At 54.2% G+C, this 244581-nt stretch overlaps 7 protein-coding genes, 3 long non-coding RNA genes and 1 pseudogene across 30 annotated transcripts in view; 7 read left to right on the top strand and 4 right to left on the bottom strand.

The window, feature by feature from the left end:
- The first annotated feature begins 1097 nt into the window (after window positions 1-1097).
- NMRAL1 (NmrA like redox sensor 1) lies at window positions 1098-11630 on the top strand. 2 transcript variants are annotated; one of them, XM_082429084.1, is made up of 6 exons: window positions 1098-1348; window positions 1544-1617; window positions 5660-5898; window positions 8537-8786; window positions 10056-10246; window positions 11342-11630. In XM_082429084.1, the coding sequence occupies exons 2-6, from the start codon at window positions 1578-1580 to the stop codon at window positions 11519-11521; spliced, it is 900 nt and encodes a 299-aa protein (XP_082285210.1). In that variant the 5' UTR covers window positions 1098-1348; window positions 1544-1577; the 3' UTR covers window positions 11522-11630. The 2 variants fall into 2 exon arrangements, with proteins under 2 accessions (XP_082285210.1, XP_082285209.1); XM_082429083.1 differs by having other exon boundaries at window positions 1119-1617.
- Window positions 11631-14144: 2514 nt separating this feature from the next.
- On the bottom strand, window positions 14145-46826 carry DNAJA3 (DnaJ heat shock protein family (Hsp40) member A3). 3 transcript variants are annotated; one of them, XM_082429068.1, is made up of 12 exons: window positions 46591-46826; window positions 40572-40705; window positions 35541-35624; window positions 34540-34740; window positions 33382-33534; window positions 25742-25889; window positions 24637-24701; window positions 23028-23156; window positions 22402-22517; window positions 21543-21640; window positions 15980-16096; window positions 14145-15371 (listed from the first exon to the last, which is right to left on the bottom strand). In XM_082429068.1, exons 1-11 carry the CDS (start codon window positions 46799-46801, stop codon window positions 15993-15995), a joined length of 1443 nt encoding a protein of 480 aa, XP_082285194.1. In that variant the 5' UTR covers window positions 46802-46826; the 3' UTR covers window positions 14145-15371; window positions 15980-15992. The 3 variants fall into 3 exon arrangements, with proteins under 3 accessions (XP_082285194.1, XP_082285196.1, XP_082285195.1); XM_082429070.1 differs by lacking the exon at window positions 15980-16096; XM_082429069.1 differs by lacking the exons at window positions 14145-15371; window positions 15980-16096 and adding an exon at window positions 19512-19783.
- On the top strand, window positions 25907-27861 carry LOC309644863. Its single transcript, XR_014254629.1, has 2 exons — window positions 25907-26974; window positions 27296-27861. It is a non-coding gene; the product is annotated as an uncharacterized lncRNA (long non-coding RNA).
- Window positions 46827-54062: 7236 nt separating the features above from the next.
- LOC309644857 (small ribosomal subunit protein eS19 pseudogene) lies at window positions 54063-55729 on the bottom strand (annotated as a pseudogene). The gene has a single exon. The product of its transcript is annotated as a small ribosomal subunit protein eS19 pseudogene (transcript).
- A 1134-nt stretch (window positions 55730-56863) lies between these two features.
- Window positions 56864-124011, top strand: LOC309644836 (mitochondrial import inner membrane translocase subunit TIM16). Of its 5 annotated transcripts, none has more exons than XR_014254621.1 (31): window positions 56874-57044; window positions 59416-59512; window positions 60325-60399; window positions 64631-64701; window positions 65077-65260; window positions 68069-68145; window positions 79730-79780; window positions 85268-85354; window positions 85800-85882; window positions 106214-106268; window positions 106792-106849; window positions 106926-107071; window positions 107155-107247; window positions 107405-107536; window positions 108356-108482; window positions 108864-109039; window positions 109530-109638; window positions 109743-109829; window positions 109910-110052; window positions 110126-110230; window positions 110308-110393; window positions 111186-111327; window positions 111425-111514; window positions 112125-112241; window positions 112509-112644; window positions 113041-113132; window positions 113657-113743; window positions 121983-122067; window positions 122893-123029; window positions 123331-123448; window positions 123856-124011. XR_014254621.1 is itself a non-coding variant. In XM_082428996.1 (31 exons), exons 1-31 carry the CDS (start codon window positions 56985-56987, stop codon window positions 123940-123942), a joined length of 3141 nt encoding a protein of 1046 aa, XP_082285122.1. In that variant the 5' UTR covers window positions 56879-56984; the 3' UTR covers window positions 123943-124011. The 5 variants fall into 5 exon arrangements, 3 of the variants coding, with proteins under 3 accessions (XP_082285123.1, XP_082285122.1, XP_082285124.1); XM_082428996.1 differs by having other exon boundaries at window positions 56879-57044; window positions 123383-123448; XR_014254622.1 differs by lacking the exons at window positions 121983-122067; window positions 123331-123448; window positions 123856-124011 and adding an exon at window positions 115473-116578 and having other exon boundaries at window positions 56864-57044.
- VASN (vasorin) lies at window positions 90284-101277 on the bottom strand. 2 transcript variants are annotated; one of them, XM_082429009.1, is made up of 2 exons: window positions 101099-101277; window positions 90284-92963 (listed from the first exon to the last, which is right to left on the bottom strand). In XM_082429009.1, the coding sequence occupies exon 2, from the start codon at window positions 92951-92953 to the stop codon at window positions 90923-90925; it is 2031 nt and encodes a 676-aa protein (XP_082285135.1). In that variant the 5' UTR covers window positions 92954-92963; window positions 101099-101277; the 3' UTR covers window positions 90284-90922. The 2 variants fall into 2 exon arrangements, with proteins under 2 accessions (XP_082285135.1, XP_082285136.1); XM_082429010.1 differs by having other exon boundaries at window positions 101105-101277.
- Window positions 124012-124760: 749 nt separating the features above from the next.
- GLIS2 (GLIS family zinc finger 2) lies at window positions 124761-145892 on the bottom strand. Of its 2 annotated transcripts, none has more exons than XM_082429049.1 (9): window positions 145528-145892; window positions 134753-134829; window positions 134150-134341; window positions 131186-131429; window positions 130136-130308; window positions 129417-129593; window positions 129200-129333; window positions 128997-129118; window positions 124761-127723 (listed from the first exon to the last, which is right to left on the bottom strand). In XM_082429049.1, exons 4-9 carry the CDS (start codon window positions 131355-131357, stop codon window positions 126924-126926), a joined length of 1578 nt encoding a protein of 525 aa, XP_082285175.1. In that variant the 5' UTR covers window positions 131358-131429; window positions 134150-134341; window positions 134753-134829; window positions 145528-145892; the 3' UTR covers window positions 124761-126923. The 2 variants fall into 2 exon arrangements, with proteins under 2 accessions (XP_082285175.1, XP_082285176.1); XM_082429050.1 differs by having other exon boundaries at window positions 128997-129115; window positions 145528-145881.
- A 217-nt stretch (window positions 145893-146109) lies between these two features.
- Window positions 146110-149327, top strand: LOC309644860. Its single transcript, XR_014254626.1, has 2 exons — window positions 146110-146517; window positions 147019-149327. It is a non-coding gene; the product is annotated as an uncharacterized lncRNA (long non-coding RNA).
- A 2489-nt stretch (window positions 149328-151816) lies between these two features.
- Window positions 151817-185409, top strand: TFAP4 (transcription factor AP-4). 6 transcript variants are annotated; one of them, XM_082428767.1, is made up of 7 exons: window positions 151817-151895; window positions 181068-181233; window positions 181344-181442; window positions 181845-182015; window positions 182619-182759; window positions 183402-183557; window positions 184367-185409. In XM_082428767.1, exons 2-7 carry the CDS (start codon window positions 181159-181161, stop codon window positions 184571-184573), a joined length of 849 nt encoding a protein of 282 aa, XP_082284893.1. In that variant the 5' UTR covers window positions 151817-151895; window positions 181068-181158; the 3' UTR covers window positions 184574-185409. The 6 variants fall into 6 exon arrangements, with proteins under 6 accessions (XP_082284893.1, XP_082284892.1, XP_082284888.1 ...); XM_082428766.1 differs by lacking the exon at window positions 151817-151895 and adding an exon at window positions 158166-158366; XM_082428762.1 differs by lacking the exon at window positions 151817-151895 and adding an exon at window positions 172905-173377.
- Window positions 185410-194424: 9015 nt separating this feature from the next.
- SRL (sarcalumenin) lies at window positions 194425-226792 on the top strand. 4 transcript variants are annotated; one of them, XM_082428694.1, is made up of 8 exons: window positions 194425-194682; window positions 207758-207811; window positions 213938-214918; window positions 216581-216682; window positions 217790-217885; window positions 220299-220415; window positions 221406-221639; window positions 223543-226792. In XM_082428694.1, exons 1-8 carry the CDS (start codon window positions 194622-194624, stop codon window positions 224352-224354), a joined length of 2457 nt encoding a protein of 818 aa, XP_082284820.1. In that variant the 5' UTR covers window positions 194425-194621; the 3' UTR covers window positions 224355-226792. The 4 variants fall into 4 exon arrangements, with proteins under 4 accessions (XP_082284820.1, XP_082284821.1, XP_082284822.1 ...); XM_082428695.1 differs by lacking the exon at window positions 207758-207811; XM_082428696.1 differs by lacking the exon at window positions 213938-214918 and having other exon boundaries at window positions 194428-194682.
- A 5429-nt stretch (window positions 226793-232221) lies between these two features.
- The window catches only part of LOC309644782, a 30880-nt gene continuing 18520 nt past the window's right edge, over window positions 232222-244581 (top strand). Inside the window, exons 1-3 of one of the 3 annotated variants that reach the window (XR_014254604.1) lie at window positions 232222-232528; window positions 234009-234251; window positions 236055-236182. This is a non-coding gene — a long non-coding RNA (uncharacterized lncRNA). Of the gene's footprint in view, window positions 232529-234008; window positions 234252-236054; window positions 242954-244581 lie in introns of those variants that run through there. The other 2 variants (XR_014254605.1, XR_014254603.1) reach the window with 2 other exon arrangements.

The following is a 244581-nucleotide window of genomic DNA, read 5'->3' as shown; positions in this document are numbered from 1 at the left end:
GGCGCATTAAGGAATGAGTAGGAGTCAGCCCTGTCTAAGGTGGTGGGAGGAAGGTATTCCTGGCAAACTTTGCAGTCTGAGCTCAGAGACATACATAACAGGGTGTGGAGACAATGCAAGATTTAAACACTCTATTTAGACACCACCTTCACTTGTAAACACAAACATAAATGAGTATTTATTAAAATAAATACACGTATCTTACAACACATAAAGACCAATATTTTACATACATAAAATACACATTACCTGGTGGGTTATCTCCACTATTAGATTCGGGAAAACAGCACCAGTTTTACTTTGATTTCCCTGTGACTCCAGTTCCTAGTAGATGTTTAGACAACCAGTCAGTCAGCAAATATTTATTGAGTGACTACTTTGTGCCAGGTACTATTTTAGGTGCTGGGAACTCAGCAGTGAACACAGACGAGTGTCTACTGTCAGGAAGCTGACATTCTCTGAGGAGTCAGTACACATTTTGGAATGAATGAAAGGAAAAAATTGAATGCTTTTATCCAGTCAGCAATAAATTTCCGAAGAGGAGTGAGAGGGCCATTTTTGAGTTTTAGTTGAACACAAAGAAATCTCTTTTCTGGGGACTTCCCTGGCGGTCCCCGCTTCCATTGCAGAGGCACGGTTCAATGCCTGGTCGGGGAACTAGGATCCCACATGACGCTGCCTGCGGCCAAAAAAGAAAAAAAAAAAAAAAAAAGAGAGAGAGAGAGATCTCTTTCCTCTTAAATAGAATTCAAAACGGGCAAGTAGTAGCAACCTCAAACATGAGTCAGGCATACAAGAACTCAAACAGAGCCTTGGGTGTTAAGACTCACAGATATAGATTTATTTGTCTTTGGATGACACCCGTATATCGAAGTTCAGATGCTCATGCAAGATAAAATTTTATTTATTTATTATGTGTTTATGTATTTATTTTTGCTTCGCACAGTCATCACCCCCAGCATCCCGCTAAGCAGCCCTCGGCGTGTACATTTCGGTCAGATCCGATTTACACAAATTCGGTTTACGCAGGCCTGGGGCTGGCTGGTCCTCACCGGCCGCTGAGTCTAGGCGGAGGCGGGACGAACCATCTGTGTCCGCGGAGGGGGGTGGCGGGTCAGCTCCGCGCAGAGTCAGGGCCCAGACGGCTGGGATTCGGAAGCAGCCCAGCCTGGGGTTCCTTCACGCAGGGTGGCCGGGAAGGGGTGACTTTTCCAGGTTGCAGCTGGAGCTGGGGGCGGGGGGCGGCGCCGCTCGCAGGCTTCCATCCCTCCCCTCGGCGGTGGACTCGGCTGCAAAACCGGGGGTCCCTATTTCCCGGACCGTTTCCCACGTAGGCAGCGGCTAGGAGGTATAGCCGACCTGGGGGACCCGGGCGGCGGGTGCGGGTAGGACCTGGGGGGGTCGGGCCCGAGGGGGCGGGGGTCGCGGGGTCCCGACCTCTCCCGGCCGGACCGCCCCCTTGGTCCTACCCGGCGCGCGCGGGGTCGTTCCGGGCAGGCACCCCCGGCCCCTTCACCGACTCTGCGCCTCTCACGGCCCTCAGACCTCTCCGGACTGCATTTCTGGCGCCCGGCCTCATGGCAGACAAGAAACTGGTGGTCGTGTTTGGAGCCACAGGTAAGCGAAACCCCAAACGGAGGCCCCGAGGCGCAGGACCCCTCACCAAGGCCAGCCCAGGGCAGGGGTCATGCCGGTCCGACCCCGCAGAGCCTGGGCTCCCGCCCCTCAGCTCCAGAAGACGTCCCCGGGGTCCTGGAGGGAGCGATGAGATGGCTGGGACCCCTGACTCAGGGTGGGGCCGTGGGGCAGGACCTGAGCGCTGATTCCCTTTTACTTTTTTTAAAAAATTACTTAGGGGGCTTCCCTGGTGGCGCAGTGGTTGAGAATCTGCCTGCCAATGCAGGGGACACGGGTTCGAGCCCTGGTCTGGGAAGATCCCACATGCCGCGGAGCAACTAGGCCCGTGAGCCACAGTTACTGAGCCTGCGCGTCTGGAGCCTGTGCTCCGCAAAAAGAGAGGCCACGATAATGAGAGGTCCGCGCACCGCGATGAAGAGTGGCCCCCACTTGCGGCAACTAGAGAAAGCCCTCGCACAGAAACGAAGACCCAATACGGCCATAAATAAATAAATAAATAAATAAATAAAATTGTATAACTTTAAAAAAAAAAACAGATTTATATAAAAAAAAAATTACTTAGCTTTGAATAACAGGTGATTGCACATAATATCAAAATTAAGTCTCCCTCCCACCTCTGTCCCCAAAACCCCATCCATCACTGTTGTCAAGTTTCTTGAGTATCCTTCCGGACAAATTAGGTATATAAAGATACTGTTTTTTAAATGGGAGTGTTTTATTTTTACCCCACCTGTTTTTTTCTTTCCTGTATGTACTTTAAAAATATATAACTTTATTGAGGTATAAATCACATACCATACACTTCACGTGTTTAAAGTGTTTAATTCACTGGTTTCTAGTATATTCACAGAGCTCTGTGACCCTCACCACAATCAGTTTTAGAACATTTCATCACCCCCCCAAAAAACCCATACCCAATAGCAGTCACTCCCCGTTTCCCCAGCCCCTGGAAACTGGCAGTCTATTGTCTAAAGATTTGCCCATTCTGGACATTTCATATAAATGAAATCATACAGTACATGGCCTTTTGTGTCTGGCTTCTTTCACTGAGCATCGTTTTCCAGGTTCATCCACATTGTAGTGTGAATCTGTACTTCATTCCTTTTTATGGCTGAATAATATTCCATTATGTGGCTATACCACATTGTGTTTATCCGTCATCCATTATGGACATTTGATTTGTTTCCACCTTTTGGTTATTGTGAATAATGCTGCTGTGAACCTTCACATACAAGTTGTTGTGTGGACATGTTTTTAATTTTCTTGGGACTATACCTAGGAATGGAATTGCTGGATCATATGGTGACCGTGTTTAGCATTTTGAGGAACTGCCAGACTTTTTCAAAGTGACTGTACCACTTTACATTCCCACCAGTACTGTATGAGGGTAGTTGTAGTTCTTCAGGTTGCCTTTTCCACTCCAGGACACGTTGTGGTCACATAAGTCATGCATACAGATCTGCTACATTCTTTTTTTTTTTTTTGTAAATTTATTTTTATTTTTATTTATTTTTGGCTGCGTTGGGTCTTTGTTGCTGACTGCGGGCCTTCTCTAGTTGCAGCGAGAGGGGGCTACTCTTCGTTGCAGTGCGCAGGTTTCTCATTGCGGTGGCTTCTCTTGTTGCGGAGCATGGGCTCTAGGCACGCGGGCTTCAGTAGTTGTGGATCGCGGGCTCTAGAGCACAGGCTCAGTAGTTGTGGCGCACGGGCTTAGTTGCTCCGCGGCATGTGGGGTCTTCCCGGACTAGGGCTCGAACCCGTGTCCCCTGCACTGGCAGGCAGATTCTTAGCCACTGCGCCACCAGGGAAGCCCTGCCACATTCTTTTTAATCACTTTTGTATGGATTTATCACTTATTTAGCCAATAATACTGCAGCCAATTTTTTTTTTTTTATTGGTAAGAAGTGGATTTATTTATTTGCAGCCAGTGTTCTTATACATATATTTATGGATGATTTTTATTTTCTTCCTTTTGATGATTTTAATAATTTTCTCTCTTTTTTTTTTTTTTCTTTTTTGGCTGTGCCGCGGAGCTTGTGGGATCTTAGTTCCCCGACCAGGGATCGAACCCAGGCCCTCAACAGTGAGAGTGCAGAGCCCTAGCCACTGGACCACCAGGGAATTCCCCTCAGTCTTCTTTTTAAGGTATAGATGATACTTTATTTCTTAAGCTAAGTGGTAGGCTCATGGGTGTTAGTATCCCTTTTTTGTATGTGGTAAATATTTCATAATAGGGACTTCCCTGGTGGTCCAGTGGCTAAGACTCCACGCTCCCAATGCAGAGGGCCTGGGTTCGATCCCTGGTCAGGGAACTAGATTCCACATGCATGCCGCAACTAAAGAACCCGCATGCCGCAACTAAGACCTGGCACAGCCAAAATAAATAAATAAATATTAAAAAAATATTTCATAATACATTTTAAAATTTTTGTAAAAGGTGTAAGTGTGATGACTGCTAAAACATGGATGAACCTTGAAAACATAAGTGAGAGAAGCCAGACACAAAACACCACATATTGTGTGACTCCATTTATGTGAAGTGTCCAAAATAGGGAAATCCGTAGAGACAGAGAGTAGATTAGTGGTTGCCAGGGGCTGAAGGGGAGGGGAAAATGGGGAGTGACTGCTGATGGGTACAGACTTTCTTTTTTGAGGCGTTGAAAATGTTCTAAAATTGACTGCAATGATGGTTGCACACTCTGAATGTACTAAAAGCTGCTGCACTGTACACTATTTTTTAATTTAATTTTATTTTTTTTAAATGGTTCTCTGTGCTTGAATTCCCTTAGCACAACTAATTAGACCACGGTGTGTGGAACTGTCTTATTTATTTATTTTATTTATTTATGGCTGTGTTGGGTCTTCGTTTCTGTGCGAGGGCTTTCTCTAGTTGCGGCAAGTGGGGGCCACTCTTCATCGCGGCGCGCGGACCTCTCACTATCGCGGCCTCTCTTGTTGCGGAGCACAGGCTCCAGACGCGCAGGCTCAGTAATTGTGGCTCACGGGCCCAGTTGCTCCGCGGCATGTGGGATCTTCCCAGACCAGGGCTCGAACCCGTGTCCCCTGCATTGGCAGGCAGACTCTCAACCACTGCGCCACCAGGGAAGCCCTGCACTGTACACTTTTTTTTTTTTTTTTTTTTTAAGTATTTATTTATTTATTTATTTATTTATGGCTGTGCTGGGTCTTCGTTTCTGTGCGAGGGCCTTCCCCAATTGCGGCGAGCGGGGGCCACTCTTCATCGCGGTGCGCGGGCCTCTCACTATCACGGCCTCTCCTGTTGCGGAGCACAGGCTCCAGACGCGCAGGCTCAGTAATTGTGGCTCACGGGCCTAGTCGCTCCGCGGCATGTGGGATCTTCCCAGACCAGGGCTCGAACCCGTGTCCCCTGCATTGGCAGGCAGACTCTCAACCACTGCGCCACAAGGGAAGCCCACTGTACACTTTAAAAGGGTGAATGTGGGCTTCCCTGGTGGCACAGTGGTTAAGAATCTGCCAATGCAGGGGACACGGGTTCGAGCCCTGGTCCAGGAAAATCCCACATGCTGCGGAGCAACTAAGCCGGTGTGCCACAACTACTGAGCCTGCACCCTAGAGCCTGTGAGCCACAACTACTGAGCCCGTGTGCCACAACTACTGAAACCCACGCGCCTAGAGCCCGTGCTCTGCAACAAGAGAAGCCACCGCAATGAGAAGCCCGTGCACTGCAACAAAGAGTAGCCCCCACTCGCCGCAACTAGAGAAAGCCTGCGTGTAGCAACGAAGACCCAACACAGCCAAAAATAAATAAATAATTTGTTTTAAAATTGTATTTAAAAAAATAAAAAAAAAGGATGAATGTTACGGTAAGTGAATTCTATCTCAATGAAGCTATTAGTTAAAAGACTGTGAGGCAAAACAGTGGGAATCACAGGTGAAAAGTGCCAGGTGTGTTGCTGTGGTGGAGGATTCCCTGCAGGGCCTCACCCTTGGCAGGCTCCCAGGCTGGTCCCACCCTGTGGGTCTTTCTGACTCTCTGCAGGTGCCCAGGGGGGCTCAGTGGCCCGGACACTCCTGGAAGATGGGACATTCAGGGTCCGAGTGGTGACCCGGGACCCTGGGCAGAGGGCAGCGAAGGAGCTGAGGCTGCAAGGTGCAGAAGTAGTGCAGGGAGACCAGGATGATGAGGCCAGCATGGAGCTGGCCCTGATCGGGGCTCACGCCACCTTCATCGTGACCAACTACTGGGAGAACTGCAGCCAGGAGCAGGAGGTCAAGCAGGTAAGGGCAGGCGGGAGGGTGTGGGGAAGCCAGGGCAGGAGCAGGCCATCTTCAAAGGCGCTCCCAGGTCTCTGCTTGCCCTTGCGGGGCAGCTCCGACTTGCCAGAGAGGGGCTGACCCCTGCCTGACCACTGACACTGCAGGCCTTTCCCCTCCTCTTCTATGCAGCCCTCCTAGACTTTGATGAGGGCAAAAGGTGGCCGCTTCCTCATCCGATGACGTTTTTTAGACATCATTCATGTACCGTACTGTTCACCCTTTTGTTTTTAAAGCTTTTATTACTATTTTTAAAATATTTATTTATTTTTGGCTGTGTCAGGTCTTAGTTGCGGCACACGGCATCTTTTGTTGCAGCACGTGGGCTTCTCTCTAATTCTGGTTCACCAGCTCAGTAGTTGAGGCACGGGCTTAGTTGCCCCGCGACATGTGGCATCTTAGTTCCTCAACCAGGCATCGAACCCGCGTCCCCTGCATTGGAAGGCTCATTCTTAACCACTGGACCACCAAGGAAGTCCCTGTTCCCCCTTTTAAAGTGTACAATTCAGTGGTTTTTAACATTCACAAAGTTGTGCAGCCATTATCACTACCTAATTCCAGAACATTTCACCACCCCAAAAGAAACACCATACCTGGTAGTGGTCACTCCCCATTCCTCCCTTCCTCAGCCCCAGGCAACCACAATCTGCTTTGTGTCATCCAGTGACTCTTTACACTTTCTAAAAAACTCTATTGACCCATAATTTTCTTAAAATCAAATGTAGGGACTTCCCTGGTGGTGCAGTGGTTAAGAATCTGCCTGCCAATGCAGGGAACGTGGGTTTGATCCCTGGGCCAGGAAGATCCCACATGCCACAGAGCAACTAAGCCCGTGCACCACAACGACTGAGCCTGCACTCTAGAGCCCGCAAGCACAACTACTGAGCCCGCATGCCACAACTACTGCAGCCCGTGCACCTAGAGCCCGTGCTCCGCAACAAGAGGAGCCACCGCAATGAGAAGCCTGTGCACCGCAACAAAGAGTAGCCCCCGCTCTCCGCAACTAGAGAAAGTCCACACACAGCGAAGACCCAGTGCAGCCAAAAATAAATAAATAAAAAGTAAACTTTTTAATTGTACAATTTAATGAAATTTGAAAATAAATATACCCATGTAACTACCATTCTAATCAAAATATAATACATCTTCATCATTCCAAAAAGTCCTCGATGTCCCCTTTCAGATGTTTTCTGTTTCTCTTTATTCTGTTTTCCACCCAGCTTCTCTCTGGTTGGGTGGTTATTGAGCCCAGGTGGTGGGGGGAGGGATGTGAGACAAACATGCATCTTTTTAAAGTCTCTTGGAAGGTGGGGACACTTGCGGTGGGCCTGTCACGTAGCAGGCACTCAGGTATTTGTGGAAGGTATGACTGGTGCCACAGCAAAGGCAGTGGGCTGAGACCCGTGCCTGTCGGCTTTCAGTCTTGCCTCGTCCACAGCTCCCCACCGTTGCGGCTGTGGACGTGACTTCCCTGCACTGGTCTGTCTTTCCTCCCGTGTACAATAAAGGGAGACTGGACTGGACCACTGGTCTCCAAACTTGTTTTTAGCCCTGAGCCTTTCTTCAGTTGCAGTCTTACATGGAAGCCCATCTCAGAGAGTGGAGAGAGACAGCTTTTCTGGTTCACGCAGATCTCGTCAACCTGACCTCCTGAGCCATAACAAATGACCCCAAGCCAGGTGGCTTAAAACAACAGGAATTTATTCTCTCCCCATTCTGGAGGCCAGGAGTCCAACAGCAAGGTGTTGGCCCTGCCCTGTCTGGAGGCTCCAAGGGAGGTTCCAATTCTTGCCTCTTCCGGCGCCCAGTGGTACCAGCTCTCCGTGAGGCCACATCACTCCGGGCTCTGCTTCTGTTTACACAAGGCCTCTCCTCTTCTCTGTGTCTCCTCTTCCATCTCTCATAAGGACACTCGTCATTGGGTTGAGGGCCCATGAGGGTAATCCAGGATGATCTCAAGTTCCTTAACAAAAATATCTGCAGAGATCTTTTTCCAAATGATGTGACATTCACAGGTTCTGGGGTTTGGGACGTGGACATATATTTTGGGAGGCCACCATCCAGCGCCCTACACAGCCTTGTGCAGCAGGTCGTGTTTCTGTCCCCATTTAACCGACAAGGCCAAAACAGACCCCTTGTCCTGGATGGCACAGCCAGTGTGCTGCAGAGCTGGTCCAGAACCCAGGTGGTGTGTGTTGTGTACTTAACTGCTGAGCCGTAGCACTTCCCTAGGGGATGGTTGGGGCTCTCCCAGGAAGACGGCCCAGCATGGGGACAAGATGCTCTCTGAGAGCAGGCAGAGGCGGGAAGCCTCTGTGCGCACCCTCCCAGGTGGCACGTGGTGGGCCGCAGTCCAGCACACTGGAAGGTGGAACGACCCAGATGATCTAGAGAAGGGGCGCTAAGGCTATGCGGGTGGTGGGAAGCTTATAATCCCGTGGCAGAGCGTGTGGCGCCATGTGAGCCGCACACGGAAGAGGGAGCCTTATCAGAGGGCTCTTGGCACCGGGCACAGTGGCCTCTGGGGTGGGAGAGCCAGTGCCGTGATGGGGACACACCTCCTCCCTCTGAGCTTTGTGGTTTCTCCTTCCCTGCCCACCAGGGAAAGCTGCTGGCCGATCTGGCCAAGCGCCTGGGACTGCACTACGTGGTCTACAGTGGCCTGGAGAACATCAAGAAGCTGACAGCAGGGAGACTGGCAGCGGGACACTTTGACGGCAAAGGAGAGGTAGAGGAATATTTCCGGGACATTGGTGTCCCCATGACCAGCGTGCGGCTGCCCTGCTATTTCGAGAACCTCCTCTCCTTCTTCCTGCCCCAGAAAGCCCCAGATGGAAAGAGCTACTTGCTGAGTGAGTGCCCTCCCTGCTTCCTCGGGCGTCTCCTCTCACCGTGTGGAGCCATGGTGGCCCACTGGGCTTGTCCTCAGAGGGCTCTGGGTCCAAGCTCTGGCTCGCTCACGTTAGGCTGTGACTGCGAGCAACGCGTGTGACCATGCTGGGCCTCTGCGTCCTGTCCCGTGAGATGGGCATGACTCGGACTTCCCCGGGGCCATGGGAAAATCTGCCGAGTCTGGGGATGCAGTGCTTTGTCTGTTGGAGAGCTTTACGGAGAGAGTGTGCTTATCGTTACTGCTTCACAAATAAGGAGAGGATTTGGAAGGCGAGGTCCAATTGTGGATTTCCTGAAGTAGGAAAGCACTTTCTTCTCAACATCTGTTTGCAAATCTGTAAACAGCCTGGAGGGAACCACGTACGACCTGTGTCCTGCTGGCGGGGCAGTGGGTTAATGCAGGTGGCTCAGCAGGCGGAGCAGGAGGGGTCTGAGCCCTCCCAGCCCCTCACCTCTGCGTGAACGCCGCTCACCCTCGCTTGGATCCTGCCTGCTGGTGAGCAGTCTCATCCTTGTGTTGGCGCACCGGCATCTCCCTTTACAGTTTGCAAAAGCTGTAATTAGAGATTCACCTGTGTTCCATCTGTAAGTTGGAACAGGCTCCACCCCCGCAGGCTCCCCGGGCCGTCTGAATGGGCAGCCACGGAAATTTTATAGGGCAGGGCCCGAGCGCTGCAGGTGCCTCATCAGGACACAGCTCTGCCTCTCCATCCCCAAGACCATACCTCGGCAGGTGGAGTCACTCGTTAATTCAGCATGTTTATCTGCACCCGTCATGCTGCTCTGGGGTCAGCCCTGGCCTCAGCTCACCGAGCACTCCTGCCAGTGGAGCTGGTGTTTGGAGCATCCCCCACCACAGGCATCCCTATCAGAGATTCAGGTTTGACGAAGCGTACGGGGGCCTGAACGCTGGGAGCTCCCGTTCTCAGAGGTGCCTATCAAAGCCCCTTCCTCTCCTTCCCCTTGTTCCCGTCTCAGGCCTGAGAGGGGCGGCAGGCCCAGGGTTCTCCCCGCCTTGGGAAGGGCACAGCCGGGCTCCCAGGGTTTGAATGGCCTGCCGGGTGGCAGAGCTCGATCGTGTCCCATTTCCTGACTCATTTCTCCTGCTGGCACCATGGGTGTCTGTCTGCCTCGTGCCAGGTGCTGGCCTGTGCACACATCCAGTCGACTGGCCGGTGGGGACCGACCCCTCAGAGATGCATGCCAGCATGTCCCTCTCTCCCTCCCAGGCTTGCCCATGGGTGACGTGCCCATGGACGGCATGTCTGTGTCTGACCTGGGCCCCGTGGTGCTCAGCCTGCTGAAGATGCCCGAAGACTACATCGGCCGGAACATCGGGCTCAGCACCTGCAGGCACACGGTGGAGGAGTACGCCGCCTTGCTCTCCAGGCACACCAGGAAGACCGTGCGAGATGCCAAGGTGGAGGGCCCAGGCTGGGACTTGGCAGCCGTGGTCAGAGGGGCTTTGGCGGGTAGAAGGGAAGGGGCATCTAGAGCTGCCCCAGCGCTCTGAGCAACGTAAAGCCAAATTCATTCTCACTGTGAACGTTTATGTCGTGCTGTTCTTAGGAGCCAGGTGTGGCCGCGGAGTGAAACTTCTGGTTTTGTCAGTTGATCAAGTGGCAAGGAAGGGTTCCAGGAAGAGGGGACAGTAGGGGCCAAAGCAAGGAGGGAAAACGCAGGATGTCTTGGGCTCCTCTCGGGGAGGGGAAGGAGGCCGGAGTAGGCCCCCATCCTGGTCCCCCCTTCTTGGCCTGGCACAGTCCCCTCCTCCCCATGCCTACTCTGTCTTCCTGTCCAGACCCCCAGGTGCCTTGTTTCTTGTTTCTCATTATGAAAATCTGGGCTACTCCAAGTCATTAAATGACAAAAACCACCTGTAGAGCCCCCCCCAGACCCAAGCAGAGCAATGATGGGGGAGAGGCCACGGCAGGACGCATTTTGGGCCAGTCAGACCTTGGACTCAGATCTTGCTCCCAGCCCTTAACACCCACCCCTGTGTGACTGGAGGCCCAGCCCCTGACCCCTCTCTGCCTCAGTTTCCTCATCTGTAAAGTGGGTGTATGGAGAGTATCCCCCCTCCTCGGGCTGCTGTGAGGATTGAATGGAACAATTGCTGTAAACGCTCCCTTGGCACAACGAATGCACTAGAAAGCATGCACTAAATGGTTGCGTATTACTCTCTAAACAAAGAAAGCCTGAGGCAGTCATGGAGGATTTGGAAGCTGAGGAGTTAAGATTCAGTTTGGTCAGGAAAGGGGAACAACTTTGGTTTTTTGAGCAAGAAGTGACATAAGCATAGTTCTGATTTGGAAAGGACTGAGTTTTCATCTCGTGATCTTGGAAGAACAGGATTTAAATTGCCCTAGAACAGTGGTTTTTGACGTTTCATCTTTGTAATAGACTGGTTTTCAGGTGAACTTAGTGGGGACCAGGGTAGGAACTGAGGTGTCAACAGCGTGGTCAGGGTGCTGCAGATGCCGATCGACCCTAAGAGACTCCCCTCTGCTTCCAGATAAGCCCCGAGGACTACGAGAAGCTTGGCTTCCCCGGCGCCCAGGACCTGGCCAACATGTTCCGTTTCTATGCCCTGAAACCCGACCGCAACATCGAACTGAGCCTGAGGCTCAACCCCAAGGCCAGGACGCTGGACCAGTGGCTGGAGCAGCACAAAGGGGACTTCGCAGGACTGTGACCCTGCCCACCTCTCAGCCCCATCTGGGGGGACAGGAGGTGCAGTCACAGTGATCCTTTCTCATGCTACAAGAAAGTTTATTTTTTAAATAAAGGCCATTGTTCTCACAGATGGCTTCCATAAGAAAAGTGCTTTGTTTCAGGGACTGGGGTTGGGGTGGCAGCTGCCTGAGGACATGAAAGTTCCAACAGGGAGCATAAAGTGGTGGGGGGCCCAGTCAAGTTGCGGGGGGCTGAGAGGACCCCACCCCCACCCCCGCCAGCCAGGAGCAATGTTTGACACCCCTGCACACACGCCGTTCCTCTCCAGAACGTGAGTGCAGCCACCCACGTGTTCCTTCTTTGAGTTTTAGGGCAGGAAGACCGGCCCCTTCTCCCTCTCTCTTTTCCTGCCTCCTGGGCCCCCGGGTGCAGAGGCCTCGAGATGTGGGTGATCGCAAAACAGGCTGGAAAGAAACCCTTGAAGGAACGTGGCAGTTCTGTGGACCCCAGGTCATATAAGACTTGGACACTGCTGAGAAAAGGTGACGCCACCCACAGCAAAGGCTGGGAAGGGAAACCAGGGAAATAACCACCCAGCCCTGCTTGGCGGGTTGAGCTCCCCAGGCATTTGGACGGTTTCCGTCTCCCGCTCGCTTTAGAGAAGAGAAATGAAGGCCCAGAGGACACGTCCGGCGGGCTGACCAGTGTCTCCATGGACTTGTGAAACCTCCACCAGCGTCTGTACTACCCCGCCTCAGCCTCAGGACCCGCAGAGGCATTGAAAGGAGAGCAGGTCAGCCAAACTCATTCGATCCGTTCATTAACTGAGTCATTGAAAAAGCACTTCTTTGACAACCTACCAGTGTAAGCTGGGCCCTAAATACAATGTTCACCAGAAAAGTATGCGCCCTGCCTTGAGCCTGGTTTAGCAGGAGAGCCAGATACAAATCTGCAGAATGACTGCAGACTGACATAGGGCTGCAGAGAGCAGGAGGAACGGGGAACACTGGAGGAGGGGCCCACTTTAGTGGGACAGGGACAGCTTGCCGTCTGAGGGGAGCAGCCTCCCAGGCAGGGTAGGAGGAAAAGGACGTGATGACATGGGCTTCCAAGCCCACCCGTATCAGCAAGAGAACATGAGAGGTCATCTGTGTCCAGCCCTGTGATGCCCAAGTCCCCCAGGCCCCTGTGTGGGAAACTCACCTGCTGGGGCTGCGACTCACCGTGCCGAGATACTGGAGCAGCCCTTGGTCAGTACCAAGCCTGGGGAGAGCCTGCTGTGCCAGGTCCAGGTCCAGGTCCAGGTCCAGGTCCAGGTCCAGGGCGAACTGCAGGGAGCTGATGCCAGGCTCCAGCCGCTCCTCATCCACAAGCAGCAGGCCATGGACACGTCGCCGAGCCTCTCGGGTCTGTTTGCTCACCCGGTGCCCCCTGGCCAGGCTGTTGTGAAGGCAACGTGAGTGCATTTGTGCGAAGCAGTGTCTGACTCCCCTGGGCCCACATGGTCAGGCCTGGCGAGCCTCCAGTGCCTTCCCTTGTCCATGCTCCAAACATTTCAGCAAATGCTCACACCATCTACCTCGCCTCTTGATCCCCAGAGGCTCAGGGACCTGGAGATACTCTTTTGTATTTTTAAATACCTCACCTCATGCTCCAGCCCCACCTCTGGCTGCAAAGTTGTCTGGAGACACGTCTCAGGATCCAGCTGTGGGAATAAACCAAATCCAGTCCAGGCCTTGAGTGGGGCTTGATTCTACAGATGTTGCCCCGCCACCTTCTGACCATCTGAGGGAAGCACGCCTCAGTACAGCAATGAAGATGTCTCGCTAGAAAGAAAATCCACTTTTCCCTTTCAAAGTCTAGGCTTCTGCTTTCAGAAGACAGGCCAGGAGTGGGACTTCGGTTGGCTTCTCCAGGAAGAAAACCTAAGCTATCACGAGAGAAACCATCTAGCTCCCCACCGCCACACCCCGGGGTCTAGGATCCTTCCAGGCCCATACTGAGTCCACAGCAGGCGCTTGACAAACTTCTGTTCAATGAAGGACAAGTTTGGAAATTGGTAGGAAGTCACTGAGCCCCTTTCTCACCCAACAGGTATTCCCAGCCTCTTCACCCAACCCAGCAAGTGCCCTCACACCTCAACCTGCTCAGCCCAGAGCCCAGAGTGGGGCAGAGCTATGTGCTCGGGGCCCACTCCAGCCACGACAGCACTTGGGCTTTTGTGAGACAGCCCAGACTAACACTGCAACACAAAAAAATACCTTAATATTCCTCTGAAAATAATGGAGGAAAAAAAAATCTAGTGAGGGAGGTGGTGACGTGTAGGGACCTAAGTAGGCCACACTGCACGTCTCTCAAATCGCAGGCTCCCAAAGAGAAAGCTACATGCCGAACCCTAGAACATTCGTCAGATCAGCACCCTCCCCACTCTGGGATCTGGGCTGGAGAGGGTGAGCGCCTGTCAGAGCGCCACCCGTCCCTTGGCGCACGTGACTCCAAGGACTAGGACAGCCACCTCTAGCCGCCCCAGGAAGGCCAGCAGAGATGTGGGGTGGCCTGACTGGCAGGTGACCACCAGTAACCCCCTGCTGGGCCACCTGCTGAAAGCTGTCTGAACTCTTTCAAAGAAGAAATGACGACAATTTAGGTTTTAAATATCTCTTTGCGGTAGATAATCTTATTTACATTGATACAGAATCATTTTACATTCCTAGAGCAAACACTAGTAGATGCTTTATTTTAGTAAATTATGAAGGAAAGCAAAAAGGGAACTAATCAGAAGTGTTCTCCATTAACCTGTCTTACCACAGCTGGGGGATCTGGAAACACAATGGAACCCACACATCCTACCAGCCAAGGCTGGGGAAACAGTGTTTTGCTTTGGCTGGATGGTGGAGAGCCTTCAACTGCTGAGACTGTGCTCTCCTTTTCTGAACAAACATTTATCAGGAAAAGACGATGATTCTTAGCACTGAATAATTTAAACACACTTCTGAAAACAGAGGTCAACTGTGAGTGGTGAGAACCAAGGCCCTGGCAGGCAGCAGGGCAGGGCTCCGGGTTAAGAGGCCGTTAGTCGGCCCCAGGCCACGGCTGGCTGTGGTCCAGCAGAAGGGCAGGAGCTCCACTCACACCCGGCTTAGAACAACAGAACTCAACCGTCAGGGGACAAGGGGCCACCCCAAGTGGGGTGGGAGGAAGGACTATCCATCCTGACAGAGATCATGGCCCATGTGATCAAGAGTAGCATCTCCAGGGACTGTCTTCATATGTGTCACCCTGGGCCCCCAAGGCCCCCATGTTCCAGCTGCTTGGTACCTTTTGGAATTAAAACAAACTCTAGCAGGGGATGCCCCTGCTGAGGGGTGGATGACACCAGTGGGGCGTGCATGCCCCAGGTTCCTGGAAAAGACAACCCTGTCAGGAAAGACTCATTCAGGAACCTCCAGAGGTTTGCTGAGAGGGAAATTAATCACTTCACAACTCGGTGCAGCTTAAGGCTTCATTTTTAAGCTGTAAGCATGGCCTTTAATTCTTTAACCACATTTGATTCCAAATCAGAGTTTTAGCTCTGCAAGAAATGTCCAGCTGTCTGACTCTGCCGGAGCCAGAAGAGGCCAAGTTACCTACTCATGGATAGGAAAACTACCAGCCCTTAGACCTGCCATGCCTCACTGCCCAGGGGCTGTCCACCATGACCCTTTCACGGAGAGGTGCACTGTCGCATGGTTCTGCTGTTTCCAAGGTGGTCCAGAGGGCCTCTGCAGGCAGGGACTCGGTGCTGCTGTGTGGAATCCTCCTGCATCTGAGACGCCCTGGCCACAAGGAGGGGCTGCTGCTCCCGGCCTAGTTTCCAGTGGACCGTTTTCCTGAGCCAAGACACAAACAGTTACGTTTCACTGGCATCGCAGGAAGAACACGCCCTGTTGGTGAGCTTCTGTCATCCCTGGCAAGGAGCTGCACCAGGAGCCCCAGCCACCAGGGACCAGCACAAGTAAGAAGTGAGTCCCGAGACACCACAGTGAGCAAGCAGGACTCCTGGCAGTGCCCCCCACCCCAGCCCTAACCAAGGTTGACACCTCCCCGCGCCTCCCAGGCAGGACAGGGCGGGGATTGGGGAGATCTGAGTTCTAGGCCTGGCTCTGCTATGACTTGCCCTCTGTGACCGCGGGCAACCTGGTCCTCACCACGGCAGGATGCAGAGCCCCCGGGAGCTGGTGGAAGGAGGGCTGGGAGGCAGCAACCTCTCCAGAAGTGGAGCCGCAGAAGCGGCTACTATCTGTGGTTCGGCCCTGCACTACCGGCTGACTCCCCACGAGCTGAGGCTTGGCTCTGAGGGGAGCCAGACACACCACGCCTGAGACTGGAACCTCTTCAACTCTGGGTGTGGGGGGACGATACTGGTTAAAGTGACAGAAAACAGGGATTAGTTCACAGAGCGGAACGAAAAGGGGAGGAACCTCAGGGGTTTTCCTACCTCGGCTAGGACATCAGGAGGTAAACATTTTCTTAAGTTTGGAAAGGAATCCCTCCTTGTCCTCCCCAGCCTCAGGCCTAGCCTTGCCTCCTGCGGAGCTATCCATGGTGCTGCCACCTGGGCACAAACAGCAGAGAGAACTGGGGTCAAGGGCGCACACCTCCATGTGTCCCATCCCAGGCCCCGCCTGGCCACCCAGGGCTCGCCACTCAAGGAGCCACCAAGTGCCACCCGGAGAGGAGAGGGGGCTGCACCCCGGTTGGCCGGGGCTGCCCCGCCTGTCAGATGACTCGGCACTTCAGAGCATATCAACTGCTCGAGTCACTGGCCCTCGAGAGGAATGTAAGAAATAGAAAGGGACAAAAAGGAGCTGTCTCTACCTTAACAACCATAATAGAAATAGAGCCAAGTGCCAGATGTCTTCTGGGCCAGGCCACACAGCATCCACATTAGCTCATTCAATCCTCAGGCTAACCTTACAAGTAAATGCCACAGATGAAAAAACCAAAAACCAGAGGCACAAAGGGGTTAGGTGGCATGCCCAAGGTCACAGAGCCGGTAAGCAGGCAGGAGGCCCGAGATGAGACCCAAGCAGTCAGACGCCAAAGTCCAGGCTCTCGCTCACCGGCTCTGAGAAGTGAAGAACATGCACCAAGACCAACTGACCAGTTTCCACAGCCCGTCGGTGCACACAAACCGTCTCCGGGACACCTGGGGATCCCAGGACATGTGCACTTCTCATCTATGACAACGGCAGCCGAGGACCCTGTGTGTCACTGGGCAAGCATCTGGCTCCAAATGCTCCAGATAAAGGGAAGCTGATCTGCTGTTTCTTGAGGGCCCACTGAGAGCAATTCTGCTGCACAAACACATCGTTTTAAAGACCTGCCAACCACGAGGCAGAGGGCCAGCTTGTTATGAGCTGGACTGTAGTCAATATTTTTCATTGTGCTAGGAGAATTAGCACATCTCAACATGCTAGAAGATGTACATCAAGTACAGCGCATAGAGGGTACAAAATGGTCACGTCCCCAAGATCTCAGTCTAAGACGCCTTTGTTGGGGAGAGGCCCAAAGCTCTGGGCAACAGGCCCCCAGCAGGGGTGGGGCAGGTTGTCCTGGGTACAGCCCCCCAGGCCGTCCTCTGGACCTGACGTGCTCTCCTAAGTCAGGAATGTCCTCAGAGAGACAGCGGTGGCCCCAAACAAGAATGTGCTGACAGAGGTCTGAGCAACCACAAAAGCCCGATGCCCAGGGCTCCCCAGGTGAGGACCCGGGCACTGCACAATCACGGCGGCAGGCCCCTGCGAGAGGCATCCATGGCCACAGGTTACAAGGCCAGGTGTGCCCTCCTTCAGTCCTTCACGTCCCCTTTTCTTACATAAAGACTTAAGTAACAAAAAAGGACTCTCCTAACACAAAGGAATCCACAAACCAGAAATTTCCTGGGCCTCCTTGGACAAGGCAAGGCAAGGCAAAAGTATTGAATTTTGTTATGTCCTTGGTGAGGGGACGGCAAGTCTGTGTGTGTGTGCACGTGTGTGTGTGTCTCACACTATGAGTTACTGCTGCTGATGGAGCTTTTAACATGTGCCAGGTATCATGCCAAATGCTTTATCCACATGATCTCATTTAATCACAGAAGAACCCTATGAAGTAGATGCTACTATTACCCCCAATTTATAGATGAGGCAACTGAGGCTCAGAAGCGAAGAAATTTGCCTAAGGCTTTATAGCTAAAAATGGCAGAGCTGGGACTTGAATCATCTGATAGCAGAACCCAAGCTCTTAACTATTAGTCACAATGGGGCACAGAAACACTCAGTGACCACCATCAGCCCCACCCCCACTCTGCTGTCCCTGCAGTCATGCCCCGGGGCCACAGCGTTTGGCCAAAGTCTGGGAGAGCCAGAATAAATACCTAGTTAGCAGGTTAATGATTCAAAACCGAAAAATAAAACAACAGAACACAGACACATCTGGAAATTCTCATCCCCTGCCACCAGAACACATTCTTATCTCTATTTTAAATGTGGGCTCCTTCAGGAATAAGGCTTACTGACAGGGACATCAAAGGATTTAAACACTGAATTTAAAATTCTGAACCGAAAGTCAGGGATAAACTGTGGGCCTCTGCACACGGATGACGCAGTCTATACCTACATCGCTTTTCTGGCCTAGGGGAGGAGGGACGTGTCCTTACAGGATGTCCTGAGCACTCAGGTGCCTTCTGGCCTCATTACAGGATACAAGCTGGCACATGATTCCTGCACTTAGGATAAACAGGAAATGCCCATGATCCCTCCAGCTGCACAGGCACTGCATGAGCGTTTCCAGTCCGCGCCTTCAGGAGGTGACCAGAGCGGAGGGGCTGCTCAGCCAACCTCAGGCAGAGGTCGGACCCGAGGCACAGGACTCCTCTATCAGACCACACGCAGCTTGCCCGAGCAGGGGTTACGTTTCCATCCCTCAGAAGGAAAACGAATTCAAATAAACTCAGCTAACAGGCACTGTGCACGTGCAGGGGATTCAAAGAGGACATGCTCCCGGCCTACAGGCAGCGATTCCCAGTCAAAAGTGTTTGATGGCTCTTTACAAAGTGAAGAATAACCAGGTAACATTCATTCTGGGAATGTGTACCACTTTTCTCCACAGTCACAAACCCCTAGTGTTATAAGCAAGGTCTAACACTTATTTGGGGGTTCAGTGCTTGCCCTGTCCTCCCCGCTCACACTGTAAGCTGGATGGGGCAGGGACCCTGTCTCTCTGTGCATTGCTTCTTATCACATGGCAAATGCTCAATGACCATCTGTGTGAAGAAACAGAAGCCAACAGGACTCCAGGATGACTTCTGAGGACTGGACCCACCCTACAGGTAGAGATGCGGGTCTACACTCACAGCCTGACTCCCTGAGCCGTCTACACGCACAGACTGGGCCAGTGGAGCACCCCTCGTTCCACTAAAATGTCTTTTCCCTCATCTTCCTCTTGCCTCCGCCCTGCCTAGATAAAGGCGCTCTACAGTCAACTGTCAGCTTGTCAGAGAACAGAACGCAGTGGGACCCCCAAATAACGAGCTATGGAACAGGCTCCTACACGACAGCTAAGTGTACGTACGTGGGTTGTCACAGGAATTAATGATGATCCAGAAACACAAACAATGAGCCACACTGTCTCTAAACCCAAAAGGCCACGTGGTAAGCTCAGAGCACCCCAGGCCCCCGAGAGCACTAAGGGTCCCAAGTTCACTACGGTCTTCTGCTTCACAGACTGGGAATGAAGCCAGGGTCAGACATTAAGGTTTTCAGCAGGGGCTTTAGGGAACAAAAGTAAACAAGGGATACTAAACCCACCAAAAACTTTAGGTCAGTTTCCTACATAATTGTAACTATTCCAAATGCCTTCCCGTAATGAAAGCAGACACCCAGGAATCCGTTTGTATCTGCAGTGACAGTCTCCGATGACTATCTCACTTCTAGAGGCTATTAAGAAGTGACACTTTAGCCCAAGAACCACTGATGACTGCAAGCAACTGCTTCTAGTAAAACTTTAATAAAAGAGATTCAGGCTCTACTTAAATAAATAGGAGTCACCTTAGGGAAGCTGACAGGAGGGGAATTTTGTACACTGGTGTGTTTTCACGCGTGGACTGCAAAGGTAACTTTCTTCACAGTGTAACAAGAGGCTTAACCACACCCAGGTAGCAGACTGACTGACAATGCATTCTTTGAAGCCATTACTAAGATTCTTAAATGCCTTTTAAAGAATTATGTCTGGCAGCCAAATTTCCCACTGGAATACAATTCTGAAATGACAACAGAAGTGGAAAAAATAATAATTCGGCATTTTACTTTATAAACACTTTTCACAAATGCATCCAATGCCTATGTTAAAGTTACACTATACTCAGCAAAACTATGTCAATAAACATTTAAAGGAAGACCTGGCAAAGTGTCTGGCACACAGGAGCGTCCCAATAAATCCCGGCTGAACAAGGGGACAGGGAATGAGCTAAGGACAAAGAACCATGAAAGTAATGACGGTTCTAAGAACACTCATAAGCTGACTGTATGATCAACTCCCAATTTAAGCTCTCAGAAAGGGACTGAAGACAACAACTGGTGACGACTAATACCTGACATTCAAATAGAGTGAACAAGGCCCAGGTGGACCTCGAGTACCCAATGTGGGAGGGGGCACAGCTGAGAGCTGGCTACAGAACAAATCTCACATGCTCCATGACTGCGGAAATATTTGGGACTCAGGAAGAAGCTAGAGGTGCATAAGTAGAGTTACAAGGAACAACCATTCCCACTTCCTTTTAGTTCAAGGGATATTAACAGAAAATATGAAAAAAGTCTATGAACCAAACCACTAAAATAAGTGCCCACTTGGTGCCTAGTTGGCCACAGACAGGATTTGTGGCAGCTGCTTTTTCACGGAGGACTTGGTCCCCTGGACTTAAAAGGAACTCAGGGGACCTCCCTGGCAGTCCAGGGGTTGAGACTCCACGCTTCCAATGCAGGGGGTGCAGGTTTGATCCCTGGTCTGGGAACTCAGAACCCACATGCCACGTGGCACAGCAAAAAAACCCCACAAAAAACAAAAACAAAACAGGAGCTCAGCCAAGTCCACGCAAAGGCTACTGCTGCTGGGACCCCCACCCCTACCCCAGGGCTGCAAGACCAAGCCCCCACCCCCTGCTCCGATACCTGCTCTGAATGACCATACACTGATCTAATGCCATTCAAGCTCTGAGAAGGTGAGAGGCAGATCCAGGACCCAGACAAAAACAAAATGATGCAACGAGGAGGCAACATGTTGGGCAGCTGAAGCCAATTCACCCTTGGCACAGCCTGTCCCGGCCCCAACAGAGGCCCAACCGACAGAGAACGGCGTTTTCTCAGCAGAGCACCCCCATCCCATGGGAGGAGGGCTGTGGCCGAGGTTCCCATGGCCAAAGCTTCTGCCTGTGGGCATTTTGGTATCAAATCACCAATATTTAACTCCACTCTACAGAGGGCCTATGATGTTTAAGCTCAGGGTAAATAAGGTGTTTTGTTTTTCATTGCCCTAGGAATTCAGAATTTAGGCCTGCTATGAACAGGCAGATTTGGGGTAATGTGACCACAGTCCTTCATTGCTATAGTAGCTGTTGTTTACAGGACACTCTGAAATCCTGGAGAAGCTTTCTGGGAGAGGAATGCATTAAGCCTCCCAACCTATCTTTTCCTTTAATGGTTACAAGGTGATCTCAGGTAGGGATGTGCCCAAGGTCACATGGCAAGTGGCAGAACCAAGGATAGAACTCAGGAGAGCAGCCCTCTGAGACACACAGCTGCTACCTGGCAGGAAGCATCGTGGAACTTGCTAACCTTGGCAAGCAGCACAGGCGCAGAGGAAGGGGAAGCAGCTTTACTCTGGAGCGCGGCTGCCCCCGCTGTTCCTAGCCCTCAGCTCCCCTCTTTCTACTCTGCTCTGCCCAAGTGGAAACCCCAACACGCTTCTCAACCGTCCACCCTCCGAGGGGCTGGGGGCTCCCACAGGTCGCTGGGCCACCTTACCAGTGCTTGTGTTGGTGACGCCGTTCACGGTCCCCTCCACGTCAGTCTCATCCTCAGCGTAGCTCAGAATCAGGCTCTGCTGCCGGCTTGTCAGTCTCCTGTGGACCGAGCACAGTCAGTGTCAGAGTGCTTCCTCTGGGCAGCTCTTTAAAGGAAGTGGACGCGGCCAGTCCCCACGCAGCGTGTGGGAAATGCAAGACCCGCAACCCAGGCACAGGACACACCCTGAACCCAACAGCCCACGCCCTCAAAGCTTCTGTAAAATAAACCTCCTGAACTACCCTAACTTGTTCTAAACAACTGCCACTGTGGCTATGCTAAATAGTTTACAGGGGGGAACAAAATGGAAATGATCTAATTAAAGAGAGGGCTGGAAACCCAGTCCTCCCAAGCAGAGTCTGGCATGCCCTGCTCCGGATGCCCACAGCTCCCTGCTTGGACTTTTCTCCCAGACACCACAGACATCACCCACCACTATCTGGTTATAGGTCTCTCCCACCAGATGGCAGGCAACCTGAGAACAATAATAACAAAATCAACAGCAGCAGCAATAGCTAAGCATTCCCTATGGGTTATTTCTTTAATCTTCCAGCAACTCAACGAGGTCGAGCTTTTGTATTACGTCCACTTTCAGAAGGAGCGCCCGGGCAGGACACACGTGACTTAGAGGGAGAAGTAACCCGCCTAAGCCGCAGCGCTTATGGCAGCAGAGCCACACAGGCCGGGCAGTCGGGCTCGGCGCTGAACCACCATGCCGCTCAGCACCAACTCAGCAGGTAAGAAGCCCTCAAGTGGGTCCTGCCCCGTGCTGAAAGCTGCAGAGATCGGGCGGGCCTCGCCACAGCTGAGCGGCACTTACTTTGGAACTCTGATCTTGATGTGAATGTAGTGATCTCCATAGCCGTAGCTGTTAATCCGGGGGATGCCTTTCCCGCTCATGCGAATCTTCTGGTCTGACTGAGTCCCAGGGGGAATCTATAAAGAAAGGAATCTCTGGTTTTCCTTGGTTTCCAGTTGCCCAAATGAAAACATTTCACTACGTGAAGACAATCTTATTCCCGAAAAGAACTCCATTCAGGTTTCTAAACCAAACCCACCAGACACCACACGGAAACTGGCTAAGCCGGGTCCATCCCGAGCAGAGCCTGTGACGGCCTTGAGGGAAGGGAGTCTGGGGCGGCGAGCCCAGAGCAGGAGTGAGGGAGCACGGGGAGCGAGACCTGGGAGGAGGCAGAGCCAACTGGGGCGCTACTGAGGCCGCTCCCCGGCCCGGCAGCAGTGGACATGGCCCGGGAGCTGCCTTCCCTGCCAAGTCACACCCAAGGCACGGCCAACACTCCTCCTCCCCCCCCACACCCAGCTTGTCTCCTCGAATCCCCGACAGGCTGGCTGTTCCCAGGTTCCAGCCACTTCTCAGCCATTTCCCGTTTCAGAAAAAAAGAACAAGGAAGTACAAGGGTGGCGACGCCACGCTTGTCCTCTTACCACCACGTTGATGGTCTCGTACAGGCCCTGAGCTCTGGCGGTGCCTCCCAGAATGGCCTGAGCTATGGAAATGAAGAGGTTGGAGTGGATGTCTGCGCCGTCCCTCTGGAACACGGGGCTTTTCTGCACCTACAGCCAAGCACGAGAGGGGGTTACGCTCAGAGAAGTCGTTCTGGAGAGCGGGCAACAGACGCATCTCAGCAGCTCAGAGCACAGCGTCAGGGAGAGAATGTACTTTCACCAAAGCGACCACGCCCCCAGGCTCTGGGAGTTACAGGGTAGGTTCTTACTCCACTGCAACGCAAGAGTGTCATCTCAGATCAAGCTGTTCAATTGTTGAGGGAAGTTAAAAAGTAAAATCAGCTTCTGAACATTAAAAAAATAAAAATCTTTCTTTATTGGAAAGTATAAAGAAACACAGATTAATACAATCTACAAAGGCGAAAACGGTTTACTTTCCAAAGAGCCATCTGGTACAAACTACCTTCAAGTCACACTGCCAACACTGGAATTATTCTGGTTTTATAAGCACTATTTTTTGTGTGTCAAACACATTCTTTGCCTTCCACTGATTTCTTCTTTCTTTTTTTCTTCTCTATTATCAGCTGGGAACAATCTGAATTCTCTACCAAGCCTTCCTTATAGATTGGCTTCCAGCCCGCTGCCTTTGTCTTCGATTTCTCAGTCTAGAAGACTCACCCTTTACATTATTTTTTTCTTTGTTTTAAATTACGAAATATTTCACATATACGTAAACCAGCAAAGTAAATAACACACAGTGTTTCCACAACCCAGCTTAGGTAACAGAACATTAGGACACAGGTGACTTCTCCCCACCTCCAGCTCACCCCTCCAGAGTAATCAGGCCAATTTAGTAGGTATCATTCCTACAAGCATCTGTTTACTTTTCCTACATGTTTACATGTCCCTAAAGAATACATAACACCACCTCACATGGTTTAAAATTTTACACAGATGATGTCCTTCCCTCGTCCTGCAACCTGCTCTCTCCCTGTTTGTAACTGAGAAGTCCCAGGACGTCTCATGCTGACACGTGTAGCGCGAGCCTCTTGCTCTGAGATGCCCTGGGCCCACAGCGCAGACCACTCACCATTCTCCTCTCCAAGGACAGCAGGCTGTTGTCACTGTCTCGCTGTTGTTGATGAGGCTGTCACACACCCTGCCTCTGCGAACTGCACCTCCTCGGGTACATGTCTGGTGGAATTGCTGGCAGAAGGCGCCACCTCCTCTCATGTTTCCCTCACCTCAGAAAAGTGGGTTTGCCCTGCACATTGCACGTAAAACTGTAGCTTTGGCACTTATTGTCCCTATGAACAATTCGATACATAAAAAATACAAGGAGATGTTTTCTGTATTTTTATGAGTCCAACTTGTAAACACCTCGAGGAAACTTTGTTCTCTCCACATTTAGCACAAAAGCTTGATGTAACACATGTTTAATCACCCTGCCAAAGTGGCCACTGCTCACCTTGGAAACTCAGATGGCCAGACACTCTGTGAAGCTCCTACCTCTCCTATGAGAAGCCTGGGCCGTACCCTCTCCAGGAGAGCAAGGGCCTGACAGAAGCTGTGCAAACAGAGAACCTACCCTGAATGTGATGAAAATTTCTCTTTTTCCTACAGGCATCCTCACAGTCTGGCCATCCTCAACTCCTGTAAGTAAAAACAAAAGTTTAAAAGAGAACGATTATTTTGGGACCTCCCAAGGCATTTTCTATGCTAGATCCATTTACTACCCACCAACTTATTCATTCCTGTTTCTTGTTAACAAGGAATAACACAACTACCAAAGATAGCAACAAGTATAACTTAAAACAAGAATAACTTTCCAAAGGTGCAACATACAATAATTGATAACTGAACAAAAGCCCCTTCTATTCATTTCTTTGGTTTACTGCCAGGTCCACCTAATATCTCAGTGAGTTTAGAGTCTAACCGGGGAGACAGCTATTAGCCAAATAACAACACTAACAAATGTGTCACTACAAACAGAGACGTGTTCTTAGAAAGAAAAGATCACAACTCCAGACAAAGGAACATCTAAGGAACAGGGAGGATTCCAGAAGGCTCCCCTGGGGAAGTGACCCTTGAGCTGGGAGCTCTGGGAGAACAGAGTTACCCTACTGAAAAGAAGCTGGACAGCGAGCTTCAGTCACCGGGAATGGCGTACGCAAAGGCTCTGTTCTGGGAGGCAGGGGCTACGTCAGAGTCAGGAAGCTGCAGGGCAGGTAATGAGGGGGAGACTAAAAAGAGGGGAGGCTGAGACCAGCAGGGGCTGGAAGGGGAGGCCATTTCTCAGCCCCTGAGAGTCACTGCGGTGTCTTCAACAGGGTGAGAGACATGATCAGACCGCACAGTGGAAACACTACCCTAGGAACAGGAGCCAGTTAGGGAGAGCAGCCACAAGCTGGCCCTGGGGGCAGGAGGAGGGGGTGGTGTTGCCCACTGGGCTGGCAGTGGGGACGACATTGGCCTTGGGACAAAAGATGGAGGAGATGGGGGAGTCCTTCACGCAGAAGCAGAGCGGTCACATCGGGTTCCATCTCCCCATGTGACGTGTGCAGATTTTAAGGATAACTGGTGCAGAGGAAAACGCAAGGAGACCCTGGTTCCTCCTCGAGTTTGGGCTCTAGAAACAAGGACACGATGGCCCCGGCTCCCAGCCCCTGCGCGTGGAGGAGCCCCAGACCCACCGGCAGGCACAGGGATCACCACCTTCTTCTTCTGCTTGGCTTCTCCTGCTCCTCTGCACACCACACAGGGAGACGTGACAATGGAGCCCCGGCCACCACACCTCCGACACGTGGAGCGCATCACAAAAGGGCCTGTATTTATGGTTTCCTGATAAAAAGGAGAAGAAAAACGGGACCCTTAGACACCGGTAAACCCTGACAGCGAGGTCCTGGGACCACAATGTGCACAAGAAACATTTCACCAAAGATTCACGTGTTGCGTGCACATGCACTAAAACATACTGCCTAAAGACACAGGTGCAGGAGCTCAAACTGTTAATCTGACCTAGAGCGCACCGACTTCTGAATCCCAAACCACAAACCTGACTATATGAGGCTGAAAAATGAGACGCTGCCTCTCTACAGAAGCTCCCGAAACTCCTGGGAGCTGAACAAATATGCTTTAAAAAGAGTACCCCCCCCATTACAAAAGGGACAGCTGGGAAAGCAGGGAAAGAAAGAGGAAAGTGACGACTGGATGCAACACCCACCCAGAGCTGCCACTGCCCACTCCAAGGGAGGAGCAGCACTGGCCTCTCTGCCTCCCAGGGCCCCCCACTGTCCCCAGCCCCCATCACAGGCACCCTGGGAGCAAGGAGGCAAACAGCTCCTCTCGCAGGCACTGGTGCTGCTCATGCTCCCCCCCAGGGGTCTCTTCTTCCCCACCCCAGTCCTCCAGGAGCCTCCCCGGCTCCCAGCCCCTCGCACAGCTGGTGGGGCCTTACAATTTGTGGCCACTCCCATCAGCTCCTCACTGGGCACTGGAAATCGGTTACCTTTTTATTTAACCTCACATCCTTGGGTTTTTTGTGTTTTTTTTTTTGGTAAATTATCAAATACCTGTTGTTATAGCAAATCAAAGAATACAGACATATATAAAAAAAATTATTAATCTCTCCCCTCATCTTGACTCCCAAGGTGACCAGCTCTTGGTAGCTCAGTTTGAGGTGTTCTTTCCCACAACTTGCTCACTCACTCTCTCTTTCTCTCCATAAAAAACTTTTTAAGTAAAAATTTTATAATGACAATATATTATACTATCACTCTGAAACTTGCTTTCCCTTTCATCTTCATGACACATCATGAACATTCCTCCAGACCAATATATACAGATTTCAATTTCCATTTTAATATTTAATTTTTGTTTCGGTGCTGAAGAAAAAAATCTCTTCACATAGATACTTCTGTTCTGATGTCTCAATTTTTTTTTTCTTTTTTTTTTAAAGAAATTCACGTTCTTTTATTTATTTATTTATGACTGTGTTGAGTCTTCGTTTCTGTGTGAGGGCTTTCTCTAGTTGTGGCAAGTGGGGACCACTCTTCATCGCGGTGCGCGGGTCTCTCGCCATCGCGGCCTCTCTTGTTGCGGAGCACAGGCTCCAGACGCGCAGGCTCAGTAATTGTGGCTCACGGGCCCAGTTGCTCCGTGGCATGTGGGATCTTCCCAGACCAGAGCTCGAACCAGTGTCCCCTGCATTGGCAGGCGGATTCTCAACCACTGCGCCACCAGGGAAGCCCTTAATTTTTTTTTTCTAAGACAGATTCCCAAAGGTGGACTTGCTAGGACAAATATTTATTAAATTTAAAATTTTATGTGCTAGGTACTTCCCTGGTGGTCCAGTAGCTAAGACTCCCAATGCAGGGGGTCCAGGTTCGATCCTTGGTCAGGGAACTAGATCCCGCACGCCGCAACTAAGAGTTTGCATACCGCAACTAAAAATCCCGCATGCCACAACTAAGACCCGACGCAGCCAAATAAATAAATAAATAAAAATATTTTTTTGGGCTTCCCTGGTGGCGCAGTGGTTGAGAATCCGCCTGCCAATGCAGGGGACACGGGTTCGAGCCCTGGTCTGGGAAGATCCCACATGCCGCGGAGCAACTGGGCCCGTGAGCCACAATTACTGAGCCTGCGCGTCTGGAGCCTGTGCTCCGCAACAAGAGAGGCCACGATAATGAGAGGCCCGCGCACCGCTATGAAGAGTGGCCCCCACTTGCCGTAACTAGAGAAAGCCCTCGCACAGAAACGAAGACCCAACACAGCCATAAATAAATAAATAAATAAATTTAAAAAAAAAAAATTTTTTTAAATACAATTTTACGTGCTACATTTATTTGAAAAGGTCCTATGTGCGTATGGTACAAAATTCTAAAGTAGGGACTTTCCTGGTGGTGCAGGGGTTAAGAATCCCCCTGCCAATGCAGGGGACACAGGTTCAAGCCCTGGTCCAGGAAGATCCCACATGCCGCAGAGCAACTAAGCCCGTGTGCCACAACTACTGAAGCCCATGCGCCTAGAGCCCGTGCTCTGCAACAAGAGAAGCCCCTGCTATGAGAAGCCCACGCACCACAACCAAAAGTAGCCCCCGCTCGCCGCAACTAGAGAAAGCCCATGTGCAGCAACGAAGACCCAACACAGCCAAAAATAAATAAATAAATAAATTTATTTTTTAAAAAAAATTCTAAAGTAAAAAATGAAGGTACGGTGAAAAGTTAAATGTCCCCCTCACCCCTGGCCCCTAACCATTCCAGGTACCTTCCATAGATGCACAGCTGTAGTGATATTCTTGTGTATCCTACTTTTACAGATACACATTTCAAGCCATCCATCTGTGCATTACAAGTTTTCAATAAGCCCAGGTAGCATACCGTGCACACAGTTCTGTGGCTTTTGCTATTTTGTTTTTAACAATTTAATAATCTCAGAGAGCATTCCTCATCAGTGTATTTTTCAGACAACTCGCTCCTGGTGGTCACTGAGGCTGTCCAGTCCTTTCCTATTACACACAGGCTCCAAGGGACACCCTGTACATGTGCTATTTTCCAGGTGTGATCTATAGGCTACATCCCCACAGAGAGAGGCATATGTGCAGGTGAACAGCCACTGCAGCTGCCACTCCCAAAGGCCAGGGTGGTTTCCACATCCACCATCAGTGCACACGAGTGCCACATCCCACAGGCCTGTCAGCAGGGCCTGAACCCGTCTCTGAAATGTGTGGCGAACTTCAGGCATCTCCTTGGCTCCACCTGCACTTCCCTGATCGCCAGCAAGAAACATTTGCTGGTCACTTGCATTTCCTCTTCTCACCTTGACCTGTTTTTCTAATGAGCTGTTAGTCTTTTTCTCATTATTCTGAAAGAGCCCTTTACATATTAGGAATACTAATCGTTTAGCGTATGCCTTGCAAATTTTTTTTCCCAATCTCAAACATTACATTTTGAGAGAAATACACTTCAGCTTGTCTTATCTCAATGTTCACCAAAGAAGTGTGAAAAAAGAAAGTCATAGCAATTCAGGGCCTTGGAGAAAGGACTTTAGAAGTGAGAGGGAATTAGGATCAATAAAAAGTATCTGTAGGGAATTCCCTGGCGGTCCAGTGGTTAGGACACGGAGCTTTCACTGCCGAGGGCCCGGATTCAATCCCTGGTTGGGGAATTAAGATCCCATAAGCCGCCTGGCGCAGCCAAAAATAAATAAAATAAAATAAAATATAAAATAAAAAGTATCTGTAACAAGTGGCAGCAACTCAACTCACAAAACTGTAACCACAGGAATCCTCATCCTCTCCAAGAGCGCCCTCTAGAGGAATGTAAGCACAACTTCACTTTCTCAGACTAAGCTGTAGGAGTATTTACAGGTTAACTCTGGGCACACCCATCAGTGGACTATTATTTAGCCATCAAAAATAATGTTTAAAAATATTTAAAGATATGGAAAAATGCTTTCATTATAATAAATGAAAAAAGGGAAAAATTGCATGTATGATTCTCAACCGTTGAAAATTATATACAAATAGGCAAAAATATATTCAAAGTCAAAAGACAAATACAACTAAAATCGTTGGCAAAGGACTAATTCAATTAATTTATAAAGGGCTTCTACAAATGAATAAGAAAAAGACCAATTACTCAATACAAAGAAGGACAAAAGATGGAATACATGCAAAAAAACAATGGCTCTCAAATCTTAGAAAAGATATTCTACTCCACACATAATAGATACCTGTATATTCAGAAAATGAATATGAGGAATGACACTATTCAAAGATATCCGTTGTCTATAACATGAAAAAAATAAGAACCACCTAGGCATCCAGCAACAGGGGCCTGGCTAAACAAACGGTGATGTGTCCATATAAAGGAATACCATGGCCATAAAAAGACTGAGGCAGGGACTTCCCTGGTGGCGCAGTGGATAAGACTCCATGCTCCCAGTGCAGGGGGCCCGGGTTCGATCCCTGATCAGGGAACTAGATCCCACATGCATGCCGCAACTAAGAGTTTGCATGCCACAATTAAGGAGCCAGCGAGCCACAGCTAAGAGTTCGCATGCCACAACTAAGGAGTGTGCCTGCCACAACTAAGACCCGGCGCAACCAAATAAGCAAACATTTAAAAAAAAAAAAAAAAAGACTGAGGCAGCTATAAATGCAGAGTATTTCCCAAACATATTGAGAACTAGAAACAAAACAAAACACCAAGGTACAAACAGTGCTAACAATTGTATTCTATCTCTGGTATGAAAAAATGCACACACACACACACACACACACACATAGAGGCTTGCATACAGAAAGACAAAAGGATGTTTCTGGAGCGTGGAACTCAATGGCTAAAAGTCAAGACTGAGAGGGAGACTTATCTTACACAGTTTTCAATTTGTACCCACTGAATTTCCAATGATTTGCATATACAACCTATTCAAAAACTAGCTAATATAAAACAGAAATGACATTCCTAATCAACAACTGGCAGGCAGAAATAAAGACGCAGACGTAGAAAACAAATGTATGGACACCAAGGGGGGGGGGGGTGGATGCATTGGGAGATTGGGATTGACATATATACACTAATATGTATAAAATAGATAACTAATAAGAACCTGCAGTATAGCACAGGGAACTCCACTTCACTGTACAGTAGAAACTAACACAATATTGTAAAACAATTATACCCCCAAAAACAAACAAACAAACAAACAAACAAAAAACAACTGGCAGGAAACACACCAAAATACTAACAGTGGTGGGATTATCAGTGACTTTTGTCTCCTTTTTCATGCTTTTCTGTACTCAAAGACAACTTCTATCCCCCCATACACACACATATCATGAACAATGATTTGCCTTTAAAGGTGGGTGATGGAGAACTTCCCAACTCCCTTAAAAAAACCATCTAAATGGAATACAAACATGCTCAATGGAAACCTAACTGCATTTCAAACAAATAATCATGGTGAAGGGGGAGAAAAAGAAGTGATCTAAGTAAGTTGAGCACAGTATTTTAACTATATACCCTTAATCCAAAGGTAAAAACAACTCTAAATACTAAATGCCAGTTAAGTAGGACTTCTTTTTGCAGTGGTATGAGTAACAATTCTGAAACTACTTTTTGTGTCTTACAGGATTGAGCAAATGAGTAAATATAGAGGATAATGAGAGCCAGATTTCTCTTTATTAGAAATTAATAATTTATCTTTATTATTTAGTTTCAAATATGGATAGGCAGAAGACTAGATAAACCTTGTGGTGTTGGGCTGGAAGTGGAACTATCAGGTGGATGATGGGTGGATGGATCAGTGTGAACATATGTGTGTATATACATCTATAATATGAAAAATATGGAAACATAGGTATGAAATATGTATCTATATGTGCACATGCACATGTGCTCATACACACAAACACATGCTTTTTTCCTGGCTCAGTCTGCTGAAAAGTCTTGGAAGCAGTGACACTCCAGGCACAATGACCACACCTAGAGCACAGATCTTGGTTTCTAAATCCCACTAGACAGTAAAAGGAACCAGGACTCCTTGGAGAAATGACTGGTTTTCCAGGGTGTGGCAAGGAAAGTACAAGTTGTCTAGAATATCCTGTTGTAATAGAAAGTAAGGAAGCGCTGAAAGAATGATGGGGACACATCAAAAGAATACAGGAGCCAGCCAGAAGAGACTTCCACAGGCCAAGTCAGGGACAGTTTGAGCGTCAAAGTAGTAATACTAATGACAGCTCAGTGAATGAAATAAGAATCCATGAGTTCATACTGATATGAATGAAAGAATGAATAAATAAATGGAGAAGAGAAAGCTCTTCCTTTCAGTAGAATGACAACTAATAAACAAAGAAGGGATGTTGCAATCAGAAAGTCACCATTTAGGGAGATTGGGATTGACATATATACACTAATATGTATAAAAAAGATAACTAATAAGAATGTGCTGTATAAAAAAATAAATAAAATTCAAAAATTCAAAAAAAAAACTTAAAAAACAAAAAAGAAAATCACCATTTAGCAACAGTCAGAGTAATCCCTGATTTACGCAAGACTGATCCATGGATGCTGTAACTACTGGGTATAAGTTTGATGAGGAACAGGATATTTATATAGTGTCAAGGTACCTCACAACTTCCTCGTTAATTTCAATGGGAAAAATAATAACTTTATAATGAAGAAACCTGGTGGACACTACCTTAACTGACTGTGAACAAATGTAACATCACCACTAATGAGACAAACTGACACGTCATGACTCCGGACATGATCCATGAAAAGGGCACTGTACGTCTGGTGTTTCTGCAAAAAATGCATAATCTGAATTTTATCAAGAGAAAACATCAGATGACCCAAATGAGGGACATCCTACAAAGCAGGTCTGTAATCCTAAAAAATGTCAGTTGTCATAAAAGAAAGACTGAGAAGTCGTTCCTGATTAAAGGAGACAAAAGATATGACAACCAGATACTATGCAAGATCACAGACTGGATACTGGGCTTGTGGGAAAAAAAGAACATTATAAGGACAACTGAAAAAATCTGAATAGTACAGATAGCGGTATCGTATCAACATTAAAATTCCTGATTTTTACAACTTCGTGGTTACGTAAAAGAATATTCTTGCTCTTAGAAAATATATACCATAGGGACTTCCCTGGTGGTCCACTGGTTAAGACTCCACACTCCCAATGCAGGGGGCCCAGGTTCGAACCCTCGTTGGGGAACTAAGATCCCACAAACCACAACTAAGTTCGTGCGCTGCAACTACTGAGCCTGCGCACTCTAGAGCCCAAACGCCGCAACTAAAGAAGCCCACGTGCCACAACAAAGAGCCCGCGCAGCCAAAAAATATATATATATATATATATATATACACACACACACACACATGTGTACACACCACAAATGACAAAGCAAATGGGACAAAATGTTAACAACTGGTGAAGCTGGGTAGAAGGAGTAAGGGAGTGTTCTTCATACTATTCTATAAGTTTGAGTTATACCTAAAACTTACCAAAAAGAAAAAGAAAAAAATGATCACACTTCAAGCAAAATTTAAGTCCCCCTCCCCTACCCCAGGTTCAAATTACCAAAATACCCCACAATGTATTTTCAGAGAAGATAGCAGAGTTTCATTGCTTCTTCCGTATTGTTGACTAGGACAGAGCACTCCTGGGAAAATGCAGAAGATTCTAGATAAAACAGTCCCACTTAGTTATGAGCTCTCAAAGCCCTAGGTCCATTGGAGCACAGAAAAGAGGAGTGGTGGAGGGGAGCAGGAAGAGGGCAAGAGGTGGGAGGCCAAGGGCTCGGCCTCACGCTCACCATGCCGGAGCCGCCGCAGTAGTGGCAGTGCTGCACCTTGGTGCCGGGCTCGTTCCCTTTGCCATCACACCGCTCACAGGTATCAGTGATGTTCACAGTGAACTCCTTGTTGACACCCTTGGCAGCTTGATTGAATGTCAACTCCATGATGTACTAAAGAAATCAAGGGACCGCCTGTTATCTCTCTTAAAGTAAGGGAGAGCACCGGCCAGCAGTTTACAGTTACTTTTTCTTTTAAAGACTTTATTTTTTAAAGCAGTTTTAGGTTTACAAAATTGAGAGGGAGGTACAGAGATTTCCCACATACCCTTTGCCCCCACACATGCACAGCATCCCCTGTTATCAACATCACTCACCAGAATGGTACTTTTTTTTATCAAGGATAAACCTACATTCACACAACATAATCATCCAAAGCGCACAGTTTACATTAGGGTTCACTCTTGGTTTTGGATATTCTATGGGTCTGAACAAATGTATAATAACATGTATCCTCATCATAGTATCATGTAAAGTAGTTTCACTGCCTTAAAAATCCTATGCTCCACCAATTCATCTGATCCCCTAGTTACTTTACTTTTTAACCTACTTGTACTTTGTCAAGCAAGAATAGATGGGACTCAACTGATTCTGCCCTACTCCTCAGAATTTTTAAGAGATAATATTTAAGTGAAAATGTGCTTTTCAACAAGCTGAAAATGCTCACAGAAAATATTTGTACAGGGTCCTTACTAACAACTCAAACGATCCACAATCATAACTCACATCATAAAACATCTCCCCTCTGTCTGCAATTCTAATAATGTCTGAAACAAGACATAAATATGGAAGAGGCAGGACTGGCAGTACCTCCCTATGGATTGAGCTCTCCTAGAATAACGAGGCAGGCTCCAGATAAAATAGTCACACTCTAACTATGGACTCTGAGAGCCTTAGGTGCTGCCTGATTAAGCAATTGTAAGAATATAGTAAAACTGTATGTACACATTATTATATGATTTTTCAAATACTGGAACCATTTCCTACCAAGACGGCTGCCTCCAAATCATCCCATTTAAGCTGCTTTAGCTTTTTCTTTGAGAAAAAGAATTGGTAAAATCCGTTTGCATCACACTCGGCAGCTAAAATTTGAATGATTCTTCAAAATGAGATGCTTACCTCCTGGGGCTGATGGAACACACTCTGGAAGTCTCCAAAAGAGGAGGATGAGAACTCCCCAAAGATCTTCCTGAAGAGCTCCTCAGGGTCAACAGTGGGGCCTCCTTTCCAGTAGCTCTGCCCAGAGCTGCCGGCCCCAGTATCGAAGCCAGTAGAGCCATAGGTGTCATACTGCTTCCTCTTCACTTCATCACTCAGGACCTACCGTGAAAGGCACAGCAGTCAGGTGCTCCCGAGTCTCCCAAGGTCCAGGGACATGGACACCAAACACAGACAGTGGTATTGTATCAACATAAAATTTCCTAATCTTGACAGCTGTACTGAAGTTATGGAAAAGAATGTTCTTGTTCTTAGCGAATACACACAGAAGTACTTAGGGATAGAGAGATACCACGTCTGCGACTTATTCTCAAATGGTCGGGGGAACGCACACTTGCGCGCGCGCGCGCGCACGCGCACACACACACACACACACACAGCAGACGTATGATACCCTACATATCCTGAACCCCTTCAGCACGGCCAAAGTCCAGGAAGGAGGTCCACTTTCACTTAACTCTGCAATGCTCAGTGGCTGTTTCACGTCCACTTCGTCCCCCTGATTACATTCTACACTCCTCTAGGGCAGTGGTGGTCTACTTTTACAACACCCACCATCCCCACCAGACAGTGATGCCCTAAGTTGGGGGTGGGAGGGGTCATCAAACAGGCGCAAAACTTTTTACTCTGACAAGGAGTTCCCAGACCCAGCTACAAGTCCGAGTGGAGGGAGCTCTGTTAACACAGATTATTGGATCCTGTTCTTTGTTGAGATTCGAAGTTAGATCTAATGTGAAAATTTTGGATCTGGGAATTTTTTTTTTTCCTTCAACGAGGTGATCTGGTGGGGAACACAGCCTTCCCACTGGACCTTCTGACACAGCGGTTGCCCTGGACAGCGAGCTCTGATGCGCACACACAGCGGAATGACAGTGACTGCACACACCGGTGGGCTGCATTACCTCATAGGCCTCTGCCAGCTGGGAGAACTTCTCCTTGGCTTTGGGATCATCCTTATTCGTGTCTGGGTGATATTTCTTGGCGAGCTAAGGGAGGAAATGGTAAATTACTATGGACACAAGATGATTACTAAAACTGAACACCAGATACCAGTTACACCTCACCTCCTTTGTAGCAGTTGTCTGAGACTTTACAACCAATAGCAATTTTTAAAACAAGGTTTAAGACTTTAAAATAAACCATCTCTAACTAGACTTATTGTGATGATCATTTCAGTGTATGCAAATGTTGAGTCACTATGTTGTACACCTGAAACTAACATGTCAATTATACCTCAATAAAAACAAACTAAAAGCAAAGCACACACAGCCAGAATTAAGAACATACACATTGTGTTCAGCTTTCAAATTCGATCAAAAGTTTATTACAAAATGACAAACTGAGTTTTGGGAAAGAAAAATAAATAAATAAATAAATAAAACCATCTCTTCAAATCTGAGGTGTGTACACATTTTTCAACCACAACAAATCTCTAACAAAAATAAAAACTAATTCTTTAGAACTTGAGCACCTCTGTGAAAGATGCAAAAGAGTGTATCTGGTAGACTACCATCTATATAAAAAGAGAGATAAATAACTGGATAGATAAGTAGCTGTATCTGTTGTATAACTTAGTTAGAACATACACTAAGCTGAAAACACTGACTGCTCCAGGAGGGATGTGGATGAACGGGAAGGAGGAAGACTTCTCACTGTACACTCCTTTGTACTTTTTGATTTCTGAACAAGGGGAATATATTACCCACTAAAAACATAGATTTAAATGTTAAAAAACAAAACAAGATCTCCCTTGGCTGTCCAGAGCACACAGGCAAGCTGAGCAGCTCTAAAATGAAGGTTTCTTCCTGGCCATGCTGAGCAGTGCTGTGCGACACCTTTGTAGGTGTTCACTATGTTTGCTGCAGCTACCGATGCCTTCCAAGTCTGGGTCACCCTGATAGAGGGTGAGGAGGGCACAGAATCCTAAAGCTGAAAGTGACTCAGGAGACGTCTGGCTCCACCACTGCTGGCAACTGGCTGCTCACTCTGCTGCTGGACATGCTGGTCCTCACACCAGCATGTGGAAGGACGTCAGAGGCTGAGTGCTCAGCCAGAAGGGGGCTCTCAAGGCACGGCAGTAGATCATGGTGGGCCACAAGTCTAGTTCCAGGGCAGGGCAAGATACGCTGATATGCTCATGAGATCAGCACAAGGAAAACAGAGGCCTTTTGCAGTCAGAAAGACCTGTGCTTTAGTCTCATGTATGCCACTTATTGACTGTGTGGCCTCAGCTGCATGTCATAACCTTGCCAAGTCTTTTGCCACGAGGATTAAATGATGTAACACATGAAAAGCTTTTATCAAGGTTTGACCCCAGTTATTGCTCCATAAAGCCTACTTTCTAAATTTCCAGTTTTAAATTACACAGCTTTACCTGATCTATTTACTTCCACACCTAAAAACTTGGATGGTTCCCTACTCTCTCTTAAATTAAATCTCTAGTACTTGCTAAGGGCCTCACATGCCCCCTTAAGTTGGCCCCAGGCTCCATCTCTCCAGTCTTCTCCCACCCTTGTATCAGGTACCTTACCTTCCAGCTCAAGAGACACACTATTCACTATCCCAAGCCAGGATCTCTGCTTCCTATCCCCAAGTCTTTCCTCATTCCCTAACAACCCAGTAATAAAAAGATATCTCAATTTAAAAATGGGCAAAGGATCTAATACACATACAGCAAATGGCCAAAAATCACATGAAAAGGTGCTTAACATCATTAGCCACCACGGAAAAGCAAATTAAAACCACAGTGAGATACCACTTCACACCCACTAGGGTGGCTTGAATCAAAAAGACAGATAACAAGTGTTTGCGAGGATGTGGAGAAATTTGAACCCTCACACACTACTGGTGAAAATCTAAAACAGTGCAGCCTGTTTGAAATAGCCTGGCACCAGAAATAAACCCTCACACCTATGGTCAATTAATCTATGACAAAGGAGGCAAGAATATACAATGGAGAAAAGACAGACTCTTCAATAAGTGGTGCTGGGAAAACTGGACAGCTACGTGTAAAAGAATGAAATTAGAACATTCTTTAACACCATACACAAAAATAAACTCAAAATGGATTAAAGTCCTAAATGTAAGACCGGACACTGTAAAACTCCTAGAGGAAAACACAGGCAGAACATTCTTTGACATAAATCGCAGCAATATCATTTTGGAACCGTCTCCTAGAGTAATGGAAATAAAAACAAAAATCTACAAATGGGAACTAATTAAACTTAAAAGCTTTTGCACAGCAAAGGAAACTAAACAAAATGAAAAGACAACCTACAGAATGGGAGAAAATATTTGCAAACGATGCAACCAACAAGGGATTAATTTCCAAAACATACAAACAGCTCATACAGCTCAATATCAAAAAAACAAACAACCCAATCAAAAAATGGGCAGAAGATCCAAATAAACAATTCTCCAAAGAAGTCATACAGATGACCAACAGGCACATGAAAAATGCTCAACGTTGCTAATTATTAGAGAAATGAAAATCAAAACTACAATAAGGTATCACCTCACACTGGTCACAATAGCCATCATCAAAAAGTCTACAAAAAATAAATGCTAGAGAAGGTGTGGAGAAAAAGGAACCCTCCTACACAGTTGGTGGGAATGTAAATTGGTACAACCACTATGGAGAACAGTATGGAGGTTTCTTAAAAAACTAAAAACAGAGTTACCGTATGATCCAGGGATCCCACTCCTGGGCATATGTCCAGAGAAAACTATAATTCGAAAAGATACATAAACCCCAACATCTACTGCAGCACTATTTACAATAGCCAGGACATGGAAGCAACCTAAATGTCCACTGACGGATGAATGGATAAAGAAGATATGGCATATATATACAATGGAATATTAGTCATAAAAAGAGAATGAAATAATGCCATTTGCAGCAACATGGACAGACTTAAAGATTATCATACTAGGTGAAGTAAGTCAGACAGAGAAAGACAAATATTACATATCACCTATATGTGGAATCTAAAAAAAAAGATACAAATGAACTTATTTACAAAACAGAAATAGATTCACAGACATAGAAAACAAACTTATGGTTACCAAAGGGGAAAGGGGAGAGGGAGGGATAAATTAGGAGTTTGGGATTAACATATACACACTACTATATATAAAATAGATAACTAATAAGGACCTACTGTATAGCACAGGGAACTATACTTAATATTCTGTAATAACCTGTAAGGGAAAAGAATCTGAAAAAGAATAGATATATATATTTATGTATAACTGAATCACTTTGCTGTACACCTGAAACTAACAACAGTGGAAATCAACTATATTTCAGTAAAAGAAAAAAAAGAAATAGCCTGGCCATTCCTCAAAATGTTAAACATGGCAATCAGAATTGCTATGAATTGACCCAGCAAGTCTGCTCCTAGGTATATGTATATACCCCAGAGAAATGAAAGTATAAGTCTATACAAAACTTACAGAGGAATGTTCATAGCAGCACTACTCATAATAACAAAAGGTGGAAACAATCCAAATATCCATCAACTGATGAACAGATAAATAAAACATAGTATATCCATGCAATGGAATATTATTTGACCACTAAAAGGAATGAAGTACTGCTGCATGTTACAACACGGATGAACCTGGAAAACATTATTCTAAAGTAAAAGAAACCATGGGACTTCCATGGCAGTCCAGTGGTTAAGACTCTGCGCTTCCACCGCCGGGGGCGCAGGTAAGATCCCTGATCAGGGAACTAAGATCCCACATGCCACATGGCGTGGCCAGAAAAATAAAAAATAAAGTAAAACAAACCAGTCACAAAAGTCCACATATCACATGATTTCATTTCTATGAAGTGTCCAGAATAGGTAAATCTACAGAGACAGAAAGTAGGTTAGCAATTTCAAGGGCAGAGGAGAATGGGGAATAAGGGCTTATGGTGTGGGGTTTCTTTTTGAGGTATGAAAATGTTTTAAAATTCATTGTAGTGATGGTTATACAACTCTGTGAATATACTAAAAACCAGTGAACTGTACCCTTAAAAAAAAAAAAAAAAGTAAGAGAAGAGAGTAGCTATCCAAGCTATAAGATGTTAGGTCTGGTCTTGATCAGTATTTGGCTTTAAAAAAAAGTTTTTTTTCTTTTTGGCCACGCCGCTCAGCTTGCGGGATCTCAGTTCCCCAACCAGGGACTGAACCCCGGCCACGGCAGTGAAAGTGCCGAATCCTAACCACCAGACCACCAGGGAACTCCCGGTAATTTTTAAAATTTAAATTGTATTTAATTTATTAATTTTGTTAAATTTCAATCTTCTTTATTCTGATATGGCTTTCCTATGTTCGTGGTGTTAAAGTGCTCTTTTTTTCATCAAATGACATTAATAGATTGTACTTGATTATTTTTAACACCTATATTAGGCAAAATACAAAAGCTAGCATTCCTACATCGGTGCCCTTCATCTTTAATTTTTTTTTTTATTTTGATTGTGTTCATCAGAGCAAAAGCCTGGAAACCACAGGTCTAGATAACTCACATGCCACTTTACCAATCAGCCCAATACATTCCGGGATATGGACGATGGGTTAAAAAAATGAAATAATTCTAAACCCATAAACTTTTATCTAAATGCAAAGAATGAGTACCTAAAACTCAGAGCAGCACACCTACTGATTCAGAAGATACAGAAGAGATTTAAATACAAAAACATCTCTGGAAAAAGATTTTTTTTTTTAAATCTCTGGTTCTGACTCTCCTTTTTTCTGCAGCATTAACCAGCGTGGCCTCACGCACTTGAGGAACATGGTCCAGCAAAGCCCATCTTTACCATCTCATTCCACACTCTCGGCTGCACACAACTGACACGTACGGGCACACACACTGCACCCGTCAGGGTCACACTACATCCACAGCGTCCCTTCTGCAGTCTTGTCTGTAAAATCTTCCATACAGACCTGGTAATAAGCTTTCTTGATCTCCTTCTGGCTGGCACTTCGGGGCACTCCTAATATCTGGTAATAATCCTCTTTGGCCAAAGGGGCACTCGTGTGGAAGGAGGCAGTACAAAGAAAAGGGCAACTTTTTACTCCTAAAAAAGAAAAAAGGAAAGAAAATCACTCTGGGAATGTACTCAACAAAAGGAAATAGTGAGCAAACAACCAGCCAGGCTATACCTGTGAAGGAGCAGAGAGGTCACAGCTTTAGGGCCTCTTCTCCTACAAGCCCACTGGGGACCAAACTCACTGCACTTCAAAAACAGCTAAAGCGGGCTTCCTTCCCTGGTGGCGCAGTGGTTGAGAATCTGCCTGCCAATGCAGGGGATATGGGTTCGAGCCCTGGTCTGGGAGGATCCCACATGCCACGGAGCGGCTGGGCCCGTGAGCCACAACTACCGAGCCTGCGCGTCTGGAGCCTGTGCTCCGCAACAAGAGAGGCCGCGACAGTGAGAGGTCCGCGCACCGCGATGAAGAGTGGCCCCCGGTCGCCGCCAACTGGAGAAAGCCCTCGCACAGAAACGAAGACCCAACACAGCCAAAAATAAATAAATAAATAAATAAATAAATAAATAAAATTAAAGCTTCATGGTCAAAGAAGCAAACAAAATAAAACATGTTTAAAAAAAAAAAAACAGCTAAAGCCACTGTAAACGGAGTCTACAAAAAACAGAGTGCTGGGTGGGGCTGATTCTGCTGGATTACACTAGGGCTGTAGCCTCATTATACCTCTAAAGGAACCAACCCCAGATGGGGGTGGCACCTGGGGATGACTGAAAAGGAACTTCGCGCTCCTGTTACACGGCTGGCCGAGCACCCACCATATGCCAGGTGTTCACATAGGCCTTGTCTCACTTAAAGCTTAACAACTCCCCAGGTTCTTTCCCTCCACCATGCAACCCTGGATATCTGCTTATGGGGTGGTTTTCAGAGTGTGGTCCCCAGACCAGCAGCATCATCAGCTTGCTGGAAATGTAAATTCTCAGGCCCCTCCCAAATCTGGATCCAAAACTCCGGAGGTGGGGTCCAGCAAGCTGTGTCTAACAAGCCCTCCAGGTGATGATTCTGTGGCACACTCAATTTGAGAACCACTGTGCTAAATAAATGGTTCTTGGTCTTTAGAGTCTCAGATCTCTTTGAGAGCATCCAATAAAAGCACTGACCCCTCCCCTAAAAACAATACATATATATAGACACACAAGGTTAAACGGCCCTGTGCCAGAACCTCTGTTTACCCCAGAGCAGACAACCCAAAAGGGATCAAAGCACATGGTAGCCCCGCCTCCGTGCCCTGCCCTCCTTTCAGGCCTCCTGCATCAGCAGCTGGGAGGAAAGGCTGACAGACACATCTACTCAACTGCCCTCTGTATGGAGCAGAGAGCCAACTGGACTGTCACCAAGTGAAGGGGGGAGAGCTGCTCTATAACCTGCCTCCTAACCCCCAACCCATCCTGTGACAACTGAAGATGGGGAGGGCAGGGCTGGGAGCAGAAGGGGCCAAGTTAAGGCAAAAGAGAGGGCAGGGCCACAAAAGAGAATGAGGATCATGAGGCAGCTCCAGGTTTTTAAGTCAAAGGTTCCCCTGCCAAGGAGAAGCTTCTAGATTCACCACTCATTCATTCAGCAAACACGCCTGCCAGGCACTGGGCTCCTCGCAGGGGACACAGCAGCAAACCATGCAAAGGTACTGCCCTCTGGGAGCTTGCATTCATTCAGGATCTTAATACTGTACTAGGCACTGAGGATACAAGTTGAATAAAAGAGTCTAAGCCAGTGCCCTCAAGGAGCTTACCGCCCAGCAGGGGAGTGTGGGAGGCAGTGTGTGAAGTGATATTAGCACACAGGAACACAGAGTGAGAATACACAAAAGGGTCACCTAGCCAGAGTCTCTCAGCCTCCACAATGTTCACAACGGGATCAGGTTCCTCGTGGGAGGCGGAGGGGGGGGAGCTGTTATGGGCTGAATTGGGTCCTCCCTCCCGAATTCACATGTTGAAGTCCTAACCCCCAGCACTGCAGAACATGACTGTATTTGGAGATGGGGGTCTTTAAAGACAACCCTACCAAAACACTGATCTTGGAATTTTATGGCCTCCTGAACTGTGAAAAAGTAATTTTCTATTTTTTTAAGCCACTTAGTCTGTGGTACTTAGTTATGGCAGCCCTATGTTATCTATTTATAGCCTAACATGCCTATGTATTTATTGTAGCATGTGTTAGCAGCATCCCTGGCCAACTAGTTACCAATATCACCCCCCAACCCCAAACTGGTAACTAAAACTCCAGATGTTGCCAGATGTCTCCTGGAGGGTAAAATCATCCCCAGTTGAGAACCAGTAAACCCAATCTCAGAAATTCAGAGGTCTTCTAAGGCACCTGCTGTTAAGCTGCAGAAATTAGCTCAGCTAAGGAGGGCTGGAATCCATCCAGATTTATGCTTGTAGTCCCGGCACTGTTTGCAATAGCATCCTCTTTTGCTTTCAAAAGTGCTCCATTCAGCAACTACATCATATGATCACCTTTGGTTTGGAGAGAGAAAGTCCTTGTGTAACTGCAGGTACTATGATATAACTAGAGACTCGAGTGCGCAAGCGTGTGCGTGTGCGTGTGCGTGTGTGTGTGTGCGCGTGGTGGTGGTGGTGGTGGTGGTGGTGGTGGTGGTGGTGGTGGTGGTGGTGGTAGAGGGGTGGTTACAGATGTTGATGAGGATGATAATTAATAGGGCCTAGGAATAAACAGAAGGGCCTTTGAGTATGCTGAAGAGTCTGGATTTTACCCTGAGGGCAATAGGGAGCCACCGCAAGCATTAAACAGAGAACTGATCAGATTTGCATGAGAAAGAGCTCTCAAACAACAGCAACAACAACAACAACAACAAGGATTGGGAGGCTACTTAAAATTTATGTATGCACAAAAGACAACCCAGGGTGTGGAGCATATCCAGGAAGGGGGCAAGAAAAAGGATAACCAGGAGAATAAGTAGGAATGGTCAGAACGATAAAATCAGAAACAGTAAATCCGTATTTTCAGTATCCCCCATACTTGTTTTCTGCTGCTGCACCCTAGATTTCCTGGAATATGAAAAGCAGACAGCGTGGGAGAGGCAGAGACCACTATCGTCTTTCTCTGGTCAGATTTGAGAAAAAGAGCAGAACTAGTTTCTCAATGCTCCCATACTCAACCCCCACTTCACTCCAGGACTGAGGGGTTACCTTGACCTATCCTGCCTCTTTCCCCCACCCCTTCCAATCCAGAAGGCAGAGGCTGGTAGTGGCAAAGGTTCTGGAAGCTGCAGATTCTACATCATGAGAACTCAGGCTTGGGTTAGAACGGGAGACAGTAATGTGCACAACTGCATATAAAGACAAGTAGTACATTTAACTAGCACAAGTTTGATGACTTGACATTATCCCAAAGTCATCAATGATTAGCAATGATTAGAAAGAGTTCATTTAATAGACACATTTTCCCCCGAGATATGACTAATAAATGTCTTGCCCATTTTAGAACAACCCAGAACAGGATTAGCCTCCAAGTCATTCCAAGAATGGCCAACCTTCCACTCTGGGAGAAGGTGTGAAATAACTACCTTCCATTCCGGGAGAAAAAGTCAGATTTAAACTGTTGTTTTTAGGGACCTCCCTGGTGGCGCAGTGGTTAAGAATCCGCCTGCCAATGCAGGGGACACGGGTTCAATCCCTGGTCCAGAAAGATCCCACATGCCGCAGAGCAACTAAGCCCGTGCACCACAACTACTGAGCCTGCGCTCTAGAGCCCACGAGCCACAACTACTGAGCCCGCACGCCACAACTACTGAAGCCCGCGCACCTAGAGCCCGTGCTCCACAACAAGAGAAGCCACTGCAATGAGAAGCCTGCGCACCATAACGAAGAGTAACCCCCGCTCTCTGCAACTAGAGAAAGCCTGTGCACAGCAATGAAGACCCAATGCAGCCAAAAATAAATAAATAAATAAAATTTTTAAATAAAGTTTTTACATCATCTAACTGTACTGCTAGATTTGAGATGAGATCACACACCAACGTTTGGGAGCTGAGATGATGACCTTAGATGTGGTAACAGTGCACCTTGAAGGATGCCACCTCTCACAGGTGTTCAACACCTGTTACAAAACATGCCCATTGTGGGCACTGGGCTCACTTGGGGAAAAGGACAGCTGACTGCAGTTCCTTAGTAATCACCCCATGCCAGGCTCAGTACTTAGTGCTTGTCTGTCTCTCACACATACACATACACAATTATCAAAAAATGTTCCCAAACCTGTACAAATGTGATATGAACTAATTTAGCTTAATAGGTATCTAAGGAATTAATAATTGAGCATAAAGTTGTAGTCAAATTCTATTCACAACAACCTTGACATTAGAAAACGTTGGCAAAACCTAAAAATAATCACTTTTGCTCATACTGAGAAATACAGCATGACATCGATCCAAATAATCCTGAGGAAACCTGGGCAGACTACTGCTCCGTCCATCCATGAGGAAATACAGGTGGCAGGAACAGAACTTAAAAATGGGACCATTCTGACCAAAACCACATCCAATCTCTTTGTTCTCTGTTGTATCCCCAGTACCTAGAACAGTACCTAGCATATGACAAGTCCTCATTAAATACCTGTAAATAAAAAAATTTTCACTTAAGGAATGAGAGGCACAAAAGGATTAAATAATCCACCCAGGTCGCACATACATTACTGGAGTAGTGTTCACTGTACAAGGTAATAACAATTACTGATACTTTAATTAATGGCTTTTATGTAAGCAATAAAAATTGGATCTCAATAGGAAATTATCTTGTGTAAATTACCTTGTCAGGACCCTCTAATTAATCATCTTTGTAAGTTTATAGTTTAAATATCATTTGCACAAATTCTAGGGAACACAAACATCTAGCACAATCCAGGCACATCGTTGGTTGTTCACTGTTTCCTCCTTCCTTCCTTATCTCACTATAAGGGAAGTCACCCAACACACAGCATAAGAAACCATCATAGCTAAACACTTAAAAGGCTTAACATATACTAATTCAACATCACCTCCAGCAATTAAGAAAGCAGCAGGTTTTGAATCAAGGCTCAACTACTTTCTAGCTTTGTGACATTCTACAAGTTAACATCTAAGCCTCAATTTTTTAATCTATAAAATAGAATTAAGAGCAGTGTTTATCACATGGAAATGATCCATGCCTGGTGCACAGTAAGTGCTCAATATATATCAGTTTGCATCAATGACCAACATAAGAACTTCTTTAATTATTTTTTTGAATTTTATTTATTTTTTATACAGCAGGCTCTTATTATCTACTTTATACATACTAGTGTATATATGTCAATCAAAAGGGACCTCTAAAAAACAGTAAGTATGTCCTTCGATTTACACCATGTGGTGGAGAGCGTAAGCTATGGAAGAACAGCTCTGGGTTTGGGACAACTCTCCTTATCTAACTTTGACCTCGGGCGGGTCAACTCCTCTGCTAGAACCTCAGTTCCCCACTCTTTAAAATGGGGATGATGAGCCCCACCTTGCAGGGTTGTTGTTACCATCAAGGGAGAAGAGGCACAAAGTGCCCAGCTAGCCCATGAGCAGGTACTCACCGAATGGCAGTTACCTCTTCCCTTCCGTTACAGGCTAGGAGGTAGAGGGAAGGGAAAGGAATTGGGCAGGGGAGCAGCGGCAGGCCGGAAAAAAGCCTCCAGAAATGTTTACAGAGAGGTGAAGGTTCACGGCTGCGGGGCATTTCATCCCCGCCGCCGGAGGCTACACGCAGCTCTCCCTCGTTTACCACCTCTGAGTAGCCATTTGGGTATCTCTGCCTCCTGCTGGCCCATCTCCCCCAAGCGATTCCGCACGTAGATCAGAAGACACGCTCCACCCCGCTACCGCCGTAGTCGGAGCGAAGCGAGTCACTCCTTTCCAGGCCTTGGAGCCCCTCACTCGGGCGCTGGAGACTGCACTCACCTGTGAGGCTGACACCAGGTCTCAATGTCAGCAGCGCCCCGGGACCGCGAGCTCCCAGTGAAGGCGCAAAGGCGGTGACGCTCAGACTGCGACCCAGCGACGCCCCCACCACGCCCCCCATGGGCGGCCGGGCCCCTCTCCCCGCTGCAGCCGGCAGCCGCGGAGCCCCCACGGCCACCAGCAACCAGCGTGCAGAGCACCACGCCGCCATCTTGGCCCGGGGACACTGCGCCTGCGCCACCCGGCTCAAGGCAGCCTCACGCGGACGACGCACGCGCGCCGAGCCGGCACTTCTGGGGGCGGGGCCCGCTGCGTTCACTCGCGGGGGGAGTGAGGGAGACACACGCACACACCGGGGCGCATGCGCGCGTTGCGCATGCGCATCCGCACCCAATGCGCTTTCTTCGTGGCTGACGCCGAAATGATGTTTGCTCTAAAAAGTGCTAATAGGTAACTTGTCTTGCAGAGCCTAGTCATTCTGTGCTGGACGATCAATACTGTATCTGTATAAGGACGTGGTTGAGTGCAGCCGAATGTAACTGGTCTGAGGGGCCCTGCAAGGGGCGGGACTACAAACCCCGGCATGCAATGCGACCGTCAGTAGCGCAGATCTCAGCATGCAGCGCACGGCTTCCTTCTTCCTGACCCTGAGTCTTAGGTCTCCTTGCTTGAGGCTTACTCACCCGGCGTAGGCACAAGCGGCTGCGGTCTCTGCTCTACTCCCAGATCCAGGCCTCAAGCTCACTCTCCCTCTGGCTGATTCCCCACTAAAAGAACTTTGATCACTCAGCTCTCTCCTAAGCCTATTTGTCTTCTCCAAACCTGTAGTGAACTTGCCGATCGCTGAATGAGAGCCGAGCTACCCGAAAACGAATTTAATAAACGTTTTGGGCACCTGTTAGGTGTCCCGCGCGTTCTAGAATGTTGAGGATGCAATGATGAATGACATACCATCCCTACTCTGGAGGAGCTCACGATGAGTCGAGAGAGACAGGCTCCTTGGTAACTAAGATAATGTGATCAGTGCTATCGTAGGTATAAACAGTGTTACAGGCACACAGGTGAAGGAGTTTCTCAAATAGGTCGGGGGCATTGGGGTGTCAGGGAAGGCATCTGAGAGGTAACATTCGAGTTGGACTTTGGTGAAAAGTGTGTCAGGTAGCGGTGGAGGGGAAGAGTATTCTAAGTAGCAAGAACTTCAAAAGCAGATGTGAAAGTGCTTGCCTTGTACGCTCTAAACTTGGGGTGTGTGACTGGAGATGAGGATGGAAAGATAAACCTGGCCTGGTAAGTCCTGTAGAGGGGTTTCTGCTTTCACACTCCCACCACCACCACCTCTAACAATAGAAAGGTAACCTGAGGGCTCATGGATGAATTTAAGATGGTCTGTGCTCCTTGCGCCTTCCCCCATTATACATGAAATTTTTGTGTATGTGGATGTAAATCTGGGGAAATATCCATAGCTTTCATCAATCAAATTCTCCACAGGCTCTGAAATTGAAAGAAGGTTATAAACCACTGGTCCAGTGAAAAAGAGTTATGAGGCTGTTGTAAACTGCAAGAAATATTTGAGAGTTTGCACTAGGAAATGTAGAGGACTGAGGTGAGCAAGGGACATTCTAGAGAAACAAGGAAAAGGCTGTCCATGGGATGGGAAGTGGGGAAAAGAGTTTGTTTAATATTTAAATGTCTCCAGCATAGTGCTTAAGCTTATGGGCTGTGGAGTCAGACTGCCTGGGACTGAATCCCAGCTCTGCCATTTACCAGCTGTGTGTCCTTGGACAACTTACTTTACCTCTCTGTGCCTCAGTTTCCTTTCTCTTTTTTTTTGACTGCGCCATGCGGCACACAGAATCTTAGTTCCCTGACCAGGTATCGAACCTGTGCCCGCTGCAGTGGAAATGTGGAGTCTTAACCATTGGACCAGACCGCCAGGGAAGTCCCTCAGTTCCCTTTCTCTAAAATGGGGGCATAATAGTAACTACCTCAAAGGATCATCTGAGGAGAGAGTGAGATAATCCATGTAAAGCCTTCATACTGTACTTGGCACATAGTAAGTGCTCAATATATGTCAGTCCTATGTGCCAGGCTCTATGCTAAGCACTGGAACACCAAGGAGAACGCAGACAGTTACTTGCCCACAGGGATCCCAAAACCTAAGGGGAGGAGGGAGGGTTCTGGATGAGAATTACATCTTTCAGGAATAAAAGCTGAGAACAAGAGCCAAAGGGATTTTCATTTACCACCTCAGAGCGAGTTAGGAACTAGAGGACTCACTAATATGAAAACTTTGTCAGCTTTGTAACTTCCTCACTGTTTTGTATTTCAGTACCAGCCCCTCCCCCCATCTACTTCCCCACAGTGATTAACAGTGAAGATCCTTCACACCGAAAGTGGGTGTGTGTTCTTGTTTTAAGGTATAGCAGGAAGGCTGATTGTTGGGGAGGCCATATTTTCTCTTATGAAGCAGAGAGCCCCAAGGGAATGGAGTGGGTGAGGGTGACTACTAAAGGAGAGGAAAAAGGCCCTGGAGAGAACACGGAAGCCTCTGGCAAGACTCCCTGGTGAGAGCAGCCTAGGGCTGTGCCTGCTTTCTCTCACTGCTAGTCACCATAGAAAAACAAGAGATGATACAATTACTAAACATGAGTAGATTACAAAGCTTGGGAAATCTCCACAGCAGTGGTCCTTGGTCTGTGCTTCCTGAATCATCTTGAGTCGATGGTTGTTTGGATACAACGAATATGCTTTTTTTATGTTCTCCAAACGGTAGTCATGCCAAGCTAAAAATCCCAGGAAAGAAGCAGTTTTTGGGGAAAAAGATAATGAGTTATTATTATTTGGACTGAACACCCCTGAGATATCGATGGGACCGATTTCAGGCAATTGGTGGCTATGGAGGGATCGGAAAACTTTGGCTGTGCTAAGAACAGTCTCTTTCCAGCTCACAAAGAACTTTCTCATGTTTTCTATCTTGATACAATCACAACCCTGTGGGTTAGTAGGGCAGAGGATATTTTTACAAATGGACCCCTCACCCTCACCACAAAATAACAGCAAAATAAGCTCTGAAAAGTGAAAAGACTTGTCCAAGTTCACACAGCTGGTGAGTGGGTGAACTAAGATCTTTTAACAGCAAAACTAGAGCTCTTCTCTTTAAACCGTGTGCCTTGGTAAATTGTGATCAGTAGATCCCAGTCATATAACCCTGGATAGTTTACAAAGCACTTCCTCATGCAGAATTTCATTTGCTTTTTACAACAAAAGGAGGGAGGCACGGCAAGTATTTATTACCACCCTCACCTACAGATGATTTCACCGCCATCCAAGGACTTCAGCTGTGACGGAACACAAATGGATCCATCCCAGGCTGTGGCTAAAAACTGGGATGAGCACACAGGCGACACCTACCCACACTTTCAGGCAAAATATGTCCTGGGTCTCCTTCCCTGCTTCCTCCCCCACCCCTGCCCCCTTCTCTGGTCTAAAGCCAAAAACTTGAGCTTTAAGGAGAAACAAATGTTTAGGAAAAGGCAGACAAGTTTCGCAAGCATCTTCCTGTCTGCACTTCTCATTTTACTATTCTACTGCGCCCTTTCTGGCTCTCCTGAGGTGGGGAGATCTGGGAGCACTAGCAGGGAATTTAAGTGTGGTCCTCCAGCGTGCCGGGCTGAAGGCAAAGGGAGACTAGAGGGTCTACCCTGTGATTTCCAGTGGACATTGGGCTTCTGAGGTACTATGGGACTGCCCAAGTCCATGGCTACATGATGGGACCGCTGCTCCGTCTCTATATGAGTGAGGAGCCCTTCCCAGGAGGGCAGAAGGGCCTAAGCCTTCAGAGGCAATACAAGCAAGGTCACAATTTCTCTAGTTGTAGCATTTCCTTTCCTCCCCAAGAGAGTATGGGACAATTCCGAGGGAGTGTGGAATGTGAGACCCAGATGTTCCCAGGCATGACCTCTGCAGTGGGTGCAGTTCCCTGCAGTAGAAGATGAACTATATCCTTGCCTGGCTCACCTGGGTATTCCCAACAGGACTTTCATGCTAATGATTTCCTAAAAGGCCCTTTAAAAAAACCACAAGTGGTTTCAGCTCCCAGCTAAATACTCTTCTGCCCAAACTAGGCTTAACCTTAAGCAATGTTTCACAAACCTGAGAAGTGAAAGGAACTCCTAAAGGAAAAAAAGAACCACAGATGCTGAGAATAAAGCTGTGGATCTCCTGGTGATCAGTAGACTCCAAAGTGAAAAACATCACCTTAGTAAATGACAGTCTTTTCTATGGAAATGTCCTTTAGTTGTGAATTATCACCACAAAAGTTAAATTTTGTGTTTCTGTTAAAATATTTTGGGGACTTCCCTGGCAGTCCAGTGGTTAAGAACCCGTGCTTCCATTGCAGGGGGCACGGGTTAGATCCCTGGTTGGGGGAACTAAGATCCTACATGCCGTGCAGCATGGCCAAAGATATATATATAAATAGTTTGCAAGTTATTGTAAAAAAAATCAGAACAAATCACTAGATGTAGTAAAACTTCAGAGCCCCAAGACTACATGGTTACACCTCCATAAACAACAAAATAATAATACAAGGTGCACTGCCATGTTTTTCTCCATTTTTGAAATGTACTTTGTTGCTTAATTGTTCGCTTCCTGTGCTGAAATAACTACATGTGCCTTTGTGTATTTTAATAGACAACCATTTCAGGGGCAGAAAACTAGATCTAAATAATTTGTTATTGGCACTGAAGCTGGCCTCATGCCTCCCTCTCTTGCAAAAATTCTAATTTATGGAAACAACTGACTTTACAGAAGATTAAGGGAACACCATGTCAGAAACTTCCTCTCTTTGGCATCACAGCTGAAAATAAAGATGCATCCTAAGGCTCTTTAATGCTTTTGTGTGGTTTTTTTTTTTGCTTTCTTCTTGCTCGTCCCTTTTCTTTCTGCTGATGTCTCTTCCTTTGGTTACACGAAGTGTTTTGAGTTTTCTAGAATGAGGACCTCACTACAATGGACTCCCAAATTCTTGTTCATTATTAATTACTCTTGGAAATAGGACCTGTGAAATTGAAATCATCCTGCCAGGCACCAAGCTAACCAGACATCCGCCCTATTGAAATTTGATCCACGTTTTGATAGGCTGCCTTTTAAGGTAGAGAGGTGTCTTCCTGTGTCCTTATAAACAGACAGTGAAATGGGGTTTCTAGGAGTGCAAAGAGACAAAGCTGTCAATTCATAGGCTTGAGGGGCTGGAAGGAATCTTGGAGGCTGTCAGTTCAACTTTGCAATCCATGAAGTAACTTATTCTGCTCATGTCTGCAGCAGCCTTAGAGCTCTGAACTCTACTAAAATTATTCTCCAGTGATCACTCAGCCAGAATGGACCTGGGAACACTTGAGATGGTCATTCTCTGGGCCTTGATGATGTCCCTCTGGCCCTTCCGTCTCCCCTGCTGTGGCGCTCAGGTTCATCACTATGGCAATGGAAAAGTTGATATTCTTCTACTCTGCTTCCACCAGCCCCCAGTTTGTGGCAACAGTCACATGACCCAGCACAGCCAGGGGCATGGCCTCTTTCTCTCCTGGGAGAGAAGGTCAGGGGATCACAAACCCAGGTGCCAGGACCAGACAGGTAAAGCACAAGAGTGGAGTGGCTGTGCATAAGACCACAGGGGCTGGGACTTCCCTGGTGGCATAGTGGTTAAGAATCCACCTGCCAATGCGGGGGACGCAGGTTTGAGCCCTGGTTCAGGAAGATCCCACATGCCGCGGAGCAACTAAGCCCGTGTGCCACAGCTACTGAGCCTGTGCTCTAGGGCCCGCGAGCCACAACTACTGAAGCCCGGGTGCCTAGAGCCTGTGCTCTGCAACTAGAGAAGCCACGACAGTGAGAAGCCCATGCACCCCAATCGAGAGTAGCCCCAGCTTGCTGCAACTAGAGAAAACCCGCGGGCAGCAACGAAGATCCAGCGCAGCCAAAAGTAATCAACTAAAGATCCCACATGCCAGAATGGAGATCTTGCATGCTGCAATGAAGATCCCATGTGCCTCAACTAAGACCCTATGCAGCCAAATAAATAAATAAATAATTTTAAAAACCAACAGTAGTATTTAAAAAACAAACAAACAAACAAAAGACCACAGGGGCTGGTGGGACTGTGGTGAGTGAGGAAAACATGTTTTAAAAGTGGCAGTTGCTGTGAGCTCCAGCGCATTTTAGCCACGTAGGGATGTGGACCTAGTGTTGCCAGATCTTTCAGTTTTTCAAGAGATCTGAAATCCAAACTTTTTTGAAGCTTCCCAATTTTTAAAACACCATGTGAACCACTAAAACATATTTGTAGACCAGATTTAGTCCATGGCATATCCATTTGTTACCTCTGGGGGTTAAAGGCTTTCTCGCTTTCTGACTGTGCCCATTTAGGCCCATCTGACATAATGGTACATTAAAAAAAACACAAGTAATTCAGGGATAACAGTGAAGTGACATCAAGCAAATCTGGGAGGTTTACAATGAACTTTTGCAGTAGGTGTATAGTTGATTTATATATTTTTTTTATTGTGGGAAAATGCACATAATAAAATTTAACATCATAACTATTTTAAGGGCACAGTTCAGTGGTTTTAAATATATGTATAATTTTGTGCAACCATCACCACCATCCATCTCCAAAGTCTTTTCATCCTGTAAAACTGAAACTCTATACCCATTAAACTCCCTACTTCCTCCTCCCCCAGCCCCTGGCAAACACCATTCTACTTTCCATCTCTATGATTTTGAGTACTCTAAGTACCTCATAAATGGAATCGTACAGTATTTATCTTTTTGTTCTCAAGTTTCATCTATGCCTGATGAAATCTGCATCTTGCAGATTTTCTTTCCTTTTTTTTTTTTGGCTGCGCCATGAAGCTTGTGGGATCTTAGTTCCCCGACCAGGGATCGAACCCTGGCTCTCAGCAGGGAAAGTGAAGAGTCCCAGCCACTGGACTGCCACAGAATTCCCGATTGTCTTTATTTCTTTTTTTTTTATCTTATTTATTTTTGGCTGCGTTGGATCTTCATTGCTGCGCGCGGGCTTTCTCTAGTTGCGGTGAGCGGAAGATACTCTTCATTGCGGTGCGCAGGCTTCTCATTGCGGTGGCTTCTCTTGTTGTAGAGCACAGGCTCTAGGCGTGCGGGCTTCAGTAGTTGGTGGCTCACGGGCTCTAGAGCGCAGGCTCAGTAGCTGTGGCACACGGGCTTAGTTGCTCCGCGGCATGTGGGATCTTCCCGGACCAGGGCTCAAACCCGTGTCCCTTGCATTGGCAGGCGGATTCTTAACCACTGCACCACCAGGGAAGCCCCCAACAGTGTCTTTTGATGCACAAATTTAAAAAATTCTTATGAAGTCCAATTTGTCTATTTTTTCTTTTTTTGCCTGTACCTTTGGTGTCATATCCAAAAATTCATTGCCAAATCCAATGTTGTGAAGCTTTTTCTTTTTTCTTTTTTTTTACAAATGAGGCAATTTATTAACCCAGCATCATTTGTTCTAATGCTTCTTGTTGGCAGCTGCCACCTGTCCAGCAATTCCGTCCAGATCTCTCTGTCCGTGAGGTGTTAGTTTGCAGCCCCCATCTTGGTCCTTTTCCACCATTTTCAGCCCCTCCAGGGCTTGGAGGACACGATGGGCCACGCTCTTGGAGCCTCTGCTGAAGTGGCTGGGCATGACACCATGTCTCTGACACCCCTCATAGATCTTGGTCATGGAACCAACCCCAGCGCCGCCCTGGAGGTACAGGTGCAGTGTTGTGGAAGCAGCTTGTGTGTAGAAACAGTTCTCATTGTAGGGAGCGAGCTCTCTATGCTTGGCCAGCTTGACAGGGTCCACCCATTCAGGGACTTTCAGCTTCCCGGACTTTTTGAGGAAGGCTGCCAGAGCTCTGACGAACTCCTGCTGGTTCACATCTTTTACAGTAACTCCAGGCATCGTGCAGCCTCCAAGCTGCCAGCCAGGGGAAAGGTTGTTGTGAAGCTTTTGCCCCATGTTTTCTTCTAAGAATTTTACAGTTTTAGGTCTACAGTTGATTTATATTTGAACCACAATACATAACGTCTGAATGTCCCCGTACTGGAAGTTATAAGTCAAATACAGTTGATGCAAATAGGGGTTACTGCATACTGTAGAATTAACCAAGCAACCAACAGTAACTAAAGGATGGTAATAAACTTTTAGTAGGACTTCCCTGGTGGTCCAGTGGGTAAGACTCTGTGTTCCCAACGGAGGGGGCCTAGGTTCGATCCTTGGTCAGGGAACTAGATCCTGCACAAATGCTGCAACTAAGAAGTCCACACACCGCAACTAAAAATCCCTCATGCCGCAACTAAGACCCACTGCAACCCAAATAAATAAATAAATATTTTTTTAAAACCCTAACTTTTAGTAACTGTAATTCTAAAAACAATATCTGGTATGGAGATCCCTCAGAAAATTTAAAATAGAACTATCATATGCTCCAACAATCCCACTTCTGGGTATATATCTAAAAGTATTGAAAGCAGAGTCCCGAAGAGATATTTGCACAGCCATGTTCTTAGAAGCATTACTCATAATAGCCAAGAGGTGGGTGAACCCAAGTAACCATTGATGGACAAATGAATAAACAAAATGTGGTAAATACATGCAACAGAATATTATACAGTCTTAAGAAGGGTGGAAATTCTGTCACATGCTACGGCAGGGATGAGCCTTGAGGACATTACAATGAAATAAGCCAGTCACAAAAGGACAAATGGTGCATGATTTCACTTATATTTGGTATCTAAAGTAGTCAAATTCATAGAAACAGGAAGCAGAATGATGATTACTATGGGTTGGGGAGAAGGGGAAATGGGGAGCTGTTGTTTAATGGCTATAGTTCCAGCTTTGCTTGAAAAAGTTCTGGATATCTGTTGCACAACACTGTGAATGTCTTTAACACTCCTGAACTGTACAGGTACAAATGTTAGATTTTATATGTTTTTTGCCACAATTTAAAAAAAAAAAGCATAAGCGACACCTGCAGTAACTGAACACCACACGAACTCAAGACTGTACTGACGGTGCCTTTTCCAAAGCTGCTGGAATTCCAGAGTCTGAAGAGTATGTGCCATGGGAAAGCTGAACTCCAGTGGCTGCCAGACTGCTTGGAATTCCAAATCCCAGGCCTCAGTCAACCCTACTGACAGTCTATCTTTAGTTTATGGAGATCAAAGGCGCGCTTAACTCAGTAAGGGTAAATGTGAGTGGTCACATTTTACCTGTGAGAACTGAAAAAAAGAACTTGCATTTTGGAGTCCATTCGTGCCCATCGTCAGACTAAGCTTTCAGAGTTACCCTCTGGGCAGCCTGCTTAAGTTGAGGCTGTTGTCTGCAGCAGGCTGCAGAAGGCGAATTTTCACAGCAGCGGGACATTGCGATCAATCATTCGCATTCCTCAGATCAAAGTCCCCTTTCCAGACACGCCTGAGCAGGTGTTATGTCTGTTCTCAAGCAGAAAGCATATTCTGGAATCACGGAGTCAATTTTCAAAGCGAAGAGAAAGGCTTGTGGAATGCATCGCCCCAGGTTTGTCCGGGGACTAACCAATCAGCACCGGTTGGGCAAATTTGCTGTTTAAGAGATTCTCCATGGCCCTTATCTACTGCCCTTTCAGCTTATCTGTAATTGATTGATTTCCTTCGAGGAGTTTTGCCCTACCGCGCCCAAGGCCTGACTCGTCCTTATAAGGGGACGCTGAAGTCTCCATCCCCCCTCCTACCGAGCCCACATGACCTAAGCAGGGTGGGTGGGATGCGGAGCCTATAGAGTAGGTCCCACGAACAGGGATTTGCATCAGACCTGGGCTCCCCTCCGCTGCCACTATCTGTGTGACCCGTGCCAGCGGCCCGTCTCTCCCTGAGAGCGTTCCCAGTCTCCTAAGTGGAGCTAGTTCACTTCTGGTTTCCCTCCTCCCGGGGAAGGGCGTGCCCCGCACACCGGAAAGTCTCCCGAGGCAAATCTCTAGCCACAAAATCACAGCTGTTGCCCCTAGTCCCGCACGCTCGGCGGGACCGGGGGCGGACAGCGCGCCGCACGTGACCTCCGGACCCGCGCGGCCAGGCCTCCGGCATCGGGGCGGGGCCTCCAGGGGATGCCGAGCAGCGATTGGCCGCCGGGGGGCGGGGCCCGCGGCCTGAGCGCGGAGGGAGAGGGGCTGGGGGAGTGGCTCGGTGGACCGGAGCGGGCTGCGATTGGCCTGAGGCGCGTAGGGGCGTGGCCGCGCGCGGCGGTCCGTGGGTGGGGCGGGAGGAGGCGGGAGTCGCGGCTGCTCGCGGTGCACCTGAGAGCCGACGCCCGGGTCCTCGAAGCTGCGCCCGCTGCGGTCCCCGCCGCCATGAACCGCTTCAAGGTGTCCAAGTTCCGGCATATGGAAGCTCGGCCGCCCCGCCGCGAGGTGAGCCCGGCTGCCGTCGCCCCTTGCCCAGCGGCCACCCCTCCCCCTTCTCTGGCCCAGCGCGGGGACCCCCCGCCACCCGAGCCCGCCTGCCCAGGCGCGCCCCCTTCAGGCCCGGGCCCGTCGTCCGGGCCGTCCGTCGCCGCGCGGCGGTCAGAGCCTGGCGCTCCCTGGACACTCTATGGCTTCTCGATGAGCCCTGCGGTCCGCTGGCCCGGCCGCCTCGCACCGGGACCACCGAGGCGGCGCAGCCAGCCCAGTGGGGCCAAGGCCTGAAGCCTGCGAGGCTGCCTGCCTTCCCGGCTTCCGGTCGGCCTCGCTCCGAGCCGGGCGGCTCCTCCTCCCTGCCTCCCCGATCGTCCCTGCCCGGGGCTGGGGTGTGAGAGACATGCCCCTCTCTGCCCTGGTCTTGGCGAGTCCGGGTGTGTCAGCTGGAGAGGGGGAGCTCCTCGGCCAGAAGCGCGCCCCTCCCTCGGGTTTCCGCTGGCGCTTCCTCTCGCGGCTGGCGTGAGCTCTTCCCCTATTCGGGGTGATGCTGCCAAAGGCTGGGTGGGGCCTGGGAAGCCCGAGCAGGTGGAGCCCAGAGGAAGAGCTGAACCAGGTGGTGGGGGGGGCACCTCGGTCCCCTGGAAGGGCAGCAGGCCTGATGAGGGGTGTGCTTCAGAGATGATGCCTTCCTTGGTCTGCAGCGAAACATTATTTGGAAGGCTTGTGAGTGTCTTCCAATAATGAAGCCTAGGAACTGACCTCTGGTGACCCCATCAGGGACCGTCTCATATGAGGGCAGCCTGGAGCAAAAACCCGGTTTTTATCCTCTGGACCATATTTCCTGGGCATGTCCCATGTGCTGTGTCCAGCTGCTGGAACCACAGCGGTGAACATGACAGCATTTTCCTTCCTCTCTGGTGCTTAGTCTCTTGAGGGAGACAGCCAGAAAGCAGACAGGCATGCAAGGGCAATGCAGGTTTTAATAAGTGCACTGAAGAACACACATGAGGGGCCGGGATGAAGATGAAGATGCAGATGGATCTAGAGGTGGGGTTAACCTCAGTAGGGTAGTCTGGGAAGGCTACTGGGAGGAGGTGACATTTAAGCTAAGGCAGGAAGGGTGAGAACAGCCAGCCATAGGAAGAATGGGGTGAGAAAGAGCCTGGTGGAAGAAGGAAAGTGGGCCAGGGTGGATGGAGGGCAGTGATAGGGAAGCATGGTGTCAGATGAGTCCAGAGTGGGCCTGGAGAGCCCGAGGGCCACAGGAAGAAGTTCGGTTTTACTCTGAGTGCAGTGGGGAGCAATCGAAAGGTTGAAGCGGGTGTGGGGGGCTGGTGGTGGAGAGGTTCTCACATTTTCTTTAAGACCATTGCTCTTGAGTGCAATAATGCTTGGAGGGGTCTGGAGTGTACTTGAGGAGCTCTGGGGCTTGTTTCTGGGTGGACCTCAGTCCAACAAGGTAAACAGACAGGCATGGAATTAGGGATTACAGGGAGAGCTTAAAACGGTTTATATGTTAGGGAGATGGGAGAACAGGTGATGGGTTCTTTTCAAAGATATTTCCTGTCACTATATTTGTACAGTAAGCATGAATCAGGAGGGGAGAATAATGCAAGATGATAATGTTCTACCCGTGGCAGGTGAACATTGAACTAGAAACTTGGATGGTGGGGGTGGTTTCCAGGACACTGTGAGTGGGTGGGCTGGGAAATGTGGGTGCTCGATCGTCAGGCGGCAGGGATGCTGCGAGGTGCTGAAACCAACAGGAAACATTGGGACCTCGCCGACCTCCGTTTTAGAAAAAGTGTTCCTCTGCACCTCCACGTGTGGGGGTGTTAACCTTATTGCCTTTTTATGGGGGTGCATCGTTCACCTGACTGTGGGACTTCGTGGAAAGGCCTTTATTTTCCCCTCTCTGAGCTTGAGTGTTTTCTCCTGGGGCTTGGAAGAGACCCCGTACTTGGTGGAGGCCTTCAGCAATGCAGCTGAGGAAGTCAAGTCTGTCTTCTACCTTAGGTGCTTACTTCTCCTTTCTCTGCTTCTCTCCCTTTCAACAGAATCAAACCCCTCCACCCCCCGCCAACACACACACTGCCCAGTTAGCCTCTTGACTTTGTTCAGCCTGAGCTTCCTTCTGACAGCTTCCTCCCCCTTATTAGAGAACTTATTTAATAAGCAAAATCAACCCCTTAATGACAGGTTATCATTTCAAGGACATTTTACATTTTCTAAGGGACTGTGTGAGTGGGGACACGGTTTGATCCTAAGGAATGCATCTCTAATGGTGCAGCTTTAAGGTAGATTTCCCTGGATTATGCCGTATGCCCTATCCCTTGCTTTAGGCAGAGCCCTGGCCAACACGTTTTTTGTTCTTTATTTTCAGACCTGGATCAGTGACATTCGAGCAGGAACTGTCCCCTCATGTGGGAACCATATCAAAGCCAGCTGCAGCTTAATTGCATTCAACTCTGACCGTCCAGGTAGAGAGGTGAACATGGTTGTGGGGATTCAGACATTGTCATCCTAGGTAGGGTGGGGCCAGAGGCTTGGAGGGGCCTCTCAGGGCTCAGAGGTCAGCACCATGAAGGCCTTAGACCCCTGCAAACCGGTCAATGTGCAGTAGGCAGATTGACTTTGCTTCGGGCATTGCCAGCACACTTTGTATAAACATGTTGGCTTGGTCTTCAAGAGCTTGGCCTGGAGGGTGGGGAGGGGGCTGTCGCCTTTGTTTCCAGCTATCCTCATATGCAATCCACTCCTCGTCTGGGAGCAGCTGGGGTCAATACGAACGCAAAAGCTCCCTGTGTTGGTTGAGACTCTTTTGGTTGTCAGTGATAACTCACACCTCAAATTGACTTAAGCAAGAAATGGATACCTTTTGGTTTATAGAACTAAGAATTCCAGAGGTTTCAGGCCAGAGCTGTATCTCACTGTATCCTGACCTCTCTACCTGTTCCTCAGCTCTGCTGCCCTTGGGTGAGGGCTTCTTTCTCAGGTAAAGCTGGGAAGGTGGCAGCTGGTAGCCCCAAGCTGACTGCTTATGACCCACAGTGCCTTAAAGAGACAACCTTTTACCCTAGTGTCTTTGCGCAGTCGATGTCACGGAAGGCTCTTGTGTGGGGCAGGAACCGAAACCTCTGCCAATCACTCTGTCCCAAAGGGTGTGGCCTTACAGTTGGTGGAGGCTCTGGGAAGGTCCAAGGCTGAGCTTTTGGGTCTTGTGTGCTCTGGGAGTCCTGGGTAACAGATCCCTAGTAGGCCTGAAGTCAGAGTCCCCGTGTTTGTTTGACAGGCGTGCTGGGCATCGTGCCTCTGGAAGGCCAGGGAGAGGACAAGAGACATGTGACCCACCTGGGCTGCCATTCAGGTGAGTGGGGACTGGACCCAGGAAGCCTGGAACTTACCCCTCCCTCCCTGGGGCCAAGGATTCATACTCACCTGGTCCCACAGCCCTGTGGCTGGCTGGGTCCTTCCTGTTCTCCTCACTGTGCCTTCTGACAGACGGGGTCCGGATTGGAAGGCTGGTTCCTGGTTGAGAATTCCGGCCTGGGCAGAGAGGAGGGAAGCTGGGTGCTCCAGGTGGTCAGACTGGAAGGAGGGGGATATGCACCGGCCAGTGCCAGGCTCCAGGCTGATGCTGGCTCCCCATCACTGCAGAAGACTCAACCCTATGTGGTTCTTAGCCCTGTGTGCTCACCTGGAGCCCAGCAGATCACCTCTCACCACCAGGCATCCTCTCCAGCCAGGCTGCTCAGGGCAGTCCAAGGAGGGGGCTGGTTGGGCTGCAGGGCTGGAGATGGGCCCTCACAAAGGGAGCTTTTGTCCACCACTACAGCTGCTTCTGGGGGCACCCAGCAGTCCGTCTGGCAGCCTGCCTGCTTTGAGGGAACAGTTTGCTCTCCTTGGGCTACAGCAGCGCTGGCCCAGCTGCCTCCCCTTTCCCTGTCCAGCTGCAGTGGCCATGGGCCCAGACCCTCTGGACTGCGCTCCTGGCTGCCTGTTGGGCAGCCTTGGGTGAGGGAAGGGGGCTGATCCTTCGTCCCTGGTCTGGGTGTGCAGCTCAGTGTAGCGGTCCTGATGAAGATGGTGGTGGTTAATAAAATGACAGTAGTGAAGACTGATGGAGAGCTCCCCGGGTGCTAAGCGTGTATCTGCGTTTTCTCACCTAATCCTTTTTTAAAATTTGAAACAACTTTATCGAGTTATCATTTACATACTATAAACATTACTTGTTTTAAGTGAAGGATTCGATGACTTTTATTAAAGTTTCAGGGTTGCATATCCCACCATCCAGTTTTAGAACATTTCCATTATTCCAGAAAGACCCCTTGTGCCCCTTGGCAGTTAATGCGTTTCTACCTTGGGCGCTGCAGCCTCAGGCATCCGTTGATCTTTCTGCCTCTGCTGCAGGGGCTGCAAGCTACTGTGTGGCCAGATCTGGCCTGCTCCCTGTCTTTGTAAATAGTTTTATTGGAACACAGCCACGCCTCTTCACTGACTTACCGTCTGTGGCTGCTTTTTCAACAACTGCAGAGTTAAGGAGACAGAGACTGTATGTCCCTCGAAGCCTAAAACGTTTCCTATCCCAACCTTCACAGAAAACGTTTGCTGGTTTCTGCTCTACAGACTGGCCTTTTCTGGACGTCTCACATAAATGGATTCACACTATACATAGTCTTTCGAATCTGGTCTGTTACTTTTGGAATGATGTTTTTGCGATCCATCTAATGTTGTAGCGCGTAGACGAAGTCTGCTTTCTCATCCATTCTCATACCTCTTTTTTTTTTTTTTTTGGCTGTGTTGGGTCTTCGTTGCTGTGCACGGGCTTTCTCTAGTTGTGGTGAGCGGGAGCTACTCTTCGTTGTGGTGTGAGGACTTCTCATTGTGGTGGCTTCTCTTTTTGCAGAGCACAGGCTCTAGGCGTGCGGGCGTCAGGAGTTGTGGCACGTGGGCTCAGTGGTTGTGGCTCACAGGCTCTAGAGCTCAGGCTCAGTAGTTGTGGTGCAGGGGCTTAGTTGCTTCGCGGCGTGTGGGATCTTCCCGGACCAGGGCTCGAACCCATGTCCCCTGCATTGGCAGGCGGATTCTTAACCACTGCGCCACCAGGGAAGCCCCGAAGTAGGTTTTTAAATAACCAGTTTTTCAGCTAAGAAAACTGAGGCTCAAAGAGATAAAGAATTTAGCAGTGTTGGCATTGCTGCTGGTAAGCCAGAATCGGAACCCAGGTGTTTTTAGGCACCATGCTGTTTGCTTCTTGATGCTTTTTTCTCATGGGGAAGTGGCCAAAAGTTGGTGTTGTCTGCAAGGTGGTGGGCCCCCTGTTACTGGGGAACCAGGCTTGTGTTGGCAGATCGTAGCCTCACTGTGGCTCCAGCTATCCAGAGCCTTTCCCTGCAGGAGCAGCCTTGCCAGAAAGCTGCTCTGGGGGTAGCTGAGCTCCAGCTCCTCAGAACCTGCTGTCTGGGCACCAGGCACCGGTCTGCCCTCTTAGGTGCTGGTCGGGGGGCGGAACTGTGGTGGCCTGGGTTCTCGCTGCTGCCCTGACTTCGGGGCACCCTGCCTTCAGGGTCACCTTCTGCCTCTTGGCTCAGGGCCAAGCGGCCCTTTGGTCCAGGGGAGCAGAAGGCTGGGAAGCATCTAGAGAGCGTTGCTGAATGACTGGGCTGCGGGGTGGTGGCTGGGGGCCTGCTCTGAGTTGGGAAACACCATGTGTTGCGCTGAAGATGTAGGTTCTGAAGCTGGACTGCCTGCCTGACCCTCAGCCTTGCCCCTTCTTAGCTGTGCAGCTACGGGCAGGTTAGTTAACCTCTCTGTCCTCGTGTCCTCTTCCTCCAGTTGGGGATGACACCACAGTGCCATCCTGATGGGTCGTTGTGAGGATTTGGTGAGATAAACACACATGAAGGCCACAAGCCTGCCGGCACAACTGAGCACTCAGATCGGCCACATCACCACTGCTCATTCCCTTGGGGGTGCCAGCATCTGCACCCAGCCTGGGCCCTGCCCTGTCCCGTGAGGAGCCCGCAGGGTGGGGTGGCAGGGCTTCCGTGGCCAGGAGTCCAGGTTAGGGCTGTCCCAAGGTGTGCCTCTTCCCGTCCGCCCCTTCTCTTCCTTTTTTGTTTTTTTTTTTAATTTTAAAAATTTTGTTTATTATTTTTGGCTGTGTGGGGTCTTCATTGCTGCATGTGGGCTTTTCTCTAGTTGTGATGAGTGAGGACTTCTCTTGTTGCAGAGCACGGGCTCTAGGCACGCGGGCTTCAGTAGTTGTGTCGCACAGGCTTAGTTGCTCCGTGGCACGTGGGATCTTCCCAGACCAGGGATCGAACCTGTGTTCCCTGCATTGGCAGGTGGATTCTTAACCACTGCGCCACCAGGGAAGTCCCTGCCCCTTCTCTTCCTTGTCTCCTCTGGCAGGATGCCCAGGGTCAGGCTCTGGCCTGGGAGGAAAGTACCTGCTCGGCCCCCCTGGGGAGGCTGGCAGTAGGGATGGTCACTGTGCTCCTTGCTCTGGTGACTTGGGCCTGGCCGTCCTGCTCACATCTCCACTGCCGCCACACCTGAGCCCTGGTCTTGTCTCTGTCCCCCGAAAGCCCCAGTCTCACTTCCCCTCTGGGCTCTGGCTCACTCCGTGTGCCCCACCTCCCCTCCCGGCCCCCCGGAGCTGAGCAGTTCAGGTTCTTTGGTTGCAAAGAACTGAGACTAACTCCAGCTTGCTTAAGCCAAAAAGGGATTTGGGAGACTCTTGGGGAGCTTCCAGAACTGAAGGAGCAGCTGGACACACAGGCCTTAAGAGGGTCCTGGCTTGAGAGCTGACAGCTCCCTCCCAGCTGGCTGCTCTCCACCCAGGCCAGTCCCTAAGGTACCCTGTCTCTAGGCCTCCCATTCCTGGTTTAACTCCCTTCGGAGAGAAGCTGGCTGCCTGGGCTTGGGTCAGGTGCACTCCTGTAGGTGGGCCAGCCCTGGCTTGTCAAGGGGCAGAGAACTCCTAGGTCAGGCATGTCACTCCAGCTCCCTGCCTACCCGATGTCCTAACCTGTGCCACCCTCCATATTCTCCAGGGCCCACTGTGCCCCCTGCAGGAAGCCTCCCCTGACCTTGGGGTCCCCCCTGAGTTCACGGCCCGCCTCTTGCTGCATTTGCAGAGAAGTGTGTGTCTCCCTGTGGATGTGATGAGGGTCTGTTAGGGCTGGGTGGCCTCTAGTCTGCCCTATATGTGAATCCCGTCGGGGCCGGCGCTTGTATCCATTCACCAGAGCTGGGTTCTGGATTTTGGGCGAATGCAGGTACCTGGTGATCCAAGGAGCTTCTTGCCCCTCATCCTGCCAACCTCCCAGTGATGGGCCCTTGACCACCCTGGGATGCAGGGCTCTTGGGGATGTGTGTTGCAGGCAGGGGCCTGTGGCATTGGCCTGCGGTCTCCAGAGGTGCCCTCCCCTTGAGGACTTTCAGCCTGCTGCCGTGTAGGCAGAGGGGTCAGCTCAGAGGCCCTGGGCTGTGGTTCCGGCCTTGGGAGAGGGCACGGTGGGCTGGAATAGGACATTCCGGTGGGCCCACATCTGGCCCATGTCTGGCCCGTGTCAGCTGTTTCTCTCCCTCAGACCTGGTCACGGACTTGGACTTCTCTCCCTTTGATGACTTCCTCCTGGCCACGGCCTCAGCCGACAAAACGGTGAGTGGAGCGGCTGGAAGAGCTATTCCAGGCCTTATGAGCCACCAGGGCCCTGCTGGTTTGCAGTCCAGCCCCTCCTGCTAAGTTCCTCAACCCACGCCAGCTCCCGTGTGCTCCCGTGCGCTTACCCTGAGCTGTGGACATGACCTGCATTCTGCTGCTCGGCTGCCTGAGGACAGCAGGCCTGTGGTGCTGGGGGAGCAGTGCGCTTGGCTCTCCCCACTCCCACATCTTCCCCTCGGCCCCTAACCATACCTTGTGACCCTGAGCCCGTCCCCTCCCTTCTCCTGGGGTAGGGGGCAGCTGGGGCAAGGCTGGCTGGAGGCAGCGAGGCCCCACCCAGTCCTGAGCTCACGGACTCGCTCTTTCCTGCAGGTGAAACTCTGGCGACTGCCTGCCCCCGGCGGGGTGCTGCCCTCAGGGCCTGGGCTGGTGCTGGGCCCCGAGGACGTCCAGGTGGAGGTGCTGCAGTTCCACCCCACCGCAGATGGCGTCCTGGTGAGCGCGGTGGGCAGGACCGTGAAGGTCTGGGATGCCGCCAAGCAGCAGCCCCTCACAGGTATGGGCCACACTCACTGTCCCTCCCTGGGCAGCCCCGTCTGGCAGCACTTTGTTTCTTTGTTTCTGATTTTGGTAACATGACTTTTAAGACACGTATCAAAGTTTCACATGTACGTGATATATATACGTATATATGTATTTATGTATATATATGGGTGTGTGTATGTGTATGTTTGTATACGTGTGTGTATATATTACATATAATTTTACAAGGCTTGTTACAAACACCCCATCCCTCCCTAAATCCCATAGGCATATGTTTTCATCTCACTTAGCTGTTTTTCCTGCTTTTTCCTCCATATGTCTAAGTAACTTCCTTATACTGTTATTTCTTGAATTGTGTGACATTTCAGTTTTGAAAACAAACTACTGGTTTCTCTTCTAGGGGATGAGAATTTTGCTGTTTCTACATCCCCTCCCGCCCGGTGCTGCTTCTCTTATTTTCCCAGTATATATTGTCCTGGTCCATTTGGGCTGCTATAACAAAATCCCACAGACTGGGTGGGTTATAAACAACAGGCATTTATTTCTCACAGTTCTGGAGGCTGGAAGTCTAAGATCAAGGCACCAGCAGATTCAGTGTCTGGTGAGGACCTGCTTCCTGGTTCACAGATGGCCGTCCTCTGGCTGTGTCCTCACGTGGCAGCAGGGGTGAGGGAGCTCTCTGGGGCCTCTTTTATAAGAGACCTAATACCCTTCATGGGACTCCACCCTCATGACCTTATCACCTCCCAGAGGCCCTGCCTCTGGATTCCATCCCAGTGGGAGTTAGGTTTCAACATGTGAATTTGGGGGGCACACACTCAGACCACTTGTAGATGGTGACAACTTTGGGTCAGATTCCTCAGTATTTGAATGGTTATGACCCTGCAGTGTGACCCACAGCAGAACCCAGGTGTTTTCTGTGGCAGCATCACCAAATCCTTTCTTCAGAGTCCTCCTTGACAGGTTCAAGGTAAAGAAAGACATGAGGCTCAGAGAACTGAAGGATGGACTTGCCCCACCGTGCTCTGCAGAGTGTCCAGGGTGGGTGAGGCTCACCATGGTGATACCCCCACTTCTGGGGCTGGGACCAAGGGCCGACAGTGTAACGGGGTGTCTGAGGGACTCCCTCCTGACAGCATCTGTTGCTGAGGAGTCAGCCAGCGCCCATCATGGAGCTGTCTTGTGCCACAGGGGACATGAAATTCAAGGTGCAGGCCTTGTCCCCAAAGTGCTGCTGGTGCAGTGGAGGAGACCACCCTAACCTGGTGCAGGCCACCCGGCAGTGTGTCATCAGAGAGTCACCCCAGCTGTAACTAGCATCTCTCAAGCCCTTCTCGTGTGCCCAGCGCTGTGCTGAGGGCTTCACGTGGGGGGGTGTTGCTGTTCCCGTGCTACAGGTGAGGTTAAATAACTTAACCAAGGCCACAGTGCAAGCAGGTGACAGGGCCAGGATTAACCTCGGGGGAGTAGACCTTGTCATAGTAGTTTCTTATTGCTACAGAAAGAATTACCCCGAAACCTGGAGGCTTATAACAGCTGGTAACATTTATCATCTCACAGTTTCTGAATGTCAGGGATTTGGGAGCAGCTAAGCTGGGTGGTTCCGGCTCAGGGCTCCTCATGAGGTTGGGGCTGAGCTGTCAGCTGGGGCTGCTGTCACCTGAAGGCTGGACTGGGGTGGAGGGATCCGCTTCCTAAGTGGTTCACGCACACAGTGCCGGCTGTGGGAAGGAGGCCTTGGTTCTCCCCCATGGGTCTCTCTGTGGGCTGCTTGAGCGCCCTCACTGCATGGCAGCTGCTTCCCCTGGTGGACAGTCCAAGAGAGGCAGCAAGGAGGAGGCCATGGTGCCATTTACGCCCCAGCTTTGGAAGGCACAGGCTCTCCGTTAGAAGCAAGTTTCTGAGTCCTGCTCACACTCAAGATGAAGGGAATCGGGCCCTACATTTTGAAAGGACGTGTTTTCTAGGGCTGTCGTAACGGAGTACCACAAGCAAATTTATTGTCTCACAATTCTGGGGACCAGAAGTCCAAAATTAAAGTGTTGGCAGGGTTGGTTCCTTTTGAGCTGCAAGGGAGAATCTGTTCCAGGTCCCCTTCTCAGCTTCTGTGGCTTCAGGTGTTTCTTGGGGCATGTCGATGGCCATCTTCCCTCTGTTCACATCATCTTCTCTCTGTGCTTGCATCTTCTCTCTGATTTCCCTTTTCACAAGGACACCGTTCATACTGGATTAGGGTCCATTCTAGCAATATCAGCTTAACTTGATCATCATCTCAGTTCTCCCCGGTGGATCATCTGCAAAGACCCTATTTCCAAATAAAGTCACCTTCACAGGTGCTGAGGGTTAGGACTTCAGCATCTTTTTGTGGGGGACACAATTCGGTCTATAATACGAGGAGTGTCAAAGAATTTGTGGACACGTTTTAAAACTGTCACGCTGTGGGGGGAGGGAATGGGGATGGCCCGAGTAGGGGCCCAGGGCGGGTGTGTGTTTGACACGTCCATGGTCTGCGGGGATTGGGGGGATGTTGGTGACTGAGCAGAGCGGGGTGGCCCAGGAGCAGGGAGCCTGGGAAGGGAGTGGGAGTGCGGCCTGAGGAGGGCAGGGCTGAAGGAAGCACCCCCCCTCAAAAGCACCCCCCCAGTCTGGGAGGAGCTGCTGCCCTTGCTCCTCTGCCTGAAGCACCCTCACTGCTGCTGCCCCTTTCCCTGAATTACCCCCAAGCCAGGCCTGCCTGCACCCGCTTCCCTGATGCCCTCATTGCGTGGGACAGGGCTGGGGGGACCCTGGACCCCTCCTGACCTTGGCTGCTTCTCTGCAGAGCTGGCGGCCCACGGGGACCTGGTGCTGGGTGCCACCTGGAGCCGGGACGGAGCCCTGGTGGGCACGACATGTAAGGTAAGGGTGGGCGGTGAGACTCGAGTAAGTGCCTGTGGGGGGCCTGAGGCATGCCCAGCTCTGCCAGGGCCGTCGTGTCGCAGAGCCCGTGTCCTGGGCTGTACCTGTCAGACTCGGCAGTACTTGTGGGGCAGCAGCAAACCGAGGCCAGGATGGGTGTTCACCTTCCTTGTCCTCATGCCTCTGGCTCATACCTGTCTCTTGAAGCCCCCACCCCACTAAAGAAAGCCCCACACTGGACCTCTGGGGCTCCCAACACCACCCTCAGCCAGCCTCACCTGGCTGCCTGGCTGCTTTGTCCAAACTGCCTGCCTCTCCGTGAGGGTCGTGTTAGGCAGCGTCCACAAGCTGGGCACTGTGCTGGCCCTCCGGCCAGTCAGAAGGTCTCAGGGTCCTCGGTGATGCCAGTTCCTGTGCCCACTGAGTCCTGTGCTAGTGGGGGTGGCCGATGTGGGTCCAGGGATTGTACAGATAAAAGGATAATTGTGACCCAGGCTGTGAAAGAGGGACATGAGGTGCTTTGAGTGGTTGGAGAGGCCAGGGGAGGCTTGGCCTCCAGCAAGGGCTGTAAGGGAAGGGTTCATGGTGCGGGGCAGGGGGAGCGTGCTGGGGGCAGAGAGCAGAGCTGCGTACACAGGGTCGCGCTTGTTACTACAGAAGCAACGGGAAAGCACTGGAGTGTTTTTAAAGCCAGAGGTGGGTGGCTGAGGTGTGAGGCGAGCAGATCTGCATTTTGAGGCTCCCCTGCTGCAGTGTGGACAGAGAATTGCAGAGGGGACGAGGGAGCTGCGGGGTTGGTGGTGGGCTGTGTGTGAGGGGTGGGGGGTCCCGAGGCCGGCTCCTGGGTTACAGGCTGGAGGAGGCCTGCCACCGAGACTGGGCACTCCCCAGGTTGGAGGTGCCGGGGAGGTCTGGGCGGAGGTGTCAGTTGAGTTCGTGCGCTTGGCTGTGGGCAGTGGTCTGAGTGGAAGGTGGAGGCCTGGGTGGCGTCTGTGTTTATGTGGCACCTGCAGAGGGACGAGAGTGCCCTGAGTGGGAGAGAATGGTTGAGAGCAGAGGCAGAGGGAGCCTGAGGAAGGACCAGAACCTGCGAGGAGACGGGGGAGCGCCTGGTGGGAGGAAGGAAGCCCTGAGACCCAGGCTAGAGGGCGTCCAGGGAACACGGGGAGGGGTCTGAGAAGACGCGGCTGACACATACCTGTGGATTTGGGTCGGGAGACCTTCAGGAGCTTGCAGGGTGTCTGCTGCCTGAAGCCACATGTGAAGGAAGGTGGGAGGCGAGGAAGGAGCCTGCAAGGGCTCTTCCAGGAAGCGTGGCCGCGGAGGGGTGGGGACCAGAGCTGGCTGGGGTGGGGTTGACACCTCTGAAGAGAAAACGTGGGGCCTGCATACACGGGAGGATCCTGTTTCCCACTTTCTCTTCTCTCTGCCTTCTTGGAAGCCCCATTTCCTGATCTTCATCCACTTTTTCCCCCTGTTTGGTTTATTGAACAGTAGGCTCCAGACATTGGCCTGAGCTCTGGGGGTCCAGAGGTAAATCAGACGGGGCTACTGTCCCCTTAGGTCCCTAAGGAGCCGTGCTCGAGGGCAAGGCAGTCACATGGTTCCCTTGCTCGGGCATACGATGGTGACACAGCTTCCCAGAGACAGTGAGGTCGGGGCTACCCGTACTGAGGAGGGGACAGGTGTCCCAGGCAGAGGGACCAGCCTGGACAGAGTCCTGTGTTTGGGCTGTGACCTCCTCCTCCACTGAGAAACCCCCTCTGTGCTGTCTCCACAGCGTGTGTGTGTGTTTGTGTGTATGTGTGTGTATGTGTGAGTGAGTGAGAGAGAGAGACAGAATGAGACAGGATGGGAGCGAGGAGGAAGCTGGAAGGGAATTGTCACGGGAGGTGTTTTCTTTTGATCACCCAAGCATAGTAGTTTATGCTTGTTTTACAAATTTTGGAGAGCAGTGAAAAAGTGAAGGGAAAAAAAAAAAAAAGTCACCTGTAACCCTTCCACCCAGGGACAGGGCCTGTCACCATTTTGACGTCTTTCTCTCTATGCTTTTTCTGTACGTGTAGGAATCATACTCTCCATGTTAGTTTATCCTGCACTTTTTTTTTTTTTTTAATTATTTATTTATTTATGGCTGCGTTGGGTCTTCGTTGCTGCACGTGGGCTTTCTCTAGTTGCGGCGAGCGGGGGCTACTCTTCGTTGCGGTGCGCGGGCTTCTCATTGCGGTGGCCTCTCCCGTTGTGGGGCACGGGCTCTAGGCATGCGAGCTTCAGTAGTTGTGGCACTTGGGCTCAGTAGTTGTGGCTCGCGGGCTCCAGAGCTCAGGCTCAGCAGCTGTGGCACACGAGCCTAGTTGCTCCGCGGCATGTGGGATCTTCCCGGACCAGGGCTCTAACCCATGTCCCCTGCATAGGCAGGCGGATTCCCAACCACTGTGCCACCAGGGAAGTCCTGTCCTGCACTTTTTTTGTTCCACATAATAAACATTTTCTCTAATTCATCAAAAATTTAATAAATGTCATGGGAAATATTTAATCATATAGATTCACAGTTTTCTCAGTGGAGCTCCTACTCTCAGAAGTGTGGATTACTTCCAGTTTATGTCACTGTGTTATAAGCTGTAATGTTTGAATGTATTTGTATATAGGGTTTTTCTCTGCCTTCTCTGTGAGTTTCTTAGCCTAGAGCAGGGGCAGACTTTTTCTGTGAAGGGCCAGATAGTAGATGCTTTGGGTTTTGCAGGCCAGGCTGTCTCTGTCAGTGCACCTTGTAGCAGAGCAGCAGCCATGGGCAGTACATAAATGAGGGACGTAGCTGTGTCCCAGTAAAACTGCATTGGTAGAACCAGGTCTCAGGCTGGATGTGGCCCGTGTGCCTTAGAGCTTGCCCACCCCCACCTAGATTCCTATGAGGGGTGTTGCTGGCTGCAGGCTGTGAAGATTCTTAAGGTGGTTGATACATTTTAGCCAGCGGCTTTCCAGAGGAGGCGGCCCTGGGGCTGTTCTGTGAACGCCTTGGGCTCCAGCTTGGTCTTTGGGGGGAGACATGTGTCCGTGGGTACGCAGTCAGCCCTCTGAGCCTGGAGGTTGAACAGAGCAGGGCTGCCCGTCCCACATGTGAGTCTGCGAGGAAGTGTGCGGAAAGCTCCAGCCCCTGAGGGAGGACCCCGCTCTTCCTCTGCCTCACAGCTCCAGTGGGTGCCTGAGGGGGTCAGAGCTGCAGCGCGTGGTGGCCGCGGGCAGCTTGACAGGAGGGCAGCAGGAAGGGGCCTTGGTTTCCATGGTGATGGAGCAGCCCTGGGCAGACAGGTGCCGTCTCCACACCCCGTGAATGTTCTGAGCAGGGACTGGCCTCAGCGAGGGCCCACACATCAGCCTGCCTGGGCCACGGCCCTGGACGGGGAGGAAGGCAACTTCTGTAGAGCTCGCCCAGGCTGCCCGCCAGCACCCCACACTGCCCGCAGGTACTGTGGCCTAGACGGCCCTTCACTCGAGAGCTGCAACCCACGAGGCCAGTCTAGCCTGTGGCCTCCGCCCTGCGTCCACTCGGCTCCAGGCCCCCAGCCCAGCCCCAGGCAGGGTGTCTGGGGAGCAGGTGTCTGGGGGCTGGACGTGGGTCATTTCCTGTGGAGCAGCCAGAGGTGCCGGCGCTCCCCAGAGCTCCTGGCCCAGCTGGGCCTGATATGAACCAGACCCCCCAGAGTGGTTGGAACCCCCAGTGTGGTTGCGTCTGGCTTTGACAAGGCTGCGGGGGGATCGATTAGGAGGCAGGCACTCTCCCGGGGGTCCTGTCTCCTGGGGGTCCTGCTGTGTTCAGAGGCAGCCAGGTGAGGGGTATGGCCGGGGGCAGGGTGGGGCCAGCTGAGGCCGAGCCTGAGGCCACGCGAGGGCTTTGTTCTGAGGGCAACGGGCAGCGGTCACCGTGGTGGAGGACACGGTGTGGGGGTGGGGTGATGGCAAGGAGCATGTCAGCCTCCAGGAGGGGGGCCAGCGCAGGGAGAAGTGACTCCCAGGGGAAGGCCTGGCGGAGCATGGGGCTGGGGGTACCTAGGAGGGGGACGAGGGCGTTGGGTCCAGGGACTGCTTGCAGATGCCTTGTGGAGCTACGCGGGAGCTGTCCCTGTTGAGGCAAGGGGGCTGGGCCCTGTCCGCATGCTGACCAGTCACTGGACGTGCGCATGGCTGTGGGCAGCAGTGCCAGGAGGGGTGACAGCTGCGAGCCCTCAGCACCCAGGGACGGAGGGCCTCACCACAAACCCTGCAGCCACGGCAGTCCCCAGGGTGCCATCCCTGGGGACAGCTTTCCCAGGATCTGGCTGCAACCTTCCAAGAAGAACCCTGGGCCGCTGGTCTCATCCTCTCCCTCCCCACCACCCAGCTGGGCTCCTGAACTCTGGACTGCCCCCCTGCTGGTTACAGGGGGCTTCTCTGCTGTTGGGGTCCAGCCCCACGTCCCCAGGGGTCTGAGCCCCATTTACCATCAAAATTGGGCCCGAAGTGGGGCGGGTGGAGAAGGAAGAGCCACCCAGTCACAGAGCACCCTGTCCCCATTGTGTCCTGGGACGGCGACTCAACTCCTCGCCTGCTGGTGTCTTGGGGGGAGGGATTAGTGGAGCAGGCCATGTCTGAGTCTGGTGGACCTCTGTGCCTTCTCCACCCAGAGCCCAAAGGCGCAGGGACGAGAAGCATAGATTTCCCAAGTGGGTTGGCTGGAGTGGTGCCCAGGGGAGGCCCCCCAGCTCCCATCCCAGTTCCTAGACCTGGTTACCTGTGGGGACTCAGGGCCTCACGATACTGTTGATGTGGGTGCGGCATCCTGGGGGAGGACGCTGTCCTTGAAGGGTGTCACATGTCAGCGAGTGCCGGGCATCACCGCAGTCCTGTGTCCACTGCCCCTTCCTTTGCTGTAAAGGGAGCCTCAGGATCCTGAACGGGTTCGTCAAAAGCTGCAAGCCCTTGGGGAGTGGTGAAGGAGGGGGGCTGCCCCTGTGACTGCAGTCCAGGTGGAGGTGCCCGTGGGTTTGTTCTGAGAGTGTGGGGGGAGCCCGTGAGGGGCCCACCCTCAGCAGGAGAGAGCCCGAGCCCCTCTTGACCAGTGGTCGGCAACATTCTTCTCATCAGAGCCTCCCTGGTCTCCACACTGGGCTCCCCCCCAACCCCACGGGGAAAACCTCCCTGGCCACCTGGTTATGACTCCCGTCCTGCCTTGGAGCAGTTCTACCTGCAGGCCTCCTGGTGCCCCTGCAGGGTGAGGGGCTGGCCCAGCCCAGTGAAGCCCCTTCCGGCTCCCCTCCCAGCTCCTGCGGCCGAGGGGAGGAGCAGGTGGCCGCTAGGGGGCGCGCTGGCCCCACAGATGGCTGGGCTTGGCCAGCTGGGCTCCCACTCCACCGGGAGTGTGCCTGTGAGCCCAGAGCCTCAGCAGCCCAGTGCCACCCCTGCTGCCCGGCCCTGCAGGCCCCACCAGCGCCAGTGCAGCCCCCAGTGCCCAGTCTGAAGCCTGGTCTGGACCTCCTGTTGGAATTCTGCACTCGATGGCCCAGCTGCCTTTAGGGAGGTGCCCAGGTCCCAAGACTGTGCCTCCGACCTGTGAGAAGTGTTGCCATCACCCTCACCCCACCCTGGGCTCGGGGGTTTGCCCAGGTCACAGAGCACATCAGTGGTGGATTTGGCGTCCTAACCCTGCCTGTCTGGTCTCCACAGGGGTGGGAGTGGCCCTTGCTGCCAGGAGGCCTTCTCTCTTGCCTGTCATCTGTCGAGATCCAGTGTTGCTCACTGCTTGACCCATCTTCTGTCTGTCTTGTGCTGCCCTGTCTCTGTTCTCAGTCTCTGGTTCTTTCACTGTCCCTTGCTGTCTTTTCTGTGTCTATAGTTGTCTCTGTTCTCTGTCTTTCTGTGTCTCTGTTCTTCTCTGACCCTCCATCTTTCCCCATCCTCTCTCTGCCTCTCACTGTTCTTTCTGCCTGTCTCCATCCTGTGTCCCTTACTGGCCTTGTCTGTCTGATCGCTGTCTGTCTCTAAGCAGCCTCCTCCCGACCGAGGCTGTGGAGTGGACGGTGCCTCAGAACTGACCACTGGATTGTGCCTGGTGCCCACCTGGCACGTAGCAAGTGCTCAGTAAACTGCAGCTGGAAGGAGAACCCTGGGACCCTGCCCGTGAAGGCCCGTGAAGGGAGGCCTGGCTTTCGAGGCCTCTGCAGGCTGACCCCTCCCTTGTCCAGCTGTGTGCTTGCCTGCTGCCCCCCACTCCTGCCATTCACTCTCCCTTTATGACCTCGTCTTCCCTCCACGTCTCGTGCCAGCGAGCTCCTGTCTCCACATCTTTGCTCGTACTCTTCCTCCTCCCTTGAATGCCTTTCCCTTCCCAGTACAAGCTCCACTTGTCCTCTGGGCTCAAGTCAGGTCCAGGCTCCTCCCCAGAGTTACCTGTGACCACCTCTGGGTTGCAGGCACCAGCACTCGGCAGGGACTGTCTGCTCTGTCTGAATCCCAAGCACCTAGGCAGGGCCAGGCAGACAGGGCCAGGAGTCCCCATATTCCCCTCCCCACTCCATCTTGCATTGGTGAGTTGCGTTTGTTATAGTTAAACCAATGTTGCTACAGTAACTAAAGCCCACAATCTACATTAGGGTTCGCTCTTCCTTTTTTTTTTTTTTTTTAAACAAACTTGGTCTTTCTTTTTTTAAAAGAAAAAATTTATTTATTTATTTGGCTGTCCTGGGTCTTGGTTGCGGCACGTGGGATCTTCGCTGCCGCTTGCAGGATCTTCGTTGCGGCATGCAGGATCTTTAGTTGCGGCATGCGAACTCTTAGTTGCGGCATGTGGGATCTAGTTCCCCAAAGAGGGATCGAACCTGGGCCCCCTGCATTGGGAGCATGGAGTCTTAGCCACTGGACCACCAGGGAAGTCCCCAGGGTTCACTCTTGATGTGCTTTCTATGGGTTCCCACAAATGCATGACGTCATGTATCCATCATTACAGCATCACACAAGACAGTTTCACTGCCCTAAAAAAGTGCCCTGTGCTTCACCCGTTCATCCCTGCCTTCCTCTTCCCAAACCCCTGGCAACCACTGATCTTTTTGTTGTCTCTGTAAGATTTGCCTTCTCCTGGATGTCGAGTGTCATATAGTTGGAATCATAGAATATGTAGCCTTTCCAGATTGGCTTCTTTTACTTAGTAATATGCATTTATAGGTCTTCCATATCTTTTTGTGGACTGATAACTATTTTTTTTTAATTTTGGTATAAAAAACACATAAAATTTGCCATCTTAACCATTTTAAATATACAGTTCTAATATTAAGTATATTTACATTGTTGTGAAACAGATCTCCAGAACTGAAACTCTACACCCACTGAACAACTTCTCTTTGGCCCCTACCCCAGCCTCTTGTAATCATTTTACTTTCCATATCTATGAATTTGACTACTTTAAATACCTCATATAAATGGAATCATACATTATTTGTCCTTCTGTAAATGGTTTATTTCATTTAGCATAATGTCCTTAAGGTTCATTCATACTGTAGCATGTGACAGGGTTTCCTTTTTCAGACTGAAAAATATTTCATTGAATGTGTATACCATGTTTTGTTTTGTTTTTTGGCTGTGTTGGGTCTTTGTTGCTGTGTGCTGGCTTTCTCTAGTTGCAGCGAGCAGGGGCTACTCTTTGTTGCGGTGTATGGGCTTCTCATTGTGGTGGCTTTTCTTGTTGCGGAGCACAGGCTTCAGTAGTTGCAGCACGCAGGCTCAGTAGTTGTAGCACACGGGCCCTAGAGCGTGTGGGCTTCACTAGTTGTGGCTCTTGGGCTCTAGAGTGCAGGCTCAGTAGTTGTGGCGCACGGGCTTAGTTGCTCCGTGGCATGTGGGATCTTCCTGGACCAGGGATCGAACCCATGTCCCCTGCATTGGCAGGCGGGTTCTTAACCACTGTACCACCAGGGAAGTCCCATGTTTTGTTTATCCATTCATCTGTCAGTGGACACTTGGGTTGCCTCTGTGTCTTGGCTATCGTGAATAATGCTGCTGCGAACATGGGTGTGCAAATATTTCTTTGCGACCCTGTTTTCAGTTCTTTTGGGTTTATACCCAGAATTGCTGGATCATACGATAATTCTATTTTTAATTTTTTGAGGAACTGCTAGACTGTTTTCCATAGCATCTGTACCATTTTATGTTCCCACCAACATGCACAAGGATTCCAACTTTCCACATCCTCACCAACACTTGTTATATTCTAGATTTTTTAATAGTAGCCATTCTGTTGGGTGTGAGGTGATATCTTATTATAATTTTCATTTGCATTTTTCTGAGGATTAGTGATGTTAAACATCTTTTCACATGCTTGTTGGCCATTTGTGTATCTATGGGAAAATGTCTATTCAAGTTCTTTGCTCATTTTTAGTTGGTTTATTTGATTTTTCGTTTTTGAGTAATATGAGTTCTTTATATGCTCTGGATATTTATTCCTTATAAGATAGATGATGTGAAAATATATTCTCCCATTCTATAGGTTGTCTTTTTACTCTGTTGTGTCCTTGGATAAACAAAAGTTAAGTTTTACGTAGTCTCATTTGTCTATTTTTGCTTTTCTCTGTGCTTTGCTATCGTATTTAAGAAATCATTACCGGGCTTCCCTGGTGGCACAGTGGTTAAGAATCCTCCTGCCAATGCAGGGGACACGGGTTCGAGCACTGGTCTGGGAAGATCCCACATGCCACAGAGCAGCTAAGCCCGTGTGCCACAACTACTGAGCCTGTGCTCCAGAGCCTGCGAGCCACAACTCCTGAAGCCTGGGCGCCTAGAGCCCGTGCTCTGCAACAAGAGAAGCCACCACAATGAGAAACCCACGCACCACAACTAACTAGAGAATGCCTGTGCACAGCAACAAAGACCCAACGCAGCCAAAAATAAATAAATAAAATAAATAAATTTAAAAAAAAAAGAAAGAAATCATTACCAAATTCAAAGTCATGAAGTTTTTCCCCTATGTTTTCTTCTTGGAGTTTTATGGTTTGGGGTCTGAGCTATTTATTTTTTTATCGCTGAACAATATTCCATTGTATGAATGTACCACAGTTTATTTATTCATTCACTTATTGAGGAACTTCTTGGCTGCTTCCAGTTTTTTGCAACTATGATAAAACTGCTATAAACATTTATGTGGCTATAAGTTTTTAACTTATTTGGGTAAATACTTAGGATATTAGGTAAATACAGTTGCTGGATCATGTAGTAAGAGTTTTTTGTTTTTTTTTTTTAAAGCTTTATAAGAAACTGCCAAACTGTATTCTAAAAGTGGCCTTAATCATTTTGCATTCCCACCAGAAGTGTGAATGAGAGAGTTCCTGTTGCTCCACATCCTCACCAGCATTTGGTGTTGTCAGTTTTTTGAAATTTAGCCATTCTAGTAGGTTTGTAGTGGTAGCTTATTGTTGTTTTAATTTACAGTTCCTTAATGAGATACAGTGTTAAGCATCTTTTCATGTTTTCATTTTTCATCTGTGTATCTTTTTTGGTGAGGTGTCCATTCTGGTCTCTTGCCTATTTTTTAATTTTTTTTTTTTAGTTTTAAGTGTTCTTTGTGTTTTTTGGATATAAGTTCTTTCTCAGATATGTGCTTTGCAAATGTTTTCTCCCAGTCTGTGGCATGTCTTTTTATTTTCTTAACAGTGTCTTTTGCAGACCAGTAGTTTATAATTTTAATGAAGTCCAATTTATCAGTTTTTTCTTTCATAGGTCACACTTTTGGTATTGTATCTAATAGGTCATTGCCAAACCCAAGGTCACCTAGGTTTTCTCATATGCTATCTTCTAGAGGTTTTATAATAAAGGTTTGTGTTTTTATGTTTAAGACTATGATCCATTTTTAGTTGATTTTTGTGAAAGATGTAAAGTCTATGTCTAGATCATTTCTTTGCATGTGGATGCCCAGTTGTTCCAGCACCATTTGTTGAAAAGACTGTCTTTGCTCCATTGTATTGTCTTTGCTCCCTTGTCGAAGATCAGCTGGCTGTAGTTAAGGGGGTCTCTCTCTGGCTCTCTGTTCTGTTCCATTGATCTATTTGTTTATCCTTGTGCAGATCCACACCGTCCTGATTACAGTAGCTTTAGAATATAGCCGGGAAGCAGCAGTCCTCCACCTTTGTTCTTCTCCTTTACTTTGTGTTGACCATTCTGAGTCTTTTGCCTCTCCACATAAGTTTCATAATCAGTTTGTCGATATTCACAAAACTTGTTGGGATGTTCATTGGGATTATATTGAATCTGTAAGTCAAGTTGGGAAGAACTGATATCTTGACAATATTGAGTATTCCTAACTGTGAACGTGGAATATCTCTCCATTTGTTTGGTTCTGTGATTTCTTTCAGCGGTTTTGTAGTATTCCTCATGTGGATCTTATACGTATTTTGTTAGTTTTTTTTTTTTGGCTGTGCCGTGTGGAAGCATGGAGTCTTAACCACTGGACCACCAGGGAAGTCCCATTTTGTTAGATTCCTAGCTAAGTATTTCAGTTTTGGGGGGTGCTGATGTAAATGGTATTGTGTTTTTAATTTCAAATTCCAATTGTTCATTGCTGGTTGATTGTTTTTTGAAATAAGAAAATATGAATCTGTGCTGATCGGAAAAAAGTGGAGCCATGCTAAGATATAAAAAGGAAAAGCTGATCACCCCTCACCTGCCTCACCCCTGGTGCCAGCATTAAAACACGGCCCGTGCCTGTCAAGACCTTTCTCCTTACTCAGCAGACTTGCAAAACATACAGGAATGTGGCCAGACAAATGGAGTTTTTTACTTTTACCACAGTAGGATCACACCACACTGCGTAACTCTGCATCTTCCTTTTTGCAGTTAACAATTTATCATGGCCAAGCCTATAAATAGTCAACGGATACAGATTCTGCCTCCTCTCCCCCAGTTCTTTATGTATGTACATTTGTGTACACGTTCACACTCACACATGCAGAGAGATTATTCCACAGAAAGAAAGCTGTTTATATAAGGTATGGGTATTTTGTTTTGGTTTTTTTTTTTTTTTCTTTTTTCGTCTGTTCCCATCCCCACCCTCAGTCAGGTATTCTGAACCAGTAACTGCGTGCTGAGTGATGGATGGATGTGCAAGCTTGCCGTCCTGGTTAGACGCCAAGTTAAGTGTAGACATGATGTTGTCCTGTGAGCCCCTCTAGGCTGGGCTGAGCACAGGGCCGGACACACGTATAGCAGCTGGTAACCTAGAGTTTGGTTCTGATCCTCAGTTTCTCCATCTGTGAAGGGGTCATGGTGATAGCGCGGCTTCATAACGTGGTTGGAAAGATAGGGTGAGATCATGCGTGTCACATAGTAGGTGCTCAGGAAATGTGAACTCTTGTCACAGTCTTTGTTGTGGGTGACTGGGGCTGGAAAGGGGGCCTGCCCCCTGCTGTGAGAAGGAGGAACTGGGCTGGGGAGGGGTTGCCTGGTGCCTGATGCTCAACCTGTGTACTGGGTGTGGGACCATCAGAGCCTAGGGATGGGGGAGATAGGCCCCCCTCCCAGAGGACCTCCCCGGCCTAATTGTGCTGTTTTCTCCTCTCTGCTTTTCCAGGACAAGCAGTTGCGCATCTTCGACCCCAGAGCCAAGCCCGAGGCCTCCCAGGTGAGTTGTGTGGGCAGCGGAGGTGGATTGAGGCCCCAGCGGCTCCAGCAGACGCGGGCAAGGGCAACTCAGCCTCTGGCACACAGATTCTGCCACGCCCCGTGCCCCTGGCCGAGGCTTGGCGGGTACGCGGGGGTCACCTGGGAGGTGGCTCGAGGCTCTTTCTGGGAAGCGTGTTCTGGGTCTTGGGAGGATCCAGCTTTGATCACAGGGTGGGGGCAGCCAGGCCGCCCACAGGCCTTCGGTGGAAGCATCCTGTGGCTTCAAGAAGCTAATTTGAGATTCCAACTTCCTCTCCTTTGAAACCCTCATCCCTACCCACCTTTCCTGGTACGGTCAGCGGAGGCCAGCCACAGAGGAGCCAAGAAGACCCAGCCCCCACCCTCTGCACCCCTCCAGGCCCTGGTGCTGGGGGGCCTGCCTGATCTGTGGGCCCCGGGCGCTGAGCGGGTTCGGTTTGTGTCTGGCTGTGCATGGGTGCATGTGGCCCTTCGAGTTCCAAACGAGGAGGCCAGGCGATGGGTTCATGCTGCAGGCATTGAGCCACTGGGGACTTGTTCATTCATTTGAGAACAACTTGGTGCCAGGCACAGAATGTTCTGTGGTGAACGAGACAGACACGGACAATTGCTGGGGGGCTCCGCTTGCTGGAGTGATTTAGTGCTTCCCTGAGGAGCTGGCTTGGGGCTGAGGCCTGAGTGCTGCCATGGACGGCCTGGGGCGGGCTGAGCTTGTCCTAGGAGCCTGAGTCAGGGGCTTGTCACCTGTGCTTTGGGAGCCATTAGGGTTATAAGCCAACAATGAAATGAGCGGATTTACATTTTTAAAAATTATTCTAGAAGCTGAGGAGCCTTCTTTCCTGAGGAAGGTGCAGTTCAGGGTTCTGCTGCTAGCTCGTGCGCAGAGCTCCCCAGCGAGGCCCCAGGCCCAGCAGAGATGCCTCATCTCCATTTCTAGGACTTGTTCCCCACCCGGGGTCAAGGGTAATCCACCAGTCTAAACCCAAGCAGCAGTAACGCACACAGACACACAGACACACACACACACACACACACTCACTCACTCACTCACTCACTCACTCACTCCCCTTCATACAGCCAACTGCAGCTCTTTCCCAGGGCAGTGCAGTCAGCTCCACCTCTGACTGGCCGAAGACCAAGAGGAGGCCCCATCCTGGCAGGTGAACCAAGCCCAGCAGAAGTGGCTTTAGCTCCACCCTGGCCCTGCTTCCTCGAGGATGGGTCTTGGTTCCTTGGTCTCGTCGCCCCTTGGCTGTGGTGGAGCTGTGTGAGCCTCAGGGCAGCGTGAGCAGTGGGCCTCACTGTAGCTTTCTGTGCTAAATAACCTTTAGTCTTTGCCTGGAAAGGGGCCCCAGGCTCAGCTCGAGGAGGGAGACTGAGGCCCTCTCCCCGCAGCTTTCTCAGGTCACCCTCTCCTCCCCAGGGTCCAGGCCACAGCGCCCGGCACCTCCATTCCTGCCCCAGCTGGGCAGTGCCTCTGGCCAGCTTATCCAGCTGAACCCTTTCCTCCTTTCTCTCCTCCTCCAGCAACGGGGGGCAGTCATGGTGCTGAGGTAGAGATGCAGTGGCTGCCGTCCAAGGGCTCCAAGTTCAGAGAAGAGGGAGGGAGCCCCTCTGAAGGGGGTTTCTGGGCCGAGGAGACCCGGGAAGAGCGTGGGTGGCTCCCACCCGCTCCTAGCTCCTGGGACCGTGCCTGTGCTTGGCCGCTTGTGCGGGGGCAGCAGGACCTGGAATGCTGCCCTCTGCCTGGCCCTGCCCCCCACTTCCGCCAGGGCATCTGGCCCACACCTGGCTTCTATTAAGAAAACTGCTGCTGGCAGCCAGGGTCGGTGTGAGCCGAGGGGCCAGCTCAGGGGAGAGGCCTTCTGGGAGTGCCTTCTCCTGAGATCCTCCTTCCCCAGTGGAGGGGGTACTGGTGGGGGTTGGGGAAGAAGGCACTGCCCTCCCGCCAGCTTCTGTCCTCCCTGCCCCACTGGCTGTCTCCATGGCCTGGAGGATGGGCAGGGAGGCCTGGGGAGTTCTCCCTCCACTGTCTTTTTTGGGCCCTGCCTCTGGAGACTGGAGCTTGGAGCAGGGGATGCTTGGGCGGCTCCCTCCTGTTCACACCCTCTGCTTTGTTTTTAGGTTGCATTTATGACGGGTTATTATGTCCCAGGCTCTTGGCATGCATAACCTCCTTCCACTCTCCTGACCGTCCTGTAAAGTCAGTCCTTTGGTCATTTTTTCCCCAGGGTTACACAGCTGAGTGGCAGAGCCAGGTTCGGTCCATCTGACTCCGGAGCCCCAGCCCTCTCCTGCCCCTTCACTGTGCCAGAGCCCCAGTGGGGGTGGCCGAGGCCCTGAAGCCATGGCCGTGCCAGGGAAGTAGAAGCCACAGCTGAGGGGGTACCCAGGGCTGGTGAGCTTCGACAGGCTGGTCCAGGGCAGGAGGGGGCCAGAGAACCTCTGGCGTGGACAGGCGGAACTGCTCCTTCCGACCACCCCCTGTGCCAGGCAGGCCTGGGGGGCTAGCATCTGCAGCCCAGGACTGAGCCTGGCTGAAGAGGGGTGTGGGTGAGTGATGGGGGTCTTACCACCGGAGAAGGTCCCCTCACCCTAGGAAGGAGCCCAGGGCCGCTCTTCCAGTCGCCCTGCCCCACACAGGAAGCGTTGCTGTGGCGACAGAGAGGGGGATTTGGCTTTACTGCAGCTGGAATGCCGGGTATGCGCCTGCTCCTGGCGCCCCTGTACTGGGCAGGCGCGGCCTGGCCTCAGCCCCTCCTGTTCTCTCCTTGGGGCCAGGTGTGGGGGAGACATGGGGGTACCGAGGGGCTTCTCCACGAGCAGGACACCTAGCTGCCTGTAAGAGGGAAACCCCAAGGCCTGGCCTGCAGGCTCGGGATCACCATCAGTGGCTTCCCACGACAGGGCTCAGGTTTGGGTGGCAGGGTGCCTAGGTCCCAAATGCAGCCTCCCCTCTACCCCAGGAGAATGAGAATCCGGGGATTTGGCGGGAGGGCTCCTCCTCCCCGAGTCCCACTGAGGTCAGCAAAGAACTTGCCATTTTTGAAACTGAAAGTCACTCCAGTGATCTGGGGATAGAGGATTGGGGAGGGGGTCCTTGGCCTTCCCTCCAAGTTGCTGGGGCTTCCTCTGGCCCCGGGACAGACTGAGCTGGGTGCGCCCATGGTGGGTGCACTGGGCTCAGCCTAAGCTCTGACCTCGTCTCCACTTCCTGGGTGCCGTGTCCTCTGAGACCCGAGGCGAGAGTGGAGAGCTGTGGGGCGAGCAGGACTCGCCAGCCCACAATGCCCTGACCAGCGCTGCCTGGTTCCCCCAGTGTGAGCTCGTCCAGGGAGGATTGCTGGAGACCCAAGGTGCCTGGGGGCAGCTAGCATCTTGGGCTCCTCCTGGTCTGGGCTCTGCTGCCTTCTGGCTGTGCCTGTCTCCTCGCCTGTCCTCCGTCTGCTCCTCTTGTGCAGACAGAGAACAGTAACGGTTGGTGCAGGTGGCTGTCCTGCTGGGTGACTTGGGGCAGATGGCTTCCTCTCTCTGGGCCTCTGGTTTCTCTGTGTGTGAAATAGGAAGGTGGAGACACGGGCCAAGGAATGTTCCATCCAAACCTGTGCCTCTGGATGAAAAACACTCCCTCGCTGTCCACAGGCCCCGTAGACCCTGCACCGACCGCCTCCTCCTCTCCCCCGACCCTGCTGCCAGCTGTGCCGGCCTCTTCGCTCTCCGAGACCCTGACTCTTCACAGATGCTGGTCCCCACCGCTGGCTCACACCGGCCAATCCTTCACATCTTAAGTGTTACCTTAAATCCACTGCCCTCAATTATACTCTATTGTACCCTGTTACCATGCTTCTAAAAAATGCACATTGATGTGTGCCGGACACAAGCCTGAGCGCGTCACCCTCCACAGTGGGTCCGTCATGGCGCTCTTTGTGTGGGTCAGGACACTGAGGCACATCCTGGGACGAGGCTGTTGGCAGCTTGGCTTTCACCCAGCCAGTCTGACTCCAAAGCTTGCGCCCCTAACCCCCCACTTACAGCAACTCGCTGACATAGTTATTTCTGTTTGGTTCACGTCTGCCTTTCAACCTACACGTTCTATGAGTTTGCATACCCTTTCTGTTTTGTTGACCATGTCCCCAGTGCCTAGTGTCATGTGCAGCTCGAATATTCATATTATGAAAGAACAAGTGAGTGAGCAGCCCTGCTTCACCCAGGACGTGACCGTCCATCTGAGATGTGTCTGGCCCCACCGCCAGCTCCCAGCACAGTACCTGGCCAGGAGGAGGCGTGCACGACTATTGAATGAATGAATGGTGTGCTAATGTGGTGCGAGCCGTCTGGTGCTCCTTACGTGGGATGTTTGCACACCAATGAGAGGGCGAGAGCCCATGTGACACTTCTGATTGACCCTGGGGTGTTGGTGGCGGAGCTGACCCTTGCCCTGACCCCACAGCCCCTCTTGCGTAAAGAGAGGGATGTTGGGCCCAAGTTCTCAGGCTCCAGCCCTGACTTCCTGTGCTGACTACAGCCGGGTGGGAAGGAAGCAGTGAGAAAAGCCCCTTGAACGACACGGAGCCGTTTCCGATGGTCTCCCACGCTGGGGTCGGCTTCCGCGGGCTGGGGAGGGGGCGCAGGGCCAGCTCCTCACAGCCGCCTGCCTCCCTCATTCATTCCCAAGGAGATCGTGGGAAGCTGGGAGGAAGCTGGCCACAGTTTGGGGTGAGCTAATTTTGGTAACAGGGTCTTTGGTCTCAGGCTCCAGGGGCCAGGGTGACTGGGAGGGAGCTGTTTGCATTTCCTCTGGCCCCCTCAGCTCCCCCCTGCTTGGGCCCGGGGGACAGGGCCGCCTGTGGTTTGAACTCGTCTCTCCTCCCTGGGGCCCAGGAAACCTTCCTTCTGGCAGCTCCAGCACCACGGGAGGGCCAAGAGGGGCACTCTTTTGCCCTCTCCAGGGACTGTTCCCCATGCTTGGCACCAGGCCCTCTCCCCGGCCCCCTGGCAGCGTCAAGAGGCAGCAGTAATACTCGTAATCCCTCGATTTGCACGGCGCTTTGTGGCCGGCCTGTTCCTATCACACGTGGTCTCAGTTGATCCTCGCGACAGTCCTGGGAAGTAGGCAGCCCAGGCCACGAGCAAGGACAGTGAAGTTCCGAGAGGGCGCTGGGGTCCTCAGAGCCCGAGGATGGTGACCAGCAGCCAAGTGCCTCCCCCCGGACACCTGCAGAGGCAAGGACGTGCCGCCGTCCTGAGCCCCATCACCGCGGCAAGAGGGGCCTGGTCATGAGCAGAGCAGCCCGACAGGCCCCTTACAAGGAGGGAGACTGAGCCCAAGCTTGGTGGCCAAGTAGACCCTCTGGGTGCAGAGCTGGCCCCAGCTGGCCCCTCCTGCCCTCTGGAGGGCTCTCAGGTGGGTGGCCCCCCTGAGGAGGCCCCCAAGGCTCAACTCAGTGCCATCTTTTTCCTCCTCCAGAGCACGTGGGCCCATGAGAACAACAGGGATGGCCGGCTGGTGTGGACAGGCACCCAGGAGCACCTTGTGTCCACTGGCTTCAACAAGGTAGGGCTCCTCCCGGAGGAGTAGGGCATCCACACCAAGAGGGCGGGGACGAGGCCCACTGGGAGGCGGGGGCTGCGGCCAGCTCCAGACCCATCCATATACGGCCCTGTGTGCAGCCGGGTCTCAGAGCCCCAGGGGACCAACGGCTGCTGAAAACTGGCAGATTCCATCTGCAATAGCTAAGCCTGACCCTGGGAACTGCGGTGGGCCCCCCCAGCGACCAGAGTCCACAGAGGGAACCGCCCCTTGTCCCTTGTCACCTAAGGGTTCTTAAAGGGGCAGGACATGAAAACCCAAACTCTCCCTCCCTGGCATGACTCACCGCCCCACCCCCCACCCCCCGAATGCTCTGCTCTGGGGCAAGTGCTCCTGTGCCAGGCTGTGTCCTTAGTCCCTGGGTTCCGGGCTGGGCCCCTCTGAGTCCCTCTGTGCCCCCTCCCTGCAGATGCGTGAGCGTGAAGTGAAGCTCTGGGACACCCGGCTCTTTTCCAGCGCCTGCACCTCCCTCACCCTGGACACCTCTCCCAGGTAGGAGTGGCTGGCGTGCTGGGATGGCTGGGGGCGTTGAGGACCCAGTGATGTCTGTAAGTGCACGCTGCTGGTTGTGGGGCAGGCTTCCGCCCGGGGGCTCGTGCTGGTGTGTTTTGGCATTTGGGGAGGGGATTGTGACTCAGCGGTGCGGGGACAGGGAGTCTGGGGATGCGCCTGATTTTGCTGTGAGTGTTCTGGTGGAGCCGAAGACTGAAGAAACTGAGGCTCCGATCATGAGGTGGCCGCGGGGTGATGGGTCAGGTGGGCTGGCAGGTCTGGAGGCTCCAGTGCAGGACGGAGGCAGGCCTCGGACCCGCAGTTTCTGTGAGACCTCAGCCCTGGCCGCATGCTTGTCACTGGTGGTCCTGGGCGGGTTGGGGGGTGCAGGCAGCCTGGAGGTGCAAGTGCACCTCGTCCTTCCACCCTCCTGGAAGCGTGTGCAAGAGGGTTTATGGTGGTGCCCCATGGGGTCCTGGCCCAGCCAGCTCTGTGCAGGGACAACCCACGCACCAGGAGGCCCGCTGAGGAGATGAGGTACAGGAGGCTGGAGGACCAGCCCGGCTGGTGCAGGAGGCGGTGGGACCTGGTCCCTGTTCAGCTGTGACTCTCGGGGCGGCTTGCTGAACCCCCCACCCAGGCAGGGACTTAGGAGGTCAGAGCCAGGATGGGGCCTTGGTCCTTGGATATCCATTCAGCCCCTTCCTCTTCCGTTTTACAACTAGGGAAACTGAGTCATAGACGGCGTGGTGACCTGTCCAGGCTCTGGGAGCAGTGAGGGCCGTGTCTGGGGCACGCAGGGCTGAGTGCCGTAAGAGCTCCTGCCAGGGCGACCCTGCTGAGAGCCCCCAGAGAAGGGGAAACCGTCAGGATGGCACTCCCATCCTGTCTCACAACCCAGGGAAAGGCTGGGGAGCTGGAAAGGCCCAATTTGCAGATGAGGGAGGCAAGGCTGAGTGAGATCCCATACCAGTAGGTGTGAGGTCTCTGCCTGCTCTTGGCCCTGGGAATGCAGCGGGATGTTACCAGGGCACCCCTGCACTGGAGGAATCAGGGCCCCCAGGCCTTCTGGCTTCACGTCCAGCAACCCCTCCCCCAGCCCTCATGCTGCACTGATATCTTGTCCTCCACGCCTACCCAGGCCAGACAGCCCCTTCCTTATGGGGCCCCCCAGCAGAGGGAGGGAACTGGCCCAGCCTGGAAAAGGGAGCCAGCACTACCATCAAGTGCTCCTCTCCCCACCACTTCCTGCCTTCCAGGCTCCGCCCCGGTCTGTGCCGGCACCCGCCCCCCCACCCCGAGGAGCAGCCCCCGCCCAGCCCCAGTGTGGCCCCTGGGGGAGTTAACGATGCCCAGACCCCGTGGTGCCACTGGCCAAGGCTGACCCTGTAATTATAGCAGTTAAGAATAGCCTTGCAGGGCCAGCGAGGCCTGGAATTTCTCAAATCACTCCCAGATGGGCGGCCAGGCCAGTATCCCGCCCCCTTCATCCCCCAGTCCTGGCCACTGCCCCACTGGGCCCACGCCCTTGGCAAAGGAGCTGGGACTCTCCAGCCCTCTACAAAGCTGGTGGACGCCAGGGATGCGTGCCAGCCTCCAGGCTGGCCTGAGAAGTGGTGGGTCCCCTACCCCCAGGCTCCCCAGAAGCCAGAACCCCTCAGGAGCCCCCTGGGGTGTTGGGGGCTGCTGAGTGAACTGGACTGAAGGTAGGAAGGGTGCAGGGTGTCAGCTGCGGGCACGGCATGGGTCTCCACCGCACCCGCTCAGTTTCTTTTCTATTTTACAGATTTTCCATCTCCATTTGGGCAGAACAGTATGAGCTCTTATAAGAGCTATAGGGGGCCAGGGGTCAGGCACATGCCCCTCCCCATCCTCTCCCAGGGAGGACCCAGGGCCCCACCCTCCCAGGGGCCTCTGTCTCTGCTCCCATCACAACCCAGAGAAAGGCTGGGGAGCTGGAAAGGCCCAATTTGCAGATGAGGGAGGCAAGGCTGAGTGAGATCCCATACCAGTAGGGAGAGGATGGGCCCTCCTGCCCTTCCCCTGCTCATCTGTGTTGTTTGTGGAGTGTACCTCCCCACGTGGGAAGCGCAGGGCAGCAGGTCCTATCTGTAAAGCTGGGCTCGGGCGGCAGGTCCACAGATGGCTGCCCCGTACTTCCTGCGCTGGGTGGAGGTGGGGGGGTTACCGGCAGGGCCTGGGCTAATGGAGCAGCTCATTCTCCGGTCCGGGAGGCGCAGAAACACCACCTGTCTCGGGTGCCCTGCTCCTGGGCTGGGTGAATGGTCAACAGTATCGGCCCTGAGCTGAAGGCAGATGGAGATTTTTCTCCACATGTTACCAAAGAATAAAAGCTGAAGCCGGAAAAATCGATCTTCTGTTGAGGTCGCCCTGGCAGCAAGCCTCACAGGGTGCAGGCTGGGAGTCTGCTCTGCTTCTTCACATTGAGGTGTCCACCTCTGGCCAGAGGCACCTGCCCTGCATCCCAGCGAGTTCCCTGGAGGTTGGGAGCCCCCTCCCTGCCTGCCTTCTGTGGCTCTCAGTAGCCCCTCCCCTCTCCTGGAGGGCCAAGCCCTCCCCCCAAGGCTGGTACCCCCACCTCCTGGGCCAGGGAGCAGGTGTTGGGATCCGTCCCTGCCTGTGAGCAAGCTGCTGTCTCACCGTTCCTGGCCTGTGATTCTCTTCTGTAGAGGGATTGCTGGACGTGAAATGGGAGCATGTGTAGCCCGTGTGGCACAGGGCCTGTGGCAGTGAGGACCCAGCAGTTGGGGGCTGGCGTTTCCCCACAGCAGGATCACCCTGGGTAGTGGCTGTATCTTGGCTCGGTCCCCCACTCATTCCCTGGCCCTCTCTTCGTCCCCCGGCCCCTCATCTGATGGGATGCCCGAAGACCTTTCCTGGGAGGGCTGGCGTGAGTGCTCAGGCCCCTTTCTGTGGGCCCCACCACTCACCCCGCCCCTGCGGCCCCACTAGCCAGGTTTAGCTTTGCAGCGAAAACATTCATTCAGCAGCCACTGTGTTTAGCAGCAGCCCATAGGCCCACAATGGCCCCTTTGACGGGGCCGCCGAAGGGGAGGGCAGGCCTCGCCAGAGCCATTCCCCTAATGGGACCCAGGCCCACAGGAAATCCACCTGGGCTGCTGCCTCCGCTGCCTCAGGAAGAAGGGGCCCCACCCAGGCCCGCTGCCACCACTCTCTGCCCATCACGACCCACCTCCTCCCTTCTCATGCCAGAACCCTCAGCAGCCGATAATTGAATCCAGAGCCTCGTGTGGCCGGGCCTGACTCTGCACTGACATAAACGCCCAGAACCGCAGGGCCTGCTCCCCAGGCCTGGCTGGGCTGCCTCCTTCCCGCCAGGGTGAGGCTGGGGACCAGGGGCCATGACCCATGCAGGGAGATGGGCATGGGGCCGCAGGGAGGCTCGCTCTAGCCTTTGCAGGGCCTCTCTATGGCCCCAGGGGCACCTCCCTTCCTGCCAGAGGGTAATAGGAAAAGGTGCTGGGCGCGTGTGTCTGTCACTGTTCCTAAGCTCCCAGCACCTGGTCCAGGCCAGGGCTGTGCATAGCATCCCTGGGGGCCCTGCCCCCACCTTGGCCTGTGGCTTCCTGGAAAACACTCCCTCTTCCGGGGTTTCTGGAAAGCCTGGGTACTTTACTCAAGTGCAGAGAGTAAAGGGGCATCACAGGGCCACCTGCCCCTAACAGCCCTGGCTCGGTCCCTGCCTCCTCACCCAGCAAAGAGTTCCTGCCATTCAGGATCTGTGCTGCTCCTCTACCAAGGCCCCTTCTCTGTAGCTAGAGCAGGAGGCTGGGAGCAAGGTCTCCCAGCCTGAGCCCATGCAGTGGGGCAACAGGACTGCAGGAAGGGCTGGGCCATGTGTGCCATCTGGTCCAGGACCATCCACGAGGGCCTGGCAGGACATGGCTCAAGGCACCTCCTCCACAGAGGAAGGCAGGCGGTGAACTGCTCATCAGACCCATCTCTGAGGAGGGACCCTTGGGGGTCGTCTTGGCTTACATCTGCCACGAGCATCTCCCCAGCCTCTCCCAGGAGCCCTGCAGCTCCTGCTGGCAGAAGACTGGGCCTGGGAAGGGTAAGGCTGCCCTAACCGTTCCTCTGCCCGGAGGTTGAAGTGGCCCCTTTCCTATCCCTGCTCCCTCCTGGTTCCCAGTCTCACTGGGAGGCTGGTCCGGGCACCTCAGTCGAGCAGACTGAGCAGACACAACCCAGGGCAGGACAGCCTAGGGCATGCTGACTAGGGCCTGGTGCCCGCTGGGGAGAGGGGTCCCTGCCCCCAGCTTCCCCACAGAGAGGGCTGTCCCTCTAGGCTGACCCTGCAAGCCCCCACCCTCCCTCCGTCCAGCCCAGGTACCCTGGGGCCATGCCTGAGAAACATGCTTGTTTCTTTTCATCTTTTATTTTTCTTACAAAAGGCTTTCATATCATCATTTGTCTTACAAAAACCAAAGTCCTTGTCTCTGAGTTTGAAAAACATTTTCCCAGAATAAATGGGAAAGGATCTTTTATAAATATATTTTAAAAAACAAAAGCAAAACTTGTTCCTAAAGCATCTTTCTTTCCAGTTTCTTTTGTTCCTTCACTTTCTGGGGTTGAGGCAGGGTCACCCACCCCATCCCCAGTCCCACTCTCCCTCTGCTCTCTTTTCTGGGGGCTTCCTTCACTGGCCCCCAGAGTCTCCTTGGGGTGGGGGGCTTGGCAGCCCCGGGCCTGTGTTACCAGCACACGGCAGGGCCCGCCCCACCCCAGAGGTTGCATGTTGCAGAAGACGGGGCCGACGCCATCCTCTAGACACTCGGGCAGTGGGGACCTTAGAGGTTATCACCTGGGTCCCAGCTTCTTACGGATGAGGACACCAAGGTCCAGAGAGGGGCAGGGACTTGCTGTGGTCACACCGCCCCGGTCCTGACATGTCCTCATCGTACGGATCTGAGAACTTCCTTGATCTGGCAGCAGGAGGGCCCTGGCCAGTCCCAGTGGGGCCGAGAGCCTGGCCTCGGCCGTCCATCACTCCCAGGCTTAGATGTAGGGCTTAGCTGGGAGGGGCCCCTGGGGGCCGGGCCCCGAGTAGCCCATGAGCGGCACCTCACACTCAGGCCCGCCAGGCGGGGCCTCCCCACCACCCTCAGTTGCCTTGGGGCCTGGCTCCAAGGGGGCCTTCACCCCCTCCAGCTCCAGGGGCCCGGCCCCTGGCCCCACCTGCCCTTTGCCCTGAGCCACAGCTGCCGCGGCCCGCCCCCGCCGCACACAGAAGGCCGCCCCCACGGCAGCCAGCACAGCCAGGAGCACGGCAGCCAGGGCGGGCGCAATCAGGAGTGGCAGGTTGCCCTCTTGGGCCTGGGTGACTGGGGCGTGGTTAGAGCGGACTGCCGGGGGCGTGCGGGCCTCCCCACAGGCCTCCTCGCTCTCAGGCACCCTCCCGGCCCCCAGGGGCCGGACGCAGATGGAGTAGGTGGCATTGGGCCGCAGCTGGGTGACCGTGTACTCTGCGAGTGAGGCGGGCAGCCGCAGCGTCACCGGCCGTTTGTCGGGACCCGACAGGTTGCGGTAGGTGAGGCGGAGGCTCCTGAGCTGCACGGTGCTGCCCTGCAGGTAGCGCTGCAGTCCCACCCGCAGGGAGGTGGGGCTGGCGGGCTCAATGCCGAGGGGCAGGGGCTGGGGTGGCCGCATGGTGGCCGGGGCAGGGCTGGGCCTCGGCCCTGGCCTCACCCGGCTCTCACAGTACAGGCCCGTGAAGCCCTCAGGACACAGGCACTCCAGGTGGCCCCGCGCCCCCAGGTGGCAGGTGCCCCCACTGAGGCAGATGGACGCCGGGCAGTCCCGGGGCTGGGGGGCAGGACCCATGGTGGGCGGGGCAGGGGGCGGTCGGCTCAGGGCTTCAGTGGTCGGCTCCGTGGGGCTGAGCCAGGTGGGAGCCATGCTGGAAGGTGGGGCTGTGGGCGCCCACACCGTGGGCCTCATGGTGGGCACCGTGGCCGTGGTGGTGGTGGCCGGGCAGCCAAAGTCGGCGTAGTCAAGGTCCAGGAGCAGCCGGCCGGCGTTCTTGGGTGGAAAGTGGCAGCGTGTCTCCTCGGGGCTGGCCAGTGCCACGCGGCTCTCCCGCACCCAGGGGCCGAACCAGCTCAGGGGGCACACGCAGTTGAAGGGGTTGCGGGCAGCCGCCAGGAGCCGCAGGCGGGGGAAGAGAACCGAGAGCTCGTGCGGCAGGGCCTGCAGGCTCAGGTTGCTCAGGTCCAGCTCCTGCAGGGCTGCCAGGCCGGCCAGGTCCTCGGGCCGCAGCTGGGCGATGCGGGTGTTGCCCGCCAGCCGCAGGCGCGTCAGGCCCCGCAGGCCCCAGATGGCGGGCGGCACGAGCTCCAGCTGGTTGTCGGCCACGTCCAGGTCGTGGAGGTTGCGCAGGCGGCCAAAGAGCCCCTCGTCCAGCCGCTGCAGCCCCAGGCCGGCCAGCCGCAGCGCCTCCACGTTGGCGGTGTCCAGGATGCCGGGCTCCAGGGCTGGGAGGCTGTTGTGGCTGAGGTCGAGCAGCAGCAGGCGCGGCAGGCGCAGCGGGGGCAGCGCCCGCAGCTCGTTGTCCTGCAGCTTGAGCTCCAGTAGGTGGTCGAGCGCGTCGAAGGCACCGGGCTGGATGTGGCGGATGCGGTTCTTGCCCAGGTAGAGGCGCTCCAGGCGCCGCAGGCCGCGGAAGGTCTCGTTGGTGATTTCCCGAAGCCTATTGGCAGTCAGGTCCAGGTTGCTGAGGTTGACCAGTGGCTGGAAGACCCCACCGGGCAGGCTGGCAATCTGGTTCTGTGACAGGTCGAGGAGCTGCAGGCCCGGCAGGCCGGCAAAGCTGCCCGCGTCGAGTGTAGTGATGCCATTCTCAAAGACGTACAGGCCCACTGTGTCGGGCGGCACGTCAAGAGGCACGGTGGTCCCCTGGCGGGCGGTGCAGAAGACTGTCTGTGGCTGGTTGCACTGGCAGCCGGTTGGGCAGCCCTGCACCCTGGGCTCCAGGGCCGGCAGCAGCAGCAGCAGTGACAGCAACAGGGGCGGGGGTGTCTTGGAGCACATCTTCTGGTCCCTGGGAGCAGAGAGGAAAGCGGGAGACCGTGAGTCAGGGGCCCCAGGGGACAGCCACTCCAGGAAGGACCGGGAAGGGAATTCCCAGCCCCCTTCACTCCCCGCCCCCAAACCCAACAGCATACAGTAGTTATGAGTCAGGTCCCCAGTGCCCTGGCCGGGTTTCTGTCCCTGCCCCGTCACTTCTTCGCTATGTGACTTTGAGCAATCACATGACCTTGTTATGATATCAGTTGCTACTTCCTGCGCTGACACCAGGGTTCGGTGGGCTGATGCACACAGAGGGGGGCCTGGCCCCCAAACACTCAGTGACCACAAATAACCCCCTTCTCCTTAACTCCAGCCCTTTGGCTTCTCTGTGGCTCAGAGAGAACACATGGTCAAAAAACATCAGACTCTGTGCCCTCCCCCTAAACCACCCCAAAAATCTCTGCTGAGGTGGACAGGGAAGGAGGGAGAATGGTGGGTTCTGGAGCGGCAGCCCCTCCCACAGCATCTGGGAGAGACCAGGCAGGCAGGCGGCCGAGCACGTAAGTTGAGAAGCTGCCTGCCCTGGGCCACCGGCCGCTGCCGCCGCACTCTGAGTCCTCCGAGTGAGGAGAGACCACAGCGGGAAGACTTCACGGGGAAACTCTGGGATCGGTGTTTTTCCACTTGTGAAGTCCGACCTGCCTAGGACATGGCCAGCAGGAGAGTCCCCTGGGGAGGCAGAGGAGGGCTGGAGCCCTTGGCAGGTGTCCCCCTGTGGGAAAGGGGGAGGCAGGGAACCTTGGTCTTCAGATCCCCCATCTCTGAGCCACGATGAAAGAACTAGAGGTGAGGGGGCCCCAGCCTCCCTGGGCTGACCCAGGTCTCAGGTTGGGGGACATTGGTTGTGTGGTGGCCCCGGAGGCAGTGTCAAGCCTGGAAACGCTCCGCAGATCGGATCCTCTATCATTTCTTGGGATCCACTCTAGGCCAAGCCCTGAGCAGCAGCCCTTCCCACGTGCCCGCAGCACCGAACGTCTACGGTCTCCCCCAGCAGCCACTCCAGGTGGAAGCTGTTCTCCTCACTCCCGGATGACAGGAGAAGAGGCTCCTGGAGGTGCAGTGACTTGCTGCCTTTGCACTGCCGGGAAATCTGAGCCACAGCCCAGGTCCTTAACCACGTCCAGGTGTGGCTGGGCCTGCCCTCCTGATGTGGGGCCCAGTCCTGCCCAGGTGGGGGTGGCTCCCCAAGCCGCTCCAGGCTCCCACTCGTAGCTGGAACTGCCCGAGACAGGATAGGGCCACAGCATGGGCCCCCCTTCACTCAGGCTCCTGCGGGGAGCCCGGGGGCCACCCCAGCAGCAGTCCCCACACTCTGGTTCCCTAAAGTCCCTGAGAGGCCGGCATGCCTCCCCTCCAGGTGCCTCCAACTCACACAAGGGCCTTTTGTGCTGGGGCTCAGCCTCCCCTTCCCCCACGCTGGCCAGCCATCCAGCCACACAGGTAGCGTGACCCCCTACCCAGCCCATGTTCTGCCCAATGCCGTCCATCGGGCTGCCCCTCCCCAGGGATGTGGGCTCCTGGAACGTGAGGCGGAGGAGGGGCAGGTGGTCCCCAGGAGGCCACTATGGTGTTGGGCCAGCTCTGAGTAAAAGCCCATCACCAGGTTGGGCCTGCGTAGGCACTGCCCACCTGCAGGGTCCCCTCTGCCCCTCACTAGTTAACACTGATGACTGCCCTTCAGAGGCCAGCTAGGGGGAGCCTTCCCTGACCCCAGCCAGTGCCACCTACTCTGCTCTTTAGATTCTGCTGTACCCTCCCTGAGGGGAGGCCCTGTCTGTTTTTGCTCCCTGTATCCCAGAGCCCATCTTTGCTGAGTGAATGGTGGAGGAGCATCTTGCACTCAGCCTCAGATGAACCTCAGCCAGAACCCGGGAGGCCTCGTGTGCCCCCGGCCCTGCCGGCGCCGTTCCCAGGGGGACTGTGTGTGCCGTACCTGGCCTCCTTCCCTGTGGGGACCCGCTCCACCCTCCCTGACTCAGAAGGCGGTGGGTATGGCCTGGCCTCCAGATGTGGGCTGTGAGCGACCCCCACCCCCTCATGCACGTGGTGGGTGAGCTGCCTCCCCCTGAGTTAGCCCTCCTGGCGGGGGTGGGAGTGGTGGGCAGGGTCAGGAAGGGCGCAGCCAGGCTCTGGGGTGGGAGGGGACCTTACACTTGGCCAGCCTGGCCACCCCTACAGCTTCAGCTCCCCTGGGCCTTATAAAAGATCACAGTTAAAAGCTCACACTCCAGTCAGGCAGCCCTGGGCCAGGGGCACCCGAACTGTGAGGCCACAGACAGCTGCTTTCTCTCAGTTTCCTCATCTGTCCACCTGGGCATTCCAGAATGGACACCTCCCAGGATTGGGAGCACTTAGCTCTGAGGAGCCAGGTGTGTGGTCCTTGGGGGCCTGGGATGCATACTGGGGGGTGTTTCCCATTCTGCATTGAGGAGGGGACCAGCATGGGCTCTGAGTTTCACCTGTAGTCTGCTGGCCCTTTAATCAGTAAAGTCATCATGGGGGAGGGAGGCAGGAATACCGGGGGTCTGTCTGGCCGCAGAGGCAATCTGGGTAAGCTGATGGAGAGTGGGGGGCTGGGTCAGAACAAGAGCAGCTGGCATTCTGGGCTGGGGAGACCCCAGTAGGCAGCAGCTACCCTGCTTCCACAGGAAGTCCACAGGATGCAGGGATGAGTGCCTCTGCCTGAGCCCCATTCCACCCATCCAGCAAGGAGCTGGCACTGGGGCTTGGGAAAATGGCAAGCTGTGGGCTGTCAGCTCCGGGGGGCTCTGCCACCAAGAACAGATCAGAGAGCCCCCAGAGGGGACCCAGAGGGCAATGACTGACTGGAGGGGGCCGGTGACAGGGCAGCAGGAGACCAGCTCTGCCCCTAAATAGCTTCCCAGATCCCTTATCACCTGTGGGCTTTTTTTCTTAGCAGCCCTGCTTCACCTTCTGGAGTTGTTCTGAGCACCCAGGGTTGTGGTTCTGTGTTGTTCTGTTTGTTTTAAAATGGGGAAGTTCTTTTAACAAGTTCTGGGAGCGAGTCCGCCTGTCTGGGTGCATGCTGCTGTGTGTGTGCATTGGGGGTGGGAGTGTCTCGTTGGGGTCATGGCTGCCCTGGCCCTTGCAATTTCAGCAGCCCTGAAGGACCAGGGGCCTGGGCTTTGATATCTGATCTGCTGACTCGAGGCAGGGAGGTGGGCCCTTTCCCTCTGCAAAGGGTGTGGGGAGAGTTCTGGAGGTAGCCCTGGGATTTGAGGGTGGGGGGGGGTGGAGGCAGGAGGGCAGAGTGTCCAGGGCCTCCCCTCCACTTGGACTCGCCTTGGCCTGGCCCCACCACAAGGGCCCTCCAGGGGACAGTGCTGGGATGGGGCTTTGGGGTCTGACTGCCTGCATTCGCAGCCTGGCTGCATGACAGCCTGGCCACAGCCCTTCGCCTCAGTTCCCATCTGTGAAGTGGGGGAGGCTGGGTACAGCGCCTGAGTCTCAGGGCTTGTTTAGTTTGTATTTGGAGGACATTCTAGGTGGTCAGTAAACACTACCTACTGAGGGTGTCACCCATAAAACCTGAGTCTTGCCCTCCACATGCATGGGGTGAGGATGCCATGGTGTGAGAGGGGCTTCACGCAGATTTAGGCACAGACAGGAGGCCCCTGGGCCCAGGGTGAGGCCTCTACGCAAAGGCTGCCCTCCATCCTCAGGCGTGGAAGAACAGGAGAAGCTAGAGAGAGCAGCCTGGGGGGTGGGAGGAAGGTGCCTTTAGTTTTAGAAGGGGGTGGGGGGAAGTGAGCTGTCCTTTGGCCGGCAGTTCAGCATGTGACGGGGGACGAGGGGGAGCACAAGGAGGGGCTCTGTGAGTAAGGACATCATCATTTCAGCTCTCAGGGGGACCCAGAGTGTCCCCACCCACGCCCAAGTGTGGGACACCTGGAGGCACCCACTCATAGGCCCTGGGTCAGGCAGGGACTGGCGAGTGAGTGGAACTCGGGCCTTCGGGTGACCACGTGAGACCTCAGGCTGGAGCATCTCCTGTGCCTGGCCCGTGGGGAACAGGAATGGGCAGACAGAAGCAGGCACACGTCCCTTTCCGTACCCGATGCTGCGGAGTGGGTACAGGGGTCTGGGGCTGCAGATCTGACCCCACGGCTCTGGGCCTCTGGCTCCCAGTGCCGGCCCGCCAGGGTAAAGCACTGCCGGCCAGGCCTGGCAGCAGCCCAGCCCAGGAGTCTGCCAACCCCCCAGGCAGGCGGGACCATGCCGGCAGCCAGGACAGTTGGCTCCAGTTTCGCTGACGTGTCTGAGGAGGCTCCGGGCCCGGGCTGGGTCCACCAGTCTCCCCATCCCTGGGGAGAAGCAGCCCTTGGCCCAGCAGGTTGGGGTCTCTATCCTGGGCCCTCATGGAAGGGGCCGAGGGGGCTGAGCCTCAGGTCCTCGGAGATAGCCCTCTTGGGGGGTGGTCCTAGCCCTGCCCTTTGATTAAGCCCTGCCCTTTGACTGGTGGTGGGGGTACCCACCAGTCTTGGCGTCTCTGCTTTACTTACTCCATCACCACCCCCAGCTGGTTCTACTCACGCTATGGATAAGTCTTGACACTCCACACCACGACCTCATCCGGGCTTCCCTTCCGTCTCCCACCGATAGGGCTTCTCAACCCCAGCTGCACATCAAAAGCACCAAGAAGCTTTAGAAAGTTCCTAATGCTCACGCCGCACCCTCCCCCGGCCAATTAAATAAGAATTTCTGGGGTGAGACCCAGGCAGGGTTGTGTTTTAGAGAAGCTCCTTGGGTGGGTCTCTCATATAGCTAAGCCTCAGATCTTGGGGCAGAATATTGCAAAGGGGGATAGTCTGTATGTCAGCCTGTCTCCCTGTCCAGGGAAGAGTCTAGATCCCTGAGCAGGTATGGCCAGCTGGCAGCACCAGAAGAGCAGGAGCTGGACCTCCTCCCCCTTCCCCACTGCATGGCAGGAGCTGCCTGGCCCCAGGTGGGTGTCTTCTGTGGCACTGTGGGTGACTTGGCAGCTGCTAGGCCTGTCAGCCCAGGGCAGGGAGGCCAGTGACTAAGGCCAGTTCCTGGCTCAAGTGAGCCCTCAGGGTGGCAGGACGTGCCTTCTCAGTCAGCAGAGGTGCCACTCTGCTGGAAGAGGATACCTGCTGCCCTGGGAGCTATGTGGTGGCTGCGGCCCAACTTGAAATGGGCTGGTCCAGATGCCACCGTCAGCACGTGCAGGTGTGATGCCACTGGGGCTGGGCTCAGACATGGGGCTTGCTCGCTGCCCTGTCCCCACCCAGGGCCAAGCACCCATCAACTAAGGCCCTAACTCTGCAATTAACCCTGAATTTGCCAGAGGAAGACCTTAGTCACCAAGGGAGGCCGCCAGCCCCAAGCCGGCTGGGCACAGGCTGTCTGGGGCCTAGACAGGGTCTGAGAAGGAGGTAGCCCCAGAGGGGTCTTGCCCTTCTCATTCCATCACGCCCAGGGTTCTCGGTTACCTTGCAGCGAAGGAGGCCCTTCCTGGGGCCTGTGAGCTGATCGGTGGGCAGGTGGGGTTGATTAGGGGAGCCACAAGCCTGCCTCTCACCTCTCACTGCTGCCCACCCAGGCCCAGGGCCAGGGGGGCCCCAGTGGCCACCCCAGCCTCAGCCTCTTCTCAGTGCAGGCTAGCTCTCTCCTTCCTCCTTAATTAAGTCTCTCAGGCAGCCTCCGAGGAATGTGAGAGCCTTATTGCGTTCCCCGGGGGAGGAGACTGGTGGGGGCCCTTCCCCACCTTGGAGAAGAACTGGCCCCTCGCCTGTTCCCACCCCCCAATCCTAAGGTGGCCCAAGGGAGTCTGCTCCAGCCTCCTCATACCCAGGGAGGGTGGAATGAGGAAAAGCGGGGGAGGCCGGCGGGTCTGGCCGGCCAGGCGGCCCAGCCAGCTGAGGAAAAGCAATCCGGCTGACTCTGGAATGTGGAAACTGATAAAAGGAAGAAGGCTGAGCCCCCGCCCACCCTCAGCACACCCCTGCCCGCCCCCAAACACAGCCCTGCTCTGGTCACGCGCGCGCAGACACATGCCCACGCCAGACGCACGCCCACTGGGCTGTGCTTTGAGACACACACGCATACACACGCCCTCCCCCTTCTCCAAGAACTCTCAAATTCCACAGCAGTGAGGGGAGCTGGTTTTCTTGGCAGTGCAGAGCCTTGGGCTCCCTGGCCCAGGGAGGGGACTCTGAGGGGGGCTCCGGGAGGGATCACTAACCCTGTTAAGTGGCATTGCTGTCCTTCCCATGAGCTCAGGGCCTGCCAGTGGTCAGGGATGCTTCTGTGGGCAGAGGCTCACCCAGCCTTCTCTCTGGTCACCAGGGGAACTGGCTGGCTGGCCTACTGAGGTGGCAGCTGCCTCCAGGGCCCAGCTGAGACCCTGCTGTCCTGATCCCAGGAGCTGCTACCCACTTAAAAGCCCCCACAAGGACTCAACTCTCTTCACCTGGGACTTGTCTTAGCTCACCCAGGACTGTAGTGGAGGTGTCAGGAATGGGAGCCAGGAGCTGGATGCATCTCCTGCCCAGGGCATCTCCCTGGGGGCATTTGCCAGAGGGGGGCTGCCTGGGGAGAGCACTGGTCTGGGCACTGTCTGAGGGGCTTCTCATGTTGAACCCCTCCTCCTCCATGTCCAGGGTCTGGAGAGAGTGGTGCCATTCCAGCAAATGACCTGGGACACCAGCCCCCACCTGCCCACTGGTCCCAGGTAGTTGTTTCATTGAAACATGAGGCCAGGGGAGGTGGGGACAGGCAGTCCTGGGCCCCCAGCCTGGCACGTGTGTGCTCATCCTCCCTCCCTGGGCCCGGGAGAGGCCAGATAATGGTCTGGAGGGAATCCAGCTGGGCTGCTCATTACCAGAGCCCTCTTCCTGCCTCTGACACTCTGTTTACAGAAGCTCCAGGGGCTGATTCCCCTGGGAGAAGACAGCAGACTCAGGGGACTACTCTCCCATCCCCCACACTGCCTGCCTTAGCCCTGCTGGGCCTTGCCAACAGCTGGGCCCATACTGGACGTCATGGCCCACTGGGCCTGCTGACCCCCCTTGGAGGTCACCCGCCCAGCCACCCCTCTTTGCCCCCAACGCCCAAAGTCCAGCCTAGTGGGAAGGGACCTTGAGGTTTAGTTCAGTCCCCCAGCCCTAGAAGCTCTTGGTCTGGGGAGGGGGCTCTGGGTCCTGGTGCCACGCTCCAGAGCCTCACCTGCCCTTGGTGCAGAAGGCAAGCAGAGGGACCCTCAGGGCCACTTCCTCCTTCCCACCTTTCACACTCCAGCCCTTGGCCCCAGCGGGAGAGGTAGTCAGCTACCCTGGTGTGGTAATCGTTAACAAATGGGGGTGAGGCAGAATGGCTGGCACCAATCATCTGGCCTGCCAGTGACCACAGGGGACCTCAGCAGCCCTCAGGCTGCAGTGTTGCCAGCCCAGGGACACAAAAGACTAGGCTGGCTCCAGGCCATTGGGTTCACAGCCTGAGCAAAGCCCCTTCCCTGGCAGGGGCAGAGATGGGGCACCCTGATACCTGGAGTACAACCCAGTCAGCCAAGGTCCGTGCCCCATTTCAAGGGCTGCATGCCTGTGGGCCCCTTGCTCTGCCTTGAGTGACAGGAGCCCTCAGGACGGACCCCAGGCCGTCGATCTGCACAGGGGGACAGGGGTTGGGGGTATTCATGCCCAGAACCAGTGTCACTCCAGGAGGTAAAAGTAACCCAAGACTGTGGCTTGGCCATCCCCTCAAAGGGGTTTGTTTCATGAAACTGGTCATGCCGGAGGGCCCAGCCGTGGGAGGAGGGAGGGGGTGTTTATTTTGTCTGCTTGCAGCCCCGCGGGCCGGTGAGCCGCGTACTCGCGCGTGCGCGCACCCCGGCCGTGAAGCTGTCGGAGCCCGAGGACTGCCAGATAAGGGGGCGGGCCGGGGGCGCACGGTGCCCGCCCGCCGTGCGTCCCCGAGTTGGCCCAGGTGATCGTGCAGGACTGGGGGCCGCGTGCCCGCCCTGAGTGCGTGTGCGCGCGGCGGAGGTCGGGGGGGTCCGCGCGCGTGATCGGCGCGTGTGCACAGCCCGTCCCCTGTTCCCTCCCGCAGCCCCCCAGCCTGGTAGACACTCACCGGGCGGCGGCGGCGGCGGGAGCCGGGCGGGACGGGCCGCGTCCTCAGTGCTTCCTGGCCCGGAGGCCGGAGGGGTCCTGCCTCCTGAGGTCTTGAGGTGCCGAGGCAGCCGCGTCCGCGTCTCCCCGCCCCAAGGCTCGGGCTGCGGAGTCGGCTCGCGGGAGGCGGGTTCTGTCTTAAGAGCCTGGGGGCGGGGCCGCCATGGGCGGGGGGCGGGGCTGTTCCCTATTGGCCGAGGCGGGGCCGACGGAGGCCCGCCGCCCCTCTCGGCTGAAAGGGTCATTCGGCCAAGCAGCCTGGTCCTCAACCCGCCAACTCCCGACCAGGAGGGCAAGAGAGACCTTGCTTGGCTCCGTCGGGAGTCAGGAGTCCCGTGGTCCAGTCTGGTCTGCCACTAGTTTGTAATATGACCCTGGCAGATCCCTTTTTCCCTGTGAAAAAGCGAGCGAATAATGAGTGAGACCAAGCATCCCAAACCTGGATGCCTGTGACATACCAGGCAGGTGATAAAAACTCGAGGAACGGACCCCAGAGCCTGTGGAGACCTGGGGAGGGGAGACTGGTGTAAGACTCAGCCGCTATGACCTGTCCCAGTCTGCCAGAGCTTCAGGTTTTTCAGGAGAAACTGGAAATACGGATTTTTTATGTGAAATCTCTCCGTGTTGTTGTTGGTAGCTAATCCCAATTTCAGAAACTCCTGGGTAGGCCACACACACAGATCCCTTCTGAGAGCCTCATAAGTACAACCTCTAATGCCAAATCTGAGTCCTGGGGTCGTTTTGCTGTGAGCACCTCTGGACCACTTTCCCCATGTCTTAGATGAAGGGAGCGACACCCAGGAAGGGGACGTGATAGACTATCCACAGTTACCGGCAGCTTCAAGGCCAGAATATGCTGGGGGGTGCTGGGCTGAAATGTGAGGTTGGGCCTCACTGTCAGTAGGTGGGGCCTGGGTGCTGCTGACAGTGGCCCTTAATGGGGCAGAAGGGATGGGTGCCAGGGGCTGGGCTAGTCCAGAAAAATCCCCTGCCTTGGAGGATTCCAGGAAAACACTCTGCCCTCCTCCGCCTCTGCACTTGTGGTCAGAGTCATGCCTCAGAGCCTTTGGGGACCCAGCTCAGCTCCTAACTTTCAGCCGGCTCCAGGACACTCGCCACCCCGTCCAGCCCAGCCCGCAGTCAGGGCTTGGCTGGGCCAGCTCAAATCTCGGGGGGCCTGAAGGCTTATCCCAGCAGGCTGGGCCACACCAACTTGCAGGGGTGGAGGAGTTGCGTGGTGTTTGAAGGACTGGATCACCTCCAGAAGGCAGGATAGCCTCCATGTCCAGTCTCTAACAGGGCTAAGCAGGGTCGAGTTGCAACGGTTACCTCCCAGACTTTCCTTCTCAGCTCTTCGCCTCCTCAGGACCTCTCCCCAACACGGCCCCCTTTCAGGATGGGCAGAGGTCTGCACCCCATGCTTTTGTTGTTATATGTGGATGTGGAGTGTGCCTTGCACACCTCTAAACGTCCGTTCCTAGGCCAGTGCAGGCCCTCAGGTGTGTTTCATTTTGCTCCTGTGGGACTTTTTAAATCTTTGAAGCCATTGCCAACATTGAAAAATCCAGTGGTTTCACATTAAAATGGGACTTCCCAGCTTGCCTTGAGTGGGATCTCTCGGCCAAGGCTGAGCAGCAGCTGCCCCCTGTGACCAAGGCCCAGACTCACAGGTGGCCCCAGTCCCCACCAAGCCTAGTTGTCTCACACCAGGCTGCTGCACTCCTTCAGTTTCCTGAAGCATTTGAGTTTGCGGTCAGCTCAGACTGTCCCTATGCCTCTGCCCTTGGGCCCTGTGTCCCCTAAGGCCCTCAGGAGACCCCAGCCTGACTCTCCTCCAGGAACAGGACTTCCTGACAGGTCCTGAAGCTTCTCGCCTCTGTGGCCATTTCTTGCTGATAGTGAGATCCCACCTGCCTAAAGGATCCATCCCCCGCCCCAATCCTAAGCCTGGACTCACACAGGCCATGCTCCCGTCCACCCGGAGGTTCAAGGACAGCTTCCAGGAGGCCCCCCTCCCCAGTATGTCCATCCTGTCCTCATTTGGCTTCAAGGCACCACCTGCCTTAGAACCTGGTTCTAAGGGAGCAAGGGAGTGGGGTTTGGTTCAAGGGGGTCCCCACTGCCCAGCCTGGGTGACAAGAACAGGGGACCTGTTCTGCTTTGGACCAGTGGCAATGCCAGGATGTTTAGGTGGTGGGTCTCAGTGGGAGAGATGGGCTGGCAGGGAGAACCAGAGGAGGGCTCTTGAAACTGCATTTCCTGGCAGGCTCACTGCGGTACTTACTATGTTGTTTGCAGCAATATTGGGAAAGCTGATGGGAGTGTCAGGGGGTAACCCCTCCCCCACGTGATCCACTTGATACCACCATGGTTCTGCATCTTCTGGGACCTGGGCTCAGGGGTAGTTGTCAGGTCTGGGCTCTAGACCTTCTGTGGCTTTGAGTCTGGAGACCCCTAGATCTGGGTCAAAGCCTTTCCCAGTGGCAGGCCCAGATGCCAGCCCTCCCCCATTGCCATGGCAGCAGGAGAGGTACCCATGCCAGCTTTCACCCCCTCTGGCCCTATGCCAGGCTGGGGCTTGGTTCTGCATTCCAGACCCAGACCTGGCTTGGCTCTCTTTACAAGGCCTGGGGTTAGGCCCGTGCCAGCTGTTGGCCAACTCTTGGGGCTGGGTGCCATGACCCCATTTCCTGGCCTGCGCTGTGGTGGGCAGGATGCTCCCGCCTGACAGAGCTTCTCAGGTAGCTCTGCCTGAGGTGAAGAAGACTGGCCTGACCTGTCAGAGAAGCCAGCCCTGCCCTCCTTGACTTCCTGCCCCCGCGGCCCTAGCACCTGAGTCAGTGGGCCAGCCGGCTGGGGCTCATGGGGCAGGTGCACAGTGGTGCCAGGTCAAGCCTCTTAAAGAGGTTGGTTTAGAGCATAGGTGAGCCATTGATGCCAGGGTGGAAACTGCAGGCCAATTTCCCATTTCTTGCCAAGGCAGCAGCAGGGTGACTAGAGTCCCCGCCCAGCATACTTGCTCTCAGACTCTTGTTTTCCTTCCTCCTGCCTGTCTCCACACGGTGGCCTCTGCTCAGCACAAACCTGATCCTGTCCCTCTTCACTTAAGATGTGTCATTTGCTTCTTTATTGCTCATCCAATGGAGGGAGACAGAACCCTCCTCCTGATGTACTAGGCCCTGCTCTGTGTGACCTCTACCCACCCCATCCTGAGCCTCAGCCCCTCACCCTTACTGCCCAGACCACCAGCCATGTCGTTCTACTCCCTGTTCCGCAAACAGGCTGTGCACTTGCCTGCCACAGGGCCTTTGCATATGCTGCCCTTTCTGCCTGGAACTCTCTGCCCTTGACATGGTTGATTTCTCTTTAACCTTTGGGTCAAGAGAATACCCACTCCCCTGTGGCCAGCCAGAGTCAGGCCCTTCTGCTCCCCGCTGTGTGTCCTCAGAGAAGTTTTCCTTCATGTGTTTGTCTGTGGAATTCTGTCTGCCTCTCACCCAGGCCGTGAGCTTTTGAGGCTAGAGGTGGGGTCTGCTGCACTCACCTTTGGTCACGCCTGCTGGCCCAGCTGAGGGCAGGGTGCAGACCAGCTCACCAAGGGAGTGGATGATTGTGGATGAACTAGTGGGTGAGTGAAAGTCCTGTTAGAACTGCTGAAGGGACTTGCGTCTGTCCCCACTGGCTCCAGCGTCAGTGTGGGGGACACCCGAGGTCACATGACCACGTTGTCCCCCTGCCCCCCTCTCCCCCACAGCAGGCAGTGGTCAGACCAGGTCAAGAGGGCAGTTCTGAGCCCAGCTCACCCTGCTGGGCCCAAGGTAATTAGAGGCTGTGTTACTCACAGGTGACCAGCCCAGGGCACTCCAGGAAGCTGTGGAGCCACCCAGGGACCCACCCAGCTTCCCAGTCCACTCTGTGACTCCCTTTCAGCGGGGTGGGGAGGGGTGGTGGGCAGCTGGCCGGGTAGGGGAGGGGGTGGGCTGGACCCTTTGTTGCCTGGGTGAGGGATGGAGGCAGCTGCCACAGCTGGGCGACCTCTGACTGCTGGGACCACAGTGAGGAGGACGGGGTTCCTTTGGAGGATGAGTGTCAGCGTTGAGGTGGGGGTCCAGGCCCGTGGGTCCCCAGGGATGTGAGAGCAGGACCAGAAGACCAGGAGCAGGAAACAGAAACAGATGAAGACACCAGTCGGAGTTCTCCTGGGTGCCCCACATCCAGGAGACTCTGGGCCTGGAAAACAGCAGTCAGGGCTGGGGGCTGCAAAGGGGCCCTGCAGGGCCTGGGAGGGGAAGGGGAGTGGTAAATCTCTGGAGAGCAACAGGTTGTTGGCTGAGACAGGCAACACAGAGCAGCAGGGGCTCTGGGGGCTTCCAGCCTCTGCCCCCGCCCCCAGGGCCCCACCTGGGGGACAGAGAACAGGGAGGCCAGGGAAGCATGGCAGGAAGGAGCCCCTGCTCCTGGCCCCTGGCTCAGGCTTGGGCACTGGGGCTCAGAGATGGTGCCTAGGGGAGTTCTGAGTCTCTAGGACAGCATCAAGGCCCAGGAGCAGAGGTGACTGAGGAGAGGGCCCCTAAACCTGGGTCCTGGAGTGCCCAGGCCGACTGTGCCGGGTGGGGATGGAGGGGGGTCCCCAGTTCCAGCACCCCTCTTACCTTCCCGGGCCTGGTGTTTAGGCTGTTGGAGGTGAGACCAGGGACAGAATGATGTATGTGGGGGGGCTTCCTGGAGCTGCTGAGCGTGGGAAGAGATCAGGGCTGAGGTGCAGAAGGAGGGGGCAGCTCCCCTGTGCCCAGGCCCAGCACGGTCCTGGGGTGAAGCAGCTGGGCAGACGGAGGACCTGGGAAAGAAAGGCTGGGACGTGAGGATGTGCTCAGCATGTCGGGAGCGCAGGGAGAGGAGGTGGAGGGTCCCTGGGGACCAGGCTGGATGCAACTGGAGGGGCTGCATCACTCCTGGCCACTGTTGTGCTTGGCCTGAGCCCCGATCTAGAGTCACGATGCTCTCAGCCCTTCCCCTGCCCTTTGGCCCCAATGACTGGCTGTATCCCTACGACAGTCCGTCTCTCCCCCAGGTCTCTGATGCCCCTGCTGGATCCAGACTCCAGGCTCCTGATCCTGGCGGGAAAGGTGAGGAGAAGCTCAAGCCCCCACCCATGTCGGCTGGTGCCCTCATTCGCCAGACCTGGCCCCGACCTTTGACCTGGCCAGCCAACTGGGAGAGTGGGGAGTGCAGGATGCTATCCACCCCGGAAAGGAGGAGCTAGAACAGTGCTGCCCAGACTCCACCCCTGCCAGGGGCTCCAGGCACACAGGGCTCCAAGTCTCCATTCCATGCAGTTGGGGTCACTCCCTAGAACATCAGCTTCGTGAAGACAAGGCCGAGAATAGAGCAGAGTCAGCACACAGCAGGCACTTTGTCCTACTGAACGTATACCCCTGGTGCTCACTCCGTGCTCCGTGATGATGAACAGGCGAGGCAGAGTCTACCAAGGGCTCAGCTCAGCGCCCAGCGCACATCAGCGCCCTGTAGACGTTGGCCATGGCTCTGTGACTCTGTCTTTGGGGAGGGACGGGGCGGCTGGAGCTAGAGCCGGGCAGCCCAGGCCACCAGCACAGTCAGCGAGCCGCACTTGGGTGGGGATCGTTTCAGGGCGAGAGTCAGCTGTACTGCTATGAGGTGGCCCCCCAGCAGCCGGCACTGAGCCCAGGTAAGCCCTGCTCCCCGCCCTGTCCCCCCTCCCCTCCCCGACCCACTTTGACTGTCCTCCACGGTGTCCCTGATAGTGACCCAGTGCCTCCTGGAGAGCGCGCTGCGGGGGGTGGCCCTCGTGCCCCGACGAGCACTGGCCGTCATGGGCTGCGAGGTGCTTCGCGTCCTGCAGCTGAGCGACACAGCCATCGTGCCCATCAGCTACCACGTGCCCCGCAAGGTGAGGGGGTCCTGCGTGAGGGACTGGGAGGGCCTGGGGGAGCCTGGGGGACTTGACCTCACTGTGTGCTTGTGTGCCACCAGGCTGTGGAGTTCCACGAGGACCTGTTCCCGGACACTGCAGGCTGTGTGCCCGCCTCCGACCCCCATGCCTGGTGGGCTGGTAGCAACCAGCAGGTAGGGCCAAGGCCTGGCTGACTGCTGCTCCTGGCCTGCACCACCAGCAGCAGCCGCGTCCGTGGCACGTGGTCCAGCTGTGCACTAACTCAGCTGCCTGGTGTCCCCTATCCCCACACCAAGCCCTCCTGCCTCACTTGCCGGCCTCTAACCACAGGTGCAGAGGGTCAGCCTCCACCCAGCCTGCCGACCCCACCCCAGCTTCACTTCCCGTCTGGTGCCCCCTGCAGGGCCCACCCCGGAAGAGGCCCAGCCTGCAGAGACACCTGTGGGTGATGCGGACCCCAGCGTGAGTATCAGCATAGCCCACCTGGCTTCCCCGTTGCAATGCTGCAGCAGGGGCCCCAGGTCAGGGCAGGAGTGTGTGGCCTGCCCAATGGTCTCAGAAACGCGAGAAGCACAAGTGAAGAACCTCAGTGTTCTCAAAATTGAGCAAACGCTTAGAAAGTGAGACTTTCACATAAAAGCTGGATTTCTAACTTCTCTTGAAAGGTCTTTTTTTTTAAAAGTAATTTATTTATTTATCTTTTTGGCTGCGTTGAGTCTTCCGTTGCTGTGCGCAGGCTTTCTCTAGCTGCGGCGAGCGGGGGCTACTCTTCATTGTGGTACAAGGGCTTCTCATTGCGGTGGCTTCTCTTGTTGCGGAGCATGGGCTCTAGGGTGCATGGGCTTCAGTAGTTGTGGCACACGGGTTTCGGTAGTTGTGGCTCGCGGGCTCTAGAGCGCAGGCTCAGTAGTTGTGGTGCACAGGCTTAGTTGCTCCGTGGCATGTGGGATCTTCCCAGACCAGGGGCTCGAACCCGTGTCCCCTGCATCGGCAGGCGGATTCTTAACCACTGCGCCACCAGGGAAGCCCCTCTTGAAAGATCTTGACCATTCAGGGCCCACCTTCCCAGGAGCAGCAGCTGCTACCTGCTGTCCCACGTGCTAACGCTCAGCTCACCCCGAGTTACCTCCTGCCCATCAGCGATTGCGTCCCCACCCCACATCCCACAGTGGGGCTTCCTGCCTACCCCAGTGTCCCAAAGTGATGACCCCGGCATCCCCTCTCTCTTTGGCTGACCACCCGCCTGACGGGGCTGCTGGCTGACCGGAGCTTCTCCCCCAGGAGGGCTTCTCCTCCCCTCCCAGCTTGCTGACCTCGCCCTCCACGCCCTCCAGCCTGGGGCCCTCGCTCTCCAGCACCAGCGGCATTGGCACCAGCCCCAGCCAGAGGTCCCTGCAAAGCCTGCTGGGTAAGTGCCTCAGCGCGGGGCTAACCCCCTACCACGGGAGCCCTGTCCACCCCCACCCCAGCCACCCTCCTCTGCACCCCAGTCCTGCCTCCCCCCACAGTCCCGCCCCCCCCTCCTGGAGGAGTCACTTCTTTGCGGGATGAAGAGAGTCTCACCTGTAAGAGGGTGGCCTAAACGTTCCGAGATCCCTCGAGTCTCATTCTGGACGAGTTGTGTTGGCTGGACTGGCAGAGACCTGGGCACACAGCCCGCACGGTCCTTTGCTGAGGGGAGCAGGCAGCCCGGACTCAGGACTGGTCCGGGTCCTCCTGTAGGACAGCGCGGGGCAGGCAGGCAGGGCACCCTCACCTCACGTGGCTCCGTGTCCCTGCTGCCCGCCAGGCCCCAGTTCCAAGTTCCGGCACGCTCAGGGCACCGTCCTGCACCGAGACAGCCATATCACCAACCTCAAGGGGCTCAACCTCACCACGCCTGGCGAGAGCGATGGCTTCTGTGCCAACCGGCAGCGTGTGGCCATGCCCCTGCTCAGCAGTGGTGGGCAGGTGGCCGTGCTTGAGGTGAGGGGCCCCACCCTGCCGCGCTGTCCCCATGTCCCTGCAGGACGCTGAGGGCGTCAGTTGCCCACACCAGCTCACATTCTCTAAGCACAAACCAAGTGCCCAGCATCCCATGTGGTGTGTGTGTGGGGGGGTGCTACTCTTATCCCCATTTTACAGATGAAAGCGGTGAGGCACAGAGAGGCTTAGTCACCTGCCGGGTCACACGCTGTGTAAGTGGTGGAGCTGGGAATTGAACCCAGGCCACCTGAGCCCCAAGCCTGAGCTGTTTCCACCACTCCATGCTGCCTCCTTCACTTTCCGGGGGCCTCATGGTTGGCACTTGGGGCTCAGAGCGCAAGGTGGCTGAGGCAGAGAGCTTGGGCCACCTGGTGGTGCATCATCAGCTGCAGAGGGTGTGGGCCCAGGCATGCTGCTTGCCCTGCAGCCCTGGGGACCGGACTCTCCTGCCCGTTACTGATGGGCCTCGGGGTGGGGGCACCTCCCACAGCTGCGGAAGCCCGGCCGTCTGCCCGACACAGTACTGCCCACGCTGCAGAATGGGGCAGCCGTGACCGATCTGGCCTGGGACCCCTTTGATCCCCACCACCTCGCTGTGGGTAAGGAGGCTGGGCACTGAGCTTGAGGGAGGGTCCCAGGGCCCTCATTGGGAACAGAGAAGGGGGGCCTTGGGTCAGCAGTGATGAACCTGTGCTCTCCGCAGCTGGGGAGGATGCCAGGATCCGGCTGTGGCGGGTGCCCCCAGAGGGCCTTGAGGAGGTGCTCACCATGCCCGAGGCCGTGCTCACAGGTCAGGGGGGCCTGGCTGGGGGCCGGGGGGTGGGCGGTGGCTCCTGAGGGGCTCAGTGTCACCCCATGCCTCGCCCCCAGGCCACACGGAGAAGATCTATTCTCTGCGCTTCCACCCGCTGGCAGCTGATGTGCTGGCCTCCTCTTCCTATGACCTTACCATTCGGATCTGGGACCTTAAGGCTGGAGCAGAGCGGCTGAGGCTGCAGGGCCACCGGGATCAGGTAGGACAGCTTTGGGGGCAGGCGCCCAGCCACAGGGCAAGAGGCTGCTTCTCACGTCCCCACCTGCCCCCAGATCTTTGGCCTGGCCTGGAGTTCTGATGGGCGGCAGCTGGCCACTGTCTGCAAGGATGGGCACTTGCGGATCTACGAGCCCCGGGGTAGCCCTGAGCCCCTGCAGGTGAGCAGGAGGGGCTGGGGGCGGCCCTCAGACCTGGCGGGGGTCCCAGCTGGGCCTCATGTACTATATTCCAACAGGAAGGCCCAGGGCCTGAGGGGGCCCGTGGAGCCCGCATTGTCTGGGTGTGTGATGGTCATTGTCTCCTGGTGTCTGGCTTTGACAGGTGAGAACTCCGGGACCACTATTCCCATCCTCAGACTTCAGCAGCCACCTGTGCCCCCTCCCCCAGATACACATACACCTGTCAGGCATGCAGAAGCTATCCCCAACTCTCATTTATTGGACAGATGGATGGATGGATGGATATGTGGATGGATAGATGGATGGGTGCATGGGTGGATTGATGGGAGGGAAGGAGATGGGGAGGAATGAATCAACTAGGGGTCCAGAGGGATGAAAGCCATCCCTGCTGCAGAGCCCATATCTGGTGGGGATCAGACGAAGCACACAAAACACAGAACCAAGACTCCTGAAGAGGTCCAAGGGATGGGCATTTGGTGCTCTCGAGGAAGGATCAGGGAGGGCCTCCTAAGAGAAATATCATCTGAACTGGGTCACAAGGGGGCTGGTAAACACAGACCCGGAGGAGAGGGCATTCACCTCTGGGTGGAGTGGCCCAGAAGGTGACCAGCCTGGCTGGAGCAAAGGGCCTGGAACAGAATGTGGGGAGAAAAGTCCAGACTTAGTAGCCATGGTGGCCATGGGACAGGAGTGTGCTGAGGAGGGGCAGAGGGGGCAGAGGTCCGGGAGGAGGCGGGGCGGCAGGTTAGAAAGCTATTGTATTAGGCCAGGCCAGTGGTTCTGAGGCTGGGTTAGGAAGGAGGATGGGCAGAGGCCTCTCCTCCCACCCCGAGGCCCTCAGGCCTCCAGCCCCACAAGATTGGGGGCCTTGCTGGAGTCCTTGCCATGCCTCAGGCCCCTCCAGCTCTGAGGACCTGCTTCTGCCCCCCTGCAGCCGAAGTGAGCGCCAGCTACTCCTGTACTCGGCTGAGGCCCTGGCCAGTGGCCCCTTGGCAGTGCTGGGGCTGGATGTGGCTCCCTCGACCCTGCTGCCCAGCTATGACCCAGATACCCGCCTGGTGCTGCTCACGGGCAAGGTGGGCTGGGGTGCACAGGCGGGGGCTTTGGGCAGGTGAGAGGAGGTGGGGGGAAAGGCAGCTAATGCTGGCTAACTCACTGTTGCCGTCCCCCCAGGGCGACACCCGCGTGTTCCTGTATGAGCTGCTCCCCGAGGCCCCCTTCTTCCTGGAGTGCAACAGCTTCACATCACCTGACCCCCACAAGGTGAGCCCTCGCACACGCTCCCTGGTCCTCCTTCCGTAGGTGGGACCATGGGCTACCCGCCCTCTCGTGGCCATGTGCAGGACTGCAGGGGCCTGTGGGGCCCTTGAGTCACTGGGCCGGGCGGGGTGTGCCCAGCAGCCTCCGGAACTGGTTTTTAAACTCAACCATTGTTAAAAATTAAACTATGTAAGTTTAAGTTTTATGAACCCACAAATAAGTTACAGTAAAGACCAAGGCAATAGATACTTAATTTATCACTTCCTAATTATTTTACTTGACTTCACTATTATTTGTACTGTTGAGGTTATTTACATCTGTGGGCCCTGTCTGGCAGAAATACTGTATCATGGGCTGCTACTGCACATCTCTTCCCAAATCTGCATTCACCCGGTCATGTTAGTAGTGTGAAATTGGCATGGTGGGAGTTTTCACACCATGGAAATAGGCAAACGCTACAAACCAGGGCATTTTCCCTCCAGAGAGCTAGTTGTTAAATATCACACCACTCTCCAGGGATAGGCCTTGGTCCTGATGGTCCTAAGTGAGGGGGCCCAGGTGCTCAGTGTGAGCTCTGGACTCCAGCCCCAGCTCGACTCCCCTGCCGCCGCAGGGCTTCATTCTCCTGCCCAAGACAGAGTGTGACGTGCGGGAGGTGGAGTTTGCCCGATGCCTGCGACTTCGCCAGACCTCCCTGGAGCCTGTCACCTTCCGGCTGCCCCGAGTCAGGGTGAGGTTGGAGGCCCAGCATGCCAACGCCCAGCACCCCCTGCCTGGCCCCTGTCAGAGGCTTTGGGGCCTGACTGGTCTTGTCACCAAACTGCCCCACTCACTGCTCTTTGGGGCACCTGTTCCCCTTACTCTGCTGACGTTCTGAAACTTGCAGAAACCTCAGATTGGGGTCCTGGGTCTTGCCATGCCCCCTTCCCAATGGATGCCTGTGTGCCCTAGGCCTCTGGTCAGTACCTCAGGGCAGCCCCTTCCTCCCTCCCTGCAGAAAGAATTCTTCCAGGATGACGTGTTCCCAGACACGGCCGTGAGCTGGGAGCCGGTGCTCAGCGCTGAGGCCTGGCTGGGAGGCGGTAACGGGCAGCCCCGGCTTCTTAGCCTGCAGCCCCCTGACATGACCCCAGGTAGGATGAGGGACTGGGCTGGGGGGGCAGGTAGGAAGCAGGGGAGTGGGTGGGGGTTGGAGAAATGGGCAGAAGGCCCAAGTCCGAACCTCCATCCCTGCTGGCAATCAGAAACCTCTAGTGCTCCCAGGGATGGGGTGGTTGCTCTTCGGACTTGGTCTCTGAGCCCCTGGAGGGCAGGGCCCAGGGTCTGTGTTTCCATCACAAGCCCTCCACCCCCAACACACATGCGCACGTGCACACGGCCTGGTGCCGAGGGCAGGCCTTGTGAGCCGAAGTGCCACCTCTGGACTCTCTGCCATGGAATCCCCTAGGGGCTGGTACCAAGCGGTTAGGCCAGGAGGCCCCACCCAAGGGGCTCTCTGCTGCCTGATGCTTGTTGCTGTCCCACCCCAGTGAGCCAGGCCCCCCGTGAAGGCCCTGCCCGGCGGGCCCCATCCTCAGCACTCTACCTGGAAGAGAAGTCGGACCAGCAGAAGAAGGAAGAGGTAGGCATGGAAGAGGGCTGGCCGCTGGGGTCACAGGGTCCTGGCTGCTCCTGGTGACTGCCCTTCAGTTCTCTAGTCCAACCCAGATTGGGCAAGGAGCCAGTGTCACCCACTTGTCAGTTGGACAGGGAAGACCTTCCAAAGCGCTGAAGCTGACCGCTGCCGCCCCCAGGGCACAGGGCTCAGGAAGCCAGGGAAGGGTGGAAAGAGGCCCCACCCTAGCCTGGCCCAACCCAACCAGACCCAAGTGCGCTGGGGACCCTGGTGCATATTTGAGCATCTGAGGCAATATGTGGAGACAGCTGCCCTGTGACTCTGATGTTCCGTGTTATAGTCTGTCTGTCTCTGGCTCCCCCGTCTCTGTCAAGGTATCTTTTTCAATGAAAACCATCAACTTTGTCAGGGCTCTAATGAAAATGATTCTCCCACAACCTTGAACCTCGGGGTTCCAACCTTGAGATCTGACATTCTTGGAGTCAGAAGTCCTGTTCCCTTCCCACCTCTTCTCCCGTCCCCTCTCCCAGCTGCTGAGTGCCATGGTGGCAAAGCTGGGGAACCGGGTGGACCCGCTCCCACAGGACTCCTTCGAAGGTGTGGACGAGGACGAGTGGGTGAGTGGACGAGTGGGCCCTGCTGCCTGTCCCATCTCTCCCCGACTCACGCCTGCTGCATGCGCCACCCCCCTCCCCCAGGCCCTCTCAGCTCCCTCCCACTTCTTGGTTTATCTCCCCAGGACTAGCCTGCCCACCAGCCACCTCTAGCCTCACCTGCCACTGCCGCCTCCTTGAACCACCTGGTGCCCCTGCACACCTCACGTCTCACCCTCAAACTGGAAACCACCTCTTGGCCAGGGCACACCTCAGCCCAGAAGGCCTGGCTTCCTTTGGGTCTTGGGCATTTCCGTAGCCTCTGGGCCCTGCTGCAACCCCCATGGATTGTCCGCATCTCTGCGTTTTCTGGGACCAGCTGCTTCTCCTCAGCTGCCTGCTAGCATGTGGAGCCAGGGGCGTGGGGGTGGGGTGGGCGTGAGGGCTCAGTGGCATGTCCCTGGGCAGCTGCTGGGCTCCCTGTCCCCTCTACTCTGACCTGGGCTGGTCCCAGCTTGGGCTGGCTTCGCCCAGCACCTTCAGTTATCACATGCCATCCTGTCTTGCCTGCTGCTCCAGTTCTGGTCAAGGGCCTAGGGGGCTGGCCCCCCACCAGGCCGTTTGGAGCAGCACCAGCCTCAGGGGCCTGGGACCAGTAGCCCTGCTCCCCAAACTTGAAGCCAGGAGGAATGGGCATCACAGAGCTGATTGCCCAATGAAGGGGGTGAGAGCCCCGCAGGGAGTAGCCTGCACGTACCTTGGATGTTTTTAGCAATTAAACTTTTCTAAGCTGGCCACCTCTCGTGCCGCTGTGGTCTGTGGGCTGGCTAGAAGGGGAAGGGGACAGGAGTATGGGTGAGGTCGGTTTGGCCCTGGGCTCCCGCTTGTCCCAGGCCTCACTCTGCTCCTGCTGGGAATTCATTCATTCATCCAACACTCTAGTATCCGGCAGGGCTCTGGATGGCAGCTCCTGTAATGAACGGTAGAGACATGGCTTCTCAAGGCACTTAGTATAGTCTTAGTAGGCAGGGGTGAGCGGACCATGTGCAAGTTCGCAAATAGACAGTGCAAGGAGGGCTGTGAAGTAGATAAACTATGTGAAAGGGAGGAGCCACGGGGATGCAGGCGGAGACTGGTCAGGGTCTGAGAAGCAACGTTTAAGCTGAGAGCTAAGACCTGAAGGCCACAAAGCCATGGAGAGAGCCTTGGGAAGAACGTTTCAGACAAAAGGAAGGGCAGCCAGGGTGCTGAGAGAATAAAGAATTTGGAGAGTTGGAGGAAAGGAAAGAAGGGCAGTGGTCCAGAACATAGTAGGAGGCAGCCCGACTCTCATTCACTCAACAAACATTTGCTGAGTGCCTTCCATGTGCCAGCCACTCTTCCAGGTGCTGATGTCCAAGAGTGGAGAAAAGAGGTCAAAGTCCTGCCCTCCAGGAATCCACATTCTAGTGGGAGGGAACAGATAATAAACATAAAGATGAATGAATGGTATAATTTGATAGAATGTGGTAAGAGCTTCAGAAAAAAATAGGAGGGATCGAGAATGGAGGTTTATGGGTCTTCCCTGGTGGTCCAGTGGTTAAGACTCCAGGCTTCCACTGCAGGGGGCACTGGTTTGACTCCTGGTGGGGAAAATAAGATCCTGCATGTCACATGGCGTGGACAAAAAAAAAAAAAAAAAAAAGGAGGTTTAAACCAAATACAAGGGGCTTCCCTGGTGGCGCAGTGGTTAAGAATCCGCCTGCCAATGCAGGGGACATGGATTCGAGCCCTGGTCTGGGAAGATCTCACATGTGCGGAGCAACAAAGCTCATGCGCCACAACTACTGAGCCTGCGCTCTGGAGCCCATGCTCTGCAACAAGAGAAGCCACCGCAGTGAGAAGCCTGTGCACTGCAACAAAGAGTAGCCCCTGCTCACCGCAACTAGAGAAAGCCCACGCCCAGCAACGAAGACCCAACGCAGCCAAAAAAAAAAAAAAAAAAAAAAGGCCACAGAAGGCCACATGTAGTATGATTCCATTTCTATGAGACATCCATAGAAGAGGAGGCAGATTAGTGGTCACGAGGGGCTGGGGGAGGGGGAAATGGACAGAGACTGCTCATGGGTATGGAGTTGCTAAGGCTGGGCTGAAAATGTTCTGCAACTAGTGGTGATGGTTGCACAATTCTGTGAATATACTAAAAAGCACTGAATTGTGCATTTCAAAAGGGCAAATTGTGTGGTGTATGAATTCTCTCTCAATAAAGCCTGTATTAGAAAAGCAAAGGAATGGAGGACAAGTTGCGGCGATGGTAGGGCATCAGGGTGGCCTCACTGAGAAGGTGACATTGGAACAAAGACTTGAAGGAGGAGGGAGACGAGCCCTCCTTTCCAGACAGAGGGAACCTGGAATGAAACCTACTTTGAAGTTTCCTGTTTTCTTGAATATTTGTGAGAATTTGACGTCTTACTTATTATGTTTGTGAGGTGTTGTATGTTTATTGCATGTCTTTTAGTCCCAAATATTTTGGCAAAATGGAGGGAAGAAATAGCAACCCCCCCCCCATTTGACCGGTGTTGTTCTGTTGCACTTAGCGCCCCAGGATAAGCAGGAGGGCCAGAGGGTCCTGAAACCGCCCATCAGTAGCCTCCGGTGGTCGCCGGAATGCGGGAGGCTGAGGCAGGCCCCGCCCCGACTCCGCCCACGGGCCATAGGTCTCCGCCCACGCCCCGCCCTTTCTGTTTGAAGCAACGCGCATGCCCAACGCACGCGCTCTTCGCAGCTTCCTTTGAACTTTGACCCGCCGGCCGCCCTTGAGCCGGGGCCGAGGGGCCGGCAAGCCGGAGCCCGTGCCCCCGAAGCAGAGTGGCCGCCATGGTGAGGCATGAGGAGGGGAGGGGAAGGGAGGCAGTTTCAGGGCCGGGGCTGGGAGCTCCGGCCGGACTGCGGGCGCCGCGCGCCACCTGCGTTCCTGGCGGGGAGCGGGGACTGGGGTGTCGCAGCCGGGGGTTATTGAGGCGGGCGCTGGCGACCTCGGGGCCAGGGAGAGCCTTCTGGCTGGAAGGCAGGGCGGGTCTGGCGGGCCGGGAAATACCGAGCAGATGCGATCGCCGTGTGCGCCAGCCACGTGCCGGCAGCCCAAGGTGGAGGTAAGTCCGGCCCGCGAGCCCCTGCTCGGTCCTCGAGCTAGTTGATGGTGTCGCCCTATTATCGTTCCCATTTGAAAGCTGGTGAAACGGGCTCCGGGACTTTCACGAGGAAGTGGCAGAACTGGGACTTGAACCAGACCCTGCAACACCGAAAACTGAGCGTTTCTGCGGTACCATTGGCACCCAGGGCCAGCCCACAGATCTGGGCCACACTGGCTGCGTCAGGTCACCTGGGGAGCTTTAAAAGTGCAGGGTCCTGAGCTCTGTCCCCGGATAGAGGATTGTTGAGTGATTGAGGCAGTGGGCTTGGGGAGCCACTTCTTAACTGATAGTGTTAAGGATAAGGTAAGAGCTTACAAGTGCCAGGCCCTGAGCTGAGGCTTATGTAGATTCCCATTTAATTCTAAAGAAGTCGGTGCTCTCATTGTCCCTGTTTTACAGATAAACAATCTGAAGCTCAGGGCGTCTGACTTTTCCAGGGTCATCCCAGTTTTGAGCCCAGCTCCTGTGTCCTCAGACTATACACTTAGCACCCATTGTTCCTGCCTTGTAATAGTCACTGCCATTTTCTGAGGACCCCGCCCCGCACCTCAGCTGGGTCCTTCACACACATTCCTGCATGTGACTCTGGAGGAGTTGGTACCTTAAAGGAGAAAGCAGGCGAGTCCGTAAAATAGGACAATATTAATAGGAAAAGAAAGACAGTGATATGGGAGGGTAGAAATGGGTGGAGCCTGGAAGGGTTTCACCCAGGGGAATGGGGGTGACATGAGCTAAGTCTTTTTTTTATATATATATAAATTTGTTTATTTTATTTATTTATTTTTGGCTGCGTTGGGTCTTCGTTGCTGCGCAGGGCTTTCTCTAGTTGCAGGGAGCAGGGGCTACTCTTTGCTGCGGTGCGCAGACTTCTCATTGCAGTGGCTTCCCTTGTTGCGGAGCACAGGCTCTAGGTGCGCGGGCTTCAGTAGTTGTGGCACACAGGCTCAGTAGTTGTGGCTCACAGACTCTAGAGCGCAGCCTCAGCAGTTGTGGTGCACAGGCTTAGCTGCTCCACGGCATGTGGGATATGTGGGATCTTCCCGGACCAGGGCTTGAACCCATGTCCCCTGCATTGGCAGGTGGATTCTTAACCACTGCGCCACTAGGGAAGCCTGACATGAGCTAAGTCTTGAAGGATGTTGGGATTAGACAGTATTGGAGTAGGAGAGAGGATGTTCAGTGGGTTAATGGGTATGGAGTTTTGGGGAGATGGGTAATGAAAATGTTATACAGCTCTATGAATATCCTAAAAAGTGCTGAATTGTGCACTTGAAAAGAGTGACCTGTGTGGTGTATGAATTCAGAGTAAAGAAGTAGGGGAGCCGATCCTGGAGTAGATGGTGTGGCTGCAGTACGTGATGTGGAGAGCCATGAAGGGAGAGAAAAAACTAGAGAAGTCATTTGTAGCCAGAGCTGGGGATGCCAAGCTGGGGGTAGACTGAATTGGCTGGCAGTGGCAGCAGAGGTAGGGTATTGTGTGCGTGTTTTGGGAGGATGGCCAGAGCCCTCCTTCAGCAGAGGGAGTGGGAGGCATTTGGAAGCCCTGTCAAGTGTCACATTCATTCAAATATGTATCGGGCACCTGCTGTGCTAGCCACAGCCCAGGCCCCGGACATATCATGGCAGATGTGACAGTTGTGGTCCTGACCTCCCTCCTGCCTAGTTGTGATGCCAGCAGCTGTTTGCAGGGGCCCTGGGTGAAGAGAGCCCCCTTTCTATCTCCATGCATCCTTGAGAAGAGGGTGAGTCAGTGGCTGTCTCTGCCCAGCAGCCCAAGGAACTGTGCCTTGAAGGGAACTTTGCACATCCATCTGTCCAAAGCCAGGTTGCCTTCTTGATGCACTTCACACAGGACAAACCACATTCCTTAGGGCTTCCCAACCCCCCACGCTGCCTGGGGCCCTGCCCCAGCTGCAGGGCTTTGGTCCCGCATTGTGCCATGTTGCTCTCCAGGCAGGAAAGCATATGTGACATCTGCAGTGTCCCAGGCGTGGAGTCTCATGGCTCTGACCTCTAATCCTTGACCATCAGCTTGGCCTGAGTTGGATGCTGTGTTGGCCAGTTGCTCTTGCTCAGGGTCTTCAGGCCCGAGCGTCAGTCAGTGGATTATGGGGTGGTTTAGGGCTTTCTGGGAGAGGCCTCAGCCAGTAACTGTCTTCATCCCCTGTGGTAGCTGCAGCTGGCACAGCTGTGCTCCCCATGAATCCTCAGCTCTGAGCACAGCTGACCCACCTGGCACTTGGTAGGCATCTGGGTATTGAGGAGGTAGCTGAGAAGCTTGGCTGCACCTCTGATTTCTAGATCATTCAGCACCAAGCAGGATCTGGTCTGGAAGCAGAGGCAGCTGTTGAGCTACTCTGGACCTGCCACTGTCAGGTGTCCACTTTTTACATGCCTTGCCTCCTGAGGGCCTTAGCCCTCCTATATGGGGGGTATTATTCTCCCCATTTTGCAGCTAAGAAAACTGAGGTTCAGAGAGGTTGAGTGATTGCCAGGGCCACACAGCTGGCAAGAAGCAAAGCGGGGACCCAGGTTATGTCAGCCTGACTGAAGCAGCCTTCTCACTTCTCTTCCACGCTGCTTCCAGCTCCCTGGGAATGTAACCCAGCATTTTGCAGCTTTTTCCCCTGAGGAATTAGACCATCTATCAAATGAGCTGCTGTGTTGGGCGGAGCTTTGTTACTGTCCAGTGGCTGGCCAGTGTCAGGTTTTGGGAAACAAAGAGTAGTAATAAATGAAAATCAACATTTATTGAGCACCTACTATATTATCACGGTCTGAGCCAGGCACTTTATAAGCATTATCTCATTTAATCCCCGTGACAGCCCTATTGTTGGCCACAATAAGAGAGGAAGCTGAGGCTCGGGGAGACTGGGAACTTATCCAGGGCACACAGCTGTCATTTGCACACAGGTGATCCCAGAGCTTGCCTGTGTAACCTCCACATCACTGCCTCCCCCCAGGAGATGCCTCCCGCAGGAACCTTGGTAGCTGCGGTGGGTGGACCAGGCAGCTCCCTTGGATGGCTGGGGTAGCCTCTGAAACTTTGCAGGAAGCCCAGCCTGCCCTGCAGCTATGGAGCTCTGGCAGCAGGAACCACGGGCAGGGGGTGGTGGGGGAGCTGCTCAGTTAGAGCTTCAGCTCTTAACATTCATTATTTAGCAACAGTCACCACCTGGGCAGAGAAGTAAACACCTGAGTACGAGGCAGTGCATGCAGGCAGTGTGATGGGGCTGCTGTCAGGTGTGGCAGCAGAAGGGGGTGTGGTCGGAGGCCTGGTGGGAATTCCTGGCCAAGGGAACACTCGGAATCACCTGCTGGCCTGTCAGCCTCTCTGTCCCTCAGACAGGACCAGCTGTCCATCTCAGAGCCTCCTGCCCAACTTGGGAGAGGCTTTAGGCAAGCAGGGGTTGGGGGAGAAGCCAGGTGAGACTTTCCCATCTGAAGCAGATCCTCCTTAGTCTATTCACCACAGTGCAGCACCTGCAGCCCCGCCCCTCCCTCTGATCACTGGAGTCTTCATGGTGTGAAATACGGGGCTTATGAAATTTCCACCCACTTGTGAAATCCAAACCCACTTCCCATGTATCAATCCCTGCTAATGGCCCAGAACTGCATCCCACCCCGCCCGTTAGGGAGGCCAGCAAGGTCAGTTCTGGAGTCGGGCTTCCACTGGAATCTAACAAGCCCCTCTTCGGCCTCTGGGTTGGGTCCTGATCCTTGTCATGTTGTGCAGTCGCCCTCCCTGCAGACCCTGGGATTCTGTGTGAGGTGGGCAGCCTGGGGATAGCTGATAGCACTGGCTATGGGTTTTCTGCCCATCTTGCCCCAGGTCCTAGCTGTGTATCCTCATGTTGGTCACTAAACCCCTCCGTGTTTCAGTGTCTTGAATTGTTGGGATTAGATGGCACAATAGATAGAATGTGTTTGTCACAGTGCTCAGCACCCTGGCTAAGTCCATTCTTGTTGGAAACCACTTGGATGTGCCACGTGAGCAGTGGTGACCTGCCGCGAGCATTCTCCGGGTGTCCTCCACGCACCCACGTTTGTACCATCTCACACACACATGCTGTCTGTTTGTAATCCTTGGTCACAGTAAGATCTGTATGTTTCCCATCTCACCCGCCTGCCTCATCTTACCTCCTACTATTTTACAAGACCTCTGGGCTCTTGGCTGCTCCCTGGCATCCCCTACACTTTCTCCCAGTGGGGCTCACCCTGGTCCCCCTGCCTAGAAATCCCCCATTTTCCCATCAAGATTCTACCTGCCAGGAGAAGTGCCGTTGCCTCCCAGAGTCTCCCTGTCCTTCCTGAGGTGTCCCTCCGGTGCCTTTCCACGCCTCTGGTCATGCTTGATGAGATGCCCCACTTGTCTCCGTGGTGCATTGGCCCACGCGGTCTTGGGGTAGAAGACGCTCGCGCTGCGCTGCAGTGGAGGGTTTCCCGCAGGGCCGAGTCCTGGGTATCTTTGTGGTCGCGGTGCTGACTCTCAGGCAGGGTTTGAGTGAAGGAGTGAGCCGGTGGAGGAGCAGGGGTTGGCCTGCTCTCGCTCACCACTTGGTCCCTTCTGTGTTTGTCTAAATGCCCGCCTAGTGGGCTTTGCTCCTTGAAAGTGGAGGGTATTTTGCTCTTTCGTTGTGTTGATTGGAACTGACTTGAATAGTGTGGGGAGAATTAGAATGGCACTGCATTTCCCCACCAGTAAAGGCTGGACCAGCCAAGTACAAGAAGCAGCTGGTGGTGGCAGAGTGAATGGTGGGTCTGGGACCGGCCCTGAGTTCTGGTTCCCAGGCCACTTTGCCTTGGCTCCTGTCCGCCTCTTCCAAAGGACGAGGGAGAGTCCCGTCTGCCTCTGGGGACTCTCTTGGGTCCCCCCCACCTTCCCCGGGCCTGCTGTCCCACGAGCACCCGAAGCCACCCAAAGCAGAAGCTTTTTATCAGGGTGCTTTGGAGGAAGTGGTCTATGGCTGCTGCTGTGAGCCTCCTTGCCTCAGCAATCCAGAAGTCTTGTCGCACAGCCACCACTTCCAGGGTCCATCACTGGGGCTCTGAGAATGCAGCCTGCTAATAGGTGCCTGCTTTGCTCACAGGCCAAGTACCTGGCCCAGATCATTGTGATGGGCGTGCAGGTGGTGGGCAGGGCCTTTGCCCGGGCCCTGCAGCAGGAGTTTGCAGGTAAGCTTGGGCCTCTGTCTCCTTGGGCTGGGAGATCCTGCCTGGCTCAGATTTTCCCAGTAGCTCTGGGCCCCTCCCTCACACTGGGCCAATTGTGAATGCAAGGGCCCTCTGTGGGCTGGGGTTCTGGCAGCTCAGGTAGCCTGGGGCACTTCCTGTTGTGGGGCAGTGCTACTAGATCTTGGGACAATCCCATAAAAGGGAGACCTGATGGGCGTGAGCATCCGGCCAGAAATAGGCACACTGGCCCTCCTGGCCGCCTGTTGTTGTAAATAAAGTTTTTTTGGAACAGCCATACCTCTGGCTGTTTTCAAGGCAGAGTCCAGTAATTGCAACACAGACTAATTGGCCTGCAGAACCTAAAATACTCATTCTCTGACCCTTTAAGAAAAAGTGTACTGGCTCCTGAATCTAGAGGTGTTGAAAGGGAAGAGGTCACCCGAGGCAGCCTGCTTTGGTGGCCTAGGTAACCGCAGGGCAGAGCCATGCTGCCTCCCCCTGCTCGCAGCTTCACTCTGTTCCCCATAGTAACCTAAACTCCCCAACTTGCGATGCACCCAGGAGGTGGAGGCCAGGGGAGAGAAGAGGGACAGGGTCATCTCACGGTCTAGGTTGGGGACCTGATGCCAGGTTTGACCATCCCCTGCCCCTGTCCTCACTTTACTACCCCCCACCCCCAAAAAATCCACTCCTGGAGAAGAGATGCCCTCTGGCCCGGCTTGTCTCCTCCCCCACGCCACCTGGCAGCGGTGAGCTGCCCACGTGGAAGGCCCGGGGGAGCTCCAGGCTGCTGAGGGCCGAGTGCTCACCCGTGTGTCCACACAGCCAGCCGGGCAGCAGCTGACGCCCGGGGGCGCGCGGGACACCAGTCTGCAGCCGCCTCCAACCTCTCCGGCCTCAGCCTCCAGGAGGCACAGCAGATTCTCAACATCTCTAAGCTGAGCCCTGAGGAGATCCAGAAGGTGAGGCCACCAGGCCAGCTCCGAGACAAGCAGAGCAGAAGTGGGGATGGGGCGGCAGGCCACCAGCGTTGGGAGGGGGGATGGGGGCGGCAGAAACGGGCAGGAGCGGGGGCTCTGGCTACGGCCAGCTTGGATTCGAAGAAGCCACTGTCCCTTGTCAGTGTTTAGGCCACAGGTAGCTGTGGCAGAGGCGTGGGCCTCCCTCAGTGGGCACCTGTCCGCTTCTCCGCCCCTCAACGGCTCCGGGTGCCGTAGCGCGGCGGAGGGGGCGAGCCCTTTCGCTTTCCTTTTTGTCATCTAGCTTCCCCCGCCTCTGTAACCCGGGGACCCTCACCGTCTCCCCTCCTCTGCAGAACTACGAACACCTATTCAAGGTGAACGATAAATCCGTGGGTGGCTCCTTCTACCTGCAGTCAAAGGTGAGTGCTGGGAGGAGGGCAGGCCGCGGGGCTGCTTCTCACTGGGCCTCCCTCGTTTCCAGGCAGTTCAGAGCTTGGCAGGAGAAAGGTCCCTGGGGCGCAGGGAGCCCCCTGAACTGCCAGTCCCTCAGGGCTGCCAGCTCCATGTGGCCCAGCCAGTGGGGCTGTGTTGGCCTGGGCCCTGTGTCACCCTGGACAGTGGTGCCCCCAGCAGCCGAGGCCTTGAAGGGTAGAGTGCTGGAACCAGCTCTCAGCTCCCAGACTCAGTCAGTGCGTCCCCAGGCCCCTCTGTTTATATTCTGCTCAGGCTGTTACCTCTGACCTGCCCACTGCTCTCCAGGAAGCTGGAGCTGGACCCGGGGAGGGAAGGGGCCATCCTGCCTAACTGTTTGTGACTCCCTCCCCAGGTGGTGCGAGCGAAGGAGCGCCTTGAGGAGGAACTCAGAATCCAAGCCCAGGAGGACAGAGAGCGAGAGCAGCCGCCCAAAACGTGACCAGTCAGTGCCTCACACCCCACCCGCCCACCTCTAATTTATAGCTCGGTAATAAATGTCTTTTCTGCATTTCTTGAGTGCGCACGTCCAGATTCCAGAAGGCAGGCTGCTCTTCCCGCCAGCCGTGCGGCTGTGCGTGCAGGGGAGGGGAAGCAGTGGCATCTGCCTGACCGTTATTGGGCCTTTGACACCCAGCGGGGCCAGTGTGGGCAAGGTTGGCGAGAAGCCAGCCAGCCTGGCCCTGCTCGTCCAAGGAAGTTGGTCGCGTTCTGTCAAGTACCGGACACAGGCACTCCTGCTGTCTCGGTCCCAGTGCCAGGCCCTCCCCTCCGCATCACTGCCCTCAGGTCTGCCCCGCCCACCCCGCTGGTGGATGGAGCTCAGGCCCCCCGGGCTCTGTCACTGGCCGCCTTTCCCTGACCTGGGTTGGGCTCTAACACCTCAGTAATCTGGGGGAAAAGCTCCAGGGTGTGGCGGGGAAAGAGGAGCTTTTGCCAGCCTCTCATTGCACCGAGGCCAGGGAGGCGGGCTTCCCCAGAGCTAAGGCGCTCAACAAAGTCATGGCAGGCAGTGGCGGATGAGGACCTGAACCTGCGATGTGTTGTCCAGAACCTTCCATCTCAGCGCCTCCTGCTGCTGCCCTTCCCTTCCGGCTCCCAGCAGCAGATAGAGAGCTTGTGGCCCCCACAGGGTTGGGAGAAAACCCCAGAACAGGGCCTTGGCACTGCAGTCTGGGTGGGGGACCCCAGAGCCAGGCACGAGCGGTCAGAGGTGGTCTCCTGTGCGTGGCCCAGCTCCTGGCACATCCAAGACAAACCGTGTTTGTAACTCACTTTTATTGTTTCTTTATAAACTTCCTCTCACATGGAGGAATATATTGTTATAGTCATTAGCTTATCTCTTTTCTTTTTTTAAAACTCTATGCTAACAGCAATGGAGCCAAGAGGAGGAAAAACATAAGCTACGATAGAAAGGCACTTAGAACCTGTTAGAATACTGATATCCTGGAATGTGCAACAACAAACCGACAACAACAACACGTACACCGGCCCCTTCGGGCCTGGTCTATCACCGAGTCACATGCTGAGCTAATGTCACCTTCCAGTGCCCTGTTCCTCCGCTCCCGGGGCTTGAGTCTCAAACCCCTCACCCCAATGGGGACTTAAGGCCTGGGGCCCTTAGTGGGGGTGGGGGTGCCTGGGTCCTGGGTGGGGCGCGAGGGAAGGAGACCAGCTCCCTCCTGCTTTGCTCACAGCCCCTTCAAGGGGCAAAACCAGTGCTGCCGGGCCCTGTCAGTGGGCCGGGTCAGGGTGACCCCTCTGGGACAGAAGGGCAGTCCAGGAAAGGGCAGGGTCAGCAGAGCTGCTCAGAGGAGGGGAACTGCAGGGCTGCTAAGGACCCCCTGCAGTCCCATAGCTCCCTTGTTCTGCAGCCGGCGACACGGAGGGCTTGGTCACTGTGGCCAAGGGCAGGGCAGGCCTAGGAGCCAGACAGAGCTCCTGACTGCTGGGCCAGCACCTCCCAGACGGAACCAGGCCCCCTACGGGGAGGGAATGTGAGGGCTCAGGGCGGGGAATGAGACATGTGCTGCACCGCCAGGGCCTGTGGGAGAGCCCAGCTCCCTGGGCTTGGGCAGCAGTGTGGGCTCTGGGGCACATGGAGCCCCAGCATCCTTAGCTTATTCTGGCCCCCTCCATGGGGGAGCAGAGCAGGGACACCTAGGGCAGGAGCTCAGCTCAGAAAAGCCAAAGGAAGCAGCCAGGTCGCCAAGTCCAGGCTCTTTCGTCTGGCTTCCCCTTCCCAGGCAGAGGGGCAGGGCCCTCCCAAGGGCATCCTTGGCTGCTTCGCGGCCCCTCTTCCCCTCCTCAAGGCCAGGTCCTTCCGTCCATGGCCTCTGGAAGCTCCCGTGCCCAGCACCGGCCTGGAGCCCTCCCTCGCCTGTGCTGGCCGTGACTTGGTGCTCCCAGGACAGGAGCCGTATCCCAGCCCGGGGTTGTGCCCAGCCAGCCTCCCCTCCTAACAACACCCTGCAGGCCTCCACAGCCCCTTTTTCAGGGTGGCACCACCCCAGGCCAGGCCAAGCCCAGCCCCACCTATTCCCTGAGCTGGGCCGGCCCCAGGTCCTGGCACCTCTCCCCGCTCAGGGCTCCCTGAAAGTAGAGGGAGGCCCAGTGGTGAAGGGGCAGATGAGTAGTCAGCCAGCCCCCTCAATCTGGAGTGTCAGCCAATCCAGAGGAGGGACCGACCCTCGGGCAGCGTGCTGGCTGCTGCAGATGGCAGGCAGTGAGGGGCAGCTGGCAGAGCGGGCCTCCCTCTCCAAGCTGGGAGGCGCCTTGTCATAAGGTAAGGTGGCTTCTTCCTGTGGCTTTGCCAGGGCCTGCGTCTGTCTTGCTCTCCCTCTGGAGGGTAGACCAGAGGGAAAGGCGTCAGGAGCCCCCAGAGCAGGGGCCCAGTGAGGCTAGGCAGGATGGGGTGGGGCCTCGATCCCAGGGGGTCCTCACAGCTCACCATCAAAGGGGGTGGGGAGGGAGCCTGGCGCTAGTCAGGAGGGCAGATGCCACCCCACCACCCCCACTGCTCGGACAGGGCTGGCAGGTGGGCAAGGGAGGGAGGGTGACCTGCCTGGTTGGCCACTGGATGAGGGTGGCACTAGAGTTGGGGGATGGGGGGACTGAGGGCTAGGTGGAGGATGGGGTCGGGTTGGGCAGAGGTGAGCCAGGCCTCAGCACCCAGGAGCACAGCTCTCCCTAGCTGGCAGACCCAGTTCCTCCCTTGGGAGCCTGGGGTGCCAGCAATGCCCTTCTAGCACCATCCTTGCTGCCCAGCTTATCTGGGGCTGGGTCTGCCCAGGGGACACAGCCAACTGGGCCCTGGGGCCGGAGAACATTATTGCCATTTCGCAGAAGAGTTTCCGTTCGTCGGGGGGGCAGGGCTGGGAGCCGCCGGCTGGGCTACAGGTGGTCGGCGTCCACGGAGTGGGTTCAGTTCACCACGGCCGGTTTGAGCAGCACGGAGCCCGGCGGGATGACCACCCAGCCAGGAGTGAGCGCCTCTGGGCTGCTGGCCGCCGAGTTGACGCCTGTGGACAGGTCCAGCACGGTGCCCGGCAGCAGGGGGAGGCCATCGGGACTTGGCCGGGAGCGGCCACTCTCAGTCCTCTCCAGGGGGGTCTTGCGGCCCTCCGTGCACAGGGCCCTGGCCGGCACCGCCCCACGCCCCTTCTCCCCCTCAGCCTTGCCGCCAGCGGAGCCAGCAAGGAGGGAGACCACGGGCAGGCCCAGCCCGCCAGCCCCAAAGGGCGAGGGCAGCAGCGGGTTCTTGGCCAGATTGAGGGGCAGGACGGGGCCGGGCAGCCCAGGGCCCATGCCCCCTGCACCCCCACCACTCCCGCCATTGCCACAGGCCAGGGCGCTGAGGTCAAGGGGGCCAGGGGCCAGGGGCAGAGGCAGGCCAGGCAGGCCAGGGCCTCCGAAGAGGGCAGCTGGGTTGGGGATGATGATCTGGGCCCCGCTGACGTAGGGGCTGCCGTCAGGGGCGGGCAGCGGTGGTTTGGGGGGCGGGCGAAGTTGCAGCAGCTCTTGCTGCTCGTGTGACACGAAGTGGCCGTGGGCCTTGATATGTTTGCGCAGCGAGCTGGGGTCCGTGTAGCGCTTGTGGCAGCCGGGCATCTTGCAGTAGTAGGGCTTGTCCACGTAGTGGGTACGCGTGTGCTTGAAGCGGTCACTGGAGTTGGAGTAGCGCTTGTTGCAGCCCTCGTAGGGGCACACGTAGGGCTTCTCGCCTGTGGGCGGCGCCGGTGCCGGTGTGAGGGGCTCCCGCCACCCAGGCCATCCCAGCCCAGTTTCCCACCCCCGACCACCCACTCGAGAGTCCCCAGGCCCCTCACCCCAGACTGAGACCTCCCTGAGAGCAGGGGCTGTGTGATTTGGGGGGCGCTGTGCTCAGCACCAGCAGGAGCTCTGACTCCAGTGGAGACGGCAGGTCGTGGCTGCTGAGAAGCCAGCCTGTGGCCTGGCTGTGTGTGCCCTTGGTCTCAGGCCTGTGCTTCAGACTTTGATGACAGCGACCAGTTCCACAGGTAATTGCTTAAAGACCCTGCTAGGGCCTGGCTCACAGTGAGCGCTGCGTGGATGCCCTTGGCCCTGACAACACAGTTCCTCCGGATTTACTAAAGGGCTGCTCCCGCTGACCAGGGCTGGCCGGAGCCCCGTGAAGCTGTGAGCCTTTGAGATGTGCCTCTAGTGTAAAATATACACCGGAGTCCACAGACTTTGTAGGAAATGAAGAATTTCAGTGTCTCCTTGATGTGTGTGGGGTTTTTTTGTTTGTTTGTTTTTTGGCCACGCAGCGCAGGCATTCGGGATCTTAGTCCCCTGACCAGGGATCAAACCTGCGCCTCCTGCATTGGAAGCACAGTCTTAACCACTGGACCGCCAGGGAAGTCCCTCCCTGATGTTTTAATATTGAATATAATTTTTTTTTAATTTTGAATATATTGAGTTCAAGAAAATGTATCATTGTAATTCACCTCACCGTTTATTTCTTTGTACTTTTTTCAATGTGGGCGATTAGGAAATTTAAAATTAAGGGGCTTCTCTGGCGATCCAGTGGCTAAGACTCCACACTCCCAATACAGGGGCCCCGGGTTTGATCTCTGGTCAGGGAACGAGATCCCACATGCTACAACTAAGAGTTCGCGTGCCGCAACTAAGACCCGGCGCAGCCAAATAAATAAATAAATATTTTTAAAATAAATAAATTAAGTGTGTGGCTCTGCTGGCCAGTGCTGGCCCTATTGTGTGCTGGGGTCCATGAGGAGCGAGCAGACACACTGCAGTCACAGGTGGCATGAGTCGACGATCATACAAACACAATGCCGAGTGTGACACAGGAAGACAAGTCTGTGTCCCGAGAGCGCGTGGCGAGGGTCTGACCCACGGGAGAGGCTTCCCCAGCAAGTGGCACTCAGAAAGGGACCGCCAAACAGTTGGGGTACGCGCCTGTCTCTTGGCTGCGGGGATGGCCCGGCGCCCGCGCTCCAGCCCCGCCCTCACCTGTGTGTGACCGGTTGTGGATCTTCAGGTTCTCCAGGCGGGAGAAGCTCTTGCTGCAGGTGGGGCAGCGGTGCGGCTTCTCATTGGTGTGTGTGCGGATGTGGATGAGCATCTTGTATCTGCTCCAGGGAGGGCACAGGAGGAGCACAGCTCAGCCGCTGGACACCCAGGCCCCCCTCCCCACCCACCTCGCCCTCCCTCACCTGGCGTTGAAGCCGCGCCCATGGCGGGCACAGCCCTCCCAGTGGCAGCAGTAGCCTGCATCCTTTTCGGGCTTGACGTGGTAGTCGTTGACGTGGTCCACCAGGTCTTGTAGGAGCTCGAAGGGCTGGTTACACTGTAGGGCCAAGAGGGTGCTGAGCCCGAGTGGGGCCGCCACCTCCCCCAGACCCTGCCCCACTCTTCCCAACCCCCACTCACCTTGGCCCAGCGACACACCAGCTGCTTGGGCAGGGGCAGCTCTGGCGAGAGGCACTTGTCCTTGGGGGTGGTGAGGAAGGAGGAAGCAGGCAGGTGCAGGGCCCCCCCGGAGCCTAGGGGCAGGAAGAACTGGAAGGAGCTGGGGACGCTGTCCAGGTAGCGCAGCGGCTGGAGGTCCTGGGGGAGGGCAGGGGGCAGAGCTGGTCAGCACCTGCCCACGGGCCAGTGGGCCCAAATCCCACCCCCACACCCCCCGTCTCCCTCTGTCTGGGGGTTGAGCTGTGTCCCACACGAGGACATGTCCCAGCCCCAACCCCTGGTACCTGTGTGCATGACCTTGTATAGAAATAGGGTCTTTGCAGATATAAGTTAAGAGGTCAGACTGGACAGGGGCCCTAAACCCAGTGTCCAGTGTCTCCATAAGAGAAAGGGAGATTTGGAGACAGACACACAGAGGGGGGGAGGCTGTGTGATGACAGAGGCAGAGAGTGGAGTGACATGGCTAGAAGGCAAGGAGCACCTGGAGCCGCCAGAAGCTGGGAGAGGCAAGGGAGGACTCCCCCTAGAGCCTTCGGAGAGAGCATGGCCCTGTCAACACCTTGATTTTGGACTTCAGCTTCCAGAATAATACATTTCTGTTTTAAGCTACCCAGTATGTGGTCCTTTGTTACAGCGGCCCCAGGAATACACCTTCTCTAGAACACACATCCCCTCCTTACCGGGCCGGTGGGCACTGCAGGCAGGTCCCCATTGCCCTGGCGCTCAGGGGACAGCGAGCTGCTGCCATTGGGCGAGTCCAGCCCGGACGGCGGCGACAAGCTGAGGTCCACCAGGGGGGCTGCTGAAAAGCGTCCCTCTACCTTCTCGGGGAACTTGGGGTTCAGCAGGAAGCCTAGGGGAAAGGCATGATTCAGGGATACTGGAGCCAGGAGTTCTGACGGGCCAGGCCCTCCTGCCCACATCTCCTCCACTGTGACTCTGGAAGCAGACACCAGCCACGCCCTGCCCCCCCCCCACACCACCCTGGGACCCAGGAATCTGAGTAGCAGCCTGTACAGCTGACAAATGTGACCTCTGCTGTGGTGAGAGCTCAGCCACTGGTTAAGACGGGAAGTACCCATTTTACAGATGGGAATGGACTGGCACACAGAGTAAGTAACTGAATAGAGACTGGAACCCAGGGCCCCTGGTTCCCCATCACAATGTCTGGTAGGGACCTTTCTCACTTCTCTCCGGTCCCTTTCTGCCCCCTTCTATAACATGAAAGGTTTGGGATGGGCTGCTTCCAGAGCCTTCCAGCTCAGACGTGGTAGATCTGGTTTTCAGGGTCCGCTGGAGACGGAGCAGAAGACCTGAGCCCCAAGCACCCCCTGAGAAGCACTTGCTGGGCTCGGTCCCCAGTCTCAGTTGGTCTGGCTGACCGACCACTCTGCCTCAGAGCCCAGACACTGGGCCGCGGGGCCTTTTGTTACTACCCATGAATCCCCCGTGCCCCTTACCAGCTCCTCCAAACCCTCCCAGAGGCCTCAGTCTGAATCCTGGCTCTGCTGTGTCAGCTTCAGGAGCTGGGCAAGTCAGTTCCCTCCTCCCAGGGATAGTGTCACCTCCAAAGATAAACTGCTGGGAGGATGGATGGACAGTGTGGAGGGCGCCCTAAGTGAGGCTGTGAGGGGCTGTGACTATGTCTTGGTGGATACACCTGGGACGTTTTTCCTATCGCCAGGGCTCCATCAGGGCTCAGAGACTGCTGCCCTGCCCGGGCACAGTACCTGAGGGCGGGGAGCCCGGGGAGCCCGGGGTGGGGCTGTCATCCACTAGGCCGAGCTCCCTGTGCAGAGCTCGGTGCCGGACTGCACTCAGTGTCCTCTCCCGCTTCTCTCTCGCCGCCCGGAGCTTCGTGATGCTCAGCTTCAGGTCGAGCGGCTCGTCCAAGGAGTGCATGTTGATGGGGGCTGGGGGGTGGGGGCGGCAGCAGGCAGCGAGGGGCTCCCAAGCTGGTATTCAGGCAGGAACCTGGGAGGGGACAGGAGCTGTGTTGTGACACTGTGACCCCAGACTCCTCCTCGGGCTGAACCCATTAAAGCCCACAGGAGCGGAGAGGCAGTGGGTGTTGGGCAGTGTGAAGGCTGTCTCCCCGGGTAGAGAGACCCTCTGAGTGGCTCTGGACAGCAGGTATCATGGTGAGCCAACCACCAACCCACAGCTAACTCCTCCACTTCCCACGAGACTTTTCTGGGAAGCAAAGCTCACAGGGTCCATTCTGCCATGAATGGAGTTTTAGTGACACTGCCTCAGGTTGCAGAGCTAGGAAGTGGCAGAACCATCAGATTCAAGGCCACATCTTCTCCCTGGCCAGGCAAGTCCCAAAGGTCATTTCTGACTGAGTGGGAAGTCACGCCTGGGACATATGCCTGGTATGAGCTGGAAGACCCAGAACCAGGCCAGGAGGGCAATGAGTGTCCTCCCAGGTGGCCCTCAGAGGTGCTAGTTACTGACCGCTAGCACCTAGGCAGCTGTGGTCACCTCCAAGGGAATGAGGCTGAGAGCTTGTCCCAGGCAAGCTGTGCGAAGCCTGGCCTGGCCCCAAGGGTTGGGCAGACAAACAGGTGCCCTTGCCTCCCAGGGGCAGTCCAAGGAGAGGGTCCCACAGGAGTGGGGAGCCCAAGGACTCTGGGCCACCACCAGGGGGCAGCTGGGGACTGTGGCCCAGCCAGGCCAGCCAGGGGCAGGGTAGGGGGAAGTGATCAGCTGTCTAGTGGTTAGTAAAACACATACATACATAATTTTTTTTAATGGTGATGATATTCTTTTATTTTGAGTGGTGAATTTTCACCACTTTGAATTTCTCAATGGTGTAATTTTTTTCACATATAAGTGACCCAAGAGCAAGGTCAACTCTTTATTCCAAATTCAAACATCATTTTTTACAGCAGCAATCTTTTCACATGCTGGGAAATGGTGTTTCCTCGTGTTTGTTAATTGAGATGATCACACCCTGAAAATCTATCTGCCAAACAAGATACTCTCTGTCGTTCACCGAATCTAGCTCTTCACAATTTAATAGGAAACATCCCTGAGACCACCACATGGTAAAAGACTTTGTATATTTCACCAGTGTGTGTGTTTGCAGAGCTGCCTGGAGCTCTCTCCACGGAGCAGGACGGGGACCCCACGTCCTCACTCATCTTCTCCAGACCAAGCCCCTCAGCAACTTGGAGCTTGCCCCAGCTCCAAGCCCGGGCTCATCTGTCTCCCCGACAAGCTCCACTTCTGCCAAGACCCTCCGCACACACAGGTAACAGTGGTCCCCTCCCTCACTTAGGACCCTCTGCTTCTGGGGATGCATCCCAAGACCCCAGCACATGGCTAACATTGGAGTCTCTGAGCCTGGGGAGGGGGCAGCATTATCAGAGAATGGGTGGCCACACTTGGCTGTGGGACCGAGGTCTGTGACTTTACTTTTCCCTGTTAAACTCCATCAGGTGGGAGCTGGCAGATCTGTTTGGATTAACCCGCAGGCCATGCATGGGCCAGGGGCTCCCAGTGATGCCGGGGGGCTGGGACCAGACTGCCACCCTGTCCCCTTAGGAGCTCCAGACCCAGGTGGGCAGGTGACAGTGATGGATGGACCTGGGCCCCCTCCACTCTTCCTCTGGCTGGGCAGGGAGCTGCCCTCTGCCTGACCCACCCCCCCAGTTATGTCTGTCTGTCTGTGTGTCTGCCTGTCCCTCCACCTGTTTATTTTTAGACACAGGCCCAGTCCAACCTCCCTGAAGCTCCTCTGTGCTGGGAGCCTGGAAGGGGAGGAAGGAAGTAAATATTTATGCTGATTAAGAATTCAGGAGCCAGGAAGGGCTGGTGGCCTGGTCCTTCAGCTGGCCTAGAGCCACAGGCCTCCCCACAGCCTCTGTCCCCCACCCCTCTACCCGACCTTCTGGAGAAGGGGACCACGAGGGCAGGATAGTTTGGGAACTGGGAATTCAGACTGACACTGACTCTCATTGGCAACACTGCCCAAGTAACATCCTTTGGCACCTGCCCGATACCCTCTCCTAAGGCCAGAGGGGAGCCAGGGAGGAGCCATGGGTCACCTTGTTTTGAAGACTTGTAGGAGACACTGCCTCAGCCCAGAACTAGGGAGGACCCCAAAAGGAGCTTGTCTCCCGGGGTGAGGCTGGGACTACAGCACCCCCCTTAATCAGCAGACCCAGTCCCCAGAGACCCCCCCCCCCACTTCCTGCCACTGGGTCCTGCCCTGGGAACAGGGGTTCATTCTGATGAAAGCCAGAGCCCAGCCAGGAGGCCCAGCCTCCCCACCCCTGGGAAAGGAGGAAGGAGCCGCCCCCAAAAGCCCACAGCTCCCCACCCTGGGCTGTCCCCACCCAAGGGGAGACGCCTGTGACCCCCACTCCTGCTCTGACCTTGGCCAACGTCAAAGTGTCCCCTTCCACCCCCCACCCCCAGCCAGCAGTGGCCAGTTCTGGGCTCGGGCTCTGCTCTTTGTTCCCGGGCTGGGTGATGGGGGCAGTCAGAGAGCCAGGGTCACATTCTCCTGGGCCTTAGAGGCCCAGAGTGGGTACGCAGCTGGGCCTGGAACCCCGGGACTGGCGCTGTGATCACCTCCGGAGGCCGGCAGCCAGCCATCCATTACCCGATCGATTTGGGGGTGGGGAGGTGGACACTCGGTGTCTGTTTCCCGGAGAAGGAGAGGGACGCTCCGAAGGGTGACCCGCCTCGCTGAGAGTAGAGGCGAGTCTCTTAGGTAGCGCGGAGCCTGGCTGCGGAACCCTGGCCTCAGTTTCCCGCTGATCGCGAGGTGACGCGACAAGCGCCCCGCTAGCGCGGGGTCATGCGGTCCCCGAGCGCGGGGGTTGGGCGGGGAGGCGGCGCCGAGGTGGCCGCGCAGCCGGGCGCCGCTGCTCCAGCTGCGAAAGGAACTAATTAGGGCGGAGGGAGCGGGAGGAAGCGGCGCGGATGGGAGCGCGCGGGGGTGGCGCGGGGACCACCGGGGCGGCGGGGGCGGGGCGGGGTCACCCCGAGGGTGGGCCGCGGTGGCCCTCGGGGGCCCGGCCCCCGCCCCGCCGCGCCCGCCTGCTGGCCGAGCGCAGACAATGGCCGCTATTGTGCGCCCTCCGGCCGCGCGCAGACGGCCCCCAGCTGCAGCGCCCGCAGCGCCCTCCCGGCCCTACCTGGCAGCCCGGCCCACCCCAGCGGGGGGCGGGGCCGGCCCTTCGGGGAAACTAAGGCCGGGACAAGTCACCGCCTCCGCCAGGGTCCTGCGGCGTGGGGTGGAACGCACAGCCGAAAGCGGGGGTCAGCATCCATTAAGCACCTACCATGTGCCAGGAGCCGTCTGTGCACGAATTCTCTGAACCCTCTAAAGTCGCTCTTGTGAGTGACGCCGTTGGTTTCCCTGTGGCACAGATGGGGAAACTGAGGCTCAAGGTCACCAGGCTAATGGGAGCCGCCGGCAGGAATCTGCTCTGGAGAAAGCCCCTCGTCCCTGCTTGGGAGAGGGCCGCTGGCTGGGCCTGAGCCGGGAGAGGGGCCTGTGTGGACAGGCGGCGGGCTTGGTACGACCCCTGAGAAGCGCTCAGGGTCTCCTTGGCAGAAACAGAGGACAGGGCCCCTGTAAGAGGGGCCTCCCTGCCCACCCCACAGCAGCGTGGGACCAGGTGAGCGAGCGCCAGGGTAGCAGTGTTGTCAGGGCAACAAGAGGCATACCCCTTATTCCCAGGGGTTGTCCTGAAACTGCCCTTTGAGCAGCCATGACCCGTCCAGCCTAGGACTTGGGGACCAGGAACCAGGAGGTACCTCTCAAAAGCCCACGTGACTTTCTTGCTATGGAATGGAAAGCAGAAGCAAGTCCCTGGCTTCCTTGCATCTGGAAGGGTGCCCCTGCATCTGGTACAGGGACCATCATTGTCAGCACGTGGGTCTTACAGAGGGGGAAGCTGAGGGCTGGGAGGGGAGACCTCTGGCCCAGGTTGCATGAGTGGGTGGCATGCCCACTGTTTAAGGCAGGTGTTGTTTCATCCCCATTTACAGATGCAAAAACTGAAGCTCAGGGAGATTAAGTGATCTGTCCAGGGTCACACAGCTTGTCTGTGGAAGAGCTGGGTTTCAAGCCCATGTGAGCCCAGAAGCTGTGTTCACCATTAGCCCCTCCTGGGCCCATGGACGTGGGAAGGGGCAGGCAAAGGGGATCTGGCTTCCCACCCCCTCCCTGCCCAAGGGTTTGTGGGAGCTAGGTGCAGAGCCCAGGAGGGACAGCAGACCGTGAGTGGGGGCTGGAGGGGCTGACTATTGGGGGGGGGCCCACAGGGAGGCTTGGGGAGCTGAGGGCAGATATGCTACCAAAGCAAACGGCCCCACAGCCCTGCATTCCTGGGAACTGCTGCGGTGCCCTGCTCTGGCCAAGAGCTCCACCCTCCTCAGCCGCGCAGTGGCGGGGGCCGGTGGGCAGGGGCAGGCCTCATCTTCTCAGGGCCCCCCTTCCTGACCAGGCCACAGAGCAGGGCTCCAGTATGGGTCAGACCACCTGGGTCTCCAACTTGGCTCTGCCACTTCCTGCCCATTTGACTTAGGGCAAGTCACCTCCCAGTCTGAGCCTCATTGTTGTCATGTCTAAAACAGGACGATAATCATAGTATAAGACATACCCCTCGGGCTTCCCTGGTGGCACAGTGGTTAAGAATCCACCTGCCAATGCAGGGGACACGGGTTCGAGCACTGGTCTGGGAAGATCCCACATGCCGCGGAGCAACTAAACCCGTGCGCCACAGCTACTGAGCCTGCGCTCTAGGACCTGCGAGCCACAGCTACTGAAGCCCACATGCCTAGAGCCTGTGCTCCGCAACAAGAGAAGCCACCGCAATGAGAAGCCCTAGCACTGCAACAAAGAGTAGCCCCCACTTGCCGCAACTAGAGAAAGCCTGCGCCCAGCAACAAAGCCCCAACTCAGCCATAAATAAATAAATAAATAAATTTAAAGACATACCCCTCATTGGATTTTGGGGAGAAATCAATAAAATGGTGCACATCCAATGATCAATGTTTCCCGCTAGTATGTAATGTTCAGCACCTAGAACACTGCTGGGCACATAGTAGGTGCTTAATCAAACTTGTGAATGGTCACCAGCTCTGCTGAGTCCCCCAGTCTTTGGCCAGTTTGGGGCTGTGAGGACAGCTGAGAGGGGACCGGCCCTCCCACTGTAATCACAGACAGTCTCACCCTCAGCTGGGAGTACCTGTACTTCAGTTGAGGGTGTAACTAAACAAGCTTGTGCCCCTCGGAGGGCCGCAGTCTCTGCTATCCAGTGGAGTGGCCACAGCTAACCCAAGCCACCTTCCAGAGCCCGACTGCATCAAAGAAAGAGCACTGGGAGGCCCTGGAGAGTCTCTGAGCAGCCCTGGAAGAAGGAAGCCTCCTCCCAGGACCCAGGGGGCTTATCCTGAGGCCTCGACCCAAGCAGGTCCCAGGAGAGGGGCCAGTACCGGCAGCACTTCCTGGAAGAGCGTGGGGTTCGCCTTCCCCAGGAACCTCTTGCTTGACAAGCATACCCCGCCCCCACCCCAAGATGGGCACTCAGCCAGCATGGGAGTGAGGGTGGGGGGCTTCCCCAGGTACCCTGGAGGGCAGACCCTGCCCAGGTGGGAGCTCAAGGGCCTCCAGGTGATGCAACCAGGGCTGAGCTCTCTGCTTAGCCATGGGGGCCTCGGGAAAGCTCCCAGCTGGGCACCTCCTGAGCAGGGGTGCATGCCGGGAACCCCCACTTGGGTACGTTTAGAAAGCACTACCCAGAGTCAGGCTACCAGGTCCCAGTCCCGTCACACCTCTGAGACTTGGTTTCCTCATCAGGAATACAGGCCCCATGGATAAGGTGCCAGCTCATGGGGCACCCCACAGGGCGAGCTTGCCAGGCACCTGGCACACAGGAGGTGCCAGCAACTGGTAGCCTTGAAGATTCTTGTTTCCAGCCCTGGGCTGGGGGTGCCCCACACAGTAACTCAGCCTCCAAGGTCACCCAGATGGTTCAAGCAGCACTGATGCTGGAAGGCAAGCAGCTGGTTCCCCTATGCCCCTCCCCAGCTCCAGCTTCCCAGGAGCTACATTTCCTTCCCCAATGCCAGCAGGGTGACACCAGGCTCAAGCTCGGGGGCGGGGGGGGGAGCAGCTCACACATGGGCCAGGCCTGCACATGCACACTCACACAGACACACACACCCATCCAGCTGCAAGGGCCAGCCTGGCACAGAGGCCTCCCCTAGCCTGGTGGCTCCAGGCCCATCAAGGCGGCCTCCCACCCCCCGCTGCCTGCCTGCCTGCAGCCACCTTTGCACAACTATGTCTGGTATTTTCCTGTCTGCCCAGCTTGGGGGTGGGGGGTGTGTGTGTGGGGCTATGAGCACTGCCTGCACCTGGGCCTCAGCCAGAGGCAAGCCCGCCAAGCAGCCCCCACGCCCAGGTGGCGGGTGGAGAGGGAAGGGCTGGGCCCCCAGGCCGCCCAAATCCCTGGGAGGGGCCAGCACCAGGGGAGCCAGACAGGGACACACACCAGCAAGGCTTAGGCACAGCAGCCCAGGCCCTGCCAGGCAGCACTGCCACTCGGAGTGGGCGGGCAGGGCTGGGAGCTCTGCCAGTGCTCTCTAGGGCCTGCAGAGGCGTTGGCCAGTGTCCCACAGGACATGGATGGGCACCCAGGGCACCCCCAGACATATAGGCACATGCATATGTGTCACACCTGTGCACACACACGCCACACACAGGACACGGCAGGTAACCAGGGTCAGGGTCCTGGACCCAGGAGTCTCGGCTTATGGGTGGGAGCGGGGATGAGGCCCAGTCCCCACAGAGAAGGAAACACTGTGCTTCCCACACTGAGCCTGGCTGCAGGAAGAGCCCAGGAGTGCCACCCAAGTCCTGGGCGCCCCTCCTCACGGCCCAACCCTCCCACCACCCCGGGACAGGGACCCGGCCCATTGCGAACAGCCCCCACCAACTCAAGACCGCAGGAGGTGGCAGGAGGCGGCTAGGCGGGCTCTGGACTTTGGCCCTTCCCTCCGCCTCATTTACCAACCACTCAGTTATGCATTCCAACACCAGGCCCTCCGCTCGGTCCTGGGGGCCCACAGATGAATGAGAATGAAGGGCGCCCAGACTCACAGAGGTGAACAATGTTAGGGGTGAGGCGCTCCTGTGTGTGTGTGTGTGTTGGGGGGTTGGATCCAAGTTGGCCACGTGGACATGCAGTGAAGCGCTGGGGTCCTGACAACGAGTGCTGTGGGCCATCTCCATTCATCCTCAGGACCCTGTGAATTAGGTGCTATTCTCCCCACTTTCCAGATGGGGAAACTGAAGCTCAGAGTGGTCCAGTTACCTGCCAAAGTCACAGAGCTTATAAATAGCACAGCTAGGATTCACCTCCAGGCTCCAAAGCCCACATTCTTTCTGCGCCCAACACTGCAGAGGCCTGGGAGTGTGGCCCCAACTGACCCACAATGAACCTGCCTGTCATTCAGCAGAGGAGGAAGCCCAAGAGAGAGGCTGGGCCAGGACCTGGAGGGTACTGGGGAGCCATGGTCTGCTCTACACAGAAGACTGCCATCTCCTTTCCAGCCCAATCTCCTGTTCCCAGGCTCTCCCCTTCAGCACCTCCTTTCTCAGGACTCCCTGCCTCCTGCTCACCTGATGCTCTTGGGTGCTAGCTCCTGCCTCACAACCTTCTGTGCTTCCATATTCTCCTCCAGCTGCCACTCCCCTCCGATCTCCTCCTCCAGAGAGTCTCCCCTGATTCACTCTTTGCCTCTTGCAGCCATACATGGCTGTTCTTCCAGGTGCCTGAAAGCTGAGCAGAGGACCTGCCTCTGTCCCCACACCACTGAGGGCAGCATCCTTAGCCCTGCAGTGGCCCCTTGCTGCCTGCCACACTCGCCCTGGGTCCAAGTCCTCACAAGTGCATCACTAATGCCACTCCTTCCACCACAGTGAACTGAGCAGCAATGGGAAGTGCTGGGGACTCAGAGCCAGACAACCAGGCCTGCTCCGATTTGATGTGAGCAAGGCTCTGGGCCTCAGTTTCCCCATTGGTGAAAGGAGGGGGCTGGCCTAGAGTAGGACCAGAGCTTGAACATCCAAACCACACCCCTAACGGCACCATCACACCTGCCCTTCCCTTCTCTCTCTCTCTTTTTTTTTTTGCCCATGCTGCAAGGCGTGGATCTTAGTTCCCCAACCAGGGATCAAACCCATGCCCCCTGCAGTGGAAGCACGGAGTCTTAACCACTGGAGTGCCAGGGAAGTCCCCAGCCCTTCACTTTTCTCAAACACTTGGTACTCAGTGAATGTTTGCTGAGTGAATGAGAGAACGAATCCATTGGTGGTACCTACCAGCAGAGGAGGTGTGGAGGGGCTTAAGGCCCAAAGAGGGAAGTGGCTTGCCCACGAGGCAGGGCCCTGACACAGATGTCTCCTCCTCCCTGTCTGGGGCAAGGGACCCAGGAGCAGACCTGGGCGGTGAGGGTAAGGCAGTCAGCATCACCCTGATCGGTTGGGATGACCAGAAGGGCGCAGTTCCCCCAGCTTCATCTCCTGCCACTCCCACCCAGCCCTGACACAGAGCCGCCCCAGAACAGCTGGTCTAGACCAGGCCCAGCAGGAGCTCCAGCACAAACTCTGGACTCCACCCCCATGCCCTCTTCCCAGCCACCCCTGCCCCTCCCCTGCTCCCACTCTGGGCAGCAAAGCAAGTCCAGAAGCCAGGGGCATGAACCCAAAGGAAACACCCACTGGGTGGGGCCGTGCCAGGCCTGGCCTGTTTCAGGCCCTTGGGGCCCAGGGCCCACGGGGCCACTCAGGGTGTCCACTAGGTATCCTGAAGGGGGTGTTGGGGGCCTGGCCTGGAGGAGGTTGGGGCTGGCAGGCAGATAGCCAGCAGCACTGGAATGGGGGGTACTTTACAACAGGCAGGATGATGGAGGGCCCCACGGCCTTGGGGGGAGGTGGACATCACAGCTCTGGGTCAGTCAGCCTGGAAGTGTGGTGATGGGGGTTGCCGGGGGTCTGGACGCAGGAAGGAGTGGCCCTGGGGAGAAATGGCTCAGGCAGGCTGGGACTTGCCAGGCAGACCCAGGCGGACGATGGGGGGAGGGAGGGAGGCTTCCTCCAGACACAGCTGTCCCCACATGATGCCCATGCAGAGGATGGGGGGCAGCAGAGAAGCTGGGGGGATTCCCAGGCTGAACTGACATTTCAGGGGCCAGGACCACACAATCCTAGGCTTTGGTTCCCCCTGACCCTCCCTGATCTCAAGTGACCCTGGGCCAAGCCCTCAAGTCTCTGAGCCTCAGTTTCCTCCACACCCGCCTCCTTACTCCCAGGGTCCCAGTGGGATGCTACCCTGTGAGTGTGTCAGGCAAACAAGACCCTCGGTCAGCCAGGCAGGATTGTCTTTCTGGAGGCTCCCGGGGGCTGACTCAGGCAGCTCAGCAGTCTCCTGGGGCCTCAGCAGGTTCCCACCCTCCCTTGGCCATGACTGGAGGAGGGGGCCAGGGGCCGGGTCTGAGTCCTTCTGCAGATAGCCATCTGCCATGACGGGGGTATGTGTACACATGCATGTCACACATGCTCATGTCGGGCCCTCGCTGTGGAGGTACTACCTGGCCTCTCTGGCAGTGAAGACAAAGGACCTGAGGAGGCTCCAGCCACCCCCCAGTTATGGCTCTGGAGGATTCTCAGCCCCCGCTGCCCATCCCCCACCAGGGGCAACTGGAGCAGATGGGAAGTCCTCCCCCATCTCTGTGGCCCCCAGGCCCCTCCAGTTACCCAGACCCTCCATCCCATCTGAGAGGGGGAGGGGAGTGAAGAGCCAGAGCTCCCTGCCCCCCAAGATGCCCAGAGCCAGGGCCTCTACCCTGCCCAGCCTGAGGGAGCTTGAAGAGACATGTCCCAGGCAGGAGGCAGGTCAGACCTCTGGGGCTCCCGGAGCACCTGGGAGGGGTCCCACAGCCCCAGAGCTGGAATGGGAAAGAGGACCAAGGACCCCTGCAGACCTGGGCCAGGCCTCGTCTCCCCCGTGGAGAAGTCTGGAGCTGAGGCCAGGAGGATCAGTGCCAGAGAGAGGATGGAGGCTCGGGGCCCAGTACGCACAGCTGCTAGGGCCAGCTCGGGCCCCCGCAAGAGCAGGCTCCTCTCTTGTGCCAGGCCCCCAGACCCCAACCCCACCCTCCCGAGCCATAGCAGATCCAGGAACTCAGGCCCAGATGCCCATCGGCCCTCTTCCATCCTGTGCCTCAGTTTCCTCATTTGTCAAATAGGGATCAAAGGGTCTCTCTCACGAGGCTAAGGTAGCAATTTCAGGTGACAGATGTCAGTGCCTGTGATGGCCACTGGAAGGCATCCTTTTGATTTTTTCAGGGAGCTGTTAGAGGCGTTCCTCCCCTGCTGCTCCATCTCCTGACCCACTTCACCTCCCCAACCGACCCCCAGGCCCCGGGACCTGAGCTGATATTTTTATTAGTTGGAGAGACAGCAGGGGTTTATAGGGCTAAGTTGGATCCTGGAGAGAAACCTGGGTCTACTCCAGACCATGCCCCTGCATAAGACACCCCCCACCCACTCAGCAAGTCCTTTCCTGTCCAGGTGTCGGGGTCACCCCAACCCTGGCTGATCAGCAAAGCACTAGAGGTCCTGGGTGAAAGTGCAGAGTCCCTGCCCCCACGGTGGGACTGAAGCGGCCACCCTGGAAACCACTAGGGCAGATGTGTCCCAAGGGCCTTGCAAAAGCTGTGGTGTCTCCCACCCAGGGCTGGAGGCAGGCTGGGGCAAGGCTGGGTATCCCATCCCCGCCTGGCCCTGGCATTCTCAGAGAGGTGAACCCCCAGACTCATGTCTGGACTGTGGTCCATCTCTAGGACCCTTTCACAGGCCCTGGGAGGGGAAGCAATCTGGGCTGGGGGGAGATCCACATCTTTTGGCTGGCCCCAAAGACCCCCTCGCCAGCCAGGGACACCCCCACCTCTGAGAAGGGTGCTTATCGAGGTGAAGGGAGGACCACCCAGCACCTTCCAGGGGTCAGCCCTCTGGCCTCAGTCATCTGAGTGAAATATAAAATGACAATAATAGAGGAGGGCTTCTCAAAGCCTCGAAAAAGGCAGACCCACCCCCCACCGCCCCATTCCACTCGGCTCAGGGCCTCCCCACTGCAATCCGAATTTCCCACTTGGGTGAGGGGCCTCTTCAGCCCTGCCTGGAACACGGGAACCTGGGGAGGCCTCCTGCGCGGGAGAGAGCCAGGAGCGAGCCAGCAGCAGCCCTCGCCCCAACCCCTGGTGTGCCTCTCAGCGCCAGGGGCCCCACCCCAAACGCCTCCCAGAGAGCTCAACTGCACGCCCCAGCCCCACATCTGGTCCCCCAGCCACAGCTGTCGCCACCCTCCCTCATCCTGGGATTGCCCCAAACTCTGCCTGGCGCCCGTCCCCGCCCCCTCGCCCAAGTGGGAAATTCGGATTCCAGGCAAGTCGAGTTGGGGTAGATGGAAATGCACATAGGAAAATGTCAGGAAAACACATTCTTCCTTCTATAAGGCAGCTCAGACCCCAGGAGGATTAGGTGGCAGATGACACTCCCACCGCCTGGGCCAAGGCCAGGAAAGGAGGGGAAAAGGGAGAGGGGTCCACACGATGGGGCTGAGAGGGATCCAGGCCCTCTGACAAGCTCCAAGGAGAGGCCCTGGCAGAGCTCTGTCCCCAGACCAGTTTGCGCTTTTGCTCGGCACTCCCAGCAAGGAGGGGAGCCCAGGCAGAAGAAGACATCGCTGTGGCTACCCATTTGCAGCTGGGCTTTTCAGAAACAACAAAAGCTTTGGGGGGGGACTCAGTTCACAGGATTGTTTAAAATGAGGTTTCTGGATGTCTGTGGCATTCAGTTATTCATAGTGGCTCCACCCACGGATAATTGAGAGTTGGCTTTTGTTGGCCTTAGCCCCCTCTCGGCACCCGCCACCCCCAGGTCTTCTCATGGACTCTGCAGGTCAGGAAGCTCACCTTGTCTGACCCCTTGGTTTTACAGAAGAGGAAACTGAGACCCAGAAGGGGGAAGAGCCTGGCCCAAGGACCCTTGGGAGTTGGTGGCACCGCCAAATGTCAAATCCAGGACATCAGACTCCCAGGCCAGGGGCTTTTCCCACTCACCCTCCAGGCTGTGGCCCAGCTCCAGCGAATCCCCCAAAGCCACTGACCCCAAAAGCAGTGGTGCCTGGAAGTGGGGTGACTCACTGTCTGGCTTCCTGGGGCACCTCCTCCCCATCAGTGAGGGAAGGACTGGCAGGTGTCCCTGTGTAGAGAGCCAGGAGCAGGGAGAGGCCCCCCCCAGGGGTCCTGCATCAGGGTCACTCAGGGGCCGAAGAGCCCCAGCTGGAGGGATTTAACATCAAAGGTCAAAGGTCACAGACAGGGAAGGGCGGGCAGGCATAGGGGTCAGAGGGTCAGCGCTAATGGCAGCTCCGGAAAGGAGGGGGAGGGGAAGGGGCTAAGGAAAACGGGGCCGCTTTCAAGGGGTCTTCAACCCCCATAAATGGTGCCCAAGCCCCTGGCACTGCCTCCTGCTTGGCTGACTGTAGACAGGGCCAAGCCAAGCTGGGCTGGGCTGTGAAATGAGCTGGGCTGGAGCTCAGAAAGGGGTGTCCTGGGAGGGGCCCCCCAGGTGCAGCCCCTCCCCCAGTGCCAGCCAGGGCCAGCTGGGAGGCCCAGCCTGGGCCCAGAGGGGAGAAGGAGGAGCAGAGGGGAGGTGCCGAGGAGGTCGTGGAGAGGGTTGTGTGAGCTGGGCTGGAACAGCTGTGGCACCGTGGCACTGGTTTGGGGATTGGGGAGGGCTGGGCGGGTGGGCACACTGAAGGGGCCAGTTTCCCCTTCCCTGGGCCTGTCTTCCGTAGCTGCTGGTTAAGCCCCACCTTCCGTCCAGGATGTCAAGACAAGGCATGTAGGACCTTCAGATGGCTGCCTCCAAGGACCACAGCTCAGGCCCTGTCCCTGGCCCAGACCAAGAACCATGGGAGCCCAGGCCTTGGCCAGGTCCCCAGCTGGCCTGGCTGCCCCCTCAGTGTCAAGCGTTCCCTTCAGAGCCAAGATCCTGGGCTGTGATGGCTGGGGGCCCAGGGCTCCTCCCAGGATCCCTTCCCGCTTCCCAGGCCCCAGGGCAGGGCTGGGCAGCTCCCTGCAACCATCACTGCCCAGGGTGGCCGGCCAGGCGGGCCCTCCTGGAGAGGCGGACAGGCCGCATGCTGCCCTGCTGTGGCCTGAGTACCCGGCTGGGCAGGGCAGTGTGCCAAGGCCTCCAGGTGCCAGCCTGGATTCCAGCCCCATCCCAGGGGGCCTTCGGGGAAGCAGGGCGCAGGCATCTCCCTCCTTCGGGATGCACCTGCCTTGCCCCCTCCTTCCGCCCCCTCCAGACCCTCCCTCAGGCGGGTTGGAAACCCCTGCCCTCCCCACTCTACCAGACCCTTCTGCTTGCACCCAGACAGCAGGGGAGGAACAAGTGTTGGACAGGACGCCAGCTCCCAGTCCTGACCCCCCGGGACGCCTCCCTCCCCTGGCCCGAGGAAGGTCGGGGCTAGCCAGGGGCAGCAGGGGGAGACTTTCCTGGACCAGGGAGGAGACACCTTTCAGCCCCCATCCTAGAAACAGCCCCGCCGTGTGAAGGGGCGGCTGCCCGGCTGCCCCAGACAAGTTCATGGCCGGGCTCGGGGGTAGGGGTGGGGGCCCCTCTCACCCCGCAGCACGCCCCCACCGCGGCCGCCCAACTTCCCCGCCGAAGTTTGCTCCCGCCCGGGGCTCGGCCGCAGCTCGGCCCGGCCTCCGGACAGAGGGAGGTAAGGAGGGAGGAGAAAGACAGAGAGACGGAGGGACGGGGCCGGGGAGCCGGCGAGGGAGGGAGTGCGCGAGCCAGCGAGCGAGGGAGCAAGCGCGGGGGCCCCGGCGAGGGCTCACAATGGCCCGGGGCGAGGCGCGGACGAGGGAGGGGGAGGCGACCCTCGGGTCCCGCAGCTCCCGCGCGACAGGCCAGCCCCCCTCGCCGGTTCCCGTCCCCACGGCGCGATGCCTGGGGTCTTCCTACCTCGGCGGCGGGGGCGGTCGGGCTCCCGGCTGCGGGCTCCGGCGGTCTGGGGGCGGCGGGAGAGCGAGCGGGGGAGGGGGCCGGGCGGGCGGGGGCCAGGGCCCGAGGCTCACGGGGCGCAGGCTCCCCTGGCACGGCCGCCCGGCGCCCGGCCGCTCCGCCACATCTGCAGCTCCGGCAGGGAAGGTGGCCGCGGCGGCCGGGCCGTGCGGGGATGTCTTAGAGAGGGAGGGAGGAGGGAGGAGGGAGGAGGGAGGCGGCGGGAGGAGGGACAGGCGGGCCGCGGAGGAGGGGTAGGAGGAGGGGCGCGGGGGGCGGCCTCCCTCCCTCCTCCCTCCCCCGCTGCTTCCCTCACTCCCGCCCTCCCAGCAAACCCCTCTCGCCGCCGCGGCCCCAGGTCCGGGGCGCCAGCTGCCAGGCGGGGCGTGCGCGTCGGGGGGAGGGGGCGGCCGGGAGCCGGCGCTGGGCCGGGGGAGGGGAGGAAGGGAGGGCGGCGCGGCCGGGGGAGCGGGCACCGGGAGGGAGGGGGCGCTGGGCCGCGGCCGAGCCGCGCGCGTCCTCCGCGGCCCCATCCTCGGGTACCCCCCCCGCGGCCCCGCCCCCGGTCCGAGGGCAGCTCTAGGACACGGCCCAGGAGGTGGCCTGGGGGTGGCGGGGTGGGGAGGGACGTCCCGCCCTCGGGGAAGCCCGGAGAGGGGGCGGCGCGCGGAGGAGGACCGGAGAGAGGGTGTGCGGGCCCAGAGGAAAAGCCCCAAGACCGGGAAGATGGAGGAGGTCGCGGCGGCCGAGGGGGCGGGGGCCCCTCGTCTCCCTCTCGCGGGGTCACCTTGGCCTGGCCCCCTGCGGCCCCGGGCGGCGGGGAGGGCGGCAGGAATGCCTCTCCGCAGGCCCTGATTTCTCCGCCCAGCTCAGTTCCAGGAACGCGCGGGCAGCGCCCGGCGGGCAGAGGCCCTGGCTCCGGATTCGGGGCGGTGCAAGCCAGGATTCGAGGTGGGCCTCAGCCCATCCTTCCCGTCGGACGTCGGGCGGGTCCTCGCCCTGCCCTCGGCCTCAGTTTCCCGTGGAATAAGGAGGAGGCCCCACCGCGGTCTTGGTCCCAGCAGTTGGGACAACCTGCATTGTCAGGCCGAGCGCCGCTGGGGTCCTTGATCGCGCCTGGACCCTCAGCTCCCAGCGCGGTGCCAGCGGTTAGGAAGTGGAAGGAGTGGGTACACGCGAATGAGAAAGCCCCGCACCCGCACACGGCTAAGTTGATTTCTACCTCCTGAGATTTAACCCCAGACTCGCATTCTTAAGTGTGTTTTGTTTGGGCCAACCCAGAGCCCCCGCCCAATTATCTTCTTGCTGTCTGGTGGCAAATCTTGGTTCAGAAACAACCCTCCTGCTGTTGGCCAGCCCTGCCAGTTGGCCTTGAGGGGTCCAGGAGAGGAAAACCATCCTCCATAGGTGAGGCATCTGACTCGGGGCGTAATTTTGCCTTCATTCGTGTAGTTGATGCTGCGGTGCCCCGCCAGAGCCTGGGACGAGTGGGTCTTCATCACGCAGCATCCTCAGTGTGTGGCACAGTTCTTGGAACATAGTAGTTGCTCAGGACATGTTGCTCGTATGGACACAGAGTAGGTGCTCATTCCATCTTAACTGAATGTACATATGGTAGTGCTCATGACTTTTGCATGAATGGACACATAATAGGTGCTGTGAGCTGTTATGCGGACACATAGTAGATGTTCATTATATTTCGGGCAAATGGATACATAGTAGGTTGCAAGAATGGACACGTAATAGGTACTCACGACTGTTGCGTGAATAGACAGAGTAGGCGCTCATGAACTGTTGGGTGATACATGAAAGGCCAGTAGGCCTGGAAGGCGGCAATTTGGGGGTGACCTCCCCTGCCCCCATCCCGCCCCAGTTTCCCTCGTGTGGATAATGTGGAATGAGGCCGGGTTAAACATTAGCCGGCAGATGATCCCTGGGGAAGGCCAGCTTCGGGACCTAGCGCCTTCTGGAAGGGGCTGTTAAGGGCCGACTCTCTGGGTCCGCCGACCTACCAGTGCGTGGGGAGGGGCGGAGACCCAAGGCCACAGAGCGCCCCCTTCCGGCATCCCGGATCGCAGCGATTTAGCCCGCAGCGCGGCCTTGAAGACTGGGGCCTCACTTCGTGCCCCGTTGGCGGCGCCGGGCTCCAGCCCCGAGGGAATGCAGGTGTATGGAAAAGAGGTACACAAGGGGCTAGTTTTATAGTTGTTAAAAATGCTTATGGAATGCTTACAGGATGCCAGGCACTGTGCGACAGTAGGGACAGAGAGTGAACAACCCCAGCCATCCTTGCCCTCCTGGGTCTCACAGTTCAGTGGGAACGGATTCAAGTGAAATCCAAAGGTCTCTGCCCCATGAGGAGACCTGACCATAAGAAGCCTTAACCCGGAGCGCCTTTCTTATTTGTTTTTCTACTCCCGTTTGTTTTCATGGACAAGCATGTTGCTCTCAGTGAGAACTCTGACTTGGGATTCCAATGTTTGGATAGTGAATATTAGTATCTCCTTTCTGAGGTTGATGTGAAGATTAAATGAGGTACATTCTCAATACACATTAGTGGTCACTACCAGGTTTCAAGCCTGACCCACCGCTTTTCAATTCCAGGACCCAGCTGGGGTCCCCTTAGGTGCCAAATAAACCCCTAAATTTGGCACCTGGAAATCCAACAAGAATGAGGAACTCTATATATATTAGCTTGGCGGAGTTGACCCAAGCAGAAACCCCCGATTCTCAGCCAGACTAGTTCTTCCTCTGTATGAGATGCTTTACTTTCATTATATTCACAACAACCCTGATGGTGGGTCCTATTATTATTCCCATTTTGCAGAGGAAGAAACTGAGGCAGAGATTAAGTAATTTGGCTAAGGTCTTAGAAGCTAGTAGGAGGCATAGAACAGATTGCAGTCTCAGTCAATCTGATTCCAAAGCTTGTGTTATAACCCGCTACCTCCCTGGGGCATCAGATAAGTGGCAGGATAGGGGTACGGGACGTTTCAGAGGGCCAGTCTCTGAGAGGGTTTTTCACAGTATGCTTTTCTGGGAGGCAGCACCTGCTATAGTAGTTAGGCCAGGCATGGCTTCCTCCTTCTTAGTAAAAGGTGGGTGAAGAGGGATGTCCTCTTCATAAATGCTTCATAAATATTGCTGTTATAGACTGAATGTTTGTGTCCTCCCCCAAATTCATATGTTGAAGCTCTACACACCCACCCCACCCCCAAGTGTGATAATATTTGCACATGGGGCCTTCCGGAGTTAATTAGGTTTAAATAAGGTCATGAGGGTGGGGTCCCCATGATGGGATCAGTGCCCTTACAAGAAAAGGAAGAAAGATTGGATCTCTTTCTCTCTCTCTCTCCCTCCCCCTCTCCCTCCCATGTGAGGACACAGCAAGAAGGTGGCTGTCTGCAAGCAAGGAAGAGTCCTCACCAGGAACTGAATCTGTCAGCGCTTTGATCTTGGACTTCCAGCCTTTAGAACTGTGAGGAATAACATGTTGTTTAAGCTACCCAGTTTGTGGTATTTTGTTATAGCAGCCTGAGCTAAGATAATTGCTAATATATTTGGGGGCTGAATCTGGTCCCCTAATCTTTCATCAATAAACATTTTTTTTTTTTTTTTGGCCACTCTTTGCAGCTTGTGGGATCTTAGTTCCCCAACCAGGGATTGAACCTGGGCCCCAGCAGTGAAAGTGACGAGTCCTAACCACTGGACTGCCAGGGAATTCCCAATAAACATTTATTGAACATCTCCTAGGTTCCCATTCATTCAACAGATGCTTATTAAATTGTTATCATGTGGTCATTCAACAACATTTATTGAGGGCCTACTGTGTGCTGGGCTAGCAAACCCAGCCAGGTCTTCAAGGAGATCTCTCAGTCTAGTGGGGACTCCTTACATCAGTACCCAGAGGAGACATGGCTTACTCATTCACACACACATACCTGCCCACTGCAAGGAGGGTTTCCTGCACAACATGATGCTTAGTAAGTAGCTTTTCAATTAACACACGATGCAAGGTCCAGCAGAAACTCAGCTGTATAAGTACGGTTCCTGTCTTTCCAGAGCGTTTAATCTATTCTAGGGGCAGGAAGTGAATAATACAAGACAACACAGAGAAGTGAGCCTGAAGACCTATGTTACAGATGTAGGAGAGATGATAGGAACCGGGACAGATGAATGGCAGCAAATCCCAAACTCTAGCCCTTGACCTTAGCCAAGTCATCGCATCTCTCTTAGTTTCCCTATCTGTGAAATGGTGATCCTCATGCCTGTTATGGAGCTATGTGAGGCTCTACTGAGAGGGCACACAAAGGGCTCCCACCCATGCCGGGAGGGGAGAAAAAGAGTGCAGCAAATGGTAGCTATTATTGTTATTAATGAAGCCTGCAACCCACTGTGAGTGGGGGCCCAGGCACAAGGATGGAGCGATGGCAGGAGTGAGATCAGGGTGACTTATTAACCTTGAGCAGGCAGCTTGGGGAGATCTCTCCCTGTTGGTGCTGGCTTGCCGTGGCTGAGGGCTGGGGCTGACTATGGGTGGAGTGTTTATTCTGGGAATCAGCCCTGACTGTTCCTCACTCCCTGCTCCAGTGAGAAAGAAGGGCTTTGAGTCAGAACTGAGCGCCCTGCTGGGCCCAGCATGTATGACCCAGCCCACCTGCCAGCAGGGCCCCTGGCTGAGAATGCCCAGGGGCCAGCAGGGTCATTTGGGTTTGAGACACACTCTCCCCGTGGGGACTCACCTGACCCCTAGAGGGCCTGAAGTGCTCAGCTTTTGGAGTTCTGGAGGCTGAACTCTGGATGCCAGCCTGGAGTGAGTCTCCTGGGTTGCGGGGGTGAGGGAGGGGGAGATATTGGAGGTGGGGGTGTCTATGCTGTCTTCTCAGCCCCTAGAAGAGCCCCTGGCTCCTTCATCAGGGCCAGCTTCATGGACGTTCACCTGTGCAGTTGCACGAGCCTGACATTTAGCAGGGCCCATGCTTCGCTGAATGTTCTGCCGTCACTATTTTTTTTTTTTAATTTTATTTATTTATTTTATTTTTGGCTGTGTTGGGTTTTCGTTTCTGTGCAAGGGCTTTCTCTAGTTGCGGCAAGTGGGGGCCACTCTTCATCGCGGTGCGCGGGCCTCTCACTATCGCGGCCTCTCTTGTTGCGGAGCACAGGCTCCAGACGCGCAGGCTCAGTAATTGTGGCTCACGGGCCCAGTTGCTCCACGGCATGTGGGATCTTCCCAGACCAGGGCTCGAACCCGTGTCCCCTGCATTGGCAGGCAGATTCTCAACCACTGCGCCACCAGGGAAGCCCTGCCGTCACTATCTTGAGATTCTTAATCATTTTTGAACACACTGTTCAAAACTGAACCAGTGCATTTTCATTTTGCACTGGGTCCGGCAAATTGTGCAGCCTGTCCTGCCCTCATGCTTTGGTTCCCCCAGTCTGTAGCTTTTCCCTTGAATGAGGCGTTCAGACCCACCCCTCAGCCACGCCCAGCCAGCCAGGAGTGCCTTAAGTAAGCCCATTTCCTGCAAGGGGTGGCGGGGGGGGCGATAAGCACCTGCCCCTCCAACCTATTGGTACCTACCTTTACCGGAAAAAGCCCAAGGCCGGCTGTGTGGTGGTGGGTAAGTCACTCAACTTTCTGACCTTCTGGTTCTGACAACACTGTACTTGGCTGAGTTGGACTGTTGGGAGGGTTAAAATAGGTAGTTCATATAACATGCACAGTGCCTGGCACAGAGTAAGCGCTCAATAAATTAGAACTATTATTATGTTTTAAAAATGAAGATTATTACAGGCGCTAACTTGGAGGGAAGAGTTAGCCCCATCCCTACGGACCTGCCCCAGGAAGGAGGAGCCGCCCCTCCCCTGACCCCGCCCCGCTGTCTTCCGAGGGAGGAGACCCCCCCCATCCCAGGCAGGGACGAGGGGGCGGAGGAGCGGGAGCGACACATTTTTGAGTCGTGACCAAGTGGAAACTCCCTCCCCAAGGCGGAAGCCGGGGGCGCCCCACTGGGGCCGGAGCCTCAGCCGAGGCGGGATCCGCAGCTTGGGGTGGGGTGGGGGTTAGGGCGCCGCGGGGGACCCGGTCCCCGCCCCTCACGGCCTCATGAATATGAATGAGCCGGCGGGGGAGAGCGGAAGTGCGAGGCGGCCCCGACCCGGCTGGCTCCGCCCCCGCCTCGGGTCCGCGACCGGGGGCGTGGCCAGGCCGCAGACGCCCCGCCCCGCCACCCCGCCAGGGGCCTCCTTCCGGCCGGCGCGCCCCGGACGTGACCTCGCGGGCACGCGCCGGAGCCGCCCTGGGGGAGGTACCCGCACTCCTCTCGCAGGTAGGGCCGCCCTTTGTCCCCGGCGCCGCCCCCCGGAGTCCCGGTTCCCGCCACCCACCCCGGCCCGCGGCCCCAGCGCGCGCTGCTCCTCTTGCTCCGGCCCGGCCTGGCGGCCCCCAGGGCGAAATCTGGCCCCTGAACTAGGCTCCCAGGCGCGCCCGCAGCCGGGTAGACGCGATAGCAACCCTTCGTTCACTGCAGCGCGGGCACCCGGGGTGGAGAGGGCTGCAAAAGCCCTGCCCTCACAGGGCTTGTGCTCCAGGGCGAGAGGAGAGGCCGGCGGGTGAATCAGTAGAATGTCCACTATGTCGGATGAGTGTCAGGGTGAGGACAAAAGCGGGGGTCGGACATCCACCAGGCGGCTAGGAGGGTCCTTGAGAAGGTGACTTTTGAGCGAAGTCCCGGAGGAAAAGAGGGAACAACTGGTGCCTGGGGGTGTTGGGAGCAGCCGGGCATTGAGGCCAGTGTGGCTGGAGTGGAGAGAGGGGCAGAAAGAAAGGACGGAATCATGACAGTAATGGCTCAGTGTTGAGCAGGTGCCCGGCAAAGTGTTAGGTGCTCTACGCATATTATTTCCTTTAAGCCTCAGGACAGCCCAGACGTGGGCGCTACCATTGTGTGAGAGGAAATCAGGCTCAGGCAGGCTAAATAACTTGCCCAAGGTCACACAGCATTGGAGCCCAAGGAGACTGGCGTCATTGCCTGAAACACCCAGGAGACCCAGGGGAGGGTGACCTTGACCAAATCAGGTCCTCTGTGCCGCGCCTCAGTTTCCTCCCAGAGTGCTAGAGGGAGAGGGTGTGACTGACCTCCTGAAGTGAAAGATGGGTGGGCAGGGTCCTTTTGCTGACCATCTGCCCAAAAGCCAGCTGGCTGTAATTCATACCCAGCAAATGGGGCCCTGAAACTGAGCCTGAAATCAGTGCACAGAACAAGGGTGTAGCAGGAGCCTTCGAGGATGTCTGTTCTCTTGGGAGAGGCTTTTGTTGTCTGGGAAGCACTTGTCCCCCTTTCGGCTCTCGTGCGGGTACAAGTGGCTTTGGGGAGAGAGGGCAGAAGGCCCAGAGCCTGGAAGAGGTTGCTTCTGGGGGTGGCTGGGGGGAGCCCGGTGCGGCTGAGTGCTCCAGTGCAGTAACAAAGGTGGAGTCAGCCAGGCAGGCTGTGTGCCGGCCAGCAAGTGCAGAACAAGCAGAATCCCCCATACATCCCTGTGAGTCTGGAGAGATTCACACGCACACACACAAACACAAAACACACGAAACCCGCCCATGTCTGCACCTGCAGCACATTCTCTGCCAGCTGTGCAGACCAGAGGGAAAGAGCCTCAGGGCTACCGATCTGGGCTCTGCTGGCCATGCTGACCGGTTCTCTGCTTTGGGAAGGGGGGAAATGTTTTCGTGCTCCTGTGAAGATCTGCTTGTGCCTCTGATCCCGAGAAGGGCTGCAGGTTTCTAATGGGGCAAGGATGGCGAGTCTTCTGCTATTTGCCCCTTCTCCAGCCTGGCACAGCCTCCAGCCTTGGCCTTTGGGCTGTGGTGTGAAATGTGGCCCTGGGAGGGTTATGGGTGCGACCCAGCCCCCTGTGTTGGAGTCTCCGGTCACCAGTCAGTCAGAGGTCCTGGTGGTACAGGACCACAGCAGGACTTACCGTCAGGCCTGTTTGGTAGATGCTCAGAAAGGTTAAGTGGTTTGCCTGAGCATGCACAGCTGTAAAAGAGCAGAGATGGGATCCTAGTGCAAACCATTTGACTGCAGAGCCCAAGCCCTGCCCCTCTGGGAGCTGATTCACCCCTGTAGAGGGGATACATTTCGTGTTTGGCTTGGAGACCCACACACACACACATACTCTGTGGGGTTGTAGGGGTGGCAGAGGGGATGATGACCAAAGGGGATGGAGACACTTTCTGCTTTTCTTCTCAGCCACACTGTCCCCAGACCTTGTCACTAGGCCTTTGTGTCTGGGTCAAATAGGTCAGTCCTTTTTCACAGTGGGACTGGTACAGGTGGGGCCAGAGGCACCTTGGGGGGTGCCGGCAGAGGGCTTCCTCCTCATGAAGTTTGGGGGTCAGGTGAATGACTCTCACTCTACCTGGGTGCCTAGGACCTCCCGTACACCCTGGCCTTTAGCTAAGGGGGCAGCTGGAGTTCTGGTCACTGACCAGGTGGGCCAAGAGTGTGGGAGTGTCCGGGTGGAGGTCTAGAGGTCTGAGGCGGCACATGTGAGTCCTGAGACTCATGTGGATAAATGTGGATAGAATGCCGGAAAGAGGTGAGGGCTTGTCCCCTCAGGTGAGTCTCCGTGCATTGTCGTCTGCTGAGCTGGTGATATTCTGAGCCTTACAGCCCCAATGGATTCTCAAACTGAGAGACTTACTGAACCGGTAAGTCCAGGGTGAGGCCCGGGGATCTGCATTTTTAACAAGCTCCAGGTGCATGTGGGCCTCTGACTAAACCTGGAAAACCACTGTCCTGGACTTCCCAGCCAGGCAGCTGTGAGAAACCCCTTCTAGCAAATCCGGAGCCTGGTGTGTGTAAATGTTTTCCACGACTGAATTTAAATGCATTCCACTCTCCGTTGGGGTGCTGTCATCAGCTGAGCTTCTCCCCTGTTGAAAATAAATGCTGGACTCTCAAGCAATAGCCCTACCTCCATCCCTCCCCAGCCAAGTTTCCCCAGAGAGCAGGCCACCCGATAACCTGCTTAGTGCTGAGCTGTCCCGAGCTGTGTCCTCGGCAGCACTTCCTGTGGAGACCTCCTCCCAGCCGCCTCTCCGCAGCAGCCTGTGCTCCCGCGCGCCTGAAGCCCTCTGGGGTCTGCACTGCCTCCCCTGCCTGTGGCCCCCTAAACCCAGGTATGCCCTGGGGTTCCATCCTTGGGCCTTCTCGGCTTGATGCCTTTCCTCAGTTGCAGAGGCAAAAGTGAGGGGAACCCCATCTCTATTCAGGAGAGTGCCCCAAACTTACACCCAGCCTTCGGGGTGCACCAGGCCTACATTTTTAGGGGCTAGCTTGATGTCTCCCCTCAGCTAGCCCCCTGGAGCTCTTCGACGTAGGCTCTTTGACTTGAGGGGAGTCTGGCCACACCTGTCACCCTAGAGTGGTCCAGCCGCTGTGGGTTCTGCCAGGCTCCTTCTATGCCACACACGCTGGTAGAGGAAAGAGTGCCCCTCTCAGTAGCCCGGCTTCCCTTCTGGACACTTCTGACTTCTTTCTGCTTTCGCTGATAAAACTCTTAGTACCGCCTTGTCTTCCTGACTCCCCTCATTGGTGTCTGTCCTAGTGCCCCAGGCTTGCAGCCACGGGGTCTCTTTGCACCTTTTCTTCCCCCGCCCCCCCAGGCACGGTCAACTTCTGCTTTGGCAGCATCTCTGGCGTCCCTCCATCCGTCCACCCGCTGTTACGGGCCTCTGAACTCCCCAGCGGCCTGCCCACTTTCTGAGAACCAGACTCTGAGCCCAGGGGCATCCGTTGAACAGGCAGGTCCGCCTCCAGACCAGCCCATCGGTCACCTGCTCGGAGGCTGCCCAGCTTCCCTCCATCTGTGTCAGGGGCCACGTGGCGTTGGGTCAGTGTCCTCGCCTGGAGTCAGGGGTCTTGGTTCAGATCCTGTTTTTTTGTTTTTTGGCCACGCTGCCCGGCTTTTGGGATCTTAGTTCCCCGGCCAGGGACGGAACCCAGGCCCCAGCAGTTGAAGCGTGGAGCCCCAACCACTGGTCCGCCAGGGGATTCCCCAGATCCTGGTTTTGCCATTCCCAGCATTCTAACTGGACAGATTCCTTGAGCCCCCAAAGTTCCTGTTTCCTGTCTATAATGTCAAAGCTGGTAATAATAGTCCTATCTCACAAGGTTCTTGTGAGGATTGATGTTACATGACCTCGTCTCTAGAAGTCCTTGGCATGGAATACTGCTTGATCTTTATCACTACGTTTAATCCTCAAAACCATGCTGTCAGGTAGGAAGTCACTGTCTGGCTCATTTTGTAGATGAGGCGGGGGAGGCTCAGAGAAGCCAAGTGATTGGCCCAAGGGCACACAGCTACAAAGTAGCAGAGGTGGGATTCAAGTGCAAACCAGTTCACCCAAGAGCCTGAGCTTCTAACCGATGATCCCCTCTTTGGGTTCTCTTTCTTCGTCTTCTGTTCATTCATTCACTCATTCGGCAAAATTTTTTTTTTAAGTTTTTTTTTTTTTGGCTGCGTTGGGTCTTCGTTGCTGTGCGTGGGCTTTTCTCTAGTTGCGGCGAGCGGGGGCTACTCTTCGTTGCAGTGCGCGGGCTTCTCATTACGGTGGCTTCTCTTGTTGCGGAGCACGGACTCTAGGCATGTGGGCTTCAGTAGTTGTGGCTCGCGGGCTCTAGAGCACAGGCTCAGTATTTGTGGCGCACGGGCTTAGTTCCTCCTCGGCATGTGGGATCTTCCTGGACCAGGGCTCGAACCCGTGTCCCTTGCATTGGCAGGCAGATTCTTAACAACTGTGCCACCAGGGAAGCCCTTGGCAATTATTTATGCTGAATGAGTGAATGAATGTGTGCCTACGATCTAGGGCAGTGAAGGAACAGAAGAAGCCCTGCCCTGTCTGTGAAGGCGCAGATAGGCTGAGATGCATAGGAACTCCTTTAGGAAATTGCCCAAGGCCCCTCTTCCTCACTGTGCCCTGGGGTCACAGACCAGGACACCCCACCCTGCATCTCGCCTCCCCACTGCTCCTTGTACCTAAAGGCCTGCAGGCATTGGACTGGATCTGGGTTTGACCCTTGTGAAGGAGGAGGTGGATCATAGCAGGACCTGCTGTAGGGCTTGGAAGCCTTGGAATCTCCAGAGGGTGGGGGCAGTGCAGGCATGAAAGGAATGGGGGTGCAGTTGGGTACCCCATGAGATACCACTTCAACCCAGCAGATGGCAGTGACAAAAAAGGAGGGGCAATAACAAGTGTTGAGGGGGAGAGGGAGGAATTAGAACCCTCTCCCACTGCCGGTGGGCATGTCAGGTGGTGCAGGCCCTGGCAGTTCTTCAGCATAGTCACCATTTGACCTGGCAATTCCACTCCCAGGTGTGCACCCCAGAGAAATGAAAACATATGTCCATGCGAAAACTCGTACGCGGATGTTCACAGCAGCATTATTCACAACAGCCAAAAGGTGGAAACAACCCAAAGGTCCATCAACGGATGAATGGATAAACAAACTGTGGTCTGTCCACACAATGGAATATTACTCAGGCATGAAAAGGAATGAAGTACTGACACAGGCTACCATGTGGATGAACTTCGCAAACGTGATGCTCAGTAAAAGAAGCCAGACACAAAAGGCCACATATTGTATAGTTCCATTTCTAGGAAATGTTCAGAATAGGCCAATCCATAGACAGAAAGTAGATGTGTGGTTGCTAGGGGCTGGGGGCAGAGGGGTGTGGATGTAACTGGTAAGCAGTGCAGGGTTTCTTTGAGGGTGGTAAAAATATTCTAAAATTGATTTTGGTAAGGGTTGCACTACATTAAAATACTGGAAACCATTGAATTGTATACATTAAAATGGTAAATTGTATGCTATGTGAATTACATCTCAATAAAGCTTTTATTTAAAAAAATATTAGCCAGACACCCCTGCATTAATGCTGACAGAAGGCGCGAGCACAAGGACTCAAAAACTTGCTGAGCGATCGGGGGACATTCTTTGGGGTTGCTTTGCTGTGGTTCTCGTGACAAGATCGCTGAGAAGTGACCCTGTAGATGAGGTTTCCGTTCATCCTTTAGGCCTCAACTTCCCTGTGACTCCTGAGAGAGGCCCCCACAGCCCTCCCTTTGTCCCTTGTCATCTGTCTCAGTCCCTTCTTTCTTTCCTTTAGAGCTGTGCCCGCACTTGGATTTATTTTCTGTCTGTGGACCTGATTCTGTCTGACTCTCCTGCTGGGCTGAGTTCCATGAGGTCAGGGACTTGTGTCTATCTTGCTTGCCGCATAGTAGGTGCTCAGTAAATTCCTGCTGTGTGAATGAGCCACATATACTGATAACAGCTGGGGGCACCCAGGCTGGGGTCCGTGCTCGCTGCAGGGGACAGAGCCAGGAGGGCGGATCAGGGTGTCTCCTGGCCCCAGCGGCATTCTTTTTCCAGAATGTCTCTGGAAAGGAAGCCCTAAGCCTGGTCTGGCTGGGAAGAGGCGATTGGGGAGGGGAGCGGAGCGGAGCGGGAGCTGGGGCCGGGCGGGCCTGGGGAGGAAGTCTGCAGCCCCAGGCTGCCGAGGGCGCGGCGTCTGTGTTTGCACCTTTGGAATGTGGCTGATTCACTCTGGGGGGAGCCAGGCAGCCACCGCTGCCGCCTCGGATCTGACATCTGGAGGCTAAATTCCAGGAGGAGAGACCGAGTCTTGGAAGCAGATGTCAACTTTGAAGGTCAAACTGAGCGAGGAGCCAGGGAGGAGGAGGCTGAGAGGGTCCCACACTCCCGGCCTCTCCACCCCAGGATTCTGGGAGAGAGGTGAGGCCCCATCCCCAGCCTTGTCCCAGCTCCTAAGCTACCAGAGCCCCGAAGGGGACAGCGTGGGGCAGGGAAACAGCGTGAGCTCTGCAGTCAGACCTTCCTTCAGAGAGCTCATATAACTGCAAAGGCCGAGGGCCTAGCTGGTCCTGTGCTCAGCAATGGCCCTGGGACACTGGCTTGCATCTCCTGGCCCAGTGTCCTCTGTGTGGGTTTACTCTGGGGACTTTGCTCCCCAAGGCCTGCGAACTCCTAGCTTGCCTCTCCCTGGGGCTCCAGCGAGACCCTAGGCTTGCCTCTTGTTGGCCCAGTTGGGGCCCAGCTCATCCCGGACACTGATGGGACAGGCCTGGGTCAGGAGCTCGCTGCAGTGCAGGGCCGATGTCCCAAGAGCCACACGGAGAAAGTGGGAGTGGGAGGGGTCCCCCAAAGGAGCCAGTGCCAGGGGTGGGCAGAAACAGCACTCTGCTGAGCTGCTCCCACAGAACTGCCTCCTGGGGCTTGTGCCAGGCACTGTGTTTGGCTTTATGGCTCTTACCTACTGGGGTGTCCCACTGGCTAAATTCCTTAAGCTCTCAGAAGCTCATTTTCTTCATCTATGACATCTCATAGGATTCTTTTTGGGATTGACTGAGACAATGTTTGCAAATCCCTTGGCACCTGCCTGGCCTGGAGAAGGCTCTATGCTAACTAGCCTAGGTCCCTTTCTCTTCCCTGTATCTAGGTGCTGTCTGATCTGCCCTGTGGGCTGAAAGGATGATGCGTGTGTGTGTGTCTGTGTGCGTGTGTGCACGCTTGCGTGTGTGCAGGCCCCTTTCTCTCCTCCAAGGAGCTTCTCCCAGGAGACAGTTAGGGACTACATGGGACAGAGGATGGAGGCAGGAGGGACAGGAAAGGGGTGGAGGGAGCAGCGGGTGGGCCTCACCTGTGGGCCTGCAGGCTCAGGCCTGCCTCTGGGAGTCGCCTCCATGTGCCCTCAGCTCCACCTGGGGCTGGAGGAGGGGCCCAGGCTCTACTCCTGGGAGTGGCTGCCTCTTTCCCTCCCGTGCCACAGCATAAGCCTGGTCGTTTGACATGGGGGTGTGTGTGAAGGGGGTGGTTAGGTGGTGAAGGGCCTGCCCCAGGCTCGCCCGTCTCCTATATTCTCTCTCTTGGAACGCTGGAACCTGCGGGGTGGCTCAGAAGAGGAAACTCGGTGCCCAGAGTGGTCCGAACCTCCTGGACACCTCCCAGAAACCTAGAGCTTCTGGGAGGGAGGAGGGCCAGCCTCCTGTAAGCTTTCTGCAACCATTTGTGAACTGCAGTAAAGCCCCTCCCAGAATCTGCTCGGGGCACAGGGAGCGCTCCAAGGAGTGTCCCCCGCCTTCCCCAGGGCTCAGCGCCCTCCACTCCTGCCAGCCCTGCCTGCCAGCATCCCTCTGGGATGCCACACATCTGTGGGTGCCTGCTCATCCCCGCCAAACCACCCACGTCCTGTGACTCGTAGCCCAAATGCCACCTCCTTAGATTCCTGACAAGACTCCCGCACTCATGGTTATTCTCCTCTGGACGTGGTGGGGTCGGTACCTCTGTGCGGAGCTTATCTCCACATAGCCAGCATGGCGACTGGGGGCTCCTGCATCGGTCACTCGTCCATGTCCTGCACGCCCTGATCGTGACTCTACAACAGTTGTCCCAGGCTGCTGGGACCAGGCTGCCCGGCCCTCTTCTGGGTGTCAAACATTTTTTGATGTGTTCATCTGGTCTCTTCCATTAAATGACAGACTCTCTGAAGTTGAAGGACGTAGTAACGAGAGCTACGTTTTCTGAGCTCTTACTGAGTGCTTTTTAAAAATTGAGGTAGAATTCACATCCCGTAAAATTCACCCCTTTAAAGTAATACAATTCAGTGGGTTTTAGTATATTCACAGAGTTGTGCATCCATCTCCACCATCTAATTCCAGAACATTTTCATCATCCCCCAAAAGGAACCCCAGCAGATTCATCAGTTGTAAGAAATGTACCATTTACATGGGGGATTTGATAGTGGGTGCAGGGAGTGTATGGAAAATCTCTGAACCTTTGCTCAGTATTGCTTAAAAACTTAAAACTACTGAACTTAGGCAATTCCCTGGCGGTCCAGTGGTTAAGACACCGTGCTTCCACTGCAGGCGGCGCGGGATCGATCCCTGGTCAAGGAACTAAAAGGTGCGGCCAAAAAACAAACAAAAAAAAACTACTGAACTTAAAACTGCTTTAAAAAATAAAATCGATTTTGGAAATTCCCTGGTGGTCCAGTGGTTGGGACTCCGCGCTTTCACTGCCAAGGGCCTGGGTTCAATCCCTGGTCGGGGAACTAAGATCCCAAAAGCCGCGCGGTGCAGCCAAAAAAAAAAAAAAAAATCGATTTAGAAACAAAACAAAACAAAAAAGAACCCTGAAGCCATTAGTAATCACTCCCCATTCCTCCCCTCCCCACCCCGGCCACTGGCAATCACCCGTCTGCTTTCTGACCCTACAGATTTGACTGTTCCGGACATTTCATATATTGGGTTGGCTAAAAAGTTCATTTGGTTTTAAGTAGAAATAAAAGACATTTTTCATTTCCACTAAGAACTTTATTGAACAGCGTATTCATTAACCAAACGAACTTTTTGGCCACCCCAATAAATAGAGTCCCACAATATGTGGTCCTTTGTGTCTGGCTTCTTTCACTGAGCATCATGTTTTCAAGGTTCATCCATGTTGTAGCCTGTGTCAGTGTTTCATTCCTTTTTATGGGTGGATAATATTCCACTGTGTGGATGGATCAGCATTTGTTTATCCATCCATCCATCAAAGGACATTTGGGTTGTTTCTACTTTTCGTGAATAATGCTGCTATGAACATGCATGTACAAGTTTTTGTGAAGGTGAAGTTTTTCAATCTAAGTGCTTTTTGACAAATGACCCATTTAATCCTCACAGCAGCCCTCCGTGTCGGTGCTGGCATGATCCCCCTTCTGCAGGTGAGGAAAGCAAGGCTCAGAGAAGTGAGTCAAGGTCACACAAGGTCACAGCTGGAAGCTGTGGAGCTGGGACCTTCCTGCCTCCTGGCCAACAGGCCCCAGTGGGGCCTACTACGGTGCTTCTGTACATTTTTAGCAGAGCCTTGCCCACCGCTCTTAGTTGCGGCACGCAGGATCTTCAATCTTCCTTGCGGCATGCGGGAACTTTAGTTGCAGCATGAAGGCTCTTAGTTGCAGCATGCGGGCTCTTAGTTGCGGCATGTGGGATCCAGTTCCCCGACCAGGGATCGAACCCGGAGCGCGGACCCCCAGCCACTGGACCACCAGGGAAGTCCCTCCCACAGTAAATGTTGCTAACTCTTCAAACAAGGGCCATGCAAACCTCAAGCCCCAGAAGTGCTCTGTGATTTGTCAAGGTGAGTGGTCACCTGCTCAGTGGTGATCCTGTGGCTCCAGGGGATGCATCTTAAGGGATTACAGGAGGTCTCTACCACCATAGAATCATCATCCACAGATCCAGGCAGGACCAGGCCTTTCCCCTGCTTCCTCTGGATGCCGTTCTCACCACCTCACGGGGTACCAAGCCCCAAACATTACTGCCCCTTTTGTTCATCTGCAGCCTCTTTCCTGAGGTTCCTGGGCTGCCTTTCATCTCTTGCCTTCTTGGATTTGGCGCACAGCCCCGGGTCACCTGCCGGTGGACTTTGTTCCTTTTGCCTTCCTGGGAGCATGGCATGGTGGGTAATTGCTGTCAGACAAGCCCAGGTTCACTCTGGCTGTGTGGCTTTGGGCAAATTTCTGAACTTCTCTGAGCTTCTGTTTGCTCATCTGTATTGGGGGGGCGGGTCACACACACACACACCTGCCGAAACTCTGATATTGAGAGTGTGGGACTGACTAAGGACAGGGAGATGAGGGGCTCCCGCGGTGCCCAGCACCTCGCACACGCTTGGGAAGTTGAGGTCGGTCCTCACGGCAGAGGCAGGCTGGCAGCGGGCCCAGGGAGGGGGCCGGGAGCTTTGTGTGTCTCCCTGCCTTTGGAGCAGCGGGAGGCTCCCATGACTCAGTTCTGCCCGAGGAGGGGGAAGTCAAGGCCAGACCTCTGAGGTCGGGGCCCGAGGGACCTCCCATCCTCCTCCCCACTCTGCCCTCTGCCTGTCTCCCCACCCAGTGCTTCCGGCAGTGCTGGGCAGGGCCCCACACATACATTCTCTGCTGGTCGCCTGGGCACGCCCTCCGTCCCTTCCCCAGATCTGCAGCCCCGACTTGCTGCTCCATGGCCCAAGGGCTCGGACGCTGGTCATGACCGTGACCATGGACCACGTTGAGTGGGTGCCACAGCCCATGGCCTGAGGCAGGAGGGGCAGTGATGTGGAGGGGACGTGGGCCGAGGATGGGAGGGCCTCCTCTGGCCGCTGGAGCCGAGCTGCAGGCTCCTGCCAGGGAAACCCTCTCTCCTTGCTGCTGCCGCGGTGGCTCAGCTTTTCCCAGCCCTGCCCCTCTCCTGCTTCTCACATTTCAACTTCTGAGTTACTGGCATCACAGCCTGCTGCCACTGCTGCTGTGGTCACTACACCAGACAGATATTAACCCCCAGTGTGCTGGCGGGAGCAGCACAGCCGCAAATTGGTGCAAGGTCCGGAGGTGTCAAGGGAGGAGAAAGCCGTCCTGAAACTGTCCTTTGCACCAGTCAGGTTGCCTTCTGGAGAGCTTCTCTCACCTCCTTCCTCCCTGTCTGCCCAAACTTGAATCCAAAGCCTTCCCTGACCCCTAGGAGTTGCTCCTTCCCTTGGCTGTCTGGGCACTGACAGTCAACCACAGAACATGGGTTCCATATCACCGTGAACTTGACCTTGCCATTTCAGCAGACAGGGTTTTCTCCCTCCACATCCCTCAGCTCCCTTCTTGCACCTGGCCATACCTGGGCAGGGCCAGGCCACCGGGACCAGGGGAGCTCTCAGCCTGGAGGCTATTCTAGGGGCAGCAGCACAGGCTGTTGAAGGAGCCAGGTGCTGGCACAGACTGGTCAGGTGACCTTGACAAGTCCCCAGGGTATAACAGGACTTAGGGGCCTGTAGTGAGGATAAAATGCGGAATGCAGGTAAAGCCACCAGAGCAGCATCTGGCACACAGTGGCCCAGACCTCTCGTGCCCACGTGCCTCCTGACACGCTAGGGTTCTGAGCTCCCCTCCTCAGGGAGAGCTACTCCCATTTCCTGGCAGCCTCCCCCGTCACAGCCCACCCAGGTCTGCTTTCTCATCAGAGAAGGCCTGTGTCCCTCCCCTGGCCTGGCTGGTCCCAGCCCACACTTTTCCATCCTCAAATGGGACTGGACATCCCGCCTTGTCTCCCCGCCCCCGTCCACTCCTCCAGTGGGAGGAGAGCCCGCTGCCCAGAGGCACACTGGACAACCTCTCGAGCTCGGCAGCTCCCCAGCTTTCCTCTTCCCGATTCCTCTCCTTCCTGCCTTTCTCCTGAACCCCAAATGCTCCCTCCCGATTTCTCGTGGCGCCTCTGCTGACCCTTCGTCCTATCCAGCCACACCCCCTTGGTGCCTTGGCTGACTTACTCTCTTTTTATGTTGACCAGAAGCTCTGTCCTCCCCTTCCCCCTGCACCCCTGGTTAAAGAGCCCAGGCTGGGCATCATTAGGTCCCCCTTTACTGCTATGCTGTGCCCCAGGCTACTGGGCTGCCTGGTGGGATTGTTATAACCGCCTTGTCAGCTTACAATCAACTGAGGAAGTGGTCACACAGCCATTTCTGTCTAAAACTGAAAGTCCAGCCAGGGTGGCCATTCGCTGAGTTGTTGTTTTTGTTTTTGTTTTTTGGTTTTTTTGCCACACCCAGTGGCTTGCGGGATCTTAGTTCCCCGACCAGGGATTGAACACGGGCCACGGCAGTGGGAGTGCCAAGTCCTAACCACTGGACTTCTGGGGAATTCCCTCACTGAGTTTTTATAAAACTCAGTGGGATGCACCCAATCGAAGCAGATGGCCTGGTTCCTCCTTGTCCATGTGTTGAAAATCAGAGAGGCATTTCCCTGGGGGGACCCAAGACAGGGCAGGCTGGTGGAGGAAGAGGAGAGGAGAAGGCAGGAGCTCCCCCGCCATGGGCTGCAGTGTCAGGTCTGGAAACATGGGGGGCAGGACTAAAGGGGGGAATGGGGGACACGCCACAGGTGGACTCCAGTCCCCTTTCCAAGGGCTCGCTTATGAGCAAAGTGAACCAGATCGGGCTGTTAGAAGGAAGCGGGCATCCAGAGGTCAGGGCCTTCGGGCACCTTGACAAGCCTGGTGCCCCAGGATCTGCAGGGCCTCGGGGGTGTGGGGAGTTGGGCGGTCAGTCCTTCCACCCCAGTACCTGCCTTGGGTTCCCCCAGTGTGCTCAGGCTCAGCTTGCAAAAAAGCATCATGCGTGCCAGGCTCCCCCTAGTGGTTGGGGGACCCCAGCCTTGTCGGCCCAGTGGTCTCCCTGTGACTAGGGTAAGAAAGGGGACCAGGGCATTGGGGGATATTGGGGTTTGCTCCAATCCACAACAGAAGCGTCTGACCCGCATTCTGCCTTCCTGGGAGCATTCAGGATCCTCTCCCAGGCAGGGGCTTTTTGCTTGCATGGGGCCTCATCCCTGCTCCAATGGCTGGTATCCACGACCCCCCACCACCCTGCCCCCCCTCAAGCAGGCTGGGGTTCCCCATATGCACCAGAGTATGCTGGAGCCTTAGAGGTCAACGGGGGCCCTAAAGGCCATCTGGTCCTTCCATCCACCACTCCTGGCATATTTGTGTAGAGGATAAAGCCTCAATTTAGGGTTGGGGCCCTAGATTCTTCTTCAGGCTCCATTTCCAATTCTCTGTACATCCTGAGGGACGTTCCTTAACTTTCTGTGCTTCTCCTTCATGGTTCCATCTCGGCGGTAGCAGAATTCTCCAATGACCCCCAATGACCTTTGCCCTCGTATACTCCTTCCCCTTGAGTGTGGGCGGAACCTGTGACTATGGCATCACTCCCGTGATTAGGTTATGTTATATGGCACAGTTGCCCTTGAGGTAGATTATCCAGGTGGGCCTGACCTAAGCACACAAGACCTTTAAAAGCAGAGTTTTCTCCAGCTGCTTGTGGAAGAGGAAATTAGAGAGATTCAAAGCGAGAGAGGGAATCAACCTGTGGGACCCTCTCTGTTCCTCAGATGGTGGGGCCACGGGACAAGGTCCTGAGGATGGTCTCCAGGAGCTGACAGTCCACAAGACAACGGGACGTCAGTCCTACAGCTGCAAGGAACTGAATCCTGCCAACAAACAGTGACTTTGGAAGGTCATCCTAGCCCCTGATGAGATTGCAGCCCCGCTGACACCTCGATTTCACCCGGCAGGACTCTGAGCCGAGAGCCCAGCCATGCCACACCTGGCGATGATAAACTGTGCTGTTTCAAGCCAATAAATTTATGGAAATTTGTTACACAGAAGCAGGAAATGAATACATCATCTGTCCAAGGAGAAGAAGAGTATTCTTGACACACATGTAGGATAAAAGTTTAAAACTGAGAAAAATGCATCCCCCCTCCCTATGGGTGCTATGTAGAGTGGAAACCTGCCTCGGCCTCTGTGCTGACAGTCTTCCTGGCTGCAGTTTAAATCCACATTCTCAGGGTTCCCATCTCTCACCTGAACCTCCAGCCAGCCTCAGAGGAAGGCAGGTGTGTTCTGAGAAGGACAGTGCTGATCGCACCATCAGGGCAGCCAGATCCCACTTTGGCTGAAGAAAGAAGCTCTGGAACCCTCTGCTGTAGGGGATCCCTTTGATTTCTGGGGCTCCCGGGACTTCTGGACATCTTTAGGGTCAATAAAGCTGTTTTTAACCTAACAGCTTTATTTGGGCTTCCCTGGTGGTGCAGTGGTTAAGAATCCGCCTGCCAATGCAGGGGGTGTGTGTCCCAGCCCTGGTCCGGAAAGATCCCACATGCCACGGAGCAACTAAGCCCAGGCACCACAACTACTGAGCCTGCGCTCTAGAGCCCACGAGCCACAACTACTGAAGCCCCGCGAGCCTAGAGCCTGTGCTCCGCAACAAGAAAAGCCAACACAATGAGAAGCCCGCGCACCGCAACGAAGAGTAGCCCCTGCTCGCTGCAACTAGAGAAAGCCAGCACGCAGCAATGAAGACCCAGCGCAGCCAAAGACAAAAACAAAAACAAAACAAAAAAACCCAACATAACAGCTTTATTAGATATAATTCACATACCATATAATTCACCCATCTAAAGTGTAAAATTAAGTGGGTTTTTTTGGTACAATCAGTTTTGTAACCATCACCACAATCAATTTGAGAACATTTTTATCACCCCCCAAAAGAAACCCCATACCCACTAGTACCCACTCCCCGTTTCCCCCTGACTACCCCTCATTCCTTGGCAACCACTAATCTACTTTCTACCTCTGTGGATTTGCCTATTCTGGACATTTTATAGAAACGGAATCATACAATATGTAGCCTTTTGTGTCTGGCTTCTTTCACTGAGCATCGTGTTGTCAAGGTTCATCCACGTTGTGCCATGTATTAGTACTTCATCTGTTTTTATGCTAAGTAATACTCCACTGGATGGATAGACCATGTTTTTTTGATAGACCAGTCATCAATAAAGCTTACTGCTGACTCTCATTCACTCCTCCCACCTGGAATTTGGGGGTGGGGTTGGGGAAAGGGGAGCAATGGGGAATTTTGGGGAGGGAGGCTGATTGGGCTTGGGTTTGACAACATAGAGGAAGGAAAGCTGGGTTTTCAGGTGTCCCAGGCCACACTGCTGTCCCCGGCTCTTTCCCCCAGGCCGAGCCAGCCCCTTCTCCACACTCGCTTTCCAAAGCAGTGTCTGAACAGGGTCTCCAGCCCCAGAGTCCTGCTGCGGGTGGGCCGGCTCTCTGCCAACTCAGTGCATGATAATCTGCATTTCTAACACCGATCATCCACGGGCAGTTATTTGATGACAGTCTTCACAGAGACTCCCCTTTTAAAGGGCAAACTGTCTGCAGGCTGATTTTCACACCATCGGATCCTATCTGGGAGTGTCTTTACTGTAAAAGAGGGGAGCCCCACATTCAACAGAAAAGAACCTTACAACACGCCTGCTTCCTTTCACTGTGACAAGGTTTTGGTTTTTTTGTTTTTTTAAAAAAATTTTTTGGCTGCACCACACAGCACATGCAATCTTAGTTCCCCGACCAGGGATCGAACCCATGCCGCCTGCATTAGAAGGTGAATTCTTAACCACTGGGCCACCAGGGAAGTCCCATCACTGTGACAAGTTTGAGCAGGGAAGGGGGAAAGCTTGGCTTCTCCTGTGTCCCTCCCCTGCACATCACCAAACCCTTTCATTCTCCCTGGGCCCACTCAGATGCCTCTGGCCACTGCTGCCCGTGGCAACTCAGTACCAGTGATAATAGGAAATACCACTTATTAATGCTACGACGTGCCAGGTGTGTCGGCGACTTCTCGTGACAGCCTGCAAGCTAGGTGCTATACGGCCTGTGTTTTACAGACCAGGAAGCTGAGTCAGGTCAAGGAACTCGCCCACAGTCACCCTGATAACACCTGGAGCTGGGGTTCGGGCAGAACCTAGATTCTGAATCACACTGCATGGCCTCAAGTCCTTTCTGGAAGTCTGTTGTCCGAAGAGCAGGGAGTGTGTGTAGACAGAGACAGAGGTCTGAGGACTGTGGCCCTGGGATATCTCGGATGCCAAGCAGAAAAGAACTTCAAGAAGGTCAGGTAGGAAACTCCCTGGTGGTCCAGTGGTTAGGATTCCGAGCTTCCACTGCTAGGGGCCCGGGTTTAATCCCTGGTTGGGGAACTAAAAAAAAAAGATCAGATACAGTGAAGACAGAAAACAGAGCTCCTTGGAGTCACCAGTGAGAGCAGTTTTCATGGAGTCCTGGCTCCAGATGAAGTGAGCAGGATGGGAGAGTGAGCATAGGTACCCACTTCTGGGACAGGGAATTTTGCAGTCAAGGAGAGTACCATAAGAGTGGTAGCAGGAAGGGGATGTATGATTGTGCTTTTTTTTTTTGGCCGTGCCGAGGGGCTTGTGGGATCTTAGTTCCCAGACCAGGATCGAACCTGCGCCCTTGTCAGTGAAAGCGTGTCGTCTCAAACACTGGATCGCCAGGGAATTCCCTTTTGTTATTGTTTTTAAATGGGAATAAAGACAGCTTGTTCTCGGTGTGGGAACGACCCAGTAGAGGGCACGAGGTAAGGATGCGGGGGCGGGGGTGGGGGGGACAGCCGCTGGAGAGACATCTTTGAAGAATTCACACGGAAGGTTTCTCCGTGCACGGACAGAGCGCGGACACGCATCCAGACACAGGTTAGGAGGCAGATTTCAGGTACAAGGAGGGAGGCAGAGGTGGTGACGGGAGCCTTTGGGAGGGAGGGAGGATGGACCAGGGCAACATGAAGGGATCGCCAGCTGCACAAATGAGGATCTTGTTCTGGCATTTAAAAGTGAGATGGTGGGATTTCCTTCTCCTAGCGCTGTTCAGCTCCAGGGGGCAGGGCTGGGGCAAGGCAGGTGGGGGTTAGACTCACAAGGGAGCATGCATGCAAGATGATTATATTGGTGGGCTGTGAAATGTAAGCTGGCAAAGGAGCAAAGTGAGAAGATAAGGGGCTTGCAGCAACCCCCGGATCAATGGGGTCAGGCAAACTACAGCCCACGGCTCAAATCCAGCCCACTGACCATTTTTTTTATACTTAAAAAAAAAAGAAAATTATTTATTTGGCTGCACCGGGTCTTAGTTGTGGCACGTGGGATCTTTTTAGTTGTGGCATGTGAGATCTTTTAGTTGCAGCATGGGAGCTCTTAGTTGTGGCATGTGGGATCTAATTCCCTGACCAGGGATCAAACCTGGGCCCCCTGCATTGGGAGTGCAGAGTCTTAGCCACTGGACCACCAGGAAAGTCCCCCACTGACCATTTTTTAAAAACTTTTTTTTTTATTGTGGTCAAAAACATATAAAATTTGCCATTTTAAAGTGCACAATTCAGTTGCATTAATTACATTCACAGTGTTGTGCAACCATCACCACTATTTCCAAAAGTTTCCATCACCCGAAACAGAAACTCCATACCCATTAAGCAATAACTCTCCATCTCCCCTCCCCCCAGCCCTTGGTAACCTCTAATCTACTTTCTGTCTCAATGAATTTGCCTATTAGATATTTCATGTAAGTGGAATCATACAACATGTGACTTTTTGTATCTGGCTTTTTTCACTTAGCATCGTGTTTTCAAGGTTCAGCCATGCTATAGTATATATCAGAACTTCATTCCTTTTTTAAAAAAAATTTATTATTTATTTATTTATTTGGTTGTGCCGGGTCTTAGTTGTGGCAGGCTCCTTAGTTGCGGCAGGGAAATCTTAGTTGTGGCATGCATGTGGGATCTAGTTCCCTGACCAGGGAAGGAACCCGGGACCCCTGCATTGGGAGCACGGAATCTTAACCACTGCGCCCAGGAAGTCCCAGAACTTCATTCCTTTTTAAGGCTGAATAATGTTCCCTTGTTTGAATAGACCACATTTTGTTTATCCATTTATCCATTGATGGACCCTAGGTTGTTTTCACCCTTGGCTGTTGTGAATCATGCTGATGTGAATACTGGTATATGATCATCTGTTTGAGTCCTTGTTTTCATTCTTTTGGATGTGTACCTAGGAGTGGAATAGATGGAGCATATTGTAACCTCTGCCAGGTTTTGTATGGCTCATGAACTAAGAATGGTATGGTAGACAGAAAAATGACCTCCCCAAGATGTTCATGTCCTAATCTCTGGAACCTGTGAATAAGTTACCTTACATGGCAAAAGGGGCTTTGAAGATATAATTAAGTTAAGAATCTTGAGATGGGGAAATTATTCTGGATTATCTGCTTGGGCCCAAGGTCATCATACAAGGGTGGGTGGGGGGTCAGAGTCAGAGAAGGAGATGTGATGACCAAAGAAGTTGGAGTGATGCACTCTGAAGATGAAGGAAGGGGCCAGGAGCCAAGAAATGTGGGCAGGCTCTACAAGTTGGAAAAGGTGAGGAAATGGATTCTCCCCTAGAGCCTTCAGAAGGAGTGCAGCCCTGCTGACACCTTGATTTCAGACAAATACAACCCATTTGGACTTCTGACCTCCAGAGAATAATTTTTTTTTAAATTGGCTGCACTGCGCAGCTTTCGGGATCTTAGTTCCCCGACCAGGGATTGAACCCTGGCCCATGGCAGTTAAAGCACCGAGTCCTAACCACTGGACAGCCAGGGAATTCCCTTGTGTTGTTTTAAGTCACTAAGTTTGTGGTAATTTGTAAAAGTAGCAATAGGAAGCTAATACAAATATTAAAAAAAAATTTTTATTGAAGTACAGTTGATTTACAATGAGTTAATTTTGCTGTACAACAGTGATTCAGTTATATATATATATTTCATATTCTTTTCCATTATGGTTTATCACAGGATATTGAATATAGTTGCCTGTGCTATACAGTAGGACCTTGTTGTTTATCCATCCTATATATAATAGTTTGCATCTCCTAATCCCAAACTCTCAGTCATTCCCTCCCCACCCCCGCTCCTTTGGCAACCACAAGTCTATTCTCTATGTCTGTGAGTGTGTTTCTGTTTCTTAGATATGGTCACTTGTGTCATATTTTAGATTCCACATGCAAATAACTTTTACACGCCCTTTATAGAAAAAGTTTGCTGACACCTAACTTAGAGCAAGAAGGTTAGGGGCAAAGTCAGGGACCAAGGATAAAGGGGATTTTGCTGAACACCCTTTGAGGGCTCCAGAGGGCACAGTGGACCGAATTAGGAGTTGGGAAGGGATCAGACTAAGGGGTGTACAGAGCCTCCTGGGAATGGAAAACGGCCTGGACTCTGGGGACTTCTGGTGCTACTGCCGTGAAGCGGGTTAGTGATGGGAGAGTGTTGGAGTGGGGCGGTGGGAGCAGTGGGGGCAGTGATGATATTTCAGGCCTTGGGGCAGGAGCAGCTGAGCCAGGGGGGTGGGGGTTTGTGCATCTGAGACAGCAGAGGGCTCTAGATGAGAGGACGCCTTTGGCAGAAATGGGGAGGCCAGCCTGAGTGACAGTGCGCTCGCAGGAACCGGGCTCAGGCTGGGTCAAGGCATTTCCGTAGAAGACAGAGCGAAGGGTGGGCACACTTCTCCCAGCTCTCGTTCATTCATTCACCCAGGCACTATGGACGCTGCTCAGTGTACACAGTTATGTGGCCCTGTATCCTATGTTGTCCCCAGATGTCATCCTTCCTGTCCCCACAGTGAAGTCTCCAGGGACTGCGATGTTACACGGTCCAGGATCTGTACTTACAGAAACAGCCTGACAGCTTACTTTAAGGATTGGAAAATATTCACGCAAAACTGCCAGGCATCTACAAGGTGCTCCGAATATCTAATAACAATAACATTTCCTAATAATAACAGTAATCCTTGTTATAAGTAGCAGTATTTCAATTAGGAGGCGCGATTTGGGCGGAACCTGGAAGGCGGATGGGATTGGGAAAGGCGGTGGGCAGGAGGGAGGACATTCCAAGGCAAGCGCGGTCTTCCTGAGCCGGGGGCCAACCTCCAGGAGCCAGGGGAGGGGACGCGGGAAGGGCGGACGGAAGCTCGCAGCCAAGGCGTCCCTCCCTCACCCGCTCCAGGCCTTCACCCCTAGTAGAGAGCGCACCCTGGCGGGGGAGTAAGTCTCGCACTGGCTTCGCCCGGAATGGGAAGATGCAGCCTTCGCCTGCCCAGGCCAAGCTAGGGCGTGCCTCCTGCTGTCCAGCCTCCCAGCGGAGGGGTAAAGCGAGGGGCGATAGGAAGCGACCCGGTAGCATCCACCAAACCTCCCAGCCGCGCTGGCAGCCCGCCTCCGGGGCCGCTGCTGTCCTGGCCCGCCTCCACCCTTCCCTCCCCGCCGGGGCCCCTGCTTCCTAAGGCAGCCCCAGGATCCGAGGCGCCCGGCGCGCCCCCCTTTGCCCTCCCCTCCCCGGCTCTGGGATTCCCAGGCTCCGGAGCCCAGGCCGGGCGGGCAGTGGCGGGCAGCTAGGCAGGGAGCGAGTGAGGGAGGGGGCTGGCCGGCCTCTGAAGTCGGCCCCAAGTTACATGTGGGAAGCGGTGGCTATGACGCAAGTTTCCAGGGGGCCCTGGGCTCGGAGGGAGCGCGCCAGAGCAGCTCCTCTCTGTGCAGTTGCAACCGAAGAAGAAAAAAGCCCAGAGCAGCACCTCAGGCCGCCTTCGCCTTCGCCGGGCCCAGCTGCGCACCCCCGCACCCCCGCACCCCGACGGCCGCCAAGCGCGCAGACCCTGCACGGAGCAGTCCCCGCCGGACCCCGGGCGCGCGGGCTGGGTTTCCTCGCTGTGGCTGGCCTTTTTTTTTTTTTTTTTTTTTTTGCTACGCTTGCCAACCTGTCAGCTGATGGACCTCATCACCCATAGTGGCGCATGTAGCTCGGCCGCAGCTCGCTTCATTCACGCCGCGCCCTTCAAGCCCGCCCGCGGCCCCCGCACCCGGAGCTGGTGGGGAGGCGCGCAGACCCTGGCCACCACTCGCCCCCGGGGGCCAGCGCCCCTCTCGCCCGGGCCTCGCGCCGCCCTGGGGGGCGCTGCAAATAGTCCTTTGTTTACATGCAATTCCTTACTCCGCGGAAGGAGGCCGGGGGAGTGCTGAGTTTTCACCAGCTGTTTCCCGCCTTGAAACAGACATCTGATCAGCTGCAAACACACACACACACACACACACACACACACACACATATACACACGCCCGGGGAGGCAGGCCGGAGAGACCTCCCTCCCGCCCCTCCCGCCCGCCTCCCTCCCCTCGCCGCCGCCGCAGCCAGCATCTGGGACCGGCCGATTCTGCACCTCCGTCCGGCGCTGCCCTTTGATTCGGATTTCCATCTTGTATTCTCCGGCGGACCGCGGGACCTGGCTTGTGCAGAGGAGGGGGGCCGATCGCTATGGAGTATTTCATGGTGCCCACTCAGAAGGTGCCCTCTTTGCAACATTTCAGGAAAACAGAGAAAGAAGTGATAGGAGGGCTCTGTAGGTGTGTACTCCTCCTCCCCCTCACCCCCTTCCCACGATTGCAGCCCCCGGCTAGTCCGCCCCGGCGGGCGCGCGTGTGCGCACGCATGGCCCGCGCCGCGGACCCTCTCGCCTTTCTTAGCCGCCGGGGTGGCTGCAGCCCTGCGCGCCAGGCTTGGGCCGCTCAGGGACCCTCCTCCCTCGGAACGTGGGGGCCCCGGGCGGCCCCGGTCACTTTTGTCCGCTGCAGGCGGGCGAGTCGCGACGTTTGTAAATTGCAAACAGACCCACGTGGTTCTGCAGCAGTCCCGGCCATGCTTGGTGCTGGTGGCTTTCCCCCCCTCGCTTCCTCCTCCCCCCTCCCGCGGCGGCTTCCTTCCTCTCCCTCCTTCATCGCTCTCTCTGGGCGCCCCCTGCAAGGGGGTCTGGGGGGCCCGGGGCGCGCGTGGGGCCGCGGGGCGGACGGCTACAATGCAGCTAAGCCGCGGCTCCGAGCGCGGGGGGGCGAGCGGGGAGCCGGGTGGTGTGAGTGTTTGCAGGGAGCGGCTGCAGCGGGGTCGGGGGGGCGTGCTGGAGTCGGGGTGCGGGAGTGGGCGGGACCCGAGGGGCCGGCGCGGCCCGCCGGGAGCGCCGTGGACCCGGGCACGTTGGCGGCCACTCGCTAGCTTGCCGCCCGCGCCCGGGCGCTGTTTACTAGCGAGGCCTGGACGTGACTCTGCAGCCCTCTTGGAGTAGGCGGACCTCAGCGCGCCGCCTCGCGGGAGCAGTAGTTCTCCGCGCCGCGTCGGTGCGGCATTGTGGGAGTTGTAGGCGCGCCTGGGCCACGCTTTACCCGCACAAAGCTCTGACCCCGCGGGCGGGATGGGCGAGGCAGGCCGGGTGCGGGGCTTTTTGGGGAGGGGGCATCAGAGGTCGCCCCTAGCCTCACCAGGCCGCTGCCCGCCGCACGTGGGTCTCCAATGCAAACTTTCCGGTCTCGTGCCCCTCCCCCCAGCCATAAACCGAAAGCGTCCGGTTGTCCGTGAGGCTGGGTGGGTGGGTGGATGGGTGGTCCGAGATCCGTAGCCTTCCCCAGGAGGCACTTTCTTAGTTTGGCCCGGGTTGCTCCAGATCTACCCTTTACCGCAGAGTTATGGGTTAGCGGAATCGCCCTGGACAGTTGTTAAAATGCACACGCCCGCAATTCCGATCGCTAGGAGAAGGGCCTGGGCATCTGCATATTGAACACAACCTGTGGGACGGCGATACTGCGTGGGTTGTTCTCTGCGGGTCCAAGTTTGGGACCTGTGGCCCCTTTCCTGCCGTGCTACTTTAGGAGCGAAATGGCTCCCCAGGGCTGGGGCCACGTGCTCTGCGGTTCTGGGCAGGCAAGGCGGGGATTGAGGGAGGAGGAGCCGCAGGCGGTGTGGCCCAGGCTGGTCGACACCAGGGGCTGCAGAAACCAGGTTGGGGGAAGGTTGCTGCACACGTATACACCCCTCCACACACCCCCCCATCCCCCGCACACACCAGGGCTACCACCTTAACTACTCTTTTTTTTTTTTTTTTAATTTATTTATTTATTTTATTTTTGGCCGCATTGGGTCTTCATTGCTGCGTGCGGGCTTTTTCTAGTTGCGGTGAGCGGGGGTACTCTTCGTTGCAGTGCGCGGGCTTCTCATTGTGGTGGCTTCTCTTGTTGCGGAGCACGGGCTCTAGGCACGCGGGCTTCAGTAGTTGTGGCACGAGGGCTCAGTAGTTGTGGCTTGCAGGCTCTAGAGCGCAAGCTACGTAGTTGTGGCGCACGGGCTTAGTTGTTCCGTGGCATGTGGGATCTTCCCGGACCAAGGCTCGAACCCGTGTCCCCTGCATTAGCAGGCGGATTCTTAACCACTGCGCCACCAGGGAAGTCCCTTAACTACTCTTAAGTTCAAGGTGGTGGGCAGTCAGCAGCACCACCCTGAGTGTTGGCCCTTCCCTAAGGATCACCTGGAGGGCTTAGCTGTAATAAGTGAAAAGAAAAAAAAAAAAAAAAAATTCTGGAGCACATAATGCATTGTAGGGATTCGTTTTGTGAGATTTTTCTCACTGAATTGTCACAATCTTCCTCTGAGTAAAGTGGCTTTATGATTTCTGTGTGGGCGGAGGATAGGTTTGGGAAGGAACAGGTAGGGCAAGTGGTGGGGCTGGGACTTGAACTCTGATCCCAGAGCCCTGCTCTTACCCTGAGCTGCTGATTGCTCAGAGGGGGCCTGGGCAGTGAGGAGGTGGGTTGAGCTGCCCCAGATGCTGGAGTGGACATTCTGGGCCTGATCCCAGGCAGGCTTGGTACCATAGGACCCTCTGGCTGCCAGGCCTGGGCCTTGGCTGTGTCCTCTCTGGGCCCCCTAGGACTCCGGCTTGACCTGTTCCTCTTCCAAGCCCCCCCTTCAGAGGAGTCCAGCAGTCCCTTAGGGACCAAGTGCCCCAGGGTTGGGCACGGGGACTACTTAGCTTGTCCAGCTGTGAGACAGTTGTCAGCCCATGCACTGGGTGTGGATTTGGGGCCTCTGGGTTTTTTCATTTTCAGGAGGAGCTGCCGGGTGAGGTAGGATTGAGTGTGGGTTGGGCGGGGCCTTCTGGCTGGATATACTCGCTTCTCAGGCTGGTGGACTTTGCTCCATCCCTCAGTGACTAGCAGAGCTCCCTGCTTCTCTCCTCAGTCTCCCAGAGGGGATGGTACCGTACAGCGGCACGCACATAAGCTGTGTGGTTTTGGACATGTTGCCTAACTGCTCTCAGCCTCCGTAAAATGGAGCACCTGTGAAGTTTGGCTACGTGTGTGGAAAGTGCCTGGTAGCTATTAAGTGGCACTCAGATTCTTAGAAGCAGGAGCACGGTGGTCTTAAAGAGTTTACCTACTGCCTGCCATAGGGGGGAAAGAGACCAGCTCCCCTCAGAAGGAGTTAGAGAACAATTAGGGACTTTGGAGTGTGTTGGGTCCCTGATCTGGTATTTACGAGGCACCTACTTTGTGCTGGGATTGAGGACACCACGATAAACGAGAACTTGCTCCTGTTCTAAGAGCTAGAAGTCTCATGGTGCTACAGGACAAGTCAGTTTCCTTAGAGCCATGGGTTCTCCTGGGATCCTGGGTACAAACTCTGAAAAAACAAGGCATCCTGTTATCCTCAATCTGTCTCCCTTTTTTTTTTTTCCTCCATCTCTTTTAAACTTCACCACGACCCTATGAAGTGAGGCCGTATTCCCCTGTTTTATAGATGGGGAAACTGAGGCTTTGAGAGACGAAGTGGCTAAGCTTGGGGTTCCACAGCTAGTAAGTGTCAGGGCTGGAGTTTCCACTTGAACCCAGTGCAGGGCTCCCTCTGAGGGGCTGGAGAAGCTGTGGGGAGGGGGTGTTTCTGATGGGAACAACCTGGACATGGTTTGTTCTGGGACTGAGGGCAGGGTGTATGGATAGAAGCAGTGGGGATGGGCGAGGGCCCCGGGCTGCTTCAGTACCTGCAGCAGAGAGAAGGATGGGGGCCTTGGGCATCCTTGATGAGAGGGTCATCTTCCTCCTGTCCTCCTTTTGGGGTATGGGAGAAACCCTGCGTGGGCTTTCCCACCTCTGACTGTGTAGACATTGAGTGACTTCGGGGCAGTGTGAAATGAGAGTTCTCAGTGGCTAATTTGAGGCTGGAGCCGGGCAGGGGGGTGTGGGGATTAGGGGATACCAGTTTGCCCTTGGGCTAGGCAGGAGGGACAGGTACAGATCCGGATCTAGAAGAGTCGGCTTCCTGCCCTTGAGCCTCTGGTTGGGATGTGGGCATTATTCCGGGGGGGGCTGTCTTGGGGGCACCCTGGTAGAGGGGGGTGGCAGCTCTGGTCTTGGCACTGGAGGCTGGTACGCAAACAGTTCCTTGGCCATTGGCTGCCCAGCCCCAGGAGACTGGCTGGCTGAGGCTCTCAGGGAGGGAGACAAGTAAGAGAGCATCTGTGGACCAGGCCTCACTGCTCACCTGGGGGGGTCTGAAGTTGATGTGAAGGAGGTGGAGGACCTTACAATTACTGTAAATCATGTTTACTTCTGCAAAACTCAGAAAGAAATGTAAGAAACTTTCAGGCATTTGCAGAAAAATCCACTTTATCTAGCAGAGTAGCAGCTGGAAATGCTAATTAGCCATCCTGTATAGGAACCCCTGGATGGTCATGATTCCACTCGTCAGAACCCCTGGTTAGTCTGCATTCTATTAAAGAAACTTCCAGGACTATTTAGGTGAGTTGGTCTTGGTGGCAGCCTAAGTCCCTATGAGGAACTGTGGCTTTGGGGTGAAGTCTGTTTTCTGGGACTTAAGTCTGTACTAGGTTAACCAGCAGCTGGTTCCTGAACCAGGAGCCTGGGCTGATGGACTTGGTGGTAAAGGGGACAGGATAGAACATTCGGAAGAGCCAGGATGAGCAGGCCCTTTCTCCCTGCCTGGACGCCAGGCCCCTTCCTTCTGGGAACTTCTGGGCTGGGGCCTTCAGGCCTGGGGTCCTGTGGTCTCCTTTGGTGTCTCCCCAGCTTGTGGGCATCCTGGGGAGAAGGGAGGGGCTGAACGTTGGCTTCCCTGGGCTGAGGTTTCATGGGCAGATGAGCTGGCTGGTGGGGCTGCGGCAGTGGTAGGGGGCAGTGGGTGTTGAGTTCTGGCTTCAGCCTGGGGAGTTGGTGGGACTTGGGCGCTGGGAAGTGCAGGAGGTGCGTTGCAGCTGTACCCTGCTATGCCCGCTGTCATGGTGTGATCTTGGGCAAGTCACTTCACTTCTGGGCCTCGTCCTGTCCCACCATTTGTCAGGAGGGCCAGGGCGCTGCCTCTTGAGGCCACACACAGGGCTCTGGTAAGCAGGGCTATGTGTGAGCCCTCAGTAGAGGGTGCCACACCTGGGTGGGGGAGGAGAGCATTCGTTTTGGCTCCTGCAGGTGCCTGTGGTGCCCTGGTGTGGCTGCCTGACCTTGGACATGTCACTTCCCCTCCCAGAACCCTAGATTCCTTATTGCAACGCAGCCACCCAACTGGGTGTCCATGGGAGTCACACAGGGAAAAATATAAAAAGTCCTGTGAGTGATAGTAAGAGCTAACCTGATGGCAGTGCACACCCATGCTCAGTCCTTTCCACAGGGGTGACTGTCACCTGTCTGTCGGGGTGTCCGGCTCTGAGGGGTGGTGCAGAGCCCACTCTGCCCTGTGGGTAAGAGCAGGGCTCTGGGATCAGGGCTCAAGTCCCAGCCCCAGCACTTACTGTAGCTGTTCCCTTCCCAAGCGTCAGTGTCCTCATGCCATAAGGCCGCTTAACTCAGAGGAAGATTGAGATGGTTCAGTGAGAAAATTCCAGCAAAGTGAGTCCTTAGCACATTACATTAAGAACTCAAGACTTCATATTTTATTTTATTTTATTTTTTTGGCCATGTCCCTCGGCTTGTAGGATCTTAGTTCCCCAACCAGGGATTGAACCCCAGCGCACGAAGTGAAAGCGCCAAGTCCTAACTACGAGACCGCCAGGTTAAAACAGTAACTCTGTTGCTAGTGTCTCCAGGTGGGCCTTCTGGAAGGGCCAGCACTCAGGGTGACCCAGGGCTGGAGGTGGGGCTCCTTTCTGACCCCTTACCACTCTGGTCAGCTCTGGCCTGTGGGCATCACCAGGGAGTGCCCAGGGGTGGGGTGAGTGGTGGGGGGGGCGGTCTCTCCCTGTATCTCTCTGGGGCAGGGATGGCGAAGCTCCCAGACAGGTCTCAGTCACTCAGTGGCTTGGCTTCCTAGGGATATTTCTCCCCGTGTCTTTACAGTTTTTTTTTTTTTTGGCTGCGCTGTGTGGCATGTGGGATCCTAGTTCCCCGACCAGGGATCAAACCCGTGCCCCATGCAGTGGAAGTGCAGAGTCTCAACCACTGGACCACGAGGGAAGTCCCCCCTCCCCATGTCTTTAATCCACCTGCTGCAGAGGGTCTGGAGGGCACTGCCAGACCCAGGAGCCTGGACTCAGTTCTGATCCACGCCCCCCCCTCCCGCCCGCCTGCAAAGGGGTAGGCAAGCCACTGCTTATCAGGTCTCTGACCTGCATCCTCCCCTTTTCACCATCACCCCCACTGTAGGGGCAGGGAAACTGACAGAAGGGAGGTGCCCCTGGCCCAGAAGTGGGGGAGCCAGATGCCCGGCTGTCTGACCCTAAAACTGTGTCCCTCCCACTCTGAGCCCTAAGTCTCATTTGTAAATGGGGGTCGTGGGCCCCCTTTCCGGTGCTGTGAGGGAACTGTATCTTGGGGAGGGTCCCAGGGAGACGCTGGGGGTGCTGGTGCAGGACAGGGCTTCAGACCCCCAGCAGCGGCTGATGTGGAGCCTGCTCCCAGCCCACCCCCAGCTGACCGCCCTCTCTGTGGGGAGAGGAGGCAGAGACCCAGGAGGGGGCAAGAGCGAGTTTAGGGTCCCTCAGGGAGCTGAGGGGGGACAGGTGGGGCAGGCTGGCACGCCAGCAAGGCCTCGGTTGTCTCTAGCTGTTGCAGATGTGCTCCCCTCCTACGTTTCCAAGCAAACTCCTTTTTGCCTAGGGATGGGCATGGGGGCCTGGGCACCTACCTCTTTGAGCCCAGCCTCCCCCACCAATGGATCAAGGCTGCCCAGAATCCTTTCCCCATTCTCCTAGACCCAGAGGTGTGAGCTCTCTTGGCCCAGGCCTGGACCAGGTCACCCCAGGAGGGCCCCTCAGGAAGAAGCCAGGGCTGTGGCTTTGGGTGGGGCCGGTGGCCTCTTCTGGGAGCCCAGCATCTGGAAGCCATCAGTCCAGGGGCGGGGGAGTTGCAGGAGAGGGCCTGGAAGGGGAGCATGCCTCCTCCAGGCCACACACAGGCCCACCTCTCGGGAGCAGTGGCGTTGGGCCCACAGGCCCCGCTGCCGTCTCTGCCTCCTGCCAATGCCTCTCGGCCGGCAGCCTCGCCCCCTACCGCTTGCTGCCTTCTCTCTCACCCCACTGGCTGCCGCTCCTGCAAGATGCAATCACATAATATGCAATAACATCGCCTACTGCATGCTGGGAGCCTCGATTCTCTGGCACAGGGTGGGCCTGCCTTTTGGGATGGGTGGGCTTCAGGGAGAACTGTCCCCAGGGGAGGTTGGCCGGGTCCTCTTCCTGGAGTGAGTGGTACCTGTCTTGTCTTTGAAGCCTTAGCCCAGGGTCTGGGGCCGGGCTGGGGGCTTATGTAGTAGCTTGTGGCTGTGGGGATGGGAAGGGAGGAGGGACATCTCCCTCAGTCCTCAAGCCTGCGACCTTGGAGGAGGGGGTCCAGGTGCATAGCAAGGAGCTCAGAGGTATCCCAAGAGCAGGTGTCTCTGATTATCACCTGAGGCCACCTGCATCAGAATCACAGGGATTCTTAGCCATGTGGGTTTCTGGGCCCCACTCAGACATGCTGGCCAGACACTGGGCTTGGGACCTGATGTCTGCACGCTTATTTTGACACCCAGGCATCCCAGAGCACGCTACTCCATCAGCCCCCTGATCTACTGGGGGTGTAAGCATTAGACAGAGCTGGTATCTTCTGTAGTGGGAGGGATGCCTGTTACACTTAGGCCCCTCTGGAGATGAATTGTAAAGACAGGGGCCACTGGGGGCAGGGCATGGAGGGCGCCCAGCCTGAGCCTGTCCCTGTCCTCCCCACAGCCTTGCCAACATTCCATTGACCCCTGAGACTCAGCGGGACCAGGAGCGGCGGATTCGGCGGGAGATTGCTAACAGCAACGAGCGGAGGCGCATGCAGAGCATCAACGCGGGCTTCCAGTCCCTCAAGACCCTCATCCCCCACACAGATGGAGAGAAACTCAGCAAGGTGGGCAAGCGCCGGGAGGACTTCTTGGAGGAGGTGGTGGGCTGGAGCAGGGAGATTCGGAAAACACTGTCAGCCAGGGTCCCTGATTTGTCTGTCCCTCCTGCCCTCAGGCAGCCATTCTCCAGCAGACGGCGGAATACATCTTCTCCCTGGAGCAGGAGAAGACCAGGCTCCTGCAGCAGAACACACAGCTCAAGCGCTTTATCCAGGTAGCGCCCTGCCCTCCTCCTGGCTCCCTCTCACTGGCATGGGCGTGTCCGGGCCCAACCACTGGCTTGGGACTGTGATGTGGCTGTGGGTCCTTTCTTCCCCACTGACCTGCCTACTTCTGGCACTTGTCTTCCTGCCCAGGCCCTGATTTAGCCAGGGTCAAGTGCAGTGGAGTGGGCTCTGGAAGGAACTGGGTGACTTTTGGGAAGCAAGTCCATTCTGCCTCCTTTCCCAGCCTTGGCTGTCTGGTGGATTTGCACACTGGGGCTCCCCAGTGCCGGTGCACCTGGGTTTGACAGCTTTGGGGGGCTGCGATGGAGCTCCCCACCCCCACTCCCGGTGGTGGTGGTTGTGGTGTATGCAGTGTCACAGCACACTCACCGACCCCTTGGGGTCCTCAGGAGCTGAGCGGCTCATCCCCCAAGCGGCGGCGGGCAGAGGACAAGGATGAGGGCATCGGCTCGCCAGACATCTGGGAGGACGAAAAGGCGGAGGACCTGCGGCGGGAGATGATCGAGCTGCGGCAGCAGCTGGACAAGGAGCGCTCGGTGCGCATGATGCTGGAGGAGCAGGTGAGGCGGGTGGGCTGGCAGGCGGGGGATGCTGTCCAGCTCTCTTCCTTTCCTCCTGTTATTTACGGGAGCTCCTGCTTTGTGCCAGGCCTAGGAGAGGGGTGTCCAGTGGGGAGCAAAGCAGAGAGGTCCCAGTCCTTGGGCGTCACTGTCTGCCTGGGGAGAGATGAGTCAAAGGCTCTCACATCGTAATCATGCAGCTGTGATAAAGGCCACACCGGATGGGTGGGCATCAGGAGGGGGACCTGGGCTGGTTCCAGATGGGCCGCCCCATAGCTTCTCTGTGGAAGTGACCTGAGCTGAGGGTGGGAGGGCGAGTCTCACCGCTGACCAGGCAGAGAGGGGAGAAGGGTGCTCCAGGCAGAGAGAACAGCATGGGCAAAGGCCTGGGGCTGGAGGCAGGCAGGGAGGGAGCATGGCATGAGGGGGGCTGCACGGGAGGGGAGCAGAGTCAGGGCGGGCCTGGCTGGCTACAGTCAGGACTTTGGTCTCCACCCCGAGGGTGGCAGGGAGGCCGACCTCAGCAGTCTGTGGGCCCCGAGCTGGGGGAGGCGCCAGGGTGTGGCCCGGGCCCTACCCCTGAGCCTGCCGTTCCACCCCCAGGTGCGCTCGCTGGAGGCCCACATGTACCCGGAAAAGCTCAAGGTGATCGCACAGCAGGTGCAGCTGCAACAGCAGCAGGAGCAGGTGCGGCTGCTGCACCAGGAGAAGCTGGAGCGGGAACAGCAACACCTGCGGACCCAGGTGAGCAGGAGGTGCCTGGAGGGGCAGTTTGGGCCTGGGCCGGGGCCAGGGCTCTCAGACTCAACGTTGGTGCCTCTGAGTGTCTAGCAGGGTGGACCCCGGGCCTAAATCATGGTAATGCAGATGTTCCTGGCTTCCAGGTGTCTTGCATACATTATTACATTGAATCCTTGTTGTAGCCCTTTGAGGCCTGAGCTGTTTTTACTCCTGTTTACTGACAAGGAACTGGAGGCACAGAAAAGTTCAGTAACACACCCAAGATCCTCAGCAGTTTGGGGCAAGGATTTGAACCTTGGCCATCTAAATTCAGTCTGAACTCCCGACCATCACTGTATTTGTTAGATGTGAAGTGCTGGCTTGGCTCTGGAGAGGGAAGGGCCATGCAGTCTTAGACAGCCTAAAGCCCCTCTCCAGGCCACCTTTTCTTCATTCTTAAAATAAGAGGGGTGGGAGGGGTCACAAACTGGACAGCCCCCAGCGAGTGAAGGAGGCCGATGGGCTGGGGTGATCGGTGGAGGCTCACCAGGCAGTGGGCAGAGGGAGATGGTTTTGGAGGGCCGTCCCATACCCTCTGTGGCGGACAGAAGGGAAGGGGCAGCTCCCAGAACCTTCGCAGAAAGACTGAGGGCCTCTGTCTTGCAGCTCCTGCCCACTCCGGCCCCTACCCACCACCCCACGGTGATCGTGCCGGCGCCAGCACCCCCTCCCTCCCACCACATCAATGTCGTCACCATGGGCCCCTCCTCGGTCATCAACTCTGTTTCAACATCCCGGCAAAATCTGGACACCATTGTGCAGGTACCTGGCTTGGGGAGGGGGCAACGCATGGGGGGTCGTCCTCTGGGAATGGGCCCTTTGTGGGGAGATTAGAAAGTGGGCGACTGGAGGGGATTGGGACAGAGCTTGAGCTTTGTGGGGAGGAAGTCTGGAAGCCAGATGGGTCTCCATCTCTGCATCTGGGGTGAGGGGCAGAAAGGGGGGACTGGATGGCCCGGAAGACCCCATTCTTTCTCTCCACGTGGCATTTGCTGAGGGGGGTCCTTTATTCCCAGAGCCCGCTGCTTTCAGAGTTCCTGCATCCAGCTCTTGGGTTGGTCCAGGACCTGGGATGGGGGGTGGAGGTGGCAGTGACCGGTTGGGTGACAGTGAAGCCTGGCTTCACTGTCAGCTCTGAAGGTCAACCTGAAGTCACTATTGTGCCCAGCCTGGGGCAGAGACCTCTTGGGAGGCCCAACAACATTGCAAAGAAAGAAACAATTAACCCAAAACGCCCAAACAGAAAAAAGGCCATCAACCCCCCAGAACCTGAGTTGCACGTAAACCCGACAAATTGAATAATAAAATTTATAACAGAGGCCTTCCATAAGCCAACAAGCAGACTTTGAAATATATAAATGAGCGTAAGACGCTCGTGACTTCACGCAGCTGGGCACTGTCTCCCCTCCAAGTCGTTTTCAGCTCAGCAGAGGGCTTCTGAAGTTTGTTTCCCCTGACTCTGGCAGGCTGCCCCTGCTTTGCCAGGCTTACTTCTGGACCTTTCTGGGGGGGGGGTGTGGGTGGTGGGGGAGATGGTGGCTGTCCACATGGCCCTGCCATCCTCATGGCAGCCTCTCCCCCAGGCGATCCAGCACATCGAGGGCACCCAGGAAAGGCAGGAACAGGAGGAGGAGCAGCGTCGAGCCGTCATCGTGAAGCCGGTCCGCAGCTGCCCCGAGGCCCACGCCTCCGACACCGCCTCCGATTCGGAGGCCTCGGACAGCGACGCCATGGACCAGAGCCGGGAGGAGCCAGTGGGGAACGGGGGGCTTCCCTGACCACCCCCCAGCCCTCCTCTCCCTTCTGGGGGCTGGAGGGGGCGGGGCAGCAACTGGGAGAGATGAGGGTGAACGAGTGAGGAATTTTTACAAAATTACGGCATCATTTGGGTCTCTTTTATGACCTCTTTTTCAATACTGTAAATCGACCTTTGAGTGAAGCCACCCAACCCGAGGTCCGGGGCTGGGGCGGCAGGAGCGCGTGGCAGCACCGGGACACCTGGGGCTGGGCCTCGGCCCCGGAGGCTGGGGAAGCGGACACGGAGGTGCCTGGCCTCTCTCCGCCAAAAAGCATTTTTTCATTGAAACATGTTTTTAAGAACAGGGAAAATCAAACAAAACCCCAAGGTATTTCTGCCCTCCCCAGAGCCAGCCCTACGACTGTCAGTTTTTAATTCCCCCTTCCCTCCTCTTTTTGGTGTTCTTTCTTCTTTAAGCACTTACATGGGTTGGGGGTCTGGCTGGGTCGGGGCTCTCGGGGTCCGGGGGTCTCCGTTGCTTCTCGGTTGGGGTTTGCTGCTGCCCTTCTTCCCTCCCCTCCCTGTCTCAGCACTAGGAATCGCCACTCTCCACCACTGTCCGGCCCCCACCTCTCCCTCCAGGTTTCCCATCTTACACCCCAAAAAAGTCTTTGTCTTTCTCTTTTTGTTTTGTTTGTTGTTGGTTCTTTTTTGGTTTTAGTTTTGTTTTTTTTTTTGTTTTTTTTTTTTTACAATTTTGAGGTCTTTGTGTTCAAGGAGAAGCTATTATATTTTGTTAAGAAAGTGGGGGGAAAAAACCAAGAGGCTACTGTGCCTTTATAAAGAAACAAAATAAAGTTTGTACTTTGTTTTTTAGATTCTGTGTCTCCTGGATGTGTGCTGTCATGAGGAGCTGGCGAAGGCTTCCTGGGGTAGCGTAGGGGGTGTTCTCTGGGCCCACTGGAGGGGATTGGATGTGGGTGAGCGTGATGACTCCCCCAACTTATGTGTGGTGTTATGATGAGAAATTGGCATCCTTAGATTCCCTGGGTTTACTCTGGGGATTCTGCAAAGATGAGAGATGGTGTTGGGGGTGAGGTGAGTGGCTCCCAACTCCTCCTTGGTGGGAGGCAAGGAGAGAATGAACAACCAAGCCATAGGTTCCTGTCTCCTAGAGAAAGGACACAAGATGCTCAGTGGTCCTGATTGATCCCTAGGCTTTGCAACTTCCTCGGCTCGTGTAACCTCTTGGAACTTCAGTATCCTCATCTACAGAAGAGAAGTGAGCACTCCCTTATGGTGCGGTGCTTAAGAGCTCAGGTCCTGGGGTTGGTCTGCTGGTGATCAGATCCACCTTCGGCAAACCACTTGATCTTTGAGACTCAGTTTTCTCTTCTGAAAGTTGAGAATCATAATGGCACAAGGACATTACATCTTAATTGGTAAGGGGGTGGTCCTTTAAATTCCTTCATCCTCCATGACCAGAGATTGCTTTATAATGTGTCCCTCTTGACCTGCTTTTCCTCAGGTACATGACAGGTACATGGGGACTGAGGCCAGAGAGGAAGAATAGCTGATTCACATCTCACCCCACAATGAATGCCTCCAGACAGGAATTTGTTGAATAGAAAGGCAGGCAGGAGCCTGCATTTTTTCTTTTTTCTTAGAACTTTTAATACTTTTTTTAAAGTGAAATTCACATAACTTAAAATTAAGCATTTAGAAGGGAACAATTCAGTAGCATTTACTACATTAATATGCTGTGCAACCATCACCTCTATCTAGTTCCAAAACATTTCTCATTCCAAAATGAACCCCTTATCCATTAATCAGTCTCTCCCCATTCCTCCCTTCTCTGAGCCCCTGATAACCACCAATCTGCTTTTTGTTTTTTAGTGTTTAAAGAAATTAAAGTGTAATTTAACTTCGGTAAAAATTCACTTTTTAGTTTTTGCTTGTGGGAGTTTTGACAAATGTGTAACCATCACCATAATCAAGATATAGTTTCTTCATCCTTGTGTTCCCCTATGTCCCTTTGTGGTCCACCCAGCCCCTGGCAACCACCGACCAATCTATTCCTATGATTCCTATAGTTTTGCCTTTTTCAAAATGTCATATACTATAAATATATTCATTTACAGTATATGACATTACATATTTAGCTTTTTGAGTCTGGCTTCTTTCACTTAGCATTATTACTGTAGTTTTCTCTTTTGGGATATATTTAGATATATTTACATAAATGCGTGTTTGAGGGAAGCCTCTTCGCTAGGATCTGGGCGGGGACGCCTCTTCCCAAGGCCAGCAGAGCGACCCCTTTTGGCCAGGTGCAAGGCGCATCCGACGGGTTCCAGGCAGCTCCTGAGAGGGTCAATAGAGGGCGCTATGGAACCGGGATGTCTGGCCCAGCAAGGCGGAGGCTCCGCCTCCTTCCGGTGTCTGTGGAACTACGCAGTTCCTATAGGCCAGAGGCGCGGCTCAGGGGCGGGGCCAGGGGAATACCCCAAGCCCAGACCTGTCGTGGCGCGCCCAGCGGCCGTAGGCGGTCTCACCAGCAGGCGGCGAGAATCAGGGGCGCGGCCTCCGTCCCGCCTCTTCCCGGACTCGCTCCGCCCCGCCCCTCGGTGCGCATGCTCCTTGGTGCCTCAGGCCATCTCGCGCGCTCCCGACTGCAAGCTCCTCTGGCCCAGGCTCGGCCCCGCCCCGCGCGCTCTCACGCACGCTCCGCACGCAAACGCCGCGAACCCGCGGTTCCTGCGTGTCTTCCGCGTGGAGGCGCTCGCCGGCTTTTCCTTGCACCCGCGGGCTCCGAGGACGCGGCCACGGGTGGTGGCGCCTGCGCTGCCCGGCGGAAGTCCGGCGCGTTGCACACGTGACTTACGACGGTCTAGAGGCCGCGGTCAGAAAGGAACAAGAGACATTAATTTTAACAGCACGTTTCCTTTTAACCCGCAGTGTCTGAAACGTTGCCATTTCCACGCAGGTGATGAATGCAAGAAACTACCCACGAAGTATCTCATTCTTTTCTTCCTGCCGAGTCTGGGAGCCCTGTGTGTATCTTGCTCTGGCTACACCTCCGTGGGTACGGCCGCGGGTCCGGGCGTCAGGGGCACGTGGGAGCCAGTCCAGGGGGTCGGAAAGGGCACGGTATCCTACGGGCAGTGCGGACACTGGCCTGGGAGGAGGAAGAAGTGGAGACCATGTGGGAACCGGATCGTAGAGGACTTCCAAGCCACGCTAAGAAGCTTGGACTTTATTTTTTGTGATGGGAAGGGGTCTAGGAGAGCCACGATCAATGCAAAGTTCAACAAAACCTGTCTTAAAAGCCTTTTTATTGAAGTACCGTATAAAGTACACTCAGAAGAGGGCTCATAACTGAAGTGTTTAGCTCCGTGAATTTTCACAAATTGAATATACACCCGTGTAGCCGGCACCCCACCAAGCCCTCAAGTGGTTTGCTTCTTAAAACTTAATATTTGGAAGTATAGAAATGTACAGGGAGGCCCCCTGCACCCTTCACCCCGCCTCTCCCCGTGCTAGCGTCTTGTTTGCCTAATGTATGACATGGAAACCAGGTAATCGCTGTTAGTGCCCACCGCAGGGCTTATTCAGATTTTACAGTTTTACGTGCTCTCATGTATGTGTGTGTACAGTTGCTCTGTACCATTTTGCAGCAGCAGTGTTTGAGAATTGGAGTTGCTGTGCAACCTCATCAGCACTTGATATTGTCAGATCATTATATTTTTCAGTTTTTTTTTTTTTTCAACAAATTCGGTAGGTGTAGAGTGGAATCTCACCAGTTTTATTTATTTATTTATTTTTGGCCACACAGCGAGGCATGCGGGATCTTAGTTTCCCGACAAGGGATGGAACCTGCACCCTCTGCAGTGAAAGCGCAGAGTCCTAACCACTGGATCATCAGAGAATTCCCCACAGTTTTAATTTCTATCACTATAGATTAGTTTTGTCTATTTAATTAATTTATTTATTTTTAAATTTTGGTCGTGCCACACAGCTTGCAGGATCTCAGTTCCCTGACCAAGGATGAACTCCAGGACACAGCAGTGAAAGTGCTGAAGCCTAATAACCACTAGACCACCAGGGAACTCCCTAGTTTTGCTTATTTTAGATCTTCATACAAATCATACAGTATATATACTCTTTTTGTCTGGCTTCTCAATATTTTTTGAGATTCATGTATGGTTTTGTGTATATTAGCAGTTTGTTCATTTTTATTGCTAAGAATATTGCATTGTATGAACATACCACAAATTTGTTTAGCCAGTCACCTAACAATGGACATTTAGGTTGCTTCCAACTTAATGGTTATTATGAATATATTTTAGTAGATGTTGTCCCCCAAATAGATTGTGCTAGGCTATTGATTCTGCCACCAGTGTGGCCGTGGAGGGACATTCTAAGCATGTGACTCTCTTTGGTGATGGTTTCTTCGGGAGGGGGCTAGGCATTCTTGGTTCCTGGTGGCCTCCCCCACCCTATTTTAAGGTTTTTGTTAGGGATTAAATCTCATGGGAAATGTATGTCTGCTCTGATCTCAAGGATCATTACATTACACCGTGTCCTCTTTGTGAAGATCCTCAGAAGAAATTCCTGTTGAGTCTCAGCAGCAGAAATAATTTCACTTCTCCCGAACAGTTGGCTTGTTCTTATTTTAAGGACACTGTGAATTGGCAAGTGATCAAGTTACACACATGGGAGGACTTACGTTTGTAGTGCCGTTTGCTTTTGTATAAGCCTTACAAATGGCTCCATTTTGTGTGCCTGCCTTTGTGTGGTTTTCATCTCCTGTTACGTCCAATTATTGCTTTCTTGGTGTACTTTATGGATATTTGGGAGCCATCTTTATGCTTTCCTGGCACAGGGTGGGTTATGATAAATAAATGCTGCTTGTTGCCCTGATTTCGGGGCGTCCCTGGCAGCAGGGCATTCGCACCAGCTCTGTGAGATGTTTGAAGGGTTGTCTAGTGGAAAGGGGTGGGGGGGGAGGGGGGTTCCTGTGACCTTGGCCACCTTAGCGGTTGGTTAACTGTCCTCAGACCAGTACATAAAGCACATGCAAATCCTCCAGCCGCCTCTTGGAGCTGGCTGGCCACGCTGTCCTTAGCCTCAGACTTTGAGGTCTCTGGCTCTCCCCTATCCCACCCGAGCCCATCCCATGGGCCCTTCTTTATCCGGTTGCCTCTCTGTGCTTTCCTGGATGCTACCATCCTTGTGGCATTTGTCTTTTTCCCTCTCTCTGGAGTTCTGTGTGCCTCCCTTGCCCTGCAGGTCCTGCGCTAGGGGTGAGGTTAGTGCCATCCCCTGCCTTGGTCCCCTCTCTCCTCTTGCCCTGCTGAGTTGCAGCTTCTGGTGTTGATTGACGTGAGCGTGTGCTGGCTGAGAGGAGGGGTAGGACTGGGGGCTGGGGGGCAGGTTGGGCCCTGAATCTGGCAGCTGTAGGAAGGAATGAGCTCCCCAAACCGGCTCTTCCCCCACCACACCCCTGGTATTGAAAAGGAGCTAGGAGTGACAGCTGCAGAGTTTCCTGAATTAGGGGGCCTAGGTCACAGGTTCCGTGGCAGCCTCAGGATCAAGTTCAAGAGGAGACGGCAAAGTGATTGGAGAAGGCTGCGGTGCTGTACACATTCCAGAGATGCGTTGTCTGCCTCACGTTGCCTCCCCTCCTGTGGGAGATAGAGAGGATGCTCTGAAAATTCGGAAAGAGAATTGATGAAAATGTGTTCCCTTGTAGGGAGAAGGAATTGTCTGGGGTGGACGGCGCAGAGGGTTAGTGGGGGGCTGCATGTTTGAGATCAGGGGAGAGGCGGTCTCCATTCTCTAGGGGACTCTCGTGGTGCGTGTCCCTGGCTTCCTGTGGGAAGGTGCGGTGGCAGGTGAGGAGGAGATCTGGAGCACTGTGGCTGGTTGTGGGCCTCACCTCGTATTCAAAACAGCAGAGTTAGTGTTCTCTGGTAGTGAGTTCCCTGTCACTGGAGGTATTCAAACAGAGGTCTCTGTCAGAGCTATTGTGGGGGGGGATTCCTGCACTGGGTATGAATTTGGGTCCTTCTAAGGTAGACAGCCTCTAATTTCTGAGGTAAATGGGAAGGTTCTCTCAGTGAGGGCTACTTCAGAAGAAATGAAATCTGCTGACACCTTGATTTTGGACTTAAACAGCCTCCAGAACTATGAGAAAATAAATTTCTGTTTAAGTCCCCAATCCGTGGTATTTTGTTATGGCAACCCTAGCAAACTAATATACTGTCCTTTTGTGACTTTTGTTTCACTTAGCATAGCATTTTCAAGGTTTATCTATGTTGTAGCATGTAGTAGTATTTTCTTTTTTTTTATGGCTGAATAATATCCCATTGTATGGATGGACCACATTCTGTTTATCCATTCATCTGCTGATGGACACCTGGGCTTTTTTTCACCTTTTGGCTGTTGTGAATCATTGCTGGCTGTACAAGGATCTGTTTGAGCTCAAACAGGGCATGTTTAAATCAAATGCAGTCAACCCTTTAAGCAGTGCTGGGCTCACCCTCTCCGTCTGCCTGGCTTGGGTTCCTGTGGTTTCTCTGACCCTCTCTCTGTCCTGCACCCCCCGCCCCCTGTCACAGCCCTCCACCCTCTTCCCTACCCTGCTAATTCCTCTCCTCCCCCAAGGATGGCATTCACTTGATTGATAGGAGAAGCCCCGGGTTTGTGAGTCGGGCAGATCCGGGTTCAGGCCCAGCAGCTCCGTTCTGAGTTGGTGACGTTGAACAAGTCCCTTCAGCCCTGAGCCTCGGGCTCCACTGTGAGGTGGTGAAGTCCGCCTCTCGTCCCTTGAAGCCCCTGGTGGGGCGGGCGCCTCCTTGGCTTGGACGTCCTTTTCTCTCCCGTGACCGAGCGCTGCCTCCTCCCTCACGGGGAGCCCCCCCAGCCCCCCAGCCGTGAACATGGGTTGGAAGACTCAGCGTTGGTGTGTCGGTCAGGGTCTCCCGAGAAACAGCCAAGGGGATATGTGTTTACAGAGGGAGGTTGTGGGGACCGGAAAGTCGGAAATCCACTGGGGAGGCGGCAGCTGGAGAGTCAGGCAAGTCCACGAGTCCAAGTTGCTGTCTAGTCTGAACGCAGAACTCCTTCCCCCTCGGGGGACCTCAGTCTTTTCTCTTAAGGCCTTCAACTGATTGGGTGAGGCCCACCCACATTAGGGAAGATGGTCTGCTTGAGCCAGAGGCTGTGGATTTAAATGTTAAGCACGTCTGAAAAACACCCGCACAGCAACGTTCAGACTGATGTTTGATCACACAGCTGGGCGACATGGCCTTGTCAGGTTGACACATAAAGTTAACCATTGCAATCGATAACTCATCAGTTCTCTTCAAACTGATCTATAGATTCATCCTAATCCAATTAAACTCCAAGAAGGCTTTTAGAAAAACAATTGACAGGCTGATTCCAAAATTCATGTGGAAGTGCATGAAAGGGACGAGAATAGTCAAAACAACTTTAAAAAAGAAGATCAAAGTTGGAGGATTCACACTACCTGTTTTCAAGATTTATTAGGAAGCCATGGTGATCAAGATATAGTGAGGTATTAGTGAGGGGATAGACACATAGATCAATGGAACAGAATGTAGTCCAGAAATAGATTCACACATATATGGTCAACTGATTTTCAAAAAAAGATGCAAAGGCAATTCAGTGGCCATTTTAACAAATGGCCAGTTGTACTGGAACAACTGGACATCCATTTGTAAAAATCTAAATTTTGGTCCACATCTTGCAACATATTAAAAAAATAGCAGAAAATGGATTATAGGTCTAAATGTAAAACCTGAAACTATTACATTTCTAGAAGAAAACAGGAAAAAAATCTTTGTGACCTTGGGTTAGGCAAAGAGTTCTTCAGTATGACACCAAAGGCATAATTCATAAAATAACAAATTGATCAATTGTACTTGATAAAAATTAAGAACTGCCATTTGAAAGACACATGTGAATGAAAAGTTAAGCCACAGACTTGGAGAAACTATTTATGAATGATGTTTCTGATAAACAGCTTGTCTCCAGCGTATGTAAAGAACTCTTAAAACTCAATAAAAGAAAACAACCGGTAAAAAATGCGCAAAAGACTTGAACAGGCACTTCATTGAAGATGCACTGAAGAAGTGGATGACAGGGAATTCCCTCCTGGTCCAGTGGTTAGGACTCCATGCTTCCACTGCCGGGAGCCCAGGTTCAATCCCTGGTTGGGGAACCCGCAAGCCGCATGGTGCGGCCAAAAAAAAACAAAAACAAAAGAGAAGTGGATGACAGATATACACATGGGAACATGCTTAATATCATTAGTCGTTAGGAAAATGCAAATTAAACCTACAATGCAATATCACTACACACCTGTAAGGATGACTAAAATTTGAAAGATTGACCAAGTGCTGGCAAGGATGTGGAGGAAGTGGTGGTGGGAACGTAAAACGGTACAGTCATCTTAGAAAAAAAGTTAAGGGGGCGAGGGATAAATTAGGAGTTTGGGATCAACATATACACATTACTATGTATAAAATAGATAAACAACAAGGACCTGCTGTATAGCACAAGGAACTAAATATCTTGTAATAACCTAGAATGGAAAAGAATATGAAAAAGAATATATACATATATGTAACTGAATCACTTTGCTGTACCCCTGAAACTAACACAATATTGTAAATCAACTATACTTCAATAAAAATTTTAAAAAATTAATTAATAAAAGAAAGAAAAAATTTAAACAGACACCTACCAGCCATTCCACTCCCAGGTATTTACCCAAGAGAAATGAAAGCGTATGTCATAAAGAATTGTACACGAATGTTCATAGCAGCTTTATTGGTAATAGCCCAAACTTGGAAACCACCCAGAAGTCTCTCAATAGATGATGGATAACAAACTGTAGTCCATCCAGGCCATGGAATCAGGATCAAAAGGAGTGAACTACCCATACGCGCTGCAATGTGAAGAAATCTCAGCGTAATTATGCTACGTGAAAGAAGCCAGATAAAAAGAGCACATATGGGGAGATTCCATTTATATCAAAATCTAGGAAATGCAAACAAACGTGTAGTGACAGGAAGCAGATCAATGGTTGCCTGAGAAGGGGTAGGAGGGAGGGACATGAGGAAAATTCGGGAGTGAGGAATCTTCTTTATTTTGATGATGGTTATGTACGTGTGTCAAAATGTATCGAATTCTACACTTTAAATATGCTGTTTGCTGTGTGGCCGTTGTACCTCAGTAAAGCCATTTTAAAAAGCACATGAAAGATGCCAAACTGACTTTCGTCCTTTCCTCCACAGACAGCTGTCACCCCCACAGGGACCCCCCTTCGCAGCAGGACCAGCCAGTGCTACCCCTCCTAGAACTGGCTTTCAGGGACCATCACGTGCCCTCAGGAAGAGTGCATCAAGTAGCACATAGCAGAGGCACCGCTGGAAAGGGATCCGTCCCTCCACTGTCTGACCGACCACACTCAGAGCATCCAGCGCGCCTCCTCGCTCCCCTTTTTTCCCTCCCGCCAGCATTCTGTCTCTTCCAGAGGCCTGGGAAGGTGAAGCTCCTCGCCATCGACCTCAAAGGTCAGGTCGCGGGGTTTCCTTAACTAACCATCGAGACTCTCCCCTCCTGACCTTCGGGGAGGGGCTAAAACCTGTGTCAGTGGCTGTCGAATAGGCCCTTAGTTCACAAAACTGAAGCGTGTGAAGGTCACTGATTGCCCAGATTTCAGCTCAAGTTACTGCAGATGCTGGGAAGACTCGGTTCCTGAGTCCCAGACCTGACCCAAAGGACGCCCCACGTTTTCTCTGCTACCCCGCCCCGTGACCCCTGTCACGTGACCCCAGGCAGCTAGGGGAGAGAATCCAGACGGGGCCCTGCCTTCCGGGGGTCGGCAGCTGGCGCAGCAGGGGCAGAGCAGCCTCCTTGCAGCCTCTGGGGTCTGAGCTGCTTGCCTATCATGTCCGTCCAGTTGCCCTAGTGACTGTGTGACCCTTCTCCCCCGCCCCGCGCTGCCACCCACCCTATAAATAGAGGCGAGGAGCAGCTGGGCTCTCTTGGCAGTCACAATGAGGGCGCTGGTCCTGCTCTGCTGCTTCGTGGCCTCGCTTCTGCTCCCAGGACAAGCAGGTATGACCCCTGCCCTGTCGGCCAGGCCAGTCTGCGACCCCCACGAAGCCCCGAGGTTTTATGTTTACCATGGGGTGGGGGGGTGGGGGGCTTGGGCGGGAGATGGAGGATGAGGCCTCCGTGATTCCTGGAGCTGATGGCAGACCTTTGCTCCCAGCCGGTCTGACCGAGAAGGCACTGGGTGCGGAGACCTGAGAGCACCTGGGGCTTGTGGGGAGGCCAGAGGGAGCGGAAGCCGTGACCGGAGAGGTGCAGGCAGGTGCAAGGCCTGGAGCAGGGGGCCAGGGCCAGAGACAAGGGCTGGCCAGTAGATGTTGCGGAAGAGAACCCCAAAAGTCAAGATTAGAGCCTCCTAGATGGACAAAAGACCCCGATCTTGGAGGTGGAGGGGCCCCTGGAGGTCGTTGAGTTGACCCTCCCACCTGGTGGAGATCGCAGAGGCCTGGCTTTGCATGAGTGAGGGCGGGGTGGGGGGACACGGCTTGGAAACAATGGGACAGAGTGTGGGTCAGTTTGGGACGGGACTGGAGATAAAAGTTGGGGATCAGACTGGAAACCAAATTGGATACAGTTCAGAGGAGGAATGGGACCCACTCGAATGAAGCTGGGCTAGGCTTGGGGCTTTGTCAGAAGGGGGATGGGCCCTGCGTGCCGTGGTTTTCCTTTGACATCTCAGCACTTTGTGTGGCCGAGGCAGTGGCTCTGGTTACGGCATGGGGGTTATTTATAGGCGTGGAAGGGGTACCCGAGCATTTTGTCACCTCTGTTCCCAAGACTCCTGGGGCTGAGTTCCTCTCAGGGGTGCTCTGGGGACACCCCAGGAACCCGGACCTCCTGCTTTGCCTTTTCATGACGGCTGGCTTCATCTGCGCTGGGGATTGTGGGGTCTGGGAGCTTCTGTTTCTTGAGGTCCCAGACCCAGGCAGGAGAGCCTGCGGCAGGCAGGAGAAGAAGCCATTCCCTGGGGGGTTAGAGACCAAGGTGGGGGGCTCTGGCCTCGCATGTGCCGCTGGGCCCTGCCCTTGTCTGCCCTTGAGTTAATTTGGGCTCTGTGGGGCTGCAGTGGCTGGGGTGGCGAGGATTCCAAGCGGCTGTCAGGCGGCTAAGTATGGAAACAGCCGTGTCATTTGATCCTGAGCCCGGGATCCACTGCCACCCTCTCCCCAGCTCCGCCCGGCCCCAGCTGCCACCTCTCTCTGCTTCCACGCCGCTGCCCCAGGAACTTTTAGCCTTTTAGGGACATCCTTTATCTTTTCTTCCACGAAGGGAACTGGACATCTGGAATGTTCCACAGGCCTCATTGGGGGATCTTTCTGTTGGGAAAGGAGGCGGGTGGGTGCTTTGTGCAAAAATCCTCTCTTTGCAGGCCCTTTCCTTCCCAAACTCTGCGGTGTGACCCTGACCTGGCTTCCGGGAAAGGGTTGTCCACCAGTGTGCGAGCTTCCCGCCCTCCTCACCCCTGATCAGGACTTGGGCTGTGCATTCTTCCCGGCGGTGGGCTTTCTCACCACTCCAGTTGCATATTGCACACCCCAAAGACTGCTTCCTCCTGCGATACCTGGGGGAGATTTCAGCCATAAGAGTGGCTTCCCCCGACCCCCATAATGAAAGTCCTTCCTACTGGTTGACTTTCCCCTAAAATATGCCACCCGGTAAATGCCACCATGCCCACAGGCAGCGGCTTTGGTCCTGAACTTCCCACCCCACTGCTGAATCCTCATTTCCATTCCTGTGTCACTCGCCTCTCGCTGGTGGCAGGCAGACTTCTCTCTAACTCCCCTTCCTGCTTCCTGGGGGGACCGTACAGAGCTGCCCTTCCTTCTTTTGTGCCCATGTTGCTCCCGTGGCCCTCTGATCTGGGGTGATGGGCTCCACATCCTCCCCCCCGAACCCTGATCCAGCCCAGTCCTTTGTCTCGGGGGCCTGGCCTGGGGACAAGCCTGCTCAAGGACAGAGGAGAACAGCCCCGAGAGGGTTTACTCAGTCTGCATTGTCCAGGTAAGGGAGCGAAAGCCAGAGGAAAGAGAGCCATGTTCAAGGTCAGACAGCAATTCAGTGGCAGGCACATCCAGCCAGGGCTAGTCTTAGCCCACCTGGGAGTTTCTGTCCTTCCTCAGCTGCTCTCTCTCTGACAGGCCTCCTTGGACGCCCCAGTCCCTCTGTCTGTGGGCGTGAGGCCACAGGAGGCTAGCTTCCCTTGGGATACAGGGCAAGACTCCTCAGAGAGCATGTGGGGTGGGATGGGGGAGGGGCTGAGAAAACATTGCTTTGGGCTTAAGCTGCTGGCGTTTGTTAGGCCGAATTTGGGACATCCTTGCTTCCTGTTACCTGCTTGAGGCAGAGATGGGGGGATGGCAGGTGTTCTGAGTCTGCTCATCTGTTTCCTCCAGCCCAGCCCTGGTTTGTAGACTTGCCCACCTGCTCTGGCCCCACCCTGACATCCAATGGCGAGAGGTTGGTTCACACTGGGGCTCCCTGGGCCCTCCACGAGCGATGGGGGTCTCTCAGGAACTCCTTCGTGACCCTTCCTCACCCACCTGGAAAGAGGCGGTTTTCGTATACCCTCAGCACGGCAGCCCAGATACCATGATCCACCGTGGGGAGGGCTCTGAGAGAAGGTCATGCGCTCAGGGGTCCCGGGGAGATAGCAGACCCCAGAAGCCTCTCCAGCCCTCCTGCAAGTTGTGTCCCCAGCAAGGTCCCCAACTCCTGGCTCAGTGCAGCTGGACGAGCCATAGGGAGCACGTGGTCCACCGTGTGAGGCACTAGTCTGGATTTGCTCAATGGATGCAGCCCTCAGACGTGGGCACCTTGCCTGGTGGCCTGTGGAACCACAGTTTGGGAAATGCTGGCTTTGCCTCCCATCTGGGTGTGACAGTGAAGCTCAAACAGCTAGTTCAAGGGCCAGAGCTGGAATTCTGGACCAGAAGGAGGTCCTGACGAGGCCGGTTGCATCTACCTGGCCCTTTGGTGCTCGCTTAGGTGTGGTGGACTGGGAAGGAGCCTAATCCCTATAGACACAGGAGAAAGGTGGCTGGTCCTCCTTCGACCTGGTCTGAGGGGCCAGTACAAGGCATAGATATGATGCCTTCTGACCTGGAACAAGGGTGGCGGCTGGGGGAGGGGGAACGGGTGGGGTCTGCCGCTGTTGGATGCCCCTCCCCTACTCCAAATCCAATCTAAAGCTGGACTCACAACCTCTTACATTTAAATATTGCTCGAGGATAGTGTAGGTCACGGCTGGCATGACCTTGCCAGAAAAAAAAGAAGACCAGGATCATAAAAGAACCAATTTTAAAAGTTCAACTGGGGTCCTTATGAATTTTGGGTTCTGGGGGACATCTGGATGGAGATAGTTAGCTTAGGAGGAAAGTCAGGTCTGGGGATCCAGAGATGAGATTTGTTTGAGTAAAGATGAGGGCGAGGCTGTGAGATTGCCAAGGAAGCTCTTGTAGAGAAAGAGATTCAAGGACCGGTCCCTGGGGAGTGGGAAGAGGAAGAAGATAAATGGATTTCAGGAAGATGGGATGAGACCCAGGCAGAGGTGTGACCTGGCAGCGGAGCGGAAGGATGCTTCCTGGAGAGGCAGTGAGTCTCACGGAGAAGCCGTGGAAGGTGAGGCGTTAGCTTGGACACCAGGAAGCCGAGAACTGTCAATGAACGGCTCATGTTATTCAGTGAGGACAGGGAGGCGACACATTCACCCAGTGAGACTTTTAACATTAAGTCTGTGAAGGATAAATGACCCTAAGAGGAGGTGGCGGTGGGTGTGTTTGCCAGAGGAGGCTGTGTGTTTATGGGCTGGTGGGAGGGTGCGGAGGAGCAGGAAAGGCTGATGAACACAGTGGATGGAGTGGCCTGGACGTCAGAGCTTGAGTGGGATGCACAGGTCCTAGGTGGGTCTGAGGGGACATGTCGTGGAGACCTCAGAGGGACACCATACACTCGAGGTCCACTCAGCAGCCCTAGTACCCATCAGGGAGCTGAACTAGGAAGTGGGGATCCTGGTCTATACTGGGGATTGCTATGGAGTGGGGAGGGCCATGGAGGGGAAGGAACCAGCTGATCTGCCCAGGAACCCTGTGGGGTGGAAAGGGAGGCTGGTTGTCCCAAGATGTGTGGACTCGCACAGCAGGGCCCAGACCAGAGCCTGGTCTCCAGTCCCGTCTGAGATGAGGCCAGGAGACGGCCAGTGAATCAGCATTTTAGTCACAGTGGATGTTGGTCTCTTGCTGTTGGTTTACCAGCCCCAAAATTCAACCCCAGGCTCCGCACCCGAGGTGTTAATTCCGCAGATGTGCACTGGGCCTGCACCCGAAAGCGCTGTGTTCAGACTCCAGTTAGATTACCTCAGTGGAAGCCGCTGTGGGGCACGCGGCCCAGAGGCAGCTGGGCTCAGGTTTCCTCCAGGGTGTTTTCCCGGTGGCTGCAAGGCCTCCCTCTGTGGCTCCCTGGCCCATCGGCGGGACTCATTTTGGGCTGAGGGGACCCACGATCTGCTCTGGGAGGCCAGGCCCCTCTAAGACCGCTCACCTGCCTCACCTGCCTTCTCAGGGGCCATCTGGACTCGGGAGCTAGAAGTCTGGCTTCAGACTCCTACCTCTGCCCTGCTGGGCTCCTTTTCTCCCTCTTGGTGGTTGCCTTCTCTCCCCCAACACTGGCCCTGCTCTGTCCCCCCATAAGACATGCCCTGAAACTTGTTCCAACAAGGGCCAATGGCTCAACACTTAGACTGTCACTTTCCCAAACCACTTGTTTCAAAAGAGTCAGAAGATTTTACCTTAAGGAATGCATCTCTAACATGGAATTTCTTATTGCTCTGGTGGGCAAGGTCTTACCCAAAGTCCCTAATCACGGCATTGAGGCAATAGATAGTCCATCGATTCTGAGTGCCGAGGGGTGAGCTGTAGAGCGGGGCTTTCTCTACTGGACCCTGAAGGAGGGAGGGAGGGAGCCACGGTGGCCACAGCTGCAGAACTTGCTCAGTCCTCAGGAGGCCCCATCCTCTCTGCTCACCCCCAGCCTTTGTGACCTCAGCTGGAGGCGAAGCGGGTAGCATAATTCGGCAAATGGGATGGGTCAGTTTTAGTGGAGTTTCTGGAGACATCCATTTCCTGGTCTGTGTCACCTGTGCTGTGTCTTTCTCTGGGTTCAGGGACATCCTGTTCCATTTGGTTTCAGCCTCATCCCTCTCCAGCCCCAAAGGAGGATTTGTTCAGAGTCAAGGTCCCAGGTACCCCTCTGCCCCGGGGACAAGCCTGCGCTTTTCGCTTCCTTGTCCTCCCTCTCAGAGAGCTCCAGATCAGCCTGTCCTGAGCTGCCCATCCTCAGCGTGAGGGGCTTGGGCGGCGGAGTCTGCTTTTAAAATGCCTGAGCTGTTAGGTCAGCTGTTCACAGCCCCAGGCAGGGCCTACAGTAGCTACCTCTCTACCCTCCAGCTCTTCCCCGGCTGGGCTGGTGTGGAGGGGAGCCTGGTTGTGGGTGTGCCCAGAGGCCTGCTTCTGAAGACCAGGAGACCATGGGGCTGGCTGGCAGCCGCTGCCTGGCCCCATCCCAGGAGCCCGTCTTTCCTGGAATCGTGTCATCGGGACCACAGGAAGGCACAGTCGCCGTTGCTCTGTCCAGCTCTCAGTCCGGGACCCAGAAGGATTTCGGGTGAGAGGTTGGCCCAGCTGGGGCAGGCTCCCCAAGTTCATTGCAAGGCTGTTAAGTGATCAGAAGAGGCTTTTCTCCTCTGGCCCTTGGGTGGGCCCTCCCGGTGGGCCCTCCCCCAGGGGTCCTTGTCTTTCGCAACCTGGAGAGCACTTGACCTCTAGCCCTCTGTCAACTCAGAGAGAGTGCTCAAGGGCACAGAACGAGCACAGGCTGTGTGGCCAGTCCTGGGGAGAGGAGGGCTCCTCAGAAGCAGAGGGTCCTGAAGAAATGGGCGATGTGGCCATCCCTGGGGAGCCCACCCTGGATCGGGAACCAGGATGGACTTGTGATTTGGGGTGACAGGCAGTACATGATCAGCAAGAGGCATGAGGGTGCAATGTGGATTTGTACACAGCAGGAACAGTGGGGCGGAAGGGTGGGGCTGGTTAATCACACAAGGTGGACACTTGACGGGAGAGGCCGGCAAGATGAGGCGGATGGGGGCCCTTCTCTGAAAGGCCCAGCTCTCCAGCCCCAAGGCCAGGCTGTGCCCATAGTGAGGTCCCAGCTGGCCACGCTGTGCAGGCAGGAATGGGCTATGGCCCTGCCCCCAGGAGCCACATTCTATTTAGGGAGATGACACGCACTGAAAAAAAATGTAACTAACACCCCTGGCAGCTCTGGTTGGACTTCAGAGGAGGGCTGGAAGGTTGGCCTCATGGAGGGGCAGGGTTTCAGCTACACTGGGAGGAAGGGAACCATCGCTGGACTGTCAGCTGCAAGAGGACAGGGCTGTGCATTTGTTTAATTTGCTCATCACTCCGTTACCAACACTTAGCACAGCACTGGGCTCACTGGAGGCACTTGACAATGTCTGATGAATGAGGAGGCAGAGACAGGGGAGTATCTGAAGATGGTGATCAAAGCCAGGAGTGGGGGAGCTCGGAGCATTGCGCTGGCAGGGACGGGCTGACACCGGCTCTGGCTAGATTGTGGGGCTCCTGTTTGGGGAGATCAGATCACCCTGATGGGTTGGAGCCCATTGGAAAGGGCCTTGAGTGCCAAGCCAAGTGGCTCTCTCCTTAGCCCTCAGCATACTCTAGCCTGCTCCCCTTCCAGTGAGCCCCTCCCCTTCTCCTCCCTCTCAGATATTTTTGGATCCTTCTAGAGTGGGGACTGCATTTTGAGCTCAAACAGGTGCAGGCAAAGTCTGGTCTGGAGTTCTGGGCCCGCAGGAAGTGGGTTGCACTGGGAGATCAGCCCACAACCAGGCCAGGGGAGAGCCCTGGGGTTTGGGAGCAAACCCACCCTCCCCCACCGGGTCGCTGCCAAAACTGCGGCTCCTGGTTCTCCTCCAAGTGGCCATTCATCCGCCTCCCATAGAATTTTCCCTAGATGGCAATAGGTGAGGACAAAGCCATCGCCTTGATCACTAGGTCTTTGAAGTACATCTGATTCCATAGCTGCCTGCCCTGTACACCTGCACTCACCAGAGAGGCTTCCAGCCACTGCTGGTTACTTGGTTTTTCTTGAATTTCCTTCTGCCCTTTGTTCCAAGGATCAGGTAATAGAAGATCGCTTATTTCTCTAGCTTATCCCAGGAGGTGAAGACACCAGGAATGCTCCCTGGGACCTGGGAAGGGGTCTGGACAAACTGAGGAGGGGGTCACAGCCCTCGCCGTGGCCTGGGGGAGCCCATCCTGGCCTCAGGCTCCCGACAGAAGGAGCCTGGGTCCCAGCTGTGACAGGAACAGAAGTCCTGTGGCGAATCCACCTCCTTCTCCTGTCTTTTCCTGCCTCAGTTTTGTTTTTGAGTGGATAGCTTTGGCCAGTGGCCTCTCCACCCAGACCCCCCTTCCCCGAGGCTGCCCACACGTGTGCCTGGGGTGGGGGGTGGCATGCACTCTGGGACTTGAGGACAGAGCAAGCCCTGGCATTGTCACAATTCGCCACCAAGCCCCTTACCATCTCTGCACCTGTTTGCTTGCCCGTAAAACAGGATAATAATACTTGCCCTATTTACAGCATGGGGTTGTTATATGACTAAAATAAGAAAATGGTTATTGGATGCTTAGGATGTTTTTCGATCTCAGACACTTTTTAAGGTTAGAAGGACTGTGGCAATGAGTACAGGGTCTCGCTGCGGACAGTATTCCTGTAGCTTGACATCTGCCTCTGGTTTCCTCAAATATCATGATACTTGGACACCTCGGGGAATCCATCAACACATCTGCCCCTTCTCAGCACTGTTAACATCCTCGGGATTCTCTGTCCTCAAAAAGCTTACAAACTAGGAGGGGAGGCTGTCCCCGCTCACGGTAGGAGTAGGGAACCATATAAGGCAGATGTAATCAGGGGCTAAAAATAAGTAGTCAGAGCTTGCCGGGAGAGGGGGAGCAGGGGACGGGGATGGGGCCCTGGGGCTGGTGAGCATGACCAAGTTAGCAAGAGAGGGGCCGGGAAGCTTTTGTGGGGCTGAATTAGGTGTTGGTTCCTATATTATTTTCCTGGGGCTGCCATAGCAAATGACTCCAAACTGGGTGGCTTCAAACAACAGAAATGTATTCTCTCCCAGTCTGGAGGCCAGAAGTCTGAAATCAAGGTGTGGGCAGGGCTGCGCTCCCTCTGGAGGCTCCTGGGGAGGATCCTTCCTGCCAGCTTCTGGTGGGTCTGCAGGCCTAGGCCTTCCTTGGCTGGTTGGTGCATCTCTCCGATCTGTGCCTCTGCCCTCACATGGCCTCTTCTCTGTGTGTCTCCTCCTCTTTTTTTTAAAATATATATATTATTAAAATTATTTTAATTAATTAATTAATTTTTGGCTGCATTGGGTCTTCGTTGCTGCACACTGGCTTTCTCTAGTTGCAGTGAGCGGGGGCTAATCTTCGTTGAGGTGCGCGGGCTTCTCATTGCGGTGGCTTCTCTTGTTGCGAAGTACGGGCTCTAGGAGCGCGGGCTTCAGTAGTTGTGGCACATGGGCTCAGTTGCTCCGCAGCATGTGGGATCTTCCCAGACCAGGGCTCGAACGCGTGTTCCCTGCATTGGCAGGCGGATTGTTAACCACTGCGCCACCAGGGAAGCCCTCTCCTCCTCTTATAAGAGCACCAGTCGTTGGATTCAGGGCCCACCCTAATCCAATATGACCTCATCTTGACTACTTACCTCCACACAGACCTTATTTCCAAATCATGTCACATCCTGAGGTTCCAGATGGAACGCTCTTCAACCACTACGGTTCCTTAGCCCTGGACCCAGGCTGCTGAGCAGTTACTGGCTATGAACAGATTGTTCTTGTCTCTCTCCCAGGTGGTCGCACCTGTTTCCTTGGTCCTCTCTCGGGCCCCACTGCCTACGCGATTGCACCAGCGACTAATCTGGAGCTCTGCTGACACTCCCTGGACAAGTGTGTTGAATGAATGGATGGACAGCTGGCCAGGGGCAGGGGATTCCAGGAGCAGCACCTAGCCTAGCGGTGGTGCTGGGGAGGACAGTGGGGAGAATTTTCCAGGAATAGGCATGTGCTGAGGGCAGGGGGTCTGGTTTCTGGCTGGTCGTGTGATGGGGAGAGCGGTGAGCTGAGAACCCAGAAACTCTCCTGGGGAGTGAGCGCCAGCACCCAGCCCCGCACTGTCTCCTACGTGCTCGGCAGGGGAGGGGCAGGGTGCAGGCCCCTCCTACTACTCTGCAGACGCCACTTGGAGAAGGAACTTCCCGGTGACCCTCTGACACCATCCACGAGGGGTCCACCTCTCGGCCTCTGCCTTCCTATGCTCTCCTTGCCGGCAGGAGCCCCTAGCTGGAAGGTGTCTGGGTCTCCTCACAGCGGAGTTACGGGTCCCCAACCCAGAGACTGGGGTGTCGGCCAGCTCTGGGAGCTGGTGACTGTCTCTGTGGCGCTCTCTGTGGCTTGTCCTGGCTCTGGAGGAGCGCAGGGGTGGGGGCAGGTCTCCAGGGGCCCCTTGCCTTTCCAGAAATGCTCACCAGTGAATCCAGTTTGCACCCAAAATGCCTTACCCCCCCTACCCCAGGAGCTCCTACGATGAGCCCCCGGGGTCCACATCCCTGCCTGGCACTGAAACTCTGCCGCCAGGAAGCGAGTTCTCTCTTCCTGCCTGCCCGCCGCCCCTCCAATTAGCTGCTATTTCTTTAAGGGGAGGATCTTTATATTTAGGAATCCAGATCATGGTTATCACAGCAACCTCCTGAGCTGGTAAGGCAGATACTCCTAGGACCCTTTGATCACAAAATAATAGGACTGGGCAGGTAAAGTGACCCCGCCCATGGGTACTTCTCTGGTTCTGAATCCTGGTCCTGGATCTCCTGTCTTCTGGAAATTTGAACTTCCTGAGTTAAGGGAAGGCCTCATGTTTTGCCACCATCCATCCATCCATCCACTGGCTGTTCAGGTGCTGGGATACAAAAATCTCTGATAGACAGGAAACCAGATAAGTTATCTAGTTCATTAGACATTTATAGGTGCAGCTGAGAAAGAGACTAGGATGGAAAGAGGGGAAGGTTGGGTTGGGAGGTAGCCTCACCAGGGTGGCCAGGAGGCCTGGCAGAGAAGGTGACCAGAAGCCAAGACTCAGGGAAGGAGGGGAGAGAGCTAGGCAGTTATGTGGGGAGCATTCCCAGCAGAAAGCACAGCACAGGGAGGAAGGGGGGCCTGACGCTCCCCGGAAGAGCGAAGAAAGAGACAGAGACGGGTGGGGGTGGGCAGCGTTGGAGGGTGTGTGCAGAGGGGGGCAAGGGGCTCAGGAAGGGGCTGTTCCACAGCCCAGGTGAGAGACAACAGCACCTGGGGCCAGGGCTGGTGGGGGCGGGGGGTGAGGTGGGGGAGAAACAGTTAAATTGAGGATAGATTTTGAAGGTAGACAACAGGTTCAACTAAGGTTTTGGAGAAAGAAAAGAATTGTTGATGCTTTGTGTGTTTTTTTTTTTTGGCTGAGCCCTGGGATCTTAGTTTCCCGCAGTGAAAGTGCCACATCTTAACCACTGGACCTCCAGGGATGTCCTAATGCTTTATCTTTTTAAATTTTAATTAATTAATTAATTAATTAATTGATTTATATTTATTTATTATTTTTGGCTGTGTTGGGTCTTCGTTGCTGCGTGCGGGCTTTCTCAGTGAGCGGGGGCTACTCTTCGTTGCGGTGCACGGGCTTCTCATTGCGGTGGCCTCTCTTGTTGTGGAGCACGGGCTCTAGAGAGTGAGGGCTTCAGTAGATGCAGCACATGGGCTCAGTAGTTGTGGCTCGCGGGCTTTAGAGCGCAGGCACAGTAGTTGTGGCGCAGAGGTTTAGTTGCTCCACGGCATGTGGGATCTTCCTGGACCAGGGCTCGAACCCGTGTCCCCTGCATTGGCAGGCGGATTCTTAACCACTGTGCCACCAGGGAAGCCCCATTTTTGGAACAGCTTTATTGAGATATAATTAATATACTCTACAATTTGCCCATTTAAAGTGTACAATTCAATAGTTTTTAGTATATTCACAGAAATGTGTAACTATCAGCACAGTCAATTTTAGAATATTTTTCTTCACCTCAAAGAGAAACCCCTGTGTCCGTCAGCAGTCACCCCACCCCCTACCCTGTTCCACCCCTGCCCAGCCTCCCATCCCCTGGCTGCCACTAATCTGCTTTCTGCCTCTGTGGGTTTCCCTGTTCTGGACATTTCATGTAAATGGAATCATGCAATGTATACCCTCCCCCCTTGGCTTGACCTTCCTCCCTAAACTCCTCTGAGCAGACCTAGTGGCAGGGGCTCCTGGGGGTGAGATCTGCTAAGGATGACGCCTCACCCCTGAGCTGGCATGGTGGGGGGAGAGCTGTGGAGCTGGGCAGAGCTGCTGGCGGTGCCAAGGTGAAGGGGCTGCGGTGGTCGGGGCATGCAGGCCGGTGTGCGAGGCCCTTCCGAGCCGTGGAAACATCAGCTCTGATTGCTGGACAAGCAAAGTGCCGCTGAGGGGGAGCTGGAGCTGCTCTCCCTTGTCTCTGGGACAGCCAAAGCAGTGTCCCCGAGGCCTGAGTCGTTCCTGAAGGGCTCACTGTTTTGCTCCTTGTGTTCACTGGTCTTAAGGACGGCGGTGAGGCCACGTGGGCAACTCGAGTGGCCTATCTCCCATCGTGCTGCCGGTTCCCAGAGCGGGGAAGGGCCCTCACCCGTTCTCACACAGATGTGGCCCCTGATATGCCTTTGCACTGGGGTGAAGTGCAGGGTCACCTCACTTCAACAGCTGGATGGGAGGGGCCCGGGAGGCAGAAGACAGAGAGGGAGGCGAGTGTGGCCGTGGAAGTTTCTGGGTGAGTCAGGGCTGCCTGGAAGTGGGAGTCAGTGGCCGCAGGAGTTAGCCTGAGGCTGAGGAGGCCGAGGTCTGGGCCCGGGAGTGTTGGTAGCTCAGGTCTGTTCCTGACCCAGGCCAGCGGGAACCACGGAGAGCTGGGCCACCCCCAGGCGCCCACAGCTCCTTGTCTGAGCTGCTTCCAGCTGGAAGAAGGGGAGAAGGACCCCGGGCAGAAAGACCTCGCCTGGCCCACTGACTGACCCCCAGAAACAGGGGGTTGAGGGGAGTAGGGTGCAGGTGAGCCAGCTTGGTTCCTGTCCAAAGCTCGTTCTGTTTTTGGCCTGGCATCTTTGCTCTTCTAGGAAATTATTATTATCATACCTGACATTCGTAGAATGCTTTTTTTTGGCCATGCGACTTGCAGAATCTTAGTTCCCCGACCAGGGATTGAACCTGGGTCCCGGCATTGAAAGCGCCGAGTCCTAACCACTGGACCACTGGGAAATTCCCTGTAGAATGTTTTTAAACATCGTCTGATGTTTAAAATACTCTGAAGGGGTTGGCAAAGCAGGTATCATTTTCTGCGTTTTATGGGTGAATGGAGCTGGGTGTGGGGAGTGAGGGGCAGCCCACATACTAACCTGCATGGCGGTGAGGAAGGCTCCAAGGAGCAGAGCCCAGCTCTCCTGGCTTCTAACGGTGAACAGAGAGACCAGTCTGGCTCTGGGTCTCGCGGCAAAGGAAAGCCCTGAGATGTGGGCCTGGACCAGGAAGGTGTCAGATCTGGTTCCTGAGCTTGAGAACCAAACCAGCTTCCTCCCACTTCCCTGGCTCGGGGAGGCGGTGCGTCTGTGTCATTGCTCCCCCACCCCTGCCAAGCCCATGACAGCTCTGACCTGAACCCAAGGCGTTTATCTGACCGCGACCTTGAGGAGCCACACTCCTTTAGCCCCCAGTGGGTTGCTCCCTGCCTGGTACCCCAAAGTTAGACCATCAGCCCTCCCAGAGGTGGTCCTCGAGCTCCCAGGGAAGTTGTTTCTTCGGGTGAGGAGGTGGAGGTGGGGGAAACCACCCGCCTGCCTCAGCCTGTCTCAGAATCCAACTTGCATCCCTCCCTCCTTCCTTTTCCCTCCCACCCACCTCGGCCCCTCTGAACGGAGGAAGTATTGCCAACGACTCCTGCAAGAATCTGTGCTCACTTCAGGCAGGGAAAGGTGAGCAATCCTTTAATGATAGAGTCACACCCAGGGCTTAGGGCTTAATGTTTTGATTCTTCCAAAGGTACTTGCCTTTTGAAAGTGAGTGCTCACCCATATTCATGAATCCTCCGGGCGTCAGTACTGAGCACGTGTGTACACCATGGCTGTGGGATCCCGGGCGATTTCTCTGTGTACCTCCCAAACCCAGAATTCCCGGGAATTAGGGGTGGGGAAGGGGGATGGAGTTATTCTGTCAATCTCTGGACTTTATGGGTTAAAAACAATTGTCTTGAAGTCTTGAACATCCTTTTCAAAGGGAGGAAGAAGAGGGTAGGCAGAGAAGTCGCTGTCCGTCTGAGGCTGACTCACCCCCTCTCATTTCGGGGTGGGCAAGGGAGTGGCCAGATGCTGGGACAGCTCAAGAGACTCGGAATTGGTGGAGAGCTGGGTTCCAGAACCAGCCCACTGCTAACTAGCCTAACTAGCCCTGTGGTCTTGGGATAATCACTTAGAGTTTTAGGATCCTGATCAGTGAAATTAAACCAGTTCGTCTGTGAGGAGGTCCCTTTTGACCCCCATCCCATGGTTCCCACTGACTGCTGCCACATCGTTGTGTCCTATCCCCTGGGTGAATTATTTTGGGGCTAGAGTCCAGCCCGGGAAAAGCTGTCCTGGTGGGATTAGCCTTGACTTTAGGAGCTTGGCCAGGAAGCCAAAGAACCTTCCGAGAATGGCTGCCTGGTCTCCTTGTCTGGGGGGAGGAGAGAGGGGCCCACAGAACGGTGAGGGAGAGGGTCTCAGGGTCCCAGGAGGAGGTAGGCACTTCCCTCCTAAGTTCCTTTTCAGCATCAGCGTCTGTAAAGCCATCTGAAGACTCATCCAAGAGGTGAAGAAACAAGGGGCCCTGAGCAGTGAACATTTACTCTATAAATAAGGCCAAGAAAAAATGTGATGCCAGGGGGGTCGCTGCCATTGGCTCAGTCCAGGAGCGCTCAGGGACAGGATCTAGAACACGGAGGGGTTGGGCTGCCGCTCTGGCCTTGTGAACTTTGATTCTGAAGTGCCCTCCACTGCACCTCAGGCACCGCAGATGAGACGTCCAAGTGTCTGGGCAGAGGACAGCCTGGTGAAAGACGGGTGACTACCTGGACGACCAGACCACTATTCCTGACTCCCGGGGACAGGTGTGTCCAGAGGTAGAAGTGGAAAGTGATTGTACCACGAGGACTTTTTTTTTTTTAACTGATGACGCATCCACATCATCATGTATGAGTAACGGTGTATTCTACCTGTGTGTGACTTTGGACTCAATGGTTTCAGTTCAAACGGATGAGAAGTCACGTCAACAGATGCTTGGAAACATGAGCTAAGGAGACTTGGAAGGTTGGAACTGAGTCTACATTCTGGTCCATGAAGAGGTCGGCCAAAGCAGGTCAACCAAACAAAAGATCTTGGGTGTTGACCTCTCTTCTCCCAAGGTCCAGTTCCAAACTCGAGACAGACTCCCTGACACTTGGTACTGAGGGTGACCCAGAGCAGGGATTCTCAAACTTTGGTGTTCATTAGAATCACCTTGTGAAACACCCAGATTCACACTGACCCAACCCTAGAGATGGGGCATCTGTGCCGGGAAAGCCCTGCAGGGCTCGGATGCCACTTGTTGTGGTCCAGAGAGCTCAGCTTTGTTTCTTGGCCTGAGTGCTAGCCCAGCCCTGGATGGCCTGTTGAGCCAACACTTGACTTTGCTGTGTCTGCTTGCTCATTTCAAGAGAAGTTAATAATCCTTGCTTTCCCTGCCTCAGAGGACTGCTGGGGGGGATGAAGAACATGAAGTTACTTGGGGAAGTATGAAGTTCTGTGTGAAGGTCAGATGTCATCTAGCTCTGTGCTGGGTGCATGTTGATCAGCAAAGTGGAAAGGTGCTGTGATGGAGGTCTTCTTGGGCTGCTGGAGAAAATGATCAAGAGGAGGAATTTTTAGGGAAAAGGCAGGGGAGGCAGGAGAGTGGTTGTCAACCACCCCACCCCACCCGACTTAGGCAGTGGGACAGACAGACCTAAGGAGAGCTGCTGGGCAGGAAGTACCAAGGGGGTGGCTGAACCCCAGCTCCTTCATCTCCCCTCACCCACTAGGCCCTTCCATGGAACGCTAGCATGTCATGGGGCGTAGTTTGCAAACCATGTGGGAGCAGAAAGAACTCTAGACTGAGGGCCATGAACTTGGGCTCTGTCCCAGCTCTACCCCCTGATCTTGGGCAAGTCTCTAAAGCTCCCCAGCCAGAGCTTCCTCCTCTGCAGTGGACTCACCAAGTCCCCTGGCAACTCCGCAGTAACCTGAGTCTGTACAAAAGTGTTTGGGAAGAGTTAGGAGCTGGAAAAAAGTCCCGTGTTTGGTGGTGGAGAGAGGAGAGAGGAACTGAGCCTGGGGTTCCTGCTAAGGCTGTGGGAGGGTGGGGGAGCAACTGAATGGTTGACGCCCCCACCCCCCAGAGAAAGGCTGATGGCAGAGGGGGTGTCAGGAGAGAAAGCAGAGCCAGTTTATGCTGTGCTTTGCCTGGGGCACCAGCCTGTCAGGCTCAGGGGCCTTCCCATGATCGCCGAGGCTGAGCTGGGGACTTGCTATTCACGTACCCTGTCCAGGGCCCGGGCGGCTGCCTTGACATTAGCACATACAGTGCGGTACTACATGTCCTGGGGTAGACTGAGACTCATCTTACCAGGCTCTCACACTGGCCAGCATGTCCTGGGTCCTCTGCGTCCCCCACCCCTCCTCCAGGGCCACTAGGGGGCTTCAGCAAGACCCTAGGGAGGCCAGGGTGGGTGGTAAGACACTGGGTTTGATTTCACAGAATTGCACTGAGTTTAACTGGAGGCTCTTGAAGCCTCTGACTGCCTCCTGGAGGAGAGATTGGGCCCAATGGCACAGCTGCTTCCTGGGGATTGAGCTCTGGGGACCCAATGGCATGGCTTGTTCCATTGAGAGACTTTCTGTCAGAGAAGTTATTTTTAGCCTGGGAAGGAAGGTCACAGGGCATGAAACCATTACCCTGGGTTTTTTTTCACTCCAGATTGCTTAGTGGAAGGGCAGGGGCAGCTTGGCACTAAGTCATAAAACCCAGGGAAGAGCATGGATGTAAATGTGTGTACACACATATACCCACTTGACTTCCTGTCCAGGGCCCAGGCGTGGAAATACACAACAGTGCGAAGGTCACATATACCTCCAAAGTCTGGGGTCCTTATCTCCCTTCAGAGGATGCAGCTCTCTCACCCCAACCAGGACAGAGGGTGTTTTGACAATATTAGAAATGCCACAGGCAGTCAGACCCACAGTCTGTTCAGCCCGGTATCACCACCATCATCAACACCATCAAAATCACTACCACCATTATCATCATCACCACCATCATCACCATAATCAACACCATCAAAATCACTATCACCACCATCATCATCAACAACATTAATAGTAGAGGGTGACAGGGCCTGTTGGAAAGGGCTGGATTCCCTAGAGGAGAATCCTCGACCACTGCTATTTCAAGGTCAGATGCAAAGCCCTGGTGACCCATCCAATTTGGGAGCCTCCAGTGGGCACGTGAGTGGGGAGGGGTCAAGAGCAGAAGCCTTGGGGTCAGGATAATTTGGCTAAGCAGAGGTTTGCAGCTTTGGCTGCATGTTAGAACTACTCCCCAATATTTTTTTTTTGGGGGGTAAAGTTCTGATGCTGGGGCTACACCCTGGACTAATTCAATGAGAACCTCTGAGGAGGGGGAGAGGAGTAGGATCAAGAACCAGGTGATTCCAATATACAGCCAGTGTCAAGAACCACTGGTTCAGAGGCAGTTTTCTGAGCTCATGTAGACTGTGCTTCTCAAACTGTAATATGCAACAAATGAATTGTTAAAATGCAGATTCTGATTCAGTGGTTCTAGGCTGGGGCCTGAGAGTCTGCATCTCTACAAGGCTCCCAGGTGATGCTGATGCTGCAGGGGCCTGGACTACACGCTGAGTAGCGCGGGGGAGTGGGGGGGAGTAGGATGGGGTAGGGGGCAGGGTAGAACCCTTCTGTAGGGTCAGGCAATCTCCTTGGCAGCTCTGGAGTTAAATGGCCTCAGCCAGTTGCTAGCTGTGTGATGTTGGGCAAGGCATTCAGTGCCTCTGATTCCAGTCCTCTCACCTGTAAAATGGGGATGAGTAAGACTTGTTTTACAGAAGTAAGCAAGTTGAGTAAGATCAAGTAAGTTCATGTTTTATACATAAAGTGCTCAAGCATTGCCTGGCACGCTGAATAATTGTACAAATGTATCTCACATATATCTTGCTGGTCAGAGGCCTGTCAGTCTCTTGGGTTAAACCAAATTCCTGCCATAAGATTTTTTTCCAGAGGTTGTCGGGGTTGGGGGTGGGCGCGTGGGGGGGGAGATAGAGATGCAAGCAAAGGAATCAGGACTTACAGGTATTCAGGTGGTAATGAAAGAAAATTTTAATGAGTAACCTCCAGCTCCCCCACTAAGGGACCAGGAATTCCTATTGTACCCAAATCTCCCCATGGACATCTTCATAGCACTTTCTGGGGGTCAGGCAGGGTCCCAGCTCTGGGAACAGAGGGAGGATTAAGCCTTGGTTCCTGCAATCCAGGAGCCAGAGAGGGCGCATGCAGGGAGGGGCGAGGTACCAGCGGGAAGGGGTTCTTCTATGCGCCCCTCAACACAGCGTAGCATGGAAGGTCTGGGCAAGGAGCAGGCAGTTCTGGGTTCCACTTGCCCTCTAGCCGCCTGGTGTCTTGGGCAAATCAAAGACTTTCTCTAGACCTTCACCTCTGAAACCTGGCTGACAGTAATAAGGGAGGTGAATGTGGTCACAAATGTGAAGGTTGTTGGGGGAAGTGTTATATCAACATGTGGGCTCCTTTATAATAAAAGGCACCCAAACTTCCCATCCTTCTGAATTTGATAGCAGGTTGTATCTGTGAGGGTTAATGAGAAAATATTTGTTCCTGGCCCCTGGTGTCTTCCCCAGCTTTCAGGGAACAAGGGGGTGGGTACCCTGAGGCAGAAGGGGTAGGTACCCCCAAGAAGTGGCTTTTCTTTGTGGGAGGCAGAGCTGGGCCTGAGAGAGGAGGCGCTGTACCCAGCAGGGAGGAGGGATGGTGCTTCCTCAGAAAGAGTCCTGTGAATCAAGGGAGACCCGGGGATGTCTCAGCTACCCTGAGGCAGGGCACCCGCGGTCCTGTCCCCTCATCCCCATGTGTTGGCGATGTTCCCCCTCTGTGGGTCTCCTCCTTAAACAGGTCCCAGCCTGGTGGGAGGGGGCAGAAGCGTTAGGCCCCACCCTCCCTTTTGACCCCATTGTCCAAATAAATCACACTTGTCCCTTGACAGAGGCATCTGACACAGACTGGGCCCCTTCCTGCCCTCTGCTTTGCTCTCCCAGTGCCCTCGGCTGTCCCGGTAAAGCTCTGGGCCCTTAGAAGGGGATCCCCTCAGGAGGGGTTCACTAAGTCCACCAGGAAGCCCAGGCCTGCCCGTTTTGGGTATCTCTTCCTCCTCAGGCCATGTCCCCTCTAATCTTAGGTAGAGAGGCCAGCAAATGCCTGCCCTTAAGGGGACAGAATTGGATGTGTGACTTAAGGTTGAGAGCCACAAGTAATCCCCTAAGTGCTCTGCCCCTTAACCTAAGAGGATCTGGCCAGCACACACCTGTTTTCACTACTTTGCTGGTAGCAATATAAAAAGCACGCTGGTTAATGACTCTAGGAACTGACAAGGGGTGGGGTGGACATGCATCTGTCCTATCCTGGAAAGATCTCCGGGTAAGCCAGGCTGCACGTGCCTGCCCGCAAGGCTGAGGAAGGGCTGGAAGGGCTCGCCCAACTTCCATCCCCACGGGGAGGCTGGAGAGGCAGGGTCAGGGGCGGGGCTCGGGGGGGGTCAGCTGCTCGCTCTGAGCCACGGCGCTCCCATCAAGAGGGAGGCCCTGCCGGCCACGCAGGGCGGTTATGAAGACCAGGGGGGGAGGAGCCCCAGAGTCCCGCTGGTCCACACCGCTCTCCTGGAGACAGGAGCTAGGCTGAGTTAGACTTTTGAGAAGCAAAGCGAGTGCCAACCCCTTGACATTTACCAATCGTGTTCTAATCATCTAGAACTGCAAGTTTCCGCTTCGGGTGGCACAGAAGATGTTGGCAGTTTGTTGGAGAATCATTTCTCTGCTGGAGACGCAAGTCTAGAGGAGAAGGAAAGGGCGCTTCAGGCAGAAGCGGCCCCTGGAGAGACGAACCTGCTCCTTCACCCCACAGATGGCAGGGAGGTTGGGGGCTCTGAGAAGACAGCCGCCGGGGCCCCCGCCACCAACGGCCTGGGCTCTGATCCCGAAGCCAGCCTCTGCAAAGCCTCAGCCTCCGAGTCAGCTTCCCCCGGGGAACCTGCGGGGTCCGGGGAGGAAGATACGGGCCCGCCTGGAGCAAGCGCCCTTCCCCCAGGAGGGGAGGCGGCGCCCGGGGAGGAGGGGGCGCCCGAGCTCAGCTCAGGAGAGGGCCCAGGACAGGAGGCGGAGGGACAAGCTGGGAGTGGCGAGGTCCCCGAGGAAGCCGCGGAGGCGCTAAGGGACGACCCCGCGCAGGGAGCAGCAGCAGGGCCCCCAGAGCCTGAAGACTCAGGGGACTCTCCCAGCAAGGAGGTCGAGACAGGAGGGGAGGGCCGCCCAGGGCCCGGCCCGGAGCCAGAATTGCCAGATGGAGTCGCGGACTTGGACGCAGAAGCCGCGGAGGGGGCGGAGGACCAGGGGGAGCCCAGCCCCAGCCCAGCGTCGGACGCGCGCGCAGAGGTGGGGGGCGCGCAGGAGGACCGCCCCGCAGAGGGGATCCCCGAGGACGATGAGGACGCGGCCTCCTACGAAGAAGAGGGGGGCGAAGAATCCGAAGAGGACAGCGGCGACGGGTCTAGTTCGGAAGAATCAGGGGGCGCCTCGGAGGAGGAAGAAGCCGGGGAGGAAGTCGGGGAAGGACCCCAGGAAGCGGCGGGAAGCTCGAGCAGTGGGGAGGAGGGGCCCCGACCAAGCGCTGAGGAGTCGCACGCGGGGCCCGAGGGGGCCGAGGCGCAGGAGCCCAAGGAGGAGGGGCGTCAGGGTAGGGGATCCCAGGGCTGCTCCGGGCACCTCCGCGGGGGTGGCGGGGGTGGGGGTGGGGCGTGGCGGCTGTGGTCTTCCCGGAGGTCTTGTGTGTAGGGGCAGGCAGGGACCCACATGGCGGGAGAGCCCCCAGCCAGCCCCGGGTTCGTGGGGTGGAGGCCCCATGGGGGTTGCCCGGCCCTCGGGGTGCCTTCGGGCTGTTCATTAGCCACTTATCCCCAATTCGGAGGGACCCTGGAGAGCCCAGAGGAACCTGATCACGTTATAGGCCATCAGAAACTTACCGGTTAAGGTCCCTCAATGCACTTTAACACAGACCAGTGCCTTAACCCAAAGGACCGGGTTGGGGTGGGGGGCATAGTGGCAGGATTTGAGGCCCGGAGGCAGGCTGGTGGATGTGAGGGGGCACTGCAGGACCATGTTGGTGGGCTAGCTCCTGGGGTCTCCCCTTGAAGACTAGGCCATGTTAGGATGGTGATAAGAAACCTCAGGCTGTCTGTGACACTAATGTCCCACAGACGTCCGTCCACCTGGAGCAGCAGCAGCCTTGCTTGCTCTCTGGGCCGGGGAACAGGGAGGGGGGGTGGGCAGGGCCAAAGCTGCTGGGCAACATTGGAGGCTGCAGCATCCTAGGGAGGTGTGGCCTCATCCACCAAGTACACTGACCTGAACCAAGAACTGGCTTGTAGGATGGAGGCACTGGGGTCAATCTTCACTTTCCAACACAGGTTTCCTTGCAGAGCTTAGTTTCCACACCTGTCAGGTACTCGCACTGGGGGAGCAGGCCCCTCCCCTTTCCCTGGCCTCCTAGTTCTGGATCTGATCTCAGAAAGAATCACTCTCTTGAGGTGCTGCATGAGGCACATTGATTCTTCTCTTCTCCCTTCCCTCCTGGAACTGGTGTCCCTCTGCCCCACAGGCCAAGTCTATCCTCCTTCTGTCACCTAAAATCCTTTGCGCAATCAGCCCCTATAGAAACAGCTGTGATGTTAGAGGCCCAGGAATGTGAGCACTCCTCCCTGGAGCCTCAGGTGGTCACAGACACCTGCTGGGTCAGCAGCAGCAGTGCTCCCGCCTCTCCCTCCCCCTCCCCACTCTGCTCCCCAAGACTCGCTGTAGCAGCTCTTCCTGATAAAATGCTCACTTAACCAGGCCAGTGGTTCTCTTAGAACCCAAAATACAGACTCCTATAAATCACTCCTCTCAGGAAGTTTTCTAACTCCCCCTGCTAAGACTTCGTAGGCACACTTCTTAGGCCCTCCAACTTCTGGAATCTTTCCTTCCGTACCCACATCGCTGTCTGTAATTATATTACTTTCCAGGTTATTTCACCCTGTCTCCCCGCCAGACTGTAGAAAACTCCACAAGGGCAGAGCTGGGTCGGTTTTGGGCACCACGGCATTCACAATGCAGTGCTCCGTGCTTGGTGTATGTAGTAGGTGCTCAATCAACAGTTGTTGAATACCTAAAATGGATCGAGGAGCTTGACAAGTTGAGTTTGAATTTTAAAACTCCCTCCTAGAAACAGGGTTCCTTGCAGTTGAACCTGGCAAGGCTTGGTCAGCACTTGCTCACAACCCCGCCCTTGCCCGACTGGAGGGAACCTAGAGCCACTGGCTCCTAGTTCTGCCCTAACCCTGCTCTCTGCTTCTCTCCCCAGAAGAGGCGGAAGATGTGAGTGAGGAAGCCCCGCTGAGGGACCGCTCCCACATTGAGAAAACTCTGATGCTAAATGAGGACAAGCCAACTGATGATTTCTCTGGTAACCAGGGGCAGAGGCTGGGAGGTGGGGGGGCTGGGGTGGTAGGGGTGGGGCGGGGGATGGGCTGTGTGGTGTGTTGGTGGGGAGCTGGGCTGGGCTGGGACAGCCCTGTGGCCAGCGGCCACGCAGCGCCTGGCGGGACATGGCTGCAGCTCCGAGGCCATCAGGCACCCCAGGGAGGAGGAGCGCCCTGGAGATGGGGGGCTTCATGGAGAAGGCATCCAAGGCTGGGGGGCTCTGGGTTGGCGGGGAGGAGGAAAGGCGATCCAAGCAGAGGGACCAGCGAAAGGGTGGAAGGCAAATCCCAGTGCTGCTGCCTGGGGACGGTGCAGTCTCCAAGTCATGGCCAGGGAGGGCTGTTCATCACTTTGGCTTTGATTCTTTCAGTTGATAAAGCCCTTTGGTGTCCAGTATTTCATTTCATCCTCGTAATAACCCAAGGCTTTCAGCAGGGCTTACTGTCTCCTCTTAATAGATGAGCTGGTGAAAGCTCAGAGCAGGGCAGGGCTTTGCTCTGGCACACAGCTGGGGACGGGCAGCTCACAGGCAGGGTCTGGAAAGACTGACCCTCGGTGGCCCCATGTTCTTCCCTCCCTGTGCCTCACCCCACGAGCCCCTTCTCCCTGGAGCCACACTCTTCTCAAGAAGATACTTGGGATGTCTGAATCCTCCCAGGGGCACCGAGGATGCGGTGAAAGGTGCAGGGCTGGGGTGGCCATGCCTCCTTGCCCTCTAAACCTAAGGCAAGCATGAGTAGAGTTTGTGGGGGCAGAGAGAAGGAGATGGGGTTCCCATCTGCCATAGAGAGGGCCTTCAGGTAGCTGCAGGCTGAGGCGGTGCTTCTGGACACACTGTTGAGGGGAAGGAGAAGAGGATTAGGTTAAAAAAAAGCTCTGGAGGCTTTCAGGCGTTGGGGGGATGCCTTTCGGTTTAAAGATTTCTGAGGGTTGGGATGTGCACCAGCTCCCCCCAGGAACACTGATGTACTGCACGGCCCCTGCTCCCCACCAGGCGGGGCCAGAGCCGCGCTGGGGAGTGAGATGGATCCACAGCGGTGAAGCCGCCTGGTGAAGCCCCTGCCTGACCCTTGCCCTTCTCTGCCCCCAGTGGTGCTGCAGCGGCTTCGAAAGATCTACCACTCATCCATCAAGCCCCTGGAGCAGTCTTACAAATACAATGAGCTTCGGCAGCACGAGATCACAGGTACCTCTAGTGTCTGGAGGTCGGAGGTCCCGCCTATACCTCTGACTGTCCACACTTCCCTGAACCCTCAAGGGGAGTTCTCCTGAGTTCTCAGGGAGGGGCAGAGACCTCAGTGGCACGAACCATCCTTTCCCAGCAGGTGTGCCCCTTAATTTGCGCAGGGCTTTATGGGAGAGCAAGTGTTTCATCTGTGAGCATTCATGCAGGCAGTTTTGGTTTCCAAGGATGGAGATGCCAACTTCCATCCCTCCTGTGCTCAAGAGCCATGAAGGGCTCCCCATTCACATACAGGTCGTGTCTTCAGTCCCCTGATTGGCCTAGAATCCTTCCCTCCTCCTAATGGCTTCTCAACTCAACTTCCCTTGGGTCTGGATTCTTTCAAAACTTGATTTTCAAAATCATAAAAATAAGATATACTTGTTGCCAAAAAAGTTCTGTGCAAAATAGTATAGATTGAAAAATAAAAATCTCTTGATTTCCAGCCTCTCTAATTCCACTCCCAGAGACAGCTGCTGCTACGGTTTCTCATGAATACTTCCATATATTGCTCTGCTTACATGAGCATATCCAAGGGTGTCTTTTCGTTTGTTTTACAAAGATGGGATCACACCACACAGCTGCTCTTTCTGGTCCTTGTGAACCCACCACCCTAAATAACATACCCTGCTGATGGACCACGAGGTGTTTGCCATGTTCTGTTTTTAAAGCGTTACAAACACTGCTATAAGTGTTATGTATTTCATGCAAGTATATTTGTAGGGTACATTTTTTAAAGAAATGCTGGAATTCAATATTTTGATAGTTGTTGCTCAATTGCCTTAGATTGTCCTCTGTGTACCCACAACCACAGGATAGTGTTCTTGTTGCCCCACAGCAAGGCCATTTTTAAGTGTTGCTTGTCTTGGAAACCTGTTAACAATGGCATCTAATTGCCATTTAATGGCCAGTGGTTTGCACGTCTCTTCCTATATTAGTTGGCTGTTTCTGTATCATCTCCGTGATGTTCCCAATGGCTCTACAGCGGATGGGGTGTTGTAGGGCCTACATTATTCCTGCTTTACAGAAGGTGGACCGGAGGCCCTGAGAGATGCTGGGCTACTCAGACCACACAGCTGGAATTAGGAGTGGTAACTTTCTCCTTCTTCCTGTTTCACAATTCCCTTGCAATCTTCTTCGGCAGGCGGCCCAGGGGGATGGTTTCTCTGTGGGGAGAGCATCTCAGTGTCCTGATCTCACTTTCCAGGCTCCCTCCTCTCCCCTCATCTCTCGCCAGTGCCAGGGCTCCTCTGTGCCCCTGGGCAGCCTCCTGTGTGACCTCCCTGCTGGGTCCCTCACTTGCAGCCTCCTGCGTGTGCCAGTGCCGCCCCCTGCTGCAGAGAGCGGGAACAGCAGCCGGGAAAGCCCGCTGGGGTGGTCTCCCGGGAGAGCTGGAAGGCCCAGTTCCCCTTGGTGTGGCCTGGGCCTGGGGAAAAAGGCTTCTTGTGGGATCTCTGTGGCTATAACTGGGGACTCCTGCCACCCCCAACCCCCAGCCTGCCAGTCCCTTCCTGTCCCCGAGCCAGGAGTTGACACCTAGCAGTGCGAAGGACTCACTGAGTGTCTTTACCAGCAGGGAGGAAGGGGCATGGCCTCGTACCAATTTCAGGTAATAAATATGTGCTCTCCCCTCACAAGACACCATCTTGGTCTCAGGGCTCAAGGAGGGGCTGTAAGTCAGCAGGAAGAAGCCTCTTACTGCCCCTTCCCCGAGCCCTGGAGAATTCTGCTTTTCCTGCTCAGGGACCCCAACTGGGGAAGCCCAGGCAGGGTGTTCTCCCCAACATGGGACAAGAACCCGAGAATTGCCGAGTCAGCGCTTGGTCTCGGACACTGGCAAATGTGCCGTGGACTTTGGAGACTAATATTTGAGACCGGCCCTGGAGCCTGGCTTGGGCTGAGCCTGAGGAGGGGTGTCGGGAGGTGCAGTTAAGGGGAGGCAGGCAGGGGACAGGCAGCGCCCGAGTCCAGACCATCCAAGTGTGTATAAGCCTCTTCTGTGTCCTTTGTTCGGTTACCAATCCAGATAGCGGCGTTGCAGCCTCTCCCCACATGGCTGCTCTCTCCTGCCCCTTTTATGAACCGTTCGCTCCCAGATCTGAACCAGGAGGAGTTGACTTCAATTGATCCCTCCCACTCTGGGGCCGGTGTGCTGCGGATCTGTGCATGGCCCAAATGCTGTCTTCCCATGTCCTCTAACTGGGTCATTGCACTAACATAGCATGAGATGTGCCCCTGATGGCGACACGCTCTCTGGTCCAGGGTAGAATCCCACAACTCAGGATGGACTGTCTGGGACGCAGCGTGCAGAACCCTGTCCCTCCGCAGTAAGGAGCTTTGTGAGTTCACCTCCATGTCTCATCCCTGCTGCCCACAGATGGGGAAATCACATCCAAGCCAATGGTGCTGTTCCTGGGACCGTGGAGTGTTGGCAAATCCACCATGATAAACTATCTCCTTGGGCTGGAAAACACTCGCTACCAACTCTATACAGGTAACAGTGAGACTTTCTTGTGTGATTGTTGGTATTTTAGTGTCATATGTAAAAAGCATTTTGAAGAATGAAAACATTCAGGGGATGTAATGTACAGCACAGGGAATATAGGCAACAACAGTGTAATAACTTTGTGTGGTGACTGATGGTAACTAGACTTATTGTGGAGATCATTTTGTAATGTATGAAACTATTGAATCACTCTGTCATACACCTGAATCTAACATAATATTGTAAGTCAATTATACTTCAATTAAAAAAATAAAATATGACAGATTAAAAAAAGAAAAAAGAAAAATTAAAATATTCATATGTGTCTTCAATATAATAATGAAGATTACATGCAAGAAACCAGCAGTTACGCCCATGTTCACAGAGCATTATTCACAATGGCCAAGAGCTATAAACAACCCAAATGTCCATCAATGGATGATGGATAAAAAACATGTGTTCCATCCATGCAGTGGAATATTATTCAGCCTTGAAAAGGAATGAATTTCTAATACATGCCACAGCATGGATAAACCTTGAAGACATTATGCTAAGTGAAATAAGCTAGGCACAAAAGGACAAATATTGTATGAGTTCACTTATATGAGGTCCCAGAGTAGTCAAATTCATAGAGACAGAAAGTGCAGAAGAGATTCTAGGGGCGGGGGGTGGGGGAATGGGAGTTAGTGTTTGATGGGGACAGAGTTTCAGTTTGGCAAGATGAAAATATTCTGGAGATGGATGGTGGTGATGGTTGCACAACAACGTGAATGTTCTTAATCCCACTGAACTGTATACTTAAAAATGGTTAAAATGGTACATTTTATGTTATGTATATTTTATCACAACTAAAAAAAAAGAAGCTACTGGGTTAGCAAACATAGTATCCAACGCCTGTGGCAAGCCCTCCGTGAAACATCTTGCTTGTCCATGTCCTTGGTGGTGGATCGCTTCCCCGGAGATGACTGTGTCCCCTCTGACCCCATGCTGTGTGTGCAGGCGCCGAGCCCACCACCTCCGAGTTCACGGTCCTCATGCACGGGCCCAAGCTGAAGACCATCGAGGGTATCGTCATGGCTGCTGACAGCGCCCGGTCATTCTCTCCCCTTGAGAAGTTTGGCCAGAATTTCCTGGAGAAGCTGATCGGCATTGAGGTTCCCCACAAACTTCTGGAGCGGGTCACATTTGTGGATACTCCAGGCATCATCGAGAACCGCAAGCAACAAGAAAGAGGTAATTTAACAATCATTTCTGAACAGCATGAGCGCTGTCTTAGAAAACTGTTAATATTTTAGACAGTGGATGGAAGGCAGACGTGGGAGAGGCTAGTGTTGTCCGAGACCAGGGGATGCATTCTTTGCTTCCAGCCCCTTCTTGTTGTCACCGTGGTGCCTCTTAGGTGTGGGGTACCTCATCCTTTTCCCTTCCCAAGGACTGATCAGGCTTGGAGGCCATCAGTGTTTTCCCAAGGGGAAGCCTGGTCTTCTCTGTCAGGAGCTCCTTGAGGTCTGTGCTGGGGCTGAGCTGCCTTTGGGAGGCCCAGGGTGTCTGGGTGATCAAGAGCCTGGACTCATTGGACCCCAGTCCCCATGTACTTGACCTCTGGCTAACTTGGATCTGGGTTAAACCTGACCTTCAACTCTTCCTAGTCCCAGTATCTGCTTTACCAGGCCTGCTTCAATAGAAGCCTGTCTCAGACTTTCCAAAGCTCTGCTTGCCTTCAGGTGGCAGGGGAGTGCCACTAAGTGTCACTACGACGCAGGGCCGTCTGCAGAGATGAGTCATAATGGGGCATTTGTAGGAATATATGACCAGATGGTGGATCTCAGTTTATGGTTATAACTCTCATTTTGGTTATAACCAGAACCCTGTTTTATAGCTAGTAATAATATTATCACTAATAATTATAATAATAAATTAATCTTTATTGCACTCCTATAATGCATAGGATAATTTTATGCATTACTGATTGATCATTTTAGAAACATTTCAAGACAGGTATTCCTAGTCCTCTCATTTTGGAAATAAATTAAAGGAATTAGAATGTATCGAGCTGGCTGTGTGACAGGCTGGCAGTTTTAGTTTGGTGCTTTCCTAAATTTATAGCAACATCATAATCTTTATATCATCTTAGGTGTTATTGTTCTTCTTGTCATTTTGCAGCTAAAATGCTAAGGCTTAGAAGCATTTAACATTCAGCTGGCCAGTGGCAGAGCCCAAGTTCTAGTCCAGGTCTTGATGGCATGTCCATGTTTCTTTCCCCTAAGTAAGGCACCTTCTCTTTTATTCCTTCTAATTCCCTGACTTTTTTCCTTCAACATCTTTGCCACTGCCCAGATCTTTTCAGACACTGGGAAAATCTCCATTTGGAAAAAGTGTTTTGCTTTCCTGGAGCCTTGGATTCCATTGTGGATTAAAACAAGGATCAGGCCATTCTTTTTTTTTTTCGGCCGTGCCACGTGGCTTGTGGGATCTTATTTCCCCATCCAGGGATTGAACCCTCAGCCTCAGCAGTGAAAGCACGGAGTGCTAACCACTGGACTGCCAGGGAATTCCCCAGGCCATCCTTTTTTTATAAAAATAAATAAATTTATTTATTTATTTATTTTTGGCTGCATTGGGTTTTCGTTGCTGCCAGTGGGCTTTCTCCAATTGCAGTGAGCGGGGGCTACTCTTCCTTGTGGTGCACTGGCTTCTCATTGCGGTGGCTTCTTTTTGTCGCGGAGCACAGGCTCTAGGCGCACGGGCTTCAGCAGTTGTGGCACGTGGACTCAGTAGTTGTGGCTCACGGGCTCTAGAGCACAGGCTCAGTAGTTGTGGCGCACAGGCTTTGTTGCTCCATGGCATGTGGGATCTTCCTAGACCAGGGCTCAAACCCGTGTCCTCTGCATTGGCAGGCAGATTCTTAACCACTGTGCTGCCAGGGAAGTCCCCCCCCCACCACCAGGCCATTCTTGACTGAGGGTTGACAAGGGACAGGAGATATGTAATTAATTCTTTAAAAGTCTTTAGAAACCCGGAAACTCCCTGATGCCATTACTCCCTTCGAGCCACGGAGTGGTCTGGTTCTGGAAAGAGGGGCGAGGGGCTTGGGGTGGGACCTGCCCAGCCTGACTTCTTGCTCCCTCTCCCCAAGGTTACCCATTCAACGACGTGTGCCAGTGGTTCATCGACAGAGCGGACCTCATCTTTGTTGTCTTTGACCCAACCAAGCTGGACGTGGGTCTGGAGCTGGAGATGCTCTTCCGCCAGCTGAAGGGGCGTGAGTCCCAAATAAGGATCATCCTGAACAAAGCCGACAACCTGGCCATGCAGATGCTCATGAGGGTCTATGGGGCCCTCTTCTGGAGCCTGGCCCCGCTCATCAACGTCACAGAGCCCCCAAGGGTGTACGTCAGCTCCTTCTGGCCATATGACTACAAGCCCGACACCCACAGGGACCTGTTTCTCAGGGAAGAGATCTCCCTCCTGGAAGACCTGAATCAGGTGATTGAGAACAGGCTGGAGAACAAGATTGCCTTCATCCGCCAGTATGCCATCCGGGTCCGCATTCACGCCCTCCTGGTCGACCGCTACCTGCAGACATACAAGGACAAAATGACCTTCTTCAGTGATGGGGAACTGGTCTTTAAGGACATTGTGGAAGACCCTGATAAATTCTACATCTTCAAGACCATCCTGGCAAAGACCAACGTCAGCAAATTTGACCTTCCCAACCGCGAGGCCTATAAGGACTTCTTTGGCATCAACCCTATCTCCAGTTTCAAGCTCCTGTCCCAGCAGTGTTCCTACATGGGAGGTTGCTTTCTGGATAAGATTGAGCGGGCCATCACCCAGGAGCTCCCCAGCCTGCTGGGAAGCCTTGGGCTGGGGAAGAATCCAGGTGCTCTCAACTGTGACAAAACAGGGTGTGGCGAAACCCCAAAGAATCGCTATAGGAAACCCTAGGTTGCTGTGTCGCCATTCTCGGGCTCCTGTTGGTGAATGAGCTTGTGTCCTAACTGTCTGAGAAGTCCTGGTTTATTAACCCTTTGAGCCACACTGGCAGGAACCGTTATGCATTGGAGATTTGGGAGTTAATTGAGGCCAGTTGGTGGGGTAAGGGGTGGGTCGAGGGGGGGAGAGTGGAAACTGTGAATTGTGGCATGCTTGTCTTGTTGCTTCAATTAGGAACCTGACTGAGGCACGTCAGGCCACACCTGCTTTTCCTGGACCCCTCTTGGAGGGACAGAGAGCAGCTAAATTCTAGTGTAAACTGGATTAACGAGCATCACATGAGCTAAAAGCAGCTGAAATTCCTTTTTCCCCCGATAAGCTGGGAAACTAGAGGAGATTTGAGTTCCGTAGGCCTGTCTTCTCCGTCCACGTGGCTGCCTTCCACACACAGTCTTCTGTTTGTCCCCAGCCCTCGGCTGCCTCCTGAGCTTGGGTTGGCTTCAACAGGAGACAGTCTCTCAGGGTCTGAATCAACCTGGGTGTTGAGCCTACCCCCAGGCCTCTCCCCTGTTTCCCCAAGGGGTGGGGAACGATTCAGGATACCAGAATGCTGAGAGAGAACAAGAGTTCCCGGCTAGAAGGATCTGCCTCCCCTAGGCCATTTCTCTGGCATTGTTTTCTAAGCCAGCCAGGAAGCTCAGTCCCTTCCTTGGCCCCAAGAGGAGGGTGACTGTTCCATGCATTCAGGTAATTTACTTGTTAGAAGTGACTTCAGTGAAAGTCCCGGCAGGGCTCAGAGGGTTAATTGGTTTGCAGTGTGTCTTTGTCTATTGCATGTCTTGGAAAACTCAGACCCCAAAGGCTTTGGGTTTCAGAGGGGACAGTGGAGAGCTTCTTGCTGTTGCCACAGCTTCTCCGTGGAGACACTTGGCAGAAGATTCGTTCCTTCCTGGTTTTCATCACATGGCTTTTCCTTTCCCTTCTTCTCCGTTCCCTGATGCGCTGACACTCGAAACTCGGAGCAATTTCCCAGGAGTCAGAACCAGCACCAGCCACCTGGTGCTGGTGGCAACCTAGGCCTGACCTTCAGTTTCCCACCTGAACTTGATGCTGATACCCACCAAGCGCACATGGTAGGGGAGCCTGGCCTTCAAATACCAATGAGTGTGAATGTGTGTGTATTAAGTTGTCCAAGAGAGATTAGGGAGATAACAGGTGCCTGAGGGCACAGAGGAGGAGCTAGCTATGAGAGTCATGCCTGCCTGGCGGAGGGCAATGGGGATGGGGGACAGAAGGAAGAGCCTGGAGGGGACAAGCCTCTTGATGGGAAGTGAGTGGGTGAAGAGTCTAAGTCCAGGAGACCCGGGCGGCCCGGCTGCCCCGAGGGCCTCCTCCTGCCGAGTGACAACTGACCCGGCCCCTCCTGGGAGTGACCTGTCTCGGGGGACTTCACCAGGAGGACCCACCAGCACCAGGGGATCACCCGGACCAGAAGGACAGTGAAGACGAAGCAGAGGGAGCGGCGCCCTGAGGATTAGGCAGTGGACGCAAATTGGCAAATTGGTGATCAGATTAGGCCCACATGGAGAACTGCAATCCCGGAATTCCTGTTTCTCAGAATGATTAGCACTCCAGCAAGTGCTGCATCAGAGGCTGCCTCTTTTGGCTTTTTGGAGGACCCGGGACCTCCCACAAGAAGACCAGAGGACCCACCGCCACCAGGACGTTGTTTCTAAGGACAGAGCCAACCGGAGAAGCAAAGCCTGCCAGGGGCATCCAAGGAGCCTGGTGACCAGCACCTGGGGAGCTGCTTCCTTCTCATTAAAAAGCAGCCCTGGCTTCATCTCCCATCCTTTGCACTCTCAAGGGGCTGCCCTCCCACTTTGCTCCTTAATGCCCCTTCCTGCCCTCAGCTACTCTTGGCATATCTGTTTTTCCCAGTGAAGAAGGGGAAGAAAAAGTGGAGAACTGGGCATTGTCATAGCTGCGGAGGTCGCCACTGCTTTGGGGGAAGCAGCTGGAATGAGATGAACACATTCATACAATATTTATATTTTCTGGGGAGGGCAACATCATCAGCAATCTTTCCCCCCTTTTCTTTTCTCCATCCAGCTAACTTTTCTTACTCCTTCTGTTCCTCTGTTCACCCCTTGATTTCCCTTCTTTCTAACTTCCCGCAGGCTTGTCAACCAGCTGGGGCTTTAAGTGCTGTTTTGTACCCCGCTCTGTGGAGGTGGATTTCGAGCAGAATTCTGACTCTTTGGGTGGGGGTGGGGGGTAGTGGGGAACTGGGGGGGATTTGGAATCCGGAGATTCCTCCAGGAGGAGTATCTATGAACGTTTGTGCCTGAACAGTTGCTGTTTCTCTCCGAAGCAGAACCTTTCCAGTGCTCTTTCCATTCTGAGTTCATCAGGGAGAAAGTCTCAATAAAGTTCCAATCTCTCTTTAACACCTCGTGCTTTCTCGTTGCCTCCAACCAGTGTAATCTCTTTTTCTTCCTTTTATCTAGTGGAGTGTACTGATTTTTATTGACTTTTAAGTTTTTTAAAGAGCAGTTTTAGATTCACGGCAAAATTGAGAGGAAGGCAGAGATTTCCTACATAACCCCTCCCCACACAGCCTCCCCCAGTATCAGCGCCCCACCAGATGGTACATTTGTTACAACTGACGAACCTACATTGACACGTCATAGTGACCCTGAGTCCAGAGTTGACATTAGGGTCCCTCTTGGTGTTGTACCTTCTATGGGTTTGGACAAATGTGTCCATCTCTGTAGCATCATACGGAGTAGTTTCACTGCCCTAGAAATCCTCTGTGCTCCACCTATTTGTTCCTCCTGTCGCCTCTCACCCCGTGTACTAATTTCTTTTTTTTTAATTTAATTTTATTTTTGGCTACGTTGGGTCTTCGTTGCTGCGCGTGCGCTTTCTCTAGTTGTGGCAAGCGGGGGCTGCTCTTCGTTGCGGTGCGCGGGCTTCTTATTGCGGTGGCTTCTCTTGTTGCGGAGCACAGGCTGTAGCACACAGGCTTCAGTAGTTGCGGCACATGGGCCCTAGAGCATGCCAGTTTCAGTAGTTGCGGTGCGCGGGCTTAGTTGCTCCGCAGCACGTGGGATCTTCCCAGACCAGGGCACGAACCCGTGTCCCCTGCATTGGCAGGCAGATTCTTAACCACTGTGCCACCAGGGAAGTCCCCTGTGTACTAATTTCTAAGTTTCTTGGGGATAGACTGAAAATGTATAAGTTGCCCACCCTTGATTGGGACGCCCTCCCAGCATCTTCTGGAACTCCCTCCTGCTTCTAGCCTCCTGGTGTCAAAGGTGACTTGTTCCTTCAGCCAGCTCTGAAACTAAGGCTGTTGTACAATTGGAAACTTGAAGTAATACTCTCTCCTCATCACCTTGAATTTGTCATTTTCCCTGGCCTCTGTGGCAGTAGCCCATTAATAGGAGTTATTGAAGCTTCTGTCCCACAGAGCTGGCCCAGGCGGTCACAGCATTTGGTCCATGCCCTCAACCACACGGCTGCCCACCTGGCACCTGAGGCTCAGGTGGAGATGCTACAGGTCAGGCCTGAACGTAAGGATGGTGCCTCCCCTTGGCTTCTGCAGAGAGTGGTGCCCCCACGGCGTGTCACACTCCTGCTGGTACCCGCCTTCAAGGAAACCCAAGCCAGTCCTTGCCTCCCCGAGCCTGTGCCCTTCCCGCCACACCTTACTGTCCTGGCGTGAGCATGTTCCCAAAAGGAAAAGAACCGGGCCCTGGGGTGTTGGTGGGAGGTTGGGGATAAGCAAAAGGGGAGTGTGAGAGCTAACCCACGCCAGCACTGATGGGCTCACACCGGAGAGGATGCTGGACTCAGCGAATTCAGCGCGAGGCCATCTGCTCTGGCTTCTCCTGAGGTGGGGGCTGATCTTAAGGCAATGCCCTCTTCGCCTTGGCCTCCTCCCGATTAGGGTGCCCACATTCCACAGACTGATCAGCTGAGCAAGCTGCTCTGACTAAGGCTGCTGCTGCCACCCACCCCACAACGTCACTGGCCCTGCCCGTAACTGCAACCAGCGTTTTCCCACGAATGGAAGAACATGGAGCTTTTCCCAGGAAAAGGCAAGGTAGGTGAGGTCTGTTCTGAAGATAAATAAAACACATCAGACCCTGCTGGCATGTTCAAAATTGTGCTGTTTCACAAGCCTCATCCTACTACATTTACGTTAAGTCTGCTGTTAGGATGATAGGGAAACAGAAGGGCAAAATGCAGAAAGCAAAATCAAAGACCATTCTAAACATAGCCTGATGATATGAGGGATGTTGTGGATGGAGAGTCTACAGCTATGTGTACGTGTCCCCTGAAGATCTGGGGGTTACAGGGGGATCTATAAGGAGCATGCAAACGCATGCGTGTAAATTCTGTGTGGGGGTGTGTGTCGGGCAGCAGATGCAGATGTCTAGAGGGTGTGCATTGTGTGTTGTGTGGAGAAGGTCCATGGGCAATGGGGACGTCTGAGGTGGGGAGGTGGGCGTGGCTGTGAAGTAACTGTATGAACAGTGTGTGGATTTCAGATCATGGGAGCATGTGTGCAGGCAGATGTGTGTAGGGGGTGCCCAACCCAGGGTGGAGACCCAGGAAGATTCCACCCGAGGAGGACATCCCAATGGTCCCTGGGCTTTTCATGTGTCCCCCAAAGTCTGAGCCTTCAGACAACATTACAAGCCAATTCCACTTTCTGTGACATTCGGCTCAAGCTTTTCCCGATCCAGGGAAACTTAAATTTTTCCTTAGAAGACCATAAAGGCAATAAAAAAGAAGCATAAGAAAAAAAAAAAAAATGGGAGTAGAGCAATGCAGCAAAGGTGGATTCAACAGGTTCTGAGGTATCCCCTGCGCCAACCTCTTATCCAAAGCATACAAAAATGACATGCATATATGAGCATATTCTGTGTGTGCTTGCACTTTGGAACTTGTTCTCTGTTTTCCCATAAAGTCAGTGGGGAAGGGAAACAACTTCTAGGCACTCCTTTGCGCCAGGAACTGGTCTATAGACCTATAGACATTACCACTCTTACACCTTAAGCTTATGCAGTAATTCTAACAGCTGTGTGCCAGGCCACACTGAATGCTTTATGTACTTTATTTCTTTTCTTTTTTTTTTTTTGGCCAGCTGCTCGGCTTGCGGGATCTTAGTTCCCCAACCCAGGCCACGCCAGTGACAGCGCCGAGTCCTAACCACTGGACTGCCAGGGAACTCCCTGCCTTATTTCATTTAATCCTCAAAATAACCCCACAGGGAAGGAGCCGTCCAGCACAGACACGAGCACAGGCTCTGGAGTCAGAGTGCTTGGGATTCATCTTGGGCTCCACCACTTACTAGCTGGGCAGCCCTAGGCAAATGACTTAACTTCTCTGTGCTTCAGTTTCCTCACCCACAAAATGGAGATATTAATAGTCCCTCTCTCATGGGGTTGTTGAGGGGATTAAATGACTTAATAATGCGACATGCTTGAAATAGTACAGAGCCCACAGAAAGCATTCAGTAAATGTTATTACTATTATTGATCATACTTTACTAATGAGGAAACTGATGGTCAGAGCGGTTGGGATGATGGCCTGTGTATTTGGGAGGGCCAGAATTCTATCTGAAGTCTGACTTACCCTACAGGTCATGTTAGGTTACTTGCCCAGGGTCACATTTGGTGACACTTGTTCTTTCTGATCCCTTTCCCTCCTCTTTACAAACTGGCAAAAATTAAGCATTGTCTGATTTTTTTTTTTTTGATGTTTGGTCAGCACCTTGAAACTTGTTAATAACAAAAAAATATCATTTAAAAGTAATTTTCATTAAAAAGATTATTGAGGATTATTTCCTAAGCAACAACAAAAAAATATTAAAAGAAAAAAACCAAACCCTTAATTCCATTTCAGTTTGATCTCTACCATGATCATCTTGTAAAGTAGATGGGGCAGGTATATTTTTTATCCTTAAATCCAAATCCAGCATGGGGAAACTGCATATCCAGAGAAGTTAAGTCCAAGTTCACCCTGTTAAAACATGACAAACCAAACTAAAAGGCCAATTTTCTGTCCATCCCATTATTCTTTCTACTATATTCTATCACATTGACTTGTGCTAATCTGGAGCGTAGGCCAAGTTATGATAGTACATTTTTCTGACACGCTAAAAAGAGTGATTTTGTCTTTGTGAAGAGTGCAAAAAATATTTGTTTGTTCTACTTCCATTTTCTCCAGACTTCTGGATTTTTTTCCACCGCAACTTCAAAAGCCCAGGAATTCTTATATATTTATTCAGGCATAGTCTCTGCCCTGGGGAGCTAACAATCCAGTTAGGGATACAGTCATGGAACCCGAGTGACCAGGGAAGTCCTCTGGGATGAAGCGACCACATTTTCTAAATCATACATGGGGATACATGGTCTGGCAGAGGATTTTTTTCTCATTTTCAAATGTAATTATTTGAAAAGTCTGACCAATGCATATAGACTGTGTAATTTACTTAAGCATTTAATAGCTTTCCTTTGTTGAGAATTCGTCTCCTGAGAATACTGAGACAGCCAGGGGGTTATGGAGCTTGGGAAGGGAGTGGAACGCTAGTTACACTTTGAGGGATGGGTGGGTTTGGAAGGTCAGAGGCCAGGGGGGTGAATTCTGGGGGAACATCAAGGGCCCAAACCCACAAAAAGGAAGACATCTGTGTGGCCAGTGAGGAATCAAGGTGAGATGAGGTGAATTAGGGAAAACTAGCACTTAAATGGAAGCCCAAGGAACCTGGGTTCGAGGCCACTCCATTTCTGAACAGAGAGGGCCAAAAGAAGCAGGGAAGTCTCTGCAGGCAGCAGCACTGGGGCTGACTGGAGAGGTGAGAGCTTAGCACCAAGGAGCCTGTTTCAGCTACCCAGATAGTGTCCCACGGGCAATGCTCCTCTGACAGTGATCCATGGCCTGATGGGTGGGGGGTACCAGGTTTCTGTCCTCTCTCGACGCTGACCCACTCCTAGGAGCTGGAGCCTGGTAAGGAGGCGGCGGGAAGGAGCCCACCCCATCATTCTGGCCCTACGTAGGAGCCCCTGTTGGACCCTGGGCCCCTACCAGCCCTAGGGCAGAAGCAAATCTGTGTTCCTTCTCTGGGCTCCTGTGACGTTTCGGTCACTCCAGCCCAGGTGACCAGGGCCAGCAGACAAGAGGACACGCAGGTCTGTGTACCCCGGGCCAGACGGGGACACGGGTGCTCCTGGCCCGCGGCCTCGGGTCTCAGATCATCCAGCAAGACGGGCTCCTGAGGGGGTCGGGGGCGGCTTCCTGCGCAGGGACGGGTCTCCCCGACCAGCGACCTCCGCGTTTGGGGGCCTCGGGCGCTGTGGTCCGGATCCTCACCGCGGCCAGGTCCAGTCCGAGGTCAACGCCGCGGCCGGAGGGCCTCAACCTTCGTCGGTGCACGGCCCCCACCCTCCCACCCCCGCCTTCCATGGGAAACCGAGGCCCGGAGCAGGGCATTTCTGGACCAGGGTCGTGAGCGTGGGGGAATCCGGTTCCCGGCGCCAGAACTTGGCCTCGCCCCTCAAGCCCGGCTCTTGACTCGCAAATTGTTATCCCTGAAAGGCTCCTCACCGCGACCCTGTGGCAGTACCGCGCCCGGCCACTGAGCCCGGCTCCGGCTGAGCCTCGCTCGCGGGAGCGCGCCCCGCGCACGCGCCTCCGCTCGTGCCCGCGGCCGGGCCCCGCCTCATCCAGGGCTGCGAGCTCCCGACAACGCTCCCGGGATCACGCATGCGCAGGCGCGCGGCGGCGCTTCCTGGGAACGCGGGCTCGGCTGAACCGGGGTGGGCGGTGACTCAGCGCCGGGGGTGGGGCGGGGTGGGCAGCGGGGTCCCCTCCCCGCGGGGCGCAGGAACTTGGCTCTGTCGGCCTTTACTGCCTTTTGAGCGGAGGCCGACCTCGGGCCGCGCTGCGTTGCAGGCTAGCCCACACAGCCGGCTCTGTGCGCGGTCCGACCGCTGGAAGCCCGGAGGAGCGCGGAAGTTTTCATTTGGGGTCGGGAAAGGCCTTGAACTTGCTCAGAGTTTTGGGGTGAAGCCACAGATTTATGGAGGCATTTGGGGGACGTGAAGAACGTCAAAGGCAAATTGGTGCTGGCAGTTACTATGTTGTGGTTTTCACCTGCGGTCAAACCTCAGGTAAAACAGGAACTGAAAATTTTAGGAGGTTATTCCACTTCCCTCACCCCGCCAGAAATTCAGAGAAGCTGGTAAAGCTAGAATCCACACTGCCCTCTCTTCCTGTCCTTTAGGACAGAAACCCAGCCTTACCTTGCTCACTTTTTTCTATTTCTGGGTGACCGCAGGTGGGAAAGCACTTAGGGCAAATGAAACTTCAGATAAGGGGGCCATGGAGGGTGATATTATTAGAATGTCTTTCTTGTGGCTCCTGGGTTTTCCTGAGTCACTAATTTCAGGAGCTAAAAAGGACTTCAGAGATTCTGTAGTATCTCATCAAGTGGTCGTTAGCCTTTACTTGACGCATGCCCAGCGACAGGGATCTCTATTCAGGGTCTTCAGACAGGATGCTGGCTTAGGTCCCTCTGCCCCAGATGCCCCCTTCTTTTGCAGCCCTGTGGGCATCAAGTGTTTACTGGCTTCTGTGCTTGAACCCCTGTGCACACTAGAAATTGGGAAGGGACCTCTGTGGCTAAACCAGGGTTGGCCAGCTGCTTACTGAAAGTAAAGGGAATTTCTTTTAATTCCCTGAGTTTTCTCGGCTGTTGCTTTGGAGCGGAGATCATCTGGGTATCTGGTACCCTGGTGGCCTGAGAAGAAAAGGAAAGTCCTTGGAAAGGGGTTAGGTGATTCCTGGGGAAGAATGCGTTGGTGTGGGGCTTAGCTGCCTCACCTGCCCTCTGCCCAAGGCAGCTCTACTTCCTTATATGCATCCCTTTCCTGGGTTTAACTTCACAGAATGCCCAGTGGTGGCGGGGAACTGTAGGACAAAAGAGCTATTCTTTTTACCAATGAGGAAGCTGAGGCCTAGGGAAGGAGAAACTGGCTTAGGGTCACAGAGCCAGTGAGGAGGAGAGATGGGACTCAAATCCAGGTCTCCTGATCCCCAAGCCTTTTCCCACACTCCTTCACCCTGTATGTCAGGGGCCAGTAGAGAACAGATGGCATATTTCAATTGTGTAATTTGAGGCAGAGTGTAGGGTAACAACTATGGAGAGTGAAATATTCTGGGGCTAGTCACAGTGGGATCTTACCACCTGTATGCCTGGAGGCAGGGAGGCTGTGTGGAAGGTCATTTTCCTAGAGCTGGGACTTTGGGTCAAGGGGCTCAGGAAGGGAGTTGGGGGAATAAAAGCCTTGTCTTCAATTTCTCCCTCCCTCTAATCTGGCTCCCCATGGACCAAACCCAATGGGAAATCAGGGACAAGGGAGTCTTGATTAGTCCATACAGAGCAATTCTAGGGCACTGCACAGGGTGGAAAAAGATGTAGAATGTACGGGGGTGGGGTGGGGGGAAACAAATGAAAGATAACCAGCATAACATGCAATCTTGCTTCTACCAGTATAACAATAGTTTATATTTCTTGAGCACTTACTCTATGCCAGGTATGTTCATTATCTCATTGCATCTTGCCATAAACCCATCTTCTCCATTTGACAGATAAAGAAACTGACTAGAGAAACAACTCGAGGGATAGAGGTGTGGACAACTAAGCTGACATCTGCCTCTCCAGGATCTTATCTTGTGTATAGTAGTTCCTCTGTGGATGTTGGTGGGATGAATAAATGAAAGAGGAGCACATAGAGGCTGGATTCGATGGAGAATCGCCCTGAAGATCCTTAGCTGTGCCTATTCTCTCTGGGGCTGGGGCGCAGCTGGAGGGACTGGAGGCTGTCTGCAGAGGTGAGTCCCGAGCCTGTTGGTGTCTCTCCTGCCGCTTTGTGATAAGCCAGGTTATTCAGGTTAAAAGAGTAGGTATATAGATCTGAAAAAAAAAAACACCCCAAACCTTGGACATTTTGCCTTTCCTAGTAGAGGATATCTTTGGAGTTAAAAACATTTCTCTTTCTGCAACCAGCCTTACCCACCTCCTGATTTCTGGTCCCCCGCCATCTGGGCAGGGGCCTAGGTGCTGCCTCCCTTCCCTGCTCAACTCCTGCGCTCCACCCACAAGCTCTGTTCTGCTCACTGCATTGCTGTGCTGTTCCTGGAACACAGGGTTCTTCGGGGATGAACCAAAGACCAGTGTGGCCGGGAGCATTTTACCAGCACCCCTAATGTGGCCTGCTATGGAGCAGAAACCTCAGCTCAGAGGCACTGGGCTCTTTCCTCCCTGCTTCCTCTTCCTTCAGCACCCCCTTCCTTCAGAATCCTCTATTATTGGCCTCTTCCTTCGTCAAGGGTCCCCCAGAGTCTTTCATTTGCTGTTCATCGTCCCAACACCTCAAGCATGGAGACAGAACCTGACCTATATTGAGCACCTGCTGTGTGCCTGACGCTGCCAGGTGCTTCCTAGCCATAATCTCATTTCGTTTCATCGTGATCTACTCGGTAGGAAGTATTAGGGAGGGACCTTGCACAAAACCAAGACTTTGGTTGGGTAACATGTCCAAGAACACACAGCTCTTAAGGGTAGAGCTGGCATTTGAACTGTGGTCTAATTCCCAGGCTCATCCTGGCCCACTCCTCACCCAGGATAAACCCTGCTGCTGCAATATTTGCGTTCCTCTTGCACTTTGGCTGTCCAGAGCCTTCTCCGGGTGCCATAGCCTGCGACCCTGGGGCTTGGGCATGTTGAATGCACTGTCTCAGCCCACCCTTTGGGTTTCCGTGTGGATCTGCCTCACATTTGATTCCATCCATAGTCCCTGGATCTTCCTCCAGTCCTTTGCTGATGATGCCTCCTCCGTCTGGAGGGCCGTTCCACCTATTTCTGAATGGCACATCCAGCCTGTTCTCTAAAGCCCAGCTCATATGCCACTTCCTTCAAACTCATTCACCTCCAGATTCCCAAACTCACCTTGGTGAGCCTCCCCTAGAGGATTTATCGCGTTGTCTCCTGTATGTGCCCTAATTTGGATATGCAACTTATTTTCTTTGCTGGGGGCAGGGATTATCCTTATACGCAGTAAGCCACCAGTGAATGAATGCTTCTGGGGAGCTTTTTGTGGTGAAAAGAGTTAAGTGAAGGTTTATCCCACAACTTTACATGCTAACTTTGCTTGAAACAAGATTCAGCTATAAAATAAATGTCCTGGTTGCGTCTGGGGGATAGGTGGTGGAGGATGCCTTGTGCTTTCCTCGGGGAGCCTTGAATTTGGGGAAATGAAGACACACCAATGAGGGCAGGCAGTGGAGAACAAGCTGCTTAGGTGGAAAGCCCTACACATCTGTCTCTCCAGATGGGGCCCAAAGAGTGGTGAGCTGAGTCCCTTGACCTTTATCACGGGTTGCAGCTTTTCTGAGGCCATTCCCTGTACTCCCTGAGTCCCTTTATGTTTGCTCCGATAGGTAGAGGCCATCACTCCCGCTTTCACCACCAGGGGTGGGGGAGACCTTGGCCACAGTGACAGCCCTCCCTCCCTGGGACCAGAGTTGGCTCAGAGCACCATTTCCCGTATCACCCAAGGCAGACAGGTGCTGGGGCCCTTGAGCAGAGAATGGGTGTGGGCTGGGATGACTAACCTGCTCTGTCACCGCCTACAGCTTGGTTCAGAGCCCCTCGGCATCAAAACAGTTCCCTAGGAGGAGCACAGAAGGCTCTCCGTACAGATGACAGCTTGGGCTCCTGCTTCTGCCAATATCTGTCGCTGCCCCAGTGCTTCAAAGTCCAGGTCAGTGAGGAGCATCCAATGGGATAGGCATGGAAAACAGGTAGAAGAGGCAACCTAGGAAGGAGAGCCCTGATCTGGGCATCAACAACCTAGATTTTAATTGGGCTCTGCCAGAAGCTCACTGTGTGTTTATAAAGGAAAGGGGTTCATTCTTTATAAGTCAACATTTTTTTGACCACCTGCTCCTATCATGCTAACTAAGGGCAAGGAGGGCTGTGAGAAGTCAAAACCCATCCCTACCCGGATGGTCTCTCAGTCTCTGTAAATCAGTACAAATCACGGTAATAAATGCTATACAGAGGTGTTTTTGGAGCACAGAAGAGAAACTCACTCATCCTTCCTAGGGGACGTGAGGGGAGATTTAACTGAAGAGGTGACACTTGAGCTGGACCTTGAAATTGGAATTCTCCTGGCAGATGGGAGTAAGTCTACTGCATCTTTGGAGAATGTCGTGCAGTATTTTGTCAGTGGAATGAGGTCAGTGGAAGGTGGAGAGGAGTAGGGTAAAGACAGGAGATTATACGTGAAGGTCTATCTGTGTTTAGCAGAGAAGGGCCTTCTTAGGCCGAATGGACTTTGGACTTTATCCTGAAGGTAGAGGGACAACTTGAACCGACTGTGTTGCAGAAAGACCACTCTGGCAGCAACCTGGAGGATGGATTGGAAGTATCAAAGATGAAGAGAGACACTGGGCGGAAATGGGTTAGACTGTCACAGGAGGGAATGTTTGAGGACCTCAACTGTGGGATTAGAGAAGAGGGTTGGACTAGATAATCCCTAAACTCACCACCTGGGCCTTTGGTCCTTTTTGCACCTGCCCCTCCCACCCTGTTCCTACTTGGTTACCTTGATGGACCATCTCCCAGGGAGATGGAGCATGAGCTGCCCTATTCCCCCATGGGGACCTGTTTGGATTTTGACCCTATCCAGTGTGCCTGTTTGTCAGTTTTGTCCACCCAGTAGAAAGCTGTACTCTGTCTTGGGGTCCTTTCCACTCCCACCTCCATCCAGCCCTGACTGTGCTGTCTCCTCCGGCCTTGGACTGTAGGTCTCCAGACTGGCAGTGACAACTCTGCTGTCCTCCCCATTATTCTTTCCAAGAGGAAGGATGAGACACCATGTCTCATTGGAAAATGTTGACAAGCAGGAACTAGAAAAACAGATTAAAGGAACCTTGGGACTTGGTCAGAGAGCAGAAGGTGAAATACAGGAAATGCAGGGCAGTCCCACAGAATGACCCAGCAAGTCTGAACCCCTTGATTTAAATTCAGCTCAGTTCTGTAAAAGGTAACCCTAAAACCAGAGGTACATGTCTTCTCCTAATCGCTTCACTGTTATCCCCGGTGAGGGTTACACATGCTACCCTTTCTTGTTCGCCTTGTCTGTGAAACTGTCATCTCATGATTCTTGGACCTATAGACTTCAGCAACCAGTCAACAAAGAGGTTTTTGGTACTTACTGTGTGCCCAGCCTCACGCTGGCTGGGATAGGATACAGATGCCCCCTGACTGTGTTCCCAAGGAATCTGGTGTTTTAGTCTAGTTGGGAAAGCAAAACAGACATAGAGAACAGAAAAGGTGAGTGGTTAAGAGGGCGGTTAAGATTGGGTGGGACGTGCCGCAGATACCATAGAACCTGAGAAAGTAAGAAGTGGATGGTCTGGGTCTCTTGGGTTCCCTCAAGTTGGGGGCAAGATCCAACCTAGATCTAGCTGAAGGCCTAAGCTGGATCGCAACCAGCCTCAGGGTAAGATTGGGGGCCGAGCAGACTTCAAGGTGCTCTTACACGGGCTTCGTCCCTGTTTCCCAAATGTTTACAGTGTTTCTGTGATCTGCACCTGTCTGCTTCTCCAGATTCTCCACTGACCCTTCAAGACCCAGCCCAAATGCTGTTTTTTTTTTCTTTTTCAGGAAGACACTTTCCTTTTTTTAAAAAAAAAATTTATTTATTTGGTTGCACCGGGTCTTAGTTGCGGCAGGCGGGCTCCTTAGTTGCAGCACCTGGGCTCCTTAGTGGCAACATGCGAACTCTTAGTTGTGGCATGCATGTAGGATCTAGTTCTCTGCCCAGGGATCGAACCCGGGCCCCCTGCATTGGGAGCGTGGAGTCTTATCCACTGTGCCACCAGGGAAGTCCCAAGACACTTTCCTTCTTAACAGTTGGAATTGTCGCTGATCCTCCACAGCCCTTTGCTGATAATTCTGTTGTGACATTTACTCCGTCTTGTTATATGTTTGTGAATGTCATGTATCTGGTCACATATTTGTGTTTTCTTCACTTCCACTAGATTGTGAGCTTCTCATTTGCAGGGAACATGTCTGGTTCATTTCTCTAACTCCCAGGGACTAGCCCAGAGTGGTGCCCTGCTCAAAAACATCTGTTCAATGAATGGACAGCAGTTTGACAGGTAACATTCTCCCTGGTGTATCAGTTATATAAAATCAGTTGTATAAAAGTAATCCTAAAACCAGAATGGGGAGGTGCCTGCTTTCCGGGGACAACTTCTGGCAGAGGAACAGTGAGATGAAAGGTCATTATAGGGAATTCCCAGTGGTTAGGACTCCATGCTTCCACTGCAGGGGCCCTGGGTTTGATCCCTGGTCAGGGAACTAAGATCCTGCAAAATGTGCGGGCATGGCCAAAAAAAAAAAAAAAGAGAACGAAAGAAAGAAAGGTCATTATAAGTTGGACTTGTGTGGATACACAAGAGAAGGATGTCCAATTGTCTCTCGGTCTTGACCCTCAGGACCAAAGGGACAAAAGCAGGGTATGAGTGTCAAAAATCCCCTCCCTTAGGTTATGGAAAGAGTCTTGGCATCAGAAGTGTTAGGGATTAGTTCTGAGCCAATCTCTGGTGACAATATACTTGCTTTATTAACCTTTATGGGATTGTTCTTTGACCCAAATGAGGTAAGAAATATGTGAGTTCTTTGAGAAATATAAAGTGTTACTGGAATATCAGGCATCCTTGTATTCTCCTCTTACTCCTGATCCTTACTTCTCTTTCATTCTTTCGGTAACAAAATTCTCAAATCAGCAGCCACTAAGGCCAGCTGGGAAGAGCTTAGGCAGTCTCCCTTTGAGTTCCCATTTAGGCCCAAAGACTAGATCCAAGGTGCTAGAGAAGGAAGAACATGGTTTTTTGTCTTCTAAACCAGGTGACCTTGGGTAAATCACTTCAACTCTCTGAGCCTCAGTTTCCTCATCTGTAAAGTGGAGATAATAATCTTTACCCCACCCACTTTCTAGGGCTCCTGGGAGGGTCAAATGAGACAATGAACATGACAGTGCCTTGTAAGCTGTAAAGGTCTGTTCAAATGCTATGGATTTACTTTTTAATCTGTGCTTGAGGGCCCTAGATAAAATTTGCCAAGACGGTTGTTAAGTTTAGACAGTGACATCATACTGGCCTGTGATTGGAGTCCAGGGTGGGGCAGAGAAGGTGGGCCCAGAGTCACAGGGGTGGGTAGAATGCAGCAGGGACCCCACCCACTGCCTGCCTGGAGAAGACCTGAGTCTGCTGTCACTCGTTTTAATGACCTGAAGAAATTCAGTCTCCTGGTTTCCAAACTGTCAAAGACTCTGCCGTGACCACTGTGTTCAGGGGAGACTTGGATTCAAGTTCAGGGTTGGGGCCACTCTGATTTGGTTCTCTGTCTCCAGGGTCTTTCTTAGCTTGGTGCCCGTGATAGGGATAGAATAGGATAGTTTACAGGTAGTTGTAGAAGTCCCAGTAGGGGACTATAGATAGAGAGGGAAACCTAGGAAACTTTGGAAGACTACTGTAAGTTAATGATCACTCAAGAAAGCTATTGGAACATCGTGGAACGAGGCAGTCTTGCTTAACTATAAAGCCATAAATAAAAGCACGAGATATGCCCTAGGCCATTAAGTGGAAGAAAAATGTCACCACCCTTCTACTGATTTGAATAAGTGCTATGATAATCCTAGTTTGACCTCATAGGGTCAGACACCCTCCTGCTTGATACAGAGGAGGAACTAGTGATGTAAGCCTCATGTCTACCCGAAGAAGGCGGTCTTTTCCCCACCCTCTTTCCCTTGACTATAAAATTGTAGCCCACTTAATCCTCAGGGCAGAGCTCCCTCACCTCCCCACTTGCATCTCTTACAAGCATCCTATATTAATAGATCTACTTCTTGCCTATCACTTTGCCTCTCGCTGAATTCCTTCTGCTCTGAGGCACAAAGAACCTGAGCCTCAGTAAGTCCAGATACCAGGTGAGTGATTCTAATTAAAAGACCGTGGGTTCAAGTCCCAATCAGGGTTTTGGCTGGGTTCGAGTCCTGGCACGTGGGTTCAAGTCCCAATCTGAGGTGCACTGTTTTACCCAGACATGGTGGGCATCCAAAATAAACCTGTTGTTGAACAAAATACAGGTAGTGCATTTTGTGAGATCTGTCATCCTCTTTATTCTCACTTCCTCTGTGTTTGCAAATCCCAGGTGTAGGTAAACATTAAAACACACACACACACAACAGACTATGATTCAGGGAAATGGTAGCCTGACTCATGCCTGAAAATGTGACTGGCCAGTGTTTCTGAAAGGTCAAGGTGCAGAAACGGGTATCCCCATCTTGGCGCTTTGTTAATCCCAGGAGGCTGTGAGACCAGAGTCTCCTGGGAGGGGCTCTCTGGGTACCTGTGGCTGGCTAGGTTTTGGATCCCTTCATTGGCCCTGCTGGTCACTGGAGCTGAAAGAAATTGGCTTTATCCAAAAGTATTTGTGAGTGTTTATTGTATGCTTGGCCCTCTACTGGGTGCTTCGGGGAATATGAAAAAGGTCCGGTTGTGGCTTCTGTGTTGGAAGCACTCAGCCTACAGTTGAGAAGATGAGATAGCCCGAGAGGAGCAGAGGCTCCCCAGTGGCAGGCAGTGTGTGCCCGGGGCTGGGATGTGGTGGACAGTCTCTGACATGGGAGGGCAGAGTTGGGGGTCCTCAAAGACTCGAGAGGAGGTGGAAATATGTGAAGAAGACAAAGTCAATCCCTTTCTCCCCTCAAAATGTCTTCTCTCCTTTTCTGGTTCCAATTAGGAGATTGTATAAGTTTTCTGTTTCTGCCTAACAAAAAAACCACAAACGTCGCAACTTAAAACAGTGCCTACAAGTCCAGGCAGGACTTGCTGGCTGTCAGCTGGGGGTCACTTTCAGCTCCTAGAGGCCACCCTCTTACCTTTTCCATGTGCTCCCTCCCCCTCCCATCTTCAGTCTAGCAGCGGTGCCTCAAATCCCCCTGGTGTTTGGAATCTGTGACTTCCTCTTCTGCTACCAGCTGGAGAAAACCCTGTGCTTTTAAAGGACTCACGTGATTAGGTCAGGCCCACTTGGATAGTTTCCTTTGGATTAGTTCAAAGTCAACTGATTAGTAACTGTAATTACATCTACAGAATGCCCCTTGTCATGTGCTAACATAATCACCGTCCTGAGGATTAATGTGGGAAATAATGTGGGAGCAGAGGATTTTAAGATTCTGCCAACCGCAGATATGTTAGTAGAAAGGAAGAACTGAGGGGCTGACCTCAGGCCTTCGTGGTAGGGATGGAAGAGATGAGGGAAGCTAAGGAGTGGGAAGAACTTGTTCTATGGCAAATGGTGTACCAGGCATTGTCACAAGTGTCATCCCCCTCCTCATATCACAGCTATACAGTAGGTATTGTTACCATTATCCTCATTTTATTAGTGGGAACACTGAAGCTTAAAAAAAAAAAAGGCACAGCTACTCAATGGCAGCTCTGTCTAATTCCAAAGCCTCCTCTTTCCACTATGCCACCTTGGGAAAGAGGAGGAGGGTAATGCAACAGATTTTGGGGAGATAAAGTGCAAAGCTCTTGGCATCTGATTTGCTGTGGGGCAAAAGAAAGAGAAGAATCTGAGTCTAGGGGAGGGGGGAGGATGGTGGCGTCATTAATTGAAGTACACCTGAGGGCTAATTCAGTGGTGTGGAGGAACGACACTGATTGTTGTGTGGATTTCAAATATTCAGGATCCCCAGGCTCTGTGAATCCATACCTCTTGCCTTTAGAGAAGCTGGTTCTTTCAATACGGAGGGTGCAGGGCCACCAGTCTTGATACCTGGTAACTGTTTTATTTATTTATTTTTTAAAAATTAATTAATTAATTAATTAATTAATTTTTGGCTGTGTTGGGTCTTCGTTTCTGTGCGAGGGCTTCCTCTAGTTGCGGCGAGCAGGGGCCACTCTTCATCGCGGTGCACGGGCCTCTCACTATCGCGGCCTCTCTTGTTGCGGAGCACAGGCTCCAGACGCGCAGGCTCAGTAGTTGTGGCTCACGGGCCCAGCTGCTCCGCGGCATGTGGGGTCCTCCCAGACCAGGGCTCGAACCCGTGTCCCCTGCATTGGCAGGCAGATTCTCAACCACTGCACCACCAGGGAAGCCCTGGTAACTGTTTTAAGGCCCCCAAATAGCTGAGAACACTGCAGGTGTGAGGTTCAAGCAGGGGAGGGAGAGGGGGTAGGAATCACCACCAGCCAATGTTAACATCAGTGCTGATTACAGGAACCCTTCTTTGCCAAGTGTCTGGGCAGCCTCGGTGTTCAGGCTGGCCTGACTCTTTTGGACTCTGGCGCAGGGATCACACAGATGGGTCCTGCTGTGAAATTGGTACACTGACTGGGGGAAATCACAGTGCCTGCCCCTGGTACTCCTCTGGACCATTTCTGATAAATTAGATCATGGTAACTCATATTTTTGCTTCCCTGTCTTTCTTTCCCCATTCTGTGTCCAATGGATGACGATTACAAAGGCGCTTTGATGGAAAATACGGGATCTCTGTAAGACCCCTCTCTGTGAATGTGGCCTGGAGTATTAGGTCGTGCATATGTCAGTGCTGCTGAGTTGCCTCTTCACCCGCCTTTCTCCACACTGCTGGGACTCTACCACTCACAGCAGGATGACACTTCTCTGTGGTTTTGTCCTTGCCCTGTTTTGGAGACTTACAATCTCAACAGTACTAACACACTCAAAGAAATGCTTGTAATTAAGAACTTTAATGGAAGGTGTGACTAAGTCGGATGTTTTCTCTGAGGGCTATGCCAGCCGTGGTTCTGTGCCCTGGGAGTTTGGTCAAGGGGGACATCTGGAAGGGCTGGCGGTGACACGGCAGGTGACGGGGAGGAGGGGCCTCTACTGCAGGGCATTTGAGGATGACCAGGGTTGGGTTAAGTAGACAGGAGAAGGGAAGGCCTCCTGGGCAGGGAGAGAGCTAAGCACAGATGTGCAGGTCTGAACGAGCCTGGTTTGTTCACGGACGTGAGCCCTCCGGTCTGAACCGAGGGAAGGAGTGCTATCTTCATCTGAGAGCATGACTCTCCGTCCTCTTCCCTCTCTCTCTAATTAAGACTATGAGGTGATCGTCCTAAGTGAAGTAAGTCAGACAGAGAAAGACAGATATCACAGGTTATCACTTATATGTGGAATCTAAAAAAATGATACAAATGAACTTATTTACAAAACAGAAACAGACTCACAGACAGAGAAAACAAATTTACAGTTACCAAAGTGTAAAGGGGGTGGGGGAAGGATAAATTAGGACTTTGGGATTAACAGATACTAGTATATATAAAATAGATAAACAACAAGGACCTACTGTATAGCACAGGGAACTATATTCAATATCTTGTAATAACCAATAATGGAAAAGAATCTGAAAAACGTTATATAGTATAACTGAGTCACTTTGCTGTACACCTGAAACTAACACAACATTGTAAATTAATTATACTTCAATTAAAAAGAAAAGACTAAGGATTTTTTAAAAAGTTAATTTATTTTTGGCTGCCTTGGGTCTTCATTGCTGCACACGAGCTTTCTCTAGTTGTTAGTCTTCATTGCTGTGTACGGGCTTTCTCTAGTTGATAGTGAGCGGGGGCTATTCTTCATTGTGACGTGTGGGCTTCTCATTGCCGTGGCTTCTCTTTGGTGCTTTGTTGCGGAGCACAGGCTCTAGGCACGCAGGCTCGGTAGTTGTGGCGCACCGGCTTAGTTGCTCCGTGGCATGTGGGATCTTCCCAGACCAGGGATCAAACCCGTGTCCCCTGCATTGGCAGGCGGATTCTTAACCACTGCGCCACCAGGGAAGTCCCAAGGCTAAGGATTTTTTAGCTTTCCTTCCCTGCCCTAGGCGTATGGGTGGATGGATAGGGGCTGTCCCTTCCCGCCCAGTCTCAGGGGCATGTGTGCAGGATAGTTTTCCCCTTAGGTTTCTCCTGCCTCCCAGTTGGTGTCCTTTCCTTGGCCTCGCCCTAACTGTTTTCTTTAAAAAGTCCTGTTTTTGTTTTTTTACCAAGGAACTTGACTTGCTTTGTTTTCATTTTTGCAGATAACCGCAGTATTAAAGTTGAATGCATTTAAATGTCACTG

Source organism: Balaenoptera physalus (assembly GCF_965194825.1).
Source record: "Balaenoptera physalus genome assembly, chromosome: 16".
Classification (NCBI taxonomy): Eukaryota; Metazoa; Chordata; class Mammalia; order Artiodactyla; family Balaenopteridae; genus Balaenoptera; species Balaenoptera physalus.
This window is presented reverse-complemented; position numbering and strand designations above follow the sequence as displayed.

Excerpts from the sequence above, each read along its gene's own strand:
- VASN (XM_082429009.1), bottom strand. The coding sequence starts at position 92,953 with ATGTGCTCCAAGACACCCCCGCCCCTGTTGCTGTCACTGCTGCTGCTG.
- DNAJA3 (XM_082429068.1), bottom strand. The coding sequence starts at position 46,801 with ATGGCGGCGTGGTGCTCTGCACGCTGGTTGCTGGTGGCCGTGGGGGCT. Across the intron at positions 22,518-23,027 it reads ACGAGACCATCAACGTGGTG|ATTCCCCCTGGGACTCAGTC; the intron begins GTAAGAGGACAA and ends CTTTCTTTATAG. Across the intron at positions 16,097-21,542 it reads CGTCACCAACACAAGCACTG|GTGGCAGCACCATGGATAGC; the intron begins GTAAGGTGGCCC and ends GTTTGTGCCCAG.
- SRL (XM_082428694.1), top strand. The coding sequence starts at position 194,622 with ATGAGGGCGCTGGTCCTGCTCTGCTGCTTCGTGGCCTCGCTTCTGCTC. Across the intron at positions 207,812-213,937 it reads CTCACTTCAGGCAGGGAAAG|AACTGCAAGTTTCCGCTTCG; the intron begins GTGAGCAATCCT and ends CTAATCATCTAG. Across the intron at positions 220,416-221,405 it reads TCGCTACCAACTCTATACAG|GCGCCGAGCCCACCACCTCC; the intron begins GTAACAGTGAGA and ends CTGTGTGTGCAG.
- GLIS2 (XM_082429049.1), bottom strand. The coding sequence starts at position 131,357 with ATGCACTCCTTGGACGAGCCGCTCGACCTGAAGCTGAGCATCACGAAG. Across the intron at positions 129,594-130,135 it reads CTGCAGTGCCCACCGGCCCG|GACCTCCAGCCGCTGCGCTA; the intron begins GTAAGGAGGGGA and ends GCCCTCCCCCAG. Across the intron at positions 127,724-128,996 it reads CCACAACCGGTCACACACAG|GCGAGAAGCCCTACGTGTGC; the intron begins GTGAGGGCGGGG and ends CGCCGCCCACAG.
- TFAP4 (XM_082428762.1), top strand. The coding sequence starts at position 173,013 with ATGCAATTCCTTACTCCGCGGAAGGAGGCCGGGGGAGTGCTGAGTTTT. Across the intron at positions 181,234-181,343 it reads ATGGAGAGAAACTCAGCAAG|GCAGCCATTCTCCAGCAGAC; the intron begins GTGGGCAAGCGC and ends TCCTGCCCTCAG. Across the intron at positions 181,443-181,844 it reads AGCTCAAGCGCTTTATCCAG|GAGCTGAGCGGCTCATCCCC; the intron begins GTAGCGCCCTGC and ends TGGGGTCCTCAG.
- LOC309644836 (XM_082428996.1), top strand. The coding sequence starts at position 56,985 with ATGAACCGCTTCAAGGTGTCCAAGTTCCGGCATATGGAAGCTCGGCCG. Across the intron at positions 107,072-107,154 it reads GCTACCACGTGCCCCGCAAG|GCTGTGGAGTTCCACGAGGA; the intron begins GTGAGGGGGTCC and ends GTGTGCCACCAG. Across the intron at positions 123,030-123,382 it reads GCCCTGAGGAGATCCAGAAG|AACTACGAACACCTATTCAA; the intron begins GTGAGGCCACCA and ends CCTCCTCTGCAG.
- NMRAL1 (XM_082429084.1), top strand. The coding sequence starts at position 1,578 with ATGGCAGACAAGAAACTGGTGGTCGTGTTTGGAGCCACAG. Across the intron at positions 5,899-8,536 it reads AGGAGCAGGAGGTCAAGCAG|GGAAAGCTGCTGGCCGATCT; the intron begins GTAAGGGCAGGC and ends CCTGCCCACCAG. Across the intron at positions 10,247-11,341 it reads AGACCGTGCGAGATGCCAAG|ATAAGCCCCGAGGACTACGA; the intron begins GTGGAGGGCCCA and ends CTCTGCTTCCAG.